This window comes from Bos javanicus, chromosome 8 (assembly GCF_032452875.1).
Source record: "Bos javanicus breed banteng chromosome 8, ARS-OSU_banteng_1.0, whole genome shotgun sequence".
NCBI lineage: Eukaryota > Metazoa > Chordata > Mammalia > Artiodactyla > Bovidae > Bos > Bos javanicus.
In genome coordinates, this window is record NC_083875.1 from 103,216,533 (window position 1) to 103,498,092 (window position 281,560).

Below are 281,560 nucleotides of genomic sequence, written 5' to 3' on the forward strand. Positions count from 1 at the left end.
CTCTAGCCAGACTTCTCCTTCGATCTGCATATCCACCTGCTTCCTGCCTACTTCCACCTAGATGTCTAAAAGACATTTCATCCTTGACATGACTCACACTGGAAACATTATCTTCCCCCCAAACCTGTTCTTCCTCTTTTCTGTCTGAGTACTGGGCACCACCATTCATCAATCACCTAAGCCAAAGGATCTAGGAGTCATTTGTCATTTCACCCTCTCCTCTGTGTTCCAGAACAATCCCCAAGACTTCTCAATTCTGACTCCTAAATATCCAAAAAATAAAAATCTCTCCGCTTCTCTATACCCACCACCCTGCTTCAGGCCAACATCATCCCAGTGTGATAGACTAAAAATGGCCACAAGTTCTTTGTAGCTTCTCCTATCAGAGCTGGCCTTGAACTTGTCTGGTGAGTTTATGCCTCAAATGCCAAGTAGTTTCTGCTCTCACCTTCTTGAAATATTGCCACCACAGGAAGAAGCCCAAGCTAGCCTGTTTAACACACACGGCCCATCCAATAGATAGCACCAAATGCCAGCTGTATGACTGAGACTATTTTAACTAAAAAAAAATTTTTTTCTGTGCACTGCATGGCATGTGGGATCTTAGTTATCTGACCAAGAGCCAAACTTGTGCCCTCTACCTTGGCAATGCAAAGTCTTAGCCACTGAATCACCAGGGACGTCCCTGAGTGAGGCTATTTTAGATCAACCAGAAAAACATCAGAAAAACAGCCCCGTTGAGCTCAGCCCAATTTGCCACCCCAAGAACTGTGAGCAAATAAACAGCTGTTTAAGCCACTAAGCTTTGGGATGGTTTATTATACACAAAAGATAACTAATATCCAAATTCCTTCATCAGGTTCTGTAAGGTTTGGAATATACTTTATCTTTGAATCTCAACGTCCTCCTCCACCACCCATACTATATGCTTCAGTGGTTGAAGCCACTTGCAGCTCCCTGGTTTATTCAGCTGTCACTTGTGAATCCTTGCATAGGTGTTCCCTCTGTCCACAGTCCTTACATTGATCACCTGTCTCTGCCTCACTATCCTCAGCTTAAAGGCCATCTCCCTCTCTGCCCACAGTCTTCCCCACCATACCTCTCTTCCTCCAGCCTGAGTTAGCAATCTTTCCTTTGTGCTTGCAAAGCCCCCACACTTTCCACCATCGAGCATGATTTTTCATTTTCTTGTCTTTCTCACTTGATTGGGAGTTCCATGTGGGCAGTGGCTGATAGATCCCACCTGGATCGATTGCTGTGTTAACACAGCATCTAGCATAGTGCTGCAATAAAACATTCTACTATGATGGTAGTGTTCTGTATCTTCTCTGTACCATCTCCTAGTCCCCGGCCACTTGTGGTTATTAAGCACCTGAAATTTGGCTAGTGCAAGTGAAGAACTGATTTTGATTTTTAAAATGTATTTAATTCTAACTGTGTGTGTGGTGGGGGTGCTTCTTCTGGGTGGGTCTGTTCATTAGAAAACCAGACCCTGAGCTTTAAGATCTTCGTATTTAAGAGTAATTGTCAGGACTTTTTTCCTGCCCTGTTGTTTCTTAGAATCTGTTGGGCTGTGAAACACTTTTTTTTCTTTAGAGAAAAAGAAGGTATGGCATTGACTATTTGCTGCTGCTACTGCTGCTAAGTCGCTTCAGTCGTGTCCGACTGTGTGCGACCCCATAGACGGCAGCCCACCAGGCTCCCCCGTCCCTGGGATTCTCCAGGCAAGAACACTGGAGTGGGTTGCCATTTCCTTCTCCAATGCATGAAAGTGAAAAGTGAAAGGGAAGTCGCTCACTTGTGTCCGACCCTCAGGGACCTTCCAGGCTCCTCTGTCCATGGGACTTTCCAGGCAAGACTACTGGAGTGGGGTGCCATTGCCTTCTCCGATGAGATAGGCACTAGACAAACTATTATTTTGAACCACTTTTTCTTTCCTGTGAATAACATTAAATTTTTTTAAAATTTTGTATTGAAGTAGAGTTGATTTTACAATTTAATTTTAACTTTAAATTTTAGTACCCACGGTACTATGTCTTTGTGGCTGTAGTATTGGGCAGCTCAGTTATGCTCTTGGAATATTTTTGCCTTGGTTGTACTTTTTCCTTTTTTTCTTTTTAAACAGCCTCTTCTGGTCATTATATTCACTTCTCACCTGCCAAATACTGATGCATTTAAGGATGGAGATGATCCTTTATGGTGATTTTTCCCATGGTTGTATCTCTTTCTTTCTTTTTGTAATCACTGAGTATTTTTGAATAAAAAAATGAGAGTGGAAGTCAGTCATGGACAGCCAATTAGGACACAACATAGAATGCTGTGGGTGTAAGTAAGGCAAATTCACATACTGCCTTTTACCCTGACCTTTTCTCCCTTTAGTGTAACGAAACCAGTGCCTCTAATTCTGCCTTATATACATATTGATATAAACCTAGTTCTTGGCTTTTTACTGCCTTAGCAGTATTCTCTCCTGCTTGTCTAGTTTGATACTGTCATTTCTCTGAAGTGGGCTGATCCTGAGAGCCTTCTGGAGACAAGCCCTGGTCTCACCCAGTCCCTTCTTGGATCCCGTCTGGCCAAAGTGGAGAAGACTCTCTGCTCAGCGGCCTAGGCTTCACCACATGGCAGCTATGTGGTCTGAGGCTGTCATTCAGCAGTGGCAGACGGCCTAGCCCCTCTTAAAGGTGACAGTTGAGACTGGTTATGCTGTGAATACATCACAGGAGAAAAGAAGCCACAGTGCTGAGAAACTTCTTGCCACTCCTGTAAACCATGCAAGCCCCAGTCAGATAGTTTCCAGCCCTGACATCAGAGACAGGCAGGCAGACAAGGGCCACCACTAAAGAGCAGGCCTGCGGGGTAATAAAGCCCGTAGTAGTAAAGGCCGGGGATAGTCCTTTTCAACAGAATTTTCTCAAACGTTCACTACTAAAAAGTTAAAAAAAAAAAAAAAAAAAAAGACCAAAACCAAACATCATAAACAAGTGAAAAGTTAGATTACAGAGAAGAATGTACAGATAATCCCAGTTTTATAAAAATAAACACATTCCCACCTATGTCATATTGTAGGAGCTAATGAAAATTATATCATGTGTGTGGGAATCTGTAAAATATACTTGTGGTGCCATTTCAGAATGTAAATTTGTTACAGGGAAGAACTGACTCCATATTGGATCTGTTTATTTTAGTTTAACCTTTGCTTCCTGTGGCTTTTGTTCACTAAAATTATATTTTCCATACCTAATGGAGGGGCTTCCCTGGTGACTCAGATGGTAAAGAATCTGCCTGCAATGCAGGAGACCCAGGTTTGATCCCTGGGTTGGGAAGATCCCCTGGAGAAGGGAATGGCTACCCACTGCAGTATTCTTGCTTGGAGAATTCCATGGACAGAGGAGCCTGGTGGGTTACAGTCCATGGTGTCGAAAAGAGTTGGACACGACTGAGCGACTAACACATACACAATGGCCTGCTTCAGGAACCCTCCCCTCTGCCTGAATGTTAAACCAAAATGCCTTTGTTTAGGACCCTAAACAAAATGCCTTTGTTTGTCCATTTGTGGATGGCTACAGGAAGGGAATACCAAACCACCTGACCTGCCTCTTGAGAAACCTGTATCCAGGTCAGGAAGCAACAGTTAGAACTGGATGTGGAACAACAGACTAATTCCAAATAGGAAAAGGAGTACATCAAGGCTGTATATTGTCACCCTGCTTATTTAGCTTATATGAAGAGTACATCATGAGAAACACTAGGCTGGAGGAAGCAAAGCTGGAATCAAGATTGCTGGGAGAAATATCAATAACCTCAGATATGCAGATGACACCACCCTTATGGCAGAAAGTAAAGAACTAAAGAGCATCTTGATGAAAGTGAAAGAAGAGAGTGAAAAAGTTGGCTTAAAGTTCAACATTCAGAAAACTAAGATCATGGCATCTGGTCCCATCACTTCATGGGAAGTAGATGGGGAAACAGTGGAAACAGTGGCTGACTTTATTTTTCTGGGTTCCAAAATCACTGCAGACGGTGATTGCAGCCATGAAATTCAAAGATGCTTGCTCCTTGGAAGGAAAGTTATGACCAACCTAGACAGCATATTAAAAAGCAGAGACATTACTTTGTCAACAAAGGTCCATCTAGTCAAGGCTATGGTTCTACAAGTGGTCATGTATGGATGTGAGAGTTGGACTATAAAGAAAGCTGAGCGCTGAAGAATTGATGTTTTGAACTGTGGTGTTGGAGAAGACTCTTGAGAGTCTGTTGGACTTGCAAGGAGATCCAACCAGTCCATCCTAAAAGAGATCAGTCCTTTAGGTGTTCATTGGAAGGACTGATGTTGAAGCTGAAACTCTAATACTTTGGCCACCTGATGCGAAGAGCTGACTCATTGGAAAAGACCCTGATGCTGGGAAAGATTGAGGGCAGGAGGAGAAGGGGACGACAGAGGATGAGATGGTTGGATGACATCACCGACTCGATGAACATGGGTTTGGGTGGACTCTGGGAGTTGGTGATGGACAGGGAGGCCTGGCGTGTTGTGGTTCATGGGGTCGAAAAGAGATGGACACGACTGAGCGACTAAACTGAACTGAACTGAACAAGAAGGAAGATATTAACACATCCCCTAAGGAAATAGCAACCCACTCCAGTACTCTTGCCTGGAGAATCCCATGGACGGAGGAGCCTGGTAGGCTATAGTCCATGGAGTCGCAAAAAGTCGGACACAACTGAGCGACTTAACTTTCTTTCTAACTTACCCCAGGCTAGCTATTCCAGGAGATATTTGTAAGACTAATGGTGTTTTTTTTTACTTTACCTCCTCACCCTTACTCCCATCTGCAAAAGAAGCTGGCATCCAGACCTCGAGATGATGGTTATTTTCATACATTATTCTGCCATCTTCTTGGTCTGCTGGCTTTCTGAATAAAGTCATATTCCTTGCTTCAACACCTCATCTGTAGACTTATTAGCCAGTCCTCCGTGAGCAGAGCGGTAATGTTGTAGCCACGCGTTCTGGGAAACAAACTCACTCAGAAGGACAATGCAGTTTATTACACTGGCGGGCCCAAGGCAGTCTCCTCTTAGCCAAGGACCCCAACCAGTTTTTGTGAAAACCTTATATACTCTAAGTGTACATGTTCAAACCCACATCCCCAAATTCCCTGAAACTAGTCTGAACAAAGGAAAAGAAAGATACAATCAAAGTTAACCCATGATTCGTATGCCTTAAGCCTAGGTAGTTAACAGTGGACAATTATCAATAGGCCTGTGGTCATACCCCAGTAAGCATAATAGAATGTATGATTCTATTTGGTTACACAGATAATTGGTGTATTCTTTCAGGTGATGATGGATAGTCTGGATACGAGCCCTGGGGCTCTTCCATCCCGGGGTGGGGGGTGGGGGTGGGGTGGGGAGGGGTCTGGTTTTCCAGTTGGTGTGTCGTTTCCATAAATACTGGGCGTATAGCTCAAAGTCCACAATTCCGGCCCAAGATGGAGTCCTGCTTTCAAGATGGAGCCTGTTCTGTCTGTTTCCTCTTTCAGCAACAAGTTGTACTGTGTACAAGCAGTAACAAGTGTACAGTTCTTTGGCAAGGGGAGAGAGCAGAGTTCATGGCATAAAAAGAAATTTTGCCCTTGCTCATCCCTCTGCCTGGAAAGTTTCTTCCGCAGATACTCTCACAGTTTGCTTGCTGTCTTTATCTAGGACACAGTTCCAGGTCTCCAAGAGACCTCCTCCTGCATCCTTTCTATATCAGCACCTCCATCAAGCCTTCTTTCCTGTGATCTGTGAGTCCTTTTGGTCCCTCTTATCACTTACCAACATTATATTACATACCCATTTGTTTTATTCGTCTGGGAGCGTAGACTTTGTTCTTCTTTACAGTTGCATCCTCAGTGTCTTAAGCACAGCCTGGCACATAGGAAGGTGCTCCATAAATCTGTTAAATGACTAAAATGTAACAAAGGTTACATTCTTCTCTGTCCCTAGCTCACCATGTCCTGCCTCTGCAAGCCCTAAAGTTCAAGTTCAGCGCTCCCCTCCCCCATACTCCCACCAAGGCTCCAAAGGTCACCTTAGAGGGGCAGCTTTCAAACTTTTTTGATCATGACTCTCAGAAAAATATATTCAATCTCCAGTGCTCACACCTGTACATGCGTATGTCACTGAAACAACCTGAACACCCTTACTAGGGGTGGAATAGATGATCCCAATTTTATAAAAGTAAATCCATTCCCACCTAAGCCCCTTCCACTCTCTAGTCCCTCTGCCTGGGAGCACTTCTGGGAATTCTGTCTCTGCTTTCCTGCCTACAGCCCTCCTAGGGCCACCATAGCTCTAGGGCCACACCCAATAAATGGGCCCCACTTTCCCTAAGGGCCTCAACCCTTTCTTCCTCCTGCTGCTCTCCCCAGTCTCTTTCCTTCAGACAAAATCACCTCCTTCTGTTTTCTTTGCTCTTACCATAAGATTCAATAGTCCTCCCCTCCTTTAGCCCTTAGAATAACAACAAAAAATTCTAACCACCATGTCTATGGTAGCCCATTTCTGTCTCCATCCCCAGAAGTATAATCCCAGAAATACTATGATGAGGCTTTCACCCTTCCACTGAGATGCACTACAAACTTCTTTTGATGCCAGCAATACTACACCCCTTTAGCCAAATAACCTCACAAAATGTACATTTCGAGAACTTGCTACAAGTGTATTTACAGATCCTCACATGCATAGTAAAACATTAACTCCTAGGGTATGCCATACACCCAAGCTAAGCACTCTGCAGATAATATCTCATTTAATTCTTGAAGCAGCCCTCAGGGATAGATAGTATTATCGCCTCCATTTTAGAGATGAGATAACTGAAGCACTAAATAATCTGACCAACTTTCCATAGCTGTAAACTGTAAGCGGTGCAACTCTGGGGCTGAAGCCTCAGGGGCTGACAGAAGGGAAAGATTCTCTTTTCTTCATGAAGCTGTGGCTTAGAGGGGTCTCGGGGTCAAAGTGCCTGAGCTCCAGTGTGAAGCAGGATATAGTGATGTGCCTTTTTAGGATTTTGTTCTTACAAGTGTTCAGTTGCTGGACTCAGAATACTGTTTGTCAGCCAAGGACTGCCCCTTCTGCCTTTGGCTGATTTCTCCCCCTCAGTCCTCTGACAAGACCTCCTAAAGTGGAATTTGGGGGTTGGGAAGTTGCCTGTACTCTGCCTGTGCACCCAGGAAGATCAGTCTGTATCCCCTGCAGAGGGTTCAATTTAGCCTTAAATTCCTTTATCAAATCCTAAGGAAAAAAGCTCCAAGATAGCTCAGGTATTATTAGCAGTAGTTCCTTCTAGGGATGGATTTTTCATCCAGGTGCTTATCTGCACATTCTATTTCCTTCAGTTAAGATGCATTACTTTTTTCAATACTAGTTAAACATTTTTTTTTTCAAATTAAGAAAGCTTGGATATAACGACTTTGGGGAAATCAGCCTAACACAGATGGGCCTTGGTATGCAATTTAGAAAATATTAATCATATTGACTGCAAGTCCAACTGCTTAAGTTCCAGTCATATTGCTACCAAAATAATAACTGTGAGCCCTGGGCAAGATCCTTAACCTCCATAAAAATGGGGATCATAGTAGCACTTTGCTTGTACTATTAGCAGGCGCTTAGCAATTGCAACCACCGTCTGCACTTAAGATACTGTTTTGTGTTTTAACTCATTTAATCCTCAGCACAAGTCGGTGAGGTAGTTACCCACATAACCCCCATTTTACAAGTGAGACCCTGGAAGGTCCTCAGCCAATAAACAGCTAAATGGGATTTGAGCTCAGACAGCCTGACACCAGAATCTAGTTTTAAGCTGCTGCTGCTGCTGCTAAGTCGCTTCAGTCGTGTCTGACTCTGTGCGACCCCATAGATAGCAGCCCACCAGGCTCCCCCGTCCCTGGGATTCTCCAGGCAAGAACACTGGAGTGGGTTGCCACTTCCTTCTCCAATGCAATGAAAGTGAAAAGGGAAAGTGAAGTTGCTCAGTCGTGTCCGACTCCTAGTGACCCCATAGACTGCAGGGCACCAGGCTCCTCCATCCATGGGATTTTCCAGGCAAGAGTACTGGAGTGGGGTGCCATTGCCTTCTCCCAGCTTTAAGCTACTTGGTTAAAAGTAGCTTAAAAGTATCTTGCCTGTCAAAAAGAGTTGTTGGGGTATTACATGATGGGATGCTAAAGCGCTCAGCAAAACTCTGGCACTTAGTAAATGCTCAATTAACAGTACTCAACTTCCTACAGTCACGTTAATGTGTTTTATTTTATTACAAAACAAACACGCGATAAAACACGATTCAGTAAAACATCAAGAAGACTGTTAAAGCGGGCGGGATCTGGCCCGGGTTGGGGCGGGGTGTGGGGCGGGCGCCCACCCGGCAACTGGAGCGGGGTGGGAGGAAGCGGCGCCGCCTGGGCGCGCCGGGCGGGCCGGGCGCTCTGCGGGGCCCCGGGGGCGGAGCCAGGGAAGCCCCGCCCAGCCGTCACCTGCGACAGGTGGAGCGGTCGGCGCCCGGCGCTCGGCCATGTCCGCGGAGGGCGCTGGGCAGGGGCCGGGGCCGGAGCCGGGGTCCGAGCCAGGGCCGATCTGCCCCGAACACGGCCAGGCTCTCAACTGGTTCTGCTGTTCCGAGCGACGGCTCGTGTGCGCCGCCTGCACGGGGCTGGGCGGCCGCTGCCGGGGGCACCGCATCCGCCGGGCCGAGAAGCGCGCGGAAGAGCTGCGGGTGAGCGGGTGTGGGCGCCGGCAGGCGCCGGGCTCCGGAAGAAGGGGGCGCCGTGTGGGGGGAGGCGCTGAGCCCCGGCAGGCGCCCGGCAGCGGGTCGGGGAGTCGTGGCTCCGCGAGAGGCACCGGCTGTAGAGCGAGGCGGTTGAGGGTGTGGCTTCTGGAGTCCAGCTGACCCGAGTTCGAGTCCCACTTCCATCAGGTCCTCCCTGTGAGTCTCGTAATCTCTGAGCCCCAGTGTCCTCATTTATAGTTTGGAGGCATTTATTAAACGTGTTGCTCGGTGGGGCTGCCTTTGAGCAGTGAAGGGCTCCGCTGCCCTAGGTGCCCGGGACAAAGCGTTCCCCGGCCACCGCCCCTTTGGAAACTTGATAAAACTCGGTCTCTCCTTGTTTCCTAGCCCCTCGACTTAAAGCTCCTCCCCTCATCCTCCCTTCAGTCTTCCTGGTGAGGTGACTTCTCTTCCCTTTCAGGATTGGCCTGGACTGTACTTGAAGCCGGTTTCACTTAGGTAAACGGAGGGGGCGGGGAGGATGTCAGGAGGTTCCTACTGGAACCCTTCACTTAGGCTTTCTTTCTCCTCACCTCCGCCTCCAGCTTGGCTTCCTGCCACCAACCTCCCCTGAGCTGCTGAGATTGGAGAGTCAAGTCACCATGGGGCTTCCTATCTCCTTCCACCCCACCTTTGGTCCCTGGGGGTTTCTTTGCAATTTGATTAACCTGCTTGATTCTCCCAACCTCTCCCTGGAGGTCTGCGCAGCTGTGACGCCTGAGGGCTCAGACTGGACTGTTACACACACCCGACAGGGTGCTGGGGAGAGGGATTCAGTTATCCAACAGCACTTGAAAAGCTCCTGGTGGGTAACAAGTAGGCCCACCAAGTTGGTGATGATGAAAATAAGCTTGGATAATGTGGTATAGTGAACTGGCACGATGGATAGAAACTTTGCAAGTTCCAAAGCGCTTAAATAGCCATCATCTCATCCCATCCAGACCTTTGAAGGTTTGGTCCTACCTATCTTTAATAGAGGGAGCTAGCTGAAGCCCAGAACAGGGGAATAACTTTCTCAGGGTTCCAAATGTTCAGGGGCTGGACCAGAGGAGTCATTGACTAGGCCAGAGAAAAACCACCTCTTTGCGTCAGTGGTTGGAGGGAGGAAGTGATGCTAATGGGAGTGAGAACTTAATAAGACCTTTTTTAAAAAAGTTGCCATCAGGGCTGAATCTGAGTGGTAGAAGGGGTTGAAGCCTGGACCAGGGGAGCAAGCCTGCTATTTGCTTTGGAATGGACTCTGCGCGGGGTAGGGGGCTTTCCCTGAGCCCTCCAGAGGCCCCTAGCATATTCATCTTATTTGCCTGGAGGGCATGTGTCTTGCCTTCTCTCCTTCCAATTTTTAAAAAAAAAATATTTTTAACTGTGCTGGGTCTTTGTTGCTGCCCAGGTTTTTCTCTGTTGGTGGCAAGTGGGGGCTATTCTCTAGTTGCAGTGTGTGGGCCTCTCATGGCAGTGGCCGCCTCTGTTGCAAAGCACAGGCTTCAGGGCACATGGGCTCAGTTGTTGTGGCTTCTGGGCTCCAGAGCACAGGCTCAGTGGCTGTGGCACACAGGCTTAGCTGCTCCGAGGCATGCAGGATCCTCTCGGACCAGGGATCAAACCGGAGTCTCTTGCACAGGCAGGCAGATTCTTCACCACTGAGCCACAGGGGAAGCCCCTGCCTCCAATTTTGAGTAAACTGTGGGTTCTTTGCAGACTTTCCTGTCCCACTGGCCAATCAAAGAAATTTTGCCCCAGGGCAAGATTGTTACTAAACTGGACAAAAACAAGGCCAGCTCAGCAACCTCTCTGTTACCTTCTGGATACCTGTCCTGTAGCTTTTCAGAAGCTAGTCTCACTTCCCTCAGTCCTGTGGTGTGTGGTGGCCACAGCTTTCTTCCAGTCAAGTCATTTCTTTAACTTGGTGTTTGGGCCAGTGAAGTGTAAGACTGAGTCCTGGTTGTGGAGGGAAGGATTTACAAGAACTGCCTGGAAGAGACAGTTGAGTCGCCCTTGGCAGATGGAACTGGGGCAAAGCTCTTAGGGGAAATGGTGGCAGAGCTGCTGCTTGGAAGTGCTCCAGCTGTTACCTGGAGAGGTGGAGTGGCAAAGCTGGGACCTGGCTGTCTCCATGGGCAAGTCACTTCTCTGTGGGCCTCCGTGTCTTCATTTCTAAAAACTCTCTCCTGGTCTCAGGGCCAATGCTCACAGCTTTGGGAGCAGTGAACTGCTGAAACTCTTGTGGCCAAGGAAGTGGGTGTTCATTCATTCAACAAATACTGAATATTTATTCAGGGCCTTCTATGTATAACTCTCTTCTAGGTAGTAGGACACAGAGAACAAGTTAAAGTCATGATGCTTATGTTCCTGTAGGGGATGACAGCTACCAAAGAAGTAAACAGACTCATGATATACAATCAGGGAGTGATAAGTGCAAGGGAGAAAAAAAAGTAATGATATGAGGTGTACGATGGTCAGGGAAGGCTTAAGTCTCCTTGGAGTCGAGGAACAAGACATAAATGGGAGACAGAAGGAGCAACAGGTGCAAAGGCACTGAGGTTGGGACAGGTTTAGTGTATTTATGGAACAGTAAGAAGGCCGGAGTAGGAGAAGAAATGGCAACCCACTCCAGTACTCTTGCCTTGAAAATCCCATGGACAGAGGAGCTTGGTGCAGGCTACTATTCACGGGGTTGCAAAGAGTCAGGCACGACTGAGTGACTTCACTTCACTTCACTTTAAGAAGGCCGGACTAGTAGGAGGACATTGGACAGAAAGGCAGAGTCCCACCAGGTAGGGCCTTGTTGGTTACAGTCTCACTGTGGGTGCATTGGAAAGCCACGAGAGGGTTTTGAGCTGGGATGTGACTTGATCTGATTTCCTTACCAAGGGTGGCAATGGCTAACGAGGAAGCTGGGAAGGTGGTCAAGAATAAAGGCCCTGTTAGGAGACTCTATCAGCAGTTCCTGTGGGAGATCATGGTGATCTGGGTTGAACAGCAGAAGGAAAGGTGACCATAAGTGGCCAGAAGAGAGAGAGAGAGACCTCAGAGAAGAGGCTGGTAGGACTCACTGATGGATTAGATGTGGGGTTGGAGAGTAACTCCTGGAGTTTTGGTCTGGGTAGCGAGATTGATGCTTGGAAGTACTGTTAATGAATGGGGATTCCTTGGGGAAGAGCAGCTTAGGAAGCCATGTTTTTGTGCTCAGTTGCAGGTGTGGACAGTTAGGGGGCTGGATATGAAGGAAGAGTGAGTGTATGTAAGAAAGTGCTTATGATGGGCCATGGGATTTGAGGATCAAGAGGGAAGCAAGGCCACAAAAAGGGATGATGGACAGTGAAAAGTGCTAAGACTAATGTACTGGTGACTCCATCTAAGCTGGAGGATTGTTGGAGATTCTAGAGTGTGTGATCTAGGATGGAAAGGGGTGGGGAGGATGTGGGATCCTTGAAGATTTTGGAAGTGGCATAGTTTTCAATAATGATGAATTCCGAGATATGACCATGGGAGTAGGTGGCTGAGGTGGGGTAAAAGGGAAAAAAAAAAATCACTGGAACGGAGAGAATGGACCAACTGTGGATCCAAATACCATGGATGTCATCTGTGTTGCAGAACAAGATTGTGGACCAGTGTGAGAGGCTGCAGTTACAGAGTGCTACCATCACCAAATATGTGGCTGACGTCCTGCCAGGGAAGAACCAGAGAGCAGTGGTAGGTAATTTTTCCCCTTCCCCCTCCTCTGGCCCGCCTCCTAGGATAAGCTCTCAGCCTTAGGGGCTTGAACCAGTCTAGAGTTCCTTCCCAACCTCCCAGACCCATTGTGCTACTGACAAAGCTGGATGCTCAGGAAGGATGGTTTCCTCTTTCTTGGTTTTACATCTGGGCAGAGTGGGTTGTTCCTAGAATGCATTTGATGCAAAGACTGATTTAAAAATAACTTTCTTCAGGTAAAAGATCAGATGAGTCTTCTATCATTTTAATTATTTTGTGCTCAGCCCCAGTATTATAAAATAACCAATGGCTTTTACATTGCACATTCTTTATGACAGTCTTAGGCAGTAGGTGGTAGTAACATCCCTGTTTACAGACGGAAAATGGGTCCCGCAGAGGTTAACTGACTCACAGAGTCAGTTCTATGAGCTGGATGTCTGACTCCCAGGTGATCTCTCTGCAGCACCTCACTAGTGCGTGCGTGCCAAGTCGTGTCCAACTCTATGGACTGTAGCCCACCATGGTTCCTTTATCCATAAGACTCTCCAGGAAAGAATACTGGAGTGGATTGCCATGCCCCCCTCCAAGGGATCTTTCTGACCTGGGGATCGAACCTGTGTCTCTTGCATGTCCTGCACTGGCAGGCAAGTCCTTTACCTCTAGTGCCGCCTGGGAAGCCCACAGCGCCTCACTGCCCACCCTTTATTCAGTGGACGCATTGCTGCTGCTGCCTCTTAGTCTCAAGTGTGCCCTTCAAGGGCAGGGGCTATGAGTTTCTTCCTGCACACCCCTGCCCTCCTTCCCCAAAAGTACATGGAGCAGACATGGCACTATTTTAGTCAAAAAATAAATGATTTTGATCGCAAGGAATAGAGCCTAGTTGAACTACTGATAGCATAAGCAAAACAGAATTTCTTGGATTTTAGATACACGAGTCTTTCAGAACCTAAAGGGGATGAGAAGCAGGAACAAACAAGCCGCTAGAAGTCCAGGCAGCTGTTCTGTCCATCTCTGCTTCTCTTTGCATGATGTTTTCTCTTTTTCTTCATCCTTCTCCTTTTCCTGTCTTAACTGCACTGGCTAGGACCTCAGCGCAGTGTCAAATAGAAGCTTTCGTAGCAGGTGCTGATTTTGAAGGGAATACTTACAACATTTTTGCCATTTATTTGATTATTTAACAAACCTGTGTAAGCACCTGCCACACACCAAGCACAATCGGTCTATGTGCTAGAGGTTCCACAGTGAATAAAACATGGGAAAATTCTTGTTTTCGTGAAGCCTGCATTCTAGTCAGGGGAGGGTGTGTGTGTGTGTGTGTGTGTGTGTGTGTGTGTGCATATTTAGTCATGTCTGACTCTTTGTGACCCTGTGGACTGTAGCCTGCTAGGTTCCTTTGTCCGTGGTATTTTCTAGGCAAGAATACTGGAATGGGTTGCTACTACCTACTCCAGAGGATCTTCCCCACCCAGGGACTGAACCCCTGCACTGGAAGGCAGGTTCTTTACCAGCTGAGCCACCAGTGGAGAGGGCTAATCACAAATAAAATATATGCTGTGTCAAAAGGTGATAACCTCTATGGAGAAATAGAACGCAGGCAGGGGGTGGGTCATGTTGAGGATGGGGTTGTGATCAGGAATCGCCTCATTAAGGAAATTGATATTTGTACAAAATTTCCAAGAGGTGAGGGAATGCACTGTATATCCTGGGGAAGAGTGTTCCCAAAAGAGAAAAGGCAAGTGCAAAAACCCTGAGATGGGAGCGTGCCTGACATGTTGGAGCAGAGTAAACAAGAAGACAAAGGAGATGAAGTCAGAGAGCAGTGCATGGAGCTAGGTAGAATCCTCACGGGTCACACAGAGACTTTGCTTTTTATCTGGGGAAGGCAGGAAGTTATCAGAAGTAAGATGATATGACTTAAGATTTAAAAGGAGTGGCTGCTGTGTTGAGAAGTGACCATAGGCAGCAAAAGTAAAAACAGGGAGACTGGTGAGGAAGTGTTGCATTAATCCAGGTGAGAGTTGAGAGGGGTTTGGACCTGAGTGAGTGTGGTAGGAATGGTGAAACGCAGCATATATTAATATATACTTTCTGAGGGAAGAAAGAGCAGGATTTGCAGATGGATTGGATGTAGGCTTTGTGAGAGAAAGGGAGGAGGGATCAGGTTGACTTTTTTTTTTGATGTGAGCAACTGGAGGGATGGAGCAGCCGTTTCCCAAGGTGGGGAAGGATTGCGTGCAGAGTGATGGTTGGAGGAGACTAGAGTTCAGTTTTGTACATGTTCGGTTGGAGATGACTATTAGGCATTCAAGTTAAGATGTTGAGTAGATGGCTGGGTACACAAGTTAGGAGAGGGCTGGGCCAGAGACGTAAATGTATTAGTGTATAAGTGAGGGTGGGGCTTCCTGTGTAGCTCAGTTGGTAAAGAATCTGCCTGCAATGCTGGAGACCTGGGTTTGATTCCTGGGTCGGGAAGATCCCCTGGAGAAGGAAATGGCAACCCACTCCAGTATTCTTGCCTGGAGAATCCCATGGACGGAGGAGCCTGGCGGGCTGCAGTCCATCGGGTCGCCAAGAGTCGGACACGACTTAGTGCACTGTCTTTTTTTTTTTTTTCAAATAAGTGAGAGTATAAAGTGAAAGTCATAGGAAATGATGAGATCACTAAGTGAGTAGAATACAGATAGAAAAGAGCAGGGGTCCAAGGACTGAGCTCTAGAGCACTCTGACATCTAACCATTGAGTAGACGTCTGAGCCACCAGGGAAGCCCAATTGAGTAGATAGGAACAAGCAAAGTAGACCAAGAAGAAAGCAATCGGTAAATAGGAATAAAACAGTTAATAAGAGTGTTGTGCCGCACAATAGGTTTCAAGGAGGTGGGTTCAGATTTTGCAGAGAGATCAAGTCAGGGGAGACATGAGAATGGACTCTTCAGTAACATGCTCCTCGGAGATCCTGACAAGAGGAGTTTGGTAGAGTATTGTGGTAAAAGTGTGATCAGAGTGAATTTCAGAGAGAGTAGAAAAAGAGCAATTTGAGATAGTTGGCACAGATGACTCTTGAGGAATTTTGCTGTAGAAGGAAGCTGAGAAATGGGATGATAGTGGAGAGAGATATGCCATCAAGAGATAGTGGAGGGGGATGTCCATCAAGAGATGGATATGCTATCAACAAGCAAGCAAATGTTTGTTGCTTGGTTTTTAAGATGCGGGAAATGACTGTGTGTGTGTATGCTGATGGGAATTGCCCAGTAGAGAGGGGAAAATTAATGATGCAGGAAAAGGGGACAGTTGGTTTAGCAGAGGGGGTGGGAGCTAGTAAATAAGTGGAAGTATTGGCCAGAGGTGAGAGCACAGGCAGTTTATCCACAGAAATAGGGAAGACAGAGTGTTTGAGCACAGGTGCAGGTAGATGGGTAGGTGATGTGCAGAGCTTGTTGAAGTTCTCTTCTGAGAGCTTCTGATTGCTTCTCTTTTCCCTTCTGATTACATCTATTTTCCATTATTATTTCCTCTTTATGATTTTTTCCTTCTGATTTTTTTTTGGGATTTACTCTGTAGTTTGTTAACTTCCCGAGTTGAACACAGCCTATTGATTTTAGTCTTTTTTCATTTTCAAAGTGAGCATTTAAGCTATATATTTCCTTCTAGGTATTGATAGAGGGATATCCCACAATTTTGATGTAGTATTTTCAGTTTCACTCAGTTATAAGTATTTTTAAATCTTTACTATGACTTTTTCCTTGTGCTATGAGTTATCAGATTTTTAATTATTTTATTATTAATTATTTGTACTTTAAAATTTTCAAATATATGTTTTTACCTTTTACATTAGTATCAGTATCTTAGTTCCCAGACTAGGGATCAAATTTGTGCCCCCTGCATTGGCATCTCAGAGCCTTAACCACCAGACCTCCAGGGAAGTCCATAATTAAGCTTATTAATAAGTTCAGATCTTCTCTATATTTACTATTTTTTTGATTGCCAGATTTTTTGATTACTGGCAAAGGGCATTTACATTTTCACACTATGCTGTGAATTTGCCTATTTTTCCTTATAATTTTGTCAATTCTTTCTATATTCTTGGTACTATTTATTAAGTGTATATATTTAAATTTGTTATATATTCCTGGTAAAACATCCCTTTTGTCACTTTTCAGTGACAGTACTCTTGCCTGGAAAATCCCATGGACAGAGGAGCCTGGTAGGCTGCAGTCCATGGGGTCGCTAAGAGTCAGACATGACTGAGCGACTTCACTTTCACTTTCCACTTTCATGCATTGGAGAAGGAAATGGCAACCCACTCCAGTGTTCTTGCCTGGAGAATCCCAGGGACAGGGGAGCCTGGTGGGCTGCCGTCTCTGGGGTTGCACAGAGTCAGACACCACTGAAGTGACTTAGCAGCAGTAGCAGTGACATTTTATGAACAGGAATCCTTTTTGCCTTCAAGACTATTTTGTCTTTTACTCATTACTAGACCAACAAGTGTTTTCTGGATATATCAGTTTCTTTTCTTTTACTTCCAACTTCTTATGTTGTTTCAGGTGTGTTTTAGAAACTGGATTTTGTTTCCTTTTTTAAAAAGTCCAGGGCTTCCCTGGAGAAGGCAATGGCACCCTACTCCAGTACTCTTGCCTGGAAAGTCCCATGGATGGAGGCGCCTGGTAGGCTGCAGCCCATGGGGTCGCTAAGTTGGACACGACTGAGTGACTTCACTTTCACTTTTCGCTTTCATACTTTGGAGAAGGAAATGGCAACCCACTCCAGTGTTCTCGCCTGGAGAATCCCAGGGACGGGGAAGTCTGGTGGGCTGCCGTCTATGGGGTCACACAGAGTCGGAAACAGCTGACACGACTTAGCAACAACAACAAGGGCTTCCCTGGTGGCTCAGTGGTAAAGAATTCTGCCTGTCCATGCAGGAGACACAGGTTTGATCCCTGATCTGGGGAGATCCCACATGCCATGATCCCTGATCTGGGGAGATCCCACATGCCATGGGGCAATTAATCACCTGTGCTACACCTATTGAGCCTGTGCTCTAGAGCCCAGGAACTGCAACTATTGAGGCCATGCACCACAGTTACTGAAGCCTGCGCCCCTAGAGCCCCTGCTCTGCAATGAAAGAAGCCCCTGCAATGAGAAGCCTGAACTGCACAGTGAGCCCTGCCTGCAGCAGTTAGAGAAAAGCCCGCACAGCAACAAAGATGCAGCACAGTCATAAATAAATAAATAAATAACATTTTAAAGAAAGGTTAAAAAAATACTTATAAAAAAAGTCCAAGCTGATAATCCCTGCCTTTTAACTAGCCAAGTTTAATCAATCTTAGATTTATGGCTGTCATTTTATGTTTTCTGTGTATGCTTAGTCATGCCTGACTCTTTGTGACCCGATGGACTGTAGCCTGCCAGGTTCCTCTGTCCATGGAATTACCCAGGCAAGAATACTGGAGGTGGTTTCCATTTCCTACTCTGGGGATCTTCCTGACCCAGGGATCGAACCCACGTCTTTTGCATCTCCTGCATTGGCAGGTGGAGTCTTTACCACTAGCCACCTGGGAAGCCTGTTTTCTATGTAGTCCACTTTTATAATTTTTTAAAATTAATTTTTACTGGAGTATTGTTGATTTACAATGTTGTGTTAATTTCTGCTATACAGCTAAGTGAATCAGTTGTACGTATACACAAATCCACTTTTTAGATTCCATTGTCATACAGGTCATTACAGAGGACTGAGCAGAGTTCTCTGTGCTGTATAGTAGGTTCTGATAGTTATCTGCTGTGTATACAGTAGTGTGTCTATGTCAATGCCAACCTCCCAGTTTATCCTTCCCCTGCTGCAGTCCACTTTTTCTGTGCTTTTTTTCCTTCCTTTCCTCCCTTCTTTTGAGTTAATCTACCCCTCCTCCCTTCTTTTTCCCTATCCTAGCTTGAAAGTTGTATATTCTATTTATGGTCTCTTTTTAGTCCCCTTAAGAATTTTCTAATTAATTAGAAAAAAAAATTTTTTTTTTTTTTACTATGCTGGGACTTCATTGCTGCACACAAGTTTTCTCTAGTTGCTGTGTGCAGGGTTCATTTTAAAGCACATCTTTTAATAATTCCCTCATTTGTAGAAAGTTTTCCCTTTATTTTAAAATCAGAGAGGTCTTTATTGTACTTTTGTTTTTGTATGATGGTTTACATGAGTGTACAAATCTAAAGTAAATCACAAGCCCCATTCAGAGCAGCCAGTTGAGTCCCCAGCTCTTGATTACACTGGTCTTCCGTTTCCTTTCTACTTTTGGACTCCAAGGGATTCCCTTTTCTAAGCTGCCAGAAGTAGCTTCACTTTAAAGGGATGCTTTGGTCTATTTTTCCAGCATTTCTGTGTTTTGGTCTGTGTGTGCGTTAGTCACCCAGTCATGTCTGACTCTTTGCGACCCCGTGGACTGTAGCCCACCAGGCTCCTCTGTCCATGGGATTCTCCAGTCTAGATTGAATACTGGAGCGGGTTGCCATGCCCTCCTCCAGGGATCTTCCCAAGCCAGGGACCAATCCCAGGTTTCCCATATTGCAGGTTCTTTACCATCTGAGCCACCAGGGAAGCCCGTGTTTTGGTCTAGGAGGGATTTTAGTTTCTTCAGGCATATCTTTGGAAAGCAAATTTTTTTTTTTTTCCCTGGGAATGACTCAAGAAGCATGTTGAAATTGACTGCAGCCTTCTTGTCAGGGAGTATCTAATGCATCTTGGGTCTGTTCTTGATCCTGTTCATACAGTACAAACGGGACTGCAGAGACCCACCCGTGGGAAAGGTATTGAGGTGGGCTAGAGAGAGGAGCAAGAGCTAATGATACCAAACACGTACGTGCCAGGCTTTGTTCTTCTTATATATATTGACTCACTTGACCCTCAAAGTAGCCTTATGAGGTTGGTACTATTAGTATCTTCATTTGATAGATTAGAAAATTGAGGCCCAGGGAAGATAAGGAACAACGTTCCATAGTTAGTAAATAGAACAGCTAATATTTAAACCTAGGCCCTGTCTCTACAGCCTAATTTCCTAACCACTGTGTTATGTTGCCTCCAAAGAACACTGGACTTGGAATCTGAACCCCTGGGTTCACTCAGCCATTCACTCAGGCCGTCTCTGTTCTCCTTGGGGCACATTGTGGGTCTCAGTCTCTTCTGAGAAACAGGCCTAACTGTCCCCTCATTGTACAAGGCAGGTCTTTAGGGGCAGGAAACAAGGAGAGCCACTGACGAGCCCCAACTTTCTGGCATGAGGGAAATAGTTTAACCCTCAGTTGTCTGGCAAGAGAGCAGGAGCTTCAGACAACAGTGCCATGGGGAGGATGGGTCATCAGACGGCACTGATGGAGGGGAAGAGTGCTGGGCTGAGAGTCAGGAGAACTGGGCTCTAGACCCTGCTTTGCCACTGACTGGCATGTGAGCACCATCAAGAGATTTTTGGCTTAAGTTGGAAAGAACTTTTCCTGTCAATCGTTCAGTAAATATTTGAGCACCTGCTCCTTGCCAGACACTGTGCTAGTTGCTAGGGGACACATGCTAAATTCATTGACTTAGAATTTATTTCTGCCCTCTTGTGTGGCAGATTAAGAATTCTACCATGGAAGCAATTGGAATAGACATATTTGGGAAGTAATGAGCTTTTTGTCCTTAGACATGGTCCAAATAGATGGTTCCCTCATAGCTCAATTGATAAAAAATCTGCCTGCAGTGCAGGAGACCTGGGTTTGATTCCTGGGTCGGAAAGACCCCCTGGAGAAGGAAATGGCAACCCACTCCAGTATTCTTACCTGGAGAATCCCATGGACAAAGGAGCCTAGGAATCCATGGCTTTGCAAGAGTTGGACATGACTTAGCGACTAAACCACCACCATGGTCCAAATAAGAACTGGACTACTGTTTGTGTGCGTTCTGTTGATGATAGACTTTTTAGGCCTTTCTGCTCTGCATTTCTATGATTCTCTGACCTGGTCTCTTGAACTTGGGGATCCTAACTGTGAAATAAGCAAGTAATTTCAGCTGGATCTTTGAGTCCTGCCCAGCACTTACATTCTGTCATCTTAGCTCCATGAGTTGTGGCCTGGATGTCTGGATCTCAGCATTCTTTTCCCTGAACCACATTTGGGAAAATCTTAGGGCTTGGGTGTTTTAAGCACTATTACTACCCTTACTGTACCCATGTCAGACATGGCTAATCAATCTTAGCACTTCTTCTGGCTGAGCCCCAACCCTCCTAATCTTGCCTGGGGCTATGCCAGGACCCAACTGCTTGTTTAATTCCGGGTCAGAGCACGGCCAGCGCAGCTCGGGAACTGGTCATCCAGCGGCTAGGTCTGGTGAGGAGTTTGTGCGAGAGCGAGGAGCAGAGGTTGCTGGAACAGGTGCATGGCGAAGAGGAGCGGGCCCACCAGAGTATCCTGACGCAGCGAGTACACTGGGCCGAGGCGCTGCAGAAGCTGGACACCATCCGCGGCAGCCTGGTGGACATGCTCACTCATCTGGATGACCTCCAGTTGATTGTAAGTTAGGCGGGGGTGAGGACACCACAAGTTGACCAGATTCCGCCAAAGTCTGAAAATGAGAATGTTTTATTGGTATGAGGTGGGTGGAAAATGATAATTTGGAACCAGGATGAGACAGGGCAATATTACTAATGGGGATTTTTTTTTTTTTTTCAACTGGTAACTGTTCTTTCAGTAGTGAGCAAATATTTACTAAGAGCCTAATGTATGCTAAGCATTGTGTTATCTATGCGTGTTGTTAGTTGCTCAGCTGTGTCTGATTCTATGCAACCCTATGGACTGTAGCCCACCAGGCTCCTTTGTCCATGGAACTCTCCAGGAAAGAATACAGGAGTTGGTTGCCATTTCCTTCTTCAGGGGAACTTCCTAACCCAGGGATCAAACCCGGGTCTCCTGCATTGCAGGCGGACTCTACCATCTGAGCCATCTGGAAAGCCCTAAGAGTGGAGGTACAGGATATGGCTGTCAGCAACTCACAGCCTTGTAGAAGAGGCGAATATACAAACTGATAATTAAGACATGGAGGGATATGTGCTATGGTAGGGGGCATTGCTGGGAGCTGGGGCCCCTGCAGTCCTGGCTTGAGGCGGGTGGTAGTCAGGGAAGCCTTCCTGAATGAAGCGACTTAAAGGTTGATGTCTCAAAGACAAGTCATAGCTTTGTAAAAGGAAGTGGGGAGAGGGAGAGAGTCCAGAAGCTTGCAGAGAGAACACTGCACTGACAAGAGGTCTGCTGCAAATACAGAGCTCATCCTCACTCCCACCACCCGGAAATCACAATCTAATATGTTTAAGGTGACGGTGTGACATCTCAGTAGATGCGCCACGCAGAGAAATGAGAATGTGGAACAACATTGTTGTGTTCAAGTTGCCCCTCTCGTGCAGTCATGGTTTCTGTGGCTGTCCCAGATCGCGCGTTCATTTTGTCACACAGCTGTCACGTGCCGAGCACATTCTGTCCCAAACGCTGGGAGGGTCACAACAGAAAATTCAACGAGTCCCGTCCATTGAGCCGCTGGGCGATGAAATTCTGGGTAAATAGGTGATTGTCCGGAAGTGTAGTCTGAGGGAAACCTAGGGTGCCACGGGGCTCAGGGCACAGAGGGATTCACTTTGAGTGCATGATGGGAGAGGTCTGTGAAGAAGGACCCATAAAACTTGTGCAGGGTCTTAAAGAAGGAGTGGATGTTTTTATTCTAGAATTTCTCTCCACGTGGAGCCCTCCATGCGAGTTAATCATAGTCAAGTCTTGACGACCTGCTGGGTTTCTGGTGCCAAGCCTGACTTTGTTTTCTTTTCTCGCAGCAGAAGGAGCAGGAGATTTTTGAGAGGTGAGTATGGGCCTGGCATTTGCCTGGGCAGTCGTGGGAGCCATGGCCCCTGACCTCTCCGAAGTCTGCCACGTCCATTGCTGTCCGGCCTCACCGCTCCTGGGGGGAAGCTCAGGGTGGGCAGCTGAGTGGCTTCCCTGAAGCCAGGCTTGGGGCTTGTCATGGGCTTTCTTAAACATTATCCTATTAAAAAAACAGTCACCCGGCTGGGAGGGTTTCACCACCTCCATCTACAGATGAGAATGCTGAGGCTCAAAGAGGGGAAGGGACTTGCCTAAGCCCCTGCGCTGGGGCTTGGACCCACAGCTGACACCTGACCCAGTTCTGTCTTCTCTACTTCATTCCCCCTTTCTCTAATGAAAGAATCTGAAATCTAAGTCTGCGTTACCAGGAAAATTCTATTTTAATTATGCAGTAATAAAAGAATTTCACCAGGCCCTACCTGAGTTCTGAAAAGTCTTGAAAGGTTCTGAGACCCAAGAGCCAGAGGAAGTGGCCAAGACGTGATAATTTTCCAGGCAAAGAAATTAAATTCTTACCCTGTGTGTGTGAGATTTCAGAGCTCACAGACACAATGTGTGCTTGGGGAGCACAGTCCATTCTTCTTTATTTTTATAAAGACAGCAGTATAGATATCAATAGCAACATATGTACATGGGAGAAAAAAATAATTTTCACCAGTAGAAAATGATTTAAAGTGAAAAATGTCTCTATCACTTCTTCCCAATTCTGTTTCTGAATCATGATCAGCTTTAACAGTTACATGTGTGTCTTATAGGCTTTCCCGTGTTTAATCACAAAAGAGTGCGGGGGATTTTTCCCTTCTTGAAATTTTGTTTTGAAAGCACAGATGGGATCACCTCATATTTGTTTATAACTTATCAGGCTATCTATCCTGGTACATTTAGATGTACTTCACTTTCTGGGAAGTCTGAAGTATTCCGCGGTATGGATGTTCCTAAATTTAGCTTACTGTCTCCTTATGATCTTTTCCACACTTCTCCTAGTCTCTCTCTTTTTTTTTTTCTTTCTTTAATTTATTTACTTGGCTGCGCCCGGTCTTAGTTGCAGCGAGATTTCCCAAATGTGGTTCAGGGAAAGAATGCTGAGATCCATACATCCAGGCCACATCTCATGGAGCTAAGATGACAGAATGAAAGTGCTGGGAAGGACTCAAAGGTCCAGCTGGAATCCAGCAAACTCTTGGTTGTGGCATGTGGGATCTAGTTCCCTGACCAGGGATCGAACCTGGGCCCTCTGCATTGGGAGCTCGAAATCTTAACCACTGGACCACCAGGGAAGTCCCTCTCCTCATCTTTTTCTCTTTTATCTTCATCATCTTCCTCTAATACAGTCTGTCCTCAATATCAAGCTGATCTGATTTCTTAAAAAATTCTTTATTTTTGGTTTTAAAATATTTCATAGGTATAGAAAAGTTGCTAAAGTAGTATAATAAACTTAGAAATACTAATTGATATCAGTTAGCCACATTTGCACTCTGTTTCTTGTGTCTCTTTCTTCCTGTCTATCTAGTGTATATATACAGAAAAACTTGTTTTTTTCTGACCTATTTGAGAGTAAGTTGCAGATAGCATGACTTTTTATCTTATCACCTACTTCAACATGAATCTCCAAAAAAACAGACATTCTCTTACATACCACAGTATAATTATTAAATTCAGGAAATCCCATGTCCACATAACGCTATTATCTAATATATATAGTCTGTATTCAAATGTTGCCAATTGTACTAAAAATGTTCTTAATAATTGTCTTTGGAATCCCATTACCCCCATACCCAATCCATCTGATCTCTTAATCTGTAATTTTTCCTTCACCCTTTTCCCCCCTAAACACTTTTTCAGAGTCTAGGACAGTTTTATAGAATATCCCTCAATTTGAGTTTATCTAATGTTACCTCATGATTAGGTTCAGGTTGTACATTTCAAGTAAGAGTATCTCATACGTAATGTCCTCAGTCTGTCTGTCATACCAGGGGGCATTGATGTCATTTTGTCCCATTATCAGAGATGTTACCTTTTTTAATTTAAGTCTAATTGACATCCAGCCTTATATTAGTTTGTTTAAATTGAAGTATAGTTGATGTATAATATATAAGTGTACAAAATACTGGCTCACAATTTTTAAAGGCTGTACTCCATTTGTAGTTATTATAAAATATTGGCTATAATATTTCCTATGTTGTACAATGTATGCTTGTTGCTTCTTTTATACATAATAGTTTGTACTTCCTAATCCCCTACCCCTATCTTCCCTCCTTCTCTCTCTATTCGTAACCACTAGTTCTGTACATCTGTGTTCTCTATTTCTCTATGTTTCTTTTTTTGTTATAGCCATTAGTTTGTTGTATTTTTTTAGATTCCACATATAAGTGGTATACAGTATTTTTCTTTCTCTAGCTGACTTACTTCACTTGGCAGAATTCCCTCCAAATCCACTCATATTTTTGCAGATGGCAAAACTTCATTCTTTTTTACGCTGAGTAATACTGCGTTGTATATATATACATCTTTATCCATTCATCTGTCGATGGACATTTAGGTATCTTATATTCTTGGCAGTTATATGTAATGCCACTGTGAACATTGGAGTGCATGTGTCTTTTTGAATTATGTTTTTGTGTGTGTGTGTGTATGTATATGGGGCTTCCCTTATAGCTCAGCTGGTAAAGAATCTGCACGTAATGCAGGAGACCTGGGTTCGATCCTTGGGCTGGGAAGATCCCTTGGAGAAGAGAACGGCTACCCACTCCAGTATTCTGGCCTGGAGAAGCTTACATATCTTGGCAGTTATAAATAATGCCACTGTGAACATCGGGGTGCACGTGTCTTTTTGGGTGTGTGTGTGTATGTATAGACCCAGTAATACAGTTGCTGGGTCATATGGTAGTTCTGTTTTCAGTTGGGTTTTTTTTTTTTGAGAAACCTCCATATTCCACAGTGACTGCAGCAGTTTACATTCCTACTACAGTGTATGAGAATCTGTTTTCCTCACATCCTCACCATTTCTTATTTGTGTTCTTTTTGATGACAGTCATTCTGACAGCTGGGAGGTGATAGCTCACTGTGGTTCTGGCTAGCATTTCCCTGACGATTAGTGATGTTGAGCATTTTTTCAGGTGCCTGTTGGCTATCTGTATGTCCTCTTTGGAAAAATGTGTATTCAGGTCTTCTGCCCATTTTTGTTTTTGTTTATTCTCTGGGAGGACAGGGTTTGGCTGCCCCATGTGGCTTGCGGGATCTTAGTTCCCCCACCAGGGATTGAATCCCAGTCCCCTGCAGTGGAAGTGTGGAATAACCACTGCACTTCCAGGGAATTCCCTTTCTGCCCATTTTTTAATTGAGTTTTTGTTTTTTCAATGTTGAGTTGTATGAGTTTTTATATATTTGGCTATTAACCCCTTACTGGTCATATAATCTGCAAATATTTTCTCCCAATTAGGTTGTCCTTTCATTTTGTTGATAGTTTCCTTTGCTCTGCAAAAGCTTTTAAGTTTAATTAAGCCCCATTTGTTTTTTTGTTTTTACTTCCTTTGCTTTAGGAGACAGGTCCAAAAAAATATGGCTACATGGAACTTCTCTGAGAGACTCCATGCTTCCAGCACAGGGTTCTCAGGTTTGATCCCTTGTTGGGGAACTAATATCCCACATGCTGCACAATGTGGCCAAAAAACAGACAAAAAAATGCTATAATTTATGTCAAAGAGTGTTCTTATGTTTTCTTCTGGGTGTTTTTTGGTTTCTAGTCTTCCATTTAGGTCTTTAATCCATTTTGAACTTATTTTAGTATATGGTGTTAGAGAATGTTGTAGTTTCATTCTTTGACATGTAGCTGTCCAGTTTTCCCAGCACCGCTATTGAAGAGACTGTATTTTCTCCGTTGTATCTGCTTGCTTTCTTCATCGTAGATCGTTGTTGTTGTGCGTAGTTGCTCAGTCGTGTCCGACTCTTTGCGACACCATGGACTGTAGCCTGCCAGGCACCTCTGTCCATGGGGATTCTCCAGGCAAGAATAGTGGAGTTGGTTGCCATGCCCTCCTCCAGGGGATCTTCCCAACCCAGGGATGAAACCCAGGTCTCCTGCACTGCAGGCAGATTCTTTACCATCGGAGCCTCCAGGGAAGCCCAGGGCCTTGTAGGTCAAGATAAGGAAACAATTATTTTGACTGCTATTACTATTGTTGGGAATGTGAAAAACAGTAGAGTTTTAGCAAATCATCTGATCAACCCCTTAATCAAGGGGAAAGACTGAGCCAGAGAGGGATAGATATTTGCCTAAGGTCACAGCAAGTCAGCAACACTGCTAGGACTAGAACCCAAACCTCCAGATCCTCTGTTCAGTACTTCCTTCCACTGCTTAGATGTACTTGGATTTTTCAAGAATCTGATTTTGGTGAACCTCTACAGCTCAGGGCAAAGACAGGACAGAGCAGCCTGGTCCTACTTGTCTTAAAACCTCCCAGAGCCCCAGATGATAATGCCCACCTGGGTGGAGAGCCAGTGACAGGTTCCTGACTCGGTGCACAGAAAACAAATTTCACATCGTAGATTAGCTGACCATAAATGTGTGGGTTTATTTCTAGGCTTTCTATTCTGTTCCATTGATCCATGTGTCTGTCTCTGTCTTGATTACTGTAGCTTTGTAGTATAGTCTGAAGTCAGGGAGCGTGAATCCTCCAGCCTTGTTCTTTCTCATGATTGATTGGCTATTTGAGGTCTTTTGTGTTTCCATACAAATTTTAAAGTTATTTGTCTAGTTCTGTGAAAAATGCCTTTGGTATTTTGATAGGGATTACACTGAATTTGTAGATTGCTTTGGGTAGTATGGTAATTTTAACAATATTAATTCCTCCAATCCAAGAACATGGTGTATCTTTCCAACTGTTGGTATCATCTTCAATTTCTCTCATCAGTGTCTTATATTTTCTGTGTATAGGCCTTTTACCTCCTTATGTAGGTTTACTCTTAAGAATTTTATTCTTTTTATGTGATAGCAAATGGGACTATGTCCTTAATTTCTCTTTCTGATAGTTCATTGTCAAGTGTATAGAAATGTAACAGATTTCTGTATGTCAATTTTGTATCCTGTAACTTTACTAAATCTATTGATGAGCTCTGGTAGTTTTCTGGTGGCATCTTTAGGGTTTTCAATGTATAGTATCATGTCATCTGCAAACAGTGACAGTTTTACTTCTCCTTTCTCATTTGGAGTCCTTTACTGTTACTTTTTTCTCTTGTCTGATTGCTGTGTCTAGGACTTTGTTTATTCATTCACTTATTTAGTCTCAACATAGACTCATAGATTCTTATTTTATTCAGTGCATTGTAATCTATTACTTCTATTATTAATTTTGATCTTCAAACTGTCCCAGATTTGGCCAGTAGGAGCCCCTTCAAGCCAGATCCTGTGGTCCTTCTGACAACGCTTCATCATTCTTAGAGCACTTTCTTGCTTTCCGGCACAAGAAGATATCCTAGGCACAGCTTCTTTTCCTGCCCCAGCCCTGGAATCAGCTATTTCTCCAGGGAGTCTTGGTTCCTTTTAATGGTGAAGAGTATTTAAAAACCAAGATTTAGGCTTTAGGTGTGTTCCCTGCTACTGATGCATTGCTTCCAAGCCTTCTCAGTGGACAGCAGGCAGAGATGGGGAGTGTGTGTGCACATAACTTTTTTATTCCTGAGTTTGTATCACAACTTCTAATTCCAGTCAAACACCACAGGGTTTTTCCTATGCCTTTCCTTATTCTGTCTTTATGTAGTTCTTCTTTCACAGTGAGAACTGTGGCTCCCAGCAACAGCAATATATCTATTCATTTGTTCAGTCCTACAATACACGAACAGTTGTTTGAGTTGCAAAACCCATAGTATGGTAGACAAACCCACTAGGAGAGTTCAGGGTTTGTTTGTAGTGCTTTGTGCTTCTAGACTGAGGGTGCGTACTCTCAAAGTAGAGTTGGCCCTCCATTTCCATGGGCTCCCCACCTATAGATTCAACCAACCAAGGGTTTGAGTGTTTTTGAATCTGCAGATGGGGAACTGCAGATACAGAGAGCTGACTGCAAAGGGTTTGAATGCCCCATGGATTTTAGTACCCCTGGGCGTCCTAGGACATGGAGGGTCGATTATACCGTTTTCAAAACCTGTTTGTCGGTCCCTAAGGTTGTTTCCACGTCTGTGGCTGAGCTCAGCCCTGGTCTGCCGTGACAGAAGGCCATGCTGCACAGACCGGGTGTTCTGGTCCTGGCCCAGGCCCTGGTGCGTGCCAGCCCCATTTCATTCCCACTTCTTTGGGGTCACGAGTTTCCTCTTCCATGGCATGAGGCAGCTGGACCAGCCGATTCTCTAGACTCTAGTGTCTGTAACTGGCCTCAGATTTGCTCTGATGATGACTCAGCACTGCTGACACCACCTTCTCCTCTTTCCTCCTCATCTGGTGGCTGGGACTTCTCCAGAGCCAGCCTCAGTGCTTTGAGAAGATGGCAACAGAGCCTTTCTTGTCCCAACCACAAAGAGTCTTTGTAACTAGAGTCTGCTCTCAGCTTTCCTAGGGCTCTGTTCACCTCACTCCTCTCAAGCCAGGACAATCGGTGCCAGTCTTAAAAAAAAAAAGAGCTGGCATCCATGAGGAGATGTGCTCACCCTCTAGCCTCCTCCTCTGATTGTGGACAGAGCCACGAGATCTGGGGAGGAGAGCGTGTGTTCTCACTTCTTTGCTGCCTGAGCTCAAAGCTACCTTCAGGATTAGAGGCAGAGGGAAGGTTCTTTCTCAGAAGCCAGATCAGAGGTCTGCTAGGCCCTAAGGTGAATCCTCACTCTGAAGGGCCTCACAGCCCTTCAGACTTCACTTCAGGTCAAGGGTAAGACAATGGTGCCTGGACCCCAGTCTGGGTTTTTTTTGTTTCTGCAGAGTAGCAAGACTTAAATCCAGGTTCTTCTTTTTAGCTGAGTGCTTTCTCTGAATCTCGGTTCCTTCCTGTCCAATGAAGTAACAACTGCCTCCCAAGTTAGAGCAAAGATCCTGAGATTCTACATAGAGATAGCAAGCCTAGAGCTCGGCTGCTAAACACATGACAATACTCCCCTCCTAGGCATCTTGTGTTCCCAAATCTCTTCCAGCAAAACCCAGTCCCTGCTGCGAGCTGAAAAGAGGTGGCTATTGGGAGCAAAGTGCTATGATTACTTTATGGTTGGGTGATAACCGATCATTTCTTCTTATGTGACTCCTGAGGGGTGTTTGATTTAAGAGCAGAGGAATGGCTGTACCTTCTGACCATACCAATAGGTTTTGCTGCAGTAGATTTTGAAGGAAAGCGAGATTTTTCTCTATGCACGCTGGTGGAGCAGAAAGACCGTGGTACAAGAGGCTTAGATCCTCCTTGTAGCTCTGGTCCTCCTCCCAGCTAACTCACGAGAGACATCGGTGACTTGCTTTCCCCACAGAACACATTGACACCAAGTATTCCCTTCCCTATAAACCATGTGCCTTGCTGGAATTAAGGCTCCAAGGCATAGAGGGAATGCCCACCTTCTCTTCTGGCTCCAGCCCCTTCTCTTTGGGGGCTCCTATGTGGGCCCTGGCCATTCTTGCTGTCACCCTCATGGGAAAAGGATTTTACTTCCGTCCCCCTCCTGTATTGATCCAGATGCGTTTCCAGAACCTCCCTAAATCTCTTTTTTTTTTTTCCTGCACAAGGACCGAGGAAGCAGAGGGCATTTTGGATCCCAAGGAGTCGGAAAAGTTAAACTTTAATGAGAAGTGCACTCGGAGTCCATTACTGACCCAACTCTGGGCAACAGCCATTCTCGGATCCCTCTCAGGTTAGGAACTGCTGGAGCCAGGCTCCTGTCTGGGTGGGCTTTGCTGCTACATCACACTGGGGACTGGTGTGTCTGGCATCGTAGGTTAAGCAACCAGTGATGCTGGATGCAGGCTTGTCAATGGAGCCTAAATTCTGGACAGGGTTGGGGCAGCTGGGCCAGGTCCTCTCCGTTTCCAGACCAGCCTGCTCTGTGGTTGGGTCTGGGATAAATCCTGTTCCCAGAAATCACGTCCTCCTCATGTTCTACCCTACTGCAATAGCTCAGTACTATTTCTTAGAAACCTAGTTTCTCTTTAAGGAGCCGCGGGAGTTACAGGTTTGGTCCCTGGGTCAGAAAGATCCCCTCGAGGAAGGCATGGCAACCCACTCCAGTATTCTTGCCTGGAGAATTCCATGGACAGAGAAGCCTGGTGAGCTACAGTCCGTAGGGTCGCAAAGAATCAGAACACAACTGAAGCAATTTGGCACATGCAATTGATGTGGCCAGTTGGAGAGCATCTGGAGCAAGAATTGAGCTTCCTGGATTAGTCTCACTCCCTTGACATTGACTCAGGCCAGTGGTGGGTCTGGCCTTGTGCTGTATACTCGGGCCACAGAGGTGGACGTGACGTGGATTCCTGCCTCTTGGAATTCCCCCACTGGGAGGGTTCTCAAAGCAGGTCTCCCCCAAACTAAATGGAAGCTTCCACATTGCCTGTTGTAGTATTTTCACAATTCACAGAAAGGCTAAGTTAATGGATTGAATTCTTCTCAATTCTAACCCTCCCTCCCTGCACATTCTCCTTAAAATGTTAGTACAAGCTACAGCTTCTAGATTCTGAAATCCAGTGGTGCCTGATTTGCCTGCAGTCCCATTTACTTAGTTGTTGGAAACTGCATATCTGATGCTTTCAAGCTTTCAGGAACCATGTCACTAGGACAAGTCTGATCTGGATACTGCATATGCCCAACTAGGGTGCACTACAATCAGTGAATGAAAGTTGATCAGTTGTGTCTGACTCTTTGCAACCCCATGGACTTTTAGCCTGCCAGGCTCCTCTGTCCATGGAATTCTCCAGGCCAGAATACTAGAGTAGCGATTCCCTTCTCCAGGGGAATCTTCCCAACCCAGGTCTCCCGCATTGCAGGCAGATTCTTTACCATCTGAGCCACCAGGGAAGCCCAATCAGTGCCAATGCTAAATGTAGGAACAATATGCTGGGTCTTCATTTGGCCCCTGCCACTAACTTGGTATGTGACCTTGGGCAACTCGCTTCTCCTCTCTGGGCCTTATTTCTATCACTGTTAATGCTTGGTTATTTACAGGTATCATCTCATTTGATCCTCACATCCACCCTGTGTTAAGTCCTGTTCTGATCCCCACTTTTATAGATGAGAAATCTGAGGCTCAGAGAGAGTAAATGGCTTTACCTCCCAGTGAGTGGTGAGGAAGCCCTTTGCTACCTGGCAGGACCAGGTCAGGGCTGAGGGTGGGCCTTGGGCAACTCAGAGAATTCTTTCTGGCAGGCACAGAGGACGTGCGTATGGATGAGAGAACGGTCAGCCCCTTCTTGCAACTGTCAGATGATCGGAGGACCCTGACCTTCAATGCCAAGAAGTCCAAGGCCTGTGCAGATGGCCCAGAGCGCTTTGACCACTGGCCCAATGCCCTGGCCGACACGTCTTTCCAGGCTGGGCTGCACGCCTGGACGGTAAACGTCCAGAACAGTTGTGCATACAAGGTGGGCGTGGCCTTAGGCCAGCTGCCCCGCAAGGGTTCTGGCAGTGACTCTCGTCTGGGCTGCAATGCCTTCTCCTGGGTCTTCTCCCGCTATGGCCAGGACTTCCGTTTCTCACACGACGGGCAGCATGAGCCCCTGGCGCTGCTGCGTTGCCCAGCTCAGCTGGGGGTGCTGCTGGACTTGCAGGCACAGGAGCTACTGTTCTACGAGCCTGCCTCGGGGACCGTGCTCCACATCCACCATGCGTCTTTCCCTGGGCCCCTCTTCCCGGTCTTTGCTGTGGCTGACCAGACCATTTCCATCGTCCACTGACCTGCAGCTACTGGGAGGCCAGGTGTCCCTCCCCACCACCCTTTCAGGCCACGTTTCTACCCAGTGTCTTCTTCCCAAATGCTGCCTGGGCCCCATGAGCAGCTTTAGTGGGGAATATGGGTCCAACCATTAAATGCTGGGTATCTGGGGGAATCCACTACTCCCTGAGGCTTGGTTTCCCAAATCTACCGTCCATCTGCTCCTCTGAGGGTGTCTCATTTGCCCCTTTAGCACTGGCATCCAGCATGGTGCCTGGTGCAGAGTGAGCATGTGATAAACGTGATCAGTGAGTGGACATATGGACTGATGGATGGATGGCTCGGTGGATGTATGGAGGGACAAGTGACTGGATGCATGTTGTAGGCTCTTCTGGAGAACTCCTACCCCCAGGAGACCCCGTCCTCTGGCAGAAAATCTTACGGCTGAAGCTCTTTCATTCCCTCTATTCGGTGCTTCGCCATCCTTTTCATGACATGACACAGAGAAAATATTTTTCTAGCACACAAGGACAACCTGGAAGGGATTTAGAACTCCTGCCAGGTTGCTGTTGGCCAGAGGACTCTGGCCTCTGTCCTCCCCCAGGTTTTACCTAGATACTCGGGAGACTCAGGGGATCCTGTCTCCAGGTAGCCTGCCTGCAACACACCCATCGGAAAAACTGCCTGACTAGGCAGAGCTCCAGCCAGTGCCCACCTGTGGTCACAGGGACGAACTTCTTTCCCAACTGTAGCTGTACATGCCATCACCTAATGCCTTCTCTAATACAGTGAGACCAGGGTGAGGCCTTCAAACCAGAAAGAGCCAAAGGAATAAGAGGGCCAGCCTTAGAGAACATGTACATTATTAAAGACTTTAAAACACTGAAAAATTTATTCTGTGTTCTTTGTTGGTAATTGGCCAAATCCCCCAGGTGCCAGCTCATATCTAGTGTTGTGTTTGCTGGGAAATGAATGTCTTCACCCCCTATCCACGCTCCCAGATCCAAGCAGGAGCTCAGCACGCACAGCTGAAAGGGCCTGGGACAGGGTTCTGGGCCCTGCATTGCTGAGACCATGGTCAAGTCCTTTCCTTCCTCTGAGGAGGTCACTGAGAACAGTGGTCCTCCATTTTGTTTCACCTGCGAACACCGTCCCAAGGCAGTCTTACCTGCAACTTACCTGTAAGGCTCTTGGGCTCAAAGATGGAGGACAGGGCCTTCCCCACTCTGAAGTTCATTCAGTAATTTACTAACACTGGGTGGGTCAAACCAACTTTTTCGGTTGACATGACTTCTGAGGCCCTTGCAGCTCTGAAACCACAGCTCATGACCTTTGAGTCCTCACTGCTTGACAACTGGAAATTAATGTTTAGTCACCTGGCCTTGGCACTAAGCCCAAAGACAGACCCACAAGAGGTTTGGCCAAGTCTAAGAAGAGCTTCCTGTTTTTGCCTGAGCACAGACTCTGCTTAAAACCTAGGTCAAAGCCATTTCTTCTACGCGGCACCTAAAGGTCTTCATGCTATTCTCCCCTCCCCCAGCTACCAATCTACCTTCCCACAGCAGCCTTGGGTCCACAGTTCATGGGCCTGCTCCCAAGAGTGCCCCTCTTATCTGTCTGCCCATCTGTGGGCCACTCCCAGTTCAGGGCAACTCCAGAGCTCTCCCCAGCTACTGGCACGAGGACATATCCTGTGTCTGTGCCTGTCTGTGCCTTTTACCTGTAGTACCCCCGGACTTGGCACTGGACAGGGCACAGGTGTCCAGTAAACAGCAAGTAGAGAGAAGCATGAAGGGGGAAAGACAGGAAGAGACATGGAATTTCTCCAATGATTCCCCCCCCCCAACTTCCCTGCACTCCTGCCAGTTGAGCTCCAGTCCCTGTTCCCTGTGCTTTCCCACCCACCCCACTATCCCTGTGACCAGGGTGCCCTTCAGCACTGCCATCCTTAGGACATCTTCTCTATTCTCCCTGGATCTCCACGGCATCATGTCTCGTGACACAGATCACTTTCTACTAGAAGTCAGGCCAATGGGCTCTGGAGTCAGACCAGCCTAAAGAGAACCCCAGCTCCTGCAGGTACTAGCTGTGACTCAGGCAGGCTACCTAACCCACAAATCCATTTCCTCATCTGTAAGGTGGAAGTCACACTTGCAAGGCCCACAAGTTATGTATACATATATAAGGCCCTGGCAGAGTATTTAACACACTGCAGGCCTACATCAGCTGCAATCGGTGTGTTCCTTGTCTAAAACTTCCTTCAGGGAATTCTCTGAAGACCCGGGGTTCGATCCGTAGTCAAGGAACTAAGTAAGATCCCACAAGCCACACGGCACAATTAAAAAAATTTTTTTAATTAAGTTTGCCCTTCAGACTATGCAGTCCTAGAGGGCAGCATCCTCACAGCTCAGCTTAGTGTCCTGGTTACCTAACTAAGCTCCTCTGATCTCTAGGCTTCCCAGGGGGAGAATCACAGAGACTTCATGAATGGGAGAAGGACCCCAGGACCTCTGCTTCAACCCTAGCAATTTCTCACTTTTCCTGTTTTGCATGTTGGGGTTCCACATAAGTACTCCCATGACAAAAGGCCCTGCTGCTAAAAGAAAGTTTGAAAGTGCTGGTTTTGAAGCTAGTTGGGCTCTCATGAATCTTGTTGGAGGTGAGGGGGACTCGCGGTGGAAAAGGGACACGGGTGTGATGAATGAATCCTCTCAGAGACCAGGAGCTGGTTGGTGGGGCAGGGCTGAAAGGTGCACTTAAGGCTTTATAGTCAGAACGTGTTATTGAGGCTGCAGGGGGAGGGGCAAAGGCCAGATCTTGGGAAGAAAAGGGCTCCCTGTCTCCAGTGTTTGTTGGCCCCGGCCACTTCCCTCACCAGACTCAAAGCCTTGCCAGGGAGCCCTCCAGGTAGTCAAGGGCAGGCAGGAGATGGGACAGTGAGGGGAGAAAGTGTTCCTGGGGTACAGAATCCTTGACCGCAGGGTCCAAAGGCTCGGGGCCAGCCACCAGGAAGCTGTGCATGCCTACAGCCCGTGCTCCCTTGTAATCACGTTGGTAACTGTCCCCAATATGGGCTCCCACCGCTGGTTCCACCTGAGCAAGGTGCAAGGCCTCATGGAAAATACGGGGGTCGGGCTTGGGCCAGCCGGCAGCCTCAGAGGTCAGCACAAAGTCGAAGTGTTCCCGCAGGCCAACACCTTCCAGGATGTCCTCTAGGCGTTGGTCAAAGTTGGAGACCACTGCCAGCTTCAGGCCTCGTTTTCGGCACCCCCTAAGGGTAGCCTCAGCCCCCTCCAACACCTGCCAGGTGCTAGGACTGCTGAAGTCCTTGTACAGCTGCTCAGCGATGGGGGCCACAGCCTGGGCATCCCGAACACCAGCCTGGTGGAAGGTCTGCTGGACCAAATCCAGCCACCACTGGCGGGAGGTGAGGCCGTGGCCCAGGCCATAGTTGGGGAAGCTCTGGCTCTGAGCCTTGTACGCCTGCTTGAAGGCCTGTCCCAGGGCTGTGGCTTCCACCTCCAGCCCGTGGGCCCGGGCCTTAGTGGCATATTCCACTCCCACAGGGTGGCGGAGCCTGAGCAGCGTGTCTTTCACGTCCCATGTCAGCAGTCGTAACTGTAGCCGGTGTGCCATGGGTCTGCAGGAGGGGGGCCAGTCCACCCTAGGTCAGCCCCTTCCTCAGGTCCCAGGAGGTTGAGCTAGACGAGACCACCCTCACCCAACCTGATGGTCTTCTCTTTCCAGGCTTTGTGGGTTAGATCTGCTGGCACTTAGGTAATGGCTTCACAGCAGAAAATCCTGGAATGAAAGGGCAAGTGAGGTGGAAGTTCAGGCTTTGGAGTCAGAGACAGAATGGGTTCAAATTCTGATGCTGCCAACTCACTGTGAGACCCGGAGTGTCTCTGATGCTGTCTCCTCATGTGTAAGGAGAGCAGAGTGACTCAACCTCACATGACTGCTGCACCAAATAAGATATCTCCGTTCCTTCCACCTATTATGTGCTATATGCTAGGAAAGGGACAGACTTGTAGCCCTCGTGACATTCACAGGCATTAAAGAACAGGGATACAGCTATCACATAAAGAAGGAAGGCAGCAGGTACCATGAGGATATCAATCCAGAAACCTGATTTAGACTTTGTTTGCGGGGAAATTCCTAAGCAAGTGTAGTTTCACTGGCAATTTGAGAAGGCCGAATCAGCAAATGTGCTGTGTTGTGCATAGTCGTTCAGTTGTGTCCAACTCTTTGAGACCCCATGGACTGTAGCCTGCCAGGCTCCTCTGTCCATGGGGATTCTCCAGGCAAGAATAGAGGAGTGGGTTACTATGCCCTCCTCCAGGGGATCTTCCCAACCCAGGGATCAAACCCAGGTCTCCTGCATTGCAGGCAGATTCTTTACCATAGGAGCATCCAGGGAAGCCCAGGGCCTTGTAGGTCAAGATAAGGTAACAATTATTTTGACTGTTATTACTATTGTTGGGAATGTGAAAAACAGTAGAGTCTTAGCAAACCATCTGATCAACCCCTTAATCAAGGGGAAAGACTGAGCCAGAGAGGGATAGATATTTGCCTAAGGTCACAGCCAGTCAGCAGCACTGCCAGGACTAGAACCCAAACCTCCAGATCCTCTGTTCAGTACTTCCTTCCACTGCTTAGACGTACTTGGAGTATTCAAGAATCTGATTTTGGTGAACCTCTACAGCTCAGGGCAAAGGCAGGATAGAGCAGCCTGGTCCTGCCCGTCTTAAAACCTCCCTGAGCCCCAGATATAATGCCTGCCTGGGTGGAGAGCCAGTGACAGGTTCCTGACTCAGTGCACAGAAAACAAATTTCTCAGCCTAAAATCTATAGGCTGGAGGCAGCTTCTTGCCCAGAGCCGATTCCAGACACCCAACCTGTTCAGTAGAAACCTAAGGGGCCAGAGTTCAAAGTGCAGCTAAGTCGTTGCTGAAGGACAGACCAGCCTGGTGAATCTGGGGACACAACCCTTAAAGGAAGTTTGGCAACGAAATTTCAGTCTGGAGCTTAGGGAGACCCGTCCAAAGATACTCCCACGTGGCAGGTGGGTAGATGAAGGCCCAGAGAGGGTCGAGAACTCATCCAGAGTCAGGCAAGGAACCACTGGCACAGCATTTTCCATTTCTGGAAGCCGGAGTTGGGGCTTCTGGCTGCCGGCCTAAATTGCTCACCTCCCTTCCCATTTCCAGGACTCGGTGGCGGCAAATTCCAGGTAGCCTGCCCTAGGGCGACCTATCTACGCCTGAGGTATGCAGCGGAACCTGTGGCGCCAGTCCCGGGGACCACGACCTACCTGCCTCACGGGGAAGTAGGTCAGGAAGGAAGCTGCAGCCGCACAGCCGCTAGGGAGAAGGGAGAAGCCGCAGACGCTCGGCGGTGCCCCTTTTCTGGCGAATCCTAGACCTCCTCCTGCTCCTCCGTCTCTCCTCTTTCCGCCCCCTCGGCCCCCTCCGCCCCCTCCAACTCCTCGGCCCCTCCGCCTCCTCCGCCCCGCCTCCTCCGCTTCCTCCTCCTCTCTTCCCCTCACCACGTCTCTCCGCCTCCTCCGCCGCCTGTCTCCGCCTCCGCCGCCTGTCTCCGCCTCCGCCGCCTGTCTCCGCCTCCGCCGCCTGTCTCCGCCTCCGCCGCCTGTCTCCGCCTCCGCCGCCTGTCTCCGCCTCCGCCCGGCCTCCTCCGCTTCTTCCGGCCCTCCGCCCCCGCCTCACCGCCCCGCCCTCCCGCCTCTCTCCGCCCCACATCCTCCGCCTCCACCGCCTCTTCGCCCCGCCTCCTCCACTTCTCCCCGCCCTGCCTCCTCCTCTTCTTACGCCTCTCCGCCCCGCCCCTCCGCCTCTCCCCACCCCTCCGCCTCTCCCCGCCCCTCCGCCTCTCCCCGCCACGCCCCTCCGCCTCTCCCCGCCCCTCCGCCTCTCCCCGCCACGTCCCTCCGCCTCTCCCCGCCCACACCGCTTCCCATCTGCTGCTTCTCCGCTTGTTCCGGCGGCACCTTCACCTCACTGTATACGGCGCTCTAGTCACCAGCCCTCACCACCCTTCGCTGCCCTCCTCTTCCCTTCCATGACCTTCTCTGCCCCTTCGTAAGACCCCACACCCTCTCGGTTCCAGGTCCCGCACCGCACCAATCAGCTTGATCGCTTTAGGCCCTCCCTGCGTGCTCCTGGCCTCCCCATCCTAGCCCAGTCGGCCTCACGGTCCCTCTCATTTACACTCTGTGGTCTCCCCGCTCATTCCGCTCCCCACCCGCCCCTCCGAAGTTCCTTCTCCGCCTGCCTTGGTTTCGGAGCCCCCCTCCCCCCAGGTGCCCAGGCTGATTGGGAGGAGGGGATTTCTGTCCTGGTCTGGCTTGGTGAGTGCTGGGTAAACTTGGGCAAGGTGCTGCCCCTCTCTGGTCTTGAGTCCCCAATCGGTACTCGGAGAGAATTGCGTTCTGTTGAAAACTTGACTTAACCCAAGACAATTTGCTGAGGGTAGAGCCCTCTGTAGAAACCTGATTTTTTTTTTTTTTTTTGATGAAAAAAGAAGTCAAAATCTTAGGTGTCTGTGCACTGCAGTGATGCCTGATAGAAATACAGAGACAGTTTTGGAGGAAAGAGAAAGCATAGCTTTATTTCTTTGCCAGGCAGAAGGCATGCAGCAGGCTAATGCCTCAGATAATGTTTCCCCTTCCCTGGGGAAAAGGGAGAGGTCTTATAGTCTAGGCTTTGCTCACGGGTATGTGATACGGTTCAAAGCAGTGACAATCTTGCATTCTCTTTTCTGCAAAGTTTTAAAATGGCCATAACATTTGAGTCTGGTCGTCAAAGAGGTTATTGGCTGGTAACCTTTTTGAAATAAAGAATGCCAAGGGAGTTACAAGGGTGTGTAGGGGAAAAGAATGCCAGGTGCAGGATAGAATTCACAGATAGTCAGAGAGTGATTAAAGAATTAAATTTGTGAAGGAAGTCTAGTTGTGTGCACTAGAAACGGCTAGAGTAAAACTAGAATCGCTGGACTATTCCAGGCCTATTCTTGGGCGTTTTATAGCCGTTTACTCATTCCTTCACTTCCCTTGGTTGTTAGCAGTAAAAAAAAACCCACTTTTCCATTTCTGTTTAACAAATTCCCCACTGCTAGTTCATTTCTTCCATTTTGGTGGATGAAGGGAATCAGGCATTGTTCTCATCTGGCTGAGGATAAAATTTCAGTGTCATTCCACTTTACGAACATCAGCTGTTTGGCCCAGGAGCCCATGTATCTCCTACTTCAAAAGTAGTCATGCTCATCTCAAAAATCTTTAAAATACAAAGCAACAGCCCAACCTCATTCATTCACTAACTGCTTATTGAGGGCACTAACTTTGCGCTGACGTTATCTGCTCTATGTCTGACACCCTGTTCTTCACTGAGGATATATACAATGAGAAACAAGACAGGGTTTCTGCCTTCAAGGAACAGGGGCAGGCAGAAAAAAATCAAGTAAATAAACAAGATCTCACAGGTGGTAAGAGGTACGGAGGCAGAAAACAGTGGTTCCATGAACAGTGACAGGAGACTTCTTTGGATGAACCAGTTAGGCAGGGAGCAAAGATCTGAAGGGCAACCAAGCGAAGATTAAGGATAAGTACAGCTGAGCAAAAGCAACGGCCTCTCCATTGTCCAACCACTTCCCAGGGATTGCTGCAGTTTGGGTTTTTATGCTAACAGACCATTTTCTAGCACACAAACATGCATGCGATTTTATTCCTTTCTTCCCTCTACTTCGTTTTTTGTTTTCAAACAAAACATCCCTCTGTATTCCAAGGCTGCTCTGTTGATTTTATTCAGAACTGCCTCACCCTCATTGGTCTCAGGCCTGGGAGGAAATACAAAGTTCAGAGTCACAGACCTTGGCCAGCAAGGGAGAGCTTGGCTCAGGTAAGTTTTTTAGCAGAGAAGGGAGCCTTGAGAGTCACAGGAAAGCCAATGATAAGTCCTGCCATTTTGAAATAAATTTTTTTTTTTAATTACCCAGTTCAAAAATAGGTCCATGTCATTGATACAGTTTCCTCCCTAAGGCAGATGACAGGAATTCCTAGATGGTTTCATTCTTTCATCTCCCCTGTGTGGATTCTGGCCTAGTGATTGCTCCTGGAGACACCTGGCATGTCACAATACTGGCTGTTTTTTTTTTGGTCACACCATGCAGCAGCATATGGAATCTAGTTCCCCAACCAGGGATTGCATCCGGGACCCCTGTAGTGGAAGCCTGGAGTCTTATCGCTGGACTGCCAGGAGAGACCTTTATTTGGCTTTGCCAGGTCTTAGTTGTGGCACTCAAGATCTTTGCGGTGGCATGGGTGATCTTTAGTTGTGGCATGCAGGATATAGCTCCCTGACCAGGGATCAAACTTGGACTCCCTGTGTTGGGAGTGCAGAGTCTTAGCCAGTGGACCACCAGGGTAGTGCCCTCTATGGATATCCTTGAACACATGTTTTTGGTCACATGCATACATATTTCTGTTGCGTAAATCCCTAGATGTAGAATCACTAGGCCATAGGTATGTGTATGTCGTTTCAGTAGATGGGGCCAGTTTTCTGAAATGGTTGTACCAATCATGCTGGAGAGTTCCACTTGCTCCACATTCTCAAAAATTGGCAGTCTATGTTTTTTTAAATTTTTGGCATTTTGATGAATATATGGTGGCATCTCATTATGGTTTTAATTTGATTTTCTCTGTTAAGTAGTGAAGATAATACTTTTTCATGTATATTGGCCAAGTGTTCACTTACATGAATAACATATGAATATATTCTTGTTGGACATAATACATGAAGACAAAAAGGTACTTGAAGCTAAGACAATACATAAAAGATAAAGTCCTACGCAATCCCTCTCCTCTACACCTTGCAATCCCTCCTCTAGTTTTGAGCACTGTGGGCTTGGAGTTAGGAGATATGGATCCAGCCTTGGTCTAACACCGGCTTGTGTGAACTTGGACAAGTCCCCTCTCTGAGTCTGTCTCTCATCTACTGAATTAGTGTTTAACCTGATGGTCTCTAAGGACTTCTTTGATATTCTGGCCACTGTGTCTGTCATTACAAAAACTCCATGTGGTGGGGATGGCCATTTGTCCCCATATCCATCTCTCCATCTTCCTTAGTAATTGAATCTCCAAGTTTTAGCTGAGCACAGGGCTGCCCCATCAGACTCTTTTCCAGCCTTTCTTATACAACTAGGTGTAGCCATGGGACTAAGTTCAGACAAGGGCAAATGACGTGTGAAACGTTCGGGTTGTGCCCTTGTGAAGGTGTCATGCCCTCTACTTGCTCATCTCCTCTTTCTGCTGACTGAAAGAGGGCTTGATGGTTGGAAATGGATCCACCAACTGTGATCATGAGATGGAAGCCAAGATGTGTTGATGACAGAACAAGGCAGGGGCCATAACCCCCCACACCATATAGCTGACCATATAGCCCAGACTACTCAGAAACACATTTCCATCTTAAGCTATCATTATTTTGGCTTTTGTTATAATTACTGAACATGAATCCTGACTAATACACAGTAACTGGGGAATGACTAAATCTGATGTCAAAGCAGACTTTTCTGAGGCCATGACATTTAAACCAAGATCTTAACAATGAAAAAGGAGACAGCCTTTAAAGTTTAGGTAAAAAGCATTCCAGGCAAAGGAGACAACCACAGGTGCAAAAGCTCTGAGATCCTACCAGCCTTACATCTCCATGCCACATCTCCCTTGCCATTGTTCACAGGGACTAAACTGAGGCTGGTCGTGTGACCCAAGTAGGACCAATAAGAGACCTCCAGAGATCTGCTACGTGAATACTGGGATAGAAAGGATTAAGGACCATCTCCCCTGGTGGCTCAGATGGTAAAGAATCTGCCTGCAGTGCAGGAGACCCAGGTTCGATCCCTGGATCAGGTAAGATCCCCTGGAGACGGGCATGGCAATCCACTCCAGTATACTTGCCTGGAGACTTCCATGGACAGAGGAGCCTGGCAGGCTACAGTCCATGGGATCGCAGAGTCAGACATGACTGAATGACTTTCACAGACAAGGACCTTGCTGCCGTCAAGTGGCAAAAACCCACATTAGAATAAAGGCAAGCTGAGAAAAACACAGATGAGAGATAGGAAGGGATACAGGCTTCCAGGAGAGACTGTATCTGTCACTTGCCACCAAGAGCACCCAGAACAAGGCAGAATATGGGGTGCTGCAAGTGAGTGGCCCTAATGTGTGGAACTGGCAGAGTCCACACGGGGCAAGGTCAGGACTCCCCTTTCCCTAGTTGGGAAGTCGGTTGTAAAATGTCTGGTTTAAATGCTTGTTGTTTTGGGAGACCTCAACTGTATGCCCACTGAGGTAGTTTGAGGGACCTTAGTGAAATGAAAAGTGAGGATGAAGGAATGTGTTGGTTATTTGTGGTGGTCTGCGGGATGCCTCATTAAGGGACAAGCTACCATCCAAGCTGGCACGTCTTGAGAGGGAAATAAGAAAATCATATTGTGTTGAGAGAGGCCCTTAATGCTCACCAGATACCTGGAAATCTGAGAATAAGCCTGGCTGCTTGTGAGAGCTGCGTTCTCGGCCCAAGGATAAAATTAGGTACCTCAGGTGCTAAGTCTTGACTCCAGAGGGCGCCACTCACATAGACCACATGCCTGAAGGCAGCTCAGCCCCTGGATGTGCAGGTTACTAGAGCTACTAAGAGCATCAGTGTTAGAGCTATAATTTTGTTACTGTTTATTGGGAGGTGGTATGGCAGAGTGGGTAAGGGTAGAGGCCTTCGAGTTGGGCTATGTGATTTCAAATCCCAGCTCTGCTGTTGTTGGTGACTGGGGTTGTAGACCCACTTCTGCCATAAACTTGTTGAGCCTCCTTGAGAGTCATATGAACATAAACACACAGAGCTTCTTCACTGCAAACCCACGCTAAATTTAGGGACTCCCTTTCCAAGCTTTCTCACCTCAGTCAATGGCCTGCCTATCAGCCACCCAGGAGCTCAAGCCAAGTTCGCCCTTGACCTCTCACCTAAGTCCTAAATCTCCTCTTCTCCATCCCCACAGTCACCACTCAGTCTAGGCCACATATCTTATTTGTGCTTTGCCACAGTGCTGTCAAAATGCTTCTATAAACTGAAATTCCAAATAAAAATCTTAACTTTGTACTGTATTTTCCAAGTCTCCTGTAAATGTGTTATCATATTTTCATAATTTAGGAAATGAAAAAGATTTTTTAAAAACCCATTAAAAACCTTTTCTGTGTTCCAGCCCCCAGCCATCCAGCTCACTTTGGCCCCAGGATCCCTTCTGCTGGGAATGATTGTCCCTAAACATGTGTCAGCTTGGCTGCTTGCTTTCTAGGTCTAGGTTTAAATGTCAGACCTCAGGGAAGTGTTTTCTGATCCTTCATACCTGGTGGCCTTCACAGCACCTGTCACTACATCAGTGGTAACAGGTCTGCCTATTCATTCTCCTCAGCGAGCCCCATCATCACTCTGCTCAATGTTAACTCCTGGGGGCTCAGGACACAGTTATTTGCTTTCTGAGAATGGTTTGTACCTAAAGAGCGTGTCTGCCTCCCATCTCCTTGTGCCTAGAACAGAGCTGGGCTCCCTCTCAGCTTGGCAATGATGAGTGTGGGATGGCCTTGAAGAATGTTCCCTTCCACACTAATCAGCAACGAGTTCAGGGCCGGGGGGGCACAGAAATGAAGGTGGTGCAAGGTTCTGGCATGGTCCAAGCTCTGAGACCCATCAGAGGCTCATCTCTCATGTTTTCAGTCTCAAGGTGATTCTTCACGTCCCAAATGCTGAGTACAGAATGAGGTGGCCACAGCTCTGGGGAAGAGCACCAGGAGTCAGAGGGGAGCTGCCTCTAACTCAGGTATTTCTAAATTTTAAAATAGGTTGTACTGCTTTAACATCCAAAATAGTCTTGCTTTGGCTCTAGAGTTGGGATTCTCTGTAACTCTGCAGACAGGCAGGTGGACTTAGGAACTAGCCCCTCCTTAGCTGGGCCTGAACTTTCACTTGGGAGTGGGGAACATGACATCGCATCCCCTTAGAAGAACCAAGAGAGACCTGTTTCTCAAGCCAGAAACCCATGAAGGCATCTCGTTCCCTGCCTCAATTCCCCAACAGGAAAGCATTGGCAAAGCCTGCTTATTTGGTCTTCAGAATGTATCCTGAGCACATTCCGCTTCCTTTGCTCTCCACTGCCACCACCCTGGTCCAGGCCACTGGCATGGTTCCCTGGGGTCTGCAGCAGCCTCCCAACCAGGCTGGTTCTGGCTCACCCCTCCGTTTTTTTTCAAAGCAGCAGAATGGGGGAACATGAACACGTATAACGCCTGGTTAAGACCCTTCAGATGGCTTTCTATCAGATGCAAAACAGAAACCAAGCTTCCTACAAAGTGTGGGATCTACCTTTCCAACCTCCGGTGCTGTCACCCACCTTCTTCCTCATCTGGTTCCCACGATGGGGTTCCTGCTGTTGCAGGAACCTGCACACTCTGCCGTCATTCTCACAGCTTCTGACATCCGCTTCCCTCTCCTCTTGTTAAAGGCCTTTCCTTGCCCCTCAATCTCAGGAAGGGCTTCTCAAGCGAGGCCCATCATCTATTATTCTGTCTCAGACCCTTTCTCTCCCTGGAAGCACTATTACCATCTGTAACTGCCTTATTTGTCTGTTTTCTTCTTGGCATCTGTCACCCTGGTTCCCTTGTGTAGATTCCACACAGAGACAAGCTGAAGTCTGTCCTGCTATATATCCCCAGGACCCGGTATTGTGCGTGGGCACAAAGCAGACCTTCTCAAGAAATATCTCTGCAATAAAGAGCCTTTTTGGTGGTGCCATCGCCAACAGTCAGGAATTCTCTTTGCTTCTGAATTTCGATCCTTCGGCAGCGTTCCTGCTTGTTAATGAATTAATTCTTTTCTGCTTGTTAATGAGTAATTCTTCTCCAGGTTTATGGCTCAGAGAACAACAGCAGACCTCAGGCAGCCTGGCAACCACTGGCCTGTGTGGGGATCGCTTTCCAGTGGAATTGCAGCAAATGTCAACTCTAAACCCAGGGGGTCAATCTAGGCCTGTGTGCCCACCTCTGCTGCCAGAGAACTCCAGCTTTCCAGAGCTTCTTAGGGTCCAAGAATCAACTGCCCTCTCTCCCTTAATGTTCCAAGCCCTTCTCCCAGACCCCACTGAGCTGATGCCATGAGTCCTGGTGGCTTTCCAGCTGAAGCAGCCCCAGAAGAAGGAGCAGGGTTGGCAGAGGTGAGCTTCAGGACTGACCCAGAGGAGGGGCTGGGAAGCCTGGGAGAGCCAGTGAGGATGTGGCTGCAAATGGGAAGATTTGGCAGGCTGGCAAAAACCACCCAGGGCTTCCAGGCACCCGCCAGCACATAAGCAGGAAGAGGGCAGGAGTGCACAGTTCTAAAAGCATCGTTTACTTTGGTTTTCACTTCTCCAAGGCTCAGGAATGGAAAAGTTCTAGTTCTTGAATCTGGTACACTTTCTCCATCACTCCTTCAGCCACTGCAGTAGCTGAGGTGTGTAGTAGGTAATGATGACATCGGCACCTGTGTGGGGAAAGAAGCGGGCAGTGGGGCAGGGCATCAGCTTGGGAAATACCTTGTGGGAGGTGAGGGCTGGGGTGGTAAGAAGGCTACTATGAAGAGGCACAGCCCCAGGGTATCACCACCTAAGACCTGAGTCTAGTTCTGGTCAGTCCTAGCTCTATACACTGTGTGACCTTGGGGAAGGCATTTTCTCTTTCTGGGCCTCAGTGTGCCCATGTATAAAGTTGCACAGTGGGGGAAATAGGCAAGCTGTGAGTTCCCCCACCACGCCGTGTGCCTAACCAACAAAACCAGCTCTCATTTCTGAAATGACATGCATATGCCAATTACATGCAGCATCTCATTTAATCCCCTTGATGACCATGCACCATCTGTCTTATCCCCAGTCTACAGACAAGGACACTGAAGTTAGAGAAGTGACTTGCCCAAGATCTCAAAATCAAAAAGTAACTGAGGGCTCTGCATGGTTCATTGCTCACCTTCTGCCCCGCAGTTTCATGTCCCTTCCCCAGCCTGTCTGTTTAGATCATTGGCATTTCCAGACAGGTGACTCCAGGCTGTCCCCTAACTTTATTTCCCTATTTGGGCAAGGTGCCTATCAGTTCCCTGTGGCCCAGGTCAAAACCCCCCACTCCTGCATGCTCACCTGCTCTGCGGAAGGCAGTCATGACCTCTAGTACAGCAGCCTTGAGATCAAATGCCCCGGCCTGGGCCCCGTGCCACAGCATGGCGAACTCTCCAGAAACGTGGTACACAGCCAGGGGGAGCTCAGGGTGCTGTTGGGGAAGCAGTGGGGGACAGGCAGGGTGGTTGTGCCTCCGGGTGTCCCTTCCTCCCTGCCACGAGACCTGAGTCATTGCTGCTGGCAGCCTGGCCCACTCTTGAGTTGTTCAAAGGCTCCCCCGAGCCCTGGCACAAAGGCCCACAGTGTTTCCCTGGCAGGGATGGGATACGGGAGGTGGGGGAGCGTTCCAGTTCCTGGGCAGATTGCTTCCAACTCTGAGATTCCCTCGATCAAAGGTCCCAGAATCTGTGGATACACTCTCATCTCCCCAGCCCCAACTCTGGCCCTTCTTGCCCAGAAAGAGAAAATGCCTTCCCCAAGGTCACACTGTGTACAGAGCCAGGACTGACCTGATCTGGACTCAGTCTTAGGTGGCGACACCCTTGTTCTCACCTTGTTCTTTACCTCCCGTACGATGTCCAGGTAGGGCGTTCCTGGCTTCACCATGAGCAAGTCTGCTCCCTCCCGAACATCCCGGTCCTAAGAGATGAGGTATGGTGTGGGCAGTGCCTGGGAGGCGAGGCGACAGGGGGAGAGGCTGGGTGGGGCTCACTCACCACCGCGCGGAGGGCCAGACCTCGTGCTCCGGGTGGCAGCTGGTAGCAGCGGCGATCTCCAAAAGCCGGGCTCGACTGAGCCGCGTCCCTGGGAAGCAGAGACACCAGGTGGGCTCCAGCTTTGGGCTAGCAGGTCAGGGATTCAACAGCAGACCCTCACCCATTCCTACTCACCGGAAAGGTCCATAAAAACAAGAAGCGAATTTGGCACTATAGCTCATCACTGATACCTACAGGGAGATAACAGGGGTCTTGGCTCAGCCAGCCCTTTTCACGTGTCCCAGGGTGAAGTGACAAGGAGAGGAAGGACCCAGGTCCAAAGAAGAGCCTGTGTCCCAGGCCCATTGGAGCTCTGGGCCTTGCTCGTCCATGTGGGGAGCAGACACAGGGGCAGGTCTGGCCCAGGCTCTCTCACCTCCCCACACCCCTCCCCTACCCTGTTGCCGAATCCATGTGCCATCAGAGCTTCCTTGATGGCCTCCACGCGTCCGTCCATCATGTCCGACGGGGCCACCACCTGACATCCTGAAGGGCAGAGGGTGGCCTTCAGAACTCTGGGATCCTCCTCTATCCACCCTGCCGCCTCCCTGACCTGGGGGTGCTCATCCCTGCTGGGGGATTACTCACCCGCCTTGGCATAGGCCAGAGCCACCTCTGCCAGCCGCTGGCGGCTCTCCTCAGCTTGGAATGACCCATTCTCACTCAGAAGCCCTGCAGGACCAACAGCTGGGTTTGGGGGAACAGCTCGGGCCTCGGCACATCCCCACCTCAGCGGGATTGTGGGTGGCAACGGGGCTGGTGGGAGGCGGGAGCTCACCGCAGTGACCGTGGGAGGTATAGGGACACAGGCACACGTCACAGGCCACCAGGAGGCTGGGGAAATTCTTGCGCAACAGACGGATGGCCTCGATAGCTGGGGAGTCCTCGGAGTCGGCTGCGGAGCCCCGCTCATCCTAGCGGCAGGGGAAGGACAACGCGGTGTGTCTGTTATATGAAGCCTTAGGGAGGCACGGTGGCCGGCCGTCAGAGCAGACCAGCCCACTCCTTCATCACCACCACCGCCCCTGGACCAGGAGGCCTGGGGAGGACTATTCCCACTTTGTACAGGAGACCTGACTTGCCCATTCAGAGCTGCAGCCCTGCTTAGCTTCCTGATGCCACATGGCTGCTGTTTCCAGGGCAGCGACTGTGTTCCTTCACTGGTGGCCCCAGGCCACTCATCAGACAGATGAACGCACCCATCAGACAGATGGGCAAGCTGAGGCCCCACGTAGCAGAGCCCGGGACCAGCACCAGGCTGGAGTGAGGGTGTGGTCATTGTGGAACCTCAGCTTATCCGCGCCCCCCCTCGACCCTTTCCTTTGACTCCTCCTCTGACTCATCACCTTGGGAACTCTGCTGGGGACACCAAAGATCAGGACACAGCACAGGCCCTCTTCCACCAGGGGTTTCAGCATCTCTTCCAGCCGGTTCACACCGTACCTTTGTGCAGAGGCTGAAGTGAGGCAGGGCCCAGGCAAGGGTCCCCCCACCCATCTGGTCTGTGCCTCTGTTAAGAGTCAAGTTGCAGATGGCATTAGGAGGGCTCAAGTTTCACAGTACAGGGTGGGGCAGGAATGCACCCATCAGACAGATGGGCAAACCGAGGCCCTAAGTGGCAGAGCTGTGGGATTCAGCTTGGAAGACTCCTTCAAGGTTTTGTTACTGAGCTCCCATCTGAACTTCAACTCTCCTCTGCTGTGATGCCTTTGGTGATAGGCACCAGACTGCCTCTTTTGTTGTGGAGCAACTCTGCCCCCGAGAAAACCCTTCTGATGGGAAGTCAGCCTCTCCAGATCGTCTCCCTCCTGGGTCTGCATCAGCTTCCTGGCACCTCCACCTGTGAAATCACTCCCTCCATCATAACCCTGCCCTCCCCACCCCAGTTCCTACCTGGCCACTCCTGGGAGGCTGGCGATGGGCTGTTTGTCATCAGGAACATCCCTGCAAGAGCCGGGGATGGGCTATGGATTGGTAGCTGTGGGAAGGGCCAGCAGTGAGGGGGTGAGTGGGAGGGATGGTTGGGAAGCTGGGAAGGGATATGGAAGTGGAGGTGGTGGGAGGAGGATGGGATCCAGTGTCTGGTTCCCCTGCCTGGCCAAGCCCAGGGCCTGAAATAATAACAGGAACAACAAGAATAAAGTGACAACAAGCAACTGTGCTAGAAGAACAGTACTCACAGGAAGGAATCAAGTGGGCAAGAACGTGGACTCTGAGTCAGAGGTCCTTGGTTGCTAGCCCGGTCACTTACTGCCTGGGTGACCTTGACCACAGGATATTCTCTTTGATCCGTATTGTGGGTCGATTCATTCACTCATTCAACAAGTGTATGTATTTATATTAGGGATGCATTGTGCAGCTTGTGGGCTCTTAGTTCTCCAACCGGGTGATGAACCTGGGCCCTCGGCAGTGAAAGCATGGAGTCCTAACTGTTGGACCTCCAGGGAATTCCCCATTCAACAAATATTTATTGAGTGCTTATCATGTGTCAGGTACTGTTCTTGGGGCTGGTGATCCAACAGTGAACAAAAGAGACAGAAATTCCTGCCCTTGTGGAGATGACATTCTAAGGGATCATATCCGTATTTTTCTCATCTGAATACTGTCAGGGTACAATGAGGTAATATCTATAGGTGCTTAGCAATAGGTGCTTAGCACAGTAGTACCCGGAGTACACTAAGCCCTCAATAAGAGTCAGGTGCTATCATGAATGATGATGACCACCACCTTTTACATGTACAACCTACAGAAGATCTCAACTTCTGTCTTATGGCACAAACTCAGGGTGACAGGCAAGGGTTATTTTTATTTTCCAACAAGAAGGACTGTATTCTTTTCAAGGTTTGTTTTTTTTCAAAGATGGTTGTCCTAAACCCATAGGCCACTTCCAATACCTTGAGCTCCAAGCTGACAGTTCACTTTACCCCTTACAACACAGACACCTGTTCTGTTCACACACACACACCCCTCAACCCACCCCCTGTGGATCAAAGACCTGGCTCATTGGGGGACTCACGTGACAAAGATGGGGTAGATAAGGTTGGAGGCGCTGAGGCTGGTGGCGGCTGTCTGCCAGTTGCGGAGCAGTGGGTGGAAGTAGCCGCTGTGCAGAACTGACTGAGGATGCATGGTGGGCACGGGGGGCACAGGAGAGTCAGCTGGTTGGAATTGAGGTCTCCCAGGGGGTCTGCCGTGTGCTCAGCTCTGGGGACAATGGGAGGCACATGAGACATGGTCCTTGGTACCAGGAGGTGGTCACATTCCCCCAGGCTCTGACCCAGTGCTACTGGGGTTCATCAGTCCCTGCCAGTCTGCATCACGGTAAGGAGACACAAGATAGTGGGCCTTCAGAAACTTCCAGAGCAAGCTGAATCTAATAAAGTCTGGATTTGAAAAAATAAATAAATAAAGTCTGGATTTGTATTTTACACCGTCTCTCTTTAAAAAAAACATGTCTCTAATAATTTATTTTCATTGTACTTTATCAAAGAATCAGTCTGGGGTGGACTGGACATGAATTTCCGAGAATCCTTGATGCAGCCACCACTTCAGCTCTGTCTATTCCATGAATGACATCCGTGGGCGTGGCAGCAATTTCAGAAAAGTACAGATAAGCAGAAAGAGAAAAATGTTCTGTAATTCTGCCTCTAGAGAAAAGCACTGCTAACCCTTTGGCCCATGGACTTCTTATCATGTAGGATACATGTGAACTGGATTAAATGGCAGTGTCCGACAGACAGACAGACACCCCTGGGAGTGGCCACGGGTGTCCTTTCCAGCCAGAGAGCCTCATGTTGCTCCCCAAGCACCTGCCACACTTGGCCACCTTCTGGTTCATCTTCTTTCCCTAGGAGGCTGTGCTCCTCTTTCCACAACTCCCCCACCCCCAAATCCGACCAGGCTCTCCACGAGACAGTCCCTCCTTCCCTGTCCCTCTGTGCCGTCTCCTCTCGCCCAGATCCGTCTCTCTTACGTAACAGCTCTCTGTGGACCTACCTTATCTCGTCCCTGTAGGCAGAGCTTCTGCAGGGCAGGGTCCACGCTTAGTTCATTTTTGCCTCCCCACGGCACTCTGCCGCGCAGTAAACATTTAATTGCATGAAGTACAAAGACAACATGCGCTCAATGCCAAATAAGGGGTGTAAGACCAAACAATAAAAGAGGTGTAAGACAAAAGAAAGCTGCGGCATTAAGATGCGTTTCTTGAGCACCTACTATGTGCCAGGCCACAGTGGGCACTCGCACACGTGGTTTCTCATCCAGCTGGCACTGCTGTAGTGGGAGGTTGGGCAGACTGAGTGCATCTCGGAGAGGCCGAGCCCACTGTGAATGAGCCAGGACTTTCCCAATGTGAGTCAGGAGGTCAGAAGCTTGTTGGAAGAAGATAGGACTCGCAGTTGGTTTTGCAGGATGAGTGGGTTCAGCTTGGTAGAGGGAAATGGGAGAACGTTCCCTCCGGAAGGGAAGGAAGGGGCCGGGGTGGGGAAGGAGGACGGGGTGTGGATGGCTGGGAGGACTGAAGAGGCAATTGAGGATGTGTGTTTGGAGGAGAGGAGCTAGGGGTGGGTGGGGGGTGGCCAGGATGAGGTCCGGGAAGATTTCTGAGCTGGGGTGGGGGAGGGGCTTGGTCAGAGCCTGGCTTCAGGGATCATTCTTGCAGCCTTAGTGGAGCCCAGCCAACTAGGAGTAGATGAGGACAGAGGCTGTGGGGCTAAAGGGGTGGGCAGGAGGGGCCGTCCTAAGGCGGCCAAGAGGCAGTCTCTTGGGGCGGATGCTCTAGCTCTAGCTTGCTTGACCTGGAGGACAGCAGAGCCAGTGACAGGCAGGAAGAGGGCGGTGGGGAGCCGAGCTTGCAGAGAGAGGAGGTGGAGAGCTGTGTTTTAGACACTTCCTTTTGGAAGTGCCTAACAGCCAGCTGGGGGGAAAACAAAGAGCCACTAATCTCTCCTTGTATGAATGGGACCTAGGGGCCCAGAGAGGGGCAGGGACTTACCCAAAGCTGCACAGTCTCCAGGCCGGTTGTGGGAGGGTGGTCCTTAAGTACACTGATGATACCTTCCCCTCCCTCTGCCCCCCAGTTCTCCCAGGCCCCCTTGGCTTCTTCCCAGCTAGCTCTGGGGCCAGCTTTGTCTGATCCTCCTCCTTGGTGGGGTTGGGGTTATCGGGAGCCACACAGGTTCCACTTCACCGCCACACCCCTGGGGCCAGCCACATCATCTGACCCAGGGCAAGCCAGGCCTCCCCAAAGATGGCCCAACCCCCATATGAGCGATCGTTCAGAAGATACAAAGTCCTGAGCACCGATTCTGTGCAAGATTTGCTCTCAGGTCTGCCAAGGATTAGCCCAGCTCAGACAGGTTAAGTCTCTTGCTCAAGACCACACAGCTAGTTAGTGACTGAGCCAGAATGTGAGTGAGTTTGTTGCAGACAATGACTACAGGGTGTAGCCTACTATACCCCATACTACTGATAAACACTTGATTCAGCAGAAGTCTCTCTGCCTATACTATCTCTGCCTTGAGGCTGGAGAGGTGCAGGATATCAGAGGAAAAAATACTGAGGGTGTGTCATGTACTGGGCATTGCACTAGGTACACTACACACATATATTATCTCATGTAATTGCAGAAAATTGTCCTAATTTTTAGTGCTAAGAAGACGGAGGCTCAGAGAGATCAAGTGACTTGCTCAACGTCATTCACATCACATTCTGAAGCTAGATTCTAACTTACTTTCCAGAGAACAACAACAACAATGGCAGCTGGCCCCAGGCTTCTGGAATTCAAAACTGCATTCCACTGGTCTCAAATCTGCATCTACTTTAGAAGGCTGCTGAAGGAACAAATGCCTTCAGAAGCAACAGGGCAGGCTGCCTAGGGCCCTGCAGTCCCAATTTACCAGAGAAGACTGGGGGTTTTAGGGGTGGGGGGCAAGGGAGGAGGGTGAGAGTGGTAAGGGGCAGGCTTTACTAGGGCAGTTTCACTTTTATCTGCTTTTTTTTTTTTAATTTTAGGTTTCAGAGAAAGTTGAGAAATGGGTATTAGTGCTGAAAACATTAAAAGAGTTGAAATCACCAATCCTGTTTAATCTCTCACATTCTGCTGTGGAAGCAGGGTGCAGAAAGCGACAGGAGTTGTTTGACAGCCACGGCAAGTCATGTACCGCTCTGAGCTTGACCTGGCTTCCACTCAAGTGCCCTGTTACCTGCCCCACACACAGTCATCCTGTTACATACGAGCTTAATAAACATTTGTGCAGCAGAACACCACCCCCTGAGTATCAGAGCCAAATCCAGATGGAAGTTTTGGTTTCCCCAAAGACCCTCAAAGACTGGAAGATTTGTCACAAACTTGGGAGAGGCCCTTCTCCTAAATTAAGGGAGCCTGTAAGCCACAGCTCAAATCCTGTGACACCACACCAGAGACAAGGGCAAGTCACCATGGGATTCAGAACACATTAGCTTAACTGGCAGGCTGTAGCAGGCAGTGCAGAAAGAACAACGTTTCAGGGTCAAACAGTCCCAGGTCTTGTCTGTGTGTCACTCTGGGCAAGGTTGCAGAATCTTCACTTCATAATCTATGAAATGAGAACGATACTATCTAACTTACAAAGCTGCAGAGAAGATCAGAGATAGTGAAGAGGTACATGCCTGGCACAAGGAGCCACACGTATACATGTAGCTGCTGCTACTTTTACTATCATCAGGAGCAGAAGTGAGCTGACTAGACCTCCAGGAGGGTCCTCACAGCTGTGCCCTCTGCACCCAGAAGGGAGAACATTCCCTCAAACCTGGATGGCCCACAGGGTCTTCCAGGATATCTGAAGTGGGGGGTTCCTGCCTTCCAGCAGTTTATATGGTAGAGGAGAAACCATCACCATACTGATACTTCAGTAGAGGGTTGTGAGAGGGACCTGTCTCTCTGGGAATCAAGGATGGATGGCTTCATGGAAGAGGGGACACTGAGGCATAAGTAAATTTCAGACTGATTGTGAAAATGTCTCCTTCCTTGGAAGGTAACCTCTCCCACCCGAGAGTAACCTAAGTTGGGCCCTAGAGAACCACCACCAGGAGGAGCTGAGAAGAGCTGCTGGGTCTGATGCCCCCGTGTTGTGTTCCTCTGAGGATTCCAGAGGCTACGGTCTTAGCACGAAGGGTTGCAAGCTGCTGCCAGGGAAGGCTGGCTCTGCCACTAGCAGGGGGAGGAGACAGTCAGGAGAGCCAGCTAGGTAAAAGGTGCTCAGGGCTGAGAAATCCAAAGCCCCAGAAGGGCCCAGTTGGTAGGCAGTTCTGAAAAGGATCCGCCTGGCTGCCTGTTTATTCAACCTGCATTTCCTGAATATCTATTCCGGCCTGCCCCAGGACTTGGAATGGGGTTTAAAGAGAAGGAGACCCAGGCCTTGACTTGACTTTGAAGAGCCCAGTCTCATCTGGGCTTAGCTATTTGGAGCTAAAAGGAGAATCCGCCAGTTCCAAACTCCTAGAACATACTGGTTAAGGGGGTTCCTTAAAGCACGCTGCTTACATTACTGAAATGATGGTAATCTGGGCTGACACTGGTCCAAGATTGTACAGAGGGTCAACGGGGCTAGAAGCCAGGTAGGTCTCCAGCAAAGAATTCTTCAGTGTCCACCACTACCCTTGGAACTTTAAGTATAGATTTCAAAGCAGCCTATCAACAGAGGCGGGCTCCTGGAGAGCTCTGCAAGAAGGGGGTAGGGAGGGAAAAGGCAGAACAGTGACTGTGAACCCGGCTGAAGCTGGTAGCACGACGGTTAAGCGTCTGGGTTTTGGAGTCTGTGGATGTGGGTTCAAATTCTCTCACTTTTCAGCTGTAAGACCTCAGTTTTCTCATCTGGTAAATAAGGACTTGAACCGACCTCAGTGGGCTGTTATAAGATGGAATAGGCCAATGCAGATAACGTACAAGCAATCGTAGCACTGAGCGGCTGTTATTGTTTGCACCGCCCTCCTGCATCCTGAGAGGCACCTCCGGCTCTGAACTGGAGAGAGCCCCGGTGGGGCTTTCCAAAGGAAAGGACCCCAGAGGAGACTCGGAGCCCAGACCCGGGTCTCTAAGGGCAATGGCCACGCAGAGACCACCCCCGCCCCCAAACCCCGCTGCAGCTGAACAGTCTACCTCTAAGAGCCTCAAATAGGAGTCGCACGGTGACTCCGTCCCCAGCTGCACAGCCGGCGCTTGGGGCGTACAGCACAACCTGGTTCTGGGGACACAAGACTTTGGTGCCACAGCCCCTGTCTCCAAGTCCGCCATTTCCCCGAGGCCGGACCCTACTCACCTGCCTCCCTAAGGAGTCCGAGACACCGCTCCCGCCACCGCTGTCGCGCGCTTTAGTCTCCCGGAGGCCACGTGGGGGCGGGGCGGCTCTTTCGGAAGCAGCACTCCCCCCACCCCCGCAGCCCGCCCCCGAAGCGCGCAGACCACGCCCCCTGCGGGCATTTTGCCTGAGGGTTGGTCCACTCCGGCCGCGGCCCCGCCTACACGTCAGCAGGCCTGGCCAATCGGGTGTGCCGAAGGGCTGGCGGGCCCGCCCCTCCCTTCTCTGAGATTTGCGCAGGTGCAGGGAAAGGCCCTAGGGAGCCCACTTGCGGGCCAGGGGCGGTGCTGTTTTGTGCTGCTTGTGGACCGGCTTCGAAGGTTTTGTTTAAAGGCCCTCTCTTCCCACTCTAGCGCATACTTGGCGCTGGTTGCTTGTTGAAAGAATAATTAGATGTCTAGGGCATTAAAACAACACCATCGTGCCTAACACAATTAACTAAGCCCACTTTTGCGGACTGAGCATTTCAAAGTTGTTGAGTTCAGCAGCAGGCTGCCCTCTAAGTTTTCAGAGAAAAGTTATTCCAGCGTAATTTTTCAGGGCTTACTCTGAGCCATCGTTTGGAAGATGTGATGTGAAAGACATGGGCACTTTGGAAAGACTTCAAGTCTGATAGCATCAGACCTGTCTATCTATCATGGGTACAAGGAGAGATTTGACCAAAAGTCTGAGGATGAGTGGGCAAGGTGCAGCAGATTATATTCAAGGGCAGGAGGGATCTGGTGAGTTTTATGGGGCTTGAGTGAACTGGTAGCATGATGAGGGAAATAAGGATCGGGGTCAATACCGTAGCAAAGGAATTCCTTTGTAAAAGTGAGACAGGGATTATTGAACTGTTGATTTTGATCTGTGAAGGATGCCAGTGGGTTGTATTACACTTACTCTCAGGTTTTATTTATCAAAATCTGTACTCCAAACCTGTTTTATACCTCTTTATATTCAAAGTCTAAGAGACAGAGAGGCTTAAAGCTGGGAGAATATGATACTGCTTAGTTCTGATCTGTGTTCAAATAAGGAAGGTGGTGGTGGAAAGAAAGTAATGTTTTTTGTGCATTAAAGAGTCCAGGGACAGTACCATACGTTTTACATTCACTTATCTACATTTGATGACAACTATGTTATTATCTTCATTTTATAGATTGGGAAAACAATTGCCAAGAGATTAATTTGCCCCATGTCACCACTAGGATTTCTCAATACGTGTTTACCATACTCCTTCAACTCATAGAGGTGTGTTCAGTCACTCAGTTGTGTCTGACCCTTTGCGGCCCTGTAGACTATAGCCTGCCAGTCTCCTCTGTCCACGGAATTTTCCAGGCAAGAGTACTGGTGTTGGTTGCCATTTCCTACTCTATGGGATCTTCTGATCCAGGGATCAAACTCGAGTCTCTTGCATTGGCAGCAGGATTCTTTACCACTAGCACCACCTGGGAAGCCTCCCTCATAGAGGTAATCACAGGGTGGAAATTTTAATATATTTTCCCCTATGTCTTTTTGGCCATGCCATGCCATATTCGGGATCTTAGTGCTGTTTAGTATAATCTATTTTTTTCATGTCTCACGTGGGATCTTATTTCCCCCCCCGAGATGAAACCTGTGCCCCCTGATTTGAGAGCTCAGTCTTAACCACTGGTCCACCAGGGAAGCCCCTTTATCTCTTATTCTTGGCTGACAGACCTGTTTCCACTTCCTGCAGCCATTAAAATATAATTCTACCTTAATCTGTTACTCTTAACAGTACTCTTAAAAAGTACTGTGAATGCAACAATATAAATCTTAAATATAATGTTGAACAAAAGGAGTCAGACACAAGAGAACATATTGCATGATTTCGTTTATAGGAAGTAGAAACCCAGGCAAAATCAATCTGTGCTGGGAGTCAGGATCGTGACTACTACTGGGTAGATAGGGAATAATGAGAAGGGAAATCAAAGACTTTTTTAGAGTGCTGGTCGTGTTGTTTTATTGATCTCAGTGTGTTTCATGAATGTGTTGTTTGTGAAAATTTACAAAACTCTACTCTTATTTGTACTTTTTGTATGTATATCGTACTTACTAAATAAAAATAAAAACAAACAAAACCAAGACCCCACTAAACTATTTTTATGAAATTTGTTAGAAATCAATATTACCTAAATTTTAAAAATTAAATTATATAATTAGAAATGAATATATTGACATAGAATGAGCAAACTGAAACTTGAAATTTAGTTTGAATTCTGCTCCAAAAACAAATACTTGACGACAGTGCCTCTGATGTCTATCAGAAGCTACAGGGATTAGTCTTTAATTTCATCACAGAGTACAAATGTTATGTTGTGTATGTATCCAGATTTTACATTTTTCTTAGTCTACTAGTATGAAAGAAAACTAATTATCTTAGACAAGATTATCAGTTTCATCGATTCTTTTTTTTTTTTAAGGTTTTCACTATTTATTTATAACAGATATTCCATGTCCCGGATCGTCTCTAGTCAGAAGTTCTTTGAGATGTCGTCAGCCTTGGCCAGCTGGAGAATGGAGTCATCTGACTCGCCCATCCTGCGAATGGCCCTGCAGATAGAGGTTTTAAACTGGCTGGCTGTTGAACCTGCCTGTCACCTTGTCAACCTCAGTCACGTTCATCTGGATGGACGCATGGTCCTTGGCGCCAATGATATGGTTCCACAGCACATACAGATCCACGAAGTTTCAGGCGTTCTGCATGTTGAGTGAGTGTTTCGGGCCCTGTGCTGTCCCCCCTGCCCGGACACCAGCCCACCTAGTTTCACTCATTCTTTCAAAGAATCTCAGTGCTTCTTACAAAAATGATTTCTTTCCAATTCGGAATCTGTTAATTCAAAGGGAAATGAACGTGTGTACAGAAGAGAAAAAGATAAAAACAAGGCCTTATTGTGTATATGCCGCTGTTTAAGAATCTTCTATTATATCTTAAATTCTTTCAAGATAGGTATTATACTGCCAATTTAGAGATGAAAAAACTGCACTTTAGTGTATTAAAAAAAATAAAAAAACTTGTACAGTAACCAACTATGAAGGACTCAGTGTATGCTGTTTTCCCAGAGACGTAATACTGTCACATTATAGCTAACTGTTAGAGATATATCATCAATATAAATTGCAAGGGAGAAATAAGAAACAAATATATACTGAATAACTTTGTCTTTCATACAAATATAAATGTGAGAACAGGGGGAAAAAAAAAGGGATGTTTCTGCTGTGGAGAAGGAAAAGCCACTGGGGTTGTGTTTGTATGAAAAATGCTTTGAAACAGCTATATAGATCAGAGGTAATATGGTCTTACAGTTGAAATCATGGAGCTAACAGCAGTTAGGTCCTTCATAGGGTTTAAGAGTTAATACTTGATAGCAGTTTGAACACTGCCAGACACATAGCAGGGATTCAATAAATGTTTGCATCTAGTATGTATAGGGTGCCCAGCAGAGCCATGGAAAGCTCTCACTGTGGTTGAAGAGCAGCACCCTTACCTGTTAACCACCAACATCTGCTGGCGGTCCAAGATGATGCAAGAGCCTGTATTTACAAGGATCTAGCCCAGTTCACACCACAAGAACTATATAGTACATGGTCCATGGTCCTCCCCCAAAGCACTCTTGTTATCAACAAGACAGATGATAGAGGAGTCATCACTTTTAACAATAATGTTTTTTATTATACAAAGCATTATAATTTTCTCAATATTCTTCACTCAATTATCAACAAACTTTCCACTGTATTCATTTAACAAATCAACAGTGTCAAACTACACTTCACTACCCTTCAATCTCCAAGCACTCAACTTAAAGAGACCAACAAAAAAGTGCTTGGAGCACCAAATGGAAAGAGAAGAAAACCTGGAAAGGTCAACAGAGATACTTAGAAGCAGTTAAAGGGGATGGGTTAGGGGAGGAATTAAATTCCTGAGCACCATCAGATTTCCCTCATGGGTCAAAGAGGTTTACAAAATCAGTTTTAAGACATGAGATTAGAACTAGGGAATCAGAGGAACCCATACTCTGGGTACTGCAGGTCATCCAAGTTCCTGGGTTGGCAGAAGTTAAAAAAAGAGGGACAGAGAAAGTCGGAATGGGGAGCAGAGGAGAGGCAGGACAGAGACAGGTGGTGGGAAGCACAGAGGGAGAAAGTTGTGCCTAAAAGAAATAAAGTTCGGAACTTGTCATGAATTGGAAAAACGAAAAGCCATAGTCACAAATCTGGAAGATGGACTACGGGACACGAAAACCTGGAATTTTATACCTTCCAGGAGGTGATGACAAATCCTGAAGCTGTACAGTGGCAGGCAGTGAGGTGCATTTAAAACTAAACCATCTGTTTTGTAAGAGTAAGACATTGGCAACCTTGCTTAACTAATTCTACTCTGCGGATTTAAAAACAATATGTGCCTAGAAGGTAGCCTCCCAAGCAGGTTACACGCCTACAGGCAATACAGAAGGGCTCTAGGCCAAGTGGGTCTGTAGAAAACCAAATTCAATTCATGTTACTGTCAAGTGAAGAGACAGCAGGTTTCATTGTTCTCGTCAACCTTTTTAGTAGTTTCCTAAAGCTAAGCCATTCTGATCACTTGAAATAAGCTAGTATTGCCAAATACTGTATAATCAAATAGGTTGACTGTGATCAAACCCCAATTTTTCCTGAGCCTTAACTGCCTCTGTGATTTGGGACACAGTTGGCAGCATGGAAGTTGTCATTACTTTTCTGGGGGGCAGGGAGGGAACTGGGGGTCAACAATTGCCTAACTATATGTGTATGTAAACAAAAGAGATCAAACTGACCAATTAAATTAGCCATTTAGAATCCCTCTTGCCAAAAAGTTATAACCTTGAGACTGATTAAACAAAACAGGATTCTGCTACTCAGATGCTCTGAGTCTGGGAAGCACTGGCTTTGATGATAATCCTGATGATAATTCAGTTTTTATTTCAATCTTCTCAGGCTCTTCTGCCTAAGACTACTCTGCCCAGCCGGAAAAAGCTTCACATAAACATGTACTAAGTTTTCACGTGGTTCCTTCCAAGGGGCATCTCCCCATTCTCAGTTGTCCACTTCCTCCTCTTCATTCTGTTCTTCTTCCTCCAGTCTTTCCTCGTCTTCATCATTGTCCTCATCCCTGCTCTTGTCCTGCTCTTCCGAATCTGTTTTTTTGTCTTTGTCCTTCTTCTTTTGCTCTGAAGCTTCCTTCTTGCCTTTTTGCTCCCTCCTATAAGCTGTAAGGATAAAGAGGAGGTTAGGAAGCAAGGCTGAACCAGACAGACAGCAGCAGCTAACTCAACTGGGTAACTGGAAAAGCTGAGGTACAAAAGGAAAAATAATCTGCCTAGCATCACCAAACAGATAATGAGGTGGTGCCTGCCATTTGAGTCGCATCCAATACTTGCTACTGGACTTTTTAAAAAAGAGACTCAAGTTGATAAAATCTCAGGGCCTAAATGAGCAGGTCATTTAGGATGAACATCGACTTGGATGTTCAAGAAGACGAAAACGCAGTTACCTTCCAGAGCTTCTTTTAACGGGGTTACGAACCGCTGAAACTCCATCTCCTCCATTGCTGACAGCACATCGCTGGCATTCAGTGTCTTGCGTTTCCCTTTCATCGCAAAGTTGTTGGCACTGAAAGAAGAAAGATTAAGGGCTGTCAGATGCGCTCTTGCCGCGTATGGTGTGGGTGGGAAAAGGAGCACCCAAAGGTGGAACGGGAAAACCTGCATGGATATTTGTGACACGGTGAGTCTCCCTATACAAAAAGGTTAAAGTAATTGTCTTATTTTGTTTCAGAGATTTCAAGATCTAGAACGAGGGCTCGGAACCTCGGTCCATTGAGGTAGAACATAATTATCGGGGTTTGCGGGGTCCAGGTTACGAACTCCAAATCAGGTGGCTCTCTTTACGCCTCCTTAGGCTTTAGCCCAGCTAAGCTTCGACTAAGTCTGCCCGCCTTACCAGGATGTGGCGTACAGCACGAAGACGCTGGCGGCGCGGGAGATGGCGCTCCGGGCCTCCTTGGAGATGTTGACACCGTCCGGGAGCTGTGAGAAAAGCGAGGGTGAGCAAAGCTACCGGCCCAGCACCTGTTTCCCACTGCCCGCTCGTCCGCTCCCGGTCCGGCCGCCAGCTGGAGCTGCTTACCGCCTCCTTGATGATTCTGGTGATGACGGCATTGGGCAGGTTTAAGTCCTCGGGCCTCTCCGCCATGGTCGCGGCCGGGGACCGTGCCTGCGACCTCCGCTTCTGGCCGCCACGGCGTCCGGACTTCCCGCGTCGCCACGGTCTGACCCAGCGAGGCTTCCGTCCCACCCCACGTTGCCTACAACGTGTCCCACAGTGCCCCGCGCGCCAGAGCCGCCTTCCTCCCGCAGCCCCGCCTCCGCCTCCAGTGGCCGGTGCGTCTGAACTTCCCACGCTGCCCTGGTTTCGGCCCGAGGGCCTTCCGTCCGGCCTCACAGGCACCTGGCATCCCTTCCCAGGCTCGTTTCCCTGCTTCACCCTTCCATCACATCTAGAAATTAAGTATGGCCCACTGGGGCTTCCGTTCCTTCCCCATAGTGCTTTGCGCCGCTGCCTGGCGACGGAGCGGCCGGGCGCCTAGCGTGGGAGAGGGAGGCGTGGACTGAGCCGGCGGGGCGGGGCTCCTTCGGACGAGAGGCTGGGCTCTGGGCCACAGCTTAGCTCGTCTGGAGCTGCGACTTCCCGTGGGCCTTGGCGTGCTAATAACTTGGTTTCTGCTTTGGTTTCGAGGAATCATGGCCATCTGTTGCCGCATTCTCCCACTAATCTTTTTAGTCTTCTCAACTTTGTAATAATGGTATTAAGGATAGCTGTTACCTAAAGTTTTTTAATACAAACTACTTTGCCAGCATGGTACTAAAGCTGGCAACATCGACACAGGCATGACTAGACCTCTGGGCTCAATTCGGGCTGGTTGGGTAACAAAAGGGCAACACCCAGCCGTTTGTAGGAGTAACGTAACGTTACATAAGCATTCAAAAACAAACCCTGTTACAGTTGTATTTGTTTTTCGTTTCATTGAATTGTTCGTCGTGCATCTTTCCTAGTCAAAAATATTTTTCATGGTTTTGCAGTGGCTTTTTAAGTTCTATCATTTTTCTATTACATATGTAGAAATTGTCCTCAACGCTCACTGAGCAGAAATTATTTCTTTTTTTTTCCCTTGAAACTTGCTATTTCAGGTCACTTTTAGTTTTCCTGTTTGTGTTACAGAGTTGAGCACAGAGAACTATTTCTCTGTTATAAGAAAAAGAGCAGCAAAATTGGTGATAAATGGCAACTGAAACTGCTTCAGATACAGATGATAGAGTTTGATGGGGTAAGTCTCCACTTGGATAGAATACACCTGGTTTAAAGATGTTAGGAAGTGCTCAGCTCCAGCCAGGTGCTGTGTGGTTGGAATTGGGCCTCTGTGTTGTCAGATATTTTGATCTTTAAGAGGAGCCGGAAATCTGGACATTATATGGACTATTTCCATTTTTAAGTAATGGCTCAAAGTGTAGGTGAAACAAAACAAGTCATAGTTCAGTTCAGTTGCTCAGTCATGTCCGACTCTTTGCGACTTCATGAATCGCAGCACGCCAGGCCTCCCTGTCCATCACCAACTCCCAGAGTTCACCCAGACTCACGTCCACCAAGTCAGTGATGCCATCCAGCCATCTCATCCTCTGTCGTCCCCTTCTCCTCCTGCCGCCAATCCCTCCCAGCATCAGAGTCTTTTCCAATGAGTCAACTCTTCACATGAGGTGGCCAAAGGACTGGAGTTTCAGCTTTAGCATCATGCCTTCCAAAGAAATAAATCCCAGGGCTGATCGCCTTCAGAATGGACTGGTTGGATCTCCTTGCAGTCCAAGGGACTCTCAAGAGTCTTCTCCAACACCACAGTTCAAAAGCATCAATTCTTCCGTGCTCAGCCTTCTTCACAGTCCAACTCTCACATCCACACATGACCACAGGAAAAACCACAGCCTTAACTAGATGGACCTTTGTTGGCAAAGTAATGTCTTTACTTTTCAATATGCTATCTAGGTTAGTCATAACTTTTCTTCCAAGGAGTAAGCGTTTTAAATTTCATGGCTGCAGTCACCATCTGCAGTGATTTTGGAGTCCCCAAAAATGAAGTCTGACACTGTTTCCACTGTTTCCCCATCTATTTGCCATGAAGTGATGGGACCAGATGCCATGATCTTTGTTTTCTGAATGTTGAGCTTTAAGCCAACTTTTTCACTCTCCACTTTCACTTTCATCAAGAGGCTTTTGAGTTCCTCTTCAATTTCTTCCATAAGGGTGGTGTCATCTGCGTATCTGAGGTTATTGATATTTCTCCCGGCAATCTTGATTCCAGCTTGTGTTTCTTCCAGTCCAGCGTTTCTCATGATGTACTCTGCATATAAGTTAAATAAACAGGGTGACAATACACAGCCTTGATGAACTCCTTTTCCTATTTGGAACCAGTCTATTGTTCCATGTCCAGTTCTAAGTGTTGCTTCCTGACCTGCATACAAATTTCTCAAGAGGCAGATCAGGTGGTCTGGTATTCCCATCTCTTTCAGAATTTTCCACAGTTTATTGTGATCCTCACAGTCAAAGGCTTTAGCATAGTCAATAAAGCAGAAATAGATGTTTTTCTGGAACTCTCTTGCTTTTTCTATGATCCAGCGGATGTTGGCAATTTGATCTCTGGTTCCTCTGCCTTTTCTAAAACCAGCTTGAACATCAGGAAGTTCACGGTTCACGTATTGCTGAAGCCTGGATTGGAGAATTTTGAGCATTACTTTACTAGCGTGTGAGATGAGTGCAATTGTGCGGTAGTTTGAACATTCTTTGGCATTGCCTTTCTTTGGGATTGGAATGAAAACTGACCTTTTCCAGTCCTGTGGCCACTGGTCAGGTGCAATTCCAGGCTACTAGTTTGTTATCTTTGGTTTAAATTATAAGCTGTTTAGAACAGAGACTTATTTGGTTCATTATTGTTCTCAGTGCTCATAACAGGTCCCCTCACGTATTTGATAGTCAAATAATTGTTTTGAGTAAAAGAAAGAAGAAATGGACACTCTCCTTAAAAAAAGTTATTAAGGATCTGGTGGTAGTGATTGCCTAAAACATTTCTAGAGGGAGAAAGATAACATTTATTGAGTACCTGTTATATATCATACATAAAAGCACATTACTTCATTTAATGCTTCTGCAATCCTACTTAGGGATTTCCCTTTTCCTACTTTATAAGAGGAAACAGGCTGAGAGAGGTGAATTCACTTGCCAAAGACCATAGAGCCAGTAAATAAAAAGCTAGTGGCTTCTGATCCAACTTCTGAGTTGACTGACTTGCTGTTTCAGCAAACCCATTCATTTCTGGTGGGTATTTTAGCTGCCTGTATGAGAACTGGAGCATATTGAAAAATGGACCATATTGAAAAATGAAGCATCTCTTCTGAAGTTTTGAGCCATCTAAAGCACTTCTGTGACTTATCTGTCCTGTGATATGTTACCCACAGGGAATTGGTTCCAGAAGCCCCTGTGTATACATTATTTGTGGATATTCAGGTCCTATGTACGTTGGTTATAATTTGATAAGGCTTTTTGGAGATTGGGGCATCCTATCCCTAATGGTTAATGAAAGGGGAAAGGAAAGGATGTTAATAATTATCTTGAACTGTTTGCCAGACCTGTTAATATCCATTAACTAATTGTAGTGACCCTGATCAGCCCTGGGATTTCTTTGGAGCGAATGATGCTAAAGCTGAAATTCCAGTACTTTGGCCACCTCATGTGAAGAGTTGACTCATTGGAAAAGACTCTGATGCTGGGAGAGATTGGGGGCAGGAAGGAGAAGGGGACGACAGAGGATGAGATGGCTGGATGGCATCACTGACTCGATGGACATGAGTCTGGGTGAACTCCAGGAGTTGGTGATGGACAGGGAGGCCTGGCATGCTGCGATTCATGGGGTCGCAAAGAGTCGGACACGACTGAGCGACTGATCTGATCTGATCTGATCTGTGAAATAGGCTTTTCCTCATTTTGCAGCTAAGGAAACTGAAGCTCAGATTGGTTAAATCTCAGGTCACTCAGCTATTAATTAAATGGTCAATTGGGAGGCCTTCTGAAGTCAGTCTGAATCCAAATTCTTGTCACTCTATTCCATGCTGAGATTTTCATACTTTCATGGTACCCCATTCTTAACTATCCTGTAACCACTGTTTATCAATATGATTCAATAAAAACATTTTATGCTTTGAGTCCAAATTAATATCTGGACTAGCTAATGTATGTGAAAGTGAAGTCGCTCAGTCATGTCTGACTCTTTGCGACCCCATGGATTGTTGCCTACCACAATCCATGGGGTCGTAATATTCCCTAATTATATGGTGGTGGTTTCTCCAGAGGGCTAGAAAGCTGCAAGACTGGCTTTTGTCCTAAACCATTTGTAGATATGGATTTGCCAGATAAAAGCCAGTGGGATGAAACTACCTGTGACCTGGCTGTCTGTCAGCATCCACAATGCTGGGCAACTATCCGCCGGATTGAGAGGGGCCACCCTCGACTTCTGGACTCCTCCTCCAAATCTTTTCTGGATGCTGAAGGTGAATTAGCCAGCCCTGTGTCCTCCCTTACAAGATCCTTGAATTGTTTCTATTTGGCTCCCTCATGCCATGTTGTATGTTTTCTTCTGGTCTGGTCTTTCAGACAAGCTCCCAGTGCTTACCATTGTAAACATCGCAGATTCCTGCTTCCCGGCCAAGAGAGTTATTTGTCGGTGTCACTTACCAGGATTTACCTTCACAAAGGCTCACTCACTATTGAGTTCAAAGTTTGACTCCAAGTTTGAAGGCAGGTAAATAATCATGGAATCTTCCTTAAACGGCTTAATACCTCAAAATTTTGGGTTAACTTTCTTTGCCTATGTACTGAACTTTGAGAAAGCCAGATTAAAAACAAAGCATTAATGAGAAATGCCCTGGAGGCCCAGGGGGTGGAACTTGGCACTTTCACTGCTGTGGCCTGGGGTTCAATCCCTGGTCAGGGAATTAAGATTCCACAAACCACGTGGGAAACCACGTGGGATAGCCAAAAAAACACCAACAAACAACCACCCACCCCAGCCCCCCACCCCAACCCACCACCAAATAAGACAAACAAATCCTTTAGCAGTTCCCTTAAAGGAGTAATGAGTAGGCAGTGTGGGAAACAAAGTATTCTTGCTTGTCTTGTAGGAGTTGGTTAAACAATAACTCTCCTTTCCCTCTTCCCTCTACTCCCTGGTGATCTCTATTCTGTTTTTCTTTTCGCCTCTATGCATTTGCCTGTTCTAGGTACCTCATGTAAGTGGACTTGTACAATATTTGTTCTTTTGTGTTTAGCTTATTTCACCTTGGATAATGTTTTCAAGCTTCATTGATGTTGTCACATGAATGAACCTCATGCCTTTTTAAGGCTGAAAAATGTTCCATTGTATGTCAGTGCCACATTTAAAAAATTATTTATTGATTTATTTGGCTGTGCTAGGTCTTCTTTGCTGGACGAGCTTTTCTCTAGTTGTGACAACTGGGGGCTGCTTTCTAGTTGCGGTATGCGAGCTTCTCTTTGCAGTGGTTTTTCTTGTTGTGGAGTACTGGCTCTAGGGCGCATGGGCTTCGTTAGCTGTAACTCCTGGGCCCTAGAGCCCAGGCTCAGTGGTTGTGGTGCATGGGCTTAGTTGCTCCTTGGCATGTGGAATCTTCCCGGATCAGAGATTGAATCTGGGTCTCCTGTATTGGCAAGTGGATTCTTTACCACTGAGCCACCAGGGAAGCCCCACATTTTGTTTATTGGCTTCCCTGGTAGCTCAGATGGTAAGGAATCTACCTGCAGTGAGGGAGACCTGGGATCAATCTTGGGGTTGGGGAGATCCCCTGGAGGAGGATGTGTGTTGGGGTCCTTTTAATGGACCGGGACCTGGCAGTCTGGAGGCGGCAATAACAAAGTGAGAGAGAGAAAGAGGCTGATACTCCCTGGTTTACGCAGAAAACCAATAAAGTCCTTGACACAGGACTTGCATCACTCACGAAGACAAGGGGCGCCCTCTTGAGATGGGGTGAAGGCACAGGGCGCCTTCTCGAGAGAGTCTTAGGAGGCCCGGCAGAAGAGTGAGCAAGACGGGTCTCTGTGCTCCAAGAAATCAGCCGGAGAGAGAGAGAGAGAGAGAGAGAGAGAGAAAGAAAGACACAGGGACCCAAGCTCTGATGGAGCAAAGGTGCTTTAATGATTTTTCTGTGTGTATATATAGGCGATAGTATAAGAAGTTTCTTTTGTCAATGATAAAGATCAGAAAACCAAGCGTATAACAACCGTTACCAAAGGAACAAGGGATTAATAATTGCCACAAGGTCAGAAGGCCATCCGTATCTCAAGAAAGGGGATCGAGACTAAGCAGTTTTGTCCTAAAGAGAATGTTTACTAAAGGAGACTCAAGCCTGTCTCACACAATGACCCTGGTTCCTGGGAGCAGCATTCTGCTCCGCTTGAAAAGAAACAAAGGACTTGTGAGAAACAGCACGTAGGAATCCTCCTGTTAAACATTCCCTGACAGACGTGGCAGTCCACCCCAGTGTTGTTGCCTGGAGAATCCCCATGGACAGAGGAGCCTGGTGGGCTACAGTCCGTGGGGTCACAGGGTTGGACACAACTGAGCGACTAAGCTCAGCGCAGCATGTTTTTTAACATCTCCGTCAAAATTACTGAGTAACTTTTTACTGATGGTTATGTAACTGTAGTTGGAGAAAGGCGTAGGCTAGGAATTCAGTTTGATGCAACAAATAGTTATAAAGGTTTTGCAATGTGCAATGTCTAGAAGTTGTTCAAGGAAAAACAAACAAGCAAAACTTAAGAAGATGATAAGACCTGACATTCATTTGGTAGGTATTAAGTCCAAGGTTTTCTGTAGATAAGTAGGAGCTTTTCCTCATAGCACGAACTTTATCATCCCAGTAAGTCTTTTGTGACTCTGTTTCATGTTTGGAAACTCATTTTTTAGGAAGGATTTACCTGACAGAGACTTAATGAACCGTGCTGATAGATCTCCCAAAGTAAGTCACAGATTAAAAAAGGTATTTCCTCAGCATTTTCTCTTTATTACTGGGAATAAAATGTTGCCTTTATTTAACATTGAGGATGACTGTAATCCGAGTAATGATGATGATAACTACCTACTACTGAGCCCTTACTATTAGCCCTTACTATTAGTCTAGTAGCCCTTACTACTAGACTCTGTGCTAATGTTTTTACATGTTATACTGTTTCTAGAAATCCCAGACCTAGTGATATTTATTTGTGGCAGTTTTCCATAGTTAAGAATTTTCTATCTCTCCTGTATACAGCGTGTTCAGCTACTGTCATCTCATAATACAGGGAAATTAGAATGCTGGAATGTCAGGTCTAAAATGAGCCTCAAGATTGGCTATACTCATGATTTTAAAACTTTTTTAGCTATCACTTATGTTAAGAAATACATTTTACAATAAAATACCATGGGACAATCTTCACCCTAACTGTAAGTTACACTATACTGTGCAAGTTTCTATCCTTTTCTCTTTCATTTTAAAACAGTGTAGGCTGTGATTCACAAAATTTGATTTTGTGACCTATGAATAAGTTACAACTGCAGTTTGAAAACTATTTCTGTGGTCTGTCTCATTTATCTTACAGTTGAGGAAACTGAGGCCCAGATAGGAAGTGATTTTTTCAAAAGCACAGCTAGTTAGGAAAAGAGCTATATTTTAAGAAGAAAAAACCCTCCTGCTTGTCCACAGTAGAGATTTGCTATTCTTTGCAGTCCTCCCGGATGCCGTTTATTTTTTCCTATGAGATCCTTCACTTTTCAGTGTCACGTGGTGGAGAGTGTAAGAACCGAGGGAGGGTAGATGAGTTTGGATAGATGAGTGAACAAATCACTTACCTCTTTGGCCTCTTCAGAATGAGAGTGTTAGATTAAATTAGTTTTTAAATTAATTGTTTGTCTAGGATAATACATACATATGGTTCTAAATTCAAAATGCATGTGCCCCAAATATCTCCTCTGTTCCCCCAAGTCGGTCAGTTTCTTTTCATGGGGACAACCTATTTTTAATAGTTTTTTTCCTGCATGAATCCTGCTAGGGGTACAGACTAGATGATTTATAAACTTTCCTTATAAATCTAGTGTCCTAAATAGCAAAATGTGAAAAAAAAATTATGACTTTAACTTTTGTGTAGATGCTTGTAATTGTAGACAGGCTATAAAAGAGAAAAACTTGCTTCTGCTTCTTTCGGTTCTCTCCCTGCTCCCAGATTGTATTGTTTTATCTACAGGGGATCTTAGTTTTTGGAGTGCAGTGGGCAGAATAAGTAGTGTTCCCTTGGGTAAGCCCCAAGGTGTCCTCCTATGAGGTGGGGTTGCGAGTTGCTAAATGCCGCCCTAATGTCACAGGGAGGCCGGGGAGACCATTCACTCATCAGTGCTCACTCTTGCAGAATACCTTTCCTGATAGCTTGGTTTCTCGAAGGAATATTATGAAGCTATTTTTGGGATAAGAAATGTTTATTTTATTTATTTATTTTTTTTATCATCTTCTGAACCACCATACCTTTTTGGTTAGCATGATGATTCATTCCTTAGCCTGGTACTGAATACCATCAGGAGTGGTACCTTTAAGCCATACATAGGTTTTATATTTTTCTCTTAGCTATCAGTGCTGAATTTGAATGAGACAAAGCTTCCTTGTCCTCAAGATGTAGGAAATATGGATGTCATCTGGATCCCAGAGAAGCATGTGAGGTGAGTATCATGTTGAGAACTTGGGAGTCTTCAACTCTTGTGTTCTACAAATGCCTACTGTCTTCTGCCAGCCTTCTCTCTGTGAACTCCTTTTTAGCTACCTATTTGCATGAAGGAGGAGGCCAAGCAGAGCAGAAGGCCATGGCCTCTTGCATTTACTTCTTGAAGTGATGTGAAAGTTGCTCATTCATGTCCGACTCTTTGTGACCCCATGGACTGTACAGTCCATGGAACTCTCCAGGCCAGAATACTGGAGTGGGTAGCCTTTCCCTTCTCCAGGGGATCTTCCCAACCCAGGGATCGAACCCAGGTCTCCCACATTGCAGGCAGATTCTTTACCAGCTGAACTACAAGGGAAGCCCAGGAATATTGGAGTGGGTGGCCTATCCCTTCTCCAGCGGATCTTCCTGACCCAGGAATTGAACCAGGGTCTCCTGCATTAGGGTTAGGGTTAGGGTTAGGGTTAGGGTTGCATTGCAGGTGGATTCTTTACCAACTGAGCTACCAGGGAAGCCCTAAATGCTGCCCTGGAATTCTTGTTAGTGCACTTTGAGATTCATGCTTTGGACTTTTCTACATCAAATTCTACTGCTACTGCTAAGTCACTTCAGTCGTGTCCGACTCTGTGCAGCCCCATAGATGGCAGCCCACCAGGCTCCCCTGTCCCTGGGATTCTCCAGGCAAGAACACTGGAGTGGGTTGCCATTTCCTTCTCCAGTGTATGAAAGTGAAAAGTGAAAGGGAAGTCGCTCAGTCGTGTCCAGCCCTCAGCGACCCCATGGACTGCAGTCTACCAGGCTCCTCCATCCATGGGATTTTCCAGGCTACTTGTCTGTAAATAGCATACAAGATAGGGCCCAATGTATTTGTGAGGTTTATTAAGAAACAAATGCCTTCTATCAGTTTTTATTGTTAGTCATCAGCAACTAGTAAAAGTTTTCAGTGAAGCACCCAAATCTTTGGTCTCAAGCCTAAGGACTAGAGCATTGATACAAAATGAATAGCATATAGAATTTGTGTACAAAGCAGCTATGATAAAGATCACTTGGTGAAGGTCCAAAGATTTGCTAATGTTGACAATCGTTGGAAGAAACGGATTTTTCTTTCATGACTGCTGAGGCTCTCAGATTCTTTTAGAGTGACTGTTTAGACATGTTGTTCAAGTCGCTAACTCATGTCTGACTCTTTGCAACCCCATGGACTGTAGCCTCCATGGAATTTTCCAGGTAAGAATACTGGAGTGGGTTGCCATCTTCAGTTTAGAGATGATGAGACTTTATTTTCTTTTAAAAACATCCTGTGAATGCTTTTATATGTATGTATTTGTGTATTGTGTGTATGTGTGTGTGTGTGTGTGAATATATATGGTGTAAACAAAAAACCTCTTAGGGTTTCTTTCCTTTCATATAAAAGAAGCCCAGAGTTAGGTGGTCCATGGCTTGTATCTCAGCTCCATGAGGTAATCAGACACCAGAACACCTTCTGTTAATAGCTTTTTGGGCCATGGCTCCCACCTTCTGAGGTGCTTCATGGGGGTTTCAAAGTCTAAGTTGATTGATAGAGTTTAAGTCATCATATCTGTATTCCAGGTAAGAAGGAGAAGGAAGATGACAGAGCAAACAATATTTGAGCACCTCTGGGCTAAGCAGTGGAATTCAGTCAAGAACTAAATACTTTGTCCCTATCCTCATGGAGTCTTATGGTGGTGGTAGGATTCAGACATTATAAACATCCCTGCACCTAAGTATATAATTACTAATTTGGATTAATACTATAAAAGTAAATAACTGAATTGTTTGAGAGAATGGAGGGGAGCCTAATTTAGATGTGAGGGCAAGGTGAGGGGGGTTTCTTGTTTTTAGCAGCCTCTGAACTGCAGGTACCTCTGAGTTCCTAACCAGCCATCTTTGAGTACTGAATGGAGGATAGAAATCTTCATGGTCATCATTCATAAATATCCTTGATGCTTCTGCTTAAAATGTCTGGGAATAAGTTGTGGTTATTCTTATTTCAAGCCCAGCTGAGGAGAAGCATATTATTTGCAGCCAGGATGGGAATATGAACAGAAAGAAATCTCCAGGGGTAAGTTTCAAGTGGCCAAACCTTCCTGATCTTCGTCTGTAAGAGTTTATTTTTGTTTGCCCCCTTCTCGCATTCTCTCTTTAAATGAACAACATCTGCAAAATAAAACCCGTCTTAAGGAAGGCGTGTAATAACCAAACCATTTTCTGTGCAGAGAAATGAAGAACTAGGTCTTTTCCCTACCTCCTCCCTGTAGGAAGGTAAAAGAACACCTTGAAGAGATGTTAGGAGCAACTGCTGGGCATTTGGAGGGAATTTTAGGTTGATTAGAAACTAGTTTTCAGTGTGATGAAAGTGAAAAGTGAAGTCACTCAGTCGTGTCCAACTCTTTGCTATTCCATGGACTGTAGCCCACCAGGCTCCTCTGTCCATGGGATTTTCCAGGAAGAATACTGGAGTAGGTTGTCATTTCCTTCTCCAAGGGATCTTCCCAACCCAGGGATCAAACCCAGGTCTCCTGCATTGCAGGCAGATGCTTTAACCTCTGCACCACCAGGGAAGCCCTGGTGTGATGGGAATAGAATTTCAACAGACTAGAAGTTACAGTGGGCCTGTGCTGCTTTTTTTTTGGTGGTTGGTTGGTTTAGTCACTAAATCGTGTCTGACTCTTTGTGACCTCATGGACTGTTAGCTTGCTGGGCTCCTCTGCCCATGGAATTTCCCAGGCAAGAATACTAGAGTGGGTTGCCATTTCCTTCTCCAGGGACCTGTGCTTCTAATGCTACTTCTACCAATTATTGGGTAAATGTAGCCTTGGATAAGTCACAAAGCTGGAAGTTTGCTACATCCAGGAGAAGAGTATCTTGGCCCATTTTGTTCGTTGCTGAATTCCTAGCCCTAGCCCTCTGCCTGGCACATAGTTGGCCAATAAATATTTGTTCGGAGCCTTTTGGAGGAAATAATGAAACAAGTCCATCAATCCCTGTGTGATCTGATTTCAACAATATGGTTGAAGAGCCAGATTGGTAAAGATGTGGCAGGTTGTCGTGTAGAGGGGGCAAGGACGCTGGAGTAGGTCTGGAAACAAGGAGTTTCCCACGCCAGCGTTGTGTTGGGAGGCTGGAGCGGTGGTGGGACAATGTGGCATCGAAGAGAGTGCTACAGGGAGTTCTTTCTATTGTTCCTCTTCCAGAAACACAAGTTGGAACTTCCAGGGATAATGATACCGCCTCCCACCCCAGCATACTTGCATGAGCAACTAAGTTCAGAATCCTTACCTCCATGGAAGCAGTTTGACGTGTTGCCTCAGGATCTGCTGAAGGAGTGAGTGTCCTGTAAGCTGTGGGAGAACCAGAGCATCCTCTTTTCTCTAGAAGCTAAGAAACGTCTAAGCAGTGTGCTCTTTCTGGGGAGGGAGGGAAGAAAACCATCCCCCTACTTGGTCCCTGAACTTGTGGACTTACGCATAGGCAATGATGACGATAATCACCACCATTTAAGTACTTACCACCTGCCAGGCCCTGTGCTTAATAATTAGCACACTACCTATATTCTGTCATTTAAACCTTCACTGGGGGGTAGACACACTGTTCTTTTTATAGGTGAGTTATGGGTTAAGCGGAAGACGGAATGGATCTGTGGTTTGGAGCAAGACCACCTTTGAATTTTGTGTTGAAATTCATTGCCTTCGTGAATTTCTGCAATTTATTTAGCCTTATTAATCTTCATTTTCCTCATTTGCAAAGTGAAGATCATAAACCTGCCCTTGGGGTGTGGTAAGGATTCAGTGGTGTAAAGCACATGAGCCCGACATATAGTAAACTTAATCCACTCAGCCATTATGGCCATAGTTGCATCTGGAAGCCGCTACTGAATGAGCATCTGTTGGTACATGCCTTTTAAGGCCCAGGGTGGACATGTCTGCAAATATAGGGCCCTTTTCTTCTCTTTCTCCGCAGCCAAGAAAAGCTATTGCTGACTGTCTCTGTGTCTGTCCCCTTCAGCCTCTTGCTGGATAAAGGGAAAACCATACTTTATCCAGAGATGCAGACACAGTTGGCCATGATGAAAAAGAAATCTCCCTTGGAAAAGAGCCGACCTGACAGTGCCATTTCTGCTAAGATGTATCTATCTGTACACCGCCTCACCCTACAAGTAAGAGCTAGGGACCCTCAGAGGAAGATGTCTGGGTGCAAGTCCAAACTCACCTGCCCTCAAGTCTGGAGGACTTAGCTTTCTAATTTCTTTCTCTTCTATTCTTCCACTCTGGATCCAGGTGCCACAGAAGGACTGGGCTGTGTGTGGGTGAAAGTGGATGTACAGGTAGAGGTTGGAGGAGAGCAGCGTTCTCTATTTCTTCTGCACTTGGCTTCCCACACCTGTCCCCTCTCCCGAGCTCCTGGTATAATGTTGCACACACTGGGCTTCTCAAAAAAGTGCTCATTGACTCGATGGATAAAGGCATTTGGGGATACATTTTGGGAAAGAGAAAGACCTACAGTAGAGCTTTTTTTCTTTTCTCTTCTTCTTCCTTTTTTTTTTTTTTGCTCTAGAAACCAGCATTGCGATATCCTGAACATTTGAAGAAACACTATTCTAACCTGAAAACAGATGGTAGGTTTTCTGATGCTGCTAGGTCTCCAGGTACCATCCCCCCTCTGCCCACATTTCTTACATTTGATCTTGGTCCCAACTCAGTGACGTTTGCAGCCACAGTCATACAGGGTCACTTGTAGACCTTAGGAGACTGCAGTTTCAAAAAGCACCCCCTCCCAGCTTGGTCCTGACCAGTGGGGAGAGAGCCTCACTACCGGGAGCCTCACTACACAGCAGGCGGCCCAGGGGGAGGGTGGGAGCTGTCCGGGAGAAGAGGGCTGAGCTGGCTGTCTGGTCACCAGGTCATAGGAAGCAGCAGCAGCAGCAACAGAGGAAGGTGAAGACAGCCACTAGGAAACAGGTAGAGTGACAGCGAAGGGACGCTCGGGACGCCTGGACGCTTCCACTTGGGGTTGGAGCGAGTGGGTGCAGCCTGGAACAGGAAGGGGTTATACAAGGGATGGGATTCTCCCTGTTTGCTGGTTGTAGATACAAAGTTCCTGTGTGGTTATACTAACAGCCTTCTTTTCAACCCTTTTGGAAGAGATTTCTTCACTTTCAAAAGTCCTGATTCACCTCCTCCTCATGTGGGTTTCAGGAGGCTAAAAGGAGATGCAAGAGTGAACCAGGGAGCCACAACACCTCGCACAAACATTCAGGTGCCATGGTTTGTGACCCACACTGTGGTAAGGAGAATGTATGGGTTTGGGAGTGACAGAATCCCAGGACCTAGCTGAGGACAGGAGAAGCTGAACACGTTTGGCATTTGAGGATCCATGTCTGTCAGGCACTTGAATGCTCCTTGGAATGCTTCGGTTTGGCTGGTCTACCATGTACCAGCCTTCCTTCAAATATTTGCTCAGCAAGTGAGCTGGGCCAGATGTCTGCTTCACGTGGGGATTTGAAAGATGGCCATGAGCATGAGTCAGAATCACTTACTCCTCAGGTCCTACTTTAGAAAAGGAAGCGGTTTGAGGATGAAGAGTTAGCCCGGGTTATTGAAGAGAAGAGCCTCAAGGGCTCACTGGCCCGTGAGACAGGGAAGAGCCGGGGCCCCTCACGAGAGCCCCAGGAGAGTTCTAAGGAAGCAGAGTCAGCCACTTCTCAGCCACATGTTGAAGTCTCAGGAGTCTTTCATGGTCCAGCCCTGTCCAGGAGGCAGGGGGCTAGTTCTTGACCGGTAGTCCCTTTCCTCTAGCGTTCATGCCACAGATAAGAGACTCCCTCTTTTGGAGTTCTTATTATGGTCTGAGCTGAAGGATATACTTACCCCGGTCCCTCTGACGTTTCTCAGTTTGAGTGCAGAATGAGAAGCAAGGAGAAAGAATCCCCCTAAACTGCGGCAGATTCTTCTGCCCTAAATAGACTGGACATCACTGTCTGTGATGGGGAACTAACTGTTTAATCGTCAGAATTCACCCTCCAACCCTGGAGCACTGGGAAAATGAGGGTGAGGTGTTTTCTGAGAAGGATGCTTTTCTTGGTTTATCTCCCTACTCATCCTGCTCTCTGATACTAAAAGTGTCTTCTAACCTGGAGATCGAAGAAGCCTCCTGACCTTCACACGGGAGGTAGACAGCACTGGGGCTGGGCCCAGCGCAGAGGCTTTTGTTCAAGGTTAGCCCGCTATCCAGGGCGATGATAGCTCCCCTGAGTTTCATTCTGGTGCCTTGTTCCTCTTCCTGGTGCCTCCAGTAGGAGCAGCTTTGCTTGGGTGACTGGGGCTCCCTTTTGAATTATATGGTTAGAACAGTGGCTTGTCCTCTCTGAGTTGAGAAAGGCCTCGTGGAAGAGGTGATTTTTGCACTGGATCCTGGATATTTGTGAGAGTTTCCCGGGTACGGAAGAGAATTCCTGGACCAGGGATGGGTTGGGTGAACGTGTCTTGGAGGAGCATAGCTGCAGGGAGCACTGAGCAGTCTGCTGTGGCTGTGGGGTTGGGTATTTAAGGGAGAGAGGTGGATCAGGCTGACGACATGGCCTGCTGAGATGTTTGATCTTTATCCTCAGTGGTGGGCAGTGGTGATCTGCTTTGACAGCACCCTGAGATCAACTGAGGAGCTTTCAAAACCCTAACACCCGTGTTACACCCTAGACCTATTAAAATCGGAGTGTATGGTGTTGGGTCCAGGCCTGGGTGGTTTTCAGAATGCCCCAGAGTGTAACTAAGGTGTGAATCAGTGCTGACAGGGAGCCAGCACAACTGTGGAGCAAGGGACTTCCTTGTTTGCCTGTCCCTTTTAGCCTCATACCGCTGGTGGTAGCTTGGAAGAATTGCGCATTTAAAGGAAGAGAAACAGAAGGGAAAGAACTAGTGGATTTCGTGACTAGTTGGGGGAAAGATCTGACACAAAAGAGTCATAGATCTAGAAATTGGGGGGTGGGAGGATCTTCATTTTCATAAGTCAATAGAGGTAACTTAGGGATGGCACAAGAAAGTAAGAACAGGATTCGTAAACTGAACAGATAGACCTAGGAGTTCTTTTGCTATACTGACATACAGGTGCTTGCCCCTTAGGTTTTTCTGAGGAATCCTGGATCTTTTAACACACAGTTTACCTTACTCACTAATTCTATGAAAGATGTGGTCACAGTCCCAGGCGAACAGAATCACGAATAGAACTTAAGAGGGCTTCATTCCCTTTGACCTGCCTCTAAGGTCCTGGCTGGGGAGTCACCTGTAGACTAGGGGTCAACTAGAAGCCCAGCAATGGGATGTGGAATACCAATAAGAGACTTGAATTGATCTTGTGGTCGCTAGGTCGCAAAACTCTACGAGGTCAGGAAAGCAACAAAAAGCAGCAGCAGCAGATGAAGACAGAAGGCCCCACCTTGAAACAGGTGAGAGTGTATGAGGGACATCCTGCTAGGGCCCTATTTCAGTTGGCTGTGGTGTGCATGCTGACACTTGGGTCGTGTCCGACTCCATGACGCTGTGGATTGTAGCCTGCCAGGCTCCTCTGTCCATGGGGATTCTCCAGGCAACAGTACTGGAGTGGGTTGCCATGCCTTGCTTCAGGGGATCTTCCCGACCCAGACAGGGATTGAATCCACGTCTCTTAGGCCTCCTGCAGTGGCAGGAAGGTTCTTTGCCACTAGGGCCACCCGGGAAGCCCTTAGTTGTCTATTATTGTATAACAAACCACCCAAAGTGGGACCACAGTGGTTTGTTATTTCTCATGATTCTGTGGGTTGATTGGATAATTTTCTGGTCTTGCCTAAGGTCACTTATGCAGCTGCATTCAGCTGGAGGCTGGGCTGGGGCTCTTGGCCAAATTGTCTTTAGTTCTCTTTTATGAGGCCTCTCCACATGTCTAGTCTGGGTTTCTTGACAGCCAAGAAGTAATCTCAGGAAGGCACTTTCCTAGGGATGGGCCTGGAACTGGAACCATGTCACTTCTGCCACATTTTATTTGTTAAAAAAAAAAAATCCAAGTCCAGTTCAGATTCGAGAGGAGAGGAAATTGACTCTGTCTCATGATGATCACTTTTCACTTTCAAGCATTGGAGAAGGAAATGGCAACCCACTCCAGTGTTCTTGCCTGGAGAATCCCCGGGACGGCGGAGCCTGGTGGGCTGCCGTCTATGGGGTCGCACAGAGTCGGACACGACTGAAGCAACTTAGCAGCAGCAGCAGCAGCATAATGGTAAGAACAGCATGTGCTTATAGGAATGGGAAGAATTGCTGGCAGCTGCCCAGGTTTGATACCTGGGTTGGAAAGATCCCTTGGAGGATCCCACTCTAGTATTCCTGCCTGGAGAATCCTATGGACAGAGAAGCCTGGCGGGCTACAGTCCATGGGATTGCAAACAGTGGGACATGACGGAGTGACTAATACATACACACGCCTTTGGAGGCAGTTTACCCTTAGTTAACTGCTGGGACTGGGGAAAACTGCATTCTGGCTTCACGTGGTCAGCCTGCAAGGCAGAAGAACCCGTGACACAGCTTCTCTCTTCAGTGTCAGATGGTGGCATTTTGTCCTGTCTTAGACGTTAATTTCTCCAAGGAAAGCATCATTTAGAAAAACCCTTTGTTTCCTAAATCCTGACTCAAGTTTCTTTACACTTTTGAATTTCAGGATTCCACAGAGAGACCACAGACAAACGTTGCTAAGAAATCCCTGGACTCCTCCCGCAGTAAGAAGAGTAAGAGTCTAGGGTGGAGGAACCTTAGAAAGTGTCTTGAGGACAGGGGGAGCAGAACCCTGTTGATCAGGATGGTTCACTTCCCTGGAGGGCACAACCCTCATACATCAGAAGAGTCCTCCAGACTCCCCAGCCCTTCCTTTTCTGTCTTCCATTTTTCATAGTTAATTGGGAGAAGGCTACAGGTGCAGTTGATGGCTGGGTCTTTTTTTAGGTCCCAAATTATCCCAAATAGAATACACTAAGAAGGACATCAAGACTCAGATGGAGATTTTGCTGGAAGACCAAATGAGGTCCCCAAAGAGTGCTTCTAGCATTAGCTGGAACCCGGAGCTCAAACTGCTGAGGATTCTTCAGGCCACAGATGAAGAGGACGAGGAGACCCACCCCTCTGGGGCACAGAGTGAAGTGTCCGAGGTGTAGGCAGAAGGATGCTCGGGCTCCCAAGCACAGCGGCCTTGGACATGAGGGCAGGAAGGAGCGGGGACTTCGACTCCCTGGAGCCCTTGCTAGGGTCTGACCTTAGGGATTCTGTTTTCTTCATTTGCTTCTACTTGCTTCTGAAATAAATGAGAGAGAGAAAAAGCCCTTTCTAACTTGGATTGTTTCTCTCCCTTTAGGGCCCAGGGTAATTTTAATGATTAAACACAGCCGCTGCTTATCAATAGACACGTTTCTCTGTTTCTGGGTCACTTTTATCTCCTCGCTGAAACGCTGAAAGGTTTCTAGTTATAGGAAGATGAATTTGGGCTGTGGAAACCCCTAACGTGTTGCTTTTCCTTTTATTCTCTGGAAATGGTTTGTCTTGAGGATAACATCTGCATCTGTCAAATAACATTCATTGTTATGTGTCGTATTTCTATTCATGTGGTAGGGGACTTGGACTGACATAAAAGAGTCCAAGGATCCAGTTCCCGAGTTACTGAGTCTGCAGGAAAATTTCAGTAATGCTTGTAAAGACTCAAAATTTCAGAGTCTCGGGGTCCCCTGTGCTTGGTTTTTGCAAGGATTTTGTACAATATTTTCATCCTTAAACTTTTTTAATACAGAAAAATTTCCAAATTATGTAAAAGAATTAGGTAAAATTATTGAAACTCTCAGGGACCCAGAGTCTTAGGTTTGAGTTATAAAAGCCTGGGCCCCACGCCCATGAGTTTCGGTAAGAGCAGGTGGGGCCCCAGTATTCTCAGCAGTTCTGCTCCTGAGCTCGAGCTTCCTCCCCATAATTAGGGGCTGGATGGAGGAAGAGAGATTCCATCTATAGGCTGTACTCACCAGAGCTTAGTCTCTGCAACAGGTAGGGGCAGGATGAGAAAGGATGACATTCTGTTCTTCCTGCAAAGTAGCCCTCGGATGTAGAACTAGGGAGGGAGGGAGCCCTGTGTCCTTGGGCTGCAGCAGTCTGGAGGAGAGTCATCTCATTGAAGTGGGGGGAAAGGAGTGGGTGGGGAAAGGCTCTTCCCTTCACATACCATAGACTCTTGCAGTTCTCACCGAGGTTTTGTAGATGTAAGGTAAGGGAGTTAGAGAACGCGAGGTTCAGAAAAAGAACGAGACTGGCACTTTACAGAACAGATCACCTTTAATGAGGCGAGAAGGGGCAGCAGTCAGATTAGCGAGCTGCTGCACTAACCTAAGAAAAGAGTAAGTATATTTAGGCACGTATGTGAAAAGTTACTGTCTTAAGGGGATCTGTTCTTCTCCAAGGTTGTTCGGAGTAGTTATCTCTTAAATGGCTGGGGCAAGGACTTTTGGAGATGGGCCAGAAGCTGGACCAGCTGGGAGCTGGGCATAATCAACCTTAATATCCATTTTTCTTCTGGTGAGAGTGTTCTTTGTTTTGCATGGAACGGTGGGGAGGGCCTGGAGGGGAGTTTTAACTCCAGGCTATTTTGAGCTGTGTGACTTTCCTTCAGTAGGTTTTCTTGAACAACTGTTTCTTCATTTGTTGTATGCTCTTAGAGCCATTTCCAGAGACTTAAACAAATCAAAATAATTTTCATTAGTTTCACTGGAGAGCTTTTTGTGGAGCTCCTTGTACTGTGAGGCCAGAAGTGGAACTCTAAACTGGGCCTGAGAAATTTTTTTTTATAAAGAGAAACTTACCCCTCATCAATTATTTGGTTACCCTAAATACAGTTCAGCCAAGAAAGGCAGATTAAATATTCGACTCCTTTTTTAACATTGTCTCAAAACAGACCAAATTAGAAAGCTGAAACTGCTGCCTATCCATTCTTCATCTTTTTCAAGACAACTCAAAATTATATGACCTCATTTGTGTTACTAGACTGAACTATTCTTAGCTGAATCTTCACAGTAAGAAGAAGCCAAGAGGCATCATGTGGACTGTTTTTCTGAAATTTTTTTCCTCAAATATACGTTGCTTTGCAGAGTGACTTCTGTGGGCTAACTTAAAAATTTATAAATCTTGCCACTTCTTCCTTAGCCTACCTTCAGAACTGTCTTCCTGAGAAAACCCCATTTCCAGTGGTCAGTAGGGGGCTTGAGGTTGCACAAGGCTTAGCTTTAAATCACTCATTTTATCTGAAGACTCAGAGAAGGTCTAACTCTTTCAAAACAAATTCAACTACTTTGCTTACTTAGTAAAGCAACTCCCACATTAAAGTCCTGATAGTTAATACAAAGTTACCTTTTGAATTGTGACATATTTTGAGTGAGAAAATAATTGTTATCTGAACACTGGCCTTTGCTTCTCTTTTCAAAGAGAGAAAAAATTATTGTAGGCTGAAACTTGTTTCATCTTTGTTATGCCAATCCCTCAAATTTGGATAATCACAAAATGAATATAGAGAAGTATAGCCTACGGAGCACATTACAGTTTTTAAGGTGCTTCATATCCACTATTTTGATTGGTTCTCTGGCCAACTCTATAGATAGAGGGGATTGTCTCCGTTTTATGGTTTAGGAAACTGAAGCTCAGAATACAGGGCTGATGCTAGGCCATTTGGGGACCTTTGGGTGAGTTAGAGAAAGGGACCCTTCAAGACACTTTACAAACTATTTGCTAAAAACTTATTTCAATGGATAAACAAATCTATGGTGATTACCATTTGAGCAACACCCCTGAGTTGGCCCACCACCTGCGCAATAGTACCTGCTGGTCTTGCTGGCGAGGTTAAGTAATTTTTCAGACATCCAAGGCCGGCAAGTGAAGGGGGTTGGGCTTAGAACCCGAGTCCTTGCTCTTCAGTCCACTGTGTTCTGATGCCTCTCTGGTTCCCTCTCTTTATGCACAGACGACAATCTTAATCAGACAGGAAGGATGAGGCCGTGTAGAAAAGAACTGACTGATGGCAAGGAGCCCTCCCGAAGCCTTTGCTTCAGCCTCTCCATGTTCTGAGAGAGGAGGAGCCAGGTAACTGTTGCTAACTGCCGTTTTCCTGCCATGTGGGCTGCAGGCATCAGGAGACTCAAGGCCTAACAGCCAGGAGGCTCCAGGATCAGTTGGAGATCCACTTTATGTACTTAAGTAGGCTTCCCTGGTGGCTCAGATGGTAAAGAATCTGCCTGCTATGTGAGAGACCTGGGTTCAATCCCTGGGTTGAGAAGATCCCCTGGAGAAGGGAAAGGCTACCCACTCCAGTATTCTGGCCTGGAGAATTCCATGGACTGTACAGTCCAAGGGGTCGCGGAGTCGGACTGAGCAACTTTCACTTCAGACAAGAGGACCTGAGCCTTGGCCTGTTAGACTGGTGTCCTGGAGCTTTGAGTTCCTAAGAAACTAGATTCTGATTTCTTTTGTTCTTTTCTACTTTCTTTGTGATCTCTACTAGGGATAGGCCACTTTGAGTCACCTTGGTTTTCTGAGCATACCTTCCAGTGACACTCGGCTCAGTTTGACCTGTGTGTAGAGAGTCAGTGAAAGCATCTTTCGACATTCTCTGCCCATGCTCTCCTCCTTGTAGAACAATCTTTTGTTTTTCCATTGGTCCTGACATCTGGGGTAACAGACTCTGTTCTTCATTGATTTTGGATAACAGAGTGCTTCCTTTGGAGTCAGGATTTCATTCATGGTGGCAATGACTTTTAAAATATCAGTTTATTCACACACACCTAAAGGAGTTGTTTGCTGAATTAAGGACAGACATGCATCTGGCTTTTAGATAGAAATGTTCAGAGGTTCTTTGGAATCTAGAAGAATTAGGGGAAAAAAATGTGTAAATTTTCAACTGCCATAACGTACAAAGGTATGAAATTCATTTGCTCTCCTGTTTATACATTTAATTAAAAATATTAAGTACTTATTATATGTTAGAGAATCAACCCCTATATTATCTTGACAGAGAAAGGGAATGTTCTAGAGACTTGGAGAGTCCTTCTCAGGAATAAAGCTAGAAATTTTACTGGATCAAATGGTAAAGTTGTTTTTGACCACTAGGTGGCGATATCACCTTATGAAAATGATACTCTTCTGCGGACTGGAGGCCTCCGGTTATTTCTGAGACCGTGTGTATACAAAGAGACTTCTTTGTGAATATATGGAGGGAAAGCCATATTTTATCGTTTACATAGCGATCTGATTGAAACGTTCAAGGGGACTGGCAACTCCAGGAGGGATGGGACTGTGTCTGTTGTCATGCTTATAGCCTAGCTTATAGTTCATGTATTGGGCACTCAATAAATAAATAAAGCTTTTGAACCATTTAGATTGTCATTGGAAGAACCATTTCAAGAGTGTGGAAAATCCTGGAACATGCACAGGGGCCTAGGATTTGGAGAAGTTGGGGGCTATTGGTGATCCTGATGGATTATCAATTGAGCAGAGACTCAGCTAGGCAGCATTGGGAAGGTAGAAACATCAAAAGTGATCTGAGGCTCTTCTAATTGCTTTGTGTTTCCTAAATTTCTCTTGATGAGGAAAAGAATTTATCCCTTTATAATCTAGGGGGTTGTAAGCCAACAAATTTGAATTTTTTCCTTCTGTATTGCTTCTAATGATGGCTCTGTCTTGGAAAGGATCTCCAAAAATAATGTCCTCTTCTCTGCCTGTCATTCAGTGGTAAATTGTTTATTCTGTAATTTATTTATTGTTCATTCGTTCAGTCCACAAATAGTCACTGAACAACTCTGATGTACAGAGCGCTCATCTAGACTGTGCGACCATCTCTGACCTTTTCCTATCGTGGCTCCTTTGAGTTCAGTTAATCACAATCCTACCAGCCGTAGCATCCACATCCGTGCTCCTCTCTGTTTCTTCTGCTCTCACCCTAGCCCTGGCCTCCATCTTCTTTCATGTGGGTCATTGCATCCGTCCCTAATCTTTACCCCTCGCATCTATTTTTCCCATCTGTCCAGTGTGCAGATATGGTTATGTTACTCCTTTGCTGAAAACTCTCCCTTGCCCTCAGGGTCAAACCCAGCCTCTTTTGCCTTACAAAATAGGCTGTGACCCAGCTACGCCCTACTTGTCTCCCTCCATCCCAATTCCCCCTGACTGGTCTGGCTTGCGGCATGCAGGCTTCTTTCTAGGTGTAGCATGATGGTTTGGAAGTCGTAGCACAAGGGCTCTGTAGTGGAGGCATGAAGGCTTCTCTAGCTGTGGAGCATGGACTTATTTGCCCTGTGGCATGTGGGATCTTAGTTCCCTGACCAGGGATAGAACCAGCGTCCCCTGGATTGGAAGGCAGATTCCTAACCACTGGACCACCAGGGAATTCCCTCCCCCTGACTGTCACCTTGTTCTATGTGCTCTAGCCATGGTTTTTCTTTTTGGTTCTTGTAATAAGCCCTGTTCTCTCTTACCTTCAGACTTTTTCTCCCCCCATACTTTTCCTTCAACCTATAAAATTCTTTCCTTCCTCCTTCTGCCTGGCGACTTTCTACTCCTTCTTCAGATCTCAGCTTCTGTTGTTCTTTGGGGGAGCTTTTTCTGATCACTGTCATGGTGAGGTCCCACTCTTTCTCTTTTCCTCTCATAGCCTCTGTGAGGTTCACAGCCTGTCCATTGTCACCCTCCACGGCCAGATGATCAGTCCCGAGACTGGCATCTGTCTTCACCACGTGTCTTTAGTACCTGATTGTGCCTGGCACATTGTAAGTGCTCAGTAATATATGCTGAATGAATGAATGAGTAAAAAGAACATGGTGACATATCTCCTTCCTTTTGGGGGTCCATATAATGCAGCAGTGTGAGCTGAGAGGTGCAAAGAAGGAGCTATAGTGGTAAGAAGGAAGGGGTACCTTGGGCGCTGCCATCTGAGGCTGAGTCTTGGTAAATGGAGATGTTTGTGGAGGTGGCCTTTGAGTGGAGGAAAGTGAGAAAAGTTTGGAGGGTAGGCAAGGGGAGTAGTGTTCCCATCTGGCAAGAGTGGGAAGTAGGACTGGAGATAGCCTGTGCCCAGACAGTTCAGCCTGGAGAGAGTGGACTCTAGCTGATGGCCCTGATGGCTTTTGAACAGAGGAGCAATAAGACTAAATTAGGGCTTTAGATTCTAACATTTTAAAATTCTAAAGTTTAGAAATGGTTAATATAATGGCAGTGAAACATAAATTGTAGAGAGACCAGTGAGACCTATTAGGAGGCTGTTATAGAAGTCAAGATGCAAGGTGACCAGGGCCTGGATCATGTAGGTGGCAATAAGAAGGGAGACAAAGGGATGCTGTGCAGAAGAAGGATTAAGAAGAAGCTGGAAAGTGGAAAGAAAAGAATGAGGGAGAGGGAAGAGTCAAAGAATTTTCAGTCTGATTCAGTGAGGGGCTGTCATTATTAGAAAGTGTGAAGTTAAAAGCAAGAACCAGTTTAAGGAGAAAGAAAGGAATTTGTCCATCAGACCTTTACAATGGAGTTCTTGCCATCCATGCTTTTCACTTACAGAAATTTTGTGCGGGGCCAAAAAATAAAACACAAGTGGGAGGGAGTGACAGTGAGAATATACGCAGCTGGTGGGGGCTATTGTGGCTCTGCACTCAGAAAAATACTTCTCAGAGGGAGTGCGAGATGGGGAAAGTGAATTTGCCTTCCCCTTTTGATTTACAATACCATGTGCATTTTATGGATGACTAAGGGCTTATTCGAGGGTAATTTTGACTATTCATAGTCTATGCTTTATATGCTGATTAGATTTGAATTCTCTGGCAAAATTTGGCTCTTTAAAATGTGTGCCAGACACTAGGCTGAGCAGTAGCAGCTACTAAGAAGACCTATCTCAGTCACTGCATTACAGAATAGTTGGGTAGAAAGATGCAAAAGCAGACACTTAGGGCCACAGTCCAGGTGAGCCATTGAAAGAAGGGGGTGGGTGCAAAGAGGAAGGGAAATTGCTGGTTAGAGAGAGCAGAGGTGGCCCAGGGCCCTGGTGTTGGAGAGAGATCAGGGTGTCATCATTAGAACAGGTAGCTGAGAGTGAAATAGGAGTGGATGAGAGCTCAGAGCAGGAGACTATTGAGGAAGGAGGGAGACTGAAGGGCATAGCTGGGTAGCATAGTCTCCCTTGGAGTCAGGAAAAGTCATAAAATAGAGGAATTTTCAGAGAAGTGAGAGGAGAGCTAAGGCAAGGGGATGAGGACTGAGATGAGGCAAGTGATATTCACAGTAAGGAAGTCAATGGTGACCTCTGAGCGAACAGTTTCAATAAGTGGTAGAAGCAGAAAAAGCGGTCCAAGAGTGAATGGTAAGAATCTGGAAGCAAAAGGAATACATGCCGCTGCTATTAAAGCTCCAGTGAAACCAACCTACATATATCCCCTAGTTCCCTAGGAAATTCCTCTGGAGAATGATTGGGATCCCTGGATGCCATGACCTCTGTCCCGGTATGACCAGTTACTGTCCACTGCAGACACATCGCCATCACAATACACTGATTCCGAAAAAGGCTTTGGTCTACATAAACTTTATATTCAAGCTTGAGTGTAATCCAGCTGAGCCACAGATCTCGGCTGTGGTTGCTGCATTTTGCACTAAACATATCCATATTATTTTCTTCCATAAGTAGAATCCACATTCCCACATGACTGCAAATGTGAACTTGCTAATAGCTTCCCTGGAGTTTACTTCTTGCAATTACCTCATCAGAATTTAGACAAGGCACCATATAACAATTTATTCCAGGATAAATTCCAGAGAGCTCTGGGTGTTTTTTTTTTTTTTAGTTAATGGCTCCTTGTCCTACTTAGATTGTTCTTTTCAAGAGATTTAAATAATAAGAAAAAAAACTCTCTTTTTTTATGTACCCATATAGTTACCATTTCTGGTGTTCTCTTCATTCCTTTTGTAGATCAAGACTTCCATATGGTGGTGTTGTTCTCCTTCCTTAAGACTTTAGCATCTCTCTTGTAGTACAGGTTTGTGGTTAAATTCAATCAGCTTTTGTAAGTCTGAGAAAATCTTTTTTTTTCACCTTCATTGTAAAAAGAAATTTTTGCTGGGTAAAGAATTCTAGGTTGACAGTTGTTTTTCTTTAAAGTTGTTGCTTCATTGTCTTCTGGCACCTATTTCTAAGTCCAGTATTGTGCCTGTCTTTGTTCCTCTGTATATAATGCGTGTGTATGTGTTTTTTCTGGCTGCTTTCGAGATTTTTCTCTTTGTCAGTGGTTTTAAAACAACTTGCTTATGACGTGCTTTGACATAGGTTTCTTCATGTTTCTTCTGCTTGCGGTTCACTGAGCTTCTTGGGTTTGTGGCTTTATGCGTGTATGTGTGTGTGCTCAGTCACTCATTCATGTCCTACTTTTAGCGACCCCACCAGGCCCCTCGTCCATGGGATTTTCTAGGCAAGGATCCTGGAGTGGGTTGCCATGTCCTTCTCCAGGGGATCTTCCTGACCCAGGGATTGACTCCACATCTCCTGCATTGGCAGCTGGACTCTTCACCACTGTACCACTTGGGAAACCCATGTGCATTTACAGTTTTCAACAAATTTGGGAAATTTCCAGCCATTATTGCTTCAAATATAACTTTTATCTCCTACTGCTGGAAGTTGTCCTGCAGTTCACTGATGTTCTTTTTTTTTTCTCTTTGTGTTTCATTTTGAATGGCTTCTATGACTATGCCTTCAAGCTCACTAATCTTTTTCTTTTTTCTACATTAATCCACTGTTAATCTCATCATATATATATATTAACCCCAGATATATTTTTTACCTTTAGATATTTGGTCTTTTTTTTTGCATCTTCCATAACTCTACTTAACATGCTCTGAAAGTGTTTCTTGAACATAAAAATATACAGTTGTTATAACTATTTTAATGTGCTGTCTACTAATTCTATAATCTGTGTCATTTCTGGACTGGTTTCTATTGATTTTTCTCATTATGGGTCACATTTTCCTTTTTCTTTGCATTCCTAGTAACTTTTATTGGATACTAGACACTGAATTTTGCCTTGTTGAATGTTGGATATTTTTGTATTCTTATAAGTATTCTTGAGTTTGTTCTGGGATGCAGTTATATTACTTAGGAAGTTTTTGATCTCTTTGGCTCTTGCTTTTAAGTTCTCTTAGATGAGAACAGAGCATCATTTAGTTTAGGGCTAATAATTCCCCACAACTGAGGTAAAACCCTTCTGAGTATCTACCCAATGCCCCCAGGAATTAGAAGGTTTTTCCAGTCTGGCTGATGAGACTAAGAACTGGCCCTGGTCCTGTGAGAGCCTGGGAAAGATTATTAACTCTAATCCTTTTGGGTGGTTCTTTCCCCAGCCTCAGGGTACTTTCCTAATGTCTATGAGCTCATCAGCACTTAGCTGAAGATTTGAAAGGAGATCTCTGAAGCTCTCTGTGCAGCTGTTTCCTCTCTGATGCTCTGTCCTGTGAACTCTAGCTGCCTTGGTCTCCTGACCTCCTCAGCACAGGGTCTGAAGTTGATCTCTCCAGGCAGCTGGGGCAATCAAGGGGCTCACCGTGTTGGTTGTGTTTCTCGGGGATCGCCATCCTTTGTTGCTTGATGTCCAAGGTCTTGAAAACTGTTGTTTCATGTATTTTGTCTCATCTTTCAGTTGTTTCAGGTGAGAGGGAAAATCCACTCCCCAAACTGGATCCAATCCCAAGATGTTACTCTGTCTTGGTGGGAGGCAGAAGTTTTTATTGTTTAAGTTTGCAAAACTTTTTGAGGGCCTCTGGAGCCCATGGCTGTGCTAAGCCAAGCTGCTTATCCTCAGGTCAGGAAAAGGGGTGCTTCTTGAAGAGGCTGAAAGGGATTCCAACAGAACCACAAGGAAACTGAGGCATTCTAGGAGAGACAGGGGACTCTGCTTTTCTGTCAAGTCCTTGGCTCTTTTTATTGCACTGAACTCACTATTTTTCATTCCTTTGGCAGTGAAGGTTTTGTTCTCTTCTATTTTGAAACAATATCTCTCAACTTAGTTGAAATCCTGAAGCTTTTTTTTTTTAAAACTTGGTTCCTACTTAGACCCTGTTTGTGTATTTGGGTCACCAAAGGCTTCTATACCTGAGGCAAATTAAAATTTCTCAGTGGTATTTACAGCAACCAGCACCTGCTCCCATAGAAAACCATTGTGTTTTACCTTGAAGATGAATTACAGACATGCTTTTAAAAGATAAATCCTGCATTTCAAGGGTGAAAAAATACCACTTAACAAAACATTCCAGCTGGTTAAATTTAGAAGAAGAAAAAACCTGACCCAAGAATATTCTCTGGCTTTGAGCCCAGGGTATTTTTCCTTTTGGAGTGAATTTGGTACAGTTTCATTCATGTGGAGCTGTTGCCTCCCGGCATTTTATTCTGGGATGGAAGGTCAACAGCAATTGTCTTGTTGCTGAATCCAATGGACACTTCTCAGTTACTAACCTCCTTGACCTCTCAACAGTGTTTGAGATTGTTGACTATTATCTTTTCTTAATACACTGCCTGGCTTACCTTTTCCCTGTCTAGCCTTTCTTCCTCTGCCTGTCTTTTCAGTTGATATTCTTCTCAGTTCTTTTCTGAACCCTCTTCTCACAATAAACATTCTCTTTGGGCTCTTTTATCCATACCATGGCTTCATTGGGAATTCCTAAATCTATATTTTCAGCCTAAGTTATTTTCTCCTGAATTTATATCCAGTGTATTCAACCGTTCACTTGGCATCTTTGCTTGGACAGCAAGTCGGTAACTTGACCTTAGCAGGCTCAGAGTTGCTCTCATGTTCTCCATCTCTGTAAATTGTACTTCTGAACCAAGCTAATTTCTCAGGTCAGAATTTCTCTTCTCTTACCTTTCAATCAACCACCAAGTCCTGTTGATTCTGCCTTTTTCCATCCATCACTTTATGACAAATAGAAGGGGAAAAAGTGAAAGCAGGGACAGATTTTATTTTTTTAGGCTCCAAAATTACTGTGGACAGTGACTGCAGCCTTGAAATTAAAAGACACTTGCTCCTTGGAAGGAAAGCTATGACAAACCTAGATAGCATATTAAAAAAGCAGAGATATCACTTTGCTGACAAAGGTCCATATAGTCAAAGCTATGGTTTTTCCAGTAGTCATGTATGGATGTGAGAGTTGGCCCATAAAGAAGGCTGAGCACCAAAGAATTGATGCTTTTGGACTGTGGTGTTGGAGAAGACTCTTGAGAGTCCCTTGGACTGCAAGGAGATCAAACCAGTCAATCCTAAAGGAAATCAATCCTGAATATTCATTGGAAGGACTGATGCTGAAGCTGAAACTCCAATACTTTGGCCATCTGATGGGAAGAACTGACTCATTGGAAAAGACCCTGATGCTGGGAAAGACTGAAGGCAGGAGGAGAAGGGGATGATAGAGGATGAGATGGTTGGATGGCAGTACCAACTCGGTGGACATGAGTTTGAGCAAACTCTGAGAGTTGGTGATGGACAGGGAAGCCTGGTATGCTATAGTCCATGATGTCGCAAAGAGTCAGACACAACTGAGCAACTGAACTGAACTGAACTGAAAGAAAATCAGTCCTGAATGTTCATTGGAAGGACTGATGCTGAAGTTCCAATACTTCAGCCCACATGAAGTGAAGAGCTGACATTGGAAAAGACCCTGATGCTGGGAAAGACTGAAAGCAAAAGAAGAGGGTGGCAGAGGATGAGATGGTTAGATAGCATAACTGATTCAATGGACATAAATTTGAGCAAACTCCAGGAGACAGTGGAGGACAGAAGTCTGGCATGCTGCACTCTGTGGGGTCACAAAGAGTAGGACGTGACTTAGCGACTGAACAACAACAATAAGCCCTACTGTTACTGCACTAGTTTTTTTTTTTAAAGCTGGGTCACTGGAAAAGACTTTGCCTAATAACACTTCTGATTCCAACCCTCATGCCACCCCTCCATCTTCCCAATCCACTTTTGACACTCTAGCCAGAATGATTTTTCTAAAGCACAAAACCTGTTGGGACCTTACTTAAAATCTTTCAGTGCCTGTCCTACATTTAGGAGCCTGAGCTCCTTTTAATAATACCTGAAGCCCTGTAAGATGTTTATCTTCTTGTGTATTACTTCCTTCATCACACGCCAAGTTCCCTGCTATATATCCATTGCTCTGTTCCTCAAATTCGTGAGCTTCTCTCACTTTCTGGTCCTTGAGTGTTTTGCTGTCTTTACCTGTAACCCTTCCTTCATCTCCTTAGCTTGGCTAAATCGTCCTTTGGGTCTCACTTTCTTTGAGAAGTCTTCTCTGACTTGCTTTCTCATCCTGGTTTGTCCAGCTGCCCAGGCTACGTGAGATATTAATCCGTGTTTCTTCACGTTACCCTGTTTCCTCTGTTGTAACACTCATCCAGTCTTCCATCAGATTTTAAACTCCATCTTGTTCACTTCTGTATGCTCAGTGATCAGCATAAGGCTTGACACAACACAGGTGCTTATTAGCTTAGCAAACATTTGTTGAATTGATTCTTAATGTGTCAGAAGCCATGGGGGTCTTAGACCTACTAGTTTGCAGCCTCATCACTCTGAGCAGGAAGATTACTGTGAATGATGACATTCTATAATGGTTCTTTGGCTGGACTCTTATTCTTCCACTGTTTATTTACTACCCTAGCAACCTGATTCATTTAACAACTCTGAAACTTAGTTGTCTCATCTATAAATACAAAGGCTTGAACTTCCTGAAGGCAAATGGTGGGATGATCTTTTTTCTTTTTTTGGTTACTAGTATTTATATATTCGGAGAAGGCAATGGCACCCCACTCCAGTGCTCTTGCCTAGAAAATCCCATGGATGGAGGAGCCTGGTAGGCTGCAGTCTATGGGGTCGCTACAAGTCGGACTCGACTGAGTGACTTCACTTTCACTTTTCACTTTCATGCACTGGAGAAGGAAATGGCAACCCACTCCAGTGTTCTTGCCTGGAGAATCCCAGGGACGGGGAGCCTGGTGGGCTGCCGTCTATGGGGTCGCACAGAGTCGGACACGACTGACGAGACTCAGCAGCAGCAGCATTTATATATTAGTCAATTATACTTTCTCTCCTGTGCAATGATTATTCATATTCTTTGATACATTTTTTTCTTACTGATTTGTGAGACTACTTCGTACCTATATACATATTTGCCATATATTTTGTAAATATCTTAAATTCATTAAAAATTATTTATTTATTTGCTGTGTTGGGTCTTAGTTGTGGCACACAGGATCTTCGTTGCTGCACATGGGCTTATTCTCTGGTGGCCCCGTGGCATCTGGAATCTTAGTTCCCAGACCAGGGATCGAACCCGAGTTCCCTGCGTTGGAATGTGGGTTCTTAACCACTGGACTACCAGGGAAGTCCTAAACTCAGTTTTTAATTTTAAAATTTGAACTTTTTATGGCCATAGAAAAACTTTTTTTTTTTTTTTAATCTTTTTCAATCATTAAAAGCTTTAAAATCCATTCTTAGCTTACCTGCTATGCAAAAGCAGGTTGGCTGGCCAGATCTGGCCCGTAGGCATAGTTTGCCAACCCCTGCACTAATATGTCAGAGAAGGTAATGGCACCCCACTCCAGTACTCTTGCCTGGAGAATCCCATGGACGGAAGAGCCTGGTGGGCTGCAGTCCATGGAGTTGCTAGGAGTCGGACATGACTGAGTGACTTCACTTTCACTTTTCACTTTCCTACATTGGAGAATGAAATGGCAACCCACTCCAGTGTTCTTGCCTGGAGAATCCCAGGGACGGGGAGCCTGGTGGGCTGCCGTCTATGGGGTCACACAGAGTCGGACACGACTGAAGTGACTTAGCAGCAGCAGCACTAATATGTTCATTACATTTGAGCCATCTTTGTGTTCCTAGAATAAATACCATTTGAATGAATCATGAATTTACTGCTGGATTTGATTTGCTATTATTTTATTTAGGATTTCTGTGTCTATATTTATAAGTCAGATTGGCCTAGCAGAGATTTAAAACTAGTTATAGGACATAGATGTATTTCATTTGACTTACATAATATTTTGAAAAGATTTGAATTGTCAATATTAAAAAATTGGGAAATATATTAAAAATTAGAGATTTCTGATTTTTAAAAAAGGAATGTGGCAAAACTGGGAGGATGTGGGCCTAGCTTTGTCACATTTTTAATAGATCTTCTTTTTCTATGTTTTCTATTTTATTAATTTCTACTCTCGTTTTTGTCTTTGGCCTTTGGTCTGTAGTTTGCTGCTGCTAACCTTATCTGGTTTTTGTCTTTGCTTAGCCTCATATCTAGGGCTGACAAATCTTCCAGCATTTCTTATAGTTCTGAAAAAGTTTTAAACTACAGAGGCATTATCTGTTTCTTGAAGGTCTGACAGAATTGGTCTCTAAAGCTGTCTGTCGTTTAGTCACGTCCGACTCTTTTGTGCCCCCGTGACTGTAGCCTGCTGGGCTTCTCTGTCCATGGATACTAGAGTGGGTTGCCATTTCCATCTAAGTCTTCTATAATTTTGTCAGGTAGATTTTTTATTCCCTTTTGTATTTTATCTATGGTTAGTGATCTATTAAAAATGTCAAACTCTTGTATCAATTTTAACAATTAATACTTTCTAGAAAAGCATCAGCCTCCCCCCACCCTAGATTTTCACATTTACAAATAAGGTTGCAATGGTTTTCTCTCATAATTTAAAGAATTACTTTTGTATCTTGGCTCTCTCTCTCTTTCCTAAACTTGCTTCTTTATAGCTTTCTTTGTTTTGCCAGAATTCTGTTCTTTGAAAAGAACCAGGCCATGGTTTTATTGTTGAAGTCTATTTTCTAAAGATGAGTTTCAACTTTAAGCTTATTATTTTCTTTTAGAATTTCATCTGCATTAGCTGTTCCACTTTTAACTTTTTAAAATGTCTTTAAAGAATTTCGAAAATTGTTCTTATTTTCTAAATCAAATCATGTTTTCCCTGAACTTTTACTCTATTCTATTGATCTGTCTTCTTTCTATATTGTTTTAAGACTATTTAACATCTGGCAGTCTTTGTCCCCTTTATTATTATTTTTCAAAATTGCTTTGAATATCAGGTCAGATGATATCTTAAAGGCACTAGGTTTCTTTGATAGCTAATGTGAAAATGCACCCAAATAAATCTCTCTAGTCCCTTCCATCCAAACACTAGAAGTCATTACTCTTCTAGAAACAGAGTCGGTCTTAAGAAAATATCTATAATCAATCTTTGTATGTGGATGTGGTGTATATGTATAGGACATTTAAGTGGGTTTTGTGTGTGTGTGTGTGTAGCATGTGGCTATGCACCTATGTATGTCCAGAGATGTGTTTATATATATGTGTGAGGTGTGTATGTGGTGTGTTGATTCGTGTGTGGGGTGTGTGTATCTATATGGTACATTTGTATATCTGGTGTATTTGTGAATGTACATCAGAAGTGTTGTGGTAGGTGTGTGTGCAGCTGTGTGTGTGCAGTGTTTACACTGTGTGTGTAGTTTGTCTACGTATGTGTGGAGTGTGTGTAAGTATAAGAGGGATACTGAGACCCATGGCCAGGGGGAGCTAGAGTGTTCAGGGCACGTCCCAAAGCCAGGCCTGGTTCTCACACTCCCTTGCCTTTTTGGAGAAAGCAGGGCCATAAACAGCGACCCTTTCTGGATGTCCCCTGTCGCTGGCAGTGTGGGTTAAAGGGCCAGTGTCTCTTGCAGTGCCGCTGCCCAGGCTCCGCTCACTTCTGTCCTCCCCCTTCCTGAGAAAAGAGCAACTTCCCCTTTAAGAGAAGGAAGCTTCATTGCTCTACTAAAGAAAGGGATCTAACGTTTGGTGGTGAGGGTGGTGGAGGTGGTGCCACCACAGGAGTTAGATGAGTATCGGAGTGGCACTGGGGTCTCCCAGCTGAACAGGTTAGCTGCTGACGCGGCAGAAGGAGTCATGAGGGAACCTGCGAGGCAGCGGGACCTTGACCCCAGTGGGGGTGAAGGGCCCCGTGTGGGCCTCAGTCTTTTCTCCCCTAGGCCACATACGGATAATGTAAGTCTGCCCAGCCCTCCTGCTGGCTGTACCATAGTACCCCTAAGATATCACCTGGTCTGATATCCAAAACAATCTGGAGAAATAATAATAGAGGGGCTAGGACTTACTGGGCTTTCCAGGTGGTGCTAGTGGTAAAGAACCCACCTGCCAATGCAGGAGACATGAGATGTGGGTTGATCCAGGGTCGGGAAGATCCCCTGGAGGAGGGCATGGCAACCCACTCTAGTATTCTTGCCTGGAGAATCCCCACGGATAGAAGAGCCTGGTGGGCTACAGTCCGTAGGGTCTCGTAGAGTTGGACACAACTGAAGCGACTTAGCACGCATGCATGCATGCAGGACTTAACAGATGTTAAATAGTCCTAAAATAATGTAGAAAGAAGACAAACCAGTCAATGGACCAGAATAGAATGTGCATCTGCCGGTTGCTCACAGCTTCCTGAGTTCAAGGTGGTCTTCCCTAGTGCAAGTGATCCCTGGCAGAGCTTTGAAGGGGCCACTGTCACCTGGGCTCGTCACTTTTCCCTTCATGGACTTCCCTTTCCCCAGGCTCTGGAATACCATACTTTCTAATTGCTACTGGGGTGAACCCCTCTCTCGGGGGCATCCTCAGGCGTGTCATGCTCCCATCTTGCTTCCACAGGTCTTCAGCACTTTCAGCCTCAGTGTCCTGTCTGCATTCTATGGCTTGAGCCTAAACTTGCCTATTTTCCCTGGCTGCATGGAGTGGCAGAGCCAGGATACCTCCCTGGCCAGGAAGGATGCCTGGACTCAGGCTTCCCCAGCCAGGAGAAGGATCAGGTCCACTCAAGTCCAGGGTGCAGGTAAGTCTGTCTACTGTTGGGCTGGGGCCAGGGAAGCAGGCTTGTCCCTGCTATGGGCAGTGCTCAACAAGTGGGTGTGGAGAAAGAGGAGAAAGGGCTTTACCATGTGCCAGGATTCAAACGATCTGCGGGCCGTTACGTGAGTCATTTGCAGTTGACCACTAGTTTGTAGATTTCTGGGCTCTTCTCCAGTTTCTCCTCCCTGCTGGTGGCCAGTTGGCCCTGTGGCCTCTAGTTTCCTTGCCTGCCTCAAGAAGGCAGGTCTGTGACCTTCACTTGCCATTGGCCATGGGTCAGGCATGGAGGCCAAGGAAGAACAGAAGGAGGGTGGTCCTTGGGGCAGACAGGCCTGGGCTCAACTTTCAGCTCTGCCAGCCCTGGACAAGTCACCTGTTCTCTCTGTGTGAGATTCAGATTTATCCCTGGTGAATTGGAGCTAAAAGTTCCTAGAGTTACTGGTAAAGATTAACTGAGAAGATGGCTGTAAATTGCACAGCTCAGCCACTGGCACTAGGTCCTCAATACAAAAAGCTTTATTCTCCACTTTCTCTCTTGCATCCCCCCATCTTGTCTTGAGTGGCTCAATGAGTCACAAATATCCATTTGGCAACTTCCAACACTCCCCATTTTTAGATTTACATAAGACCAGCAGCTTTCTCTCCCTCAGCAGCAACAGTCAGAGGGTTGCAGAGCAGATGTCTTGGTGTGAAACTGCTCCCAGAGGCATCCCATGAATGTTTGCTGACAAAAGAGCACAGGGGCTGTCCCTCCTTCCAGCTCTGCTTCCTCCCACCACTCAGGAGATTGGAAGGGCTTCCCTGGTGGCTCAGACAGTGAAGTGTCTGCCTACAATGCAGGAGACCCGGGTTCGATCCCTGGGTCAGGAAGATCCCCTGGAGAAGGAAATGGCAACCCACTCCAGTATTCTTGCCTGGAAAATCCCATGGACGGAGGAGCTTGGTTGGCTACTTACTGTCCATGGGGTCGCAAAGAGTTGGACACGACTGAGCGACTTCACTTCACTATCACTATCCCTCCACGTGGGCTTCGCAGTGGTAAAGAATCCGCCTGCCAATGCAGGAGGCGGGGGTTCGATCCCTAAGTCAGGAAGATTCCCTAGAGTAGAAAATGGCAACTCACTCCAGTATTCTGGCCTGGAAAAATCTCACAGACAGAGGAGCCTGGCAGGCTAGTTCTTGGCGTCCCGAAGAGTCGGATACTGCTGAGCACATCCACACCCCTCCACGCACTATACTGTGCTTTTCTTCCTCTCAGGTGCTGGGGGCCTGTCCCCCTGTCCCCTGGCACCAGGCTGCAGATGGTGGGCCATGAGGCTGGCTGGAGGAAGCTGCTCTGGTCTGGACCTGTGTGCCAGGCTGCTCCCACCCAACAGAAGGCTCAAGAAAGAGATGGAGGGGCCGGGGTCAGGGAAGGGGCCTGCAGCCTGGCTGCTGCTGGTGGCGGTGGTGGTGGGGGTCAGGGGTCCAAGCATGCAGAACATTTTCCCAACTCCCACTGCATTGGGCCAGGAGGTGCTCCTCTGTCCTTGCTTAGGGAGGGTGATTACTGGTCTGAACTTCAAAGCATGTTGAATCTGGCTAATTGCTGGCCTGAGGGTGCCAGGCGTGGGCAAGTCAGGAGTCCCAGGCCCGGCATAGAGCTGGTACTTGCAGCCCAGCCCGGGGCCTAGAGCCCCGATCCCCGGTAGGGTCGCCCGTCCACGGCTCCACCGGAGGATCGCGGTCCCTGGCCTGTCCCGGCCGCCGTGCTGCTGTTGCAGAGGGCCCGCGGTCGCCTCCTTCCCCCCTGCCCGCGGCGGCTCGGTCAGGTGGAAATCTCCCCATTCAAACCCGCGCGGGCCAATCAGAACCCGGCGCGCCGCCGGTTCAAACATGCGCTGCAGCCGGCCTCCCGCCTGGCGGCGGAGACACTGGCGCGGGGGCGGGTGAACCTGCTGCCTCGGTTACTGGGAGCAACACAGACGCCTCGAGTTACAGGCGCCCTCGCCCTGGCCCGGCCGGAGCGGAGCCGCGGCCATGGAGCGCTCCCTGCACCGCGTCTCCCTCGGGAGCCGGCGCGCCCAGCCGGGCTTGTCCTTCTATCTCACCACCTTTGGTAAGTGCGCCGCCCGGGGTGGCTTCGCTCTGCCTGCATGCCCAGAGAGGGCAGCTCCCTCGGGGGTAGGTGAGGCCGGGAGCACCTGACTCCCGTGGTCATCCAGGAGGGGCTCAGGGCACAGGCTCAGGCCGAGCAAGCCTCTGGACACCACCTGCTGCTTGGCCATTGGTGTCAAGTGTAGTTGCTGCTGGCTCTCTTGGCTGGAATAATCATGCCCAGTTAATACTTGAGAGATTCGGTCTGCCACTGCTGAGTTTCCCATTAGCAAGCTGCTCAGGGTTAAATCAAGGTCTTGTTACTACATCTTGAGATCTGGATCCTCTTTCCTTTGGCTCAAGGACATGACAGGTGCCAGGTCAGCCCAGGGGGCCTTGGCTTCCTGTGGGCTCACCTTGGGCGTGGCAGTGTGGTGGCTCCCGTGGACACCTGACCCTCAGCAGGGGTGGAAGGATTCTCTCCTCCAGGAGTTACCTGGCTCTCTGAAGGTTCACAGGGCTGCCCTGGGGACTGGAGGTAGAAAGAAGTGGGCAGTAGGCACCTGCTTCCAAACCCCTAGACAGCACAGCTGAGTTCCCCCAGTAACAGTGGGGCAGCAACCTTCCCAATGGTCTGGGCAAAGCCGGCCTCCCGAGTCCCCAGAATGAGGATAATTAGCCCTGGCCTAGGATGCGGCCCTTCGCAGCCCTTGTCTCCTCACTGGTTCTGCAACTCTGTGGGGAGGGAGTTATATCTCCTTCCTGAAGACTTGAGATATAGAGACGAAGGTCTCCCAATGAGCCAGTTGGTGCCTAAGCGCAAGCCTTTTGAGACGCCATGTCTAGAACATTAAAAAAAAAAAAAAACACTTCAAAACAGATTTTTTTAACACCAAAAACATTTTGTATTGGGATATAGCTGATTAACAATGTTGTGGGAGTTTCAAGTGAACAGTGAGGGGATTCAGCCATACATGTACATGTACAAAACAACTTTTATACAATTTTCTTTATGAAGGATGAAGTAGTTATTGCAACGTAAGTGGACTTTGCCCACATTTCAAAGACAGAGCACCGAAGGAGTTACACCCTCCCTGGGGTTCTGGCTCTCCTATTCAGAGGCTTACCTCTATCAGTACACTTGGTTGTTCACAACCTGCCTCTTCTCTGGGGGCAGGAGTGACGGAAAAGCAGTGGCTTGGCCCCTAGAAATGACCTGTGATCTGGCATCTTGGAATTCACGGGTCCAGTTGGTAGAGGGTAACAATAAGAGGAATTAACTTGCCACCGTTTGTTGCATGTTTATCTTTCGCCATGCCACATGCCAAGTGATTTCCCTGTGTCATCTCATTTAAGCCTCCCAACTGTTAGAGGCAATTCTCGTGAACCCCATGGGGATGTGGGGCTGTACCAGACAGGGAGGCTTCTGGGATGATCTGAGTTGGTAGGGCTGGGGTGGCCAGGAAAGAGTGGCAGAGCGGTGTGGTGGCAGAGGCCTTGGTACCTTAGCTGTGTCCTGATTAAAAAGTAAAAAATATGTTTCACGGTAAGATGTATTAATTGTTGAACACAGTGAGAAGAAGAAAGTGAAAATCCCCTGTAATCTGACTCCCCAGAGAAAGCCATTGTTAACATGGTTTATATCCTTCCAGACTTATTTCTGTGTGTGTGTGCCTGCCTGACTTTAACAAAATTGAGATCCTATTGTATGTACAGCTTTGTAACTCATTTCATTTCCTCACTAGTGTGGTGGGACTATTTCCTTGTATCAGCCTGTATTCCTCTGTTGAAGTAATCTCCTTGCCAGATCTGGGAAACTGGGGAGAGTCCAGCCCAGCAGGGCGTGGACGCCCTGCCCAGCCACACCTCCGGGCTGGGTTGGGTGGGTATCAGGGAAGGTTGCTGTGTGAACCTGCGACTGTGCCCTGAGTGTGCAGCAGGCGGGCAGGAGCCTGGTGGGGTGGGGAGCCTCTTGCTCCGTGTGTGTAGCCTCCTCTCAACTCTCTCCGAGGACAGACACTGGAAGAGTTTCCTCTGGTTTCCTGCATTAACTCCGTTTCCTTGACAAAATCAGCCCTCTTGCAGGCTGCTGGTTTTCTTTGTGCACTGATGACCTTTGCTTGTCTGCTTGTGAATGAGGAGTCTTATCAGAGGTTATCAAACGTGGCCAATAATTAAAAGCACCTGGAGAGCCTATTAAATATACAGATTCCTGGGGACTTCCCTGGTGGTCCAGTGGCTAAGATTTCATGCTCCCATTGTGCCAGCCCCAGGTGCGATCGCTGGTCAGGGAACTAGATCTCACGTACTGCAATGAAAAAAACAAACAAAAATATCTCACAGGCTGCAACAAAGATCCTGAATGCTGCAATTAATACCTGGTGCAGCCAAATAAATAAATAGTGAAAAACAAAAGCAAAAAAACCTACAGATTCCTAGAATCTTCTCCTGAAGATCCTGGTTTAACAGGTTTGGTGTAGAGTCAAGAAGTCATAGAAGTAGTATTTTGATAATCAGCCGAGTTTGGAAGCTATAGATTCAGAGTCAGTTTTGATAGCCACCGTGGACTCCCTTAAAATGAAGGTCTTTGCTAAGCTTTCCTCAATTTCCTGGCTTTTCCCCAGCTTGGCAGGTAGCTCCTGGCCTTCAGCTGTGGGCTTTGCCAGGGTGGAACCAGATGAAGCTACTGCCTAGCTGGTAGTTTTCCTGAGCACAAACAGTTAAAGGGAGGTAAATTTCCAGAATTCCTTTCAGGGAGAATGCTGTATGGAATATGTTGTGGTTTATGCATTTGTGTGTGTGTGTTTGTGTGCATGAGTACAAACCTTTGTCTCCCACTAAGGGCACCTTCAAGTAATGTTAATCGGCCATACTTTACGTTGCCTGTGGGAGATGGCCTGGCTTCAGGGGAGAGGAGTAAGTAAGCTAGAGTTTGAACCTAACAACTCCAGAGGGATTTTTGCCTATGAGAAATGGTATAATTTGAAGAAGCCATTACTGGTGCACATAAGTTTTTTTTCCTTCAGGATTATATATTTTAATTTTATTAGTATATTTGCTGGCTTAAAAAAAATAGCTTTATTGAGATATAATTCACATATGTACAATTCATTCATTTAAAGTATACAATTAAGTGGTTTTCAGCATATTCACAGAGTTGTGTAACCATCACCACAGTCAATTTCAGACCATTTTTATCACTTCAGAAAGAAACACTATACCTGTTAGTTTGAAAGTGAAAGTTACTCAGTTGTGACCAACTCTTTGTGATCCCATGGACTGTAGTCTGCCAGGCTCCTCTGTCCATGGAATTCTCCAGGCCAGAATACTGGAGTGGGTAGCCGTTCCCTTCTTCAGGGGATCTTCCCAACCCAGGGATGGAACCCAGGTCTCCCGCATTGTAGGTGGATTCTTTACTGTCTGAGCCACCAAGGAAGCCCTAATTTATTACTCCCCAGTTTCCAGTCCCCTCTGTCCCTCAACTCTAAGCAATCACTAATTTACTTTCTGTCTCTATAGATTTGCTTATTTGGGATATTTCATGTAAATGGAATCATGTAACGTGTGGTCTTTTGTGACTGGCTTCTTTCACTTAGCATACTGTTTCCAAGGTTCATCCATGTTGTAGCATGTATCAACACTTCACTGATTTTTTATGGCTGGTAATATTCCATTGTATGGATATACTACATTTTGTTTATGCACTCACTAATGGAGATTGCTTCTGTCTTTTGTCTATTATGAATACTGCTCTGCTACAAACATTCATACACAATTTTTTGTGTGGACAAATATTTTCAATTCTCTTGCATATATACCTTGGAGTAGAATTACTAGAAGGGACGAGAAGGCCTTCTTCAGTGAATAATGTTTAATAATAGAAGAAAACACCAAAAGGGGAAAGATTAGAGATCTCTTCAGGAAAATTGGAAACATCAAGGGAGCTTTCTGCCCCAAAATGGTCACAATAAAGGATAAAGGATAAAAAAGGCACCTAGTAGGTTCTGAAGAGATTAAGAAGAGATGGAAAGAATACATGGAAGAACTGTATAAAAAAAGATCTTAATGAACCAGATTACTACAATGGTGTGGTTAGTCACCTAGAGCCAGACATTCTAGAGTGTGAAGTCAAGTGGACCTTAAGAAGCAGCCGTTAATAAAGCTAGTAAAGATAGTGCTAAGTCGTGTGAGACTCTTGCAATCCCATGGACTGTAGCTTGCCAGGTTCCTCTGTCCTTGGGTTTCTCCAGGCAAGAATACTTGAGTGGGTTGCCATTTCCTTCTCCAGGGGAACTTCCCATAAATCTAGTGGTTGCGGTGAAATTCCAGCAGAACTATTTATGTCCCTAAAGGGCATAAATAAAGGTTTTGCATTCATTATGTCAGCAAATCTGGAAGAAGACCCAGCAGTGGCCACAGTACTGGAAAAGGTCAATCCAATTCCCAAGAAGGGTGGTACCAAAGAATGTTCTAACCAGCAGACAATTGTACTCATCTCCCGTGCTAAGGTCATGCTTAAAATCTTGCATGCTAGGCTTCAACTGTATGCAAACCAAGAGCTGTAGATGTCCAAGCTGAACTAGAGATCAAATTGCCAACATTCACTGGATTATGGGAAAAGCAAAGGAATTTCAGAAAAATATCTATCTCTGTTTCATCGACTACACTAAAGCCTTTGACCTTGTAGATCGTGACAAGCTGTGGAAAGCTCTTAGAGAGATGGGAATACCAGACCATCTTACCCGAGAAAACTGTATGCAGGTCAAGAAGCAGCAGTTGTCTGAAACCTTGTATGGAACAACTGATTGGTTCAAGATTGAGAAAGGAATATGACTAGAATGTCTGCCGTCACCCTGTTTATTTAACCGATATGCTGAGCTCATCATGAGAAATGCTGGGCTGGATGAGTTACAAGCTGGAATCAAGATAGGTGGGAGAAACATCAACAACCTCAGATATGTGGATGATACCACTCTAATGGCAGAAAGCGAAGAGGAACTAAAGAACCTCTTGATGAGGGTGAAGGAGGAGAGTGAAAGAGCTGCTTTAAGGCTAAATATTAAAAAAAACTAGGATCATGGCATCTAGCTCCATTACTTCATGGCAAAAAAAAAGGGGAAAAGGTGAAAACAATGACAGATTTCTTCTTCTTGGGCTCCAAAAGCACTGTGGATGATGACTGCAGCCATGAAATCAGAAGACGATTGCTTCTTGGCAGGAAAGCGATGACAAACCTAGACAGTGTGTTGAGAATCAGAGACATTACTCTGCCGACAAAGGCCCATATAGTCAAGGCTATGCTCTTCCCAGTGGTCACATATGGTTGTGAGAGCTGGACCATAAAGAAGGCAGAATGCCAAAGAATTGATGCCTTCGAACTGTGGTGCTGGAGAAGACTCCTGAGAGTCCCTTGGACAGCAAGGTGATCAAACAAGTCAATCAATCTTAAGGGAGATCAACTCTGAATATTCACTGGAAGGGCTGAAGCTGAAGCTCCAGTATTTTGGTCACCTAATGTGAACAGATGACTCATTGGAAAAGTCCTTGATGCTGGAAAAGATCGAGGGGAGGAGAAGAGGGTGTCAAAGGATGAGATGGCTGGACAGCATCACCAGTGCAATGAACATGAATTTGGGCAAACTCTGGGAGATGGTGAGGGACAGGGAGGCATGGTGTGCTGCAGTCCATGGGGTTGCAAAGAGTTGGACATGACTGGTTGACTGAACAACAACAACAGCAAGAATTGCTAGGTCAAATGGCAACTCTGTGTTTAACTGTTTGAGAAGCTATCAAACTCTCTTCCAGAGTGGTTGTACCATTTTACATTTCCATCGGCAAAGCTGAGGTTTTTGATTTCTCCACAATCTCACCAACACTTGTTACTGTCTGACTTTTTGGTTCTAGCCATCCTAGTAGATATGAAGTGGTATCTCATTAAGGTTTTGACTTGCATTTCTCTGATGACCAGTGCCATTGAGCATCTTTCTTATGCTTATGGGCTAATTATATATTTGCAAAAGTTTATTCAGATTATTTGCCCATTTAATTTAAAATTAACTTAAATAGCCAATTTCAGGACTGAAAGTGAAAGTCACTCAGTTGTGTCCAACTCTTTGTGACCCCATGGACTATACGGTCCTTGGAATTCTCCAGGCCAGAATACTGGAGTGCGTAGCCTTTCCCTTTTCCACGGGATCTTCCCAACACAGGGATCAAACCCAGGTCTCCCTCATTGCAGGCAAATTCTTTACCAGCTGAGCCACAAGGAAAGCCCATGAATACTGGAGTGGGTAGCCTATCCCTTCTCCAGTGGATCTTCCGGACCCAAGAATCCAACTGGGGTCTCCTGCATTGTAGGCGGATTCTTTACCAACTGAGCTATGAGGGAAGCCCTGATTCTAGGACTATTTGTTTTTTATTAAGTTGCAAGGGCTCAGTGGTAAAGAGTCTGCCTGCCAAACAGGAGATGTGGGTTCAATCTCTGGGTCAAAAAGATCCCCTAGAGAAGGAAATGGCAACTCACTCCAGTATTCTTGCCTAGAAAATCCCAGGGACAGAGGAGTCTGGCAGATTACAGTCTGTGGGGTCACAAAGAGTCAGACATGACTTGAATGATTTAAACTACTACCACCAAGAGTTCTTTGTACATGCTAGATACTAGTCCCTTATCATAGATGATTTACACAAGTTTTTTTTTTCAATCTGTGGGTTTTTTGACCCACTTTCTTGCTAGTTTTCTTTGAAGCACAAATGTTTTTCATTTAATGAAGTCCAGTTAATCCATTTTACATTTTGTTGCTTGTACTTTTGGTGTCAAATCTCAGCATCTACTGTCATATCCAAGATCACAGAGATTTAACTCTGTTATCTTCTAAAAGTCTTATAGTTTTGACTCTTAGATTTTGGTCTTTGAGTTTGAGTTTAAAAAGTATTTTTTAAAGAAGATTTTGAGTTAATTTTTGTATATGGTGTGAGGAAAGGATCCAGCTTAATTCGTGTGTATATGGTTTCCAGTTGTCTTGGGATCATTTGCTGAAAATGCCATTATATTGTCATTGGATGATCTTGGCACCTATGTTGAAAATTAATTGACCATACATACATGAGTTTCTTTTCAGACTTTTAATTCTTTTCTATTGATCTGTCTGTCTATTCATTGGAAGGATGCTGGGAAAGATTGAAGGCAAAAGGAGAAAGGAGCAACAGAGGATGAGATGGTTAGATAGCATCACTGACTCAATGGACATGAATTTGAGCAAACTCCAGGAGACAGTGAAGGACAGAGGAGCCTGGTGTGCTGTAGTCCATGGGGTTGCACGGTCCAACAAGATTTAGTGAGTGAACAACAAAATTCTTGTGCCAGTATCACACTATCTTGACTACTGTTGCTTTGTACTAAGTTTTGAAATTGGCAAGTGTGAATCTTTCAACTTTTTTCTTCTTTTTCAAGATTATTTGACTATCTTGGATTTCCTGAGTTTCTATGTGAATTTTAGGCACAATATTTTATATAGAAAATATAAACCCAAGTTCATAAAAAGGTTTGATAAATATCTAAAGAGTATCTTCTTGAAAGGATACCAACTTATTAGCTGGCCTGAGGCAACAGGTAATTAACCTACCTGGGATTTGGTCCAGGAGCTGAATGTGGTGAGTGGTCATGGAAGAGAACAGGTTGCCTTTCCTCCAGGGTGTCTGAGCCAGGAGCTGATAGGCAGTCTGGACGTGTTTTGAGGGCTGCAGGGAACTGTGAACGTTGGGTGACACAAGACACAGCCCACCTCTCTTTAGGACTATTATCCCCAAATGAACCTGCAGGATAAAAGCTGCGGGTAGTGGCTTTGCGTGTCAGCTCTGGAGGAAGTGACCGGAATCTTTGGTTCGCCAGAGGGACAAAGTGAGAAAGATGTGGTTCTGAAGGCAGAGTAGACTAAGGAATGTCATTAATTTACTGGGCATCTGCTTTGTTTTTCTGTTTGTTGTGCTAGTACCATGTTAGCCAGGACTTGTCCCTCTCCTTTCTCGGCCTCATATTAGAAGCTACAGAGATAAAAAGTCCATTTCCATAGTGAGAATGAAGCTTGGGAACAGATGCCAGGAGGATGATGTGTTGGGCAGTGAGAAGTCAGGCCCTGAACTGGAGGCCCGCAACATGGCCCTGCCAGCTGCCCCTGGCTCACCCTGCTGCCCTGAGCCCGCAGTAGTCCCTGGGCTTGGCTGGGAAACCCGTTAACCATGTCTCAGGAGCTTGTCATTTGCTGGTCAGGGTTCTCAGCCTTTATTGGCCTTCCTGTCAGCTGGAGACCATTTGCTTGGGAGCCTTCAGAAACTCAGAGTTTCTGGCCTGTCAACAGCCCTTTGTTCTCTTTCCCAATTCTGCTTTTTATGTTCTTTTTCTTTCTTTTTTTGCCATGCCACGCATGGCCTGTGGGATCTTAGTTCCCTGACCAGGGGTCAAACCCTTGCCCCCTGCAGTGGAAGCACAGAACCTTAACCTCTAGACCACCAGGGAAGCCCTCTATGTTCTTTTTTTTTAAACAAAACAAAATGAAACTCTTTATTATGAAACATAGCACACAGACAGAAAGTGTCTCTCCAAATGATGTGCGGTTCAGTGGTTTATCATGAAGCAAACATGATTGCCAGAATCCAGAAGCCTTATATTTGATGTATAGTTTTTTTTTCCTTTATCATTCAGTTCAAAATATTTTCTAATTTTCAAGTAATTTCTTGTTGAATTCATTGGTTATTTGGAAGTGTATTTCTTAATTTCTATGTATTGGGGATTTTAGTCGTTTTTTGTCCAATGTATTTTGGATTCTTTCAGTCCTTTGATGGCCCAGCATAATGTCAGTTTTTAGAAATGTTCTGTTTGTGCTTGAAAAGATCTGTAGTAGATGGGTGTAGGGTTCTTTGTATATGTCAGGTTTAGGTCAAGTTCGCTACTTTTGTTGTTCACATATTCTGTCTTTGCTGATTTTTTTCCCCATCAGTTACTAAGTAGAAGTGGGTTAAAATTCCTGTTATGACTGTAAATTTATCAATTTCTCATTTTAGTTCTTTCATTTTCTCCTTTATGTATTTTGAAGCAATGGTAAGAGCATAAAAATTATTATCTTTCTGATGAGTTGAAACGCTTATTATTATGATCTTTTATTGTTTGAAGTCTTCTCTTTATTTTAGTGGAGATAAAGTCTACTTTTCTTGACATTGACATAGATAGCGGGTCTTCTTTTGGTTAATAATTGCGTATCTCTTTCCATCGTGCTTCTTTAAATCTTTCTGTTTCTTTACATTTTAGATGCAGTGTCTATTATAAAGGGCAGGCACAGACTTTTTTTTTCTTCGTAATACAGACCTGGAATGATCTCTTCCTTTAAAATGATCTTTATTTGCTTCTGACAGGTGCTTGAGGTCACTAGCAATCTGGAATAACCTTAATTCAGTGTTAGGGACTGAGACTGAGTTGAGCTGCAGTCCTGTGTGGAACTGTTTAGCTGTGGTGTTGTTGCTGTTCAGTTGCCAAGTCACGTCTGACTCTTCGCAATCCCACGAACTGCAGCACGGCGGTCTTCCCTGTCCTTTACCACCTCCCAGTTTGCTCAAATTTATGTTCATTGAGGCAGTGATGCTGTCTAACCATCTCATCCTCTGCCACCCAATTCTCCTCCTGCCTTCAGTCTTTCCCAGCATCAGGGTCTTTTCCATTGAGTAAACTCTTCATATTAGGTGGCCAAAGTATTGGAGTTTCAGCTTCAGCTTCTGCATCAGTCCTTCCAGTAAATATTCAGGGTTGATTTCCTTTAGGATTGGCTGGTTTGATCTCCTTGCTGTCCCAGGGACTCTCAAGAGTCCTTGGATTAACATGGGACATTTCCAGATTGTGCAGTTTGGTGATGGTGAGTATGGTTTAAATCTATCAAAATTCTTTATTAAGAAAATCAAGGACCTCAAAAACTGGAAGTCTTCTTTATCCTCAGTCATACTATAGTGATTTATCTTAGAAGTGTATTTTCTTAACAATTTTTAAAGTTGAAAAATTGCTTGAGAATTGAGATCAAATTTATGTCATCCAACTGTGGAGGCAACGTGAGTATGTATTAGTTATCTACTGTGTCATAACAAATGGTCCCACTAAGTGTTGGCTTAAAAACCAACATTTTTAATCTCACTGTTTCTGTGTGTCAGGAGTTTGGGGATGGCTTAGCCAGGTGGTTTTTTCTGAGAGTCTCTCACAGAGGTTGCAGTCAAGATGCTAGCAGACTTATGCTGGCAGCGCAATCTGCTGCTGGAAGGAAAATCAGCTTGGAAAGCCACATTAATGTCAAATTTCACAGGAAGCAGAGAGTCAGATGAATGGGGTTGGATTGACCCATCAAAATTTTTATTCCGCCACAGCAGCCCTCTGCTCACTGTTGTTCTGCCAGCGTGCACGCGTGCATGCTCAGTCACTCAGGCGTGGTACCATTAAACACCAGGGCCGCCTTTTCCAAATGGAACTCAAGAGTCTCCCTCCTTAAAACAAGACGTTTGAAATTCTGCAGGGCCACCTCCTGAGAGCTGGGTGGCTCCAGTTCCTCAGTGCCACTGCAGCTACCATATCTCCCTTGGAGGGCAGGGAGTGAAATTGATAACACAACCCCTCTGAGTGTTAGCAACTGGCTCCACGCAGCCCCAGCCTCCTCGTGAGTTTGTCCTGTTATCATCCTCCTTCCTGTGGCTTTCAACACATGGCATTTCTTAAGCGGGGAATTGATTTAGAGGTGAATAGAGTTTGGAGGTGAATGCTGCTCCACGCTAGCCAGACAAGTCCCTCAGATCTGTATTCTCTACAGACCCCTGGGTGGCATGAGTTCCTTTTAGGACACAGTCTTGCTGAACCCTGCATCCAGCTGTGGTCTGCAACCTCCATCTTCTTCCTTCCTTTTCTGGGTAGGTCTCTTCCTGATGGTGTCCTGAGAGTCAGAGCTCATCTTCCTGTAGCCCACTACTTAGTAAGGTCTGCCGGACGGAATTTTTTTTTTTTTAATAACTCATTTAATGTCATCTGGTAATCATCAAAATAGCAATGGTTATCTTCAAAAGTTATCACACTAGCTGTGCTACCATTTCTCAAGGTTGATCAGATACCTAGAGTCACAGACATTTCCCACACAAGATGCGTCATGTAAATCAGACTTGGTTTATCACCAGCATTTATAAAACCAGACCTAGGCAAAGAACTAGGTCTGGGGACACATGCATGGTCTTAATATAGCAAATGTTTAGCCTGCCTTGATTATTACAAAGTCACAACAGTGAGAATATTCACAGTGGATGGAATTTCTTTAGCCAGCTTCCATACCTTTATCCCCGGAGAAGACAATGGCACCCCACTCGAGTACTCTTGCCTGGAAAATCTCATGGACAGGGGAGCCTGGTGGGCTGCAGTCCATGGGGTCACAGAGTCAGACACGACTGAGGGACTTCCCTTTCACTTTTCACTTTCATGCATTGGAGAAGGAAATGGCAACCCACTCCAGTGTTCTTGCCTGGAGAATCTCAGGGACGGAGGAGCCTGGTGGGCTGCCGTCTATGGGGTCACACGACTGAAGTGACGTAACAGCATCAGCAGCAGCAGCATACCTTTATCCCCATGGTGTCCAATGAGCCTGAAACCCCCAGGTCCTGTGCCCAGCAGAATTTGGGTTTGTTGCCATCCCTGCCTGCACTTTTGGAAGCTCGCTCTCATCAAGTATTTCTGCCATGCGGGGCCTGTTTGGCCTCCATTCACCTCTGGGATCCTGCTCCCTGCTGTGCTTCTGCAGGCTCTCTGGGTGCCCGGGGCCACCACCCTTTGTAGACAGAGTTGGTGCCCACCTGCAGCCCCATGGGAACTGGGGCCAGGCCTTTTCCAGTTCTCCTGAACACCCGATGAGGATGACTTCAGGTCCTCTAGCCTGAACTTCCTGCACACTAACAGTTCACACTCTGAGCCAGGGGAGAAGGTGGGAATATTGACAAGACCAGAGATTTGGGGGCTTGTGAGGGGCTTGATGAGCTGATACCTAAACCCGCTGAAGGCCCTAGGGATTCAGCCTGACTTCCTCTCCTCCCAGTGGCTCATTTCTCTACACTTGGAGACATTCTTGGAGCCTGCCCTCTTTTGGGCTTCCTCTTGGCTTCTAAGCAAAGGAAGAGCCTTGTCATGTGTCTGATGGCTCTCTCTGCTCCTGGACCCCAGGGTTTCATTGGCAGAGGCAGTGGTGCACAGAAGAGTGTTGGAAAACCAGTTCTGAGCACAGGAAAGGAGCTGGAGTTTGGGCATAGTTCTGGGCTCTATCTCTGGCTTGACCTACCTTGCTACCGTTGGCCCAGGACAAGTCACCTTCCATCTCCGGGCAAGACTGTTCTGGCTACCTAATGAAAAAGTTGGACAAGGTGATTTCAGGAGCCTCAAATGTTCAAGTTGGACCATAAAGAAGGCTGAGCACTGAGGACTTTGATGCTTTCAAACTGTGGTGCTGGAGAAGACTCTTGAGAGTCCCTTGGACAGCAAGGAGATCCAACCAGTTAATCCTAAAGGAAATCAACCCTGAATATTCATTGGAAAGACTGATGCTGAAGCTGAAGCTCCAATACTTTGGCCATCTGATGCAAAGAGCCGACTCATTGGAAGAGACCCTGATGTTGGGAAAGATTGAAGGCAGGAGAAGAAGGGGGCAACAGAGGATGAGATGGTCAGATGGCATCACCGACTCAGTGGGCATCAGTTTGAGCAAACTCTGGGAAGTAGTAAAGGACAGGGGAGCCTGGCGTGCTGCAGTTCATGGTGTCTCAAAGAGTTGGACACGACTTAGCAACTGAACCGCAGCAACAGACATTCGATGGATTGGGCTAAGGGGGAGGACAGAGAGGACGGGCATGGCTGAGGGAAGGCTCCCACACTTCATTGTACCCTCCCTCATCTGTGAGCCTGAGGATGGGCTGGAGTAGGGTTGTACTGCCCCTGGGGGCCTGGAGCCTGGGCTGCTGGGTTTGGTTTCTACAGCTGTAACAGGCTGTAGGCAACCTGGCCTTCCCTGAGGAGCCCTGCTTGCAGGGCCTGGAAGGGGAGCTGTGTGGAGCTGTGCAGACTCATCTGGTTTCTGAGTCAGTCTGCACCCCAGTCCTGTCCTCTGCTCTGGCTCCACCCTTGAGCTTGCTCAGACCCTTGTCCTTAGCCCCTGGGCTCTCAGTTCCCTGAGGGCAGGCGCTGTTCAGATCTGCCCTTCCTCCCTCAGGCCTTAGTGCAGAGGCCCAGCAGAAGTTTATCAAATGGAATTAGTGATCCTTTGTGTTGGGAGATTTCTTGGTTCTGATTTCCAGGAAAGGGCTGTTGGAAGGTGATAGGTGTTGGGCAGCACAGTGGTTCCAGTGGCCACGGGAAGCCTGATGTGTTTGGGTACAGGTTGGCTTTGCACTGGTTCAGTTCAGTTCAGTTCAGTCACTCAGTTATGTCCGACTCTTTGTCACCCCATGGACCGTAGTATGCCAGGCTTCCCTGTCCATCACCAACTCCTGGAGCTTACTCAAACTCATGTTCATTGAGTCGGTGATGCCATCCAACCATCTCATCCTCTGTCATCCCCTTCTCCTCCCACCTTCAATATTATCCAGCATCAGGGTCTTTTCAAGTGAGTCAGTTCTTCACATCAGGTGGCCAAAGGATTAGAGTTTCAGCTTCAGCATCAGTCCTTCCAATGAATATTCAGGACTGATTTCGTTTAGGGTGGACTAGTTGGATCTCTTTGCAGTCCAATGGACTCTCAGGAGTCTTCTCAAACACCACAGTTCAAAAGCATCAATTCTTTGGAGCTCAGCTTTCTTTATGGAGAAGGCAATGGCAACCCACTCCAGTACTGTTGCCTGGAAAATCCCATGGATGGAGGAGCCTGGTAGGCTGCAGTCCATGGGGTCGCTAAGAGTCAGACACGACTGAGCAACTTCACTTTCACTTTCCACTTTCATGCATTGGAGAAGGAAATGGCAACCCACTCCAGTATTCTTGCCTGGAGAATCCCATGGACGGAGAAGCCTGATAGGCTGCAGTCCATGGGGTCGCACAGAGTCGGACACGACTGAAGCGACTTAGCAGCAGCAGCAGCAGCAGCTTTCTTTATAGTCCAACTCTCACATCCATACATGACCACTGGAAAAACCATAGCTTTGACTAGACAGACGTTTGTTGGCAAAGTAATGTCTCTGCTTTTTAATACGCTGTTGAGGAGGTCATAACTTTTCTTCCAAGGAGCAAGCGTCTTTTAATTTCATGGCTGCAGTCACCATCTGCAGTGATTTTGGAGCCCCAAAATAAAGTCTGTCACTGTTTCCATTGTTTCCTTATCTATTTCCCATGAAGTGATGGGACCAGATACCATGATCTTAGTTTTCTGAATGTTGAGCTTTACGCCAACTTTTTCACTCTCCTCTTTCACTTTCATCAAGAGGCTCTTTAGTTCTTCTTCATTTTCTGCCATAAGGGTGGTGTTATCTGCATATCTGTTATTGATATTTCTCCTGGAAATCTTGATTCCAGCTTGTGCTTCACCCAGCCCAGCGTTTCTCATGATGTATTCTGCATATAAGTTAAATAAACAGGGTGACAATGTACAGCCTTGACGTACTCCTTTTCCTATTTGAAACCAGTCTGTTGCTCCATGTTCAGTTCTAACTGTTGTTTCTTGACCTGCATACAGATTTCTCAGGAGGCAGGTCAGGTGGTCTCTTTAAGAATTTTCCACAGTCCGTTGTCATCCACAGTCAAAGGCTGTGCAGAGTTTGCGCTGGTAGAATTTCAGGGAAAAAAAAATGTGTTAAACACAGATGCCTTTGGATTGATGAGGTCCCATCCATGGCTGCTGGCCTTATTTGTCTGTTGCCAACCTCCCTCTCCCACCCCACACTGGATCGGGCAGGTTTTGTAGGAGGTTTCTCAGCTCTAGGGAGCCTCAAAGTGGTAATTGCTCAGACCTTGAGCTAATAATACTGTGGATTCTCCTGGCGCCTTTCATCCAAGGACCTCATCACCCTCCAGCATTATCTGATTCCCACACAGCTCAGAGAGTGTGATAACCCCTATTATTACTCCACCCCACAGCTGAGGACATTGTGGCTCTGAGAGACAAGGGTCGTTGGGGCTGGAACTGGAACAGGCCTCCTGGGCTTCTGAGATCAGTGTCCTGGGCAGGAAAGCAGCAGAGATTTCTGATGGGTGAAGAGCTGGATCAGGGTTGGCTGGAGTCTAAATTGCTTGGGACTGTAGCTTAAGCAGCCCAGAGTATAAGAGGCAAGATCATAGTGGTTGGTGGACTGCTGCAGAGCTATAGATGCAGAGCTTCCCTCCTTTCTGTGCTCTGCCTGCCCTTCCTGCAGCCACCAACAAAGCATGAACCCCAGCCACCAGCCCAGTTTCATGGGGCATGTCCAGAAATGAAGAGTTGGGATGATGAGGGATGTCTCATTGTGCCCTGAGGAATGGTGGAGAGATTTTAGACTTTGATCTAAAGAAGAGAGCCTAGAGACTGCAGAGTGAGGTCCAGTGAGTGAAAGGTATCAAGAGACCGCATTTAACTCTGTAGAGATGGGGCGTTGAACAGCCAGAATTATCTCAAAAAGGAAAGAGCTCTCATTTCAGGAAGTGAGCTCCCCGTCCCTGGAGGTGATCAAGCAGAGGCAGATAACTGCTAAACAAGGTTGTCATGGATGCAGCAGATACAGGCTTTCTGGTTGATGTACTGGTTCTCTGCAGGCCCTGTGTCCACTGCGAAGACGGAGTTCCATGGCTTCTTGAGGTTCTAGGAGGAGTCTATTTGACTTGAGATACGATTTTTCCCACATGTCATTGAGGACAAAGAGGGTCCTCTCTCTCTCTCTCTCTCTCTCTCTGGAGAGCTGCTGGATGCCTATGAGGATGACCTGATGTTCTGTTTTTATACTGTGTTTTTAAAAATAAAAATTGTGAAAGCCACAAGAGAAACGTCATGCCGCCCCTCAATTCTTCATCTGTATTCCAGCCTTGTCCTTCGGTTATCTTCATGTTTCCCCTCTCCGTCCCTTCCTTGCTTCCCCCTTTTCTCTCTTTCTCTTCTTTCCTGCTTTGTCTCCTCTTTAGTTTTTAAAAAATTTTTATTGAAGTATAGTTGATTTACAATGCTGTGTTGAATTGTCCTGTATAGCAAGGCGGCTCAATTTTGCATATATATATATATATTCCTTTTCACTAAGGTTTGTCACAGGGTGTTGAATATAGTTCCCCATGCTATACGATAGAACCTTGCTGTTTATCCATCCTATGTTTAACAGTTTGCCTCTGCTAGCCCTAGACTTCCATTCCTTCCCTCCCCTCCCCGCTCTCCTCCTTGGCAACCACAAGTCTGTTCTCCGTGTGTTTCCTCTTTAATTTATTTTTAATTATAGAAGTGCTATAGGTCATGGATATATTTGTATTGTTACAACAACTCCAGGAATGGGAGATTGAAATTCCTCTTGACTTCCCTCCCTCCAATTCCCAATCTAGTCCCTAGAGGTGATCACTGGTTTTAATTTGACATCCTTTCAGAACACACACACACACATACACAGACACCACACCAAACACAGAGAGATATATATTATGCGTATTGTTCCACGATTTGTTTTTTCCACTAAAAAACTTGTCTCAGGACCTCCTGGCAGTCAAGTGGTTAAGACTTCGTGCTTCCAATGCAGAGGGCATGGGTTCGACCCCCTGGTTGGAGAATTAAAATCCCATATGCCTCTTGGCATGGCCCCAAAATAATAATAATAATCTTGTCTCAATAATGTTCCTATTCCAGGATGCATAGCACTCTCCCATTCTTTATATTGGCCCATACTATCCCACAGCACAATTATAACTGGCTCATTTAATGATTTTCATTGATGGGTTTTTTGAGTATTTTCAACTTTTTACAGTGTTATAGAGCCACATGAGTTTTTGTCTATGATAGTTACCTGGAAGTATAATTGCTAGGTTGAAATATAAGGACATTTATATTTAATAGATATTGTAAGAAATTACCCTTCATTTACACTTCCTCCATCAGGGCCTGAGGGTATCTGTTTTCCTTTGTCTTTACCAACATTTGACATTGTCATCTCTTAGATTTCTTGCCAGTCAGATTGGGGGAAGATGATATTTGATTGTGAATTTGCATGTCTCAGATCTCCATGAGCTTGAGCTTCTTTTTGTATGTTTATTGGCCATTTTGTCATCCCTGAATTTCCAATTAGCTGTCCTTTGCTTGTTTTTCTATTGCATTGTCTCATAAATTTGTTTATGATACATTTAATTGTAACAGACATTTAAAAAGTCTCATGGAGTTAAATTCATCTCTTTTCCCTGTGACCTCTACATTTTTGTGTCTTGCTTAAGAAGGCCTTCTCCTAACTAAGAAACATGTTAAGAGACTCTTCAGTGTGCTCTGGTCCAGGGCTCCTCAACCTTTAATGTGCATGCAACTCCCTGGGGATCTTGTTAAACTGTAGACTCGAATTCAGTAGGCCTGGGCCAGGGCTTGAGACACTGGATTTTTTAAAATCTGGTTTTGCTGGGTCTTAGTTGCAGCACACAGGATCCCAGCTGTGGCATGCAGAATCTTTAGCTGATTTGTAGCACATGGGCTCTACTTCCCCAGCCAAGGATCGAACCGGGGTGCGCTGCACTGGGAGCACAGTCTTAACCACTGGACCACCAGGCAAGTCCTGAGATGTTGAATTTCTAACTCCCATGCTTCATGAGATGTTTCTCATGCTTCTACGCTTCTCATGCTGCTGGTTCTTGGACCTCACTTTGAGTAGCAAATCTCTGTGCCAACATCAGAGACAGTCTCCTCAGCATTTCTTTAAGGAGGTCAGGATCCTGTGGAAGGATTAGGGGCAGTAGCATTGACTTTGAAAGATCTCTCTGCCCACAGCTGATCTCTTTCCGTTTGCTTTTCCTCCAACTCATTCATCCCATGTCCCTGTATTGTTACTGCCTTCCCAGAACATAGCCTAGCTGTCTGTACAGCTGGAGAGCTTTGGCCAGTCCCTTAGTGTGGACTCCCAACTGAGGCCCACCCCGGGTCCTTAACTCTCAAATCTAGCCTTACTGTCATGCGGATGCAACAATTTTTCTGACTCTAACAGTGAGAGCTTGGCTACCTGGTAAGGTAGTGAGCTCCCCATCACCAGGGGAGTGTAAGATTAGGATGGAAAACCACCACTGGAGATACTGAGGCCATGAGGAGGCTTAACTAGGTGGTTTCTGAGCTCCTTTTCAACCCCAAGACTATACAAAACCTTGAATCGCTTCACATGAACAAAAGCGCATACCTGTCAATGTCACCCCATGTTTCACCTGGCAAGGAAACGAGGTGAAGTTGTTTCTCTTGCTGTTTCCTCAGGTCAGCTAAAGCTGTCCATTGATGCCCAGGACCGGGTTCTGCGGCTGCACAGTGAGTATGGCTGTGTTCATCAGGGCTCACTGGGGAAGGGGTGGGCCACTTGACCTTCCACGCGGAGCAGGAACGAGTAGAAGTGTTACGGTGGCCAAGGCTTCTTTCCCCTCTTCGTATAGTGTCCTGCCATGTGTCCATAGGAAAAAAATGAATATTCACTTGGGACTCCTAGAGACCATCCCCTGGTCCCGGCCTGACGTGGAGTCCACGGCAGGCTGGAGCAGTCTTTGGCAACTCACCATCCTCCTTGGCTCCATTGGAGTGGGGCCACAGAAGAGCTGCCCTTACCTCCCCTTCTCCTTGCTTCCTTTCTTTCCTCTCTCTCTTCAGCTTTCTCATCTGTCCATCCGTTCACTGACGGCAGTGTAGTGTCACCGCTAGCATCACAGTGCAGGAACACAGTGTAGCTTTCCGTCTTTGGAACCAGACTGTGTTCAGTCGTGTCCGACTCTTTGCAACACTATGGACTATAGCCTGCCAGGCTCCTCCGTCCATGGGGATTCTCCAGGCAAGAATACTGGAGTGGATTGCCATGCCCTGCTCCAGAGGGTCCTCCCAACCGGGGGATCAAACCCAGGTCTCCCGTGTTGTAGGTGAATTCTTTACCATCTGAGCCACCAGGGAAGCCCAAGAATCCTGGAGTGGGTAGCTCATCCCTTCTCCAGGGGATCTTTACGACCGAAGAGTTGAACAGGGGTCCCCTGCATTACAGGCAGATTCTTTCCCAGCTGAGCTGCCACGGAAGCTTTTGGAACCAGACTGTGCTTAGTCGCTCAGTTGTGTCTGACTCTTTGTGACCCCACAGACTGTAGCCTGCCAGGCTCCTCTGTCCATGGGGATTCTCAAGGCAAGAATACTGGAGTGGGTTGCCATGCCCTGCTCCAGGGAATCTTCCCAACCCAGGGATCAAACTGCTTTTGGAACCAGACCGCTTGTGTCCGAATCTTGGCTCTGATTCTTTTCCAGTGACCTTAAGCAAGCTCAGCTTCTCATCTGCTGGATGGTGATATTGGTACCTATCTTACGATAATAGTACCTATCTTATGGGTTGTGACAAGGATTAAAGGAGTCAATTTTAGTAAAGCACTTAGGACAGTACCCAGCATGTGGTTAACGCTCTATGAGTGTTTGTTAAGTAATACAGAAAACCATAAGTTCCCCGAATAGTGATTGAACACGTCCCTGTGCCAGGGGCTGGGGATGCCGAGGAGAAGTGCCCACCTCTGGGTGGTGCTGATAGGGTGGCTGGGACAACTTGGCAGAGGGAGTAATGTCCACACTCCGTCCTGAAGGAGGAAGGGGCCTGAGCCAGGCAGAGGGGAACAGGCAGGCCAGGCACTCCACGAAGAGGGAGCCACAGGCGCCAAGGCCGGGGGTCAGAGAGGGCACGATGCACTGGATGACTGTCTAACATGCCTGTGGCACAGAGGGGTGCAGGGGTGAGCTGGGACCAGGTTGTGACGGTCTGATGTGCCGCCCAGAGGATTCTATACTTTACCCACCAGTTATCCGTTTGTTCGTCCTTCCATCCAGCACACAAGTAGTTACTGAGCTCCCGTCATGGCCCTATCCTTCTCTTTGGCCCAGCAGATCCTGCCTGTTTCTCCCACCTTCCTGGCTCTTGCTGTTCCGGGTACCCTCCACCCCCGTTCCATCCAGTTTTGTGCCCCCCTCACCCCCTGAATATATCGGGCTTGCTCGGGCCTCTGCCTTCGCACCAGCGGTTCCTTGTTTCTGAGCCTGCCTTCTCTTTGAACGCCTTTTGAAAAGTAAGTCTCCCTTCCTCTGATGTTGTAAGAAATGTGTCTGTTTTAATCTCATTAAGACTCAGGAAGGAAGGCTCATTTTGCATCATTTTTCCCTCCCAGGAACCACCGCCTGACCTACCTACAAGGCTGTTGCTTCTGCTCTGTGTCCTCATCCCAATTATACTGTATACCCTGGTGTGTCCAGGGCACAGCTGGCTTCTACAGCAGACGGGAGTGTAGTGAGAGTGGGACCAGATCTGCCTCCCCTCCACGGGGGGCCAGGGAGACCCAGGGGTTCAGCAGCAACCACACCCACAGGAAGGGTACACGCAGGAACAGAAACTAGGATGCCAGGCAGGATGGCCAGCAGGCGCCTGGGGTCCTCCGGTCCTGGCCTTGGGGGGGCCAAGGTGAAGTTCCCAAGGACCAGCAGAGGGGGGTGCTCTGCCTGCCAGAGCCTGGCTGCAGCTGTGCAGCTTTTGCCGAGTGCACTTGGCCTCCCCCAGTCCATTTGTCCTGCGCAGTTTGCTTTGGCTTCACCCCAGTCTCAGGCTCTTCATCACTTCCAGCCCGTCCCCCTCTCTCCTTTGGCTTCCTAGGCCTCACGCCTCAGGCTACAGGGGCTCCGTCTGAGCCAAGGCCTAGGGCTCAATCAAAACCAAACAGAAAAGAGAAGAGAGGCTCAGCTTCTGTCACGTCTACTGTCTGATTTCTACAGACCTCAGACAAACGAGCCACACTCCCATTCATGGCCAGTCATGAACCTCACCCTGCACCTATCCCTTGCCTTTATCTCTCCTTGTTTTCTTTAGCAAATCTTTTTGAGTAGTTACTTTGCCAGGCACTCTGCTAAGCACCTTAGCAGATCATGAACACATGATCTCATTTAATCTGGCCACTACTGTGTGAGGAGAAGGGGGTGACAGAGAATGAAATGGTTGGATAGTACCACCGAATCAATGGACATAAGTTTGAGCAAACCCCGGGAGATAGAGAAGGACAGGGAAGCCTGGCGAGCTACAGTCCATGGGGTTGCAAAGAGTTGGACACAACTTAGCGACTGAGCAACAACAACCACGAGAAGTGGATATTATTATCACTAGCCCACTGTTATCACTGACCCATTAAAAGGGGCAAATTCAGTCTCCTGGGTGAAGCAGCTTACTCACATGGCTAGTAAGTGACGGGCTAAGTTCTCCAGCTTGGCGCCTCCATCCCAGGAGGCAGTCTTGTGGGATAGCACTGGACTGGGAGTCTAGAGGGAGGGATCCAAACCCAGCTTGTTCATTCCCATTGCTCTGTGACTGGGCAATTTTCTTGCCGCCCCATAGCCTCATGTTTGCCATTAAATGAGGGCTTGGACTCAATAAACTTTACATTCTCTCCTGGGAAGTCAGGGAATTGAATCCTGTAATGTCTCAGTGAAGGTGCTGCCTGAGTGTTGGAGATGGTGGGAGTGGGCTGGACCAGAGGGGGCTTAATATCCAGTGGTCGTTATGCAAAGTAAGAGCCTGGTGATGATTTTCCCACTCACCTACTCCATTTTTTCCTCTGTTTAGTCATAGAAGGCAGAGGCCTGATGAGCAAGGAGCCTGGCGTCTGTGATTCCTACGTCAAGGTATATGATGAGCAGGGTGTCGGGGTGGGTATGAGTGGGGTGGGGGTTGGCGAGGGACCACCTTACTGAGTTCCAAGGTCCCAGCATATCTGTGCGCCTGGGGCCATTCAGTGTGGCAGCTACAGTTCCATCATTTGGTCAGTAGGCATTTATTAGGCCTAGCGAGGGGCGCTGAGCTGAGAGAGACCGGCTTCCTGCAAGGACTGGAACCTTACGGGTGAGCTTGTGCCTTACCACGTGGGTGAGCACCTTGAGCGTGTGGATAGAGGAAACCCAGAGGCGATCCCAAATCTTCTCATGAAAAGCAACGTCTTCACCCCTCTCCTCCCCCAAACCAGAGGCAGTTTGGCAGTTTGGGTGGTGGAGTGGAGAGAGGATATCTGAGGGCTGGAAGGTCCTGAGTGGAGACCTTACAGTGAAAACAGAGACACCACAGGGGCGGGGGCGGGTGGAAGCTACTTCCAGCTGGAGCCAAAGGCCAGGCACCTCCCAAAGCATGGCGGTCAGGTGTCAGGCGCACCATGCTGCCTTCTTCCCGCAGCCCCCAGGCTGGTAAGAGGCCCCTACGGGCCAGACCAGGGTCAGGATCAGGGTGGGAACCCAAGGCAGGCAGCGAACGACATGAGGACCAGAGCGTGGATGGGGGGTGCTCTTGGCGGATGCTGACCTGGAGCCTCCTGGGAAAGGGCATCCGGCAGCTGCTGGGGACTCAGATGACAAGAGGCTATGTGCTTTGGGGAGAAACCTCTCTGCTTGGAGGAAGAGCAGTGGTGGTCAGGCTGTACCCCATCTCTGCCTGGGCCTGGGGCTGCCTCCTTGGTAACCCCCCCAAGAGGCCCTGTGCCAGCATCTGACTACAGTGCCTCCGGCCCAGGGCTCCTCTTTCTTTACCGGCATCTGGAGGACTCCACTCTGTCCTCTGCAGAGGCTGGTTTGAAGGGTGCTGGAGGAGACTAACTTGGAGATACACAGAGTCAACCATCGGGCTTAGGTGATTATGTGGCTCTGACATCATCTCACCCTTACTTTTCTCCAATTCAAGATTTCTTTGATCCCTGAAGATAATCGACTGTGCCGCCAGAAGACACAGACCATTCCGGACTGCAGAGATCCCATCTTCCACGAGCACTTCTTCTTGTAAGAGTCTGGTGTGGCTGGGTCCTTGAGAGGAGAGGCAAGGAGTGTTTAGCTGAAACAACTCTGTCTGCCAACTCTAGAACCAGATCTAAGCAGAAAAACAGTGACTTCTAAAGGATGTCTTTGTTTTCTCATTCACTTGTATTCTCGCATCCCTGGCACCTGGCCCGGCAGCGAGGTCCACAGTGATAAGGTATCACGTGGCTGCTTCTCGGAACTAAAACGCCCAGCCCGAGGCTGGTAGCCCCTGAAAAAAGGAGGCAATTTCCCACTGTGCCTTGGGCCAAACTTTCTCCTTTAGCAGGAGGAATTTTCCAAGCTGAGGGCTGTTTTGCTTCCCCACCCGCCCCTCCGCAACTTGCTAACCTCTCTGAACCTTGGCTTCCTTATTTGTAAAATGGGGCTAATAATAGTACGGAGCTCAGAGAGAGCGGAGGTGTAGATGAGATAGTGTAACACAGTGTCCGGTGGTGTAATTATTATTATTTCTTTCCCTCCTCCCTGAACTCTGGGGCCAATGGAAAGGCAACGGACATTTTGTATTTTCTTATTAGTGAAGATTAATCATATTTTGTTATTTTCCTTGCTACACCAGGTAATTTTGCTTATGGTAGAAAAATAGAAAAGATCAGTACACAGAAAGAAGAAGAGAGAAAGTACTGCTAACCCTGCTACTCCCTGAAATGTTTTGTGGCATTTCTTTTCAGGTCTTTGAATTTGTGTGGGCGTGTGTTTACAAAGATGGAATTGTTCTATCATATCGTGTTGTAACCTCCTTTTCATCCTTAACAATGTAATGTAAACTCTTTCGTGAATATAAATATTCACATCCCACTCTATTTGGGCTCTAGTTTGTTTAACCGGCTCCTTACGGTTGGATGTTCAGGTTATTTTCAGGAGTTGCCTTTATGAGGGACTGTGTGGGGCTGGACCAGAGCTTGGCTCTGCTAACACTCTGTGTGGTTTGCTTTGCAGTCCTGTCCAAGAGGAAGACGAGCAGAAGCGCCTCCTGCTCACTGTGTGGAACAGGGCGGGTGACTCCAGGTGAGGGGAACTGCTGAGCTGAGGGGAGACCTGCTCTGGGCTTGTGGCTGGCAGCCAGACAGCTAGCATATAGTGGGGGCTCAAGTAGCGCTTAGATGAATGGATGGTAGTGGTTAAATCTGAGAGGCCGCCACCCCCGTGAGTTCCTGTCACTTCAGGTGATACCACGGATCATGTTAGCAAGGTGCATTTACTGAGACCTTGGGGTCATCGGGACACTGTCTTGGCCACTGAAATGCCAACCAGCCTACGTGTGGCTTCTGCTCCCTAGCCACCTACTTTTAGGAGGGGATAACAGGCTCTGCGTGGAGGCAAATGATAGTCACAGCACACACAGGCTCAGCCCCACGGGAGTAGAAGCTCCATGAAACACAGGCCCATTTCCCTCTAAGTCACCACTGTACCCAGTGCCCAGCACATAGATATCTGGTGATTATTGAGTGAATGAATACAGGAATGCAATGAGTACTAGGATAGTAATATGGGACGAAGGAGAGTTCATTATGGGCTGAGGCAACCAAGGAAGGCTTCATGCAAAAAGTGGGATCTTCAACTCGGGGCAGAGCGCAAGAATGAGATGAGGAGAGTAGTAAATTGGGAAGGGCATGGCAGGCAGGGGCACAGCACGAGCTCAGGCAGGGAGGCAGGAGCATGCTCAGTGGGCTCAGGCTGCCACGAGGAGGCCAGGAGCTGCAGAGTTGTGTGTAGGAGAATCCACACGGGTCAATCTTTCAGGCAGCCCAGGACACAGGAGGTGGATGTAGTCATGAGTCACGGCGGCCAGTACAGAGCAGAGCAGGACTGCTGGGTGGTGAGGGTGAGAGTTGGCTGCTGAGGGAAGGGAAGAGGGTGAGAGCACCTAACTGTGTGGCCCGCTGTGAGCATCTGGGGCTCGTTCAGCTGGTGCACTGCAAGAAATCTGGGAGACTCTGTAGCCAGTAACATCCATGCAACAGTCGTAGAACTGAAAATGGTGACTGAAAAGGAGCCCAGGTGAATGAAAATTGACTCAATTCACCAGGTTAGACCCAGAGAATATTTGGGGACTCAATGCTTTTGGGTACCCTAAATTTGATAGCCAGTATAACTTTTCAAGTTGAGCCTTCCTCAACCTGCATTGCGGAGAAGGCAATGTCACCCCACTCCAGTACTCTTGCCTGGAAAATCCCATGGATGGAGGAGCCTGGTAGGCTGTAGTCCATGGGGTCGCTAAGAGTCGGACACGACTGAGCAACTTCCCTTTCACTTTTCACTTTCACGCATTGGAGAAGGAAATGGCAACCCACTCCAGTGTTCTTGCCTGGAGAATCCCAGGGATGGGGTAGCCTGGTGGGCTTCTGTCTATGGGGTCTCACAGAGTTGAATACAACCGAAGCAACTTAGCAGCAGTATCAGCAACCTGCATTGATGCTTTTAAACTGTGGTGCTGGAGAAGAAAATTCTTGAGAGTCCCTTGGAGAGCAAGATGCAACCTAAGTCAGTCCTAAAGGAAATCAGCCCTGAATATTAATTGGAAGGACTGATGCTAAAGCTGAAGCTTCAACACTTTGGCCACCTGATTTGAGGAGCCAACTCATTGGAAAAGACCCTGATGCTGGGAAAGATTGAAGGCAGGAGGAGAAGGGGACGACAGAGGATGAGATGGTTGGATGGCATTATGAACTCAATGGACATGAGTTTGAGAAAACTCTGGGAGATAGTGAAGGACAGGGAAGCCTGGTGTGCTGCAATCCATGGGGTCACAAAGAATTGGACATGACTGAGCACTGAACAACAACCTGCATAGCGAAAGATCTGTCTTTCAGCAGAGTATCTACTTGTTATCGTGGACTGGTGCTCATGGCACTGTAGATCTCATTCACTGAGCTGCCATTTTGTGGCCACCCATGTGGCAACTCTGTTGCAGGTGCTGGGGACACATGGGGTCAGTCAGAGACTATCCTTCTTGGGAGAGGACCTCTGACAGAGACTTGAGGGTGTGGGTGAGGAGGAGACACAGTTGATAACAAGAGCAACCATTTCCTGGGTGTTACCACAAGCCAGGGGTTAACAGTGCCTTATCTCATTTAGTTCTTAAGACAACTCTAAGGAAAGTACAAGAAAAACATCGATTTCTGCTTTATTGACTATGCCAAAGCCTTTGACTGTGTGGATAACAATAAACTGTGGAAAATTCTGAAAGAGATGGGAATACCAGACCACCTGACCTGCCTCTTGAGAAACCTGTATGCAGGTCAGGAAGCAACAGTTAGAACTGGACATGGAACAACAGACTGGTTCCAAATAGGAAAAGGAGTACCTCAAGGCTGTATATTGTCACCCTGCTTATTTAACTTTTATGCAGAGTACATCATGAGAAACGCTGGGCTGGAAAAAGCACAAGCTGGAATCAAGATTGCAGGGAGAAATATCAATAACCCCAGATATGCAGATGACACCACCCTTATGGCAGAAAGTGAAGAGGAACTCAAAAGCCTCTTGATGAAAGTGAAAGAGGAGAGTGAAAAGTTGGCTTAAAGCTCAACATTCAGAAAACGAAGATCATGGCATCCGGTCCCATCACTTCATGGGAAATAGATGGGGAAACAGTGTCAGACTTTATTTTGGGGGGCTCCAAAATCACTGCAGATGGTGACTGCAGCTATGAAATTAAAAGATGCTTACTCCTTGGGAGAAAAGTTATGACCAACCTAGATACCATATTGAAAAGCAGAGACATTACTTTGCCAACAAAGGTCCGTCTAGTCAAGGCTATGATATTTCCAGTGGTCATGTATGGATGTGAGAGTTGGACTGTGAAGAAAGCTGAGCACGGAAGAATTGATGCTTTTGAACTGTGGCATTGGAGAAGACTCTTGAGAGTCCCTTGGACTGCAAGGAGATCCAACCAGTCCATCCTGAAGGCGATCAGCCCTGGGATTTCTTTGGAAGGAATGATGCTAAAGCTGAAACTCCAGTACTTTGGCCACCTCATGTGAAGAGTTGACTCATTGGAAAAGACTCTGATGCTGGGAGGGATTGGGGGCAGGAGGAGAAGGGGACGACAGAGGATGAGATGGCTGGATGGCATCACTGACTCGATGGACGTGAGTCTGAGTGAACTCTGGGAGTTGGTGATGGACAGGGAGGCCTGGCATGCTGCAATTCATGGGGTTGCAAAGAGTCAGACACGACTGAGTGACTGAACTGAACTGAAGGAAAGTACATGTTTGTTTTTAAGTTTTCAGAAAAGGAAACTGAAGCTAAGAAAGGGAGTAACTTGCCTAAGGTCACATGGCAGTGAACAGTAGAGGCAAGATGGAAAGCCAGGTATTTAGACCCTGGAGTCTTCAGTCTCAGCGGGTAGAGTGCAGAGGGCAGGGCCAGCATGGGGCGGGATTTGCAAACTTGTTGGTGTTGCTGGAGGTTAAAAGTAGGGATTGGCTGGAGATAAGATGAAGAGGATGGCGTAAACTAAACGGATGAGTCTATAGGTTTTCTTTGGAGTGTGAGTTTCTCCAAAGGGTCAGTAGTTCTCAGTCCTGGCAATGCATCAGAATCATCGGGGATGCTTGTGGGGAACCTCGGTTCCCAGGTAACACATCAGATTGATTCAGTCCAGATTTTCAAGGGCAGGGCGGAGGAATCTGCATTTACACAAGTTCTCAGGGTGAACCTCATGCAGCCAGTTTGGTGTTTGGGAATCTGGTCATGGGGCGATACTGAAGGGTGCTGAGCAGAGGAATGACAGGGGTGTATTTAGCTCTATCAGTCTGGTAAGTCTTGGGAAGGTTGGGGAGGAGCTGGGAGATTCTTGTGGTGATCTGTGAGAGAGATGATTTAGGGATAGAGAGGCGGGAAACAGACTCAAATGCATTTAGCAGCCGAAACCAATAGTGCTTACTGGTGATTGGCTGTGAGCGCAGTGGGAGAAGCCAAGGATGACTCGTGGGTGGCCAGCGATGTCTCTAGCGAAGTCAAAATGCACTGGAGGGGAAGGGAGAGCAGCTTTGGATAGGGCGGGATGGAGGTGCCTGGAGGGCAAGCAGCTGAGAGCTGTGCAGGAGAGATGCCATTGCTGACCTGGAGCGCAGGGGAGAGAGAGGTCTGTGGAGATGTGGGAGCCATGGCCGCCAAGGTGAGGGGGGAAATTTCGAGCAGCTGAGAGCGCCCAGGAAGACAGTGAGTACCCAGGACCATCAGAATCCTGTCTTAAAGGGATGGACACAGGAAGGGAAGGCCCTGAAGGAGACAGAGGAGCCGAGTGTGCCGAGTCGTTTCAGTCGTGTCCGACTCTTTGTGACCCCATGGACCATAGCCCACCAGGCTCCTCTGTCCTTGGGATTCTCCAGGCAAGAACACCGGAGTGGGTTGCCATGCCCTTCTTCACCGGCTCTTTCCAACCCAGAGATCGAACTCGCGTCTCTTATGTGTCCTGCATCGGCAGGCGAGTTCTTTACCACTAGTGCCTGGTGGGCCGCTGTCTGTAGGGTCGCACAGAGTCGGACATGACTGAAGTGACTTAACATGCATGCATGCATTGGAGAAGGAAATGGCAACCCACTCCAGTATTCCTGCCTGGAGAATCCCAGGGACAGAGGAGCCTGGTGGGCTGTCGTCTAAGGGGTCGCACAGAGTCAGACACGACTGAAGCGACTTAGCAGCAGCAGCAGTGCCATCTGGGAAGCAGACAGAGGAGGAGTGGCAGACAAACAGAAGGATGCCTGCTGAGCCCAGTGGACAGAGGCGAGGAGTGGAGCGGGTACCGGAGGCAGACACCAAACTGTGGGAGTCGCCATTTCCCGGGCAAGAGCGGAGCGAGCCAGGCAGAGCCGGCTGGAGAAGTGGCAGCAGAGCACTTGTCGGTTTTTGGAAAAGAGAGTGAGGCCGGGGAAAGTGAGTCAGCACCCGGGGAGGCAGCGTGACAGAGGCAGTGTCTCCACTTGTTGCCTATTTTGGGAAAGTGAGATTCCTTATTAAACAAAACACAGTCAAGCTTGTGGTCACAGTCCCAACCCAAAGCACAAAGAGGGACAGAGCAGGCGCAGACAGGCCTGCTTTCTGAACAGATGGCCCTGCCCGAGGTGCCAGCTCCACAGTGACCGGCTCGGCGGGCGGGAGGCATGGTTATCGATCCATCTCTGAATGAGAAGGCCTCTGAGCTGCGGGAGACAGGCAGAGCCATTGCCGGAAACCCCTGCCCTGCTGAACACTCTCAAATCAAACTGTGTGTCTGTGAAGGACGGACATTCAACTTCAGAACGTGAAGGACAATTGCAGAAGGAAGGGAACAAACATTTATGAACCCTTCTCTGTGCCAAGCACTTTACATACATTAGCTCATTTAATCCTCACAACGACCCTGAGAGGTAGGAATTACTACTGTCTGTCTCTTCAGAGGAGAGGAAACCGAGATTTACTAAGGCCAAGGAACGTGCCCAAGGTGATATCATGCTCTTGTTTATCAAGCACTGCATGTCCACCAAGTGTGTGGACCTTAAGCATATTTAATCATTATCTATTGTGTGGACACAGTATCCTCACAATACCATATAAGGTAGGCGTTCTTAATGTTTCTCTTTTACAGGCACAGAGAGGTTAAGCAACTTGCCCAAGGTAACACAGCCAGCATGTGGTGAAAACAAGACACAAATCCAGGTAGCCTGGCATCAAGTCACATGATACAGTACACCTGACTGGCTCACACAGGTGATAAAAAGCTCCAAAGCCAAACCTTTTCTGCATCGGTGTGCTTATGCCTCAGGCCACCTCTCATAGCATTTTTAATACAGTTTTATGTCAGTCGTCCAGCTGAATATGTGGCAGTTACATTTTGAGACTGATAGGAGATGAAAGGGGGGGCATCTGTTTCATGAATTCTCGCGATCCTTCCAGGGACTGCTGTAAACATGTAGTAGAGAAACAGGACGGTCCATTGCTGGGAGGGGCAGGCTGATTTCGGCTCCTGTGGTGAGCACGGTGGGAGCTGAGGAGAACCAGGCCTCAGGGCAGTAGATTCTGGCGTAGCTCCTCCTCGCTGTGAGACCGTGGTCAGGTCACTTCCGGCTCTGGGCCCCAATTTCCTCACCTGTAAAAGGCAGTGATTTCAAAGGTTTCTTTCGACTTGGGGTTCTGTGAGTCTTTAAGAAATTATAGACATTTTCAAACATATGCAAAGTTAGAAAATATATAATAAGCCCTCACATACTTGTAGCCCAGCTTCATCAATGATCAATATGTGGCCGATTTTACTTCATTTACGGCCTCACCCACTGTCCCTTCCTCCAGTGGATTATTTTAAAGCACATCAGCTCATCTGAGCTATAGATCTCTCTAAAAGATGACTTAAAAAACAGAACAGCCACAATGCCATTATCACATTTAAAAATTAACAGTAACTCCATAATATCACTGACTATGGAACTGAACTACTTAAAAGTTTTGTTCAGTGATGTGGAAAGAGCCAAGCTGAAGCTTCTAATGTCAGTCCTGGTGTTTTCAGAACTTGTGGTAAGAGAACAGTCTTAGAATTGTGCTGTTATGCACCAAGTTAAAAAAAAAAAAAACAACCTAAAACACACACAATATACGTTTGCAGAACATAAGCTTTTATGCTGATAGTAATTACACAGATGGAGAGGCTGTTTGCTGTACACTTTCTTTGTACCCTCTCCTCTTTCAACTACTTTATAAACCATGCCAGTGCCAAGTACAGCACCCTAAAGTTAGGAAGCTTGTGACCAGAGATGGGGACTGAGACCAAGGAAAGAGAAGATGAATGGGAAAATGTGTGTGCAGTTTAAGTCATCAAATTCAAAATAAATTGAGATTCAATGGGATAAGTCTGTAACAGAAATAGTTTAAGGCCCCTGGGAGAGAAAAGTAAAGTGCATTCCCCTAAAATAATGCATTTTCTTTTTGTTAGTGGGTCTCCTACCGTGTGCTAAAAAATAAACTGAGCCGAGTATAGCCATCTCTCCGTATCCACTGGGGATTAGTTCCAGGACCCCCGTAGATACCAAAATCCATGGATGCTCAAGTCCCTTCTATAAAGTGGTGTAGTACAGTTGGTCCTCCATATCCACGGGTTCCTCATCCTTGCGTATGGAGGACTGTCTGTACTATTGCCCATGAATGCTCCATGAAGCCTTACCTCTGAGCCTTTGCACCAGCTGTTCCCTTTGCCTGGAATGCTCTTCCTTTCCCTCTCTCTGGCTTCACTCTCTTAGGTCTTCTTAGAACGTCTCAGTTCTAAACCACTTCTTGCCGCTCTGAGCATCCAGCATTTATTGCCTGCATTGCTCATCTGTCAATCTCGCCCTGTCTAGTGACATCCCTTGTATTGCTGCCTTGAACTGCTGTTTAAATTCCTGAGTGTTTGTCTTGTTTCCTTAATGCTGGGGCTCCTTGCCCAGAGCCTGCCAACATGGGAATGATGGATTCATCCATTTGTCAAACCTTCACCAAGTTCAGGGTTCAGCTTTCAGAAGTACCCAAGTCTTGGCCCCTGAGACTCTGTGCCTAGCAAAATTTCAGGCGATCACCAGTTTCCAAGTTTATTGCCTGACTAGTAGATTGCTATGTATTCAGGTTCCGCATAAAAGAAGTCTTTCTTCTTCCAAAGGTTTTTAAAAACAGGCTTCAGGAGTAGCTAATTGAAGAACACTTAGAGGTTCCTGTTTATGGACATTGATTGTGACAATTTGCTGGGCCTGAAGTATCATGAAATCATTGGAGGCCCCTTCGCAGGAAGCAAAGCTCATGGGAGGCTATCAACCATTTAGCATTCTCTGAGCACCAGGGGATGAAAACTCCACTTACTGAAGAGCAGGAAGAGACAGCCTTTATTACAGCTAAAGCATCGTGCCTGGGAGATTTAGACAGTTACGGCCGTACCCAGTGTGAAAGGAGAGTGTGCAGCAAGGCAGTGTGGGCACCTGGATACCAGCTGCGTTGCTCTTGAATGTGTTGACAAACAGAATGAAATCCATGATGAGGACTTTGGCAAAGTCTTGACAAGGCTTTTCTGGAGCGGCAGCTCAGGTCAGCGGCTGCCACTCATTCTGGTCACTGCGGCTGCCCCTCCAGTAGTGCCGACTTGGCCATGTACCAGGAGGGAGGAGGGTTTGTTTTTGGTGGTGGGTTGGGGGGTGGATGTGGATGGGTGGCTTTAATGGAGTGACTGCACTGTCCTCTAGGGGGAGATGATTAATCCGCCTGGTGAGATAGGAGGGGGCTGGCAAGGGGGGGTGCTCCCTCCCCCTTGTTAGTGCAAGGGGGAGGGAGCACTCGCAGCCCAGGCTGCAGGAAAGGGGGGCAGGAAGAGAGCGCGGGGAGTGAGGAGTAGCAGAATGAGAGCAGCTGGTGAGACAGGGCCCGGTGCAGAGCGTGCCTCTGCAGGGAGGGGCGCCGAGTGTCAGGATCAGCGGCCCTCATCCTGCCTCCCTGCCCCTCACTCGGCAAGGCTATCTGCGAGAACCCATTTTGCTCACTTTCGGGTGGTAGGCCGCTGCCACTCTTTCTGGAGAATCCAAACAAAGTGTATTTGTAAAGACGTTGTAGACCTCTGTTGCTCATGGGGCAGGCATGGTGGGTGCCCCGTAGGATCCCCTGGACGGCTTTCTCCAGACGCCTGTGTCCAGAACCCACCTTGAACCTTCTGGGTCTGGAGCCCGGGAGCAGGCTCTGGGGCACAAGACTCAGGCTCTTCAGGGGGTTCCATGGACTGGCTCAGGCCCCCCGCAGCCCAGTCTCCAGGGAGGCTCATCTCCAGGGAGTTAGTTCTTTACAGGCAGTTCATTCCATCCTCGGCTTTGAAATTGCACCTTCCCCAGAACTCCTTCATCCATGTGGATCCCTCAGATATTGAAGTTAACCGTCAAGGTTCTGCTCCAGTCTTTTTATTTTTAAATATTTGTCTGTTTATTTGGCTGTGTCGAGTTGTAGTGGCAGCTTGTGGGGTCTTCATTGCATCGTGTGGGATCTTTCACTGCAGAGCGTAGATTCTCTAGTCTGCCCGGAATGGGCTCCGGAGCTCAGGCTTTAGTAATTGCAGCAAGCGGGTTCTCTAGTTGCAACGCTCTGGCTTAGTGGCTCTGTGGCAGCGGGATCTTAGTTCCCGGACCTGGATCGAATCCGCCTCTCTTGCACTGCAAGGCAGATCCTTAACTGCTTGACCATCAGAGAAGTCCCTTCCGCTCCAGTCTTAATACCTATGTTGTTTCTCGATTAATAGCTGTTAATATTAAACCAGTCTCTGAAGGGAACTGACTTGGAGATGTGCTAAGAGAGAAGAAAAGAGAGGTGGGGAAAAAAAGCGACTCTAGTGTTAGGCTAGAGAAAGATGTGGTAGGATAGAATACTTTTGAATACATTTATACTGTTGTGTTTTTTTTTTTTTTCTGATTCTGAAAGAAGTGCTTGTTCCCTATGAAAATTTAAAAATGCTAAAAAACTCTAAGGAGGAAACAAAACCCTTTCTTATCCCACCTACCAGGTACAACTATTAATATTTTGGTGGGCATCTTTCTCATTAATCTATAGATTTGTAAACTTTTTTTTCTCATAATAGCAGGATTATATTTTGCATTTCAGTAATGTTCATCTATACTGTCATTCTTGGGCTTCCTTGGTGGTTCAGTCGGTAATGAATCTGCCTGTGATGTGGGAGACCTGGGTTTGATCCCTGGGTTGGGAAGATTCCCTGGAGGAGGGCATGGCAACCCATTCCGGTATTTTTGCCTGGAGAATCCCTAAGGACAGAGGAGCATGGCATGCTGCAGTCCATGGGGTCGGAAAGAATCGGACATGACTGAGCAGCTAAGCACAGCACATACTGTCATTATTGAAAGCTGCCAAGTATCAATCCGTCCCTGATTGTTGGACCTTGGAACTCAGCGATGAACATTTTTCAGGAACTTTGAATTACTCTTGGTCAAGTAGGATCCAACTGAACTCAAGCCTGTCGACACAGCATGACATTCCCATGAGTCCTGACCTTGGCTTATGTCTGCTTGCCCAGCTGGCAGTCAAGTCAGATTGGAATTGGGAACTTTTGTGTGTCAGGTTGGTTTGAACCTTGATTTGAAACTGTCCAAGCACTAACCAGCTCCTGTCTGGACCCAAGACAAAGCTTCTTGAGCTTTAGGTCCCATCACTTTTCTCCTGAATTCAGCATCACCAGCTGATGTGTGAGCTGAAATTCCCTGTGGGGACCAGCTCTTCAGACCCACAGCACCAGAACAACTCAAACCTCCAACGTAGCTCTGAGCTTCTCTGATGGGTTTCCCTTGGGGCTCAACTACTGTAAGTCCTGTGACCTTAGGAAGGGGATCAACTCAGCCTCCGTTTTTTCCTTTGTGAAACGGAGAGAATAGCGCCACTCCAGCCTAACTCACAGAGTTGGAAAGATCAAATGAAATGGTGCAGGTGAAAGTGCTTTGTAAACCGCAGTGCACCAGGCAAACCTGTGTTACCCTTGACAGTTGGCCTCTTGATATAGTGCGACGAGAAGGTGCTGATGCGAGCGTCTCTTGTTCTCCCAGACAAAGTGGACTTATCGGCTGCATGAGCTTCGGGGTGAAGTCCCTTCTGACTCCGGACAAGGTGGGTCCAAGGGAAACTTCTCGTAGAGTCAGGCCATCTCGGCCGGGGCTCGTACAGGCAGAGGCGTTTGTCTGGAAGCCCTGGGACAGGGCTTCTATCTCTGAGATGGTACCCCACTGAGACCACACTGTCACCCGCGTGACCATCGCTCCCTCATCTTAGCTCTTTGATATCATAGACCAGTTGTGTGGCGGCTCCAAGTCTTCCCAGGAGGCTCTGAGTCCAGTGTCTTCTCTAAGGACACTGGTAGGTCCTTCAGAGCTCAGAGCAGTCCCTGCCCTGGAGGATGAAGGCTGGGTGCTTCTCGTAGTCTGTTCTAGGAGCCCCTTGACGTTGCGGGCCCAGGCTTGTGTTTCTGGGCCTAGCTAGTGCTCGGGGATGGAGTGAGTGTCCTGGTGGAACTTTCCTTCAGGCAGGTGAGGACTCTGGGATCTGGAGGGCCTTGTCTCTGGGTGGCCAGACCCTTACCCACCTCTACTTGGACTGCACTCCCCGCACTGGAGGCTTTTGAGCAGGGAAGGGAGTGCTCCTCTCGCACATCCCTGGAGATGTCCTGGTGACCTGCTCCATCCTGCCACCCAGCTCTGCGTCTTGGAAGTGAAGTCTGGGGTGGGTGGCTGAGGACTCTATTCTGCCTGTGGGTCACAGATATCTTAACTGCAGCCTTGGCTTTCCTTCTTGGGTGGAGATGTCCCTCCACCCCCACCTGGAGCCTGCTCAGGAGCCTCAGGTTGCCTGCTTTCCTCCCTTCCCGCCCTTCTGTTTTGTCAAGCTTTATTTTGCTCCTTCTGTGTACCAGGCTTTCCTGGTGGCTCAGGTGGTAAAGAATTTCCTGCAGTGTGGGAGACCTGGGTTTGATCCCTGGATTGAGAAGATCCCCTGGAGAAGGATATGGCAACCTACTCCAGTATTCTTGCCTGGAGAATTCCATGAACAGAGGAGCCTGGCAGGCTACAGTCCATGGGGTCACATAGAGTTAGACATGAATGAGTGACTAACACTTTCACTTTCTGTGTACTAGGAACAGTGCTAGGCACATCACAGAGCCTTGCACAGCCTAGCTGGGGAGGCGGGCCTGTGGGTTGACTTGCTCTTCAGGGACAAGAGACGGTGGGAATTCAGCAAAGGGGAGGACCCGCTCTGCCTTCAGGAAGGGCTTCCCGGAGGTGCAGGCATGGCAGCTCCCTTTGTGGAAGGGAGGCTTGCGTGTCTGTCCCTGTAGAGATTCTGCTCCTGAGGGAGGCACTCAGCGGATCGGTGGCTGCCTACCCCGTGCCCTCTGCCTTCTCTGAGAATGTCACGCCTTCTCTCACGACAGGAGGTCAATGGCTGGTACTACCTGCTGGGGGAGGCCCTGGGCCGGACCAAGCACCTGAAGGTGGCCAGGCGGAGACTGCGGCCCCTGAGAGGTGTGTGCACACCACCTTTAGCTCTGCCCAGACACTCTGCTGGCCCGGGGCTTGCCTCCTCCCTTCCTGCATGGTAGCGTCGTTCACTGTGTTTTGTGGCATGAGTCACCTCACCCCAGGCCACCACCAGACCCTGGGTCCAGGAACGTCTCACGGGCACCTGCTAGAGCATAGCCTCACGTCCATGATGCCTTTACTTTTCTGGTTGGGCTTTCCTTGGAGAGGGTTGTGGCCTGACCCCAAGTGGCTCAGCTCCCCTGGCCTCTAGATCACGGAGGGCTGGGCTTCTGGACCTTCCTGTGTGGCCCCCTCCTCAGGGTCAGTGGTCTCAGGACCCCCTACAGGCTGCCTGGCTGACCTTGGGGGACCCACCTCTGCAGACAGGCTGGTGGGCCCTGCTGTGGGGCCTGAGGATTTTTGCCTTGTGCTCTGCCCTTCCTGCACACAGACCTGGCTCCTGATCTCTGCCTGGCCCGAGCTGGGGCACTGCCACACCCTCGAGGCCAGCAGTGACCTGGGCCACCACGCGGGCCTGGAACCCTGGCCTGGGCCTCTGGGTGGTCTGTGGGACAGGTGCTTAGATGCCAGTAGAGACTTTCTGACTCTGCTGTGTCACCTTCCAGAACCGTTGTTGAGCACGCCGGGAGGTGAGGATGCTGAGAACGGGGAGAAACTCAAGGTAGGTGGGCCCAAACCTGGGCAGGACTGACGGGCCCTCAGCACTGCTCTGGGCTCTAACTTGCTTCTGGTCAGTCCCTTGGCCCAGGAGACCCCTGAACAAGGCAGCGTTTGGTGCCTGGGACTCCGAGTCACTTGGTGCTTGGAGACCCAGGGAAGTTGTGCATTTTTAAGAGGTTATTTCTGTGCTTTCCTCGGGTTACTCACGCTTGATGCAGGAGTAGGGAGATAGCCAGGCTCCGGTCCCTGGAGATGGAAGTGTCTGGGTCGTACTGACTTCCAGCCTCTTGAAGTCGAATCCTCCTTCCCAAGGTCCCCTCAGACCCTTGCTTCCCCCAAGTGCTGTGACCCAGCTCCCCTTCAGATTCGGCAACCCCCTACCCCTCCTCTGGTGTCATGGAGTGGCTGTCACGGAGCTTGAGACCATGAGATGGGTTCTCACTTCTTTAGGGCTTCGAATCTGGAGAGGAACCTTCCCACGGGGATTCTGGGATATTTATCCAAATCCATCTCTTTGCCGGCCATGGGAGGTGATCTCTGGTTTCCCCTAACAACTCAGACAGGGAGAAACAAGCTCCCAGCGCTTGAGCAGGCCCGCTGTTGTTCCCTAACATGACCCTCAGTGCCACCTCTGAGGTGGTTGTTAACTACCAATCCCCCAGATGAATGGGATGTGTAAGGTTCAGAGATGTTAGGTCACTTTCCATGGCCACAAGCCAGCAAGTAGCAGAGGTGGCATCTGAATTACGGCTTCAGGTATGGCTGCCTCCTGCAAGTGGCCTAGTTGGGAAAACAGGACAGTGATGTTTTCCGTGAGAACATGTGACATTTAGGTGTATTATTATCTATAAGACATTTTCTGTTTCATTTACTCAAATCATTCACTCATTCATTCATTAGGGTTTTTTAAAAATATATTTATTTATTTGGCTGTGCTGGGTCTTAGTTGCAGTATGTGGGATCTTCAGTTGCGGTGTGTGGAATCTAGTTCCCTGACGGGGGATTGAACCTGGCCCCCCCCTACTTTGGGGGTGCAGAGTCTTAGCCACTGGACCACCAGGGAAGTGCCTCATTCATTAAATATTTATTGAACATCTACATGGGCCAGGCTTTGTGCCACGTGCTGACCTATAGCTGTCTACAGTTCAGAGGTCCCTGTCCTCATGTGACGTTCAGTACGGCAGCCACTAGCCACCTATGGCTACTGAGCACTTGAAATGTGGCTAGTATGACCAAAGACCTGAATTTTAAATTTCACTTAATTTGAATTAATTTTAATTTCAACTGCAACTTGTGTCTAATCGCTAACATATAGGATAGTACAGTATCAGAGTAACTTGCCAGGTCTGTTTTCTGTGGCTTCGTGCCGAGTTTCAAAGCTTTCCTGCAGCTTCAGTGTGGGAGCTGAAAGGCCCCTCTCTGTACATGCTGAGCACAGAGGGGATGGTGACCTGGGAATGTCCCTGGGGATTCATGGGAATTGCGTGAGCATCAACACTGCAGGTTTCTAGGTGACCTGGGAGAGTCCTGCTTCAGGCCGGACTTTGCACACAGACACATCCTTGCGAGGTTGTTTGATTTTTCTGGGTTTGTATACTCGGAGATGTCCGTAGGACTCAGCAAGCTGGGGGTGATTGTCAGAGGCTTGGTGAGGGCACAGGGAAAATCCCAAAAGGTGTGCATGGGGTGATGGAGGCTGGGAGACTGGGGTGACCTGCCCACTGTCACAGCAACCAAAGCTGGGCTGGACCGAGGGACCCTCTCTGGCATCAAGAATGTGAGTGGCGGGGTCGTTTTCCTCAGGTGGGTGGAAGGGGCTCTCGGCTCCCCAGGCTCTGCTCTACAAGTCGGAGACTAAGACTGGGGCTCTGATCCCAGCCCCTTCCCGCCCTGCTTGTCATCTCAATGGCTCCAGGCCCCCACTTCTTCACCAGTAAAGGGAGGAGGCTGGATTATCTGGTGACTGGAAATCGCTTCCTGACTTGACTTTATGGTCTGCCATCAAATGGCAACCCAGAGCAGTATTCTTGCCTGGGAAACCTATGGACAGAGGAACCTGGCGGGCTACAATCTATGGGGTGGCTGAAGAGTTGGAGACAACTGAGCGACTAATGCTTTCACATCAGCTCCTTAAAGCAGCCCATGTACATGGATGAGAAAACTGACTTTTAAGTGCCTTCTGGGCGGCAGGCAGACTCCAAATGTTTCGTATTCCCTGTCTTGACCTGGGAAGTCTGTGGGTGCAGCCCCCACCCCACCCCACCACGTCCCAAGCATCCTTAAGTCCTCAGGCTGAGTTCGTTACCTGTGTTTGCTACTGAGGACCCTGGGATTTGCAGGGGGAGGCGGCGTTGTTACAGGGTGGGCCGTGTTTTCTGCCTGGGTTCTCCTCCAGCCAGGAGTGTTTGTGAGAACACTGGAATCACAAAGTGGCCCATGGCGGAGAATGCAGCCAGAACAAAGGCGCCCTCTCCCCGCCAGGGCCGGGGGAATACTAACTAGTTGACAGGAATTTTAATATAAAACTCTCCCTCTTCCTTGTCATTCGGAGGTTTCAGGAAGCCTTTGGGCTTATCGTGCAGAGGCACACAGCACAGACAGGGCTTGGGGAGGTGAGAGGTGATTTCCTGCCATTCTTCTGCGGGGCGGGCTTCCCAGGGCGGTCATGCCAGGCTGACGGGGCGCAGTGCGGGCTCCCACTGCCGTGGGGAGAGTCGGGTTTTCATGGGGCGGCGGCCGAGGCAGGACCCGCAGTCATGAACCGCTTCAATGGGCTCTGCAAGGTGTGCTCGGAGCGCCGCTACCGCCAGGTGGGTGCTTGGCCCCTGGGCGGGAGGAGCAGTCCACGGGGTGTCTTTAGGGGTCAGGGGTGGGGGCGCACCAAGAAGGGCTTCTGTCCCCGCAGGGCCTTCCTTCCCTCCTCCTGCCCCTCACAGGTTCATTGTGATGTGGGGGGAGGACAGAGGCAGGAACTGGACCCCAGGTAGCCTGTACCTGCCGCGCCTCCCTAGGGGCAGCCGAGGCCAGCCCTGTGCCATCCTAACCACTGGTGGGGTGGTGTCTGAGCCGAGACCATCTAGTTGATTTTCTGTCATTTTTACTTCGGAGGAGTGTGCGTTGCAAAGAGCATCTCCAGCCCAAGCTTGGAAGTGGCTAGGTGGCTGAGCAACTGGATTTGTGTTTTTTGGGGGTTTTTTTTGGCTAACTTTTCCTACTTCTGATGGGACAGCAGCTCCTGTCTTGTGTCATGTATGTTCGATTGTGTTTTAGCATGTGTTGGTGTGCACTTGTGTGTGAGATAGGCTGTGTCTATGTGTCTGTATGCACACATGTTTCTCCTCCCTGGGAGCTGTGATGCTTTGAGGTGGGTTGAGAGCTCAGCTTCACTGAGGGTTTGCCTCTGAGGCTCCACTGTTAGGATGTGGGGCAGCGTGGGAAGGATGATCCCTCAGCCCACAGGACTCTTCTGAAACATGAGGGACATTTTTTTCTTATAAAAAAGGCATGATGTAGGCAGGGTGAAGGCAAGGGATGTCCAGATTTTGGGAATATCCAAGCTGATGGGACTGTGGGATGACTCTTTAGTATACAATGTCCCTCTGTGTTTTAATGAACAGACTGGAATCTAGGTCATGAACTCTTTCAAACAGGCAGGCTTAGGTCTGGGGAGATGCTGAGAGGGGGCCTCCTGCACCTCATGCGGGACATGTGTGTTCTCCCTGCAGTCCCTAGCTCTCAGGGCCCTCTCACCCTCCAGAGCCTGCGGAGCAGCCCTGGTGACACTGGCAACTGGGTGGTAGGGTGGTAAGGCAGAGGGGGCACTGGCTGGGAGGTTGAGAAGTCCTCGGTCATGTGGGACCACAGGTCTGAGGACCGGGGCTAGCTGGCAGTTGGAGTAGGGTCAGGCATGAGTGCCCCCAAGTCTGTGCCCAGGGCTCCAAGACTGAAGTTCCAAACGGATCCTCTGCCAGAATGTGGTGCAGGGCTGAGGGCACTAGCTTTGTGCCAGACCCAGGCTCTCATCCAGTTCTGCTCTTTTTGAGCTCTGGCTCTCGTGCACGGTATCTACCTCCCTGAGCCTCAGTCTTCCCGTCAATGGAATAGGATGATGATGTGATGGTGCCTGTGAGAGTAAATGGAATGTATGTGAAGTGCCCGGTGCAGAGTGTTCAATAAATGTGGCATTTGGGGGTTGGGGTTGAAATCTATGACCCTCCATGATAGAAGGTCTGAAACAAGGCACGAAGGTAGAATGGAGGTGCTGGCATGGGAGAGATCCGGGAGCAGTAGCAATTCCTGCTCTGGACAGGAAATAGCAAAACCCACCCTGGAAGGATGGCCTCTGCTAGGAGTCGCTGAGATCCTAGAGCTCGGGCAGGCCTGCTCCCCTTGCCTCCTGACCCTGAGAGCTTCATTTGCTTTAGACCTTGGTTTTCGTCTCTGTAAAATGGCCACACTAAAACAAGCCCCGCATCAGGGCTGCAGTGATGATCATGTTCTCTGGAGACTGTCAGCGAGGTTGGTGGTCACGATGGACAGAGCATGATCCTGCTTCCTTCTCGCAATCCCACCCCTCGCACCAAGCACACACCCTCTCTTCTTCCCCTCTTCCCAGCTGGCCTGAACTGTTATCTGGACTGGCTCTGCTCAGGCTGGTGCCAAGAAAGGCAGAGAGGTCTCCTGTCCATAGTCCTGCCTGGATGTGGGGAGCAGGCTGCTTTGTTGGCTCACCCTCCTGTTCTCCAGATTCAGCCCTGGAGGCCTGAACCCAGACTCTCAGCACTAGGCACTGGGGCCTGTTTTTCAGAGCCGTGCCCCCGGCAGGAGGGGCATGGCCCTCACTGGGGTGATGGGGAAAGTGTTGGCATCCCAGCTTGGGCCTGGGTTGAGGGTCGCCCTAGGGCCCCTAAAGTCCTCGCCGATCACCTGGAGTGGACTGGTCTCCTGTCATCGTCCCTTGGCTTCAGCCTGGGCTTTCCACACTCACTCCAGAGTTTGTTTTTCTTTCTTTCTTTCCATTTTTTTCTCTTCCTGCCTTAGCTGTGTGTTTTCCCAGAATTCTTATGGGAACGGGGTATTTTCCTGCCCCCCCCACCTTCCCCTTGTCTGTCAGATTTCCTGTTTTACAAACTCGCTTTGAATCCAGGCCCAGGGCTGGTGGGAAGCAGAGCCTCAGGGGCCTCCTGACAGCATCCAAGTGCCTTGGCCACCCCAGGCTCCCTGGCCCTCCCCTTTCCCATGCCTGGCCTTCAGGTCAACTGGCAGGTGAATGCCAGGCGCCCAACCTGGAAGAGGCAGCCCTTAAAGGAAGGAGATAGAAGTCTTCTCACAAGGCCGTGACCCTTGAGCTCCTCCAGGGTTGCTGAGCTGGCTTCCTCCTCAGCCTGCCTGGGGTGAGGGTGGGGGTGCCCTTTCCCTGTGCCGCACCAGGGCCCACCCCATGTCCAGGGAGCCAGACCCCTTTTCTGACTTCAGCTGCCTTAGTCTGTGGCTCTCATAGCCCTGCTCTGAGCAGCCAGGAATGGCTCTTGGAATAAGCAGGGGCTAGGCCTTCTGCACGCCCCCCAAAGCCTAACTGGGGTGTGCAGAGAGGGCCCACAGCAAGGCCACAGTAAACTAAACCAGCGGGCCGCTGCTGGTGGGACACTGCCGCGCCATCCACACAAACAGAGCGCTGGCTGGCTCCTGCCGTGCACCAAGTCTGTCTTCTAAGGTCAAAGCACAGAGGAGTCTTCCTAGCACCCTCCTCACCTTTTGCTCTAAGGGTCATCATGTCCCACTTTGCTTTGGAGAGGTCTGCATAAGACCAGGAATTGCCTGTTGCTTTGACAGGAGCATGCAGATGGCAGGGCCCTCTCAGGGAACTCCTGAAAGGAGGGGTTGTGGACCTGCCATGCACACAGGCCGCAGCATGCACAGGGAGGTCACCGGCTAGTTCAGGTTCAGCCGGGACTGTGCCCTCACTTGCCCCCTCACCTGGGACCTCTCACTGGATACCTGGAAGCTCTGACGGTAGATGGCCCTGAGACCCTCCCAGGATGTGTCCCCCGCCCCTTGGCCTGAGAGTGAGTGTGTGCATCCCTGTCTTCCCTCCCCTGTGCTCTGGGAGGGTAACTGGCAGCTCGGCTTCATCTCTCGGTCTTCAGCACAGGGCCAGCCCTGGGGCAATGCTCCATGAGCCGCTGGAGGAGGGAGGAAAGGACCGAGCAAGCAGTGGGGCTCAGGCGAGGTGGAGCCAGGTGGTGGAGCCAGGCAGTGCGGCAGGCCCTCAGGTAAAGGGCTAGGTCACATGTCTGCCAGGGCTGAAGATGGTGACATGCACCTTCTGGGGCTCTGTCGGCCCCGGGCCTGGCTCACCTCCTGAGCTCCCAGCCTTCCTACTTGGCCCGCAACCCAGTGCTCAAGACGCCTGGGCCGAGATAGGGGCGGCGAGGGGCCGGCCAGCCTCCTTCTTGGCTCCAAAAACCTTGGAGAGGAAGGTGGCTCTGGGGTGGGGCCCGTGGGCTTCCCGACCTTGGAGCAGAGGCGCAGCCTCCAGGCTTCTGGGATTAACTGGGCAGGGCTGTGTCCTAGATCACCATCCCGCGGGGGAAGGACGGCTTTGGCTTCACCATCTGCTGTGACTCTCCGGTCCGAGTCCAGGCCGTGGATTCTGGTGAGTGAGCATCTTGGGTGATGGCGGCCCCGGGCTTAGCAAACAAGATGTTGGAACTGAAAGGGGAGCCCCAGCCTGGACTGAAGAGTCCTGGCCTTTCAAAATGAAAAGAATAATATTTTTAAATGACCACAGATGAAAGTGAGGTCTATGAAAATACACCTACTCTTTTTTTGTTTTGTTTTGTTTTTAATCAAAGTGAAGATAGGCTTTTATATTTTGTTTCCCAGTCATTTCAAACAGGAACTAAACCTATATTTTCAGCAATGGCTGCATGGGAAAATGAGAATCATTTATGAACTTGATTTGGAATCAGTATTTTATCCTAGTCCAGCCTGATGAGCCCTTTAAAATAGTCATTCCCTCTCTACTTTTCACAAAGAGAAGACTTCTCCTAATCACAGAGTGAGCGTCCTAAGAGGAGAAGCTGGGATGTGGCGATCTGGGGGCCCCCCTTGCCTTGAGCCTGGCAGCAAGGAAGGGTTCTTGAAGGATGGGAGCTCCTGGGGAGGGAGGAGGCCTGGTGGGGAGGTTGGCAGCAGAGAGGTCAGCCAGTACTGGGTCTGCGGGCAGGGAGGAAATGAAGGCAAAGGGGCGCCTCCTTCAAGATCCTTCCTGAGCACCTCCAAGGTCAGGCCCTCATTCACAGATGAAGAAACAGAGGGGAGCAATCCTTGTCCAAGGTCACTGTGGAGGCAAAGGACCCCAGGCCCTCTGAGGGGTTGTGGGCTCCAGGAGTTTTCTTTGTCCCTACAGGGGGCCCGGCGGAGCGGGCAGGGCTGCAGCAGCTGGACACGGTGCTGCGGCTGAACGAGAGGCCTGTGGAGCACTGGAAATGCGTGGAGCTGGCTCACGAGATCCGGTGACCAGGGCGGTGGGCGGCCTGGGGCTTGGGGCTGCCTCGAACCTCCCCTCTCCTCCCCAGCCCTGGGCACACGCCTGGCCCGTCCCTCCTTCACAGCTGTGAGCCATCTGCTTGCTCCTCAGGAAATCAGTTACTTGGCCTGAAACTGGAAGGTTCAGGCTCCAAGCGAATTTGAATCCCAGAGCAAAGAGTGGGGGAAGAAGCTCTCAGACACACCCTGTGGTTCATGGTGTGGCTCCAGGGGGTCGCTTTCTCCTTGAGCTCATTAGTTCTGCTACCTCAGAGCTAAGCCTTCTGTTTTCTAGGCTGGGTAGATGTTGCAGAGATTTTTCAGTTGTATAATTAAACAGTTAGTCTTTAAAATGTATCCTGGTACATGGTGGGTCGGTCGTGTCTGACTCTGTGCCACCCCATGGACTGCAGCCTGCCAGTCCATGGGATTCTCCATGCAAGAATACTAGAATGGGTTGCCATTTCCTTCTCCAGGGGATCTTCCCCACCCAGGGATCGAACTCAGGTCTCCCGCATTGCAGGCAGAGTCTTTACCATCTGAGCCACCAGGGAAGACTTAAAATGTATGGGACCCCTCAATTTTGACCCTCTGAGTTACAGTCCCATTTTAGGTTTGCTTCTAGAATGACTGGGTGAGGGGTTTACACAGGCGGCTTGCTTGCTTGTACTCTGTGTTCAGGAGGAATATCACTAGTTGAATCTGGTCTTCTTTCTTTATTACCAATGCCCTTCCCAGCCCCTGCCAGTCAACTTGAATTGACCTCAGGGACCCCTTTGCTGTCTCTGCTTTAGCTGGCCTCTGCATCCTTTCCTGTTCTAGCACTGGGGGCTGCCCCTGCCCCCTTCCCCTCTCTTTCTTTCTGCCCCCACAGGCCCCTACCCTGCCTGACTTAGGTCTCCCCCAGACTCAACTTCTGGAGAAGGAAATGGCAACCCATTCCAGTATTTTTGCCTGGAGAATCCTGTGGGTAGAGGAGCCTGGTGGGCTGCCGTCTATGGGGTCGCACAGAGTCGGACACGACTGAAGTGACTTAGCAGCAACAGCAGCAGACTCAACGTCTCTTTGTGATCCCCGCTCCCCGCCACTTCCAGGAGCTGCCCCAGCGAGATCATCCTGCTTGTATGGCGCATGGTCCCCCAGGTCAAGCCAGGGCCAGATGGAGGGGTCCTGCGACGAGCCTCGTGCAAGTCGACCCTCGACCTCCTGTCACCCCCCAATAAGCGGGAGAAGAACTGCACCCACGGGGCCCAGGCCCGGCCGGAGCAGCGCCACAGCTGTCACCTGGTGTGTGACAGCTCTGACGGGCTGCTGCTCGGCGGCTGGGAGCGCTACACTGAGCTGACCAAGCGCGGGAGCCAGCACACCCTGCCCGCACTATCCCGTGCCACGGCCCCCACCGACCCCAACTACATCATCCTGGCCCCGCTGAACCCCGGGAGCCAGGTATGGACGGCCGGTTCCGGGAAGGCGAAGGGCTGGGATCCCTGAGTGAAGCCACAAGAGGCAAAGACTCAGCTGTGTTGGGAAGAGCCTCCCAGGGGCTCAGTGTAGGGAGCAGGGACGCGGGGTAAGCGTTAACTCCACAGGGCCGTCCTGTCGGGCTGTCCTGGGCAGAGGGAGCAGCTGGGTCTTTGTGGTCTCAGGGCACAGATCCAGGACCAGGGGATGTCACAGGGTGGAAGATTTCACCTCAAAAGAAGGAAGCGCCTTCTGCCAGATGGCACTTTTCCATAGCAGAATGGGCCACGTGGTGGGCAGTGAGCGCCTGTCGAAGGAACTTCAAGATGGTGCGGTGGGATGATGGTGTGTGTGTATCCCAAGACACTGTTCCCCCGAGATACTCTGGGTAAAATGTGTCCTGAGGTCAAGGAAGCTTGAGAAATACCTCCTACTGTCTTCCTCTTGGAGCAGATTCCCAGTGCGTGCTCACCTGTTTGAGGCTCTGAGGGCATCTGCAGTGAAGAAGGTGGTTCACCCTTGTTCACCCGAGTGGTTCCCAAACTCCCCCGATGGCTTCACCCTTTGTAGCAGAGTTGTTAGCATCCCTAGGGCCAGTGTTCCACAGCACACGCTTTGGAACAAGTTGCCATCAAGGAAATTGGGGATCCAGCCAAGGGATTAAACTCGATGACAGCTAAAGCCTCACTATCTTCAAACATTCTGGAGGACTCTAGAGCCTGTGTTCCCTACAAGCCCCTTCTTGGCTCCTTAGCAGGATGGCGGTCTTGCCCTCATGCCCTGAGGAGCTTCCCTGCTATCCCCAGGCCAGGGCTGAGTAACCTGCCTGGTTGTCTGCCCCGTGGCTGGGCTGAGGGGTTCTCTGTCTTTCCGTTGCAGCTGCTGCGGCCTGTGTACCAGGAGGACGCCATCCCCGAAGGTGAGTCTGTCCTCTGCTGCCCTGCCCTCCGAGCCCCAGAGAGATGGCGAGGTCAGCTGCCTCCAGCTCTGGCTGGGAGGCCTTCCCAACAGAGTCAGGACCCCCCCCGCAGACTGACACAGACTGTCTCCTCTTGGGCCCTCTCCTCCCTCACTGAGCCAATGTCTTTCTTCCTCGGATCCTGAACTGAGAAGGAGGCGAGGGCATCTTTTCAGAACAGCCTAGGAGACGGTGTTCAGAACTCAGGCACTCAGCTGAGATTCGCCCAACGTGGTATGTGCGTGTGCTCAGTCGCTTCAGTCCGACCCTTTGCGATCCCATGGACTGCAGCTCACCAGGCTCCTCTGTCCGTGGGATTCTGCAGGCAAGAATACTGGAGTGGGTTGCCATGCCCTTCTCCAGGGGATCTTCCCAACCCAGGGATTGAACCTGTGTCTCCTGCATCTCCTGCATTGCAGGCAGATTACTACTGAGCCACCAGGGAAGCCCCTCAACCAATGTTACTAAGTGTACAGTGCTTAGGCACCGTGGTCAGGCTGACACAGGAGAGGCATGGAATTCAGAGCTGGGAGGTCCCAAATTGGAGTTGTGTAAGTTTAAACAACTAATGACCCCTCACTGAACCTCGGTTTCTTTATCTATAAAACAGGGCTGATAATTCCCACTTTAGAGGGTTGTCAGAAGGGATAAGGGAGATAATGGTTTTGAGTAGCAGCCTGTTTACTGAGCGATGCTACACAGAAGATAGTTGTCTTTGAAGTGCACAAATGTCTCTGCTGTTTGAATGGATTTTTCTCTCTTGTCCAGAAAATCCTGGCCTTAGTTTTTAAGGGCCAGTGAGAGAAGCTGGTCTCAAAACCAGCACCTTCTCCCAGGAGGCCTGAGGTGTCAGAGTTGATGCTGGAGTGGGCTGGGTATTCTTTTAGGTCCTTTCTGCAATGGCTGAAGGCCAGATGGGATCTGGAAGGCTGAGACCAGCCTTACCTGGTGGTCCATGGTACTGACCCTGATTTCCTTGAGACCTCCTGCCTTGAGAATGGCCTTTTCCAAGCCACTTGCCGACCTGCTCCCTTCCAGTCCCCTCTGTCAGTAGCATGAAGATGCTTGCTGAGAGCAGGTGTCTTTTTGGGGGAAAGGGCTGCCACCAGGCTCAGGGTTGAGAATGGAAGGCATCTTCGTTCTCTCCAGGTGGGGCATTTGGGTGTTTGGCTTGATTGGTTGGAAGTGAATCCGTGTTCCTTCCAGAGAGAAGTCTGATAATGTTTCAACGCTGAGTTGGTGCATTAGGTTAAAGAGGAGACATCACTGCTAAACGATGACCCCATTAAGGGCAGGGCCTAGGCCTTCTCCTCTCCATGTGTCTGTGCTGGTCCCAGGGTCTGACAAACAGCAGGTACTCAACAGAATTTTAATTGAGTGACCAACTGAAGGGGATTGACTTCGGTTGCCGCTGAGGGTTTGCAGACTGCTCAGGGGGGAAGGGAGGTGGACAGGTGTGTCCCTGGAGGCGGGCAGGTGTGGATCCTTCTCGAGAGATGCCTCCTGGTGTCCTCCCAACTCCTACCCAGGCTTTGGTTCCCCTCTGACAGTACAGTACTTAGCAAACCAAGACGGGCACAGTCATGCAGGCCGTGGGAAGAGGGACAAGTGAGGAAATGATGATGCTGTTAATAACAATGGTAACTTTTGAATGCATTATATTAAGAACTTGACCTGACTTCATTTATTTTTCATGAGAATAATTATTTGGGAATTCAAGGACTTTTTTTTCTCCTTACCAGGGATCGAGTGTTACTGGCTCCTGGTCCTCGGGTTCAGAGGAAGGGGTGGAATTCAGGGCACAGATCTTCCCTTAAATGCCCTGAGGGGTCTCCAGAGGCCAAGGCTGTCAGCACTGTGCCGGCTTCTGTCCCCTCCTCTGGCCGGGCTACTTGGCCTCCTGGTCTCCTCTCAGGAGAGGAGGTTGAGCCAACCTGAGTTGAATGGGGTCTGGTGCCCTTCTGGGGCCTGGGGTGCCTGCCCGCTTGTCATTGGCATTTTCTCCCAAACTGCTGATGCCCTGGCACTGTCCCCTGCCCTGTGAAGATGGCCCGGGCTCAGATTCTCTGCTGCTGGGGTGGGATGACTACCAGGGCTCTCCTCAGAAGCTGAGTAATTACTGTGCTTAGTCAGTGAAGCAGGTGTTGAAGGGGTGGATCGGGGTTTGGACCAGAGTGTGCAAGTGATAGCATTTGGGAAAGGTAAGGAGCTTGCCTTCACAGAGCTCCGTAGCTGGGTTACAACTTGGACTATTTCTTTAAAACAGATATTTCAAAAATCAGTTTTGAAGAATCAAGCCCACTTGCTACACATTATCCAGGGTGTGTGGACAGGGGACATGAAGACACACCACCTAGGTGAGGGTGATCCCACTTTGTACCAGTTACTGTTCAGATGACCCTAGGCAAGTCCTCCAGTCACTCCAGGCTTCAGTTGCCTTGACTATAAAATGGGACTGCTTCCCTCCTGAAGTCAGGGGTATGTGTCGAGTGGCTTATCCATGACTTTCTAGGCCCAAGGCGAAGATTCTATGATGCCCTGTGCAGCTGGGGCTCGGGAAGGAAAGAAGTGGATGCCTTTAAAGGTCAGACCGGGGGCCACAGGACCCAGATTTTGGCATTAGCAAACCCAACCCATCTGCTGCTGCTGCTGCTAAGTCGCTTCAGTCGTGTCCAACTTTGTGCGACCCCAGAGATGGCAGCCCACCAGGCTCCCCCGTCCCTGGGATTCTCCAGGCAAGAACACTGGAGTGGGTTGCCATTTTCTTCTCCAATACATGAAAGTGAAAAGTGAAAGTGAAGTCGCTCAGTCGTGTCCGACTCTTCGAAACTCCATGGACTGCAGCCTACCAGGCTCCTCCGCCCATGGGATTTTCCAGGCAAGAGTACTGGAGTGGGTTGCCATTGCCTTCTCCCCAACCCATCTAAGTTGGGTCTGTTTTGCCTTGTCAGTCCTGTGTAGTTTCAGCTTGTCTGGTCTAGGCTTGGTTGTGTCAGATTAGACTAGTTCCAGACTGACCCTGGGATCCCCCTTCATGGTACGGTTTGTGGCTCAACATCCTCGTCTTAATGCCAGCCTTGATGAGTAGATTATTCATCGACTTGGGTTTATAATCTTCGTGCCCTCAGACTCTGGTACCATTCACCAAACCCTTGCCCATCAGGTCTCTTGTGGAAGCCCCCGCCTGCCCTGGGTCAGCAAGGTAGCAGTCCGTGTTATTTCTACTTCGCAGTGGAAAACACTCTGGCTAAGAGGGCGATGGAGCCTGTTCAGAGTTGCACAGCCAGTCTCCAAGGAGGCCAGTGCTCCAGTTCAGGTGTCTGGTCCAACTCAAACCCAGTGCCGAGCTTGAGGGCCAGGATGGGTTCTTTCAGCAGAGGCTGCCAGCACAGCGCCCTCTGGGGCTGACGTCCAGGGTCAGAGCAGATGAGGAGCTGTGAAAGTGTCTGGCCGTGCATCTGGCCCCCACCCCCATCCTGGCTCATGCTCTTTCTCCTCTAAGTGACTCCTTGAAGAGGCAGGAAGTGGTTTAGGTTATTATAGTTTGAGCGCTGCCCCAAGATACTGCTGCAATAGGTGGTCACTTGTGTGTGTGGGGGGAGGGATGACTTGTTTTCTCACCTTTCTCTGTGAGAAGGGGCAGGGGGTGGGTGGAGGAAGCAAGGGTGAAACCTTCTGAGCTGGTTTTTCCTCTGAGGCCCTGGACTGCGCGTTGGTGGGGAGCTTCCCAGAGATGTAGCTGGGGTCAGATCGCCTGTTCACTCCCTGGTTGCCAGGATCGGGGGTGGTGAAGGAGACCTAGTGGGCTGGGCAAGCAGATCAGGAAGGGCTGGTCAGTTGCCCGCCTGGCAGCAGGGACTCTTGGAAGGGGCTCAGGTGTGTGTGGAGCTTGAATACCCTGGAGTTTGTCTCCTACTTGCTTATGTCCAAGAATTCCTGACTTTTTAGATACTCCATGTTGTGCACCTCTGCCCATTGGATGAGACACGATAAAGACCTGTGTGCCACTCCTTGTCCAGTGCAGGGCATGTGTCCTGCAGTGTCCCCTTATAGAGGGACTCCCTGCAGCCCTCGGCTCTCTTCCCTGGGGTCGGTTCATTCTCGTTCTCTCGTTTCTCCTCTCTTCTCTCTTTTCTGATGAGAATAATTTCTGATGGCCAAGCCAGGGAGTACTTCCTGTCTGTGATGAAGCCGAGGCTTCCCAGTGTCCCTGGAGCACCTGATCAACTTCCTTTGCCAAGTGAAGGAATCACAACAAGAACCACAATGAGTTAGCAGCTCACTTTCATGGCCCGTTACCCAGGTCCCAGGCGTTGTTCTAGGGGCTCTACTTGGAGCCCCTCCTTTAGCACTCATGGCCAGCCCATGAGCTTGGTGCTATAACTGCAGTGAGGAAACCAAGAGTCTGAGCAGGGAAGTGAGTTGCTGGTGGTTACCAAGCGGGGAGCAGAGAAGTGGGATTTGGGTGCAGCCCTCTGGCTCTGTCATGTCTGATTCTTTGTGACGCCATGGACTGTAGCCTGCCAGGCTCCTCTGTCCATGAAATTCTCCCAGCAAGCATACTGAAGTGGGTAGCCATTCCCATCTCCAGGGGATCTTCCCCACCCAGGGATCAAACCCAGGTCTCCTGCATTGCAAGCAGATTCTTTACTGTCTGAGCCACCAGGGAAGCCCCTTCTTTTCTTTCTTTTCTTCTCTGGCTCAGAGCTGGTGGGCTTCCCCAGTAACTGGAGCTTCAGTGCCACCCCTTATCTCAGACTGACTCAGTCAGTCAGGCTGCTCCAGCTCCCTTGGCTAGTTGAGGGCTGACCCCACACGTCCTAGGAAAGCCCACTGTCTCTGCTATCACTGCGGAGATAGGACCTCCACTCTCTTTGTTTGAGGGACCTGGGAGTCAGTGGTGCTGGGTGTGCCCAGGGTGGGAATGCAGGCCGGGGGGGTGGGGGGCACACATGCTCTGATACCTGGAGTGCTCCAGCTGGTTGATGGCTTGATGTGGGTCTATGGGCCTGGTGAGGTCAGATCTTCTGATTTTTCAAATCTGAGAGACTTTCTGATTTGTCAAAGTATGAGGCCAAACCAATAGGCCTGATTCAGGTCCTGGGCCACCTTTATCATAGCTGGCAGTTCCCTGCCCTGTCCTCGCCCTGGAGGTGGAGGTTTGCATGTCAGTATCCCTCCCAGAGTGTGAGAGAGACTTCCTTCTGAGGTCTCCCCACCTTCTCAGCACCTTGCTTAGGGCCGGGCTCAAGGTAGATGCCGTTGGAAATGGCAACCGATGGACTGAGACCGTGTGCCCTGTTTCTGCAGAGGCGATGCCTTTGCGGGGGGAGGGGGGGATGGAAATGCCTCACAGTGCACCCCCCATCTCTGTTCTACAGAATCAGGGAGTCCCAGTAAAGGGAAGTCTTACACGGGCCTGGGGAAGAAGTGTCGGCTGATGAAGACGGTGCAGACCATGAAGGGCCGCGGGAACTACCAGAACTGCCCCGTCATGAGGCCGCACACCCCGCACTCAAGCTACGGCACCTACGTCACCCTGGCCCCCAAGGTCCTGGTGTTCCCCGTCTTCGTCCAGGTGAGCTGACGGCCAACCCGCAGGGCTCCCTCCGCGGGAGGTGAGAGAGAGAGGGCCCTTCGCTCTGGGACTCAGAGATGGTGTCTCGTTCTAGGACTGGGGGAAAGCCAAAAAGCTTCGGGGCTCAGGATGCTGGGAGTAATATGGAGGGAGCAGAGGCTTCCAGGAGGAGGAACAGGAGAATGAGGGCAGGGAGGCTTGACATCAAGGGGTCCCCCTTCCTGCTCCCCTTTCTCTGGGCACACTGCAGGCACACTGCAGTTGCCTGTTGTATCTCGCAGGGCCTGTGTGCCGAGGCTTCTGTTCCTGGCTCCTCCAGCGCTTTGCTGTTTGGAGACGACCAAGCGAGCGAGCCTCGAGGTCTGGCATCTTGTCTGGTCTCCTTGGTCTTAGCAAACACATCTGGCCAGTACTAGCTGGTGGCCTGAGACTATTTAGATTTCTCTTCTCCTATTTTTTTCATATTTTCCTTCTCTTCCTCTCCATTTCCAGACCTTTATTTATTCTATCACCCACATATATAACCCCTGTGAGCATTTAGATATCTTTCCTGTGCATGTCATATTAAAAACCCCAGACTGTATCGTACATTTTCTATTCTGTTGCCTTTTTTAAAACAAGAATTGCAGCATGAACATTTCCTAGATCATTAAATATTCTTTGAGTCTGTGTTTTGTAGTGGTTGGACACTATTACATGGATGTTTCATGTTTATTCAACCAGTCCTCTCTTCTATTCAGACACTTGTGTTATGTCTGCTCGTTTGTTATCGTAAATAACTGTGATGAAAATCCTCATGCATGAATTGCCTCTCAGATTATTTTCCTTGGGAGAGATTCCTAGAAGTGAAACGACTGGGTCATGGGTCATAAACATCTTAAAGGTTCTTATACATATTTTGACAAATTGCTTTCCAGAAAGACTCTCAGTTCATCCTCTCATCAGCAACCTAGAGGAGGCATGGCCCCAAGAGCTTCATTTCTGACCATGCCTGCCTTCTCTGCTCTCCCTGGCATCCTTCTGGGTCTGTCACTGGCCAGCGGATCTTTGAATTCATACTTTTTAGGATGCATGCAGCATATCTCTGGCAGGTGATGTGCGTCTCCCCAGACAGCTCCGTAGGCAGGGTCTGCTCTTTGCCATTCTTTCCATCTCTCCTCTTTCTTGGGATGTAACCACAAAGGTCTTGGAATCCACAGGGCCTATTTTTCATTATAAAATTTTTACCAAAAAATTAAAATTGGTTTTAAAAAGTCATAAAAACTTTTGAGTTGTGAAATATATAAGCCAAAAATGGCATAACACTTAAATGGACAGTTTAATGAGTAATTGTAAAGTAGATATCCACTAAGAAAAAGGCCTAGACCATTGCCACTACCCCAGAGGCCGTGTGTCTCTCTTCCTGATTATAATACCCTCCTCGCCCAGAGATGTCCCCACTAGTCTGACTTGGTGATAATCATCTCCTTGCTTTTCCTTAGTTTTACCGCTTATATGTGCTTTTCTGTGCGTGCTAAGTCACTTTTAGTCATGTCTGACTCTATGTGACTCTGTGGACGGTAGCCCACCAGGCTTCTCTGTCCATGGGATTTTCCAGGCAAGAATAGTGGAGTGGGTTGCCATGCCCTCCTCCAGGGATTCTGCCCAATCCAAGGATCGAAGCTGGATCTCTTATGTTTCCTGGATTGGCAGGAGGGTTCTTTCCCACTAAGAGTGGGAGGTGGGGCTCCGAACTGGGTATGGGGCAGGGTCATGGAGTAGGGTGAGAGGTTTGGGTGAGACTTGGTCCCTGGGAACTGACAACAGAGGAGTCAGTGAACTCAGCTCTGATGAATGTGGAGCAGGGATTGACCTGGCCTTCAAAGGCACTCAAGTGACCAAACCTGGCCTGAGGCTCTCAGGATACTGCCAGAGGTGTCCTGAGAGCCTGGGCCTGACTGCATGAATAGGGCAGGGGAGGGAGTGTGGGGCTGGGAGGGCCCGGGAGCTCAGTGCAGTCAGGGAGCTGGGGGGGTGGGGAGGCCTGGCCGTGTGGTCCGACTTCCTGCGCAAGTGGCAAGTGTGTGAAGGCTGGTGGGGAAGGTCGCAGCGGCAGTTCCGCCCAGGATGAGCGCCTCTGTCTTTCTGTTTCTGTCTGTGTATGAGGGGGCGTGTGGGTTCTTGGGGTGTGGGGGCAGGGCTGGCAGTCTTCTGCGGCTGGCTTTGGCAGGCTGCCTCCCCCTCGCCCCCACCCACCTTCTCCACCAGGCCTCTTTGAACGATTGCCTTTGTTTACAGCCTTTAGATCTCTGCAACCCCGCCCGGACCCTCCTGTTGTCGGAGGAGCTGCTGCTGTACGAGGGGCGAAACAAGGCTGCCGAGGTAAGCACTCTCCTTCCCCAGGTGAGGTTTCCAGTGGGCTTCACCAGCCATCTTCCAGGCCCCTAATTTCCCCTCTTCTTGATAGTTGCAGAATTGTACAGTCAGGGTAGGAAAGACCTGAAAAATCTTCCGTGCTCTCCTCTACCAAATGGCTACTCAACTTTCCCTTAGATACGTCCAGTGACGGGGCACTCACCACCTCTCAAAGCTCTATAGTCGATCTTTGGCGGTCAGAAGCTTTTCCCAACCCCTAATGACATTCCACTGTTTACCCCAACTTCCTCTAAGGAGCAGAAGAGGTGGCATTTCACCCCAGCTGTGTCGAATGACTTTATGGGTGAGAAGATTAAAGCTGTTAGCCAAAGAGAATTTTGAGAAGAGCATCCATTACCTGGGTTCTCTGGGTGTGTATTAATCCAAATCACAAATCCTCTTTTGAGGGATAAGTCTATGATCTCTCTATGGCTCTAGCTCAGCCAACAGAGGCCTGGGAGTGGAGGCCACGCCGCTCTTCCTGGGAGCTGGCCCCGGTGTATCTCTTACTGGGGGGACTTCACTCACCTCCACAGTCCCCAGAGTTGGCCAGGTTCCGGCTCAGTCTTTGTGAGTTTAAGTCTACTTGGGAACAGAGGTTGGAACCCTGGGATCTGACTGGTTTCCTGAGAGCCTTGAAAAGAGAATGGGGGCTTGTTGCCAATCAGGCCCTGATTCAGAGCTGGGAGTGTGGTTTGGCTGAGTTGAGAGGCAGCTTTGGGTGGTGGAAAGATCAGGAAACTTGAAGGCAGAAAGATTACAGCCAGCTCTGTTTTGCTGCTGGCTCACTTAAGACTTCTTCCTTCTTCCTCAGTCTTCCCATCTGAATAGTGGGGGTGTGTGTGTCTCTGAGGCAGCCATGGTAGGGTCTGAGGTTGGCTGATCTCGAAGGGTGTTTCGACCTCAGCACAAATGCCTCTGGGACATTTTGTGTAGCTGCAGTGTAAGCAGGCTGCTGTCGTTTGGTTTGTTCGACAAGCAGACCAGAACTCATATTTTCCAAGTGAGCATTGTCTCTTTCAGGGGGGTTTCCCCGGGGAGACCACAGGCTTATTTCCACCACCCTGGTGTCGCTTACCACATTTCTGGACCTCCTCTTCCGGAACTTTCTTAAGAACCTTGGCATAGCTTCTGAATTGCCTCCATGGGAGTAAAACTTCATCTGTTGAGGGGGGTTTCAATTCTAAGAACAGGAAGTCCTTTGGAGCAGTTCTTGGTGAGTAAGTGTGTAGTGGAACTCAGTCAGGTAGCCAAAGGTCAGAAATGGAGGTGTGGCTGCAAATTCACAAGACTCAGAAGAAGACAGTTAGAAGCGGCAGCCACCCTGGAGTACACCTGTGTGTCCAAATGTGCTCTTTTGTTCCCTCACTCACTCACGATTAAGCCCACAAACATTAAACACTTCTTGTATAGCCTTATTGTGTACGCATTTTCCATGCTGGGTCCCTGGTGGCTCAGACGGTAAAGTGTCTGCCTACAATGCGGGAGACTGGGGTTCAATCCCTGGGTTGGGAAGATCCCCTGGAGAAGGAAATGGCAACCCACTCCAGTATTCTTGCCTGGAAAATCCCATGGACGGAGGAGCCTGGTAGGCTACATACAGTCCATGGGGTTGGAAAGAGTCGGACACGACTGAGCGACTTCACTTTCACTTTCACTTTCCATACTTGATCCCAGTTAACTTTTTTTTTTTTTCCTGAAATATTTAATTGTTAATCTGACTGTGCTGGGTCTTCACTGTGGCATTCAGGGTCTTTAGTTGTGGCTTGTTCCCTGAACAGGGATCTAGTTCCCTGAGCAGGGATCGAACCTTGGGCCCCTTACATTGCAAGCATGGAGTCTTAGACAATGGGCCACCAGGGAAATCCTGATCCTGATTAATTCTTGCAGCTTCCTGAAGAGAGGAACATTTGACCCCAGTCAATAGATGAAAGTAAGCCTCCAGTGAGATTAACTGGCACCCAATGGGCTTCCCAGGGTGGCACTAGGGGTAAAGAACCAGCCTGCCAATGCAGGAGACGTAAGAGATGTGGATTCGATCCCTGGGTTGGGAAGATCCCCTGGAGGAGGGCACAGCAACCCCCTCCAGTATTCTTGCCTGGAGAATCCCATGGACAGAGGAGCCTGGTAGGCTACAGTCCATGGGGTCGTTAAGTGTTGGACACAACTGAAGCGACTTAGTAGGCATGCAAGAGTCTCAAGGCTCCAAAAAGATGTAGCCACAATTAGCACTTGGGCTCTCTCTGGCTCAGCAGTGCTTTCCAGGATCCCATGCTGCCTCTGGTGTATTTGTTTAAAAACGAATTAACAAACAGAAGCTGAAGCCAGGGTCTGATAATAGTTAACAGTCTATTTAAGAGTTCTTCATCCAGTGGGTCTTTGGAGCCCTAGAACTAAGAGACCCCTTCTGAAGATTGAAAGAAGAGATTTGAAGACAAGTAAAAATAATACACTCCTTTTTCTTGAAATATGATAGGAAGCAAATATGTGGATCTTGGTAGCCTGTCATGCTATTCGGGCCAAAAATACAAAGCAATTCAAGAGGAGTTTGGATAAGTTTGGAGAATCACAGTGAAGGCTGGGTCCACAGGAGTTGTCCGTTCTAACTGCTTTGCTGGAACTTTCCCGCTGATTGTCTTCCAGCCTGTTCTTGAGTCTGCAGAGACAGTCCCTCCGGACAGTGGTTTTTTTACTAGAGAGCGCTAATTTGTCTCAAGTTCTCCCTGGCGCTGTATAGAAATCTTACCTCCTGGAATGTTCCCCCTTGGTTCTTTGTCCCCTCTCTTCTCTGGGCATGCTCCACGAGCTGATCCAACCCCACACCCTGAACTGCCCTCGTCACACCTGCTCCCAGAAGTCACAGACTTGATTAATGTGCCCTGAGACCAAACTAGCGTTTGGGCACAGCCTTGTTTCTACATTCAAATACTGGTTATCGAGCATCAGCAATGGAGCTAGGCCCTGTGTTGGAAGTTCCAGGAGCTCCGTGGGGCTCAGGGACACACCCTAACTTTACATGCTGACTCACTGAGTTTACCATTAACTCAGGCACCAAGATCTTTTCTGCCAACATGCCCTTAGGTAAGATTGCTGGGAAGAAGTTTGGTTAGGACCATGTGGGATTAGTGATCCTTTAAGTTGCAAGGATTTCCTAACCAAACAAGCCCTCAACTCTTGACCCTTTGGGAAAACAGAAATGTCCTTGGAGCAAGTGTGGGGAGCCACCTGGCGGCCCCCACGGCCTGCTGTGGGAGGCAAGCCGGTCACTGGGCTGTGGAGATGTCCGTCATTGCTCTGTGGGCTGCCGTGACCTCTCGTGGGCTGCTGAGGAGGTGGGAGACAGGGCCCACCTGCCCTCCCCGGGCACGCTGGCCTCCCTGCCCTGCCTCCCACTGTGCGCCAGCTCTGTCCTTTCCCTGACCCGACTTTTGGGGAAATTCTTCATTCAGGCCTTAATCACTTCCTGTCTAGACCACGTTCTCAGCTCTGGGAATCTGGGCCAGAGCAGCGGCCTGGGTCTTTTCGCACCTTGCTAGTGGCTCTTCCAAGTGCCCTCCAGCTGGCTCTTGTGGGCTGGGGCTGGGGTTTTTTTTTTTTTTTTTTTTACTTTTTAGGCTCCTCACAGACTGTCTCCTCTGACCCCTCCCCTGCCAGCTTCCCTGAGGGTCCGGAGGCCACTTCCGGATTTCCACTGAGTCAGTCAGGGGAGTCTGAGGTTCGCCTTGTGCGTGCCTGGTGCAGAGCCTTTCTCTTTCCCGCTGCTTGGATGCTGACATCTTCTTCTCAGGAACCAACACCTAAAATCCTTCTGAACTCTGGCCCATGTTCGTCCCTGTCTTAACTTCATGATCTTGTCTCCATCACCCCTCTCTCTGGGTCCCAGCTTGGATTCTTTCATATTCAGGGATGGGACAGCTGTAGGCATGTTGCTGCCTCCCCACACGGTGAGAGCTCTAGGGTCAGCCAGACCTGGGCACCGTCCCTGCCTGTGTGGTCTCCGACAGGTCACTTAACCTCTCAGAAATACAGGGTCCTCCTCTATCCAAGAGGGCAATGATGTTTACAAGTCAGGATCCACCGAGCAGAAAGTAAGTGCTCAATAAATGGAGACTTCTGTGGGCCGTGTTGGGTCAGGGCTGTGATGGAAAGGGGGTTGGAGAGGGTCCCCACCAGGATCCCTTCCAGCCCAGCGCTCAGGAGACCTCATGTTTGGTCCCGTAGGAGAAGCCAGAGCCGCCCCGGGAGCCTCCTGCTCAAGGGTGCCCTCTGTTTCTGTGGCCTGGATTCTGTCAGATTTCTGTGTGCCAAGTCATCCTAAGAAAAACACGTGTTTTTAAATTATAAAAGTAACAGGTTCTCATTGCCAAATAATGCAAATCAAACAAATGTATAAAGTAAAATCCTCTCCACAGTGAAGACTGTGATGAGTATCTTAGACACGAAAGTATGTAGAAATATAGACAGATTTATGGGGCTTCCCTGGAGGTCAGTGGTTAAGAATCCACCTTCCAATGCAGGCGACCTGGGTTCCATCTGTGGTCAGGGATCTAAGATCCCACGTGCTGCCGGGCAGCTAAGCCCATGGGCCGCAACTACTGAGCCCAAATGATGCGATGAAGGTCCCTCATGTCAAAACTAAGACCCAGTCCAGCCAAAGAAATAAATACTTTTAAAAAATATAGACAGATGTACAGTTCTGCTTTACAAATTTGGATTATATGCTAGGTATTTTTGCACATTGCAGTATTCTGATTTATGACAAATAGATTTCCATTTCTGCCCACATAGCTCTATTTTATTCTTTTAATAGTTGCATAAAATTCTACCATATGAAGATAGCATCATTTAGTTTATTCATCTTCTCTTAAGGGGATTTTATGTTCTTCTTTTTTTTTTTATTAAAAAAATGCTACTGAGAACATCCCTACATGTTCACATTTATATGTCCTTGTAAGAATTCCTATAGGCTAGAGTCTTAGAGGTGGAGTTGTTAGGTCATCTGCAACAGTCTGACAGCTAAACGGCAGCATGCTGACCGTCTGAACTTGAGCAACAAGCCAGCGTACACTCACTGTGGCCCTTCCATAGTGCGTGCGACCCTCTGGCGGACTCTTCCTACACCAGATGAGGTGAAATGTCAGATTTTGATACCTCAAAGGGAAGTCCACACAATTAATAATATTTTGTTTTCTTCAGAGAATCTAAAATAGGATTTTTTATTGCTTTTGACTAAAGGCCACTGCAGGATTTGCAAAACAAAGCTCAGTGTAATCCTTACTGGCATTAGAGGATCAAGTGGATTTTTTTTTAGCATAAAACTATGTGGAGCATGCCTGGTGGTTTACCTATAATGTCTAAAAATATCTTTCTCCTTTATTTTCGGAGCAGCTAATGCATCAAAGAGATAAAAGTTCTGTCCATGTCTGTATTGGAGTGTAAGTAACTGACTTTTTCTTGATGTGATTGTGCATGGATGCAGTTGAAATTATCTGCAAGGAACTTGGTAAGAACATGCATATGGCATGATGCTTCAATTCATAGTCTACACAGAGCTTGTGAGAGAAGCCCGTAGGGAGCCCGGCAGGGACTTTCCCCCTGTTTGCATGGTTTTCTCAGATGAGAAAACTGAGGCTGAAGGGATTTGGGGACTTCACCAAGTTTTCATGGCTACTTAGTGGGACAGGAGCCTCAAATTCTGACTGCAAGTCTAGTGCTTTTTCAGCCAGACACTTAGAGGGGGATGCACGTGAATGTGGTATCTCTTGCAGCTCAAGGTGGCTCCAAGCCAAGGGCCCTGGTCTGGAGATTGCAGAGGCATTTGCTCAGGAAGGTGGGCCTGTGGCGTGTCTGACTATTGAGAGGCTTGTTGTTATTCAGTTACTCAGTCATGTCTGAACCTTTGCGACCCTGTGGACTGCAGCACACCAGGCTCCCCTGTCCTTCACTATCTCCTGGAGTTTGTGCAAATTCATGTCCTTTGAGTCAGTGATGCCATCCAACCATCTCATCCTTTTTTGCCCCCTTCTCCTCCTGCCCTCAATCTTTCCCAGCATCAGGGTCTTTTCCAATGAGTTGGCTTTTTGCATCAGGTGGCCAAAGTATTGGAGCCTCATCTTCAACATCAGTCCTTCTAATGAATATTCAGAGTTGATTTCCTTTAGGATGGACTGGTTTGATCTCCTTGCTGTCCAAGGGACTCTCAAGAGTCTTCTCCAGCACCACAGTTTGAAAGCATCAATTCTTCGGTGCTCAGCCTTCTTTATGGTCCAACTCTTACATCCATACATGACCAATAGAAAAACTGTAGCTTTGACTAGACAGACCTTTGTCAGTAAAGCAATGTCTCTGCTTTTTAATATGCTGTCTAGGTTTGTCATAGCTTTCCTTCCCAGGAGCAAGTGTCTGAATTTCATGGCTGCAGTCACCATCCAAAGTGATTTTGGAGCCCAAGAAAATCTGTCACTGTTTCCACTTTCCCCCGTCCATTTGCTATGTTGACAGGCAGGCAGAGGTCATCAGGCCTGGAGGTTGAGGATGAAGGATAATTTTTATTCTGTTAGGTTTTCCCACTATGAGGAGCAGGCACACTGAGCGTCTGCTCCTGGTTCTGCCCAAGATGACAGAGACACGAGATGATGGCAACTTGTTTCCTGGCCCTCCAGGGGAGCCTGTGGCTCTGGCCTCTGGGGCAGTGGGGCAGCTGGCTCTGTTTGCTCTCTCACCATGCAGGTGACGCTGTTTGCCTACTCAGACCTGCTGCTCTTCACCAAGGAGGATGAGCCGGGCCGCTGCAACGTCCTAAGGAACCCCCTCTACCTCCAGAGTGTGAAGCTGCAGGAAGGTGAGTGCTTGCCCTAGGTGCCCTGGACTGCCTCCGCTCTCACCCTGAGTCCTCCTCCTGGTCTGGGCAGCATGGATGGGATGTGCGGTCAGGCCCCGCCCGTGGACTTGGCTCTCAGTCACTGGTGTTCCAGTCTAGGCTAGCAGTCCCCGCTGTTCACCCTGAACTTTGCAGGGAGATTTCTGCTCCAGCGAGGTTTGGGGAAGGCTCGGGAGTGGAGTGGGAAGAGCGCTGGGTTCAGACAGACCTGTGTTCCAAGCTTGGCCCGGCCCCTCACTACCTGTGTCACCTCAGGCAGGTGACAAGTGTCCAGGCAAGTTCCTGGACCTCTCTGAGCCTGTTTCCTCATGTGCAAATGAGGATGCCAGTAGTAACTCAGAAGGCTGCTGTGGAGGTTAAATTAAGTTTGGTTGTTTATGCAAAGTGACTGGCTCACACCGCGCACCCAGGCAATGCTCATAGCTCTCGACTCACCACACACATCCAGGACAGGAGACCACTGCTGCTTCCCCCAGCCACATGACCCAGGCCAGAGTCCGGGATACTGGCGCAAGGAGCTGGCCGGGGCTGGCAAGCAGGAGCATGTGGGAGCATGGAGCAAGTCTCTACCCGAACTTGCCACGGTGGCCCTGCCCTCCACTCGGGAATGGGAAACCAGTGGGAGTATCTGTGGAGTGGTTTGGTTTGGTGCCTGAGGTCTCTGCTGTAAGGGGCTCGGTTTCCTCTCCCAGGTTATGAAAACAACACCAGACCTGTTTGAGCCCGGGTGGCAGGGGCAGGGAGGAAAACATTACCCAGCGAAAGAATTCTGTTTTGACGGCTTGTGCTCCAGGAAAACTTCCTGCCTGTTTGCAAACCCGGCCTGCGCGCTCGGTGCCCCCACCGCTCTTCCTCCTTAGAAACCCAGGCCGTGTGAGAACCCCTACTCCCGCAGCCCCACAGGAAGCCACTTACAACTTCTCTTCCCTGCCCCTGCCTTCCTCCTGACCACTGAGCAGGGCGGCCACCGAGGGGAAAAAGCAGGTCACCTCGCTGGGGGCCGAGGCTCTCCTGCGGGGCGGGCTGGGCTTGACCAAGGTCATGGTGAGGAGCAGTCCTCTGAGCAAGTTCAGCTCAGATCCTGAGGTTCCAGGGAGCCCCCTAGTGCCTGCGGGAGGGGGGCGACTCTGCCCTTGACTTTGCTGCTGCCACCCCCCCACCCCCACCCCCCTATCCCTCACACCCAGCTTTCCCTGCACACCCATTCCCATGTCTCTCCCACCCTTTGGACACACATGCACTCACACGCCTGCCCATCCCAGCTCACACAATGTAGGACCCTGTCAGATTTGAGGGGTGCTGGTGGGAGGCTGTGCTCGGTAATACACATTGATTGATGATAAGAACCAAAGTGAAAAGTGTGTTAGTGGCTCAGTCATGTCTGACTCTTTGTAACACTATGGACTGTAGCCCACTAGGTTTCTCTGTCCATAGGATTCTCCAGGTAAGAATACTGGAGTAGGTAGCCATTCCCTTCTCCAGGAGATCTTCTCGACCCAGGGACTGAACCCGGGTCTCCTGCATTGCAGGCAGATTCTTTACCACCTGAGCCATCTCTTGTTCTGTTGTGCTCACCACACACATCTGGGGCCTGCAAGCCCAGGACCCTGGCCTGCTCAGCCTCTTGCTATAAGGAGGGAGGGGAAAGAAGAGTTACAAACTGGCTGTGCATTGGGTGGGGATTGGGAGCCATACGGCAGAGGAAGAGCCGAGGGTCATAGCTGGGAGAGGGGTCCTGGGCTCCGCATTGCTGCTGACCTGGGGAACAGCGTCAGCTGGTCCTTTCTCCCTTTTCTGGACAGCAGTTTTTCTTTCAGTAGTCAGGGCTGGAACACAGTCCTTCACATTCCCTCCAAGCTCTGACGTGCTCACACGGACCTGAGATTGCTGTGAGAAGATGGCCAGCGCCCATTCATCTGGCCTCCACCTCTGGCCTGGGCCGGGGTTTGGGGAGACGGTGTGGGTGGAGTCTACTGAGAACTGGTTGAATCTTCCCTTCCTGGAGGCCACAACCCCAGGCTTGAAGGGAGAGGCAGGGTGAATGCCATCTACCACTGGGTGGCTGCTGGCCAGGGTGGGTGGTGTCAGGCCTTGGGATGTTGTGGAGAAACCTCCCCTATGCTGAGTTGCCTGTGCAGTCATGGCCTCCCGGGGCTGGAGACTGGGGGTGGCCACAGCCAGCCCTGCTCGGGAGAGATGCCCACAGCCACTGGAGCTTATTGGGTTGTTATGTGAGGGGTGTGTGTGTGTGTGTGTGTGCCTGTCCTGGGTTGCCAGCCAGATGTTCTGGTGCAAGGCGTCTCACCTTTCTCCAGCAGTGTCAGTCAGCAAGCACAGCAAGCATGGCTCTCCAGGGAGCCCAGGAACTGCTGGGAGCAAAGGAAGTGGCCCAGAGACACTGAGCTCTCAAGGTGCACGTTCCAACGCTTAGACAGCTTTAGATTGCTTCCCAGGCATTTGTGGAGCTCTTGCCTGCTGCCCTGCCCTTGCTCCCTGAGACAGCCTTGTGGGTCCTGGGGTTGGAGAAGCCCAGCGATCCCTTCTCCAGCCGTTGGAGTTGGAGCCGCCGGGCCCAGTGTCCTGAGTCCTGGCGTCCACATTCCTGCCCACCTCCGCCACGCCTCCAGAGACTCGCTGCAGCAACGAGGCTGGCTTTTAGGAGATGTATCCGCGGCCTCAGCTGGAGCCTCTCTTGGCAGAATGGTCTCTGATTAACATTGCCAGTGACTCCTAAGGTTTCTTGTCTCTTTCAAATCGACCTGTGTGGGGAGTTCAGTTTGGGGCAGAGAAGACGGTAAACACAGAACACGCCCAGCCTTTCCTGTGGGCTGGGGCTGGCGAGGGCCATTCCCTGGCAGAGCAGAGTCTGCCCCACCCAGGGAACAAGGACTCTCCATGTAATGTGTCTGAAGGGTGCTTGGCTCCGCTGGCCAAGCCCACTCCCAGGGCCGGGCCCGGGCACGGAACATCGTGGGTGCCCAGTGAATGTTTGTTGGGTGAATGAACGGAGGTCCGGAGGGAGACGGGAAGCGAGGCCTGGGTTTAGGGGCCGGGGTGCATGCCTCCCTCGCTTCCGGCTGGTGGCCACTTAAACCTTGCCCTCCCTCCTCCTGCCCAGCTTCTCCCAGGCTTCAGCCGGGGCTGAAAGGCAGTGTAATGGGAACAGGCGGAGAGCTGGCGCTAACAATTGGGACATCTCCGGTCAGCCGGGGCCCATTGTGGTCTCTTCCTGCCTCTGCCGCCCACTGGCTTTGCTGTTCTTTGTGTTTCTGCATCCCAGGCGGCCCGCATCCCGCCCACAGTGTATCTTCCTGACCTGCCCTGGTCTCTCAGGATGGCCTGGAAATGTCCAGCTGGTTCTTGGGTTCCCCAACCTCCCTGAAGAGCCCATGCGCCCCGTCTTGGAGCCTCAGCCGCTTGGGTCCTGGCTGCGGGAGCGCTTGGAGTTAAATTTAGCCGGTTGACATTTTCTGAGCGTCTCCTCAGAGCCCCGCTCAGTGCTGGCCGCCAGGGTAATAGCAGAGACAGAGACATAGTCCCACTTAAGGAGCCCATGGCCTGGTGAAATGACAGATGAGTAAACCGGGAAAGGGACAGAGTGTGACCTCGTGGTCAGAAATGGGCTTTGGAGGCCGGGGCTCCTCAGTTCAAGTCTCAGCTCTACCATTTGCCCACTCCCCAGGCCTCAGTTTCTACATCTGGAAAATGGAGACAACAGCCCTCCTGGCCTGTCTCACGAGTGGAGAGGACTTGGTAACTGGTTGATTTGGGATCTAAGGCCAGGCTTGAGAGAGCTCTGGAAAAGTGCCAGAGGGGTCAGACCTGGACCAGGAAGCCAGTTCTGGGCTCCCCTAGCTCATGATTGAGGATCACCCTTGCATAGCCCATTCCCTTGTAGCTCACTTGGTAAAGAATCTACCTGCAATGAAGGAGATACAGAAGTCGTGGGTTTGATTCCTGGGTCGGGAAGGTCCCCTGGAGAAGGAAATAGCAACCCACTCCAGTATTCTTGCCTGGAGAATCCCATGGACAGAAGAGCCTGGCAAGCTACATTCCATGTGATTGCAAGAGTTGGACACATCTTAGTGACTAAACCACCTCCTAACCAGCCCAAGGTCCACATTCCTTGGTTGGGTTCACCCAGAAACCAAGTGGCTCCTTGTTAAACTTCAAAATGGTGCAAGTGGTTGGAGTGCTGGATGGAAAGCCCAAACATGTGCTGCCTCATGTCCCCTTTCCTTTACACTCGCCCCCATTTCCATACTCTGGGAAGTCCAGAGCCCACACCTGGGTTCTGGAAGGGTTTCAGGTGGGGCTGCAGTTTCTCTCCTGGCTCAGCCACCCTGCAGCCTCTTCTTTCTGCCGCTGCAGCTCCTTACAGGACCTCTGGGTTCTGAGTCTTGCTGTCCTTATGTGAGGCTCTGAGCCGTGCTGAGTGCTGCTGCCCCCATTCCGTCCTTCCCCCAGAGTGCTGCCAGCACAAGGCCATGACATGGAGCGCATGTCAGGGAGGGTCTGCAGCAATGTGGGGGGTGTCGAAGCACAGAGAAGTTTCAAGGTAATCCATCAGTGATCCCTTGCCACTGGGAATATATGTTCTGGGTCATATCCTCCTGACCTTGGCCTCCTGTCTCCCTGAGGCTCCCAGCATGCTGGCTTTCCCCTCCCTTCTAGAACCTTCTCTTCTCTCACCACCAGCTTCTAAAACCCAAATTTCTGTTATTTTCTTACATGGATCTTTTTGTTTCTCCCTTGGCACTAAAGTCTGCTTCTGGAAAGTCAAGGAAACATCCTGGTTGTTTTCTTAAACAAAAGAAACCACCTCCCCTTGTCTCCACCCTCAGTAATGCAAGTAACTGGCAGAAGCTTTGAAATTAGAGGTTTCTTCAACATGATTGACTTCTTATGCAGGGTTCCCCTCCCCCCACCAGCCCATCTCTAGGTGGGGAGAAGCAGAAGGATTTATTCTAAGTCCAAAGCATACCCCCATTTACTTAGGAGCTATTTTTATCTGACTCTGGCTGGCATCCCTAGCCTTAGGGATAGACTTGCCCAGGAAACTGCCCATATACTTGTTCCGAGAGGGCCTGGTCTCCACCCACGTGAGGGCCTCATTTACTACTTTTCTTAGGAATAGAAAAGTTTTTTCTCTTTTTTAGGGAAAAAAAAAATGTGTTTTTTTCCTTGCCACTTTTACTTTGCAATGCATTTTGGTTTTGGGTTTCTTGGTGTTTATTTTTCTTTTGACAATTTCTGCGATTCAAGTGTCTGTTGAGGGTTCTGCTTTGAGCCTAGCACTGGTCCTGCTTCCTCAAGGAGACAAGGGGCTGGGTCGGGCCTACGTGGTGAGCCCTTGAGAGGTAGGTGTGCAGTGGTTCAGAGTGTGGACTCTGTGGCAGGTGTTCTGGGTATAAGTCTTGGTTCTTCCTCCTTCTCCCTGAGGCAGGTTATCATCCCCTCTGCCTCACCTTTCTCACATGAATCGTGGGTGAGCATACCCCCTGACTCATAGGGTGGTCATGAAGGTCCAGTTTATGCACATGAAACCTTTGGCGCCATGGTTGGCACGCAGCACTGGGTATGTGAAAGCTCTGTGGCAGCTTAAGTGTTTGCTGTTGTATGTGCTGTGTGGTTATTTCCCTCAAAAAGGACAACCTGCCCCGTGAGGGCGAATGCTTGAAATACAGGAAGTTGCTAACCACCCCTGGCCTGTGCTTAGATGAGTGGCCCATGGGGAGGGCTGCCAGGTTCTGAGGAGCAACCTGCAGTGGTCAGGGAAGGCAGCCTGGAGGAGGCGGCAGGGCTTCCCTACCCTGGCGATCCCTTGAGCACAGCTGGTGATCCTCCATCCCCATGCCTTCGCTCATGCTGTTCCCAGCTTCCGGAGCGCCCTTTCTTCTCATCTTGAGTTCAAGCTCAAAAGGGTCCTCCTCCAGGAGGCCTTCCCCGACAGCTGGGGCTTATCTCCTGGTTCTTGTGTTTCCAAAGTACCCAGACCAAATCACTTTCTGCCCTAGGGTGGGTATTCCGTCTCAGCTGCTCTGCTGGAGGAGGGGCAAGCGGCCGACAGGTTTCCCAGCTGCTGCCCAGGTGAAGAGGGTTTGGGGAGTGGTTGAGCGTTGGATTCTAGACCAAGCGTCAGAAAACTCTGGGAGAACACATTGAGGGGTTGGGCCTGGGCTGGGAAGCCATCTCTAGGCTCCACCCAGCCTGTGACTGGGGATTCCCCTCTCCCCACTGCACAGTCCACAGAGTCCACGCATTCCTCGGTGGCTCCTTGTGGCATTTCAAAATGACACAGGCAGTGTGCTGCCTCTGTGTCCCTTACCGCCAGGGGCATGGTGAGAAAGACGCCCCCTGGGTTGACTGACAGTCCCCTGCACCCCGTGCATGGTGCCCGGAGGCTGCTCCTGGCTGCCTCTCATGGAGGGAGAGCTCAGCACTCCTTGGAGCAGGCTGACCTGCAGGCACAGGCCTCACAGCTGTACCTCAACCTATTTAGTGACCAAGTGGGCTTTCCTCCTGAGATTTCACTGCCCCGAGAGCCTGCCCCTTCTTCCTCTTTTTACAGGAAGTACCACACACAGCCCTATGGGTGAGAGAGCTGGTGGAGCTCAAGCAAATGGTTGAGACTCTGTAGCCAATTCTAATGCAAGCGTTCCTTTTTGTTCCCTCAAAGGTTCTTCAGAAGACCTGAAGTTCTGTGTGCTGTATCTTGCAGAGGTGAGTGCTTCCCCCTGAATTTGAGGAGAGGGTTCAGTGTCCCGGGGCTGGAAGGAAGATGTTGGGCTGGGTGCGAGTGCCGGTTCTGAGGCTGTCTCCACACCTGCTCCTGTGGTGGTTCTGGGCAGGTCCACGAGGCAGCGCCCTGCTCTGCGTAATGGGACAGAGTGCTCCTCCCCAGTGTCTCTCACCTCTGTGTAGAAGAGTGGTGGACATGAACATGCTTAAAGGGGAAAGAAGGACCCTGTGGCCTCCTGCTTAGGACTTCCTGGTCTCCAGTCCCTGTAAGGGTCACAATGAGGATGTGGCCTGTCAAGTCAGGCATCACCCTATTCGTGGTGGCTAAAGAATCTGCCTGCAGTGCAGGAGACCTGGGTTCTATCCTTGGGTCGGAAAGATCCCCTGGAGAAGGCAATGACTACCCACTCCAGGATTCTTGCCTGGGAAATCCCATGGATAGAGGAGCCTGGTGGGCTACAGTCCCCAGGGTCACAAAGAGTTGGACACGACTGAGGGACTAACAACAGTCCTCTAGAGAGGGCCCTGATTCTCGTGCCCACCTCTTTCCTCCTCTCTTTCTGGAAGATACCACCTACATCCCCCTCCTGCAAGGTCTTATCAATGTTTTAAAAAGGCCTTCCCCTGGGCCAGAGAATACACATGAAAGAAACCATCCAGCATCTGATGGTGGGCTGGAGTAACACCCACTCAGTGGGTTGAATGCTCCTCTCTTCTTCAGGCTGGTTATCCCAGTCCCATCAGAAGCTCAACTGGACACTGTGCCTTTGCTGAGCTAACTGGAGGCAAACAGCTTATTGCTTGATGTGTTTTGGGAGATGAAATATCATTTATTGTTGTAGTTCAGTTGTTCGGTTGTGTCTGACTCTTTGCGACCCCATGGACCGCAGCATGCTAGGCTTCCCTGTCCTTCACCATCTCCCGGGGTTTGCTCAAACTCATGTCCATTGAGTTGATGATGCCATCCAACCATCTTATCCTCTGTCGCCCTCTTCTCCTCCTGCCTTCAGTCTTTCCCAGCATCAGGGTCTTGTTCAGCGAGTTAGCTCTTCGCATCAGGTAGCCAAAAATATCATTACCCAGGGGTTTAATCAAAGGAGGCCTTGGTGATGGAAAAACAGAGCTACTGAGCCAAATTTTTTTTCAATTTTCAGCAAATTTTCTTACTCCTTATACCTCTGTTCATATGAGTCTGCTACTAGTTGCAAGCAGGGATTCGTTAGACCCATTCCTTCCTTCTGCTTCTGTTTGTCTGTCTTACCCAATAACAGCCCTGGGAAACTGTCCGTCTGTGGGAGAGTGCACTGGCCACACGTTATGGGTGAGGCCTAGTCTGTGCTGGCTGGCCAAGGGGAGTACACCCTTTTGAGAAGAAATTTGCATATTGTTTGTGATTGGAAGATCATTCCTTCAGTTCCAGGCATGTCCCCTTTAGGTGACCAGACCCCTGAGGTTAAGACAGTTGATGAGATGTTAGCTTCAGGGGACAGCAGGGAGTCCAAAAGGCAGTGGACGTCGCTGGAACTGAGCTGGGGACCCCGGCAGCCTGGGATGGCCATTTGAGGTCTGAAAAGGCATCAGTATCCTCCCGTGTCAGCGTATCCCCGCTGAGCACAGGAAGTAGCTGGTGGAGACGTTTCAGGGCTGGCGTGTTGGCCTGGAGCCGAGCGAGGAGGCTAGGAGAGGCTGGAAGGCAGGCTGGGAAGCCTCAGAGCTTTTGCCTTTCCAGCCTCACCCATCTGGATTCCAGTTCTCTCCAGCGGGGCCTGAAATGAGGCTCCCAGTTCTTTAATGCCAAGAGAGCCATTCCTGCCAGGCTGGGGTTATTTTTCCCAGAGAAAAGCACTTCTGCTCCTTGGTTTCCAGGGAGCTGTGACCTCCTAGCCCTCCAAAGACTGATGAAGGCATATTGATCCGGGCCCTTTTATTTCAGTAAAGTGTCAGGTGATCCGACCCCAAGGGGCTGGAGGATTGAAATTCACAGGCAGCCAGAAGCCTCTCTTTTCTCTTAATGGGCTGCTCTTTACAAGAGGCATGTCTGTAACACACAGAAGACAAGATCCCTGCCTACCCTGCGGCCTGGAACAGGCCTGCCAACCGTGGTTTTGAAACCCACAGAGAACTCCAGACCTGTGTCTTAGTTGGCATTTCCAGCAAGTGGTTTTTCTCTTTGTTTCCTAACACGCAGGTGGTGTCCAGAGAAGAAACCAAGGCCAGAGAGTCAGGATTTTAGGGACGGTTTTCCAGTCTGCATTGAGAGTGCCGACTGCCTGGGGTGGGTGGGGGTGGGGGGGCGGCTGCTCTGATTGTTCCCCAGCAGTAGGTCCTGGTTAGTTATCATGCGGGTTGGATTGACCTGAGTAGTCCTCGGCCCTGGGGCCTTAATTTCCCCGGACAGGTGTCCCTCAGCCCCTGCAAATCCTTGAGACAGATGCAGCCTATGACGGGCTGTACCAGGGGCATGGGGTCAAAGGGCACATGGGTTAGGGACTATCCGCAGAGAATTTGATCCTGGCTCTACTAATTTAAGAGTCTTCACTTTGGGGTTAGGAAGACCTAGACTCGAATCTTGACCCTGCCATTTCCTAACTGAGCGATCTGAGCAAGTCATATACTCATCTCTGAAATGAGGCTGTTGAGGCCTACCTTATAGGGTTGTTGCAGTGATTAAATGAGATTCAATAAGATACTGTGTCCAAGGCACTTAGCACAGAACCTGCCACATAGTGAGCACTCAATAAATGCTCCTGTTATTCCTGTTAGCGTCATAACAGGGGGAGAGCTTTTCGTATTCATTTACTCTCCATTAGCAACATCGCCAATGATTTATCGATCCTCTAAAATAAAAACTAAGAGGAGTATCTCACATTCTTTGTAATGTACATATACTGTTAAATAAAGAAGGCAAGATCGCAGATTCTGGAGGAGGCAGAAGACAGACTCTGAATCCCTCCTCTCCCGACACTTCTTGGGGCTGCCGACGTAACCTCTTTGAGCCTGAGTTTTCTCATCTAAAAGATGGTAACAGCTGTGTTTTTCCTTTCTCCCTATGTCGTAGGGTCACTGGGAGAATTGAATTAAGTGAGAGAACATCTGTCACAGCAAGTGAACAAACGTAAATTGTAGTAGAAGAGGTTTTCGTTTTTATAAGGATAATATTAATTCAGGAACAAGAAGGTTGAGGCAAGATTGGGTTTTAAAGAAGGAAGGCAAGAGGAGCCGGGTTTCTAGTTGGATTTGGGATTGCTCAAAACAATCCACCTGCCAAGGCAGGAGACACAAGAGAAGTCCAGTCCTGGGTCAGGAAGATCCCCTGGAGAAGGAAATGGCTACCCACTCCTGTATTTTTGCCTGGAGAATTCCATGGACAGAGGAGCCTGGCAGGCTACAGTCTATAGGTTGCAAAGAGTTGGACACAACTCAACACACACACACAAACACACACACACACACACGTATGTTTGAATGCAGAGGTCTGGGCCCAGTGCTGTTCCATCTGCAGAGAGCTTAGCTCACCAGCTGGTGATCAAGGAGGCCCTGCCTCCAAGTGAGCTTCCTGAGGATGGTTTCAGGGCAGCTTACAACCTTGACCTTGGAGCCTGATATTTGAGGACACAGTGTATATGAGTGTTAAACTGATGAGTCAGGTCACAAAATGGACCAAGAGAGACCCAGGCAGGCAGTGGGGGCCCCTGATTTAGGCAGATGGGAATTCAGCCTTCCTGGAGGGGGCTGGCTCCAGGCTCTCCCTCTCGTCCAGGCCAGCCTCCCAAACTCCAGGTGGCACTTGGAGAGGAGGCTTGGGAGCTAGGGCCTCCCTGGAATGTGTGAGCATCTAAGATAGCCAGCCCCAAACCCTCAACTGGGCCTAGGTTTAGGTCCTTGGGGCCTCAGACACCTTCTTAAGATCATGGATGGGAAGGTGCTTTTTAAAAAGGATAATTAGATAAAGGGAATTATTATTAAGGTGGAATCTGCTTCAGAACAGAAAAAGCGGGGGAAGTTGGGGCTCAGGGAGTTGAAAGGATTTGCTGAAGCCCAAATAGCTAGGTAGAGGCAGGCCTGGGAGGCTTGTGCGTGCATGCGTGTACGCTAAGTCGCTTCAGTCGTGTCCCAATTCTGTGCCACCCCATGGACTGTAGTTCACCAGGCTCCTCTGTTCATGGGATTCTCCAGGCAAGAATACTGGAGTCAGTTGCCATGCCTTCCTCCAGGGGTTCGGGCCAGGGCCAAATTTGTGGCCTTTCCACACTGGCAGCGTTTCTAAGTGAGAAGGGACCCTAGTCCCTGCCCTGCCCCTCCCCTCGCTGGCTGAATGTGACAAGACAGGGAGCAGATGGCTCTCTGATCAGCTCCTGCTCCACCTGGCTTCTCTCTGGGGCATCTTGGGGTGAGTCCTTCCTTGCAGTGGGCTGGGGATTCTAGCAAGTGGAAGTCTGTTATTAAGTGGTAGAATTGCCTCACCATGTCCACTCAGTTCCCTGAAACCAAGAGGTGGGGCTTTCTTTCCTCTCTCTTCTGATGCTTTTAGGAAGAACAACTCTGAGCACTTTGGGGCTGGCACCCTGGGAATACTTAGTTTGGGAGGTGGCCCTTGCCTAAAGGGTGGTTTCCTTGAGGGCTGGGTCAGATGGTAGGGGAGAAAAAGTGCTCAAATGCTACTCCGTGAAGCTGATAACCAACCATCGCAGCTCGGAGCCTTGGCACTGGCTGTTCCTTCTGCCTGGAACGGTTTCTCCCTAGCACTTTCCTTGGCAGCTCTTTCTCATTCAGCCTTGGCTGGGTGCTGCCCCTCCAGAAAGGCTGGCTCTGTCTACTGGGCTCAGATAGGACCTCTCCCTTTCGGCCTTTCCACAGTTTGTAATTACATTGTTTAATTGTCTCTTGTCTCTGCCCCCATCCTAAGGGCAAGAACTCAGCCTCTCTTATTTCCCTCTTCACCCCCAGGGGCCTAGCACAGTCCTTGACACAAAACAGGTGCTCAATAAATATTTCTTAAACAAATGAAGTACCAATAATGAAGATAGCTGCTGTTTGTTGAAAGTGTTAGTTGCTCAGTCGTGTCTGACTCTTAGTGACCCCATGGACTGCAGCCTGCTAGGCTCCTCTGTCCATGGAATTCTCCAGGCAAGAATACTGGAGCGGGTAGCCATTCCCTTCTCCAGGGGATCCTCCCCATCCAGGGATTGAACCCAGGTCTCCTGCATTGCAGGCAGATTCTTTACCATCTGAGCCACCAGGGAAGCTGTTTGTTGACGCCTGGGTTATTGCTTGCCCTCCTGATAGCTCTGAGAGGTAGGTGACATCGTGGTTATTCCCATCTTACAGTATTTCTCTGAGGTTGACAGCTAGGAAGCAACAAAGCTGAGATTCAGACCAGTCCTATCCAACTGCAAAAAAAGGAAGGATTGCATAGAATTCTACACTGTCCTTTTCTATGTTCTGAGCCATCCAGCTCACACCCTTAGCTCCCTGGATGAGTTCATCAAATCGCAGCCCTCTGCGGTTATAATCAAATTCCAGCGGAGACAGAAAGAGCTCGCCACTCCCTGCGCAGAGCGTCCTGCAGAGGATGATAACGCGGGGCATGTTGTTCCTCCCCTCCCCGCCCCCAGCACATTCTGGCTCCTTCGGGGCTGACTCCCTGGGTCCCCGAAGCTCTCTGGTGCCTGTGCTAAGGCTGGCCTGGATTTGACCTCATTCCGAGAGTCTCCTGGGAGCCAGAGCTCACTGAGGCCTTGACTGGCCAAGCACTATACTAGGCCTGGATGAAAAAGGCCTTCCTAGAAGGGGTTTCGGGTCTAGTTGGGGAGATGAGATTGCAGCACTTAACAAGGTTAAATAGCAAAGCGAGATTTAAATGGCAGCAGTGCCAGAAGCTTGCACTCAACTGAGCTGAACAGTCATTGATCAGACTCAGCTCATGTGTCAGGCAGCAGCGGGGCTGTTGAAGGCCATGCGACCAGTCTCCAAAGACTCTCCGGAGGGACCCAGGTCCTGTGTGGGTACCCATTTCACCCTGGTCTTGTGATTAGATGAGTGTGCTGAGATCGGGGAGGGGTCCTTGCTCCACAGAATGTAAGGGGGGCAGAGACCTCGGCCCTCTGGGTCCCCCACGCGCTCCCCCAGCGGTCGCCTTCTGCCGCCTTTCCCCAGGGGTGACCTCACCACGGCAGTCTGCAGCTCTCCACAGGACTCCACTGTGTTGGGAACCACTGCCTCCCTCCCCCTAGGCCGTGGGCACAGGGCTTGCCAGCTGGCCCCCGAACCAGCTCCCCTGCTCGTCTGGCTGCCTCGATGTCACCGGGGATTAGTGTGCGCACTTGTGGCTTTTAGTGGTCACTCCCCACCCTGCTGCAGCCTCACCCACTGGATGGTTAGGGTTGGGCTCGGGCCGGGAGCCCCCTGAACCAGGGAGCAGCCCTGACTGCCCCTTTCTCTGTTTCCTCTGACGTCAGAAGGCAGAGTGCTTATTCACTTTGGAAGCGCACTCGCAGGAGCAGAAGAAGAGAGTGTGCTGGTGCCTGTCGGAGAACATCTCGAAGCAGCAGCAGCTGGCGACTCCGTCCCCCGACAGCAAGGTAAGGGCCTCACCGGGGGCCACAGCCCTCGTCCCCCACCATGGCCAGCCCAGACCCCCGAGCCTCCGAATTGAGCTTGGGACCAGCCCGAGTTCAGAACTTGGAACTGGGCAGCAGGCTCTTGGCAAGAAGCTGAGAGCGTCTCTCTCCTTGGCGTGTCAGTGGATCTACTGAGCGAATTCGAGGGCTCTCGGGTAGATTGGCAGAGCCGAACTGAGCGTGACCCATCAATTCTCCACCCTGTTCTCTAATTCACCTGTGGCAAGGTCTAGTTTGGGCCGGCATTCCTGCTGCTGCCAGGCACGTGGTCCCCCCTCTAGGTCGTGCCCAGGGACAGCACACTGGTGTTTAAAACTGGCCCGAGGCAGACATAATTAGGAATGGACGCTTATGGCAGAAAGAAGCCATGCTGGTTTGATGCAGGCCACAGCCAAGTGGAGGCAAGTGGAGTTTTCCGGGGACTGGGGCCCTGCCAGCTGGAGCATCAGGGAGATTAGAGACTCCCAGCTGAAGCTGACGTGGGGACGGGCAGCTGGTCCTGCCTGTGGAGGGTGATGGGACCAGAGCTGGACCCACTGTCCCCCAGATGCCCACGCCAGGCACAGTTGTATCCCCCATTTGTGAGTCCCTTCTCCCGCTGAACGTGCTGGCCATTTGGGAATTTGGTCTGATTGGCTGCCAAAGGAGCCAAGGTGGTTGGCCGGCCGGAATCAGGGAGAAGAAGGGAAAGGAAAGCAAGCGGCAGCTGGTCAGCTCGCAGGCCCCGCGCGGCTTCTGGCTGCATTCAGGCCGCCCTGCGCATAGCCCGGCAGGGCAGGCTGCCAAGGACGGGAGTGGGGAAAGGGACCGCACACCCCTGGCGGGGCGGTGGCGGCCTGCAGCTCCTAAAATAGTGTCTGAGAATTATATAATCTCAGATTCGACAGTTATCTTGTTTTACCACTCACTGAGCGTCCCTAGGGGTCCACCTGGGGAGAGCAGTTTCCTCTCCAAAGCGTTGTCGTGTGAAGGAAAGGCGACGGTGCGTCCACAGCTCGTAGCATGGTGCCTGGTATTCAGTAGGCGCTCAGTCAACCACAACCCAGCTGCTCCTGCTCAGCTGGCTGGCTCCCAATCTCAGCTTCTGCTACTCCACAGAGACCTGCCGAGGCTGTGGGCTGCCTGGCCTCCTTGATCTGGGGTGGGTCACAATCAGAAAACAGGCCGCTTCCTCCTCACCAGGGCGGCCGCTGGTGAGGAGGAACTTGTGTTCCTCAGTTGTCTTGTGTTTTAGGCTTAGCTCCTCCTGGTCTGCGGAAAAAGTTCTTTTGGCCTCAACTTTGTGTCTGCTGGCTCTGGAGTAGGTTGGCAACAGCCTTCTCAGCACCTTGGGGAGTCTCTCCATCTTCGGTTGGGGAGTCGGGGGACAGTTTGAGCGACTGAAGGCAGGCTGGGTTGAGAGTGGGTCCCTGCAGGGCTGCAGGCTTGGCTGACTGACTCTGGATTTGGGGCCTGGCTTCAGGGCTGCACCAAGATATATGGGCATCTCGGGCAGGCAACAGCTGGACGTGACTCGAGATTAAAGCTCTTTTAAATGTGTGCTTAATGAGAAACTGTGCACTGGGCTGGAGGAGGGAGAAGAAAAGGGTCTAACCACCGGGATGGCCTCACATGGCCCCCTCACCTGAGAGAGGGCCCTGCCCAGCTGGCACACCCCACTTGGCCCACCCTCCTTGGGCAGCAATTAGTAACGACCTTCTGTTAGGCAGCCCCCTTATGGATCTCACTGCCCACTTTCCCTACCGACATCATACACACTTGAAGAGTCTTAGCAGTTCATTCCTTCTAGTTGCTTGCAGAATGCTCCCTGAGAGAAGTTCTAGTAAATAGGATCTTCTCCAGCCCCGCGTGGTTCCAGGAGTGTTTCAGCAAAAAAAATCACCTTAACTACCAGACCAGGTGGCTTGTCCAGCCGGCACAGGCTGTGCACCTGTGCCCAGCTCTGTCAGGTCCCGGCTGCCTTGCCGGTGACCGTGAACCTCCTTGCCCAGGGCTGGGCTGCAGTCTTTTCACTAGGCTGGCCGCCACCAGGGGAGAAAGAAGAGGGAAGGCCAAGCTGAGCCTGGACTGGCTTCTTGCACTGTGCAGAGCTCTTTTGCTTGAAATCTGTGTCGAGTCCTGACTAGAGAAGCGTGCTATTATTATTATTTTTTAATGCTATTTCTTTGTTCTTTCCGGAACTGTTCCTCCTTATGTGCAGAACGGAAATTGCTGCCTAAGCCACTCCCTGTCCCCCCAACTCCAGTGCTTTTCTGAGAAAAGACACTTTGCAAGGCAGCTCCCCGAACTCCCGTGTTGCCCCTTCTGAACCCTGCTCCTTTCAATAGTGTTTGCTGATCCTTGGAATGAGCTGACACTCAAACATCTCAAGGAATGCAAAAGTTCTTCCCCCATTTGCAAAACATAATAAATGCGATATGCCCTGAAAAGGAAATGCTCCTGGGGAGGGACAGAGGGTACTGGAGGAGGGCGGTTTTAGAGAACAGTTGTGAGGAGGGTGTGCCACTCCCTGCTGCATCGACCTTGGGCAACAGCTTCCCGCTGGGGCCTTGGTGGCCCCATCTGCACGCTGGTCAGGTGGCTCTTCCCAGCTCCTCAAGCTTTGTGACTCCCATGAAAGCTGAGGACCCGGGGTCGTCCAGTCTCCTTTAGAGAACTCTGCCCTGGAGATTTCTGCGTCACTCGATCGCCTATGAAATGTGCCTTTAGTGGCCAGGTCTGCTCCCCTCTTGTGGTGGGGAGGGGTGACCGTAGGCTTTCTGTGCTGTGTCTGAGGGTTGCAGTTACCTGGGGTTGCAGTGTCGGGGTCTGGGGGTCCCAGCTGGGACCAGGTGGGCATAAGGGGACAGGCAGCATTCTGACTGTGTCCCTTCTCCACGGCTCCACTGTCTTTCTCCGGCTCTCCCCTGGCTGCCCAAGGCAGGGGGGAGGCTGCTCCAGGTGCGCCTTTGTGCTCCCTCTTTCTGTAGAAATAAGTGGCTGGCTTCCTCTCCTCTTCTAGCTCCCTTCTTCTCAGCACCCTGTTCTTCCCCATCCGCACTCTTCACCCTTTCTCGCCTCGTCATCTGCCCTTGTGGGTAAACTAGCTGTCTTCTCTCACCTGGGGTAACTTCTACTAAACTCCCTACCATGGGGAATGCTGCCAAGCTAATCTGGAATAACTCACAGATGGCTGTTCAGGTTCTAAGCTAATAGGGAGAGACAGATACATATTGGGTTGGTTATTCAGTCAAATATAGGGATAAATGGCCTACCCTGGTAGCACAGCTGGTAAAGAATCCGCCTGCAATGTAGGAGACCCCAGTTTGATTCCTAGGTCAGGAAGTTACCCCAGAGAAAGGATAGGCTACCCACTTCAGTATTCTTGGGCTTCCCTGGAGGCACAGACGGTGAAGAAATCTGCCTGCAGTGTGGGAGACCTGAGTTCGATCCCTGGGTCAGGAAGATCCCCTGGAGAAGGGAATGGCTACCCACTCCAGTATTCTGGCCTGGAGAATCCCTGTGGACAGAGGAGCCTGGCGGGCTACAGTTCATGGGGTTGCAAAGAATCAGACATGACTGAGCGACTAAGCATATAGCACAGCAGCATAGAAATAAATGCCTGCTCTGGGCCAGACTCTAGTTTAGGTCCTTTGGGGTCCTTTGAGGGGAGCTCTTGGCTGCCCATTCATTGTCCACTCGGTGAACCTGCACTGAGCCCTTACCACATGCAGAGCCCCAGCCCGGGCATTAGGAAGCCTCTGAGGAAAGCAGGCTTTTGACTGAGCCGTCAGGGAGGGAGAGGGTGGGGTGCAGCACGTGCTGGCTCCGTCCGTTCAGGGTGCACCCTGAGCTCAGTGCTGGGAATGCACGAAGAATCTGTCACATTCTTTCCTTGGGAAGTTGCAGTCCAGTGGTGATGACAGATATGCCAGCAGATGGTTCTAAAATAACATAGTGAGTGGTATGGGAGGTGTGAGTGCTTAACTGCTCTATGACCTCGGGTGAGGCACTGAGCCTCTCTGAGACTCGGGTTTTTCATGAGTACAGTGATTGAATGAACTGGATTCTCGTGAGGGCTAAACTCATGTAACGTGCTCAGCAAAGAGGCGTACAAGAAGAACTCTCTGAATTATTATTAAAGTTATGTCTATATAGGAGATTCATCTAGTGGCCTTGTTTATTGAGGCTGAATGCTGCCACTTTGACCACATGTGACGACCGTTCCATGTCACTTCCCGGTAGCCACCTGCCATATTCCTGGGACCAGGCAGGGAAACTGAGGCCTCCTGGGTCTGGTCTGGCTGTAAGACTTCTCCTAGCTGTGACACCAAGGTGCATGCCACATATCATCTCCACTGCAGCACCCAGAGGTGGGGCCTTGGAGATGCCAGGGTCCGTGTGAGCACTGTAGGAAGGAGCAGGGGCAGGTCTTGGAGTCAGGCAGCCCTGGCCTGAGTCGACAGCGAAGCTAACTCCAGTTCTGTCTGGTTCCACAGAAACTCCACCCTTATGGCTCTCTCCAGCAGGAGATGGGGCCGGCCAACTCAACCAATGCTACCCAGGATAGAAGCTTTACCTCATCAGGACAGACTCTGATTGGCTGAGCAAACCCAAGGGCGGGACTCTGCTTCTGGCAACTTAACCCTTTCTTGGGCATCCCCTACCACAGAGTAACCTCACCTCAACTGGACCCAAATCGGAGGACCAAGATGTTGGGCCTAGGGTCATCTGAAGGGAATGGCCCCACGGGTGTGTGTGGACTGGCATCAGAAGGACCACAGTGGTGCCAGAGGCCCTGTGGGCAGATGCAGACTGGATCCAAAAGCCCCAAATGGAGAAGAACCAGAAGCTTATTCCCTACAGGGAAGAAGGAGGTGAAATAGCACATGGGCTTCCGGTGGTTCCAGCACCTGCCTTGGGGGCAGGGGGAGAGGTCAGGAGAGGTCAGCGCTGATGGAGAACAACGCCAAGATGCCTGGCTGCCAGAAGATATCTCCACTGCTTCACTCATTTGTCATCTGTACTCAAGCATTCATTCCTTCACTCATCGGATATTTTGAGGGCATGTGCTTTATGCCAGACTCTGTGCTAGGAGCCTGAGATAACTGTGGAGAGTGAGGTGGATGTGGTCTCTGCTCTCATCTTAGTAGAAGAGTGAGCATTACGTAAAGGTTAACACACACACACACTCGCACACGTGGTTACGAACTGAGATAATCTATGAAGGGAAAGAAAGGATTCTTTCAAGAGAGAATGTTGTGTAGATGGCTATAGGGGTGGGGGAGGGGCAGGGGACAAGCCTGACTTTGAAGCTACGACCCGCAGGCCAGAAAGGAGTTAGCCAGTCAAGGACTCTGGAAGGAATGTTCCCGGCAGACCGGAACAGCCTGTGAAGAGTGCCTGAGATAGGGTAGGGGTGCAGCGTGCTGGAGGGACGGAGGCCAGGCCGCTGGAGCTTGAGTTAGTGAGGGGAAAGACCACTGGGTGCGGACCAGGTGGTTCGGGGCTGTGTTGGTTCGTGTTGTACTGAGAGTTCGGGTCTGGGCACAGTGGGAAGCCATTGAAAGCTTTTGAGAAAGGGAATCACAGGGTCTCGGGGACCATTTCTAGAAGATGGTAGAACCCAAGGTGGGGAGTTCCTTAAGTCCTCCAGATAAGGGGCGAGGCGACCTGTCCTGGAGGGGTGCTGGGGAGGTGATTATGTGGGTGTCCAGACCCTGAGGGTAGCGGAGGCTCGGATAAGCGTCTCCTGTCCTCCACCTTTCTCACCCTCCACCATGTCTGACTTTCAGTGGATGCAAGTCAGGGTGAGGCCGTCCTCACAGAGCTCCCTCCTTGTGAGGCCTGGGTAGGGACCAGGGCCGAGTACTGAGAATGTCCCCAGGAGCTGGGAGTAGTGGGGCTTCCCCAGGCCTCAGCAGGGGTGGCCTGTGCTGTCCGTCCATCTGGTGCTGAATGGGCTGATAGGAAACTAGAATTCGGCCCCTGGGAAGCTGACTGGGTTTGCTTTCTGCGGAGCTCCCGAGACTCAGGGACCAGGGCTAAGTGTGGCTCAGCACCGCTGAGGGGAGACCCGTCCGGCCGTGAGGCTGATTGGTGACCTACCAGGGGACAGCGGTGACAGGCCAGTGTGGGGCAGCTTTCACATCCTTCTGTCCAGACAAAACTCACACACAAAGGGCACGTGTAGGAGCAGGGCCTTGCCTAGAGAGGAGGTCAGAGAGGCTGGGCTTCAGTCTAGGGAAGTCCCCTTGAACACTCGGCGTTGTGTCCTTAAGATCCTCTCTGTGTTCTGGAGAGGAGTCTTGTGCCCTGCTGGATTTGCTCAGCTGCTTTGGCTACCTGAACCTCAAGAAGGGTGGCCCAGTAGAGAATTCTTCCCTTAGCCTCCCACAGATGGCCCTTCCTCCCAGCCTAGGAAAGATCAGACATGTGGTAGCAATAATCTAGCCGGCCAGAGTGGGACAAGCAGTGTCTATCAGCTGAGACTCCGCCTGCAGGGTTAATTCTGAGAGGCTAAACAGCTGGGTCTGCACAGACAGCAAGCAGCATCATGTTTTCATTTGATTCCCTTACAAAATGACATTAAGGGGAGAGTGAGGCCCAGGAGAATCGCCTGTCTGGAAAGGCAGCCAGCTTTTCTCTTCTGGACCTGGGGACCTACCTCTGTCCACCACACGGGTGCAGAGGTTGGGAGCTCTGGTGGCAGGGCAACAGAGACACTAAACGCCAGAGACACTAAACGCAGCACCTGGCCCTGGGGAGGGCGCTTTCCTTCGCTTGTCCCAACAAGCTGCTGCTGGGGACGCAGCCATCAGCTCTGGGAGGGCCCTGTCTTCCCGCTGACTGTGGTGAGCCACAGCGCCATTGCTGCTCTGCCTTTCAAATCGATGAGACAATTAATTTGGCTCGACGGGCTCGAGAAGATGAAATACGATCGGGTGGCCATTGCTCCTCAACAGCCTGGTCCATCCCCAGACGTCCAGGATGATGAATGCATCGAAATTGCCTTCAAGAGCCATAATCACGGGAAACATGGCCGAGCCCCTCCCTCCACACAAATCACTCTAAGAAGCTCACACAATGGTCTCTTTCCTGATGGCCCAATTGTCTTGCAGTGTGTCTGGGGACCTACGAGCTGGGAGCCCGGGAGCACAACCATTTATTGTTGGAAAGGCCATCTGTGCGATTTGAATACAAAGTGACTCTTTAAATTCCCCACCCCACCCCCTGCACATCCTTTGATCCCATTTTCTTGTTTTCTTTATTGTCTCACGCTCTGGGTCTGCTGAAACTCCCAGTCTCTGCTGCCTGGGTCCTTTGGCAGTTTGGGAATTGGGACCTGTTGGAAATAATGAAGACATTTATTTATGTATGACTTTTTTTTTAAATTATTCTCTATTTTAAATTCTTTTTCATAAATTCTGCCACCAAAGCCTGTATTTCTCATACACAGCACCTAGAGCATTCTGCAAATTGAAGGCGCAGGCAATTTCACGATGTGGGTAGGCCCCTACAGCAAGAACATGGGCATCAGAGGTGTCAACTGGGATCCCCAGGCATTATCTCCCCTAGGCCTCCCAGCAGCCCTGTTTTATGGATGCAAGAGACTAAGACTCAGAGAAGTTAAGTGATTTATCCAAGGTCCCACAGCTTCCCAGCTGTGGCTAGTCCTGAGGCTGAGCTAGTCCTCCAGCCAAGGCATTTCAGCCTAATCCATTGCTCTTTCCAGATGTAACAGTTTGCCTTTTAGGGGGTGGAAGTAAAAGAAATCAATTATCTCCTTCAGGAAGAGCCAGGAGGGAAGATACCGTGCATGTAGAAGTTGTGGCCCCTTAAGCTCTAGATGGAATCCTTGAGGACTAATAAAATGAGATGTCTTATTGTCTACACACTAGAGAATAAACTTCGAGTTCATATGGCCCAGGGTGGTCCAGGCTGACAAGATGAATAGCGTTACACAAGATTTGAAAAATCTGTTGTGAAAGACAAGGAGGAACTCCAGAAGACAGTCAGCAGCACTGGGACGGTCGGGTTACCCCCCTTTTCAGTCTGGCTTTCAAGAGGGCCAGCAACAGAGTCTCGGGGACCTGGTCTTGATAGAACAGAGGCTGAAGGCAGGAAGGGATAGGTTCAGCCCTTTGACCTCTGCTTGGTTAAGGGTGAGGTGAGAACCTGCTGCAGGTTTTGGGCCCAGATTTTGCTAGTTGACTGATGCCAAATCTCAACACTAAGTACGTGTGTGCGCTCAGTCGCTTCAGTCATGTCTGACTCTTTGCAACCCTGTGGACTGTAGTCCCACCAGGCTCCTCTGTCCATGGGATTCTCCTGGCAAGAATACTAGAGTGGGTTGCTGTAGCCTCCTCCTAGGGGATCTTCCCAACCGAGGGATCAAACCCGCATCTCCTGCATTGCAGGAGGATTCTTTCCTGCCGAGCCACCAGGGAAGCCCCAGTACTAAGTAACTGGGTGTCAAATGGACTAGATTTCAGATATTCTCCACGCCCCACCCCCACAGCTCCCACTCCCCCACCAAAATTGTTTTCCAGTCTCTCCAGCTTTCCTGCCTCCCCTTGTTGCTGCCCATCTGGCTGTAGAAAGATCATCCTCTTCCCCACCTTCCTCTTGGCCTCAGCCATCTTGCTATCTTTTTTTGTTATTCTTAAAGAAGATTGCACAACCTTGCCCTCTGTCTTTACCTTATCTTTCTTCAAGCCTTTCTCTGAATAGGGCCACCATCCTCCAAATTGTTCCCAGATCCTCAGTTTAAGGGTAGAATAATACCAGTAAGTACTTTATAAGTGAGCGCTTAAGACTGTGAGCCTGGAGCAATGCCAACCTCTTCACCTACATATTCTGTCTTAATCCTCACTACAGCCTCTTGAGGTTCTTTGTCATCTTTACACATTTACTCTCACTATACCCGGTTGGTAGATAAGGATGCTGAGTCTTTGAGGAGAAACTTACCCAAGGTCACACAGCCAGTGAGTGGCTAGGGTTGGAACCTGGGGGGCCCAGCCCCAGAGCACTGACTCTGGATGGCTCCATTCTACTACTTTCCAGCAACCACAGACTATCAAAGCTGGGGAGGCTGAGTAGTTCAACTCCTTGCTTCAAGACCATCCTGCGAGGCCATGGTCCCACCCTGGTTCTCTCCCTGGTTGCTCTGCCCTCCTGCTTTGAGCCCACAGCCCGGCCATTTTGAATTATTCCCCTTCTCTAAATTCCCCATGCATGTTCCTCTTGAGGCTGTTTCTCCTGCCTGATGTTGCCTGCCCTCCTCTGCTGTTCTGGCCACATACAGTCCTCAGGCTTCAAGGCTCCCTGGCTTGCCTCAGAAGTCCCTGCGTCCCCGTCTGTGCTCCATAGTGTTTTGTTCATCTTTAGCATGGTGTGTCAGGCAGCTGTGTCTCACCTGCAACACCATGAGCTTCTTGGGAGCCAGACATCCACACCCACCCTTCTCCCAGGCAGGGTCCAGGCCTCTCCTATGGCCTCTCCCTTGTCACCCTCACTGCGCTCCTCTCCCCTCCTTCTAGAGGTCAGCAATTCATGGGCTCTGCATATTTTGAGATATTTTCATAACATCTGACTATCATAAGTATTCTCATAAAATTGAGATATTAATGTTGCCTTAATTTTCCAAAGGCCCGATGGTGTGTGTGGTTCTGTGTGGTGCTTGCGTTTGGTTGACAGACCATCTATTTTTATAACATAAATTAGCTCTCTCTGCAGGGTTAAGTTATTTAAGCAAACTTGCATATGGTTTGTAGTGGGGATCATAGTTTATTTCTCTCTGACTCTGTTAAGCCTGATCCTTGGTAGGTACTCACTAGATGTTGTAGAATTGGATTACGGTTCAAGCCTGTCACATTCTAGAATCTAGATGAGGAAACCGAGGCTCAAAAAGGGGAAGTGACCTGGCCAGGTTCGTGGGACAAGGTAGTGGCAGGCAGAGCTAGGATTTGACTCAGGTCTGCTGACTTTCTTGGCTCAGAGCGTTTTCCATTGCACTTCAGTTTTGTAAGACCAGAGCCTGGATCCCCACTTGGTCTTAAGCAATCTAGTCTGGCCAGATTCACTTCAGGGTTGTGAATGCCTCGTATCCATACTGACTCATCAGGGAAGGAGACCTGATGGGAACTGCTCCTATGGTTCTCTCTCCCGGGTTTGTGGAGCTCTCACTGAGCTCCTTGTCCTCAGAGAAAACCAGAGTAGGATTCTGAAGATCTTGGTTCAAATCCTGATTTTGCTTGTAACTCGCTGTGTGACTTTGGGCAAATTACTTCACCTCTCTGCTCATTTGTTTCTTTACCAAGAGAAACGAGGGTATTGAATGTAGGTGATCTCTAGGAATCATCTCCAAAGCCCCAGGGCTTTTTTAATAAGAGGTTAAAAGTAAAAAGAAATGAGACATTTTGGTCTTCATATTGAAACAAGTGTGTGTGAATATTTGCAAGTGTTGTTGTTGTTTAGTTGCTAAGTCATGTCCAACTCTTTTGCAACCCCATAGACTGTAACCTGCCAGGCTCCTCTGTCCATGGGATTCTCCACGTAAGAATAATGGAGTGAGACGCCATTTCCTTCTCCAGGGGATCTTTCTGACCCACTTGGCAGGTGGATTCTTTACCGTTGGGCCGCCTGGAATGCCCATGTGCAAGTGTTGTACATGGTTAATATCCATCATGTACTTGAGTCAAGTAATGTATCAGTGGATCTTATACAGGAAGAGGTCCTCATCTCAGAACTCAAATTATAAGCACAACCCTGCTTCCTCCCAACCAAAGGTGCCTCCTTCCCGGCTTACTCCTGGGAAGACAGCACAATAGCTTTCAAGCCCAGAATCTTCTCCCATTCCTTCTTTTTTCCTGCTCACTGGACTCTTGTTTTAATTTCATGTATATAAGGATACACATATGTTCTTTAATCTCTCTAACTGCTGGTCGATGGCATACAGCTAACTTTCAGTGAAAGTTGTAAGAATCGGTGTGCAATGCCTGCAGTTTCTAGTGTGGTCAGAAGTCTCCTTTAGACTTCCGCAGAAGTTGCCACTAACGCACTGTCTTTAATGTGTACCTTCTTTTGCTCAAACACTACTTAGGGTAAATTTTCTCAGTGTCTTTTAAATGTTAGTGGTTTTCCATTTTGATTAAAATATATTACAGTATAGGTTTCTGCTATTTCTTCTTGTGGGAGAACATTAAGGGTTCAGTAGGCTAGCATAGGAAACTGACCACCATTTATAACACAATTTTCGATGGGAAAATGCTTTCTGAGACCCACCATCAACTCTCAGATGAACTTTAGAAATACAGCTCCACACACACCCAACAATAGAGAATGCAATATTTACTTCATGAATGACTAGAATTTTGATAGAACTACAGAATCTTTGAGTGTGGAACCGAAAAGGCTACCCTCTCCCCCAGCGGGATTCATCGATTAACAAGCTGATTTGTAGGAACCAAGACAAGAGAGGGGTAAGAACTCCTGGCCAGCGTCATGCAGTTGGTGCTAGAGCTGGAACTAGGACCCTCCTCCCAGCACTCCTCTTTGGGGACTTTCAGGAGCCTGACAGGTTGGGGACAGGGAGGGGCACAGATTGTCTTAGAGATGCTCTTCATCTCACTCAGCTGTGTCGTCTTAGGAAAAGTAAGTCATCGCTTTGGGCTGTAATGGAAATAGTGAGAAGTGTCCCGGCTAACGGCTTGGGGAGAGGTTGTCTAGTCAATTGGCTTGTCTGTAAATTCCCCCCACGTTCTGGCTGGAGTGGAATGAATGGGGCAGCTGTGTTTTACCTGGAGCTCTGGACAGGACAGGGCTGGCGGAGATGTTCCCTGTTCTAAAAATAGCAGTGGGAACGGAGTTGAGGGGAAGGGGAGGGGGCTCCTTCGGGACCTGGGTGGGACGCCTCACCCCCTTCCTCTTCCTGCTGGGCCCCCTGCAAGGAAGCGCGCCACGGATTCAAAGCATTTAGACCTGGAAGGGTCCTGGAGCCATCAGCGCTCACAGCCCCTCCTCAAACAGAAGAAGAGACCTGGAAGTAGGGAAAGGACTGGCCAGCCGTCCGGGGTCCAGGGAGATGGTCACAGATGGCAAGCTCTTTTCCTGCTGTGTTTACCAGGGTGGCAGCAGGCCAGGCAAGGTTTTCTCTCCCCGCCTTTGGGAGCGCGCAGGGCCTGGGAACTCCTGGGGCCGGATGTGGTCAGGCTTCCTGATTGTCGCCCAGCAGGCGAGGAGTCCCCGGTTGGTCTGCCCTGAGCCCTGACCTCAGCCAACTGGCCCGCCAGCGCCACGCCCTCCCTGCGCTGTGGTCCTCGCCCTTGCTGACCTGTCCTTGTGTTGCCCCCTAGGCTGTCTGCAGGGAGGGAGGGCCCGCACAGAACCAGTCGGAGGACAGAGGGCCTGGTTGCTTGGGACCTTCCTCTGCCCATCCCAGGAACCTACAGGAGCAGCTAAGGTGAAGGCAGAGTCTGACTGAGGGGTGGACAGGCCAGGGTTCAGATCCCAGCTCTGCTTCTCACCAGCTATGGGATTGCTGGCAGGTCACCCAGCCTCTGTCAAATGAGAGGTTCTCTCACCGGTTCTCCTGAGGACTAAGGGGAATGGTCTGTGCAAAGTGCCTGGCGTGTAGTAAATATGTTCAGCCATCCATACCTCTGGGTTCTGCTTCCATAGACTTAACCAACCCCAAATAGGAAAAAAAAAATAATTCCAGAAATTTCCAAAAACCAAAAGTTGAATTTGCTGAGCTGGCAACTATTTACATAGTATGTGTGTGTGCTAAGTCACTTCAGTTGTGTCCGACTTTGTGACCCTATGGACTGTAGCCCACCAGGCTCCTCTGTCCATGGGATTCTCCAGGTGAGAATACTTCTTCTTCAGTGGGTTGCCATGCTCTTCTCCAGGGGATCTTCCCGACCCAGGGATTGAACCTGCATCTCTTAAGTCTCCTGCATTGGCATCCAGGGTTTTTTTTTTTATTATTATTATTACTAGCACCACCTGGCAAGTCCCATTTACACAATATTTCCATTGCATTTAAAATGACTTACATGGCATTTACAGGGGCTACAGTACATGGGGTCACAAAAAGTCAGACACAACTGAATGATTTTCACCTAATCACTTGGTATTTTAAGTAATCTAGAGATGATTTAAAGTATGTGGGAGGATGTGTGTAGGTTCTATGCAAATATTGATACTATGCCATTTTGTATAAGGGACTTGCATTCCTGGATTTTGGTATCAGCTGGGGTTCCATGGATACCGAGGGACAACTGTACTTAGTAATGGTAGCTGTTGTTGCTAGATCAAATGTAAATGTGTGCTTGACTCTGCAACCCCCTTCCTTGGGTCCTTCATCCACTGGGGCGTGGCAAGTGTGGGGATTTTTTGTTAAATGCAGTTGACTTTTGTTGTATTGTTACAAAAGTAATTCATGTTTACTATGAAGAAAATATTTAATACAGTTGAACCAGGAGAAGGAAACGAAGTTCACCCTTAATCCAACACCCAGGGATAACCACTGTTAACATTTTAGGGTGTATGTCTCCTGTCGGGCATTTGTATATATACACATATGTCTTATTTGCAAATTAGCATTGCTAGTGCACACAATTTTCTGACTTGTTTTTTTCCCATTTAGCAGTGTAACATCAATAAATGTTCTTCTACAACATCATTTTTAGTGCCTGCAGAGTACTTCATTGTGTAGATGAAACAGGTTTTGTTTTTAAAAAATCTCCATTAGGTCTACACAGTTTAGCTTGTTGCCAATAGGTGACGGACAGGGAGGCCTGGCGTGCTGCAATTCATGGGGTCGCAAAGAGTCGGACACGACTGAGCGACTGGACTGAACTGAATATTTCATTTTTATAAAAACCTGAGATAAAAATCTGTAGATTTAGCCTCAGTATTCAGTGTACATCTCTGACCCCCTACAAATACTTGTTGATGAATGAGCGTTTTGTAAGAATAAACTCCTGGTAGTAGAATTTCCAGGAGACAGGATATATGTCCGTAAAGACGGTTCTTGATACCTATTGCCAAATGACTCTCCAGAATGAATGTACTGATTTATAATCCCACTTCAGATCGAGCAATTAATCCTGCTTAACCCTAGACTGTTATTTTTTAACATGGGTATTCTAGCTTCCTGGGAAACCCAAGCAAATTGAGATAGTCTGGGTAGGAGACCGTTCTCCCCACACAGTCACCAACAATGTGTCTTGTTACATTTCTTAGCAGGTTCCTTTCTTGGATTACTAGAGATGTTGAATATTTATATGCCTTTTTAGTTATTTTCACTGCCTCTTTTGTGAGTGGCTTGTTCAGATCTTTTGCCCGTTTTTCTGTTGGGCTGTTTATAGTTTATTAACTCACAAGAGCCCTTTATATAAGGAGGATATTTGTATGTTATCCTTTTATTTTTTATTATTTTAAAACTGTAGATGTTTCTGCTTTATAGGTAGTCATGTCTGTGAACTGCTTTGTACCAGCTTTATTGAGGTATTATTCACATATCATACAGTTCATCGATTTGAAGTGTACAACTCTATGGTCTTTTGGATAGTCACAGACTGGAGCAACCATCACCATAGTCAACTTTAGGACATTTTCATTATTTCCAAAAGAAACCACACCCTTTGGTTGTCACCCACCCATTCCCCCATCTCCCCCATCCCCATGCAACCGCCCATCTGCTTTCTGTCTCCGGGGTCGCACAGAGTCAGACACGACGGAAGCGACTTAGCAGCAGCAGCAGATTCATTCTGGACATTTCCTATGAATGGGATCATGTAGTATTAGGTCTCTCGCGACTGGCTTTCTTCATGTAGCATGAGGTTTTCAGGGTTTATCCATGCTGCAGTGTGTATCAGGACCTTACTCCTCTAGACGATGCAATAACATTCTGTTACATGGCTATACCATGTTTCATTTATTCAGTCATCTGTTGATGAAGATTTGGGTTGCTTCCACCTTTGGGCTATTATGAACAATGCTGCCGTAAGTGGTTGTGTAGAAGTTTTTGTGTGGACGGGTATTTTCATTTATTTCCTGTATGTACCTTGGAGTGGAGTCCCTGGATCAGATGGTGACTCTGTGTTTAACTCTGAGGAACTGCTAGACTTTTCTGAAGTCGTGTCATGATTTTGCCTTCCTACCATCAGCACAGAAGGATTTCTCCACATCTTCTCTAACATTTCTTATTTTCCTGTTTTTTAAATCATAGCCATCCTAGTGGGTGTGAAATTGTATCTCATAGTGGTTTTGAATTGTGTTTTTCTGATGACTAATATCATATACATAAATTAAAAAAAATTTTTTTTTGCCTTTAGTTTTGTGGTATCCATCTCAGGCTCAGGATTATACAACATTCACTTCCCCCCACATTTGAAATTTATGGTTTACTTTTCAACTTTTAGCACTTAGTCTACTTGGAATTTACTTTGGTATATAGTGTGAGTGACAGAGGACGAGATGGCTGCATGGCATCACCTACTCGATGGACGTGAGTCTGGGTGAACTCCGGGAGTTGGTGATGGAAAGGGAGGCCTGGCGTGCTACAATTCATGGGGTCGCAAAGAGTCGGACACGACTGAGTGACTGAACTGAACTGAACTGGTAGTATGAGCAAGAACGGTCTTCATTTTTTCCAAGCAGCGGTGTGCTCCAAAGCTTGTACATTGTGTTAGGATAAATGTCCTCTCATTGCTCTTCTTTAAAAACTCCTGTTGTCACATATTTATCCTCAAATGAAATTCGGTGTAAGTTTGTTCAGTCCCCACCTCCTCCCTGTGTCTCCCCCAAAATCTCCTTGAGATTTTCGTTGTAATTATATTTTAAAATACACGTCAAATTTAAGATTAAAATATATACATATTAAATACACATATACATATATTAAAATATATTTTAAAATACTAAAATATATACAATAGATAGCCAGCAAGAACCTACTATATAACGCCTTACTTAATATCTTATAATAACCTAAAATGGAAAGAGGCTAAAAAACATATGTATGTACATACACACACTCACACATGTAAAACTGAATCACTTTGCTGTATACCTGAAACTAGCACAGCATTTAAATCAATTCTATTTTAATAAAACATTTTTAAAAAGTCACATCAGAAAAAAAAACCTATCAAAAAGTTGGGTATTGAAGTATGTAAAATACTATTTTCCCATCCAAGAATCAGATTACCACTCTTTGTTTATGCAAATCTTCTTTTAAAGTTTCAAAGGAAAAGTTTTGGGGAAAAAAATGTCCATGTTGGTTTTGTACATTGGTCGTTAAACTTATTTGAAGAAATTGAATTTATTTATTTATTTATATATTACAAATGAGAATATTTATATATGTTCCTTGATGATATACTTGTATAATACTTAATACAGATAAATCCTAAACATTACTGAGCTGAGTGAAATAAAGAAAATCTCCCAATTGATAGCTACTGCTACAAGTTTGCTGTGTTCCTCCAAATATTTTTCATACACATATGTAGACATATGCTATTTTATTTTTACTAGATGGTATCATACAAAAGTTTCTGTAACTCATTTTTTAAAGATTGATGTGTGTACATGCTAAATGGCTTCAATGGTGTCCGACTCTTTTGCGACCCCATGGACTGTAGCCCACCAGGCTCCTCTGTCCATGGGATTCTCCAGGCCAGAATACTGGAGCGGGTTGCCACGTCCTCCTCCAGGGGATCTTCTCCACCCAGGGATCGAACCCAAGTCTCATTATGTCTCCTGCATTAGCAGGCGCCACCTGGGAATGTAAATCTTTCACATCAGCCTTAGGTTCTCCGTTCTTTTTTGTAGCCAATAGACCATAATTTATTTAATTGCTCCCATATTGATGTGTGCTCAGGTTGTTTCCGATGTTTTGACATTATGAGCGTTGCTGCAGTAAATATTCTGAGAATGGCCTGTACGTTACATCTTACTGCACTTCTCTGTAGGGCAGAGCACGACACACCCCCAGAGTGCTCCACAAATGCTTTTCTTCTGTTTAAATGTGTGATCTCTCCACCATTATTGTTGTTATTCCCACTGAGCGACTAACACTTTCACTTTCATAGATGAGAAAACAAAGAAACAGGGAGGTTAGTACAGTTTGCCTAATAGTGAACGACAGTGACCATTTTCCTACGTAATACTAGATGTCACTGCTTTTTAATTCTTTGTTGGTATGAAAAGGGAAAATTTATATTTTATTTTGTATGCTAAGTTGCTTCAGTCGTGTCTGACTCTTTGCAACCCCTTGGACTGTAGTCCACCAGGTTCCTCTGTCCATGGGGATTCTCCAGGCAAGAATACTGGAGTGGGTTACCATGCCCTCCTCCAACGGATCTTCCCCAACCCACCGATCGAACCCGCATCTCTTATGTCTCCTACATTGGCAGGTGAATTCTTTACCACCAGTGTCATTTTAATTTGCAATTGTTTGATTATTAGTGAGGTTGGGCTTCTCTTTATTTTTATTTGTCTTTCATATTTCTTCTTCTTTGGCTCATCAGTTAATATAATTTGCCCAGTTTTCTACTGGGGCAGTTGTTTTATTTATGATATTAGAATATTAACCATGTGCTTATTATGTAGGTTACAAATATTTTTTCCAGTTTATCATTTGTCTTTTAACTTTATTTATACTCTTTTTTTTGTCATTCAGAAGTTAACATTTTTAAATAATCAAGTATTTTTGTAGTCAACTCTGTTTTTTGATCGTAGGGGGCTGTACTTGCTGAGGACTTTCCTCTCCAAAATTATAACGAATATTCTCCTATATCTTCTTCAAGTACTTTTAACCTTTTATGTTTCACCTTCATATTTTAATTCTTCTGCACTTAATCTAGTACATGGTGTCAGATGGAACTCTTATTAATTTTTTTCCCCAAGAGTTGACCAGTTTTTTCAAACCTATTTTTTAAGTTATTCTTCCTTTACTTACTTATCATAGACCAAATGTCCACACATTAGTGGCTTGATTTCTAAATTCTTGTTTCCCTCATTAATCCATCTATTCCTACAACAGTAGTATTAAATATCCCAAGGCTAACATCTCATTGGGCTTTCCTGGTGACTCAGGTGGTAAAGAATCTGCCTTCAATGCAGGAAACCCAGGTTCAATTCCTGGGTCAGGAAGATTCCCTGGGGAAGGGAATGGCTACCCACTCCAGTATTTTTGCCTGGAGACTTCCATGGACAGAAGAGCCTGGAAGGCTACAGTCCACGGGGCTGCAAAGAGTTGGTCATGCCTGAGTGACTAACGCTTTCACTTTGCAACCTCTCATTATTCTTCTGTAAAATTTCCTTGGAAGTTATATGTTGTTGTATTAGTCACTCAGTCATGACCGACTCTTTGTGACCCCATGGGCTGTAGCATGCCAGGCTTCTTTGGTAATTTTACCCAAATCTTTTTCACAAACATGTTTCACTATCGAGAATGACATCAGACCTACAAGAGCGTGTCCTCATGTCCTACAACCCACGTCAGCTGACCATACTTCTCTTTGCTTTGCTTCTCCATGACTCCTAAGTATTGCTGAAATCATCTGAAATTGTACTTTCTGATTGTTACTATTCTTAAACATTAGTAAAAATCTTTTACTTAAGATTGCATATAACTTTGCAGTTACATTATATGTAGTTAAATGTCTAAATGCTTCTGGCTTCATTGCTTGCTGGTCTCTTGTATCCGAGAGCATCTTATTCTTGACTTCTGGATTTTGATTCATTTTGGTTTGGAGAGCTTTCTTGGATAAATTCATCAGAAAAGATCTGTGGGTGGCATACGTTCTTAGTCTTTATTAAGTCTGGAAATATTTGCCCTTGTGTTTGAGTCATCTTTTCCTGAGTAGTGAATTCCGTGTTAGCAGTCTTTCCCTAGAACCTGAGAGAAGGGCTCTATTGTCCCCGCATTTGGTGTTGTAAGAAGTGCAGTTCTCACCTGAATCTCTGAAGTCTCTTTATGGAAGCAAGCAGGATTTCTCTCTCTACTCTTAGGAATTTAGAAGCTTCATCAGATTATTTCTAGCTGTTTGTCCTCTTTTGGGTAATTTTTCCTGGTACTCACTAGGTAAGTCCTTTCAGCCGAAAGGCCCAAGTCTTTTCTTAGTTCAGGGAAATTTTCTACTAGTTTTTGGAATAATTTATTTTCTATGTTTTTAAAAAATATATTTACTTATTTTATTTTTTAATATTTATTTGTCTGCGTCTGGTCTCAGTTGCGACACACAGGATCTTTTAGTTGTCGCGTGAGAACTCTTAGTTGCAGTATGTGGAATCTAGTTCCCCGACCAGGGATTGAACCCAGGCCCCTGCATTGGCAGCCACTGGACCACCAGGGAAGTCTGTATTTTCTATGTTTTAAAACTTTCTCTTTCTGGATTTCCTATTGCAAATAATAATAATACCACCTAATAGTTATCAGATGTCCTTTCCTTCTGCTGTAATATTAATCTGCTTAACACTGTTGTTATTATTTCCATTTTACAGATGAAGAAACAAAGGAACAGAGAGGTTAAATAGACTGTATACACGGTCTCACAGCTAGGAGGTGTAGACCATGATCCAAATCTAGGCATCTGGCTTCAGAATCTGTGCTCTTAGCAACTACACTATACTCTCTGCCTGTCAAAACCAGCCTCTGGACTTGCCCCTGACGCTGACCTCAACAGCCTTCAGTGAAAATTTGAGTGTTGGCAGAGAGGGACTCTATAAGCAGTGGGAGATAGCATAGGGATGCTAGAATGATGGAGTTGAAAGAGACCAGGTAACTGAGCACCAGAGAGTAGCCAAGATCACCAGAGGTTCTCCAGTGAATTCAGAACTGAGACTCTTCCTGTCCGCACCCTTCCCTCTGTTCAGCCCCGCCGTTTAGGTCTCATCTCTGTCCCTGGGACTACTGCATGGTAGTAGGGGAGCTTCCAGTTCCTACTCCTCTCCCTGTAGTCACCTCTCCAAACAGCAGCCAAGGTGACCCTTCCTATAGGGCAAGCCTGGTCACTGTTTCACTGCTGAATGTTTGTTGAATGACTGCATGAATGAAAAATAATTTCAGAGTAGCTCTTGTATGTCAGACACTGTGCTAAACACTGGTGACTCCGCACACGTCAGTCAAGAATCTTCCAGTTGCCAGTGACAAGAACCCAACTCAAATTAGCTTCAGCCGGAAATGGAATTTACTGGATTTAGGAGGGTAGCCTTCAGGCATAGAGAGATTCAGGACCTTGAGCAGCATCACCAGAACTGGCATTCTTCGCTCTGTCTCTGGGCTCGACCTGTTTATGTGTTGGCTCACTCCCTTAGTGAGGGCAGATAGTTGCCAGAAGTACCAGGGTGATGGCCTTGTAGTGTGATGCCCTCGATCCTTTCAACAGTATTCCTGGGTCTGAGTCTTAGTGGTTCAAGCCGGATCATGTGCCTGTCCCAGTCGCTGAAGACTATAGGATGGGACAAAGTGCTAGACCAAGGGCTGAGTCACATGGCCATCCCTGGAGTGGGAGGTGGGTCAGTTTCACGTGAGTCACCTGTTTTGAGAGTGAGGGAAGGACGGGCAGTTTCTCAGATGGTAAAGAAGGGCAATTGGAAGCTGGTCAGGCAGAGTCCCAGATGTCCTTTACTTTATTTATGGTTCATCAGCCAACAGAGTTCTCATGTCCATAGAGCTAGTTCATAGTCTGATGTGGTGGAGGACAACTGAAGGAAAGACAGACACCAACCAAGTGTGAAAAATATGTAAGGAAAAGATGACATTTATAGTAAAGGCCCAGTGCGGGTGGTCAGGAACATGAGGCAAGGGGCAGCAGAGAGGTGGAGGCAAGATCATTCTGGGGGAGGACCTCAAGGCAGACCAGTGTGCCTGAAAGCATGAGGGAGCTGGAGATGAGGACGAGGCTGGAGGAGCCTGAGAGGCTGTGTAAGGGGTCTGAGCTTTATCCCAGGGCACTGGGAGCTGTGTGTTCGACCTGTGTCATGGAAAGCTTGCAGCCTCGTTGCAGAGAATGGTGTGGACGACGGCGAGGTGAGAGGCTGGGAACAGTGAGGAGTCTGTCGCCCTCACCTTGGGAAGAGGTGCTGGCAAGCAGCAGGGATGAAGAGAGATGAGAGCTCTGCATGGTGCGGAGGAGGCGGGATCTGCGAGACTGGGGATTCGCTGGGTGGAGAGAGAGTTTGGGAGAGGGAAGACGCCCATGCGTCTGGTTTAGGCAAATAGGCAATTGGTGGTTCCATTCTCTGAGCTGGGAGCCCCAGAGAGGACACTGCTCAGGTGACGGGATGGTGAGTCCCCTGCAGGTGTGAGTGCTATTATAGAGGCCTGGTTAGTGAGTTCTCATAGAAACAGCATCGTTTGCACCAGGGCTTCTTAATTCACCTGCGGTGAAGAGCCTTGTACTTAGTTAAAATGTGCACTGAGTAGGATCTCTCATGCCGGTTTGACAGCGCCGAACCCAGCCCTGTACCTCTTCAGTCCAACCAGTCCACGGTCTTGTACTTGGATGTCACAGCCATGTCAAGTTGCTACAGAAGTTTCCAAACACTGTTGACTTTGTTGCTTATCTTATTATAAACCAGTAACAAGCAGCTCATGGACCAGTGCATTCTGCAGACTGCATGCTGGGTAGATCTGATCTCATTCAACCCCTGTACCCATTTTAGAGACGGGGAAATTGAGGCCCAAAGAGGGGACTGGTCTTGTCCCAGGTCTTGCATTAAACAGCAGCAAAGCCAGCATTTCAGGCCAGTCTTTCAACTGCTGACCCTCTGTTTTGGTAATTTGGCTTTAGGCCTAACAGTCCAAGCAAGCGCTTAACTTGGGGGAATCCGGGGATTAACGATATTTAGCAGCCAAAGTCCGAAGGAGGCAATGGCACCCCATTCCAGTACTCTTGCCTGGAAAATCCCATGCACGGAGGAGCCTCGTAGGCTGCAGTCCATGGGCAGTCCATACTAAGAGTCGAACACGACAGAGAGATTTCTCTTTCACTTTTCACTTTCATGCATTGGAGAAGGAAATGGCAACCCACTACAGTATTCTTGCTTGGAGAATCCCAGGGATGGGGGAGCCTGGTGGGCTGCCGTCTATGGGGTTGCACAGAGTCGGACACGACTGAAGTGACTTAACAGCAGCAGCAGCCAAGGTCACAGAGTTGGCCTCCAAGTCTGTGCCAAACACTTCCCAGGAACTCCAGTGGTCAAGATGGGCTGACCCTGGAGCTGGCACAAGCCCAGTGGGTCGAGGATTCCTCCCCAAAGCCTGAAATCCCAGGCGGACGAGTGGCTGGTTGGACTGAAGCCAGGAAAGAAGATAGTGGTGGCTTTTGGCCATCTTGTGCTGCTATAGCCACCCAAGGTCAGGCTGATGCCGCTGAGGTGACTGTCATGCGTGCCCTGGGCTGGAGGCAGAAGCCGGCCAGCCGCAGTTCTAAGGACCAGCTCTGCTGGGGGACTTTGGACTCCTGGCTTTTGCTGCATGTGGGCTTCCCCCTCACTGTGGTTGGGAGATGCAGTTCCCATGAGCAAACTGGAGATTGACCTTGCTGCCTGAAGTTCCTGAGGAAGAGGCCGACAGCAAGAGCAGAGACATTTGGGGAACACGAGTCAGGGCAGGACACACAGCTTAAGAGTGTACACCTTGGCGCCATGCTGCCATTTTTGCCATTGCTTTAGCCATGTAACCTTTCTGCCTTTAGTTTTCCCATCTGTAGGATGGGAATAATTATAGCTTGTTGCTCAATAAATGTTAGTGATTATCAGCTGTTAGTCGAACCAGGCACCGTGTTAGGCCTTCATCTATTTGACCCTCAACAGCTATTTTTGCATTTTACATTACTCTCTTCACCAACCCACTCCATCAGTTCTGTCCTTTGACGGATGATGAAAGTGCAAGTGAAAGTGAAGTTGTGTCCGACTCTTCACGACCCCGTGGACTGTAGCCCACCAGGCTCCTCCATCCATGGGACTCTCCAGGCGATAGCAGCAATGACAATACAACAATAGCCGTAGCTCTTATTTACTGAGCGCCAGGCATTCCAGAGCACTACCTCACTCGTTCTCCCGCAGGGCCCACTGAGGCAGGCAGTCATAGCCCCATTTTACAGATTAGGAAACCGAGGCTCAGAGACATTAAAGTGACTTGCCCAAGATGACTCACACTCAAATTTTGGGGGGCTGCAAAGTCTATACTCTTTCTAAATACCACTGCTGGAACCTAATCCTTTAGGGAGGAGCTTGTGGGGCCTGGGACTGACTTTGAAGGGGAGGAGTAGACCCAGGGGGCTACTGGACACCCATCTCCAGCCTCTTTTTAGGGATGGAAGACTGAGACCCATAACAGGGAAGGGACCTGCCCTGGGTTCTGTAGACTACAGTCCAGAACTCCCTGTGGATTTGAACCTGAGGATGGATGCTTGCTTTGTCCTGCCCCAGCCCCCTATTTGCAGCATGTGCCCCCAAGAGCAAGGCAAGTGCCCCCAGAAAGAGCCAGGAGCATGCCCTTAGCAAGCGGTAGAAGTGTGTGTCCTCTGCCCTGGTGTTAGGGCCAGAGAGGCCAGAACATGGCAGAACAGTTCTTGTTTGAAGTGTCAGCACCAAGGTCACCACCCGCCCTCCAAGTCAGAGCCCAGGCGCAGGCTACTTCTCTGTCTGTGCCCATAGTTCCAAGCACGTGACAAGAGTTCAATAGTTATTGAAATAATCAGTGTCTCTTGGCCCACTCTTCTGTGGGGGTGGCCTTTGTGCATGGAGACTTGTAGACCCCCAAACCAAGGCTCTGAGACCCAATGAGTTAAAGGCCCAGAACTCCCCCAGTAGGTTAGCAAATTCAGAGCTTGGACTGGAGAGGCATATACAGATATTCCACAGTTTCCAGGGCAGCCCAGGGCCATCAGTCTCTTCTGTCACAGGTTGGAGGAGGGCAGGGTTCTGTAGAAAGTGGGGCCTCTGTGTGGGGCCCCGGCTTCCAGTACCCCCTGTCACCCATAACACAGGACTGGTCCCTTCATTGTCCAGGGAATTAAAAGCCTGAGCCTCTGCTGGTGGGGACTGGGGTGGTCTTAGTCTGTCGCCCGCTCTGGATTCCTGGGGCCCCGCCTCCCTTGGCTTGGTGCCCTGTTTCTGCCAAGTGACATCACTGTCCTCCCCACCCTGGAATAAAATCCCAGTGGACTTTGCATCAGAAGCCAGGACGGGAAAGCTCATTAAATAGCCTTCGGCAGGTACCCTCTTGTTTTTTGGGGTTTTTTTTGAGGAAGGTATTGCCAAGGCCCCGTTTCCCCCAGGTGGAGGCTGTGGGGGGAAGGAAGGTGGGCGGGTTTCCATCTGCCCGAGGCTCAGGACAGGGTCTTGCAAACACAGTTCCAGATGTCCCAGGCTTAACACAGCGGAGGCAGTGAGGGAAGACAGGGAGGGAGCCGTGCTGTGGTCCGACTGCAGGGCCGCAGCTTGGCCAGGGCATCTGGGCCGAATCCTGCTGCTGCTGCTGCGCCTCCCGAGGGGCCTCCCTGGAGCCTATGGGTGCCGCCCCTCTTAAAATGGGAGGTGCACATTCACTAGCTCCCTGCTAACCCTCCCTGGTCCTAGCCCTGGAAGCTGCTGCCAGCTTGTCTGAACAGTGAGATATTTGCCTATATGGTTGGGCTGTGTAGCCAGCACGCTTCTCGGGACATAGCCAGAGGGCTCTGTTCTGTGGTCTGCCTTGTGCAGGGCACAGTGGATTGGGTTCGATCTGTGGCTCTGTACTTACTGGTGACCTTAAACAGGTTTAATCATCTCTTTGCCTCCGTTTACCTCTCTGTAAAATGGGGATGGGCTTCCTGGGTAGCTTAGTGGTAAAGAATCTGCCCGCCAATTCAGGAGACACGGGTTCCATTCCTGGGAAGATCCCTGGAGGAGGGCATGGCAACCCAGCCTAGTATTCTTGCCTGGAGAATCCCCACGGACAGAGGAGCCTGGCGGGCTACAGTCCATGAGGTCGCAACAGAGTTGAACATGACCGAGCGCCTAAACAACAGCAGCTAACTGGGGACACTAGACATCATAGCTAATAGGGTTGTGAAGGTTTCATGAGTCAGTAATTGGGACGTGCTTTGCGCAGTGCTGACACAGCCTAAGCGTCAAATAGGTGTTTGTTAAATAATATATGGAGATCAGTGAGTGGGGCCCAGGCTCTGAGGGCCCAGGTGCTGACCCTGTGGGCCACCTGGATCTCGCTGTTCCCAAGATCCTCCTGTCCTGAACAGCACCATCATTTATGTAGGTCTGAGGGTTCCAGTGGTCATGTTTGGATGTGAGAGTTGGACCATAAAGAAAGCTGAGTGCCGAAGAATTGATGCTTTTGAACTGTGATGTTGGAGAAGACTCTTGAGAGTCCCTTGGACTGCAAGGAAATCCAACCAGTCCATCCTAAAGGAGATCAGTCCTGGGTGTTCATTGGAAGGACTGATATTGAAGCTGAAACTCCAATACTTTGGCCACCTGATGCGAAGAGCTGACTTATTTGAAAAGACCCTGATGCTGGGAAAGATTGAAGGCAGGAGAAGGGGATGACAGAGGATGACATGGTTAGATGGCATCACCGACTCAATGGACATGGGTTTGGGTAGACTCCAGGAGTTTGTGATGGACAGGGAGGCCTGGCATGCTGTGGGTCATGGGGTCACAAAGAGTCGGACACGACTGAGCAACTGAACTGAACTGAGAGGCACTGGGATGCGACAGAAGAAGCAGTGGACTGGGGGTTGGCAAGCTCTGGTCCTGGCCCTGTCACTGACTCGCTCTGTTTCCTTGGGAAAGTCACTTACCCTCTCTGAGCCTCGTATTCACTGGCTATAAAAAGGGAATAGGAATGAAAGATCTCCAGGTGCCCTTCTGGTTTAGGTGGCCTGACTGACAGTGACTGTCTCATCCTACCCAGGCTGCACACGGGGAGGGGCCGCATGCTCTGTGGCTCTGCGTCTGGACCTGTGGGGAGGCAGAGGGCAGTGGCCCCCTGGGCTCCCCAGGCACTAGGTGCTCTCCCAAGCTGGCCTGGCCCCCTCCTGGGCCTCAGGGCACTTTCCTGCTGTGCCCTTTCGTCGTCATCCTAGTGGTCCGGAGCACTGATGGATGCATCCTGGATCTGTTCCCAACTCAGCGCCCTGGGTTGGCAGGGCTGCTCTGACACAGTATCCAATGATGTGCTCCCTAGTCTGACTGTGCGCCCTATGTCGTTTGGCCTGGTGAGGACAGGGTCCTGGTCTGCCAGCTCTCCACCCCATCCCCATGGCCCAGCCCAGAGCCCGGCCTGTAGCTGGCGCTTGGAACTTTATGTTGATTGAGAAGTGAAGACTCAGCTGAACTCAGGGACTCCTCTCATCTCAAGGAAGACCCTATATTCAGGCTCTCCACGCTGAGAAATCCTACCCCAAGCGCCAGATATCCCCTCCTGGGAACTGTCCGTCGCCCATTAGAACTGGCCATCTCCTAAGACTCACCTCCTTGGTTTTCCTGGACAGGAGTGGGCCCTGCTTCCCAGGAACCTGGCAAATGATAGTTTTCCAATCTGGAAGTTTCCTGGGCTGTGCAAGGACTGCCTTGGCTCAGCCCCCAGGGACAAGACGAAGTGTTGATGGGGGAGTGTAAGTGCCCAGCTCAGATGAGGGCTGTTCTGAGTTGACCCTAATAAAGGATGTTTTCTTATGTCAGCATGCATGAGTATGCTGTATATGTGAGAGAGACAGGACTAGAGAGTGGGAGACGGGCAGGGAGGCAGGCAGAGGCAGACATTCAGGGGCGCTGAGACTCATTTAGGGGGAGCAAGAGGCAGAGGGAGAGCGCTCTGGCCCAGGGCGGCTGTGGCGGAAAAGAGGATGGGGCTCCTGCCCTGTGTTTTCTGGGCTGACATCCAGGGAGCTGGCCACGAGGGTGGTAAGCATGCTCAGGTTGGAACTGGCTATGGAACAGACATCCCTGACCAGAGCCTCAGGCACAGTCCGTGGTGTGTTTGAGGACATCAGACAAGTGTCTGCAGCAGCCGTAGCCTCACCATCAAATAGCTTTGTGCTGTCAAGGCAGCTTCCTGCAGTGGTTCCGAGTGGGCATCCTGGACTTGGATCTGTGCTGTGCTTAGGCACTCAGTCCTGTCCGACTCTTTGTGAACCCCACAGACCACAGCTGGTCAGGCTCCTCTGTCTGTGGAATTCTCCAGGCAAGAATACTGGTGTGGGTAGCCATTCCCTTCACCAGGGGACCTTTCCAACCCAGGGATTGAACCAAGGTCTCTTATGTCTCCTGCATTGGCAGATGGGTTCTTTACCACTAGCGCCACCTGGGAAGCTCCTGCAAATCCTACTGGTCTTCAAACAACAAGCTGTGGGCAGCTTCCACTGCCATTCCCCACCTCGGGTCCTTTGTAAATAGGGTAGTACTAGCACCTGCCTCACGAGGTGTCAATCAGGATTAAATGAATTAATGAAGGCCAGACTCTCAGAAGAGTGCCTGCCCCACAATCACTGAATCCTCTAATAACCCCGCAAGTGGGCAGGTCAAAGGCTGTCAGTCCCATTTTACAGATGAGGAGACCCAGGCTCAGAGATGAGTAGGGACTTGCTCAGTGATGTCCGGACAGCCAGGGCTGGAGCTGGAACCTGAACAGGGGACCCTCGCCTGCTGCCCCCCCATCCTCCCACTCACGTGGTCCCTCTGATAGGGACATCTCCTTCACTTGTGATCCTTACTCTTGGGCTATTGTAACATGCCCCTTTCAGCCCCCGTACTCGGGGGAAGGAAGCCCCAAGCTCTCTGTCCACCTCTGATTGCCCAGACACGGCACACAAAAGTGCTAAATAAAAACATGTGTGTTGGCTGCGCTGATGGTTCGGTCGGTCGGGAGGTGACTGAAGCAGCCGCTCCCCCGCAGCGGGGGCTGTGGCATTCTTGGAGTCAGTGCGTTTAGGCTGCTGGACCCTGGGTTAAACTGCAGCCGCCCACTGGGATGAGAGGCGGGTTGGGGTAGGGGTGGGGGTGTGCCTGGAAAGCCTCGGTGATTGGCTCTGTCCTGCCCCTGCTGGGGGAGCCCAGAGCTGCGGCCAGTGGGTTGGGATGCCCCAGCTGGGGGAGCCTTCAGGATGTGTGTGGGGGTGCAGTCGGCTTGGGATCCTCAGTGCCCACGGGATTGCCACCGTGAAAAGTGGACACCTCTCTCTCCAGAGCAGCACTCCGGGGGTCCGGGGTGGGGCAGCCCCAGTCCTGGGGACGGGCGCGGCTGGGGAGTCAAGGCTGGTGCATGTGAGCCTGTCACCCAGGGAGCCCCTGGGCCCCTTGCCGGCTGAAGGAAGGGGTGGTGGAGGACTCTTCCTCAAGACATCCCGGACTCCTGCTCAGATGAAAGTGTCTTGGGAAATTACAGAGTTTTCTGTTTGATGGAAGAAAGAAATTCAGCTTCTCTCTAGAGTGGCGGCAGCGGGCTGGACCGGGTGTGTGTTTGGGAAGGGCGCTGGAGGAGGAGGGGGAGGAAGAGGAGGAGGGCAGAGAGGAGGAGGAGGAAGAGGAGGAGGAGGGACGAGTGATGCAAGGGTTTTGAAAACGGCTACCTAGATGTGCGAGGTGGAACCTGGTCATTTGGTTCTGCTTTTCCCAGCAGGTACCGCTCCCCTGGGGAACTTGGGTAAGTCCATAAATAGCCCTGCTGACACAAAGGAGCTCTGTCTGGGGAAGGCGGCTGCTTGACACGGCCGCCGGGAGCTGCCACAGTCACGGCCGCCCGGCCGCCTGCCCGCCTGCGGGAGGAGCCAGGCGGAGAGCCGGGCGGGCGGGCTGGCAGGAACAGCAGCCAGGAGTCCCCAGGTCCCTGCTGGAGTGTGCTGGGTAGGTGCCTGGGTGCCAGGGTGCGTGTGCGGTGGGCTGGGGGCTCTTGTCCAGGCCACCCTGTGCCCCTGTTCCTATTGTTTCTTCCCCAGGGCAGCCATTGAGAGGCATGTTGCAACCAAACCATGTTATGTTCTGCTCTGAGATAGCTCTGTGTGTGTGTGTCTGTCTGTCTGTCTCGGCGGGTGGGGACCCTGCAGGGCTGGGGCGTGCTTGCACTGTGTGCTGCTACCACTTCTACACTGGTCAGCCGGCTTTTCTTGCCGAGAGAAAGGAATGTTTGGTGATCAGAAGTCCGGACGCTGAGTGGGGAGGGAGCTCTCAGCCCATGGTGCTGACCACCCACCAGGCACAAGGATGGCTGTTCTTGCCTTCCATGAGGGGAAGGAAGTGGTGCTCTCGGGGGGCTGGTCTGGGTAGAGGGCTGCGGTGGCTGATCCCTGAGGTGTCTGCTGAAATGTCCACTGAAAGTCCAGGCAGAGATAGAGATGCTCTGCCTCCTGAGCCCCTTGGGGAAGGTCTTGCACCTGCTCCTTTGGCTTCTTGCTGAGACTTGTGAGGAAGGGTGTCGTTGTTAGGGTCCGACTCACCCCGCAGTGTTAGGTGCTGTGAGCAGAGAGAGGCCGATTCTGTTGTCCACGTGGAGAGAGCCTGCATCTCTCCTCTTGTCCTGAGGTGTCCGAGAAGAATCCTCCTGCCCTGGGAGCTCAGGGCCGAGGAGAGCCAGGTGCAGAGAGTGGAGGGGCTATGCCTCAGTTCACACAGCGGGTCTCTGGCCAGGACCAGGTTGCAGGATGTCTGCCTCCTGGAACAGCAAGGACCGGGTATGTGGGTGTCATCACCCCGACCCCAGCGATGACATTCAGTCTGGAGTCTGCCACTCCTGGCTTGAGATGCCTAGCTAAGTCTGGAGCCACTAGATCCCTCACCAAAAGCTCGCCACATCGTTCCGCCGCCCTCAGGCCTCACAGCTGGGACTATCGGACTCCCCTGTCCTCACGGCTGGAGTGGGTCTGTCTCCTGGAAGGAGGGAGCCGCAGTGCCTGGCCTGCCAGTGCCCATGGGATCCCAGCCAGGGCACTGCGGCTACAGTCAAAGTTTCCACCAGGGCCCCTTGAGTCCTCCACACCCAGCGAAGGGGCACCTCCCCTCTTCCCCAGCCCTAGCACGTGGCAAGGCTTAGCCCAGGGCGGGCCCTTTGGGGAGCCAAGTTCCACAGCAGGGCCCGCTCCTGGCCCAGCCTGGCATCTGCTGTACCCGGGGGTAGGGGGCTGGTGAAGATGGAGGCAGCTGAGGTGAGTGGCCCCACTGTGGGGAATGTCACCGGGGCTTTGAACCGGAGATGGTCGAGGGGGCTTTTGATCATCAGTGTCTGGTGTTAGTGAAACCACCCCACTTCCTTGCTTTCTTGCCTTTGCACGTGCTGTCCCCACTGCCCGGAAAGCCCATCTCTTCTCTTCCCTTCTCTCCAGGTCTTAATCCTACCCAGCCTTCCCTAGCTAGAGCAAACACTGCAGTTGGAATATGTCCAGTGGTGGTGGTACCCATTGTGATTGCTTCATGTCTTATGAACGTGGGGTTTGAGCCGGATTCATCCTTTGGTCCCAAGGGTCCAGCCTGGGGCTCCGGGTGTGATAGGAAGGGGCTCAGGTGGGTTTCCTTGAGGACAGGCTCTGATGTCCAAGTCAGTTCTTCCTCTTCATCTCCTAGCTCTGCCTGGCAGAGAGTGGGCACTACCAATTTGGGCTCCGATGGGGAGTCCCTTTGGAGGGGCCCTCATTTCTTCACGTCGGCATGGCTCCCATAGGGCCAAGGGTTGGGGGATGGGATTTGATAGGCGATGAGGCAGGGAAAACCTTGGCTTCAGCCTGGTTGAGCCCACAGCGAAAGCCCACTCAGGGATCAGGCTGGGCTGGCCTGGGCTGGGCTAGGTGGTGTGGTGTCTACACTATGGCCTGGGCCATGGAGGGTGGAAGGGACAAGCCCCAGCTGGTTTGAATGCAGTACTTCTGGTCTTTCCCACAGACTACGGCAGCTTAGAGCTCAGATTGGGCCCCACCGGGACAGTGCCAACCAGGGAGGTGGATCGGAGGGTTGAGGGGGGGTGTGTGGTTTTCAACCAGTGGTCTGCCTGGTTCCCCAAAAGAGATACAGCTAAGGAGGGAGTGCTCACGCTCCGCTAGGTTCCTGGGGAACCTAGGGGACCCTGAAAGCCACTTCCCGTTTGGTCTCCCAAGGCCCCAGAATAACTGAGTGTGTTTACTTTCTGGCCAGATGCGGGCCTGAGGCAGACGAAGAAGGACTTGCCTGAGGTTCCATGCAACTCAGTGGCACAGTGGGGACAAGAACCCAGATCTGTGGGTCCCCCACCCAGCTTTCTCTCCATGACACCAGCTGCATGACTCAGAGCACCTGGCTTTCATCTTGGTGCTCACTTTTGGGGGACCCCCTTAGTGACGCATTCCTTTCCAGGACCCCCACATTACTGGCTTTTTCCTCTGGAAAAGCATTGTGTATGGTAGAGAAAGCCCTGGCCCGGCCAACAGACTGGAGACCGAGGCGCAGTCTGGTCCCTGCTGGCTGGATTATCTCAGGCCAATCTCCTTTTTTCTCTGGCTCAGTTTCCCTTTTGGAGCAACCAGGGACCGCACCAGGTAGTGCCAGGCCCCTTCCTGCTATCCAGAGACTCTTCCATTCCCTGCCCACCCTCTCCTCTTCCTGGGTCCTGAGGGTCATCAGTCAAGGCCAGGGTTGGGCTTCTCGGGGAAGCGGCCCCCAACCTGTTCCTCAGGCCCTTCTGATCAGAAGCCTTCTCCTTCAAGCTGGATCCTGGGCTGAGGCAGGGAGGTTTGTTGTTGTTTGTGGAGCCAGGCCGTTTCCAAGATGTCACTGCTCAGGGAAAACCGTCATTCCTCCCAGGGATAAACAGGCTGCTTATGGCTCAGCCCGCTAAGCCTGGAGAGGTTGGAGCCGCTCACAGCAGGCCAGCCAGGCTCAGCCCCAGGGAGCCACCACCTTTGCCTGCACAACCAGCTGGGTGGGGGCAGGACTGGGGGAGAGGCGGGCTGGAGCCACGAGCCGCTTGAGAGATTGGAGCTTCCAGGCATGGAGGAGAGGGAAAGGGGTCCCAGGAGACTGTTCCTCTGGCGAGGGGCCTAGGTCATGGCCTCAGATGTGTGGAGAGCTGCCAGGTGTGCCCTCTGCTCCAGAGGGCCCAGGCTTCTCCCCTCCCCCTCTACCGTGGGCTGGCCTGCCCGCACCTAGCACTGGGGCTCGGGCTAAAAAACTGTCAGCGGCTCCCAACTTAGAAAGGTGAGAGGGGGTGGTGGTGAGTTATTTGGAACCAGGCGCACCCTCCCCCACGTAGCCCCTGCTCTCTGTGGTATCATTGGTTACCTCTTGGTGGGGTTGATGTTGCTAAGTTGTGTCCGACTCTTTGTGACCCTATAGACTGTAGCTAGCCCATCAGGCTCCTGCCTCCATGGGATTTTCCAGGCAATAATATGGGAGTGGGTTGCCTCTTGGTGGGATTAGCCTCAGGCTAATAGCAGAACTCCGATAACTCCTGGCAGGGTGGCAGAGGGTAGGGGGCAGGGGAGAGGCAGAGGAAGAGCTAGGCAGAGCCTCTGGGAGCCAGGTGGCTGGCCACAACCTTGAAAAAAAAGGCTGGAGTCCACCGCACAGAGGAACATGGAATGGAAGGTGGTGTGTCTATCCCACTCCTCAGGTTAATGGTTTTAACTGTGTCCACGCAGAGCTCTGAAACCTCCGGTACTCATACCTCAATTCATGAAGTTCCTCGTTGATTCAAATAGCGGCTCTGTAATTACATTCTCTGCCCCCACCCTCCGTCCCTTCCCTCCACACGTGTCAGACGCCTACGATGTACCATGCACTGGCCAAGGGCTGGAGCTATAGTTCCAGTCTTCAGTCTAGTGCTGGGGATGGGTATGTAATGGATGGTAATAAGACAGCTTCAGTGGGGAGGCCTGGGAAGGGGAAACCCTGGGGAAGCTTCCAACCCAGCCCGGGAACCCCAGCGATGCTTCCTGCAGGAGGTGAGACTGAATCTGGGTGCACATCTGGATGTCCATCGAAGGAGCGGGTCTTCATCCCAGTGTGCCCACCCCTCCAGGGAGGAGAGATGATTTGTAACCCAGCCATAGGAATCACCTCTATGTCTCTACTCTGGCTTATCTCAAGGAGGCTGTATAATGTTGTGTGCAGGTGCCTGGGCTCGGGACTCCCCACTTTGCAGTGGGGCAAGACCCAGAGCCTCTCGGTGCCTGCGTTTCGTTAGGCAAGGGCTCAGCCTCGCTGGGGTAATGAGATGATGTGTGTGGAGGGAGGGCTCGTGCACGCTGGCACTGAGTCATGGGGGCCATGGGGGGTCCCCTGGCACCTTCCTTTACTGGTGGCTGTTGTTGGATGAGATGCTGTGGGTGGAGTGAGGAGTGAGGTGCTCGGCACGGGACCCGGCACAGAACGGGCAGTTGCTGAACGGAAGGTGGTACAGCAGCTTTTGGAGGGAGGACAGGGAGGAATCACTTGGAAGGTGCCATCAGACCCTGGGATGAGGGCTTTTATTTGCTCTCTAAATAAACTTTAAGTTGCAACGTTAAATGACGTCTTTCATTTCAAGGATGGAAGTATGTCGCTGATGAATTATCACAAGGTGAACAAACTCCCCAGGTCAAGAAACAGAACATTCTAGAACCCTGGAAACCTCCCCCACCCCCTAGCTGCCACCCACCTCCGTCGCTACCACCTCAAAGAGTGCTCCTGTCCTGACTTCTCTCGTTGAGTGGTGTTGCCTGTTTTGAATTTTGTATCCGTGGAATCCTTGATTGTGTGTCCTTTTATGCTGACTTCTTTGGAGCAGCATTTTGATGGTGAAATCTGTCAGTGTTACTGGACGCAGCCTTATTTTGTTCACCCCCATTGCTGGGTGGTATTTCATTGTGTGACTATATCCATTCTACCATCGGCAGACTTTTGGGTTGTTGCCCGTTGACGGTCATCATGAACAGTCTTGTTACGGATATTCTCATGCATGTCTTTTGGTACACTATAATATACTTTTCTGTTGGGCAAATACCTAAGGTTTACAATTGCTGAGTCATAAAGTTATATACAATTAGCTTTAGTAGATTCCATTGTATAATTTTCTAAAGTGTAACACCAGTACACCCTCTTCAAACAAACGTAGGAGAACACCTGTTGCTCCAGAAGTCCTTACCAACAGACTTGACAATAGCTATTGTGATATCTCACTGTGGCTTTCATTTGCATTTCCTTGGTGACTAATGAGGTTTAGCACCCTTTCATATGTTGATTGTCCATTTGAATAATCTTTTTGGAAAGTTCCTGTTCAAATCTTTTCTCCAGTTTTCTGTTGGATCCTCTGTCTTTTTTCTTATTAATTTGAAGGAGCTTAAAAAATATTCTGGATATGTGTTCATTGTTGGACATGCACATTACGAATATCTCCTCCCACTCAGAGGCTTGCCTTTTCACTCTTTTCAGGGTGTCTTCTGAAGAATAGAAGTTCTTCATTTTAGTGGTCCAACCTGTCAATCTTTGTCTCTATGGAAAATATTTATTGAATCCTGTTTCTTTGCCTGTTACAAGGTTTTGGATATATTTTCCAATATTATCTTCTGGATGTTTTATGTTTCATATTTAGCTTTAAAATCCACTCGAAATAGATTCTTAGGGTGGAGACCGAGGTCAAGACTCATTTTCTCTGGGTGGATATCCAATTTATTCAAAAGATCATCCTTTCTCACTGTCGGTCACCATCATCTTTGCCAGAAATCAAGGGCAATGCATGTGTGGCTAAGCTGTTTTGAAAGATAAGTAGGAGTTCTCAGGTGGACAGAGGAGGGGAGGAAGTGCAGTGAGCACAGGTTTAGAGATGCCTGAGAGGAGACTGTGTTTGGGGAACTACCAGTAGTTTAGCCCGGCTGGAGGGAAGAGGGGAGGTGGGTTGGCAGGGACAGAACACGCAGGGGAGGGAGCTGGACTGTCCCAGAGGGAAGGGGAGGGTTAAGCAGCATGCGGAGTATACTCAGGATCCCCAGGAAAGGAGGGTGAGTTTGGAGCAGACGGTCAACCCAGACAAACCCAGCCTTGAAATCAGCTCCAGCAGAGACACAGGGTGTCTGCTTTGGGGAGGCAGTGGCGGAGGTAGCCAGCGGAGGTGCCTGGGGCCTTGGAGGGTGACTTTTGACTGCAGGTTTGCAGCTGAGTCCCATAGCCAGATAAACCTTCACGTGTTCTCCCCCACCCCTACCCCAGTCCCCCACCCGGTTGCCCCCAGCACTGCAGGCACTGAAGGAGGAGTATTTTAGGGACTGGGACAGACAGACAAGGGTAGGGATGGGTCTCTGGAAAGGGGGCGTTTTCTACTCTTCCGGCGCTCGATGCACCCACCAGGATCCTGGCCTGGCCCTGGGCCCTGAGAACAGACCCTCCCAGGCTGGCTGAGATTCAGAGCTGGACAGATCCCCTCTGGGAGAGGGTGGCCTGGAGAGGAGAGTCACTTGACCTGGGGCCATGCAGTGAGCCAGACTGACCTAGCCAAAAGGAAGCTGAGCAGAGGCTTGGCTACCCCCAGCCTCCAGGGCCTTTCGGATAGGCCTCAATCTTCTTCCCTGAAATGTACAGATAATAGCTCCGTGGGGCTGCAGTCAGAATATGTCAAGTGCCTTCTCCTGGAGTGGGAAGCAGGGGAGGGGACAGGTGATGATGGTGATGAAAGAATGAGATATGATTACCTCCCTGCAATTGCAAGTGTTTATTGAGCACTACTGGGCTTCTCAGGCAGCGCTAGTGGTAAAGGACACGCTTGCCAGTGCAGGAGAAGTAAGAGATGTGGGTTTGATCCCTGGGTTGGGAAGATCCCCTGGAGGAAGGCAGGGCAAACCACTCCAGTATTCTTGCCTGGAGAATCCCGTGGACAGAGGAGTCTGGTAGACTACAGTCCATAGGGTCTCAAAGAGTTGGATGCGACTTAAGTGACTTAGCTCAATGTGTATTGAGCACCTACCATATGCCAGGCCCTTCTGTCTGGGTGGACTCCCAACAGTACCGTGTGTAGGTACTTGCTACCTCTGTCCATTTCACAGATGAGAAAATTGAGCCTTGAAGAGGTTAAGCAGCCTACCCCAGGGCGCTGAGCTAGGAGGTGGCTGGGCCGGGATAGGAACCTGGATTTGCCTGTCTCCAGACCCCTGTTCTTCATCAGCAGTAGGCTTTTCTCCTCCACCCCTGGCTCTGAAAGTGCTCCCCAATTCTCCAAGCTGTTGCTTAGAGTTAAGCCTGAGATTTGGGGGTTGGTTTCCAGTGCTTGCCGTGAGGGAAAATTGAGCCGCAAGAGGATGGTCTTGGCCATGGGCCGAGCAGGGCTATGCCCCAGGTCCTGCCTCCTGCCCACTAGCATCCCTGCGAGGGAGGTACCACTGACTCAGCCACACGATTAAGAAGCGGGATTCAATCCGCCCTGCCTGAGTCCAGATCCTTGCCTCCTGACCACAGTTCCATTTGTGTCCTTCTCTGGGGTCCCTCTGGCTTGGCAGAGCTTTCTCGTTTGCTCAACCTAGTGTAGAACATCACAGAGAAACCACATGCTTCTGACTCTTCCCACACATCAAGGGGTCCCTGGGAGGGAGGTGGTCTGGGGATTCTGTACCAGCCCTCTGCCCACCGGGTGAGTCAGACACCCACCCCTCAATCTCCACTAACTTGGGGGTAGGAACAGGGATCAGGCATCTGGAATTGCTCAGCACTGCCTGGCCGGGCCCAGGTTGGGAGCTTGGTAAGGTCTTCTGAAGACAGAGAGGAAGGGAGAGAGGAAGAGGGAGTATAAGGGGGCAGGAAAGGAGGTCGGGGGCCGCAGGAAGAGCAGCTTAGAGCCAGCAGAGCATTCTGACTCCTTTTCTTACTCAGTTTTTGAACCTGCATAAGTTTTACAAGTTATCTGAGTCCCGGATCCCTTATTTGCAAAATGGGGCCAGTGATACTGACCTCATAATGTGGCTGGACGTGAGGCGTGTGTATAGCCGCTGTCACAGCGCCGGCGGTCTAGTAGAGGCTCACTGAATGGTCTCGCTCTTCCCGTCTCCACTCTTCTTTTTCCATTGCTTTCTGTTTTCACCATCTCTAGCTCTACCTTCCCTATCTTTACAACACCGAGTAAACATTGCTTTCAGAATAAAGTCCAAATTCTTGAACATAACCATGCTTCTGCTCCACAGATCCACCTGTGCTTCCTCAAATATTCCATGTCATCTCTGGCTTTGGCATGGATGCCCTCTCCTATCCTCTTCCCCACCTCCTCCAAGAGCCACCCCAGTCTTTCCTGCTGCCTTTATGCGTCCATAACCCCCTGAGATGATGGGAGGTGGATGGGAGATTGACATGGGCCCTTTACCTGGTGCTCTCCCCTGTAGACCCCAGTGCCTTCAGGGAGAGACACGTGTCTTGCCACCGTTGGGCTCCAGTGCCCTGCACAGGCCCTGGCACGTGGCTGGCACTGGATAGGTATTTGCTGAGTAACTCTAGGGGTGGGGGTGAGGTGGGTGAGCCTGGGACACAGTCCTGATGAGCCAAAGCAGAGCCTGCCCAGGGCCACACAAGCAGCGCAGGCCGGGACTTGGCAGGAGAGCAAAGAGCCCTCTAGCTAGGGCATCCCAGGGAGCCTTTAACTGGGCTGCATGGGATGGGCAGGAAGTGGACTTGAGGAGGGCAGGATAATAAGGAAATGAGAAAGCGCAGGAGCACACACCCGGATCGGGGAGAGAAGGAAGGTGCCCCGGGGTAAGGGAGTGGTGGTGGAGCCCACAGGAGAACCGGTTTCTGAGCAGAGAGACCCAGAGTGGGGCCAAAGAGGCCCACAGGGCCGCACTCACCTTCTGGCGGAGGCATCAGTTACCACCGGGTCAGGAAGACGCTGGGGAACTTCTGCTGTCCACACGCATGGCTTTCAGTTGAGAAGAGGGCTGGGGTGTAGAAGGGGTCTTTGGGGCTACAGGGTTGGAGGGAAGACTGCCCAGTGAGAAACTGGGCATCCAGAGGGGAGCGAGCATCTCTGCATCTCTTGCTCCACAAGGCAGGCCTGAGGGCATGTTCTTCTGACTCAGCCAGGTGGCAGCACCAAGAGGAGGGACGGTTTCTAAAAGGGGTCCCCTCTCTTCTCAGTCCTCAGGGCTTCCTCTTCCCTGTGTGTTGGCTTTGTCTGGAGAGGTTCTGAAGGGGGTGAGCTACTTCCCCTCCGTGCCTCAGTATTGCTTTCAGTACAATGAGTATGTTCCCCGCTACTGTGTACTGCCTGCCTTCCTGAGCCCCTGACGGTTCCATGGGTTGTGGTGTGATTCTTCAGGGACAGAGAATTTTCAGTGTGTGGTCAAATTCCTCCTTCCCCTCTCTCCTCCTGCATTTGGTCCTCTGTTCATAGGGAGCGTGAACGGGCTAGCTGACTCCAGTGGGCTTGATGGCTACCCACTGTGGGCCAGGGGCTGCTGCTTCTTTATGGGCTTCCTTACAGAGGGAACACCGTGTATTTGAATTGGTACCATACCGGGTTCTGATCTGGATTCCAGTCCTGATTCTGTTGTGTGTTCTGTGTTGTGTGTTCTGAGGGCGTATTGCCTCCCTTCCCTAAGCCTCAGTCACCTTGTCTGTTAATGGAGGCAACTCCCCAGAATTCTTGGGGGGGAAGTTGAAAGTCGAAAAAAGGCAAGATGCCCCGGCCCTCCTGTCGGGGTCTGCTATCCAGCAGGTCTGGGATTGGACCCAGTTACAGATCTTCTTAAAATGCACCCCAGATGCTTCTAAATTATGTCTCTTTATTGAGAACTGATAGGCTGGATCTGTACTTTGCAGACTTTAATATGCAAATGAATCACTTGGGATCTTTAAATGTGGATTCTAATCTCGTTAAGGCCTGAGATTCTGTATTTTGTAATAGCTCCCAGGTACTGCTGCTGCTGGCTCATGAGTTATTACTTTGAGTAATAACAGTTTAGATGGTTTGTGAAGTTTCTTGGGTTGCCCATTCATTCATTTATCATCAATACTTAAGATGGGGAGTGGGGAGAGGTAAGCCTAGAGGGAGAGACAAAGCCCACAAAGCCCAGACTCTTCTAGGGCTACAGAATTTGGGCTTTGTCTGGAGGGACCTGGGGAACCAGGGTTTTTAAGCCAAGGAGTGACAGGGTCAGATTCGCATTTAGAAGACTCCTTTGGCAGGATGCAGAGAGTGAGCAGAGGGGTGTGGACCACTGCTGGGAGGTCAGTGTCAATCCCAGGGCCAGATGATGTGGTATTGAGGCAAGTGGTGGTCAGTGGAAGTAGAGAGAGTGGCTTCTTCTTCTTTTTTTTTTTTAATCAACTTTATTTTTCAGAGTGGTTTTAGGAATTGAGAGGAAAGTACAGAGCATTCCCAATGCTTCCTGTCCCTGCACACACATAACCTCCCCCAGTGGAAAGATTCTTAAGATTTTACGAGAGATAATCAGGATGATTTGTTGATTGGCCATGGGGGTAGTGGAGAAGAGAGAATGATACCCAGGCCTCTGGTTCGGGCACCTGGTGGGGGTGTGATTGACTCAGAGACTCCGCGAGGAGGAATGGACTCGGGGGAAGGTCATGAGTTCAGAATGGGGCGTGTCGAGTTGGAGACACTGATGGGCCATTCGGAAGGAGGTCCCCCTCTTGTGCCTGGGCTCCAACCACCCAGGTGTCCTCTCTGCCCTCGCGGGTGCTTGCCTTCCAGGCTCTGGGGCCTTTGTGCTGTTTGCTCCTCTGTGAGCCCACCCCTGCCCCCTGAGCGGATCTCTGCCTCAGGGCCCTTTCACGGGGTGGCCTCTGCCACACGCCCCTCTGTTTTCTGCAGTTTTCCTTCACGTTATGGATCATAGTGTTCTTCAGATTGTTTCTGTGGGTGATGACCTGGTTCACGCCAGTGCTTCCTCTCCAGCGTGTGAGCTCCACCAGAACAAGGATCATGTCTTTCTTGTTCTGATGTCCACAGAGCCTAGAACATTCTGAGAGAGGACAGGTCTGGGCTGGCAGCGGGTACCAGGTGTCGTCCGATGGTTGTTGCCTAGGGAATGGAGGGGTGCATGGGGGAGGGGGCCGGAGCAGGGTGTGATGAGCAGGACACAGGCCGAGAGGCCCCTGCTGGAGCGGAGGAGGGGGTCGTCGGCTCAGTTGGAGGAGATCCAGAGGAGGAAATGTCAGAACCAGGCCATGCTGCGGTGGTCCTGGCTGCCGCTGACGGAGTGCTTCGTGTACCAGCCCAGGGCTGAGCTCTGGGTGGATGTCTGCTCAGTCATTCCTCCTCGGCATGCTGTTACCTCTGAGGAAACGGGCCAGAAAAGTTAGCCTCGAGGTCACCCAGCCAGTAAGTGTGAAGGGGGGATCTGTCTCTGGAGCTCTCCCCATTTTAAGGTACCTGCTACCTCCCTCCTCCTGGACTTTGCCGAACCCATCACAGTGAGGGCCGGGGAGGGAAACGGCTTGGAGGCCCCTGAGCTAGTGGCAGAGGCAGGGCGGTGGTTCCAGCCTCCGGGGGTCAAGAAGCCAAGCCTGAGGAGCTGGACTGAGGCTGAGCGGGGGTTCCCGGAAGCCAGCATTGAGCCAGCTTGCCAAACTCAGAGGAGCACCCCCATCTCAAAAGGTGAGCCTGGAGCTCAAATGGCCGGGTGGGAATCTCGTGGCCTCTCCCTTTGTCCAGCTGCTTTCCCTTTCACAGAGCTATTTCCTGTCCTTTCTCAGACTTGGTCCCCAACAGTGATCGCCTGGGATCTCACAGCTAGCAAATGATGGGGTGGGGGTTCCAGCCGGGGTCTTCCGGCCTTCTGTCCAGGCTCTTTCTGAAAATCCTGCAGAAGGGCCACCCTGAGATAGAGGCAAACCCTGGCACACCGCCCCCCACCCCAAACCCCGGCCTCCACCACCCCAGCCGAGCCCTGCCCTGCCCAATGCAGGAAGTGGTTTTCAAGGGCAGATGCGAGCCCAGCATCTGTGGTGGAGGTGATGAGTCATATTAGAGCTGCAGGTTGACTTTGGGGTCAGCCAACCTGGCTCCACATTTAGTAGCTATGTGACATTGGGCAAGTCACTTCCAGCCACCACAGGGCCCGGGGGACGTAGGTGGTGTGAGCCAGGCCTCTGGGTGTCACACCTGCCACCCTTCCCCAGCCTGTTCCGAGCCCTGGATTGGAATGGGGAGAGGATTTGATTATATCCTAAACAGCAGCTCCATTTAGAAGGCCTGGTTCATTTCCTGTGTGCTTCTAGCAGGCGAGACATGCACAGAATTAACCCTGGTCCAGCCGAGCCAAAGAAATGATGGATGGGAGAGATACACGCTCTCTGTAGCACAAGGGCAGCTTCTCGGCAGGCTCGGACCCAGGGCCCTGGGCGAGTCAGCTGGTCTCTGGGCCGCCTTGGCTGGTACCCCAACCTGTTGTAACAGCTGCCTAACGGGGTGTCCCCTTCAGAGCACTCACCGCATTCCTTGAGACCAGTTGTCCAGCCTCTGCTTTTCTGCTCAGGGGAGGGCAGCGACTGTGTCTGACTTGGCCTCTGCTGTCCCCACCCCCACCCCAGGACCTAACTCAGTGCCCGGAGAATGAATGACTGCGTGGATGCGTGCTCCCCAGGCCTCCCGCCACCCCCGCGTCCTGTCACCCCGTCCAGAGCACTCTCACGCAGCTCGGCTCTGCTTGTGTCGTTTCCTTGCTCCCAGGACCAGCTCATGCCTGGCGTCCATTCTGTAACGTGGCTCTCACCTTTCTCTCCTCTGCCGTCCTAATTCTCTTCACTTGCTACCCTCTCCTCTAAGGCTTCTGAGGTTTTCTGTTCCAGAGGCTCCCTACCCCCTCAGATACCCCATACTCCAGCTTTCCTAGGAACACAGATCTGACCAAGCCTACTCAGGCGCTCACACAAAACAGAACCTGGTCTGTTCTGAGCTGGTTCTTCTTTGCCAATGTCTGCCCTGTGGGGGATGGGCCTGGGTGAAGGGCCATTGCTCACAGCCTGCCCCACCTCCGTCTAGACCCCTGGGGCTCCCCTGCCCTTGTGTGTAAAGATCCAGGGAAGTGGGAGAGACGTTTAACTGGGAGACAGGAGTTCTAGTACTGAATCAGCCTCCCATTTCTTAGGTGATTCCCTTAGCCTCTGGGACCTCAGTTTCCTGATCTCTAAGGGAATGACAGCCCACTCCAGTATTCTTTCCTGGAGAATCCCATGGACCGAGGAGCCTGGCGGGCTATAGTGCATGGGGGCACAAAGAGTCAGACACGACTGAGCGACTCAACAACAATGACAAAGATAAGCCTAGACTAAGAATAGCTCCCGCTCTATCAAATGCTTCTTGTGGGCCAGGCCCCGTGAAGAGCGTGAACTTAGTCCTGTGAGTTTGGTGTGATATCACGGCTCTGCTCCAGGTAAGGAATCAGGGCTCAGAGAATTCGGGGAGGCTTGGCCATATTCTCCGCACAGCTAGGAAATGACACCGCTGGAAGCAAAACCGAAGTCTGACTGGGGCCGTCTGAGCAGGAACCGCGGGTGCTGTGAGAGCCCTGGGTCCTGAGTGGTTTCTCAGCGTTCGGGGCGGGGGCCCCCTGGGGACAGGGCACTTCCCCTCCCGGCTTTGTTTGCTTTGGCCTCGCTGAGCACCACTGGCAGAGGCCGGCTGACTTGCATTTCTGGTTTTGGGTCTGGTGCTGCACTTTTTCGAGGGGCAGGCTGCTCGGCTGCAGTCACTACTGGTGCAGGCCCTGGCCCCACTCCACCCCCAGAAAGGGAAAGCGTGGCCTGCTCCTCTCTCAGGGCCCAGTGCCAGTTCCCGAGGGCACCAATTGCTGCTTCCGACTGTCCGTGCTTCCAGATGGAGGGGTCTGGCAGAGGGGGAGGTGAGAGAATGTGGGACACCAGGGAGCTGGCGTTGCCCACAGTTTGCTTTTTCTGATGGAGAATGCTCGCTGGTGGGAGGGGGCAGGCAGGAGCTGGGCTGCCCTGGGAACTGAGATCCAAAGGGGGCTTGGGAAGAGAGAGCCAGGAGTCAGGCTCTAACCCCAGCTTAGCCCTGCGTTTACGGGTGCCTTTGGGCAAGTCCCTAGGTCACTGTCCAGGTTGGGCGCTCTGTCTTTCTGTTAGTTCAGTGGAGAGTCTCTCTGACCCCCCTGGGAACAAACTAAGGTTCCCAGATGAGATTCCCGGATTGGGGGTGCCTGGAATCACAACAGCCAACTTCGATTCTGGGAGCCTGACAGTTTGCTTCTAGGGGTCCATGAGAAAGATGTGGCACTGTTTAAGTTTCATGAACAATGTTTTCATCACCACAACCACCACACCACCACCACCATCCCATTTCAGAGCTTGGGACTCTTATAGTGTACTCTCCTCGTGTGTCGCTTGGGTACCTTGGTTATTCCATTTCATAGGTGGCAAGCCAGAGGTCCAGAGGGTTTAGGGACTGGCTCTTCCTGGCCCCACTGTGTGATTCTAGGTTGGCCCCTTCTCCTTTCTGGGCCTCAGTCTCCCCATCTGTGCAGTGGGGATATGGGCTCGCCAAAGTTCCCACGTCTGAGGCTGTGTGGTCTGAGGATTTCCTGGGTGGGTAAGTCTTCACCGTGGAGCTGCGGGCAGGATTTGCAGGGCAGGCAGTCCTCGGGGTAAGTGGGCCCCTGTCTTTGCCTGTACCTGGGAACCAAACTCTGGCCAGATCATCCTGCAGTCCTCTGAGGCTCCCCCTCCTGGCTCAGCAACTTTCTCCCTCCCACAACCCAGGAGGTGGAGGTGGGAGGGGCTTTCACTTTCATCCTCCCAGGCAGTGGTTTTTACCCCACTGGCCTTTCACATCCACTCTGGTGCTCCCAGATGCCACTCTGACCCCTGACACGTGGGTGCAGCAGCTGCCCTGGGCTGCAGCTGGGCCCCTTATTCCCAGATGTGAGGCCTGGCCGGCCCAGGGCTTAAAAGAGTTCCCAGCTGCAGGCATGGCCTTTCAGTCTCTGGCAGCTGTGCCATAGTGGGTAAGTACTTGCTCTTTGGACCCAGCTTCTTCATCCATCAAATGAACATTAGTGGTCTTTACAGTAAGAGCTCTTAACCTATGTTCTGAGGCATTTACCCTGAAATTCTGCACCGTGTGTGTGTGGGTGTGGGTGTGTGTGCGTGCGCTTATCTGTACAGTTCTCATAAATGTGTGGCATCTTCCTCTTTCATTAGTTCTGTGTCCTTGTGGCCTCTTCATGAACTGGGCTCTGAGCAGTTCCCGGTCCAGCACTCCAGGTCCTCGACTGTGATGGGGGGAGCCCAGCCTAGCCCGAGCCTGACCCACTTTCCCGTGGGGCACCCCTGACTTTCTCTGAGCCCCAGTCTTCCTGTGAGATAGCTGCTTTTCAGACTCGGAGTAAGGGCAGTATTTTCTTCTTTGCAAATGAAATCTGCAGGAACCCAGCGAAAACTCCAAGGATTCTGAGGGTGGTGTGTAAGGCAGGAATGCTTCCTCTTTTGTTTGTACGTGCGACTCCTGAGGTTCCTCCAGTCATAGTTTAAAAAGCACGGGGTGGGTGATCCCTCTCAGTGAGGTTCCACATGTCTATGACATTTGTCGAGTACTGGTATGCACAGTATTTTGAAGTTCTGGTTTTTTTTCCAGTTTACTAGTTTCAAAAAAAGCTGAACATTCAAAGCAAGTTCTTCAAATGACTCACTAAGGCTTTTGAAAGGCTTTGGTTCAGGTGGAAGGTATCCTTTGGCTGGGTCTGGGATTCTCTCACTTGGTAGCTGCTCTGGCTTGGGGCTTGTTTTGACTCTGGTCCATGAAGGCCAAGGCTGTCTGCTCCTCATTTATTCACAGAGCGACTTACTCGCAGAAGGACCGTGACACTCCCCTTCGAGGGCCATTGGGAACATTACATGTTAGCGTTAGTGACTCAGTTGTGTCTGACTCTTTGTGACCCCAGGGACTGTAGCCCACCATGCTCCTCTGTCCATGGGATTCTCCAGACAAGGATACTGGAGTGGGTTGCCATTCCTTTCTCCAAGGGATCTTCCTGACCCAGGGCTCAAATCTGGGTCTCCTACATGGCAGATGGATTTTTTTTTTTTAACCTTCTGAACCACCAAGAAAGCCCCCGGGGAACATTACATAAGGGGGTTTAATCTGCCATGGCTCCTGGCATATGAGAGAAGCCGTATAATGGTAACTAACCTCTCCCTTGTCTCCCTTAAATGACCAACCATGTTTTGATGGAGCGCAAGTTTCCAGCAAGCAGTGAGGGTGGAAAGCCCATATTCAGCTAAGCCAAAGGGGCTATCGGGTCTCCACGGGGCGCTTCGGCTTTCACACCGTGGGGTACAGGCTGTGGGCTGTGGATCACTGCCTCATTTTCAGTCTCTGTGACACTGACTCGTGCGTGGTAGCCTCCTCTTGTAAGCCTTTCTCGTTTTCTCTTTATTTCACAGATGTTTGAGGGATCAGAGGCAGATGAGAAGGAAATGCCCGGGGAGAAAGGGAAGGGGCCGGGTGCCAAGGACCCCTCACCCAGCAAGGACCCCTCTCCTGGCCAGGAGCCTCTTCCCGGACAAGAGCTTCCACCCAAAGAGGACTCCTCTTCTGGCCAGAAACCTTCTGCTGACCCAGAATCAACACCCAGCAAAGACTCATCTTCTTGCAAAGAACCTCCTGTGCGCCAGGAACGCTCGCCCAGCAAGGACTCCCCACCAGGCCAGGAACACCCTGCAGCCGCAGTCTTCTCTCCATGCCAGGACCTTTCTGCTGGGCGAGAATCCTCTCCCGGCCAAGGCCCTCTGATCAGTAAAGACCTCCCTGCCCTCCAGGAAGCCCCTGCCCAGGACCTTCTGCCCCGTCAAGATCTGCCCCCCGGCCAGGGCCCCCTGGCATCTGAGCCCCTTGCTGAGGAGACCACGAGCTCTGGGGACCCACCAGCAGCCACAGGGAACCTGCCCGTGGCCTCCAAGCCAAACTTCGTGATCCCCGAGGTCCGGCTGGATAGCACCTACAGCCAGAAGGCAGGGGCAGAGGGGGGCAGCTCGGGCGACGAGGAGGATGCAGAGGAGGCCGAGGAGGGGGAGGAGGACGAGGACGAGGACACAAGTGATGACAACTACGGAGAACGTGGGGAGGCCAAGCGCAGCAGCATGATCGAGACGGGCCCGGGTGCCGAGGGCGGCCTCTCGCTGCGCGTGCAGAACTCGCTGCGGCGCCGGACGCACAGCGAGGGCAGCCTGCTGCAGGAGAACCGTGGGCCCTGCTTCTCCTCCGACACCACCCTGCACTGCTCGGATGGCGAGGGCACCGCATCCACCTGGGCCATGCCTTCCCCCCGCACCCTCAAGAAGGAACTGGGCCGCAATGGAGGCTCAATGCACCACCTTTCCCTCTTCTTCACAGGACACAGGAAGGTAAGGAGCCCAATGGTAGAGGGGAACAGGGTACATGACAGGGCTGGATGGGTCCAAGAGCTGCAGGGAATGAATCTTGGCTTTGTCCCACCTCTGCTTTTGTCTCAACCTTCCAATAAGCCTTCTACCCATTTAACAGATGATAAAACTGAGGCCCAGAGGGACCAAGAAGGCAGAACTTGGATTTAAATGCAAGACTATCTGACTCCAGATATTCTTACAGCTCCATTGTACCAGGGGAATACACCAAAAATAGAGCAGGTATATGTGGATCTATAAGATCCAACATGCTAGCTGGAGAAATAGTTATAACTTACACTTGGTCCAAGCCTAGCCAGACTAGAAACCTGTCAGCCCACAAGCGTGACAACACATGTTTCCTCCATGCTGGTATTATTCTAAGCAATTTATATGAACTCATTAACTCTCACAGCCACCCTAGGAGGTAGACACTGTTGTTGCCTGCTACGGATGGGGAAACTGAGGTACCGGGAGGTCATGTCACTCGCGTTGGGTTGCACAGTTTATAAATGTCTGAACCAGAATTAGAATGAGGCTCCAGGGCTGGAGCTCTTAACCACCATGCTCTTTGTCTCTTGCAAATATTTATAAATAGATGAATAAGTGTTTATTGATTTCCTGCTGTGTGCCAGGCCCTGTGCTCCATGCCACAGCAGGGGCCACAGAGATGCATGAGGCTGATCTCAGCCTGTGAGGAATGTGTTCTCTCTGTGGGCCAGTGGGGTGGCCTAACAGTGGAAAGACTGCATCATGGCTTTGAAGCCCATCTGTGTTCATGCTCACTGGCTCAGTCAAGTCCAACTCTGTGACCCCATGGACTGTAGCCCGCCAGGCTCCTCTGTCCATGGCATTTTTCAGGTAAGAATACTGGAGTGTGTTGCCATTTCTTCCTCCAGGGAATCTTCCTGACTCAAGGATCGAGCCTGCATCCCTTGCTTTGGCAGGTGGATTCTTTACCATTGAGCCACCTGGGAAGCCCTTGAGGCCCACTAGCCAGTTTGAATCTGGTCTCTGTCCCTCACTTACTATGTGGTCTTGGGTGAGCCACTCAGCCCTCCTGAGCCTTAGTGTCTTCTCTGAAAAGCAGAGATTAATAGTACTTACAACCCATGGCAATTGAGGGTGAGCCCAAAGAGCCTGCGGATTCCTTGGTGGCTCAGACAGTGAAAAGAATCTGCTCGCAATGCAGGAGACCTGGGTTCCATCCCTGGGTTGGGAAGATCCCCTGGAGAAGGGAATGGCAGCCCACTCCAGTATTCTCGCCTAGAGAATTCTGTGGACAGAGGATACAGTTCATGGAGTCACGAAGAGTCAGACACGGTTGAGCTACTAACACTTTCACTTCACCTTCTAAAGAACTTGGTGCCTGATGTCATTAGTCTAGGCGCCAGGCAAATGCTGTGGAGGTGCTAACAGTCAGTGTGGTGCAAGGAGTTGTTATGACAACTGTTGTGAGGCTGGGGGGCGGTGGTGGTCATGCAGGTTCAGGGAGGAGAGACCCCAGGGCACAGGGCCACCAGGGAAGGCTTCTAGCAAAAGATGCTCCTCAGCTTGGCTTTGAAAGTTGAGCAGGTTTAGAATAAACAGAGAGGATGAGGTAGGCATACTGTGAAAGAACATGACCTAGACTAGACTCTGCAGAAGTTAATTTAGCTAGAACAAGAGATTTCTACAGTGCATGGATGGCTGATGCGGGGCATGCATGCTGCCATTCCTGCCTCTAAACCTGTGGCAGACATGACTAATGGATTCCAGCACACTTCCCCACCAAATTGAGACATGGCCTCAGAAACCTCTGTAGCTTCTCAGCCACTAGCAATAAGGCCGCTGGGCCCGAGGGATAACACCTTCTGCTGAAAAGTGCCTATGCTGGAAGGGTGGGTTGGGGCCCTCCAGGAAAGGGCCTGAAACTTCGTGTCCAGGAATTAGAACTAAATTCCAAAGGCGAGGGGACTGGATCTATTTCCTCATCTGTAAGCACTTTTGATGTGCTCTGAAATCATCAGGGGAAGAGGTCATTAATATATAGATTTCTAATTCCCCTCCCTAGAAGCTGGAATCAGAATTTCCAGGGGGGCAGTGCCCAGACCCTGCGTTTTCAACCAGTCTGTCAGGGATTGGGACATTTCCCATAGTTTGAGTATCACCATCTAAGGCCATTTTTTTGGAGTCAGTTTCTATAGAGAGGAGTCCAGACCTCTGTCCTACTGAAGTGAGGCTTCAGGCCGACTCAGGCCAGGCCTGGACACTCTCCTCTGGATGACGGTTGAGGTCCAAGGACCCACACCCACCTTGGGCCTCCCAATCTCACTGTCCCCACCAGACCCTTCCAAGTTCTGTCCCATCTGCTCTTGTTCCAGTACAGATATTTCTATACAGATACATTCACACACATTCTCACATACATTTCTAGTTCCCCAAACCAGTTGATCTCAGCTCCAATTTGGGGGAAATTATTTCCGCCTGGTAGTCCAGCATGCCTAGGACAGCTCTCTCTCCCGTCCCAGCTTCCTCCTTTGGGAGCTGAAGGTTCCCACTGGCATCCTCCCATCCCCCACCCTCTGTTGGCCTGTTGTCTCCTTTCTTGGGCTTGAGTGACTAGCTGGCAGGGACCTCAGAGGCTGCCACCCTACCACTTGGCTTCTGCTTGCCAGGCCTCGAGTCCTTCAGCATTGTTCATATTCTTCTCCTTCCAGACAGCCGGCTTCAGTAAGAAGCTAACCCTTGTCAAACGGAAGTGCAGTCTAGGCTGGACAGAAACCCTGGTCCCCCTCCATCCCTCACTGGCGGTGGGACTTGGGCAAATCCCTGCCCTTCTCTGAGCCTGTTTCCTCATCAGTAAAATGGGTATTATGAGTAAATAGTACCTCTATCATAGGGTTACTGGGAAGATTAAAGAGCCTGACTTGGGTTAAGCATTCAGAAGAGTACCTGGCACTCAGCTCCTGCCTGGTCCTCCATAAAGGGGATCATGCTGACGACAATGGTTGTGATGAGAAAAAGGAGGACAGCAAGAGCAGTAGCAGTCCTCCCAGCATTCACCGGGCATCTCCCGCCCCCCACACCCCCTTTGTAGCCTTCACAGCACTGCCGTAAGCTGGGACCAGTTGTACTCATCTTACAGTGGGGAGTCTGAAGCCTAGGGAGAAGGGTTTGTCCCAGGCCACATGACGATGGAGCTGGACAGTGGCCTCACCCTGTCCAGTCCTCTCTGAGCCTGTCCTAAACCCTGCACACCTCTAGCAGGCGAGGGGCAGCGGGCTGGGGACTGGCCGCTGGGGGAGGCGGCAGGTTTTCCTGTGACTTCCGTTTTCCCAGTTTGGGCATGGCTTTTCAGGGAGGGTCCACGGATGCCAACCAACCACAGTTTCCATGCAGAGCCAGGCAAGAGGTGAAGAGGAGAGGGGTGAGGTCTTCGGGCTGTGGAGTCAGACAGACTGGGTTCAGTCCCAGCTCTGCCTCCTCCCTCCTGGTCTTGAGACCTTGGCCAAGTTTCTGAGCTTTTTTTTTTTTTTCCTGAGCTTCGATTTTCTCTTATAAAACAGGAGTGGCTAAGTCTTCAGGGAGTTGTCCCAGGGATTCAAGACGGCTGCAGTATATTGACAGCTCTGTGCCCACGGTAGTCATCCTGTGATACAATGAGACCCAGGAGGGCCAGACAGAGCTCCTGTGGCCTTCGGCCAGTCATCGTGTTGCCGTGTGGCTACACCGAGGCGGGCCATAGTGCAATCTGTCACAGAGGTGACAGTCCCAGGTTACCCCTCCCCTCTGCTATGTTTAGGAGTATCTGACCCAGACAGACCTGAGAGATGGAACACTCGGCCGCGATCATCTTACGGGTGGGCTGCCTGAGGCCTAGAGAAGAGAAGATCCCCTGGGGTTATCCCGTGGGATATCCTGAGGCTGGCTGGCTCTTGTGCTGGCTTGAGTTGTCCCACAGCGCCCTCTGCTGCCAGGCCTGCATCTTGCCGGCTGCTCCCAAAAGGGTCCGGCAGGACAGATTTTCTGGGCCTTTTCCTGGGAGTTAGGGACACTGCAAGAGCATCTGTGAATTTCACCCCAGCCTGGCCTGGCTCAGCCCAGAATCATGGGTCGTTCCTTGACAGTGGGGAGAAGAGGCTGTGGCCCCTCCCTGGCGCTGCTTCCTTCTCCCCTCCTGCAGGAAGCCAGCCTGGGCAGAGGCTGCCAGGGGAGGGTGCCCACCCTGCTGCACTAAGTTTCCCATCTAGGCTGTGGTTCAGACAAGGGAGCCCCTGAGACACCTTCTAGCTCCAAGGCATGATAGCAACTTCCAGCCTCCTACCTGAAAAAGCCTAAAGGATTCGTTCCTCTGTCTAAACAAATAAGTGTAGAGTTTAGCCCCAGTGTTTCTGCAAAGTTCCATGTGGTCTGCCAGGATGGTCCGGGTCAGAGAGAGGAGCCAGGCATGGCCACGTGGCCCCAGAAGTCAGGTCAGGACCAACAGGGGGAATCAGGTGAGGCCCTGCTTATAGGAGACCCCTCGGTCATGGGTGGGGTCTGCAGCCAGACCTGAAATTTTTTTTGCTACTGGCCAGCTCAGAGAGCCCGGGCAAATAGAAATGGCAACCCACTTCAGTACTCTTGCCTGGAAAATCCCATGGACAGAGGAGCCTGGAAGTCTGCAGTCCATGGGGTCACAAAGAGTCGGACATGACTGAAGTGACTAAGCACACAGCTCTGGGCCTCAGTTTCCTCAGCTTTGTAAACTGGGGGGAAATAACAGCAAAAAGCTCTTAGAATTGTTGAGAAGGTTAAATGAAAGTATGACACAGCGCTTTAGCACATTGCCTGGCACGCAGTGAGTAACAGCTCGAACCACTAAAAAAACAGAGTTACAACCTGAAAGTAGAGAGTTACTTTGTTTGGTGGGAATGACTCGGAGCCTGGGAGATAGCATCTCAGTGTATCTGAGAAAACTGTTCCAAGGAGACAGGAGGGGAAGTCAAGCTATATACAAGTTTGCAGACAGTCTGAACATCAAAGATCAGGTATCAAGTTAAGGAATTTAGCATTCTGCGTATGGGAAGATGCAAACCTCTGGGCTCACTGAATTCATTCCTCGTGTGTGCACCCCAGCTGTCTGGGGCCGATCCTGTTTCATTAGGAGTTGGCAGATGGCTACTTCTTGCATTCCCCAGCTCCTCAGCAGTCACTGTTGGGGGGATGGGGGGGGCGGGCGGCATCTGCTGGACTGCAGTTTGGGGAGCCCTCGTTCACATTTGGAGGCCAGAGATCACTGATGGCTGTGACATTTCTTGTTTATTGATATGGCAGGAGGCAGTCTCAGTTCATATCACCATAGCTACTGGTTATCAAGCACTTCCGCAGGTGTTCATTAATCCACATAACACCCCTTGAGAGGTCCAATTATTATCCTCATTTTACAAATAAAAAAAAACCGAGGCACAGAGAGGGGATATAATTTGACTGAAGTCGATTAGCTAATAAGTGACTGAGCTAGGATTCAAATCCAGGCAGTTTAGCATTTAACTCTTATTCCATGACTATTGTAATAGTCATAGTTACAATATAAACGGTAATTATTCCTCCAGTCCCTGGAGGTGGCCGGGTGGGAGCTGGGCGGGCCTCAGGGACCTGTCTGGAGTGAAGGGCGGGCTGAGTGGTTCTGGGTTCATCTCCAGTCACCTTTCAGCACGGAGGAGCCCAGGAGCAGAGCGGGGGAGTAGATGGAAAGGAGAGACCCTTTGTGTGCTGAGCCTCAGGCAGGACTCACTGCACCTCCCGGAGACAGGAGGCTTGGCAGCCAAGCTGAGACTGGAAATCACAGCCCCGACTTTCTGTCTCAGTCTCTTTCTGGCATACAGCACCCCCTTGGTGTGTGGGTTTCGCTGGCTACTTTGGGGGCGGACTCCCAGGGCCTGAGCTCCCTGGCCCTTCTCTCAGGCTGATTGATGAGAGCCGACCCTGGAGAAGATGACCCCCTCCCAGCAGTGGAAGGAAGAGCCTGGTTCCCAGCAGAGCAGAGCCTGGGGGTGGCGGGCGGGGCGGGAGTGGTCCCCAGGCCCATTGTGTGGGGCCGATAAAGTGCGGAAGCTGAGGTTAAATGGGAGGAAGCCCAGTGCTCTGGGCCCTTTCCCACGGGTGGGGGCTTCAGGCCTTGCCGGGCCAGGCCAGACAACTGTGCCCTGTGTGCGAGGGCGACAGTGACACCAAAATCACTGGGCGGTGAATGCTGGCAGCCCCCAGTCCCTGAGGGTGCCCTGTGTGCCAGTCGGGCCTTGGGGCCCAGACTTCATCCTGGTGAATCTCCCAAAAGCAGGGTGCATGCCTCTGCCGGAGCTAAAGAAGCTGAAACTGAGAAAGTCTGGGAACGTCTCCAAAGTTAGTGGAGGCAGCACCCATACCCAGCCTGCAAACTGTAGATCCGGAGTCCCGTACCATAGCTGGGCGTGTGCCTGTGTGTGCACGTACACACGTGTTTACAACCTTGGTGGGGCAGCTTTCTCAGGAAAGAGGCGGCATTTCCCGAGTCGTTCATTGAAAACCTTCAAGATGTGTCCCGTCCTTGCATCTGAGTACCAGCATCCTCTGGCAGAGAAACACAGGTCTTAAATTCAGAGAGACCTAGATTCCAGCTGTCACATAAACGCTGGGTGTCCTTGGGCAGATGACTTAACTTCTCTGAGGTTCCTCTGAGATTAATGAGACAGTGTCTGAATAATGTCCATTCTGAGGTCTGGCCTATAGCATGAACTCCATGAATGAAGCTATATATAACTCATCCATCCATCCATCCTTCCATCTCTGGGTCGTTGCCCCACTGAGGCTGGTAGCTCCGGCTATATCTGGATTAAGCCCACTTTTCCTCCCAGGATTGATAACATGGTATTTTAAAGTTCAGCCCATTTTCTTTCTTTTACAAATGAAATTGAGATCTAAGGTGTGACTCACGAGGAGTCAGAGCTGAGAGTCACACCTGGTGGCCGTCCGTCTTGTCTTAGGACGTCTCAGCCACAGCTATTCCAACATCTCGATGCATTTCCTGTGCTTCTGCCCTGGGGTGGCACTGTAGGGGTCTGATTTCTTCAGGAGGAGGATGGACACACAGAGGCAGGGCAACAGAGGGCGGCCCCAGGAGAGACGGTGGGAGTCTGCAGTGGTGTGGAGGAGAGGAGGGGTGACAGGCTGGGAGGGTGTCAAGATTGGGCAGAAGAGGAGAAGGCGTTCCAGGAAGGGGGCACAGCATAGGCGAAGGGAAGGGGGGTGGAGGTAGGGCAGGGCAGAATCTGGGGGCTCAGTGGAACAGCAGGAAATAAAATTGCAGGCCATTAATCAAGCAGTGTGAAGCCTTCAAGATACATCCTTCCCAACCTGCTTTCCCTCTCCCTTGATTCATTCATTCATTCAAGTATTTCTGGAGCTCCTAACGTACACCAGGCCCAATCAAGGTGACCTAGACAGAGGTGAAGGCAGACAGGGGCCCTGCTCTTGGGAACTCACACTCCATTAGAGGAGACAGATCGGAGAGAAGCCATGTTGGATACGGCGGGGACCTCAAAGGGGTGAAGAGGGCACACGCTTGGTCTAGGGGTCAAGGAGGGCTTCCTGGGTCAGGAGGCATTTAAGCAGCTTACCTGAGGTCTAGGTCTTTGCTGAGGCTGGGTCTTGGAAGGAATGGGAGGTGAGAGAGTCATCAAAACATCTCCCATGGAAGGAAGAGCGTGTGCAGAGCCTGGCTGGGAAGGTTTTTGGTTGGAATGGTTTTTGGTTGGAGGGCAGTTTGAAGAGGTTGCTGGAGCAGGGGTCAGGCCAGAGAGATAACCGACAGAGTTGTAACTGATGGTGATACGGAGCTTTCTGCCCAGACCTGAAGATGGTAAACTCTGTACATCATGTCCTGGAGTTTGGACATTATCTCAAGGGTACTTGGGAGCCATGGAAAATTTTAAGAGACAGGCAAGAGAAAGTGAAAGTGAAGTCGCTCAGTCGTGTCCCACTCTTTGCGACCCCATGGACTGTAGCCTACGAGGCTCTTCCATCCATGGAATTTTCCAGGCAAGAGTACTGGAGTGGGTTGCTATTTCCTTCTCCAGGGGATCTTCCCCACCCAGAGATCAAACCTGGGTCTCCTGCATTGCAAGCAGATGTTTTTACCATCTGAGCCACCAGGGAAGCTCTCAAGGCAAGAGAGGTGCTCTTCTATGTAATAAATCACTTAACACGCTGCTGACCCATCCCCAGTCTCTTTAAAAACCTCAGAATCCTGAGTTGGTTAGTCATTATGATCTCCATGTTGAAATTAAGCACTAGAGGCTCAGAGAGGGACAGCAGTTGGCTAAGTCACACAGTAGAACCTTGACTGAAGCTTTGTCTCTGTCCTGCCCTACTGCCATGAGCGCTGTGTTTCTGGCTGTTCCTGTTCAAGCTGCATTCCTAGGTGCTCAAGGAGGACACTCCAAGAACAGGCTGCTCCTAGTAGCGGGGTCTTCCTCCCTCCACTGTTCTTCAAGGGGTGGGAGCATGGAGGTGGGGGTGGGCTGGTTGGTGGGACCTGCTAGATCCCTGAGCCTTTCTTTGCTCAGACAACAGCCCAGGCTGCAACGTGTCTATGTTTTCTCTGCAGATGAGCGGGCCTGACACAGTAGGGGACGATGATGACACCTCCCGGAAGAGAAAGAGCAAAAACCTGTACGTTGGAAAGATCTATGGTCCTCACGCTAGTGATGGGGGCGGGGGAGCGGTCCCTGCACCCCTCTCCTTGCCCTGTCCTCTGGCTTATTCTCCCTGCCCAGTGGGCCAGGGGCAGAGGCAGGGAGAAGGGGCTGCATCCAGTCCTACCCTAGACAGACACTCATGAAAAATGGGATCTTGGGACCTAGCCATGGCCCCAGGGTGAGGCCAGCCAGGGTCCTGAGCACCCAGCACTGCCCTCAGCGTCCATCCACACAGAGTGAGGCAAGGTGCAGATTTAGTGTCTGGAAGCCACAGGGAACCAAGCAAAAGCAAGCAGCCGGGTTGCCCTGGCTCTGTCCACCTGCCAAGCCAAGCGGTGGCCAAGTGACCGCGACGAGTTCTTTGCTCCCTCTGAGAAAGGGCTGACTGGCCTGGTCACGAGGGTCCCCTTTCTCCACTGAGCTCTTGAATGCTGGCAGTCCTGGGCATTGCCAGGAGGGGGTGCTGCAGGCTCAGAGAGCGGATCCCATACGCCCCCATGCCTTTCTGCCCCCACCCCCTCCACACAATTTATACTTTCGATTCGGAGGTTTGTTAGAGGTGCTCATTTATTAACAGAGAGTGAGGGGTTTTCTCCACGGTCTCCTTGTACCCCAGGCCGTGGAGACTGCGGGCAGGGACAGAGGAGAAGGCGGTAAGGGACATGGTGGCCCTCAGAGGGAACCCCCTCCCTTCCAGGTCCTGTAGAGCCCATCGCAGCACACCAGTCAGGCCAGCCTCAGGGTCGGGGGACGAGTCCTTCCCAGGTGCCTTCTGCCACGTTCTTCCCTGACCTCGACCTCGGCTCAGGTCCACTCCCAGAAACTCTTTCTCCCCAGCTCCCCTGCCCTCTCCAGGTTCCTGCAGCAACATTGGGCTTCTCTCACTCTGCAGCCAGAACCGTTGCACTTTCTAGGGAAGGTGAAATGCACAGAGATGACTCTTTGTACCAACCATCTGGTGCAGGCGGCACCAGAATGGCTGAGGGTGGCACTCCCAGGAGTGCGGCAGTGGAGGGCAGCAGAGGGCAGGCATCCAGGGTGCTGGAGCTCTCCTGCCTCGCCCACTCTGGCCTTCTTTCCAAGTGGGGCACTGCCACTTGACGGCCCATGGCTCACATTCTTAAATGCTTAGGCGAGGACTCTTCGAATCTGCAGTGATAAATAGCTCATATTTATTGTGCTAGGCACTGTTCTGTGTGCATTTACATATATTATCTAATTTGACCTTTGCATGCACGCATGTGTGTTCAGTTATGTCTGACTCTGCGACCCCGTGGACTGCAGCCTGCCAGGATCCTCTGTCCATGGAAGTTTCCAGGCACGAATACTGGAGTGGGTTGCCATTTCCTACTCCAAAGGATCTTCCTGACTCAGGGATCAAACCTGCGTCTTTTGCAGTGGTAGGCAGATTCTGTACCACTGTGCCGCCTGCCTTTACAATACTTTAAAGAAAAGAGAAATTATTGGAGTATAGTTGCTTTATAATATTGTGTCAGTTTCTGCTGTACAGCAAAGTGAATCACTTATACAAATATCCACTCTTTATTAGATTTTCTTCCCGTTTAGGTCACCACAGAGCATTGAGTAGAGTTCCCTGTGCTGAACAGTAGGTTCTCATTAGTCATCTGTTTTATACATAGCAGTGTATATATGTCAAACCCAATCTCCTAATGTGTAACCCCTCCTTGGTAACCTTAGGTTTGTTCTCTGCATCTGTGACTCTGTTTCTACTTTGCCAGTAAGTTTATCTGTACTATTTTTCTGACTTCCCTGGTGGTGCAGATGGTAAAGTATCTGCCTACAATGCGGGAGACCTGGGTTCTTACCATAATTTTTATTTTACTTTCCTTTTTTCTTATTTAACCTGTTTTACAAATGAGTAAACTGAGGCAGAAAGAGGTTAAGTTGGTTTTCCAAGGTTAAGTTGCTTTTCCAAGAGTTGAGATCTGAAACCTGGCGTGATGGCTCTAAAAAAGTAAATGTGCATAAACATATATTTAAATTTTTTTAATTTATGTTTTTCCTTCAGTGCCTGTTATTTATTTACTTATTTTTTTGGCCTCATGACGCAGCTTGTAGGATCTTAGGTCCCTGACCAGGGATCTGATCTAACCCAGGCACCCTGCAGTAGAAGCACAGAATCCTCACCACTAGACCACCAGGGAATTCCCACAGAGCCTGTTATTTCTAAGCCGAGCACCCTGAAGGAGGTCTGCAGCACCCCTGCGAAGTAGCCTTGAGCTCCTAGTGATGGGAGCCCATTCTTCAGAGGCCACTTGCTCCGTCTTTCCGTGGCTCTGATTGGAGGAAAGTGTCCCTTTAGCTTCCTCTGGGGGCCCCAGCTCTGCTCTCTGGGCCCATGTGGGGCATCTCTGGCCTCTACCACCCTTTCTCGAGTTACCCGAGTGGCAATCAGGGACTCTCGAGGCTCTTTGCAGCTGTGCCGTGTGGCTGTGGGTCTGCCTAGCTGTGCATCTAGGGACGAAAGGCTTGGCTGGGCAGGCGCCTCAGACTCCTCCAGCCACAGGGAAACACAGTGGTCTCTGAGCCAGCAAGGAGCCCAAGTGGATGGCGGCAGCCTGCAGGTTGGACCTCAGGCAAGCTCTCCTCCCGCCACCCCCCTCCCCCCAGCTTCTATGGCCTCACCTCGATAGCGGGCCAGGAGCAGGGGTCCGAAGCAGAGCACGGTGCCCCAAGAAGCTGGGCTCTGTCACTCCTAGACCCACCAAGGCTTTCAGAGGGCCTTGATCGTCACCAGAGAGCTGCCTGTCCGTGGACTCCTTGGCGTTATCTCATTGGCTTGGAATCTGCTAGAGCAGAGTCCTCACCTCCAATCAGCTGCCCTAGGACCTCAGGGTCCATGTAGGTAAGCCTGAGCGCTTTTGCCCCAGCCACTGTGCTAAAGCTTTTTGTGCATTTTTTCCTTGCCTCGAAAGAATCCCAGCAGATGGTAGGTACTGTCATCATCTGTGTTCAGCAGATGAGAAAGCTTGACATTCAGAGAGGTTAGGTAGCTTGATAAAGGGCACACAGCTGGTAACTGCTGGGGCTGGGAGCTGAACCGGAGACGGTCTTGCTGCAGCACTTCTGCGCTTAACTTCCACCTGCACCACTTGCCTTCATTAAACAGGGCATCCTGTTGGTCTTAGTAACCTTTGAAGCTCGGATAACTTCAGAAGTATGCTGCCCAATGTATAAAACACATTTGAAAGTCCATTATTTAAATTTCTTTTACACTTACTTAGCTTTACGATTTTGATAACGCATTTTAAATTTCACGCATTTAATTTTTCAGTTCAGTCAGCATTTGTCGTCTTTAATCAGAAGGACAGAGATCAAAAACTAAAACAAAAAAATGTATTATTCAAAAGTCATAAGACTAAGTAGGCGTAAAAAAGTTAATTTGTTTCAAATGATGTTTTTGAGAGTTTATGGGCTTTGTACTTTTGAAGTGACTGGAGCTTAAAACTTGAAACTTCGTGGGACATCCTGCATATTCATGGGTGGGTATATCCAAAGCCGATGACGGAGACTGCGCGGTCTGCTGGCAGAAACTATTCACAGGGAGGTGCCCAGATAGGGGTCTAGGGACCGGGGGCAATCATGAGCAGGAGATGCTTAACCCCTTTCTCGCCAGCAGCTTGCCCACAGGCTGAAATCTGCCCCGGGGGAGTGTCAGGGCTAAAAATGGCTCTTGGCTAAAAATAGCCTGTCCTGCCACCCTGGTGGGCAGAGCCTCCCTTCCCTCCCGCCTTCCCTCCCAGCTATTTGCTGACTTGTTTTCTCCTCCTTCCCAGGGCGCTGCCATGGTAACAGGGAGGCCAGTCACAAATAACGGGTTTGGCTTCCTGCCTGGGCGGGCCCCAGAGGCCGCCCCTTCCAGACACATGCCCCTTTCACGGGCTCCCTCTCAGGGTTGGCCAGGAGGGATATTTTTTTTTCCCTGCTCCGGTCCTGGTCCCTCCCATTTCCTGGCTCCTCCTGTCTGAGTCCCAGCCTGGCCTGTGCCTGGGAGTCCAGTCGTCCGGGGGCTGGAATTCCAGTGAGTGAGTGCTCAGCTGCAGCCCGCACCGTTGCCGCCTGGTACCGGGTTGGGAACAGGAGCCTAGGGTGCTTGCAGCAGACCGTCCCGGGCAGCAAGGTGGGGGGCCCTACAGCGATGCTCCGAGGCATGTACCTCACTCGGAATGGGAACCTCCAGAGGCGGCACACCATGAAGGAGTAGGTGCCTCTCGCCCCAGCCCTCACCCTCCCGACCCTGAACTGGCAGCGGGCGAGTGGACCGGGCTCACCGACCCCCTCTCTGCTTCTGTCCCCAGAGCCAAGGACATGAAGAACAAGCTGGGCATCTTTAGGCGGCGGAACGAATCGCCTGGGGCCCAGCCAACGGGCAAGACAGACAAAGTGATGAAGTCATTCAAGTAGGTCCTCTCCGGCACCCCTGAGCCCCCTCAGACACTCCCGGGCCCCGTGGGAGCAGGGTGGCTGGTGGGCGTGTAAGGGAGAATGCAGTCGGCTTGATCCGGCTCAGGGGTGATGGAGGCTCCTGTGGACGGAGCCTCATACCCTGCATGAGCAGCGTGGATGGGGAGCCGCTGTCCCGGGAAGGACGGCCGGGGAGGGGCAGAGGTGGGGGTAGAAGTGATGCCGCTGGCCCAAAGAAAGGGGGTGGTTCCCCTCCTGTGCTCCTCATGGGGCTCAGCTACTTTCTGGGGCCAAGGACAGCTGACAGGGGTCAGCTCACTTCCTTGAGCCTCCTGGCCCCTCACGGTGCCCCTTGCCTCCCCCTCAGGCCCACTTCAGAGGAAGCGCTCAAGTGGGGCGAGTCCTTGGAGAAGCTACTGGTCCACAAGTGTAAGTGGGGCCACCCGGCCTGTTCCCTCTCCGTGTCCTGTCCCCCGTCCTCCTCTCCTCCTCTCCCAGGCTCAGAGTGCATCTGGCCCCAGAGAGATTTCCCTATTTCCTGGGTCCAGTCCTGTGTCCCCACTGTTGGGAAGGGATGAGGCCCTTGGTCTGGCCTTGGAGCCTGCTGCTGCCAGCCCCTCTCTGTCCATGAGAGCTGGCACTGCCTGTTGGAGGCCTTTGGGACCTGTGTTCTCAGACCCATATTCCCAGAATAACAATAAACACTTCCATGTGCTGAGGGCGTACGCGGGGCCAAATGTGCCTGTCATCTCGCGGACGGGAACCCCTTCTGATCCTCACTAGGATCCAGGAGGTGGTTCCCATTTGACAGATGAGGAAACTGAGGCACCGATGGGGAGGGACCTGGCCAAGGCCCATGAAGAGGCAGTGTAGGGGTGGGGACCATATCCTGGGTTCCTGGGTCTCAGGAGCGGGTGACCTTACTAAGCCCTCAGCATCTGCACCCAGAATGAGCCAACAGGGTCCACTGGGGGGGCCTGAGGGCAGAAGGGGCTGGTTTGGCCTCTCACCTCAGGGTCTGGGCTTCTCCTCACAGACGGTCTAGCGGTGTTCCAGGCCTTCCTCCGCACTGAGTTTAGTGAGGAGAACCTGGAATTCTGGCTGGCATGCGAGGACTTCAAGAAGGTCAAGTCACAGTCCAAGATGGCGGCCAAGGCCAAGAAGATCTTTGCTGAGTACATCGCCATTCAGGCGTGCAAGGAGGTAGGGCTTTGGGCTGGGCCCTCAGGCCCCCGTCCCCATGCCCAGCGGCCTCTCAGTGAGGGGGCTGGCTGGAAGCCTCAAGGAGGGGCTCAGCAAGGGGAGAGGCCAGAGTGACTCTTAGAGGCCAAGTGCTCAGGGTGAAGAGGAAGCAGGCTGGGGTTCCCGGGAAGAACAGAATCCTGACTGATAACACAAATGGCGACTGTCAGGGGCTGCTAGGTGCCAGGCCCATGCAAAGCCCTTCACAGATGAGCGCTCATATTTACCCCTCACAACAACCTGTAATATAGGTTTTAATATTATTTTCATTTTTAAAATGAGGAGACAAAGTCTCAGAGAGCCTAATGTCTACTGAGTGCTTCCTGTGTGCCAGGCGTTATCTTTTTTAAATAAATGGATGGTGATGCTTAATGTTCACAGCTCTTTGAGGACTGTACTGTTATTCCAGCCTATAATTAAGACAGCCAGGGCTCAGAGCACTTAAGCGATTCGCTTAAGGTCACACACCTAACATGTGGCAATGCTGGGATTTGAACCCAGGTAGCCTGACTCTAGAGGTGATATTTTCAGGCCCTAAAAACTCTACCACCCGTCCAGTCAGTGACCGAACCAGGACTTGACTCTGCTAACCTATGGGGTTCCCCTCTGAACCTTACGATGTGGAGTAGAAGGGCTTGGAGATGAGAGGCTGGGCAGGTCCTGACCTGGCCCCCGGCCCCTAGGAGCAGCTTCTTGCAGGCAGCCCTGACCTCATCGCCCTCCGCCCCGCAGGTAAACCTGGACTCGTACACACGGGAGCATACCAAGGACAACCTGCAGAGTGTCACTCGGGGCTGCTTCGACCTGGCACAGAAGCGCATCTTTGGGCTCATGGAGAAGGACTCGTACCCACGCTTCCTCCGCTCGGACCTCTACCTGGACCTCATTAACCAGAAGAAGATGAGTCCCCCGCTTTAGGGGCCACGCGGGTAGAGCTCAGTGTTCACACCAGGCAGGCTGGGCCCCTTCCCACCTGCCTCCCTCCCCCCTGCGACAGAGGGGGCAAGCAAGCCCCCGGAGGCTGCGTCCGGACAGACAGTCGGACATTTGGATGAGAGGCCTGGACCAAGAGAGGCCCAGGCCACTGGAGGAGTAGAGGGACTGGCCCTACTGGGTCCCCGCTGCCCTGGTACGAGGGGGCCCGAGGGCCTGGGCAGGTCAGGGGCCTGGGCTAAGACAGATCCGGAGCTGCTGCTCCCTGCTGCAGAGACTTCGCAACGACCAAGTTCCTTAAAGAACTGGCTGGCGGGGCAGGGGCCGAGGCCTGAGCTCCGGGGCTCTTCGGGGGAGCTGCTGGGGCTCACAGCTCGGATCCCTGCCTTGAGTTTTATTTATTTAAACAGTAGTTGGATGCTTGGCACGTCGTCCTGTAATAGGAAACCTTTGCCTCATCAGTTTTCCTACTTTACAAGTGCAATATTTTAACCAACGCCTTGTGAAAAAGCCGCCTTGCTGAGAAGGTGGGCACCATATTCCAGTTTCAGGGGATTCAGTGGTCCCAAGCCCCGTGGCGGGCAGCTGGGCCTGCTGGACCGATAAGGCCCAGACGGGTGGGGGCTGCAGTCTGACCTCACACCGAAATCCAGCCCCCCCTGAGTGAGGGGGGTCCCCCCGGGGGCCCCGGGAAAGCATGGCACCCTCAGACCACACAGCGGCCGAGTTCTGGAGCAAATAAAAGGCCTGTGTTATTTTTTGTTCTTGACCCTTTCTGTGCGTTCCTGATTCCGAGGCTTCCCAGGGTCACTGGGGCTGGGAGGGTTGGGATGGGGGCTGCCAATCACGCTTCTCCTCTCTTGCCATCACCTGCCTCCCATCCGGTGCCAGTGCTGCTCCCTGACAATCAGTCGCCGCCTCTGTGCGTGAGCTCTGCCAAGCTTGTTCCACTTACCATCGCATCTTCCCCACAAGCCTGGGAGGTGGCAGTTATCCCCATTTTACAGATGAGGCATGTGAAACCCAGGCAAGTAAGGCGACTTGTCCAAGGTCACACAGCTGGCAGGTGGCAGCCAGCAAGGGGCTCAGCCTAAGCTCATCTGACTGCACAACCTGCTCTCTGGATTGCCATCCTCTGCTGGCTACTGGATGGAGTCCTAGCTGGGCTGCTAACTGGCTATGTGACCTTCAGCAAGTTCCTCCACTTTTTTCTGCCCTGCCACACTCTGAGATTCTAGGGGAACTTACCGGAGCACAGGGATGGTTGGTGGAGGTGGGTGAGGTCAGGATCTCAGGCAGGGTGGCAGCTGCAGGCAGGTAGGCTCACGGAGGCCTTTACAATGGAAAAAGAGCTCAGGAGGTGATAGGGCGGGTCCTTCTGTGGCCCTGAGGGAGACTTGCCCTCTGTACCTAACAGGAGATACACATTTAGGAAAGGCCAGGTTGAGAGGAGGCCCTGGACCGCTCACTTAGAGAGGTGGAAGAGAGCCTGGCCAAGCTGATGCAAAAGCTGCCCCTGATGCCCACAGGTACCACCTGCGAGGGTGTGGAGGCAGGGACTAGGGTGTGGCCTGAGGTGGGGACTGGCTGCCTGGGCTGACTTAGGTGAAGGCAGACAGAGTCACTGCAGGAGGACCCCATCTCTTTGGAGCTTGTTTCCTGTGTGGGGTTTCAGGTTCAGGGCTGCCCACTGGGGACTTGGAGATGCAGAGGATAGGGGGCTGTGCAGCCACTCTCCTCCCTGCCTTCCCTTGCTGGTCGCCCAGGGCAAGGACACCCCAGGATCCCCCTGCACATGGAGAACATCAGAAACGGTGGTCTCTGGGGTCCTAATGTCGGGCTAGGCAAACAATAGGTGTTTAATAAGTGTTGCAGCCTGTTCCCCCAGCACCGGTGTGTGAGCTCCTCTGGGAGTGGGGCTGGGTCTTCTCCCCTGTGCCGGGGGCCTGGCCAGGGAACCCTGCCTGGCTTCGTAAATGGTGAAGGGCTTTCTCAGGGCTGAGCTGCCAGTGCCTTGATGACCCAGAGGGATGGGGGACAGAGATGTGCGCCTGGATCAGAGTGAGGGATGACACTCTCAGGTGTCATCCAGGCCTGGAGATTTGGGGACCTGACACCTGGGAAAACTAAGGCCCAGAGAGGACTGCAACCCCAGAATGGTAGCCGCAGAGCTGACATCGGCACTCAGGGCTTCAGGGTCTGGGCTCACCTGGCCTTGCTGTGGTGAGGAGGGGACCCTGGGTCTGGGAGGAGACTCACCTTCCCCTTTCCCTAGGTTCCAGGGAGTCAGCCTTGGGCTGGGCCCTCCATCTTTCCCATTCCCAAGTTGCCGTGGAAACCTCAGGCCAGGAGAACCAAGTCAGGCAGATGGAATTCCCATTTCGGAAGGCCCCACTGCCTGGTTTCCATTACTCACACCCGGCGCCCTTGGCCTCCAAGCTGCTTTGGCTACACAGAACAGCTGGAGAGCAGCCTGGAAAAGCGCCTGGATCTGCCTGCCCTACCCCCACTTGGACTCCCGAGGGACTTGGGCACAGCCCTCACCGCCTTAGGCCGCAGTCCCCTTACCCGTATGGTGTCTGGACTGTTCCCCATTTCTTCTTTCACATGTGGTCTCCATCTAGCAACCCCAGGCCGGTCAAGGTGTGGGATCTGAGAGCTGTGAGGTCACCACGTCCTGTCCAGCTCCCTTCCCATCTCACAGATGGGAAGACTGAGGCAGAGGGAGGGAAGCAGCAAACGTGTAGAGGTGCAAGGCCCAGGCTTGGAGTCAGGCTCTAGGATTCACTTAGCCCCTGGTTCTGCCACTTACTACAAGCTGCAAATCTTTGGAGAAAAAAAAAAATCCTGTAGCCTCTCTGCCTCAGTTTTCTCATCTATAAATTGTGCAGATTGGCACCTACCTCAGAGTGGCAGTGACTCAGTGAGGCTGTTTGCAGCAAGCTGAACCCAGGGCCTGGCACAGGGACCTGCTCCTCCAGCACAAGCTGCCATCAACCATGTCACTTTCAGGGTCATGGGGAAGTGGCCAAGCTCACTCTCTACCTTCATTAGAGTGGACGGGGAGCCTGAAGACCCCAGATCCCCGTCCTTCCAGGAATGGTTTTGCTGGAGAATGAAGCCAGCCTGTTCCAGGGAGTAGGTCACAAACAGTCTGTCCCTGTACTGCTGCCCAGTCTTGGCCTGGCTGCGGGCAGCTGGGGTCAGCTGGCAAACTGGGTGTGGAGGGTGAAAAGGGGAGAGGGCAGCACAGTAGTGCCTTGCGGTGGATACCAGCAGGAGGGGATTCAGCCCTGGCCTGCCTGTGGCAACGTCACCCAGCTCCGTTGTGAACCAGTCAAGTCCTTCGTGCTACTGGCCTCTTGGCCTGGCTGGGCGCAGATACGGCCTCCTAGACTCTCCAACCTGGAAGAGACCATCCGGATCCCACTGCGGGCTGGTGCCTGGGTCCCTTCTTGGGTTTCTACTTGCATCCCTCCTGTGATGGGGAGCTCAATACCTCCAGAGGTGGCTCAGGAGCACCTGGGAGCCTCTTGGTTCTAAAGTTCTTCCCCAGTGAAGTGGGATCCTGGGGTGGAGGTGGGGCAAAGGAGGTAGGTCAGCAATAGCCTCCAGAGGCCTCCTGCTCAGCCAGGCCCCCACAGGCTCACCCAGTTAGCCATCTTCCCTCCTTCCCACCCCCTCGCCCCCACCAAACTCCCTGAGCTCCCTACTCCCCCACTCCCTGCCTGGCTCCTCCTCCCTGTATTCCTCCTGCTCACATCCTACCCTGGAAGCTCTCTGATTCACCTCTCTTCCTGCGAAGACTGCCCTCACCCCTGCCTCTCCCTCATGGCTCCCAGTCCCTCAAGTGATAGACCCTGGGGCCTCAGGGAAGGTGCTTCTGAGCTGTTGTTTTGCTTACAGTCTGCAACATCTGTGAAACATCTGGCTTTTCCTGTCTTCTCCCTGGTCAGCCAGGAAGGAGGGGAGGGGGTATCCTGGGCCCCCTGCCCCCAGGGGGGCCCCTCCCTTGGGTTGGAGGAGACAAGTTGAAGATGAAGGAGTCTGCTCAGCACGATGGGAGTGAAGGCACGGCTGGGGCTGGGGGAGGGCAGGCTCAGGCTGGAGATAAGAAATGGCAGCTCAGGCCTCACCCCCAGGGCGCTCCGTGCCTCACCCTCACCCGGCCTCCAGAAGGTCTGAGTATTGTTTCCATTTCACAAGTGAGAAACTTAGGGCTTAGAGAAAGTAGACAAGGGTGTGCTGGCTGAGTAGGAACTGGGACCCCAACCCTAACTCCCAGGCAGCCTCACCTGTGCCAGTCTGAGAAGTTTAGTGGCTTCGATTGGGGGTTCTTGACTCAGATTCTCCTTGGCTTGAGGGCAGACCTTTTCTTTTTTTCCTTTTTTGGCTTAAATCATAACATTTATTCCAGAAAACATTGCAACCACTTTTGTCACTAGATTATATACAAGTAACAGTTTTAATCATTTTATTAAGATAATTCAATGCGTATCAGGGACCAAAGTTTTCCATGAAATAACAGTGGATATTTCCAAACAGAATATCTACTAATATCAGTCAGGTCACAGTTGACTGAATGATGTGATAGCCTAAGCAAAAAGCACTAAGCTATATTCCTAACCGCACTTCCCCTAGAACTCAGATTAGATGTCACTTCCTCAGGGAAGCCTTCCTTGATAGCTGTAAGTAGAAGAGGGCCCCAAAGAAGAGGGCCTTTGTCTGCTCACAAAGTGCCTGTGCCTTTCTTTTAAGGCACTTATCATAGATGGTAATTACTTATACACGTGCATTCATTTCATTGCTCTCTGTCTTTTCCTCTCAACTACAAAGCCCTTGAGGGTAGAGACCATGTCTGTGTTGCTCCTTACTATTTTCCCAGCACCATTACATTGCCTGACACATAGTAAGTGCTTAATAAATACTTACTCAAAGGGTGGGAAACATATAGTAGTCCTTACCATGGTTAGTAGGTGCTCAGGATGAGCTCATGAAAAAAGGTAAGAAGCTACTGAATAAGTGAAGATTGAGTTCTGTTGTGCATGACAAGAAATATAAGATAGAACTTTGTAACCTCTCTTATGAAAAGGAAATTGATATGTATGCAGCCTCGGGTTGGCATGGCATCTCCATGATCATTGGGAACCCTAGTTCCATCTATTTTGTTACTATTGCCATCTTCAAATTGTAACTTCTGCTTGATGTCCAAGACGGCTGCTTGAGCTCCAGCCATCACATCTGCATCTGGGGAGGGTGAAGGGGTAGGAAAGAGAGGGCAAAAGGTGGATGTCAATGATTTCTGAGAAAAGGCTCCCAGAAACTGTCATATAGAACTTTCTCTAATATCACATTGGCTAGGACTTGGTCACAGGGCCACCCTTCATTACAAGAGAGGCTGGAAAATGTAGTCTGAATCCAGACAGCCATATGACCAGATAAAAAACAGAGGTCCTATTACTTTGGGGTAACAGACGTGTAGAGCAGATGTTGGGGAACCACAAGGTGTTTCTGCCACAGACATCCATCCTCTTAGGGCAGTGGAGAGGAGATGTGGCAAGTGGGCGTGTGTTATCAGCTATTATCGAGCTAATGCTGCAAAACAAATCATTCCAACACTCAGCAGCTTTAAAACACCAATTACTTATGCGCCCTCATCCTTTGACAGGTCAGCTAGAGTCGGCTGATCCAGGAGGAGCTGGGCTGGACTTGGCTCTTCACCGTGGGCTGAGTTCGGCTCTGCTCCAAGTGCCCCTGCCCCTCAGCAGAAAGGTCACCAACCTACCTGGGGCAAGTTCTCATTGACATGAAAGACGTTTTTGTTTTCCATTTTGAAATAATTATATATCCACAGGAAATTGTGCAAAGATAGTACAGAGAGGTCCCATGCGTCCATCACCTCGTTTCCCCCAACAATTACATCTTACTTAATTATAGTACAAGGTCAAAACCAGAATCTGACATTGCTACTCTGTGTGTGTCCAGTTCCGTGTCACTTTATCCCACGTGTGGACTGTGTAACCACGACCACAATCAAGATACAGAGCTTTTTCACCGCAAAGGTCTCCCTTTATAGTCACACTCGTTGCCCCACTTCCACCATCCCTAACTCCTGGCAGCCACTAGTCTGCTCTCCATCTCTATAATTTTGTCATTTTAATGATGTTATATAAATGGAATCACACAGCATGTGACCTTTTGAGACTGTCTTCTCCACTCACTGTAAAACCTTTGAGATCCGCCTGAGCTGTTGCCTGTGTGAATAGTTCAATTCTGTTTATTGCTGAGTGAGTAGCGTTCTTTGGTATGCATGAATAGTAGTTTGTCTCACCATTTACGTACGGAAAGACATTTTGGTTATTTCCAGTTTGGGGCTATTACATAGGAAGCTGCTATGAACCATCGTGGAGAGAGTTCTGTGTGGACACGAGTTTTCATCTCTCTAGGATCAATGTCCAGGAGTGCCGTTGGTAGATCATAAGAATGTATAGAGGTAATTAAAAAAAAACAGTTTATTTATTTGGTTGCACCAGGTCTTAGTCGTGGCGCGTGGGATCTTTAGTTGTGGCATGAGAAGGCTTAGTTGCAGCATGTGGGATCTAATTCCCTGGCCAGGGATTGGACTCGGGCCCCTGCATTGCGAGTACAGAGTCTCAGCCACTGGACCACCAGGGAAGTCCCAATATAGATTTAATGTTTAAGAAGCTGCCAAACTGTCTCTTACTAGCTGACTGTGAGAGGTCTCTGCATCCTAGCCAGCAAGTAATGTTGCCCTACGTTTTATATTAACTGTTCCACCGGGTATGTAGTGCTGTCTCACCCAGGTCTTCATTTGCTTTTCCCTAACGGCTAGTGATATTGGGTATCTTTTCATGTACTTATTGTCACTTGTATGTCCTCTGGTGAAATATCTCTTCATGTCTTTTGCCCATTTTCTAATCAGAATGTTTGCTTTTTCACTGTTGAGTTTGAGAGCCCTCTATATATTCAGTGTATGTTCAGTTCAGTTCAGTTCAGTCGCTCAGTCGTGTCTGACTCTTTGCGACCCCATGAACCGCAGCACGCCAGGCCTCCCTGTCCATCACCAACTCCCGGAGTTTACTCAAAATCATGTCCATCAAGTCGATGATGCCATCCAACCATCTCATCTTCTGTCGTCCCCTTCTCCTCCTGCCCTCAATCTTTTCCAGCATCAGGGTCTTTTCCAATGAGTCAGCTCTTCACATCAGGTGGCCAAAGTATTGGAGTTTCAGCTTCAGCATCAGTCCTTCCAATGAATATTCAGGACTGATGTCCTATGAAATGGACTGGTTGGATCTCTTTGCAGTACAAGGGCCTCTCAAGAGTCTTCTTCAACACCACAGTTCAAAAGCGTCAATTCTTCGGTGCTCAGCTTTCTTTATAGTCCAACTCTCACATCCATACATGACCACTGGAAAAACCATGTATGTTTTCTATGTATGAATACTTAGCAAAATATCGGATTTGCAAATAATTTCTCTCCATCTGTAGCTTGTCTTTTCATCCTCCTAATAGCATCTTTTTCAAAGAAAAGCTTTGGATTTTGTTCAAGGCCAATTTACCTTTTTTTCTTTTTTCTTTTATGGATCATGCTTTTGGTGTTACATCTAGGAACTTTTCACCAAGCCCTAGGTCCTGAAGATTTTCTCCTATGTTTTCTTCTAAAAGTTGTATAGTTTCACATGTAACATCTATGATCCCTTTTGAGTTAATTCTTGTACACAATGTGAGATTTAAGTTGAGGTTTATTTTTTGCATAAAGACATACAATTGCTCCAGCACCATTTATTGGAAAGAATATCCTTCATCCATTGATTTATTTTTTTTTTAAATAACAACTCAATCGGGATGTAATCACATATACAATTCACCTATTTAAATGATACAACTTAATGGTTTTTAGTATATTCACAGAGTTGTACAGCCATCACCACAATAAATTTTAGAACATTGTCATCAGCCTCTAAAAAACGTCCACACCTATTAGGTGTCACTCCCTTCCCCATATCCCTTCCCACCCAGCCTTGGGCAACCAGGAATCTACTTTCGATCTCTACATGTTTGCCTTTGCTAGACATTTCACATAAGTGGAAATCCTACAGCATAGTCTTTTCTGTCTGACTTCTTTCACTTAGCATAATGTTTTCAAATTCATTGTTGTATAGCATGGATCAGTACTTCATCTCTTTTTAATGCCTGATAGTATTCCAATGCACATATCACATTTCAAATATGACAAACTATACCACATTTTATTTATCCATTCATCAACTGAGGGATGTTGGGGTTGTTTTCATGTTTTGTTTATTATGGACAATGTTGCTATGAACCCTCATGTACAAGTTTTTGTGTGGAAATACATTTTCTGTCCTCTTGGGTATATACCTAGATGTGGAGCTACTGAGTCATAAACTCAAGCTTAAACATTTGAGGACTTGCCAAACTACCATATTACATTCCCACCAGCAGTGCATAAGCATTCCAATCTCTCCACATCTTTACCAAGATTTGTTGTAATTTTTTTTTATAGCCATCCTATCATTGAATTTCTTTTACATCTTTGTCAAAAATCAATTGGCCATACTTGTATGGGTCTATTTCTAGATTCTCTGTTCTGTTTCATTGATTTACATTTCTATCCTTCCATCCATGCCACACAATCTTGAGTACTGTAGCTATGGTGGTGGTGATGGTTTAGTCACTAAATTGTGTGTGACTCTTTGGGATCCCATGGACTGTAGCCCGCCGGGCTTCTCTGTCCATGAGATCCTCCAGGCAAGAATGCTGGAGTAGGTTACCATTTCCTTCTCCAGGGGGATCTTCCTGACCGAGGGACTGAACCTGTGTCCCCTGCATTGCAGGCAGTCTCCCGCGTTGAAGCAGATTCTTTACTGTTGAGCCACCAGGGAACCCCGCTGTGTAGCTATATAAGTCTTAAAATCGAGCATACCTATGTTACTTACACATAGGAAAAGGAGCACATCAAGGCTGTATATTGTCACCTGCTTATTTAACTTATATGCAGAGTACATCATGAGAAACGCTGGGCTGGAGGAAGCACAGGCTGGAATCAAGATTGCCGGGAGAAATATCAGTAACCTCAGATATGCAGATGGCACTACCCTTATGGCAGAAAGTGAAGAACTAAAGAGCCTCTTGATGAAAGTGAAAGAGGAGAGTGAAAAAGTTGGCTTGCAACTCAACATTCAGAAAACTAATATCATGGCATCCGGTCCCATCACTTCATACCAAATAGATAGGGAAACAGTGGAAACAGTAGCTGACTTTATTTTGGGGGGCTCCAAAATCACTGCAGATGGTGACTGCACCCATGAAATTAAAAGACGCTTACTCCTTGGAAGGAAAGTTATGACCAACCTAGACAGCATATTAAAAAGCAGAGACATTACTTTGCCAAAAAAGGTCCGTCCAGTCAAGGCTATGATTTTTCCAGTGGTCATGTATGGATGTGAGAGTTGGAATATAAAGAAAGCTGAACACAGAAGAATTGATGCTTTTGAACTGTGGTGTTGGAGAAGACTCCTGAGAGTCCCTTGGACTGCAAGGAGATCCCACTAGTCCATCCTAAAGGAGATCAGTCCTGAGTGTTCATTGGAAGGACTGGTGTTGAAGCTGAAACTCCAATACTTTGGCCACCTGATGCAAAGAACTGACTCATTTGAAAAGACCCTGATGGTGGGAAAGATTGAGGGCAGGAGGAGAAGGGGACGACAGACGATGAGATGGTTAGATGGCATCACTGACTCGATGGACATGAGTTTGAGTAAATTCTGGGAGTTGCTGATGGACAGGGAGGCCTGGTGTGCTGCAATCCATGGGGTCATAAAGAGTTGGACATGACTGAACGACTGAACTGAACTGAACTGAACTGATGTTACACAGATACAGTCTTCAAAAGTCCTTCCTGGGAGCGCTCAGCCAATCAGATATGGGTTTTAGGAAGACCCATGGGCTGTGGGTGCCTGCAGCTTGGAGAGAAGAGCTTAGTTCTGGTGAAATATACAGAGGCAGATCATCCTTCTGCACCCTTGACATTAGGAGCAGCCATGTGACTTGTTTTGGCCAATGGGGTGGTAGCAGACAAGTTTCAGAGGCTTAAAATACACTTGCGCCTGAAAGAAAAATTAGTGCCAATTCTACACAATCCCTTCCAGAAAGTAGAAGAGAAGGGAGCTCTTCTCAATTTTTTTAAGGAAGCCAGTATTACCTTGATACCCAAACCAAAAAAGATAGTAGAAAGAAAGAAAATTACAGACCAATATTCCTTATGTATATGATGCAAAAATGCCTAACAAAATATTAGCAAATATAACTCATCAATATATTTTAAAAATTATACATCATTGCCAAGTGAAGTTTATCCCAGTGACGTGAAGCTGATTCAATACTCAAAAATCGATCAGTGTAAGCCACCACATTCACAGGGTAAAGAAGAGAGTCATATGATCATATGAATTGATAAAAAATTTAACAAAATTCAAACTCCTAATATACAAATGATAAGTAAGGCTTTCCTTACTGAATAATCAGTCATCAAATTCCCAGACTCTGAGTTTTAAAAATAGGATTTAATGTACTCAATTTGGTACATTGCCATTATTTTTCCCAAGAATTTAATTCACCAGCCTTTCTGTGGGTGACAGCCATGCTTGTGTTCATGAGGGCACTCAGAAAACTTTAGAACCTGGTCTCCAGAGACCTCTCCAGCCTCATTATCCTCATATCTCCTCCCTGTCTCTGCCCACGCATACACACCAGGCAGGAAACTTCCACCCCAGGGCCTCTGCATACACTCTTCTCTGCCTGAAACACAGTTCCTGGGCCTCTATCCTTGGCCATCTCCTCCTTAACATTTGATACTCAGGTCAAGGGGTGCGTCCTCCAAGAGCCCATTGCTGACTTCCCAAATCTGGAGGAGGGCTCTTCTCTGGGCCCTCTCAGTTCTGTGCTCAGGTGACCCAGCGCTGGAGTTACCTCTTCACTTGTCTCTGTTCATCCTAGACGGTGAGCCCCTGTAGGGCTAGAATTGAATGCCTGTCTGGGTCCCCAAAATCCACCCCAGGGCCTTGAGAGCAGGCTCTTGAAAGCTGACCTGAATGGCTGCAGGCTCAGTGTCTTTACAGCCCTCAGGCAGAGCCTCTGGAGTCACTAATGATGTCACTGCTGAGAAGCCCCCTTCCTGGGGTGGGGTGGGGTGTTCTGAAGGTACCTCTCTCCATCCTCACCAGCCCTTGGCTCTCCTCTCAGGGCTGTGACTACCCCTTAGGGAGGAGATTCAAAGGAGGCCCGAGGAGTGAAGGCATCTCGGGCACCGACTGCAGGCAAGCTGTGGCTTTGAAGGTCAGGAAAGCCTTGCCCGACATTCAAGGACCTGCTCAGCTAAGTCTGAGCTGCCCTTGGAGACTCCCTTCCTGCTCTCCCAACAGACGTCCCACAGCCTTCCACTGCTCTGTTCAGCCTCCTCCCTCCTCCCTTTGCTTCAGCTGTTCCTCTCACCTGGACTGCCTTTCCCTCTTTCTCTTTGCTTTGCCTGTTCTTCCAGGCCCTTCCTCCCAAACTCACCGCTGGCCGTGTCTACAAGTCTGCACCAAGCCTCTGCCCTAGGGAATTATAGCCAGCCTCGAATTTTCCACAAAATATTTTGTGGGTGTTGAGTTTGGACCTCCCTGAGAGGGAGCTGGGAGCTGGCCAAGCTGGACTTCGCCCAGAGTAGTGGCCGGGAAGAGGGGGGCAGGTCCTGATCCCTGGAAGGAGGTGAGCAGCTGGACCCCAGCACTCCGGGGTGGGGGTGGGGGGCTATTTTTAGCCGCTGGTTCCTGGCAGGCCTGGCCTGGTTTGAGCCTGCAGGGAGGACAATGGGCCACTGAGGCCGGGCGGAGGGTTAACGACAGCAGTCAGAAGCAGGGGTACAGAGGTTGTCCACCCCCCACGCTGATCGGCAGGAAAAGCTTCCAGGGTGAGCTCTTTGTCAGACTTCCTGCAAAGCCAGGTGCGGGGCCAGCTGCGTATTCCAGAAGGCTGTCGTCATGAGCAGCAGCACTAGCATCGTTTCTTGAGGCCTTTCTGTGGACCGGACACTGTGCTAAGCACGGCAGCTGCTGGATCATCTTTCTCAGCCTTGTCCTACAATCGCAGGAACCTGAGGCTCAGCTCAGAGAGGTGAATATCTTGCTCACCAAGAGAAGCAGTCAGGATGCAATCCCAGGTCCTGTCTGTCTCTTTCCGAGGGTGGGACACTGCAGCGCCTGCCATACTGCAGAGCCGGCCACCCCTCGCCCTCCCCGTCTCAGACCCATCCTGGGACCTGGGGGCTTGCCTGCCTAATGGCTCTGACTACATGAATGACCTTGGGCACCATCACTTGCCTTCCCTGGGCCTCAGTTACTCATCTGTGAAATGGAGGGGAGCCTTCCTTTCAGGGCTATGGAGGGTCGAACCGGAGGCCACGTAGGTGCTCCAGAGGGGGCCACCAAGGAGGAAGGGACATGCACGGTTGGGTCTCTCTGCTTGCCAGCATTTGCTGACTTCAGGAGCCTATGAACCATAGTTCTGTTTATCTTGGAAGTGTTCACCCAGGAAATACCCTCCGCACCTCTCAGGATGCAGTACAAGGCTTTGAGGGATAAACAGGCCAGCTCTGTGCAGTGCCTTGGGGGAAGTCAGTCTGTAAAGGGAGACAAGCCCACGAACATGATAAGAGCGCAATGAGGGACATCAAAACCTCTGTATCGCTTCCCTGGCTGCCCTGCGAGAGCAGGAAGGCGGGGTGGTTGACCAACCACAGTGCGTCGTCTCACAGTTCTGGAGGCCAGAAGTCCAAGGTCAAGGTGTCTGCAGGGTTGCTTCTCCGGGGCTTGCAGAAAGCACCAGCCTGCTCCCCGTGTTTGCACATGGTCTTCCCTTTGTGTGAGTCTGGGACTGAATTTCCCCTTCTGATAAGGGCAGTATTACTGGATTCACACCCACCCTCAGGACCTCATTCTAACTTAATCACCCCTTCAAAGGCCCTGTCTGCAAACACAGGCACATTCTGCGTTCCTGGGGGTTGGGACTTCAACGTAGGAACTTGGGAGGGGACACAGTTCAGGCCAGAGCAACGGCTCTGTGAGATAACAGTCAGCAGCTGCCTTTGCAGTGACTACTCTGTCTCAGGTGGGTCCCCACACCCACACCCGGGGTCTCCAAACAACCAGCCAGCCAAACTTCTTCAATGTAACAGGAAGAGGGGACGGTCTCTGAGCCTGGGAGGGTGGGGGAAGGGAGGAATTTCCAGAACATTCCCAGAGGTCAGGTTTCCCCTACTCCCAGCTGGCAGAGATTCTCTCGGGGGAGGGATAATTGAAAAATTCCTAAGAATTGTGCTGCCTGCCTCTGAATGTCAGCTTGTTTTGTACTCAGCTCAGGAATTGCTCTCTGCTGTTTGCAGAAGGGCAGCAAACTCTGTTTTCCAAATTAACTCTGCATTGTAAGGCCCTTTGGGAAGAGGTAGGGGACAGATGGGAGCCGCAGGGGCTGAGAGCAAGGAGGACCTATGCGTGGACATAAAGCTGTGCGTGCATGCTCAGTCCTGTCTGACTCTTGCGACCCCATGGACTGTAGCCCACCAGGCTCCTCTGTCCACAGGATTTCTCAGGCAAGAATACTAGAATTGATTGCTATTTCCTCCTCTAGGGGATCTTCCCAACCTGGGGATTTTCCCAACCCAGGGATTGAATTTACATCTCCTGCTTGGCAGGTGGGTTCTTTACCACTGAGCTACCAGAGAAGCCTTATGGGTGGACATAAGCCCTACTGAAATCCACAAGGACTGTGGGGAAGACATGCCAGGCTGGTGAGTGGGGACTAAATTTATCCAGATAAGACAGCGGTGACAGGAGGGCTGGGGGCCACCAGGCAGCTCCACCTGGGAAGAAGACACCTACACTGGCCTAGAGGGGTGGGCATCAAGGCAGGCTTCCTGGAGGAGGTGAAGACTAAAGTGGGTCTTCAGGTGTGAGTCAGAAATTGCCAGAGGAGACCAATGACATCCCAAGCCCAAAATCCTGTGGGACATAAGCCTGATGTCTCTGCCAACTGTGGATCCGCCTTGCTAAAGGGTCCCCTGTGTGCCAGGCCTGGACTAAGCTCTTCCCACAGGTAATGAAACCAGGTGCCCACGTGGGACTGGCTGTAACTGATGTGCAGGGTGAGGAGGTTCAAGGAGAGAGCACAGTGGGTACCGGCCAGACCGAGAATGCTCTGGAATGCTCCAGCATAAAGGACTTTATGCCAGTGTGGGAATGGGGGAAGGGGAGGCTTTGAGCAGGGGAGGGTGGAGTGAGGTGAGTCCCACAGGGAAGTATCTGATGGTGGTGCCTGTGCAGGGGTAGACACGGAGTGGAGAATAGGACCACAGAACTCAGAGCGAGGCAGCTGGGAGGTCACAGAGGGCCTCTCCGGGCCCGGTGGTTGGTGTGGCCACCCACTGGCAACTTGATGACTGTCCCGCCTGTTCCAGGGAGGACTTCATGGTGACCTTCCAAGAACTGCTGTTTCTCTTTCTTCTGCAGCTTCTCTTGGGGCCAGGAGGGGAGGGACCTTTGGACTGGTCAAGCCTGCTGTAACTTGTGCCTACCAGGGCAGCAGGGGATGGGAACGGGACATACATCAATCAAGTGCCTCCCGGTGCCAGGCCTGTGCCAAGTGCTTCATACACCCGCCTGTGGTCCCTCAACCATCCCAGGAGGCAGCTGTTGTTATTCCCCATTTCACAAAGGAGGAAACTGAGGCTCAGGGAGGGAGGGGGACTTGCCCAAAGTCTCTAGGCTGGGAAGGTCTGAAGCCTGAGTCTTTCTGCTGGAAAAGCCTATCTCCCATGGAGCTCCCTTTGGCCCCTGCTGGGTTGCCTCAGTTTCTAAGAAGTAGGAGGTGAGCCTCTAGCAGCTCTAGCTGCCTGAGGATAGAAGGGATCTGTGGGTAGGAGGGTGCCTGGCCTGGCTGAGCTGCCAGGAAGGATGGAGAGGGAGACAGGGAAAAGCCCCACACATTGCCCACGCACTCCTGGCACCAATTCTGGGCCTGTGTCTCTACAGACATGAAAGAGGCAGAGGCTTCATGGAGCTAAAAGCCCACAAGCCCCCCTGATTCCTCTGTCTGATCCCCACAGCCAAGAGTGTGCCTGCCTGTCTCCAGGGACTTCCTCTCTCCTCGTGGCTGCCAGGGGCCTCCTTCACCTCCGTCTCCCCCTGAGCCTGTTTCCTCCTCTGATAAAATGCAATAATCATGCCCCCTGGATGGGTGGGTATGAAAGGGAAATGAGGCCAAGTTTGTGGAGAGCCTGGCCTTCCCTGATAGCTCAGTTGGTAAAGAATCTGCCTGCAATGCAGGAGACCCGGGTTCAATTCCTGGGTCGGGAAGATCTGCTAGAGAAGGGATAGGCTACCCACTCCAGTATTCTCGGGCTTCCCTTGTGGCTCACCTGTGAAGAACTTTCACTTTTGCTGGGAATGCTATGAGCTCTGCTTGCTGGCTCTGGTACTGAAGGTCAGCCTGCTGTGGGGAGGAGGTGGGCTGGACTCTAGCTCCTGCTCTGTGGGTAGCACTGGGCCTCAGGCTTCTCTCAACTTGAGCTTCATTGTCTGCATCTCTTTGGATGGGAGATTTTAGGACTGGGTGTCACCAGGGGCAAAAAAGTTTAGTTCTGATATTTGGGGCAGGGTCTGGTGGGGAGTAAGTGTGTAACACGGCCCCTTCCTTTCAACTTCTTCCTCTGAGTGTTGTGCTTTCCCTAACTAATTACCCTGGAAAAAATCTCAAAAAGGCGCCACTCGGAAGTGTGCCAGAGGAGGTGGGGACCCCAACACAGACCTCCTTCCAGACGTGCTTCTGGCCTGATCACAGCATCAAACACACACAATACACACCCCTCACCCTACACAGAGCACACATCAAACATCACATACACACACACAAACCATACCACAAATATTCTACACATGAACATACAAACACAACACACACACACACTGATCACAGCATCAAACACACACAATATACACGAAATGAACCAAGCACACACATACACACCCCTCACCCTACACAGAGCACACATCAAACATCACATACACACACACAAACCATACCACAAATATTCTACACATGAACATACAAACACAACACACACACACACTGATCACAGCATCAAACACACACAATATACACGAAATGAACCAAGCACACACATACACACCCCTTACCCTACACAGAGCACACATCAAACATCACACACACACACAAAACCATACCACAAATATTCTACACATGAACATACAAACACAACACGTACACATACTCCACCACATGTGTCACACACAGAGACCATATTCACACACACACACACACACACCAGCAGAACTCCGGTGCATTTCGCATCCTTTGATTGAGAAAATGCACTTCGACAAAAGCTCTGTGATACTTGAAGTCATCTGTATATTGTTCATCCTGACAGTGTCTTCAGACACTTGGAAACCAGCCATTGAAATGCACATCAAACACATTCTTCATCCTGGTCCCGGGTCCTGTGGGTCCAGGCCGCCCAGCGGGCATGCTGTATGACCCAGGGCTCTGGGGCGCAAGCATGGATACCCGGGTTCAGCCACCGTTCGGTCACCTTCTTCCAGTGGGGTTTTGGGTCCCTCTTGCTCCATTACCGCCCTGCCTGAGGCATGGCCTCCCCTCTCCACATCACGGGCCTGAGGTTGTGAGCGTGTATGTGAGTGAGCATTTGTGTGTGTGTCAGGGGAGGGAGGCAGGCAGCCTTTGAGCTGCCATATCTATGAGCTCATAAACCTGTGTCCTGAAGGATCCTCCTGCAGAGAAACTTCCCCGCCAGCTCCACCCAGAAGGCAGAGCAGATGGAAACTTGGAGCAAGCCCTCATCTTGGGTCAGGGAAGAAAATATTCTTTTTTCCCCTTCTCTCTAAAAATATGCTCAGGCCTTTTTTTGAGTCTTGATGCAATAAAAACCAGCTGTGGCTGAGAATGGCCTCTGCAGCCTTTGCCTAGGGAGAAGGAAAACAAATACAGCGACTGGAGGCGGGGACAACGGCTGTGTCCAGGCGCTGGGCCCGGGCTCTGGCCACCTCCCGCCTGGAATTGGGCCCCGAAAGGGCATGGAGCAGTCCCTGTCCATTCGTCTGGCTGTGGGCTCAGGGCACCAGGGGTCATTTAGCCTTTTCTCTTTTAATGCTTGGTGCTGCGGTTGGGAAGATGACAAGAGGTGGGTGTGACTTAGACTCTGCTCCCAGGGACCTCCCCATCTCCTGGAGGAGACAGGTGGGCACTCAAGAAGAGCTAACCTAAGGGAGTCCTCTGGTAGCCTAGAGGAGGAGAGACTCTGTCTGATTTGGGGAGAAGGGAGACTTCCTATCGCAGGTGATGTTTGGATGAACTCAAAAGAAGGAGGCATGAAAGGATTGACGATGAAGCTGAAGCTCCGGTACTTCGGTCACCTGATGCGAAGAGCAGACATTGGAAAAGACCCTGATGTTGGGAAAGACTGAAGGCAGGAGGAGAAGGGGACGACAGAGGATGAGACGGTTGGATGGCATCACCGACTCGATGGACATGGGTTTGAGCAAACTCTGGGAGATGGTGAAGGACAGGGAGGCCTAGTGTGCTGCATACCATGGAATCACAAAGAGTTGAACACGACTGAGTGACTAAAGGAAAACAAAGAAAAGAGGCAAGGAAGGGTGTTCTAGGAGGAGGGACCAGAATCAACGAAGGCCTGGGGATGGGGCCAGTGGACCAGAATGTAAGGCAAATGTGGGAGCACAAGGCGAGATCAACTTGGGGAGGTAGATTGGGACCCTGGATGCTAGGAGTTATATTGGCTAATAGGGAGCCATGGAAGGTGCTTGAGCAGAGGAGGGACTTGTCTAGAGGGAGGGCTGCTTGGAGGATATTTGGAGGGGAAGGCTGGTTGCCTAGTAGGAGCTGAGGTTTTTTTGAGGCGTCTCTTAAAGAGGGAGTCAAAGCTTCCAAGTCAACTTCCTGGTATCCTGCTCGTTTCAGGACACAGACCCTTCTGGAGGAGAGTGTGGGGAGGACCCAGGAGGTCTGGCTTCTAGTTCTGACTCTGACATGGACTCATGTGTTCTTGAATAGATCCTCACCCTTCCTAGGCCCTGACTTTCCCACGTGCACAATGGGACCATGAAGTCTTGACCTTTCCTTGGAATATCAGCTCTGGGCAGGCTGAGGCTGCCCTGATGACAGATGGGGAAAAGCATGCCAGCTGGGTGGGGAGCCAGGCTCCTAGGTTCCAGTCTCCAGAGGACTGCTTCTCGTGTGGATTTGTGGTTTTGGGGGCCCACTGGGCCTGGCTCCTGACCACAGCTCGGTCCCAAGAAAGCTACCTCCCCCATAAGCCTTGCCACTGGTAAGAGGCCTGGGCTGGGGTCGGGGCTCAGGGGCCTGCCCTCCCTTCCTGGGGAAATAGCTTCAGATAGCCTCAAGGTGGGACCATTATGTCATCATGTCTACTTTCCGACATCAGCATCTCCTTGAGGATGGGTCTGTTACCCTTTGGAAAAAGATAAAACCGGGGCTCCAGCCTGGAAAATCCCATGGACAGAGGAGCCTGGTAGGCTGCAGTCCATGGGGTCATGAAGAGTCAGACACGACTGAGCGACTTCACTTTCACCTTTCACTTTCATGCATTGGAGAAGGAAATGGCAACCCACTCCAGTTTTCTTGCCTGGAGAATCCCAGGGACGGGGGAGCCTGGTGGGCTGCCATCTCTGGGGTCGAACAGAGTCGGATGTGACTGAAGCGACTTAGCAGCAGCAGCAGCAGAGGAGGAGTGACTTTCCCCAAGACGCACAGCAGATACAGAGCAGAGCTGGGTTGAGAGCCCTGGTCTGAATATTGCTGGCTCTTCTGCCCCTGGTCCTTCTCCTTCCTGCCACTCCTGCTCTCCCAGCCAGACTTAAGCTCTTGCTCACCATCAGATCTCAGGGTCTCAACTGGGCACACAGTGGGTGCTCAGGAAATGCTTATGGGATGGATGGATGGACAGATGGATGAATGGATGGATAGATGGCCTAGGGAGAAAATACAGGCTGGGCCAGCACCTCCTCATCCAAAGCTCTTTCCTGGCCAGCAGAGATGCCCCTCTTTAGGCAACCCCAGTGCACTGGCCCTTTGACCTGCTCCAGTGTTCTTGCCTGGAAAATCCCAGGGACGGTGGAGCCTGGTGGGTTGCCGTCATGGGGTCGCACAGAGTTGGACACGACTGAAGCGACTTAGCAGCAGCAGCAGCAGCAGCAGCAGTTCCCATGCAGTGACCCAGGGAGGCCTGCTCCCCCGCCCCCACCATGCCCAGCTCAGCAAGGTGAGTGGACACCAGGGCAGACCCTTGGTGGTGGTCAGTAGTTACCTCAAGGCTGCTGGGGTTACCAAGAGCGGTTAAGGACCCGTGAAAAATTAGAAGGTGCCCTAGAGTGGCAGATCAGCTCAAAGTCTGTTGGTTACCTGCCAGCCTGCTTCCTGGATCAACTAATCCACCAGCCCTGGGTGCCCCCACCCCTCCGCCAACATTTTCTGTAGCCTCTGAGCTGTGCCAGAGCTATGAAGGGGCAGCAGCCCCTGGAGGCAGGTGCCTCTGGCTTCAAGGCAGGTCTGCCATCCTCTGGGCCCTGGGCTCCTCACAATCTTGTCCCTGAAGCTCCCCAGCCAGAATGGAATCCCCACTTTCTTCTGCCTTAGGCCAGATGCCTCCTACCTTCCAGGACTTGAGTTTGTCCTGATAGCCAGCCCCTCACCTCCTCTGCAGCTTCTCAAAGACCCATGGCAACCTGGAGGCGCAGAGAAGTAATGATGATAAAGTCAATGATATTTTCCGTACATTTTATGGAGCATTAACTAAGTACCAGGAACCTTCTAAATACCTTGCATTCACTACTCCTCTTAATCCTCACAATAAGCCTAAGAACTAGCTAATCATACAGATTCCTGACAAGAAGCACAAGGATTTATTCAGTGCGTCTCCAACTTGTGGGCTCATTGGAATTACCAGGGAGGCATCAAAAAAAGCTGGTGCTTGTGTTCTACCTACAAGGGGTGTGATTCAGTTGGTCTGGGGTGTTGGCCTAGGCTTTGAAATTTTTAAAAGATCCCGGAAGATTCTAATGTGCTGACCAGCACAGGAACCAACAGTTATCTTGATGGGAGTTTGATGAAGGGCCTTTTTTTTTTTTCAAACACTTTTTTGGAGGTATAGTTAACATATATACTAAGGGCCATATATTTAAAATATATACTTTGATAAGTTTTTTTCTTAGCATCTTAACCATTTCTAAGTATACAGTTCAGTAAGGCTAAGTATATTCACACTGTCGGGCAGTGGGTCTCCAGAACTTTTTCATCTTGTGAAAATGAAATTCTGTGCCCATTAATCAACTTCTCCCCATTTCCCACCTCCTCATCCCTGGAAGCCACCTCACTACTTTCTGTCTCTGTGACTTCAGGCACCCCACTTATCTCTAGGTACCCTGTGTAAGTGGAATCATACAGGATTTGTCTTTTTGTGACTGGTTTATTTCACTCACCATGATGTCCTCAGTTCAGTTCAGTCACTCAGTCGTGTCCGACTCTTTGTGACCCCGTGAACTGCAGCACGCCAGGCCTCCCTGTCCATCACCAACTCCTGGAGTCCACCCAAACTCATGTCCACTGAGTCAGTGATGCCATCCAACCATCTCATCCTCTGTCGTCCTCCTGCCCTCAATCTTTCCCAGCATCAGGATGTGCTCAAGGTCCATCCATTTCCTTCCTTTTAAGACTACTATTCCATTCTATGTGTACACCACATTTTGCTTATCCATTCATCCATGAGTGGATACTTGGGATATTTCCACATTTTGGCTATTGTGAATAATGCTGCTATGAACATAGCTGTACAAATATCTTGCTGAGACTGTGTTTTCAATTCTTTGGGATATATACCCAGAAGTGGGATTGCTGGATCACATGGTAATTCTTGGGGGCTTCCCAGGTGGCACTAGTAAAGAACCCATCTGCCAACGCAGGAGACATGAGAGGCAGGTTTGATCCCTGGGTCGGGAAGATCCCCTGGAGGAGAGCATGGCAACCCACTCCAGTATTCTTGCCTGGAGAATCCCATGGACAGAGGAGCCTGGCGGGCTACAGTTCATAGGGTCGAAAATAATTGGACACGACTGAAACTACTTAGCACACATGCACACACGAATGGTAATTCTATTTTGAATTTTTTGAGGATCTGCAATACTGTTTTCCATAGAAGCTGTGCCATTTTACATTCCCATTAACTTCACACACGTCCCAATTTCTCCGCATCCTCACCAGCAGTTATCTTCTGTTTTTATGATAGCGACCATCCTCACAACAGATGTGAGTGCTATCTTATTGTGGTTTTGATTTGCATTTCTCTAACAATTCATGATGGAGAGCATCTTTTTGTGTGTTTGTTGGGCATTTGTTTATCATCTTGGGAGAATAATGAAAGGGTATTCTACTGAAGTATGGTGAGGGGGTTAAAGGACCCAGTTGCAGGTGGTGATGACTCAAGAGACCAGCCACAGCAGGAAGCTGGGAGCTCATTAGGCCTGAAGGGACAAGAGGCTGGCATTGTGTTGCCAGAAGCCCCCAGAGCAGGAGGTGTGGGATGAAGGCATTCTGATGGGAGCAGGGACCCTGGGAGGGGGACACGGCCACAGCCGGGACTGTGGCCCAGCAGAGGGAGCGTGGACACCCCCTGACCTCTCTCCCCTCCTCCCACACTTGGATCTTCAGTCTGGGTGGAGTCAACCTCCTGAGGACCAGGCAGGAGGAGGTGAGAATGAATCTAGGGGGCAAAGGGCGGGGCAAACCAAATTACTCCCCCACCCGCACAGAGATGTTACGGTGCTAGCTCCATTTCCTAGCTGAGGACCCTGAGTCAAGTTCCGCACAGCTTGGAGGTTGCCAGACCAAGATGTGGGCCCTGGTCTTGGTGATGCCAGACCGAATATTCCAGCCATTAGACCGCACTGCCTCCAGACAGCGCTCAGTGAAGTGTGGGAGGGGCGCTCCCTTGGCCAGGGTACCAGACCCACCCTTGAACTTGGCTAAGGCTGATCCAGCTCTTTCTCCCTCCTTCCTTTTCCACTGAGAAAGCAACAGGGGTTGAATGGTGATTCTGTTCTGGGTGAGGGTGGGAGCAGGGAGGGAACCGTCACGGGATAAAGACACCCAGCCCTGCTGAGCTCTTTGAGAAAGACACCAAAGCCTAGACCTGAAAGTGAACCACAGGCTCTCTGGATGAAGCGTGTCTAGAAGGAGGAGCTGAGGCCCTGTCCTCACGGCTGGTCTAGAGACCGGTTTGTCCTGACTGCCGTCCCAGGGCTCCTTCAGTGTAGCTGAGCCCACTCTGCTCATCAGAGCTGCTCCTCGTGGTGCCCTCGCCTCCTGGAGACCCCCAAGTAGAAAGATACTGGATTGTGGGTCAGTCTCATCCATCCGTGAAAGCAAGCTCCCTGGGCTGCTGTTTCCAACCTGTTGCTGGTTCGCGATGCTCCACCAAACGCCAGACCAAGAAAGAAACTGGGCTGGTGGGTGACATAGGCGCCCAGCCCGGCAGAAGGAGTGTTTTCAAGCGCTTTGGTGGCACCACTGTCCTCTGTGTGGCCCAGTTGGGCAGGGTGATCACTTTCCTCTCTTTCCATCCACCAGCCCTGGGTTCCCTGTGCCTAGGGGGGCCTCCCTTGTGCCGACAGCCCAGAGGCCCTCTGACACTTGATCTGGAAGAGTCCCAGGTTCTGGAGTCTCCCAACAGCAAGGGCTCCTGACCATACCCAGATCCGGCTCTCACTCTGGAGATGGGAAGACTGAAGTCCGGAGGCACTGAGGAGCTTGTCCGAGGTGGTCCTGAGATGCTTCAAGGTGCCGGATGCCGGCGCTGCTGGGGGTTGGCATGCTCTCAGCCCTTTCTTCCCACCCCTTCCCTGGAGCTCTGCTCGGCAACCACTCGCTACTTGCATTTTTGCAAAGTGATGTCATCTGCAGATAATGGTTTTTCCGTTCCTGGTGGAGCAGGAGTTCCAGATATTGTGCCTTGGAGGAGGGGCTCAGGAAAGCAGATTGTCCACCCCTCAGGCATGGGGGTGTTGAGTAGATCCCCCACCCCCATCATCCCACAGCCATGTCTGCGTTGCAGAAGGCAGACCCATGGTCTCAGGCCTCCTGATGTCCCAACCCCTAAATGACCAAAACTGCAAAAGTCCCAGAGAGGAGCTTCTTATCTTCTTCTTGGTACAGATGGGCATCTGAGGCCCAGAGAGGGCAGGGCCTTGCCCAGGCTCACACAGCATTTCAAGGCAAACCTGGACTTACCCCCAGAACATCCTGGGTCACTCGCATGTAATTCAAGGTCTCCTAGCCTCAGCACTGTTGACATTTTGGGCAAAGGGTGGGGGCTGTCTGTGCATTGCAGAATGCTTAGCAGCCTCCCTGACCTCTACCCACTAGATGCTGGTAGCACCCCTCAACCAAGTCGTGACAACCAAAAATGTGTCCGGCTATTGCCAAATGTCCCTTCCCACCCTCAGGAGAGAGCAAAATTGTCCTCTTTTGAGAACCACTGTCATAACTGTGGTACCTGGCAGCGATCTCATATTCCACCACCCTCCATTTTTAGATATTTTGGGGGGAGTTGGTGTAATAGGAGAGGCTGGGGAAAATTCCTTTTGTCCCCAAGAGGAAAGTAACCCTCCACCTCCCGAGCCCTTTAGCCACTGCTAATTTGAAGCCCAAAGGGTCTTTGTCTAAGGACCCGACTCTGCTGGAGACACCTTCAGGATGTTAAGGCAGTGCTGGAGACGGGGAGGGGGTGGGAGGGGTTGAGGGGCTGGCCAGGGTCCAGGGCCTCCTCCTGTCTAGAAACACTGCTTTCTCTGATCACTTTTCTTGGCACAAAACTGCTGATTTATTTTCTTGGGGAAATAAAAATAAATGCTAGCTTTTGTAATCACATCCCCGATCCTATCTGGAAAGATCAGGCTTTCAGAGCTTGGCGGCCTGAGCTCTGAGTGCTGTGTCTGGCAGAACCTGGAATCACGATGGATGCTTGAACATCGGAACAGGCACAGCTGACATATCCTTTCCTGTTACAAGTTTCCTTGGAATGTTAGCAGCCCCGGGAGGCAGTCCGTGGGCAGGCGGAATTTGGTGGAAAGAAGCCCTGGATAGGCTAAAAGGCCAGCTCAGCTTCTGACTCGTGTGATTTTGAGTCTTTGCTCTTTTCCTCTACAGGCCTTGACTTCCCCATCTGTGAAATGGGACAAGGAGTGTTTCTTAACGTGTGGTTCATGGACCACATTCCTCAGAATCACATAGGGAATGTGTTTAAAATGCGCATTCCTGATTCCTCCCCTACATGTCCTAAAGTTTGATGAGTTTCCAGTTGATTTCAGTGTGCTTTCTTTTGGGGATGTATGTGTGTATGTGTGTGTGTGTGTGCACGCACGTGTGCATACACTCAGTCACTCATTTGGGTCTCTCTGCAACCTCATGGACCACCAGGCTCCTCTGTCCATGGAATTTTCCAGGCAAGAGTACTTGAGTGGGTTTCCATTTTCTACTCCAGGGGATCTTCCCGACCCAGGGATCAAACCTGCATCTCTTGCGTCTCCTGCATTGGTAGGCAGATTCTTTTCCACTGCACCAGCCAGGAAGCCCTAGCCGTGAAGACTTTTGGGGATCCAATGCCCAAAAGACTCATCTTCCTTCCTGGCCTTCAGTTTGAACATATTACATTTTTCAGGGTCTCCTTTCCCCCCTTATAACCAAGTATAAGGCTCTTGTTTGAGGCAAGAGGGTAAACTTATGTGGTGGTTCGGCACTGGGCATCGTTCCTGAAAATTATCTGCTCTCAAGCTCTTGGCAAGATCTCTGGGGTCCTCCATCCAACTGAAGTCACTGTTAAAGCACTTTATTCCTACAATGATGAAATTCTAGCTGCTAGTTACAGAGTTTGGTTTCAAAATTGTGCCGTTTATTATTTTTGTTGGATTGGCTTGTAAACCCTTGTATAGTCATACATCATTTATAACTGTATTATTCCACAAGAATGCATTTTCCAGATGAGATTTATTCCTTCTGTGAAAAACTAAAAAAAAAATTCTTTCTTTCTTTTTATATTAAATGGAAGGCTTTCCCAATGTGTTACCTATTTACACCATCTTAAATGGAGATCAAGTAACATAATTGTACTCTTTCTTCGTGTGCACGATTCTTGCAGGGACTCCTAAATTATGTGATCTGTCACAAAAAGTCCTCCAAGACACTAAATCTCTGTGTTTACTGTTAAAAGTTTTGTTTTGCTTTTGTTTTTATATTTTAAAACATTTCTTCTTCATGGCATGATCATGATGATGCCCTCTAGTGGGAAACCAATAATCCATGAGTGTTAAAATTGCATTTTAAGAGTTAATTAAACAACAAATGAGAAGATTCTCTGATGAGTTAAGGGCTTGAACCTTTTCTTTTATTTTGGCAGCTGGGAGAGTGGGGTAGTTTTATCTTTGAAATTTAAAGCCCAGCTCCCTCTGATGGCTTTCTGGATAAACGAGAAGTTAGTGTAGATACATTTTTCCATGTAACAAACTGACATTCCAGGTGGACCTGTTTTGCTTCTGAATTAGAGATGCTTTGATTTCTTGCTTCTGCTCACCCTGTTCTTGGAGCAGCTGCTCCACCCCTAGCCTAGGACACATGACCCAGTTCCCTTGATCCGCTTGGGCACTGAGATCCTCTAGCCAGGAGATTTGCAACTAGAATCCAAAACTGGAAAAAGTCACCTATGGGGAGCTGACCCTGTAAGCCATGGGACTCAGTGGGAGACTGCTGTGGGGAGCTGCTCGCTTGGGTCATGGGCAAGTCTAGAGTGAATCCAGAAGGGAGGATGGGGACTGTCCCCACCCCCCACCCTGAGCAGAGATGCAAGGAGTGCCGCGTCTGTATGTTTGTGCACGTGTGTGTGTGTGTGTGTGTGTGCTGCTGGTGGTGGTGGTGGTAAAACATAAGGGTCCCAAGACTCTGAAAGAGGGGCTTGCTCTGGTCAAGTCACAGAAAACCAGGGCAGGGAGAGTCCTGGTGGAGGTCTGGCCGATCTCTGCATCTGGGAGATGAGACCCTGGGAGGGCCAGAGACTGACCCAAGGCCATCCAGAAGGGATGAGGCTAAGCTGAACTCGATCTCTGTCATGCTTGTTCTGCTTTGCTATCTGGGCAACTGGCTCAGAGGACGGACAGGCCACGTCTCCCCTGTCTCTTCTGCTGGGAATCTGAGGACGAGGCAGATGCTGGCATGGCATAATTTGTTCCAAACGCCTCTCCAACAGCTGGTCATGGTGTCTACAACTCCGTCATCTTCCATTTCCAGAAGCAGCTCTGGGCAGGTGCACACCGTGCATCTTGTTCACAGGAAAGCTTAATGAATGATTTGAAAAATCCAAGATAAGAAAACCCACAGTCACCGAGTCCTCAGGCAATCTACAGCCAGCACATGGCCTTAGGAAGATAGCCCAATCGCTCCCATTTTACAGGCGAGGAAGCTGAGGCTCAGGGACATGAGCTGAGTTGCCTGGGGTCACAAAGCATGTCAGGAGCAGCTCTCAAATCTGCTTCCAGAGCCCAGGTTCCTTGCTCTAAAGAGAACGGGTACTGAGTTCTGGAGCCAGGGATAGGCTGAGGTGACGGGCAGGTTACTAAGTGAGCTGGTCTCACAGAATCATTCAGCAGAAATCGTCTGGGCCTCGGAATCACAGCCAACTGGTTCCATAACCTTGGACTCCTTTCTGTGCCTCAGTTCCCTCACTTCCAAAGGAGGGTGGGACTGGATGTTCCCTGGGATCCTAGAGAACTCTGTGGGCTAAGAGTGGGCCTAGGCTCTGGAGCCTGAGTTGGGAAGACCTAGAGGCACTAGCTGACAGTCTGCACATGGTCCGTATGCCAAGGAAATGGACAGTGAGGGAAGGGATGCTGTAGCTCAAGGGCTTGGCTTCAAATCCCCCTGCTCCACTTGCTACTACCATGTGGGCTCAAGGAGGTTAAATCAATGGCTCCAGCCTCAGTTTCCTCATCTATAAAATGGGGATAATCATAGTATCTACCCCATATTAAGGGTTAAAGAGGTTAATACATGTACAATCAGAGCAGTGCCCCGGCACTAGTAAGCGTCCAGTGTGTGTTCCTTATTGTTGCCGCGCTCCACATTCACACTTGCCGGGGTGAGCAGGTTTAAACTCCTAGTTCCTGCTGAACATCCACCTCCTCCCAGAGGCGGTGGCAGCTCTGGGATGCAGCAGTTGGTCCCCGTGGGCCTGTTTCCTGGCCAGAGTGAGTCCATGATCACTCAGACCTGACACATAGCCCGGCCACCCCCGCTGGGACCGCAGGCGGCCAGTCTTAGGCTAAAAATAGTGCTTTCATGAATGGAGCCAGGCAGGGCCGAACAGCAGACCCACAATTAGGTTTGTGTTAAAACCGACTCTCCAGCTCTCCGGCCCCGCCCCTCGGCCCCGCCCCTTCTGCGACGCCGACTGGGGAGACTCATTCAGGGTTCCGGGGGTGGGGGGTGGTCTGCGTGGTGGGGGAGGGGCTGAGGGTTGGCGGGGAGTGAAATGATGGGTCCTTTAACGATAAAGGGGCTCAGTTTCTCTGTGACTTTGAGAGGTAAGAAGGAAAATCTCCCTCGATAAGAAGGAACTGGAAGTTTTCAGAGTTCACAGCCGGGGTTGTGTAGTCAGATGTGGGCTCTGGATCCGAGTCTCGGCCCGAAGTCTCTTCCCCTCCACCCTGTGCTGCCATGGCTCGGCCCGCGGGGGCACGGATGCTCCCTGGGGTGGGGGCTGGCCTGAGCAGGCTTTCTTCTGTCTCTGAGGCCTGCAGGTGGGGCTCTCTCCTGAGGATCAGGGTCAGACGGGAGGGTCCAGCTCAGGCAGCAGCAGAAATGGAGCTGAAGTTGAGCTGGAGAGCACCAGCTGGGGGCGAGGGGGAGGGGAAGGCCTGGGATGGACTAGCTGAGCAGCGGGTCGCAGAGGGAAGCCGGCAGGCGTCAGCAGACCAGAGAGCAGCTGGCAGGTGGAGAGGCAGTACGAAGCAGGAACTCAGGTCCCGCCCCCCACCCCCCCACCCCCGCCCCCAAAACGGGATGAAGCCTGGCCGAGCCATGGCCCTGCTAAAGTCCCTTCCGGGCCCTTACTGCTGGGTCATCTGTCCCCTACTAGACTGCGAGCTTTCTGAGGGCACAGCGCTTTGGAATAAATGAGGAAATGGGACTTTGGCTCAGGATCCCAGATAATCCTGTTCTTTCCTCGAGAAGGATTGGGGGCCCCTAAGGGCTTCCCTTGTGGCTCAACTGGTAAAGAAATCCGCCTGCAATGTGGGAGACCTGGGTTCCATCCCTGGGTTGGGAAGATCCCTTGGAGAGGGGAGAGGCCACCCACTCCAGTATTCTGGCCTGGAGAATTTCATGGACTGTATAGTCCATGGGGTCACAAAGAGTTGGACACAACTGAGCGACTTTCACACGCGGGGGCGGGGGGGGGGAGGGGGGGATGGAGGGCAAAGGTCCAACTTAGCTCAGGGACAGCATGGTCTCCTTGACCCTGAATTCAGAACACACTACCCCCTTCCCTGACCCTCAGAGAGAGCCGTGCCCAAAGAGGGGTGGACAGCCCCTGACCAAAGAAAAAGCAAAAGATTAAGGATGGTGACCCTGCTCCTTCCAAGTTCCTCAAGTTAGGTTCCACATTGGCCCAAAGTGAGCCTGTTACAGACCAGGGTTCTTAGCCTTCCTTAATCAATAGAAATTGATAAGAGGCCAGATAAGAAATTCAGGCAAAGCTTTACTGGGGGCTCCTGGCACCCCACTCCAGTACTCTTGCCTGGAAAATCCCATGGGCGGAGGAGCCTGATAGGCTGCAGTCCAGGGGGTCACGAAGAGTCGGACATGACTAAGCGACTTCACTTTCACTTTTCACTTTCATGCATTGGAGAAGGAAATGGCAACCCACTCCAGTGTTCTTGCCTGGAGAGTCCCAGGGACAGGGGAGCCTGGTGGGCTGCCATCTATGGGGTCGCACAGAGTTGGACACGACTGAAGCGCCTTAGCAGCAGCAGCTACAGCACCAGCAACTAACAAGTTTTCCTTGCTCACTCCCCAAGGTAGAGGGAGGCAAGCTGGTGCCTTACGGGGGTGAGGGTAGGGGTGGGTTCAGGGGTCGGTCTGGAGGGGTGACCTAGGTGGTTTGCCCACCCCTCTGTGGTGCTGTGTGCAGGGGGCATGTGCATTCCCTGTCTTTGCCCTTGGCTCTTCAGAAGTAGCAGCTGGGTTATTTGGTCATTTTGTCAGTGATTCACCAAACATTCACATTGGGATAGAAATCACCTGTTTTCAGGTAGGGGTAACTGAGGCCAAGAGAGACTGCAGGGTTTATTCAGGGTGATTAAATTTATTCAGGGTGATTTCTTCCTGGAGATTCAGAGTCAGATCTGGGCTTCGTGGCTCCTGCATCTGAGCTGCACCCACTGCCTCCCTCTGTGCGCACTCAGCTCCCGTGTTCTCAGTAGCTGGCCCATCGACCCGGGCTGCGGATATTCAATGCCTTTCACAGCTTTCTCTCATTTCCAAGTTTTCCCTCTGCAACAATGGGGCTGGGGATTCCTAAGCCAGTCCAGGACCCATGTGCCTGGAACGAGAGACGCATGTGAGGAGCAGAGATCCTGCCAGGTCACTTCCAGCCAGCAGGTTACACGAGGAAATGAGGAAAACAGCATCTCCACTGCAGCTCGGCCAGGGCTCTGGAGTCTGGAAAGCTCTTTGGAGGACTGGGGGGTGGTCCTTTGGAGTAGCCTGCCCTAGTGCCCGCCCGTGGAGGCTTCTCGAGTCCTCTCTGCTTCTTCCTTCGCTGGCCACTGTCCCCTGCTGTGTCCTCTCTTCTCCATCTCAGGGCTTCTGTTTCTTCGTGGCCTCTGCCTCCTCATGTCTACGGCTCCTGTGAGCGTACGCCTTCGGTAGCCCCAGACTTTCTCTTTCTTCGTGTATCTCTCGGCTTTGACTCCCACCCCCAGCTTCTCAATTTATACTCGTTGTCCCCTTAGGAGAGGACTTGCTTGGCTTGGAAGTCCCAGACAGGTGATGGAGTAAATGAACTCTCATACAAGGTCTCTGATTCTTTGACATGAATTTTGTGTCCAGCAATTCCATTCAATTTCATACTAACTTGCAGAGTTTGTGCAGACCCCAGGGGTTTAGGGCTCAGTCCCACAAGACTGTCTCCACTTCAGAAACTCTTCACAAGTCCCAGGGACCCCCTATATTCCCAACCGGCTCTTAATTCTCGAGTTCCCACAACCCCTTCTCCTCAGGTTCCATAATTTGCTAGAACAACTCACAAAACTCAGGAACGTGCTTTACTGTTATGGGTTTGTCATAAGGGACACAACTCACAGCAGCCAAATGGAAGAGGAAGAAATATGGTGGAGGACAGAATATGGTGGAGGATGAGTAGCAGTATCCAGCCCTCTTCAGGCACGCCACCCTCCCAGCAAGTTGATATAGTCACTAACCAAAAAGCTCTCTCAACTCTGTTGTTTAGGGTTTTTCTTAAAAAATTAAAGTTGGTCTTCCCTTGTAGCTCAGTTGGTAAAGAATCCGCCTGCAATGTGGGAGACCCCAGTTTGATTCCTGGGTCGGGAAGATCTGCTGGAGAAGGGATAGGATACCCACTCCAGTATTCCTGGGCTTCTCTTGTGGCTCAGCTGGTAAAGAATCCACCTGCAATGTGGGAGACCTGGGTTCGATCCCTGGGTTGGAAAGATCTCCTGAAGAAGGGAAAGGCTACCCACTCCAGTATTCTGGCCTGGAGAATTCCATGGACTGTCAGACTCTAAATTCTGTTATTTAGGGTTTTTCTTAAAAAATTGAAGTTTCATTATCTAGACATGATAGATTTAATCCTTGATCATTGGTGATTGAACTCAATCTCCAACCTCTCTCCTCTCCCAGAGTTTAGGGGTAAGGACAGCCAGCTCCCATTCTGAACCTGTCTAGGGTCTCCCCATGGGTCTTCTTATTAGCATACTAAAGAAATACCAAGGGATTTAGGACCTCTGGGCAGGAATCAGGGACAAAAACCAAATATTAATTTTTTTTTATTATACCTACTGGCCACATCTCTGGTCACTAGCAAACTTCAAGATTGGCTACTCATCGGTCAAACACCCACTTTTGTCCAGGCAGCCCTGGCTGGGATAAAAAGGATGGCTCAGTGTAGTGTGTGGTGGCCCAGGAGTATGCTGCTTAAGCACATGGCCTGGGCATGGACCTGGCAGGGACAGAAGTGTCTGGGCCACTGAGGATTACTCAGCTTGGCTGATCAGTTCAGTTCAGTTGCTCAGTCATGTCCGACTCTTTTCGACCCCATGGACTGCAGCACACCAGGCCTCCCTGTCCATCGCCAACTCCTGGAGTTCACCCAAACTCATGTCCATTGAGTCGGTGATGCCATCCAACCATCTCATCCTCTGTTGTCCCCTTCTCTTCCCGCCTTCAATCTTTCCCAGCATCAGTGTCTTTTCAAATGAGTCAGTTCTTTGCATCAGGTGGCCAAAGGATTGGAGTTTCAGCTTCAGCATCAGTCCTTCCAAAGAATATTCAGGACGGGTCTTCTTTAGGATGGACTGGTTGGATCTCCTGTACCAGCCTGGCTGGCACAGGGACAAATAGGGCAAGAATCATTAAGTATGCTGTCTTCAGAAATCCTCTCTCCCCTACTCCTTTCTTCTCACCATCTCTCCTTTGCTATTTGAATGGACACAATTGGAAAGAAAACAATTGTCTGTGTATTTAGCCGTCCCGAAACTGGTTATCAGTCAATATGGTCCATCCCCTCTCCACGTGGATTCCTTCCACCCCACCCACTTCGCTCTTCCTCCTCATGTCTGCCAGACACTCACATCTGCTGTTAGTTGCTGAAATAGGCAGAGCCGTTTCCCAGCGAGGGGGCTTCACGCACGCTCTTCGCGCTCTTCCCTCTGCCTGGTGTGCCTTCCCCCACCTCCATCTTGTGTTAGTTGCTCAGTCATGTCCGAGTCTTTGTGACCCCATGGACTGTAGCCCACCAGGCTCCTCTGTCCATGGGGTTTTCCCAGCAAGAATACTGGAGTGGATTGCCACTCCCTTCTCCAGAGACTCTCCCCCGACCCAGGGATGGAACCCAGGTCTCCCACGTTACAGGTAGATTCTTTACCTGACCCTGGCTAACTCCCCCTCCCTAGGCCTCGCCTGCCTCCTGCTCCGAATGACAGGGTCCTCTTACATGTGCCTATTGTACTTTTCCTTAATAATACCCATCAGCCTTTGTAATGATAAACTTCTTTGCATGATTGTTTACCAAATCACCAGACAACATGTTCCAGGAAGGAGGTATTGGACCTGTTTTGATCAGCACCATATAAAAGCATCTAGAACAGGCTTGGATTACTAGATAGCTATTCAGTGAATGAACAAAATTGAATCAGAGATAATTATGATAAAAAAAGGCGGCTTATATGTATATACATGAATTAGAAAAATAGGAACACTTAATAGTAGCCAATTAAAATATACTCAATAGTAGCCAATTAAAAAATACATTATAGTCGTCTACCATGGAATTTATACAGCCACTAAAATCACAATTTAAAAGCATATTTATGTCCAACATCATTAGTCACTGGGGAAATGAGAATCAAAACCACAATGGTTATAATTTAAGAAACAAGAGAAAAATAGCCAGTGTTGGTGAGGATGTGGAGAAACTGGAATCCTCTTACATTGTTGATGGGAATGTAAAATGGTGTTGCCACTGTGGAAAACAGTCTGGCAGCTCCTCAAAAAGCTAAATATAGAATTACCATAACCCAGCAATTCTACTGCTACATATATATCCAAGAGAAATGAAAACATTTGTCCACACAAAACCTTGTCGTACGCAGATGCTCAAAACAGCATTACTCATAATATCCCCAAAATGGAAACCATCCAAATGTTGATCAATGAATGAGTAGACCAGGAAAATATGGCATATCCATACAATAAGCCATTATTCAGTCATAGAAAGGAAGTACTGTTACCCGCTGCAACAGGGATGAAACTTGCGAACATGATGCTAAGTGAAAGAAGTCAGACATAATCCCATTCATTATGATTCCATTTATATGACTTATACAGAATGGCAAGTCCATAGATAGAAAGTAGATTAGTGGTTGTCAGAAGATCAGGGAAGGGGAGACTTGGGACTAACCACTAACAGGTACCAGTTTCTTTTGGGGCTGATTGAAACGTTCTGGGATGAGATAATGGTGATGAGTGTGCAACATAGTGAAAATAGCAAAACCACTGAACGGCACATTTTAAAAGGATGATTTTATGCTATGTGAATCGTATCTCAGAAAATTAATTAAAAGTGTATTCCATAATAGAGGAGAGACTCATGATGTGTTACAGGGAGAACACAGGCTACATAACCTAGCTACGATATCTACTACAGTCAACATATACCACAGTTTCTAAAAATTTTTAGAGTAGCAGATAGATATATACAACCACAAACTTAGATATGTTTGCCCAATTTGTCTTGATTTTTAAAGTGGGCCAGTGGGAAATTTGGTATCATTTGGGGTTCCTTCCCTCTGCCTCTGTCCACTTAGCCAGAGGAGCCCCTACCCCTCCTTCCTTGGGGATGGGGGTTGGGAAAGTTGGGGGGTCTGGGGTTCAGCCTCCCTAGACCCTCCTCTTTCCCAGTTGGGAAGCCCCTCCCTCTCCTCTCTCCGTCCCGCTCCGCTCGTCCTCTGCCTCCCTAATCTCAGTGTTTAAAGCCACAGACCCCTCTCCCACACCCCAAGAACACTTGGGACAAACTCATCTGTGAAATGGGGGATGCAGTGGGCTACCCTGCAGGGTCACAACCAGAACTGGTTCAGAGGTGAACCAGAGGTGAACGGAGGTCCCTGCCCGCATTTAGGGGGCCTGCCCTCTGCCCCATCCTCCAGGTGCTGTGTCTCTAAGTGGGCCCAGAGCTGTGTGTTTTGGCCTGGTGTGTCCCCACGTCTGGAAAGCCCTGCTTACTGGCGCGCTTCAGCTTCTGGATTATGGAAATCGCCCCCGCTGCCCCCCACCCTCTATGTCTGGGCAGCCGACAGCTGGAATTCCATGGCCAGGCTTGCAGGAAGCTGGGGGTCCGGGCTGCGAGGTGGAAGACTGCCTCTCCAGAGAGCTGCTGGGATGAGGTCTGGCTGGCTCCCCTCTCCACCTCGGGGCCAGCACTCCTGCTAACCTCATTTGACGTCGATATTTCTGGTTTACTGGGAACCAAGCAGAACCCGTGAGTCCTCAGCATGTGAGAGGCTGAGGTTTTCTCTGCTACTGTCTGCCTGGCGCCCTGCTGGCCCTTCCAGAGGAGCCAAGGACTTGGGTTTGCAGAGATCTAGAGCAGAAGGAAATGAGGGGGGCCCTATTCCCCGCTCCTGGCCTGGGAGCAGAACGGCCTCAGCCTCTACAGTGGGGCAGCGAGGGGCCATTCTCCTGGGCCAGGCCCTCCCTCTGGAGGTAGAGTCCAGCTTTCCAGCCTCACTAGCTGCCTGACTGTGACCGCAGGCAGAGCCGTCTGCCTCTCTCTGCCTCCTGAGCCCAGGTGTATGTAGGTAGGGGAGGAAAAATAATGTTCCCTCTACCCTTCTGAGTTCTTAGCGGAGACCCCTGTCGTAAAAGACATTGAGAAGAGGAAAACGAACAGAAGTTTATGAACATGTATCCCTCGGGCACACAGCAGCCAAAGCCAGAAAGAGTCACTCCCTGAGGTGGCCTAGAGCTCAGACTGAAACACCAACTTAATAGGGAAAGAGGCGGAAGGATGCAGCTCCCTTAGAGGAGAGGAAATGAGTTTTAGGGAAGATGAATGGACTCCTAGAAGAATAGACTGGATGTGTGACAGTCTGATGGAGCTTGCGTGGCTGTGGAATTGACTTCTAGTCTCTTCGTGTCTAGATTCAATCTGCCTCCCTCGCCCTGTTGAGGACACTCCAGGGGAGGAGATTGATGATATTTTAGTTCCTTTTGCAGGATCTGTCTGGAGGCAGATAAGGAGAGTTCAGAGGAAGTCTGTCCCCGCATTTGCTGCCTTTTAAGTGCCTACCCACTCCAGTGTTCTTGCCTGGAGAATCCCATGGACCGGGAAGCCTGGTGGGCTGCAGTCCGTGGGGTCGCACAGAGTCAGACACGACTGAAGCGACTTAGTAGTAGTAGCAGTAAGTGCCTACAACTCAAAATAATTGACATACCAGAGATATATATTGGGATGGCACATTCTACTCTTCATGAAGAAAGGGAGGAGTGATTCTGCACCGTGTGTGTGTGTGTAAATGTGTGTATACATGTGTGTACACACTTGTGTGCTTGTGCATGAGTAAGAGCTAGGGGGCTCTGGTGATGTGGGGGGAGCATTTTCGGTTGTCACAATGATGGAGGCAGGATGCTGTTGGGGTATAGAGGGCACAAAGCACTAAATGTCCCGCTCTGCATGGGATGGTCCAAGCAGTGAGGGCTGGTTGTATCTCACAGAAAATCTAGGCAAGATAATTACCAAGGTCTGAGAAAGCTGAGCGCCGAAGAATTGATGCTTTTGAACTGTGGTGTTGGAGAAGACTCTTGAGAGTCCCTTGGACTGCAAGGAGATCCAACCAGTCCATCCTAAAGGAGATCAGTCCTGGGTGTTCATTGCAAGGACTGATGCTGAGGCTGAAACTCCAGTACTTTGGCCACCTCATGCAAAGAGTTGACTCATTGGAAAAGACTCTGATGCTGGGAGGGATTGGGGGCAGGAGGAGAAGGGGACGCCAGAGGATGAGATGGCTGGATGGCATCACTGATTCAATGGACTTGAGTCTGAGTGAACTCCGGGAGTTGGTGATGGACAGGGAGGCCTGGCGTGCTGCAATTCATGGGGTTGCAAAGAGTCGGACACCACTGAGCGACTGATCTGATAGATAACCATGGGAACCACTTAGCGGCACTTTGAATGACAGGTTTTGAGGCCTGGTGTGCTGCAATTCATGGGGTCACAGAGTCAGACACGACTGAGTGACTGAACTGAACTAACTGAGACTTTTAATATTTTAAGATCATTACTGGAAAACAGGCTTATTCCTACTTAATCCAAGGAAGAATTTCCTTGTGCTGTTATGGTTATGGTGCCAAGGAATGAAGACCCATCAAAGGCCCCACTGCCCTGGAAAAGGGTGGTGGTTGCTGGTTTAGTCGCTAAGTTGTGTCTGACACTTTGGGACCCCACAGACTGTAGCCCTCCAGGCTCCTCCTTCCATGGGATTTCTAGGCAAGAATACTGGAGTAGATTGCCATTTCCTTCTCCCAGGGATCTCCCTAACCAAGGAACTGAACCTGTGTCTCCTGCTTGGCAGGTGGATTCTTTATCACTGGGTCACCTGGGAAGCTGGAAAAGGGTGGGTCTAGTTAAATAGAAAGCCCCTCCATCTGTGTGAAGATGGGAAAGTTTGGGATGAAGGGCTGGTGGAAGCAGAATTCCTATCCCTGACCAACTAGAGTTGGGGGTAGGAGGAGGGGTGTGGGATGGGAGGAGGAGAGAGGAGACCCTTGTGTGTCCAGTGCTGGGCCCTTGGGTGGCTGAGGCTCGATGAAGCAAATTGAGCAGGGAAAATTCTTGGAGGTGTGGGGTAGGGGAGAAAAGGATGTTCAAAAACAGTGATGTCAAATGTTCAATATAAAGTTGTGTTCAGAAGTGTGTACATTTTCCCACATTCCATCTTCCCGTTAAATCTAGGGCACATTCCCAGGTGCCTGGGGGAGTGAGTTTTTCCTGGCCAACGAGGGAGGAAGGGGCCCAGTGGTGCATCCCAGTAATTGCACCAAGGAACTGAGACAGCTCTCCTGGGGCTCGTGAATGATCCGCACTGAATCAACTCTGAGGAGTTTGAAAGCAGGGAGACCACAGGAAGGCAGAACCCTTGTGCTGAAATCTTGGAGAGGACCTTCAGCTGGAGAGAAAGATTCCTGGTAGTCCAGTAATTATAGTCCTAATGATGACTAGCATTTACTGAGCGCTTACCGTCAGCAGGTTTGAAGAGGCGTGTATGACAGTGGTTAAGTAAGCAGATTCCCAGTTTAGGTTTCCTGGGTCTAAATTCCAGCCCTACCTTGTCTGCCTGTGGGGCCCTGGCAGGTTACACACACTTCTCCAAGTGCTGGCTTCCCCATCTGGAATGGTGGCAGTCTCAGTGCTTACCTTAGAGGCCGATTAAATAACGTAACACACATAAGGCTCAGCGCACTGTCTGGGACACTGATTTCTCGGTAGAATCAGAGGTTGTTGCAATGATGGTCACTGCTGCATTATCACAGGTGGCGGAGGGGGAGACTGTAGCTGACACTCAGGTTTCCATATATCCTCTCATTTAATTCTCACATCAATTCCATGAGGCAAATGTTTTATATACAGATGGAAGTGTTTTATTTGCAGTTCCATGAGGCCAATGTTTTATTGTACAGATGAAAATATGGAGGCTCAGAGAGGCTCAGAGACTTCCCCCAAGGTCACACAGCTAGCAATTCTGGGTTTGAGATCAGGCCTCTCTGACCTGGTGGTCCTGCTCCTCGTCCTCCTCCAGGCAGTCTCCGGATTGTCTAGCAGTGGGGTGAGATGCCTTGATAAGTCAAGAGACTCCCATCAACAGGCACTGGAAGAGGATTTTCCTACTCTGGGAAGGAGCACAGATGACTTTTGGCTCTAGGACTCAATGCTGTGACTCAATTTTAGTTTTTGGGAAGGGTTGTGGGAATTGTTGATGAGCTTCCAGGCCTGGGTCATGAGGTTTAAGAGCCAGGGGGTGCTAAGAAGGCCTGCAGACCCAGAAGGCCACTGTGCTGGCCTTAACACATATGGAGGTGGGGTGTGTGGCGTGTGTGTGTGTGTGTGTGTGCGTGTGTGTGTGTGTGTGGGTGCGCACGCGCATGTGCTGAATCAACACTGTTTTATTTTCTTCATCAAGGGCCCCGGCCCTGCTGCTGTGGTCGCCTCACAAGGAATAGTCTGCACTCAGGGTCACAGGTGGTGACACAGGAAATGGGCACAAAATTCCAGGAAGAATAACAGGGGAGGGCTGGAGGCTTGGTGACCACTGTACCCCTGGCATTCTTTATGCAGAAAACTTGACCCTCCTACTCTCCAGGGCTGGCCAGGGGGATCCCTGCTTGGGAGACAGTGATCTTGGGAGCTCCATGGTGGGGGCCCAGGGGCCTGGGAGCAGGAGATAGTGAGTTAGGACCAGTTGTGCCACCAACCCACAGGGGGGACCTTCGCTTCCGCCATCCAGACAAGAAAGGACCGGGGCTAGGCTCCTGGGTGGTGGGGAGGGCCCTGGATGTCTGGCTCGACATCCTTGGAATTCCCCAAGCCGGGAAGGCTCAGGAGTATTCCCCTAAAAGGCCCGGTGGGGGAATGACTAGCTCAAGGAAGCATTATTGCATCAAAGAATAGGAAAGCAATACGGTGCAGAAATTTCCGGTAGGAAAGTTTCCTGGGTTGGGAATGGGAATGGGGGGCGCTTTCTTCCTGTTTAGTGTGTGAAACATGTGATCTCTCCGGGGACAAAGAATAGCTGCTACCACCTCAGTCAGGATGGAGTGTGAGAAAATAGGCTGGAATTATAGCAAGAAGGCTTAAGGTTAGACACCTAGTTTAACCAGATAAAGCACTCGGATCACTTACTCTGAGAGGGATTCAGCCTGAAGTTGTAAACAGGTTTAACAAGGCTTAGAGAAATCCACAGAAGCTTCACTCAAAGGCAGAAATATGGGGAAGATAAGCTTTCAAATCAACAAGGGAATTAGTCATATCGGCCATATTCCTAGTACCGTGCTGGGCATCTTGGCAATGGGTACCTGGTTCTTAGGTACAGAACAGATGTCCCTAACTCCAGGATCAGTCCCAGGTACCCATTTCCCAGAAACTTGTAGCACAAAGCTGGAAGAGAGTCTGAAAACCAATCAAAGCCCCCCCTCCAAAAATTTTTTTCAAAATTCAAATCCAGGATGTAGTATTTATTGAGCACTTGCTGAGTGCTAAGCCCTTTGCATGCATGAGATCATGGAATTCATGAATGAAATACTACATTCACTGTTTTGGGGAGAAAGAAGTGGGCTCAGAGAGGCTGTGTCCCATGCCCGGGACCACACGGCAGTCAAGCGGCAGAACCGTCTTTCCTCAAGGTGCCACGTGTTCCCAGGCTGGATGTCCAAGCTTGGCACCTTCCGCATTCCTCTTCTGTGCCAGGCGCTGTGCTGTATGGTGGGGGTTCTAGGGGCAACCGGCCAGCCCCAATCCTCATGAATTTACCCTCGATGGCTGGTTCAGAGGAGGAATTCTTGCTGTTGGAAATTTGGTGTCTGCAGACTATTCCAGAAGCATCCAAGGCAGTGAGAAGCCTGGGCAGGGGTGCAGGGACTCAAGGAAGTTGAGATCCAAGAAGACAGCAGGAGATGGAGACCTTCTGTGGGAAGGTGGTCAGGCTAGGTGAGGATGGAGTCCCTGAACCCAGGATCAGTCGTAGCGGGGAGGGCACCATGGATGGAGATCTCCGAGGAGCATCTGGCTGGAGCGCCTGGGTGTCCAGCATCCCAGACATGCGATGAACAGCGCCCTCGGAGACAGGATGAGGAGGTGATTAGGCGCACAGACTTTGGAACTGGGCAGATCGGGACTCAACCCGACTCTAGTTCTGTGTGACCTTGGACAAATTCCTTGCCCTCTCTGAGGCTCAGTTTCTCCAACCGATAAACAAGAATACTTTCCTTGAAACAGTTGGCCCTGTGCTTGACATGTTATAAGCCCTCCATCTATGGGGGCTGTTCTCATTCAGTTATGACTGGGCATAACTGCCTCTGTCTGCTTTCTGGTCTCCGTTTCACAGATAAGAGAATATCTTCCGAGCAGCTCTGAGAGGCCATGGCTCCGTCAGAGACTCTGGGCCGGGGCTGACCAGGGCCCAGTCCCCACGGAGATCAAATTTCCAGCCCCTTTGTGGAGCCAAGTAAACACAGGGGAGACAGCAAGGCTCCCTCCGCTGCCCACTAACAACCAGATTCCTGAACCACCGCAGCCGCGGCTGCTCACTCTGATTGCGTCTGGCTCCAGCGTCCCCAGGCCCTGCTGCCGTCACCCTCATGAGACCCTGAGGTTTGAGGTGGGGGTGTGGAAGAGGCGTTGCAAGCCAGTTTCGTGGTGGCGGTGGCGGCCAGTCTGTCAGCTGCTTCCAGGAGCAGATGGCCTGTCTCTCAGAGTTTTCCGTTCCAGGTCTTCCTTCCTCTCTTGGTCATTTCATGGACCGCTAAAGCTGCTGACAGATGAGATAGAGCCCAGGATGCTAAGCAAACTCCCTCCCCCAGCCCTGAAACGGCTGCATCCCCATTATCTGAGGCCAAGGCCAGTGGCCCTAATTTTATAATCTCTCAATTCTTCTGTTCTCTGACTTTTTACTTTCCAAGAGAAATTAGCATGTTATTTACTGAGCACATCTACGTACGAGGCATAGGTGAGCAAGACACAAAATCCCAGTCTTCAAGGATTTCTTGAAGGATCATTTCTGCCTGATGAACTCCTATCCACTCTTCAAAGTCCAGTTCGAATATCTTCTTCCATTTCTCCATGCTATTCATCTCATGCCACTTCCTCAAGGATTCTCTGCATGATCGTGTGAGCTTTTTGGCAGTTCTCTGGGGCCAAGCTCTCTTTTGCTTGAGAAGCTTCACTGGGGCTGATGCTGCCACCTCCAATTCCTCCTACCTCTCATTCCCAAGCAAACCATAATCACTCTTCAGAACTCAGGACCCTTGGACTTTACCCTCAAGGCCATTACGATGCTCAAGATCCCCAAGGTGCCCTGTTGGTTATGTTTTTACGGTATGCTATTTGATTCCTGGCCATCTCCCTCTCTGGAATGTACATTCCACGGGGACAAGAAGAGTGTGTCTTTGTTCACATCTGTCTTCATGAGTCTGGTATGTGGAGGACTCTCAATATACATCTGCTGAACAGACCCCTCCTCCAGGAAGTCTTCCCTGATTTCCCCAGACAGTTTCTCTCCCGTCTGCATATTTCTCATCACTTTCTTTCTTGTCTTACTTTGTTTATGAATTTTTAAATTCTAGAATATTTATACACAGAAGAAAGTGCCTAAAATATATGTATAGTTTAACAAATAATTATAAAGCAAACACCAACTTAAGTACCACCCAGGTTAAGATTTAGAGCATAGTCAGAAACTAGATCCCCCCGTGTGTCTTTCTCATCCCACTGGAGTCAGTGCTGATCTTCTGGTCATTTCTTGCTTTATTTTATAGTGTTGTTTCTACAGAGGACTTCCCAAACCATGGAGTTTCATTTGCCCACTTTTTTGACCTTGATGTGTATAGAATCACCTGCACATATTCTTGTGCGAGCTTGGCCTCTTCGGCTCAATATTATGTTTGTGAGGCTCAGCCACATTGGGGTGTATACTTGCAGTTCATTAAGTTTCTTTGAGTGTAGTTTTTTTTTTAATCATATGACATCATTTATTTATTCATTCTACTGCCAATAGACATTTTCACTATGCCACTATAAACTTTCTGTTTTGTCTCCTGGAGCACACGTGCACTCAGATTTTAGGGTCTATACCCAGGACTGGGACTTCTGGGTCGTAGGATATGCAATTTTATGAAATAATGCCAACAAACACTTTTTCTAACAAATACGTCCCCAAAGGTTTAAAGAACTCTTTTAAAAAGTAACTTTGAGGTATCACTTTACATGCAATAAAATACACCCATTTTAATGTATATTTTGATGTGTTTTGACAGGTTTCTCTGGTGGCTCAGACAGTAAAGAATCTGTCTGCAATGCAGGCGGGAAACCCTAGTTCGATCCCTGGGTTGGAAAGATCCCCTGGAGAAGAGAATGACTATCCACTCCCGTATTCTTACATGGAGAATTCCATGGATAGAGAAACCTGGCGGGCTACAGTCCATGGGACCACAAAGAGTCAGACGTGACTGAGAGACGAAAGTTTTCCTTCTTTCCTTATACATCTTCGTAACCACCACCACCATCAAGATACAGAACATGACTGTCACCTCCAAAAGTTCCTTCATGACCCTTTCCTGACAATGTCTGCCACCTCTGGCCTCAGTCCACACTGGTCTGCTTACTGTCACTATAGATTAGATCTGCCTTTTCCAGACACTGATGTATATATGGGGATCATGCTGTTCAACTAATATAATGAGTGATTCTAAACGTGAGTTAAGAAATACAGGGGAAAAAAGCAATTTTTGTTTAGGTGGTGCTAGTGGTAAAGAACCCACCTGCCAACGCAGGAGACCTAAGAGATGTTTGATCCCTGGGTGGGGAAGATCCCCTGGAGGAAGGCATGGCAACCCACTCCAGTATTCTTGCCTGGAGAATCCCATGGACAGGGGAGCCTGGAGGGCTACAGTCCATAGGGTTGCAAAGAGTCGGACACGACTGAAGTGACTTAGTATAACTATAGTGTGTAGTATTTTGTATCTGGCCTCTGCCAGTCAGTGTAACATTTCTGAGATTCATCCACATGTGCGTATGAGCAGGTCACTGTGGATCAGTGTTCTATTGTGTGGATATGCCGGTTGTTTACACAGTCATCAGTTGATTGACACTTGGATAATTTCCAATTGGGGGTATTACAGATGAAGTTACTATGAATAGCCATGAACAAGTCTTTATGAGGACATTTGTTTTTATTTCTCCAAGATAAATACTGCAGAGTGGATTTGCCGGGTGATGTGGTAAATGCATGCTTAACTGGATAAGCAGCTGTCAACCTGTTTTCAAAGAATCATTTTCTATCCTCACCAGCAATATACGAGAATTCCGGTGGCTCTATATCTTTGTCAGCACCAGCACCTGGTATATTGTCAGTAATTTTCGTTTTAACCATTCTGGTGACTAGCATCTCACTGTCATTTGTCCTTACATTTCTCTAATGACAAATGACGTCAAGCATCTTATGTGCTTATTGGTTATTTGTGTATCTTCTTTTGTGAAGTGTCTGTTCAAATATATTTTTAAAAATGGTTTATCTTTTTGGTATTAATTTGAAAGAGTTCTTTATATATTTCGGATACAAGTTCTTTGTCAGAACATTGTATCATGAATATTTTCCCCCAGTTGGTGGTTAACTTTTATTATTTAACAATGTCTTTAAAGAGCAGAAGTTTAAATTTTGATGAAGTTCAATTAAGACTTTTTTGTTTACATTTACTGCATTTTGTGTCCTTTATAGGAAATTCTTGCCTAATCCAAGGTTGAAAGAATTTCTTCTATATTTTCTTCTAGAAATTTTATAATTTTAGCTTTTATGCCTCAGTCTATGATCTACTTCACGTCAGTTTTTTGTATATGGCGCAAGGTAAATGTCAAGTTCTTTTATTTTTTTATATTGATTCCTTCTGGAATTATTTTGGCACTTTTGTCGAAATCAACTGGCCCTGTGTGTTTGGGTCTGTTTGGGAACTCTCTATTCTCTTCCATTGATCTTTATATCAGTAATTTTGCAAGTAGCACCCTGCCTCAATCACTACAGTGTCATCGTAGGTGTGAAATCAGGTTGTCTAAGTCCTTCAAATTTGCTCTTCTTTTCTGAGCTTCATCAAGTAGAAGCTGAGATAATTGATTTGAAACCTATCTTGTGTCTAATACAAACATCTGAAGCTATAAATTTCCCCTTAAGCAGTTCTTAAGCTGCATCCCATTCATTTCAGTCCCTTCGCCTAAGCTTCAGTTTCCCCGTATGCCTACTTTCTGAGATTTTGTAACCAGCCCCTACTTTGCAAAGGGAAGAACCCTACAAGTGGGCTCTTAACTTCCACTGTTGCTCCTTCTAATTCATTTCCTCCAGAACAGCCAGAGGGAAGTTTTGAGAGTAAATCCATTACATGCTTGCTCTGACCCTGCTCCACCACGTTCTTACAACTTTCCACTAGCTCCCCTTTCTACTTAGAAAAATACCCAAGCCCCTGTCAAGGCTGTGCGCGATCTGGCTCCCACCCACCTCCTGGATCTCATTTTCTCTCTCCCACCTGGTCCTTTTATCACATTTCAGGTGCTCTGGCTTTTTTTGTTTCTCTCAACTCATGAAGCCCTTTCCTTGCCTCTGAGCCTCTGTAAATATGATTCCTGTGGCCTGGAATGCTGTCCCCCTGTATCAGTTAACTGTTGCCAGGTAACAAACCATCCCCAAACCTAGTGACTTAAAAAAATAATCATCCCCCTTTCTCTGCCGCCACGGGCTCGCACAGAGGCTGAGGCTCAGGTGCGTTCAAGATTCAGCTCCACCGGTAACCCACCTCCATGGCGGAGGAAGGCATTGCAGCTGGAGGTGTAGTGGACGTTAATACTGCTTTGCAACAGGTGCTGAAGGCCGCCCTCATCCACGATGGAATTCCAGCGTGTGGAAGTCACGAAGCTGCCAAGGCTTTAGACGAGCACCAAGCCCATCCACGTGTGCTTGTGTCCAACTGTGATGAGCCTACGTATGTCAAGTTGGTGGAGGCCCTTTGTGATGAGCATCAAATCAGCCTTATCGAGGTTGATAACAACAAGAAACTCGGGGAATGGGTAGGCCTCTGTAAAACTGACAGAGAGGGAAAACCCCGTCAAGTTGTGTGGTGGTTAAGGACTATGGCAAAGAATCTCGGGCCAAGAACGTCATCGAGGAGTATTTCAAATGCAAGAAATGATGAAATAAAAAACGGAGTTCTTGTTTAAAAAAAAAAAATCCATGTTTTCTTAGGAGGCAGTGAGACAGCCAAATTGCCCTGCTGGTCTGGTTAGGGATTGGTTGATCTTGCTTGGGGCCTCTCATGCATCTTCAGTCAGTGGTGGGTTGGGTAGTGGCCCTGCTGACCTTGGCTGGGTTCCCTTACATGAAGGTGATTCGAGGGCTGTTGACTGGTCTAGCCTGGCCTTGGCTACAAAGGCTGAGACAACTTGACTCTCATCCATGTGTCTCTTAAACCTCTCCAGCAGGCTTGCTGGGGGTGAAGGCAGGAGTCCGGGGGAAGGTAAACTCCTGAAAGCATGTTTTCAAGCCTCAGTGTAGGTCAGGTCTCCTGAAAGCTATTGCCACAGCAAGTCCATGGCCAAGCCCAGATTCAAGATGGGGAAATAGACTGTGCGACTTTAGTGAGAAGAGCTGCAAGGTCACAGGACCTTGCGAAGGAGAAAAGCGGGAGCATCTTCACCCCTGCCCCTTCTTTCTACCTAGTACCTTCTCATCCTCTGTCTCCTCCTTGAAGAATTCTTCTCTGACCATCCTGGGGGCAACAGTCACCCCCCAGGTTTTCTCAGTCACATTCCTGGGTTGCTTTCTTCACAGTCCTCAGCTGTAATTCCCTCACGTGGGTGTGTGTATTTCCTGTGTCCTGACGGGGGAGCAGGGGGGCCACGTCTGTGCACCCTTTGTGTCCCCAGACTCAGCCCAGGGCCCAGCACAAAGTAAGCCCCCTGCAAATATTCACGCACCCACCAATGAACCAGCAGGGCCACGTTCTCAGGGGAAATTGAAGCTGTGACTTGGGGCAGTGAGTCCCCTTCCCTGAGTGGCCAGGTCCCAGGAGTGGGGTCTCACATAAAGCAGCCCCCACACTCGGCCTGGATGCCCGAGCTGTGCTTGCTGTGTCTGGAATGAAGCTCATGAGTCAGGTTGACCTGGTGGCCTCTCTCCGGCTAGAAAGTCACTCTCTTCGCTTCCAAGGTCAGGTCACTCTGTCTCGGGGGACTCATAAGCCTTGTTCTACTGTCCTTCATCCTTAAAATAGATTTTAAAGCCTGCCCTGCAGAGTGAGGACATCTGGAGTTTCAGAACTGGGAGGTCAGAACCAGTGGGTCCCACTTCCCTGCGGGGGTCGAGGCCACAGGGACTACTTGGTGGGACATCAGAAGACCCTGGCTTGACCCATCACATCCCCCTGGGGCTTCCAGATCTGGTCTTCCTTGTTGTGGCCTAGGGACACCCAGAAGCTATCATTTGGGACAATATATTGGAAGTGAGATAGTGAACTGGACCTTCTTCATTTTCTCCAGCATTAATTTTAATAATAATATAGTCGATCCCATCCCCCACCCTAGCCTCCTTACCCACCGTTACACTTTCCACGATTTCAGTTACCTGCGGCCAACTGCAGTCCAAAAACATTGGGCTGGCTGAAAGGTTGTTAGGATTTTTCCATAACATTATTCTGTAAGATGTTACAGGAAAACCCAAACAAACTTTTTGGCCACCACAATATTAAATGGGGTGGCTCAGATGGTAAAGAATACATTTGCAATGAGGGAGATCTGGGTTAGATCCCTGGATTGGGAAGATCCCCTGGAGGAGGACATGGCAACCCATTCCAGTACTCTTGCCTGGAGAATCCCATGGACAGAGGAGCCTGGCGGGCTACAGTCCATAATGTTGCAAAGAGTTGGACACAAATGAGTAACTGCTGCTGCTGCTGCTAAGTCGCTTCAGTCGTGTCCGACTCTGTGCAACCCCATAGACCG

The 281,560-nt window shown here is 49.5% G+C and overlaps 6 protein-coding genes, 1 long non-coding RNA gene, 1 other non-coding gene and 2 pseudogenes across 33 annotated transcripts; 5 read left to right on the forward strand and 5 right to left on the reverse strand.

The window, feature by feature from the left end:
• The first annotated feature begins 8,490 nt into the window (after window positions 1-8,490).
• On the forward strand, window positions 8,491-33,099 carry BSPRY (B-box and SPRY domain containing). Of its 4 annotated transcripts, none has more exons than XM_061426585.1 (6): window positions 8,491-8,758; window positions 12,404-12,502; window positions 20,765-21,025; window positions 22,336-22,358; window positions 30,072-30,196; window positions 31,705-33,099. In XM_061426585.1, exons 1-6 carry the CDS (start codon window positions 8,558-8,560, stop codon window positions 32,229-32,231), a joined length of 1,236 nt encoding a protein of 411 aa, XP_061282569.1. In that variant the 5' UTR covers window positions 8,491-8,557; the 3' UTR covers window positions 32,232-33,099. The 4 variants fall into 4 exon arrangements, with proteins under 4 accessions (XP_061282569.1, XP_061282572.1, XP_061282568.1 ...); XM_061426584.1 differs by having other exon boundaries at window positions 8,493-8,758; window positions 22,333-22,358; XM_061426587.1 differs by having other exon boundaries at window positions 8,497-8,758; window positions 20,795-21,025; window positions 22,333-22,358.
• Window positions 33,100-34,542: 1,443 nt separating this feature from the next.
• HDHD3 (haloacid dehalogenase like hydrolase domain containing 3) lies at window positions 34,543-37,711 on the reverse strand. Its single transcript, XM_061426593.1, has 2 exons — window positions 37,524-37,711; window positions 34,543-36,010 (listed from the first exon to the last, which is right to left on the reverse strand). Exon 2 carries the CDS (start codon window positions 35,843-35,845, stop codon window positions 35,090-35,092), a length of 756 nt encoding a protein of 251 aa, XP_061282577.1. The 5' UTR covers window positions 35,846-36,010; window positions 37,524-37,711; the 3' UTR covers window positions 34,543-35,089.
• An 874-nt stretch (window positions 37,712-38,585) lies between these two features.
• On the forward strand, window positions 38,586-45,083 carry LOC133253191 (uncharacterized). The gene is made up of 2 exons (XR_009738222.1): window positions 38,586-44,095; window positions 44,941-45,083. It is a non-coding gene; the product is annotated as an uncharacterized LOC133253191 (long non-coding RNA).
• A 553-nt stretch (window positions 45,084-45,636) lies between these two features.
• On the reverse strand, window positions 45,637-55,573 carry ALAD (aminolevulinate dehydratase). 4 transcript variants are annotated; one of them, XM_061426589.1, is made up of 12 exons: window positions 55,467-55,573; window positions 50,186-50,373; window positions 49,063-49,113; window positions 48,516-48,612; window positions 47,948-48,083; window positions 47,758-47,841; window positions 47,567-47,655; window positions 47,305-47,360; window positions 47,131-47,218; window positions 46,967-47,053; window positions 46,436-46,565; window positions 45,637-45,789 (listed from the first exon to the last, which is right to left on the reverse strand). In XM_061426589.1, the coding sequence occupies exons 2-12, from the start codon at window positions 50,296-50,298 to the stop codon at window positions 45,731-45,733; spliced, it is 990 nt and encodes a 329-aa protein (XP_061282573.1). In that variant the 5' UTR covers window positions 50,299-50,373; window positions 55,467-55,573; the 3' UTR covers window positions 45,637-45,730. The 4 variants fall into 4 exon arrangements, with proteins under 4 accessions (XP_061282573.1, XP_061282575.1, XP_061282574.1 ...); XM_061426591.1 differs by lacking the exon at window positions 55,467-55,573 and adding an exon at window positions 52,163-52,221; XM_061426590.1 differs by lacking the exon at window positions 55,467-55,573 and adding an exon at window positions 51,166-51,241.
• A 2,337-nt stretch (window positions 55,574-57,910) lies between these two features.
• Window positions 57,911-58,211, reverse strand: LOC133253190 (small ribosomal subunit protein eS21-like; annotated as a pseudogene).
• A 941-nt stretch (window positions 58,212-59,152) lies between these two features.
• Window positions 59,153-61,735, reverse strand: POLE3 (DNA polymerase epsilon 3, accessory subunit). Its single transcript, XM_061426594.1, has 4 exons — window positions 61,650-61,735; window positions 61,464-61,549; window positions 61,015-61,133; window positions 59,153-60,730 (listed from the first exon to the last, which is right to left on the reverse strand). Exons 1-4 carry the CDS (start codon window positions 61,713-61,715, stop codon window positions 60,558-60,560), a joined length of 444 nt encoding a protein of 147 aa, XP_061282578.1. The 5' UTR covers window positions 61,716-61,735; the 3' UTR covers window positions 59,153-60,557.
• A 105-nt stretch (window positions 61,736-61,840) lies between these two features.
• On the forward strand, window positions 61,841-79,753 carry C8H9orf43 (chromosome 8 C9orf43 homolog). 5 transcript variants are annotated; one of them, XM_061426579.1, is made up of 15 exons: window positions 61,841-61,903; window positions 62,742-62,847; window positions 65,960-66,112; window positions 66,216-66,363; window positions 68,542-68,614; window positions 70,229-70,320; window positions 72,336-72,402; window positions 73,535-73,665; window positions 74,301-74,496; window positions 74,895-74,955; window positions 75,240-75,298; window positions 75,536-75,623; window positions 77,699-77,778; window positions 79,020-79,086; window positions 79,301-79,753. In XM_061426579.1, exons 3-15 carry the CDS (start codon window positions 65,962-65,964, stop codon window positions 79,507-79,509), a joined length of 1,422 nt encoding a protein of 473 aa, XP_061282563.1. In that variant the 5' UTR covers window positions 61,841-61,903; window positions 62,742-62,847; window positions 65,960-65,961; the 3' UTR covers window positions 79,510-79,753. The 5 variants fall into 5 exon arrangements, with proteins under 5 accessions (XP_061282563.1, XP_061282565.1, XP_061282566.1 ...); XM_061426581.1 differs by lacking the exon at window positions 61,841-61,903 and adding an exon at window positions 61,941-62,030 and having other exon boundaries at window positions 75,536-75,596; XM_061426582.1 differs by lacking the exon at window positions 61,841-61,903 and adding an exon at window positions 61,941-62,030 and having other exon boundaries at window positions 74,346-74,496.
• Window positions 79,754-80,587: 834 nt separating this feature from the next.
• Window positions 80,588-235,591, forward strand: RGS3 (regulator of G protein signaling 3). Of its 16 annotated transcripts, none has more exons than XM_061426561.1 (24): window positions 80,588-80,730; window positions 96,077-96,257; window positions 116,776-116,826; window positions 120,137-120,195; window positions 121,238-121,332; window positions 122,308-122,376; window positions 132,840-132,960; window positions 134,279-134,369; window positions 134,993-135,048; window positions 141,621-141,702; window positions 142,459-142,564; window positions 143,672-144,023; window positions 144,918-144,957; window positions 150,378-150,574; window positions 152,852-152,935; window positions 159,698-159,809; window positions 166,528-166,571; window positions 173,048-173,170; window positions 218,546-219,505; window positions 228,132-228,196; window positions 232,542-232,643; window positions 233,015-233,076; window positions 233,684-233,850; window positions 234,622-235,591. In XM_061426561.1, the coding sequence occupies exons 2-24, from the start codon at window positions 96,155-96,157 to the stop codon at window positions 234,805-234,807; spliced, it is 3,327 nt and encodes a 1,108-aa protein (XP_061282545.1). In that variant the 5' UTR covers window positions 80,588-80,730; window positions 96,077-96,154; the 3' UTR covers window positions 234,808-235,591. The 16 variants fall into 16 exon arrangements, with proteins under 16 accessions (XP_061282545.1, XP_061282547.1, XP_061282550.1 ...); XM_061426563.1 differs by having other exon boundaries at window positions 132,900-132,960; XM_061426566.1 differs by lacking the exon at window positions 233,684-233,850.
• LOC133253534 (small nucleolar RNA SNORA72) lies at window positions 109,532-109,663 on the reverse strand. Its single transcript, XR_009738324.1, has one exon. It is a non-coding gene; the product is annotated as a small nucleolar RNA SNORA72 (small nucleolar RNA).
• Window positions 235,592-278,986: 43,395 nt separating the features above from the next.
• LOC133253463 (small ribosomal subunit protein eS12-like) lies at window positions 278,987-280,543 on the forward strand (annotated as a pseudogene).
• Window positions 280,544-281,560: the final 1,017 nt, after the last annotated feature.

Excerpts from the sequence above, each read along its gene's own strand:
- RGS3 (XM_061426561.1), top strand. The coding sequence starts at position 96,155 with ATGGAGTGGCAGAGCCAGGATACCTCCCTGGCCAGGAAGGATGCCTGG. Across the intron at positions 122,377-132,839 it reads AACAGGGCGGGTGACTCCAG|TTGGCCTCTTGATATAGTGC; the intron begins GTGAGGGGAACT and ends TACCCTTGACAG. Across the intron at positions 166,572-173,047 it reads GTGTGCTGTATCTTGCAGAG|AAGGCAGAGTGCTTATTCAC; the intron begins GTGAGTGCTTCC and ends CTCTGACGTCAG.
- C8H9orf43 (XM_061426579.1), top strand. The coding sequence starts at position 65,962 with ATGGATTTGCCAGATAAAAGCCAGTGGGATGAAACTACCTGTGACCTG. Across the intron at positions 72,403-73,534 it reads ACAGAAAGAAATCTCCAGGG|AAACACAAGTTGGAACTTCC; the intron begins GTAAGTTTCAAG and ends TTCCTCTTCCAG. Across the intron at positions 75,624-77,698 it reads GGTTTGTGACCCACACTGTG|GTCGCAAAACTCTACGAGGT; the intron begins GTAAGGAGAATG and ends TGTGGTCGCTAG.
- BSPRY (XM_061426584.1), top strand. The coding sequence starts at position 8,558 with ATGTCCGCGGAGGGCGCTGGGCAGGGGCCGGGGCCGGAGCCGGGGTCC. Across the intron at positions 12,503-20,764 it reads GGAAGAACCAGAGAGCAGTG|GACCCAACTGCTTGTTTAAT; the intron begins GTAGGTAATTTT and ends GGGCTATGCCAG. Across the intron at positions 30,197-31,704 it reads CATTCTCGGATCCCTCTCAG|GCACAGAGGACGTGCGTATG; the intron begins GTTAGGAACTGC and ends TCTTTCTGGCAG.
- ALAD (XM_061426589.1), bottom strand. The coding sequence starts at position 50,298 with ATGCATCCTCAGTCAGTTCTGCACAGCGGCTACTTCCACCCACTGCTC. Across the intron at positions 47,842-47,947 it reads TACCTCCCACGGTCACTGCG|GGCTTCTGAGTGAGAATGGG; the intron begins GTGAGCTCCCGC and ends TTGGTCCTGCAG. Across the intron at positions 47,656-47,757 it reads TCTGGCCTATGCCAAGGCGG|GATGTCAGGTGGTGGCCCCG; the intron begins GTGAGTAATCCC and ends TCTGCCCTTCAG.
- HDHD3 (XM_061426593.1), bottom strand. The coding sequence starts at position 35,845 with ATGGCACACCGGCTACAGTTACGACTGCTGACATGGGACGTGAAAGAC.
- POLE3 (XM_061426594.1), bottom strand. The coding sequence starts at position 61,715 with ATGGCGGAGAGGCCCGAGGACTTAAACCTGCCCAATGCCGTCATCACC. Across the intron at positions 61,550-61,649 it reads CCAGAATCATCAAGGAGGCG|CTCCCGGACGGTGTCAACAT; the intron begins GTAAGCAGCTCC and ends CTTTTCTCACAG. Across the intron at positions 60,731-61,014 it reads GTTAAAAGAAGCTCTGGAAG|CTTATAGGAGGGAGCAAAAA; the intron begins GTAACTGCGTTT and ends TTATCCTTACAG.